The sequence below is a fragment of the Sminthopsis crassicaudata genome, chromosome 4 (assembly GCF_048593235.1).
Source record: "Sminthopsis crassicaudata isolate SCR6 chromosome 4, ASM4859323v1, whole genome shotgun sequence".
Lineage (NCBI taxonomy): Eukaryota > Metazoa > Chordata > Mammalia > Dasyuromorphia > Dasyuridae > Sminthopsis > Sminthopsis crassicaudata.
In genome coordinates this window covers 174,810,413-175,073,182 of record NC_133620.1, presented here as the reverse complement: position 1 = coordinate 175,073,182, position 262,770 = coordinate 174,810,413, and the positions used below count along the sequence as shown (strand labels likewise).

General features: G+C 34.2%; 2 protein-coding genes across 28 annotated transcripts; one reads left to right on the top strand and one right to left on the bottom strand.

Annotated features, from left to right (window-relative positions):
- Positions 1-38,554: 38,554 nt before the first annotated feature.
- On the top strand, positions 38,555-178,429 carry TPD52L1 (TPD52 like 1). 27 transcript variants are annotated; one of them, XM_074309929.1, is made up of 8 exons: positions 38,671-39,049; positions 59,133-59,189; positions 118,278-118,393; positions 125,816-125,964; positions 159,735-159,836; positions 168,177-168,215; positions 170,758-170,818; positions 175,714-178,429. In XM_074309929.1, exons 3-8 carry the CDS (start codon positions 118,346-118,348, stop codon positions 175,840-175,842), a joined length of 528 nt encoding a protein of 175 aa, XP_074166030.1. In that variant the 5' UTR covers positions 38,671-39,049; positions 59,133-59,189; positions 118,278-118,345; the 3' UTR covers positions 175,843-178,429. The 27 variants fall into 27 exon arrangements, 21 of the variants coding, with proteins under 21 accessions (XP_074166027.1, XP_074166038.1, XP_074166039.1 ...); XM_074309926.1 differs by lacking the exon at positions 59,133-59,189 and having other exon boundaries at positions 38,555-39,049; XR_012489207.1 differs by lacking the exon at positions 168,177-168,215 and having other exon boundaries at positions 170,724-170,818.
- A 3,880-nt stretch (positions 178,430-182,309) lies between these two features.
- HDDC2 (HD domain containing 2) lies at positions 182,310-194,358 on the bottom strand. Its single transcript, XM_074309948.1, has 6 exons — positions 194,218-194,358; positions 190,801-190,922; positions 188,758-188,860; positions 187,083-187,151; positions 184,172-184,310; positions 182,310-182,477 (listed from the first exon to the last, which is right to left on the bottom strand). The coding sequence occupies exons 1-6, from the start codon at positions 194,290-194,292 to the stop codon at positions 182,380-182,382; spliced, it is 606 nt and encodes a 201-aa protein (XP_074166049.1). The 5' UTR covers positions 194,293-194,358; the 3' UTR covers positions 182,310-182,379.
- Between the last annotated feature and the right edge of the window lie 68,412 nt (positions 194,359-262,770).

Below are 262,770 nucleotides of genomic sequence, written 5' to 3'. Positions count from 1 at the left end.
TCTGGAAGTGTTTCAGATCCCCAGTTTCTTCAAGAACAAAGAGATATAGATTAATATTTGCCAACCCTTGTTTTAATCATGAAAGTTCACCAGCAGAGTGAACAAAATGGAGTCCAAGAAGCTTAAGTTCTTCATAACTGCCTCCACAACTTTAAAACCTAGCTTGTATACCATGGATATAACATTTCATTGATCAGTGTCAATTCCCTTTTTGAAACACTTGATATCCATACACATAGTTGCTCTTTATTGGACTCCAAATGTTGGGAGAAAGTGTCATTTTGGGCTGAGTTAATGAATTCTAGTTTGCTTTCAATTTTTCTCATTTAATGTACTGTGTGGGCATAATAGGCCTCCTGGAGTAATCATCCATTTCATAGTGAAGATGTACTATCCCTTAATGGTTTTGGAAAAACATCTTTTGAAAGAGTAAACTTCATATAAGAAAAGTAGTACTATTGTTTCAAATAGTACCAAGTTTGAAAGGGTTTCCAAATAAAACCCATATATTTATATGTCTTAAACTTGTATCTTTGCAATGCATATTTTCCTGACTTGGGCCTTTGTTTTTATAATTTATGTATATAAGCATTTGCCCTCAATCTTGTATGTGTGCATATATGAATGTACATATGTATGTTATACATATATATGTTTATGTAAAATCTTTTTATGGTTGCATATAATTGTATGCACACATATAGACTAGTTGAATAGTATATAACTGGTCCTAGATAATCTATTTTCTTAGGTCCATTATATCTGTTGTCTATGGCTTACTCAGGGATTTGTATTCCTTCCTTTAAATAACTTATCTTTAGGGGGGTATTTTTATATTATTTAGAAAACTTTCCAACTTCTGGATGGTAAAGTTGGTGTCTGATATGAAATCAGTAAAAACTTTTAGTACTTTGAATTGTTTCTGCATTTGGTTGCACAGGATTTCCATTATTCTGTTTTATTAATTTTTAAAAAATTAATTTATACATTTGTCACAGCAGAAAGTTGATATACCTACCCTTTTCTTTCAAGTAGCTTGAAGTAATAATTTCTGAGTTTTGGTGGTAGTATAATGAAGAGCTTAAAAAAAGAAAATGAAAGTAATTTTTTATTTTTACTTTAGTGCCATCATTGAGGGTAAAACCCTATCTGTAACTTGTGTGTGAATTTTAATTTTTCAAAAAGTCCACTGTTAGAAAAATTTTAGTAGCATGTTTACAAAAATATCTTTTTTAGTGTTTTAGTGTAATCAAGTAGAGGAAAAAAATTTGGTTTCTGCCTTGTATTTAGTTGTGGCATTTTATTTCATATCTAAAGGCATTTGCCAAAAAAAATTAAATGACTATTGTAAATTATGCATAGCATGTGCTTTTCTATCATTCTCCTAAAGAAACTAAAAAGACAATCTAGAAGAATGTTATACTTGCATTTTTGTTTTAAGAACAGGGTGCTTATTTTCCATATACATTTCATCTACTCAGTTATTCAAATTGGATACCTTGCCAAAATAAGGAGCTAGAAGAAAATTTTCATCTTTTCTGTTTTAAAAAAAATACGAGTGGATGCCAATAGTTTGACAAAGCAAAGGTATAATTGTTAGGTTGCCTCATTGTTTTTTAAAGTAATCTATTGAAATAATGAATTTTTAGAAATAAAAATTACTTTAGAACTGAGAATACTTTTCCCAACATATTACCATTTTCACATTTATTGTCTCACTGTGTCATTCATTCTTACTATTATTAAGTCTATTAAAATGTTAGTAGATTAATGTTACTTGATTTTGTTATTGCCATAAAAAGCCAGACTAATTCAAGAAGTATCAAGATGGAGTGTGGAATACTTCATACTTGCAAGGTCTCTGGCTATGTTGATTTTCTTCACAATATATCAAGTGATGATGTAACATTTATTTTAGCCCATTAAGATTCTTTGTGACTGAGGTTAAGAGAAAATCTGTATATTTTTGATGTTCTGGCACAGACATCATTTATTTTCTGTGGCTTAGATTTCCTGATAGAAGGTAATGTATCCTGACACCTGGACAGACAGGATACAATCCAAGATACCAAGGGTTACAAGCTTCTATCTGATTGTATTCTTGCTGCTGAGGTATCAAGATTCAGTGGTGCCCATGAAACTATAGCTACCTGCATCTCCCAGCCCTTCCTTTTTGAATGGGTGGCCTTACTGCTCCCCTAAATCCCTCACTTTGTAATATCCTTTATTTTCTTCACTTCTGCTATTCCTTTTGGTTACTCCCTGCTATTCTTACTCCTTAACTTCCACCCCATAGAAACACACTTCTTACTGAAGAAACAATGAAAAAAAAAATAGATTTCTGACATATTATACAAAGGAAAACAGTATTCTTTTCTTACTTTCTCTGCATGTGTTGAAAGCTAGAGTATTCCTACCAAGCTGATAAAACTACTTGTATATTACATAGAATGTTTTTAATTCTTGATTTTATTGCTGCTTGTTATATTTGTATTTATATTTTTAAAAGGTTAAAAAAATGGATAACACTGTATTTAAAATAAGTTTTCTTTCTTACTGAATCCCATAAGAACTTTCATACTAAAAGCCATAGTAATATTTTAAATTCTTACACAAAATGAATTATATGCCTTAAAATTCAAGTTGTCATATCAAAACCTGTGTTTAGCCCTATTTTGTTTCAGAGAATGAAAGGTGATTGATTCATTTTTGTCACTGAATTCTATACCATTTGTAGTGAATTTATTTTATTTTTCTTAAGAACACAATATAAATATAGCCTTAAAGTTAGCAAATGCACTTTAAAGTCCTTTAAAGTACTCTGTGCCACTTGAATAATTAGATTATTATGAAGATGGGGTTTATAAAGCTATGCAAAATTGGTTTAAAAATATTTTTCCATTGGCTATTCAAAATGCATATTTTGTTTTCTTAAGAGAATGTAGAAGAGGTTACAAATGTTTTACACTTTATTTTTTACTTCCAAACAAAAATTAAAGCTGTAAAACAGATGAAAGGGACACACCATTGAAAGTCTATGTCACCTGAACCAAGAAAACTTTTAGGGTAAAAATGGTTGAAATATTAGACAGATAGAAAACTTAATCCTAACAATTTGTATCAGAAGTTCCATGATAGATACAATGTTTATTAATAACCTAGTTGGAGTATTTATTTGAAAACATTTGATGCCCTTTATAATCTCATTGTAAGAAAATGGTGCAACAAGGCCCTTTATTAAAGAATACAGCAACTAGATTTCCTCTAATAAAAAAAAAATTATAACTACCAACAGCTAATTCAAACATGTTGAATTTCCAATTATGTTTATTGCTTACTGTTTCTTATTATTACTTACAATAAGTTCTTGGTCCTTTCTGAGTACACAAACCTAAAATCCCTATCATGTGTCAAAATAGGAGGAAGCAAAGGAAAGAGGTCTCAGGGAAGCAAAGAAGTTGGGAGACCATGTCTTTCCACAAGTTGAATTTTTAATGGAGATAGAATATGGAAAACATTGATGCATACAATTAATTTGAAGCAAGCAAGTCTGACATTTTTGGCTATTTCATGATCCGAGATGATACTTTTTTAGGCAAACTATGAATTTAAAATTTGACTTTTTAAAATTTAAAAATTAGAAAACAAAAGACCACTCCTTCATTCCCTTAAGACTAGCTTTAGAAGCTAAGACTAACATACATGTTACACTCTAATTGTCCTAGTAGGCATTTCTTTATGTAGTTGTCATGGTTCTGTATATGTAATTAAACTTCTTGTCCATCCAAGTCAACATCATTGTGTCTATAACCAAGTTACAATGGAGTTTTGAGAAGAAGTACACAATGGATAGTTTCAGGATCTGCCTCTGATACATTTGTGACCCTTCACAAGTCACAAGTCTCTTAATGGCCCAGGGAACTCTCAAGACTTTTAACATTCAGTGCAGTTGCTAATCTACTTCAGTAGTAGAAGTTTCTCAACTCTACATACCAATGAAAGTGCAAACCCTAATAAATGTAAGTGGGTTTTAATATAGGTCTAATGTTTCAGCAGGGCAAATATTAATTGCATGTGCTTTTATTGAAGTAAAGTTCAAATAAGAAAGCCATTTGCCTTAGCAATCACTGAAAAAAAAAAAAAAAGGTAGCCAATTATTTGTAAAACCACTGGGCTTCCTTTTGAACTGATGGTAACCATCTTCTAAAAACTATGTTCTTTACCTAAAATGCAATAAACAGTAAAAAGTACAGGGTAATATTATTACATGTGGTCTTTCAAGAAGCATTCTCATGTAAGTTGATTACTTAGTATAAGTTAAAAGGAAAACTTAGGCATATAAGGCAAATATAAATGACAAAGAAAAAGATGTCTTTTTTCCTTTGTATCACTGATTCCATCCCATTAATTTTTGATCATGTGCCGCTTTTTTTCTTTAATTAACATCAAACAACTTTCCTCCCCCAATTGTGTAGGGCAATAAATAGCACATAGCAGTTTTTTTCTCATAAAAATCCTTACTTATTCTAGTCTTTAGTAGTTGCCACCTGTTGCTATCCTATTAAATGTAGGGCAAATTCTTTCTTATCTTTGTAATTGCTGCTAAATCTAGAAAAATTAAATTCAGATAAAAAAATTGCTTTGTGGTTGAATTGTAATTGCTCCAGAAATTAAAATAATTTATAACTAATCCTTATTTAACTTGGAAAGAAAAAAACCAGTATTAAGAATGAATGGAAATATTTTCCTTCCTATTGGTACAAATGGCAACATTGAGAAATGTTCCCCATTTCCTAGGAAAGTATGAACCGAATCGATTTTAAAGCAGTAATCTGAACAAAGACATCAAAGTACAGGCTCTGATCGATCTATATCCTTCTATACATTGAAAATGGCCAGTGGCCACTTAAAATCCTCTTCCTTCTCCTCTGCTTTTCCTTGGGATCTTCCTAACCCCGAAGCAAATAGGGAAGCTCTGAAATTACATTCTGTTCTGTAATGAGCCAGGAAAATAAGAAACCTTGGTCAAGAGCAATAGATAGTATCAGCAGAGAGTAAACCCGGTGGTTCAATCTCCAAGGCATGAAAAAGAAAAAGACTTTGAGGGTAGGGTACTAGCCAGAACTAAGAAATGATTTTGAGGATTAAACTGAATATGTCTTCAGACTTGTAGAAAATCTAAGACCCTTACTCCATAAATAAAGTCTTTATTCCTCTTTTCTATGTTCCAGCTTGATAGATTTTCTGCTCTTAGCTCAGACAGTGGCTTGGTCTGGTGTGGGAATACTGCAAAGAAATGTTCTTTTATCCCAAATTCTGAGGGCATTTCCCCATAAAAATGTTGTTTGCATTTAGTCAGACTTTTTATTACTATGCTAACAGAAAGGATTTTTATTATGTACCTAGCTCCTAAACAATGGTGCCAGTTAAGCAGCAAATTTGAAGATGAGTTGAGATTTGGAAGGGAAAAGTAGTACTTAACTTGGAGGAGAGTTCAAGTTATATGCTTATTAGATACATTATGTTCTCATTTACCTGAATTTAGAATCAGGAAGTGCTAAAACAGTGACATGAAAGCTGACCTGGGTTTCCTTTTCACAATTGAAAAATTAGAGGGGAAAAAAGCATGCCAGTTTACTGAATGTCTCTTTTTACTGCATTAACCTCATGGGCCAAGTAGTATATTGGTGCTAAGAGCCTTCTAACATCCTCCCTTTTTCCCCCGTTGGGATGTGAGAAAGGAGATTAGAGAAGAGTCTAAACTTGGTACAATCTCTTTAGTAGTTTAAAAATAATTACACAGTAGTCACTCAGGAATCTTAGCACTTTTCCTATCACTTCTTTTAGTCAGCTTCTATTTGAACTCCAAGATTTCTACTGGCGGTCATTTCTAAGAGACACTCTTGTCCTGAAACAATTATTATATCTTCATTAATAATTTATTTTTCAGATACAGGGCAAGAAGCTGAGGAATGTGAATGAAGGAAATAAAAAGAGCTCCTTAAATATGTCTTCTTCCATTCAGACAACATAAGAGGAAAAATACCCTTTTTATACATATACATTTCTAATGCTTTAAAAAGAAAGTTACATATTGCTACTCCTCGGTACCTTAATTTTTCTATTTGACCATCTTAGTCCTACTGTGTAGTAACTGAGAGTATAAAATCTTTAAAAGACCTTAATAGATATCATCTATAGGATTGGAGCTGATATTTTCTTAAGCAACATTTATGTTCTCCCTTTCATTTTCCATAAGACTCATCTTCAACATTCTGCCACTAAGTTTTGAGAGACCACATATAAAAAGATGTGGGACACTCGAGAGAAATCAGATAATATTCTTTTACACTACAAATACAAAGAACACTGGCATAATAAGAATTGTTAGTAAGTTATAATACATTATATATTGGGGGGTTATTGTAAAGTACCTGTTCTAAGAAACAAAAACAATAATTAATCATGAAAAAATAAATCCTACCAACCTACTAAAACCTATCCTTCCTACTCCACCCGCCCGGACCTTAGAATTTCAAAATATTTGTCCTATGTTTAAAGTAGATGATAAAGATATGGTCATAAATTAGAAGCATTGTGACATAGTGGACAGAGTGCTAGACTTGAGCACCAGATAATGAAGATTAAAATCCTACTCCTGACACTTAACTTTCTCAGTACTCTATAGTAAGCCACAGGGGAGTTGCCTATACCAATGAAATCATAGGTCTGAATCAGAAAAAAAAAAAAAAAAAAAAAAAAGGCAGGGGGATTGTTTTTCAATCAGACTAATATAACAATTTGTGGTATTTTGGGGTTCGATATCAGAATGTGCCTTGAGAATGATATTCTTCTTTTCCTTGTTTCCTCATACAAAAGACAATTTTGTGATTTCTTTCTCAGTCTTTCATATATTGTATCAGATGGCATCAGATTTTCAGTAATTCACTATTCTATTTAGATGAAACCATGCGCTAGCTATAATTACAATAAAATACAATCTATAAACGTGAGTTGAAAATATTCTCAAGAGAATTGGAGAAGTGGAAGAAAACTTTAGCTTTTGCTTTTATGAAAATATTCAAAAATAAGGAATTTACATTGCTATGGAGCTGGATTTTGTCCAGAGCCACTTTTTACTTCCACATTATTACAATATTTAAAATTTTTAGAACTGCACATTGGTTTCAATGAATAAAATTTTCAGGATATTAAGTAAGGTATGTATCATTATAAAAATGTGTTTGTGTAATATTTAATAAAAGAAAGAAAAAATAATAATTAAATGCTTAGAAATTGGATATAATACTCATTTTCCATTAATGCTAAAGTCTCTTCCCTTCAACCCTTAACTTTTGGTGCTTTGTATAAATAGAATTAACATTTTTAAATCCTTTATTGGTGCCTTATTATTTCATTAAGTTAGATTTATTTCTACTCTGAAAAGTCCCATGGTAATTCACGAACTTTGCCAGAGTTGTGTTTGCTTCCCTCTTAAAGCACAAAGGGAACTACATATTCTTTCATGTGATAAAGAAATGCTTTTTCAGTGAATATAGTCAATTTTAATGTCATAAAGTATTGGATTTTTAAAAAAAATATTGGTACTCATTTTTAGTTGGTTGTGTGAGGGGAAAAAAAAAAAAGGTATGACATTAAATACCAAAAGTTTAAATTGGTACAACTGCAATTTTCTCTTAAATCTACTAAGCTGAGCCCAAAATGCACTGATTATTTTGAGCATAGCAATTCCAAAGAACTCTATCTTCCCATTATCATTTGAACAGTTAAAATAGCTCTCAGCCTTTAACCATCATGCTCTTTATTTATGAGTAGGACAGAATTACTTTATGCCAAAACATTCAAAAAATTATAATCTGTATAACATTTCCAGAACAGATTTTTCTCAAGCTCATCTTTGGCAATATTTTACCTACAATATACCTTTCAAATAAACTCTGTAGAATGATAATGTGAGGTATTCACTTGAAACTTTTGCTTAGCCTTTTGATATATGTTTCATTGATTTGTCCATGTTGGGTAATTCTATCAATATATTTTGTTTTAAGTGACCCACACAAACTGCCTCTTCTCTTGTCTTTTCTGTAATCTGTACCATAGTTGTGTGTCATTTATCATTAAAAGCTACACTAAATCATGTCCTCAAAAAAGATATAAACAGGTTGTATATGTACTTGTACAAATAATTGAAAAGGAAAAAAAATCCTTCTGCCCAAAATCCTGCTGGCCAGGACCTCAAAATTAATAGATTTTTTTTAAACACTAAATTTTGAAAAATCTTTTGCTTATTATTACATTTATGTATTGTGTTGTATAAGAGAGTGTACTACTCCATTTTAGTAAATTCAGCTTCATTTACTGCTGGCAGTTAGAATAATATAGGTGTCAAATCACAGTGACAAATTCCAAATGAAAAAATGATCCTTAAGTCCAAAGTCTTGGGGATATTTTACAAAATAACTTATGGATTCACACCATTAGTCATTGAGTCTTTGTTTTTTGTTTTTTTAAAGAACTGGTAGCTTTATTTTATCCAAGCCTATGAAAGACTACAAAAAATTATACTCTTATGAAAATTATTGTGGAAAATAAAATATTTTGCTTATTGTTATTTGGATTCTGCCATCTGAATTAGAGTGGAAGTTCCTGTTGACATGCACAAGCCAGTGCAGTTCATCATTCAGTGTCATCTAGTAAAGTCTAATAAAGTTTGAGAAAAAAAAAAGATAACTGTTGTCTTTATTTTATTTATATGTTTATATTAATTGTTTTTGCCTTTAAGGAAGCTGAATGATAGTGTCTTGGGAAGATGAAGGGAAAAATAAATTCACTTCTTTTTCTTAGACAGGTAAAAAATCTAAGTTTAAATCCCAAAAAAAGTAACCTTAGTCAAGTTTTTGAACATTAACTTCCACATAAGTTCTGGAAGCTGCATTTATTAAGTATATTGATAATTTGGCTCTGCAAACTAAAACTCTTGTACATTTTCTATGGAGCCAGGCCCTTTTTAGTCATTAACCTAGTGACAAATTGTAAAGGCTTGAAGAACTAAGTGGAAAATATAAGGGATTGACAGAGTGAGAAAACTGGCAACTTTGGCAATAATAAAGCTCAGAGGTGAAAGAGAATAGCATTTTGACGTAATCCAATCTGGAGGAATATCCAGTGCCATGTCTAGTGTTAGGATTTCATATACACCTAATGCATTTACTTCACTGCACCAGCAGCAGCAGCAACAGAAAGAATTTTCAAATTTGAGCATGCTAAGTTTCTTTTTCCTCTATTCTAAATATGTTTAGATACACAAACTAGCCCTTTTGTGTCATAAACATCCTATTTACCTTATTCTGGACACTTTCAAACTTAGCAGTAATCACTTCTTAAAATATAGCTCCCCAAAGTGAACACAATACTATAGATACAGCCAAGTTTGGAAAGTTGTAGCTCTTTTCAATCTTCCATAAGTGATGAAATGATCAGCAAAGAGTAATGAATCTTTTCCCCTGGCTAGGCTCCTCACAGAAGAGCACAGATGCCCAGGCTGATATCACTTCTGTTCTTTGAACATTTCTTTGAATTAAGCTCTAAATTTATGATCCTGTGGCCATGTCAATGTTTTACTGTCTCTTCTGAAGCATTCAATTTAATTCTCATCTGAATTATGGTCAGAAACTCATGTCAGTTCCTTGTTCCTGTCATGACGCCTGACAAAAGCAAATTTCCTTAATACTTTGCTTCCTCAAATTGGAAAAGGGGTAAGTGATGCCGGGAGAAGGATATTTCTTTTATCTTGCCCTATCATGCTCCTCTTTTCTATGCAAATTATTAAGGGCTAGTCTCATTGGAAAAGAGTGAAATTGCTAGAGATATCTTACCTATTTCCTTTAACAACAACTCAAAGACTTTTCTCTCTGATCTTTTTACATCTATTAGATCTTTGATTAATGATGGCTCATGACAGTAGCTTTTAAATCCTCTAAAAGAAGAATTACTTGATTATGTATGAATAGGATAAATAGAAAAATCTGAAAATTAAAATTTTTCCCTTTAACCCATGTGAAATTGGGTGATACATTTTCATAATTAATAAGCTAATAAGCATTTAATAATGTTCTATACAAATAAGATCCATCCCCTGTAAATAAGTGTCCAAAAGATATGGGCAGGAAGTTTTCAAATAGGAAAAAAAATGCTATCAAAAGGCCATATGAAAAATGCTCCAGATCATTGATAAGAGAAATGAAATTAAAACAACACTGAGGTGCTGTTGTCAGAATGACAAAGATGAAAAAAGGGGAAATGGCATAAAACAGAATATGAGGATAAATAACAATGGAAGCAGAGAAACATTTTCTATTGCCATAGTCATTTCCCTATTTCTAATACTTATTATAGCTGTCCTAAAACATATTAATAGGCTGTTAAATAGTCCTCTATTTTCTAATAATCTCTTCCATCTCCTTGGAATTTTTCCTATTAGAGATTACAATCTAATAGGGGAGAGAATATGCAAACAAATATTTAAAAAGCAAGATGTGTGTGTGTGTGTGTGTGTGTGTGTGTGTGTGTGTGTGTGTGTGTGTGTGTGTGTGTATGATATATAGGAAAAGCATTAGAATTAAGAGGGTGGGAAAAACTTCCAGTAAAAGTTGGGATTTTATTTGAGATTTAAAGAAGCTAGAGAGTGGGCAGCATTGAGGAACAAAAGCATTCTACACATCAGAGATAGCGAGAAAAAATGTCCAGAGCTTACTGATGAAGTTTCTTTTTCTCAGAACAGCCAGCAGAGCAGTATCATTGAATAGAAAAGTAAGTAACATGTTTTGGATCATATATTCAGTATGTGTAAGAAGCAGAATTTGGCTTCCCAGTTCCAAGATGAATCAACTCCGTCACATTGCCTTTAAATTCCCTAAAGGTTATTTATACCTAAATTATGGATCAGTGTGTATGCATATATACATACATATTTATTTCTATACATATATGTGATGTATATGTATCAATTTGCTTACTCATCTATCTTTGAACCTCTCCTTGCAGCTAGTTGCATATATTAAGGACTTAAAATATATTTTTTCTAGATGAATTCATGAATAGCCTTGTACATAGGAATAGTTAATTTTCCTTTACTGGAAAGTATATAAATCAATTATTTTCCAGGGCTGTGGGGGTGAGCATTTGGTAAACTATAGCACTTCAAACTTTATAATCAATCTCATTATCATTATTTATTCTATTGATCGCAGAATGTCATGGTGATGGTGGAACACCAGAAATGATTAGTGTGAGTTCTTGAATACACTAAGGGAACATTATTTCTAATGTGTCTATTGTTTGGCACCACCAGGTGTTCAAAATGGGTATTGTGATTCAAAATCAGCCGCAATGTCAAAGACACCTGAGGTCATCGTCTGACTCACTGCCTGTGTTTTAATTCTATAAGCAGTTTAGTGTACTTCAATTATTGTTAATAAAGTTAATAAAGCATTATTGATTTATAGTGAGAAAATGACTCACTTCATAATTGACTTAATGGTCTTTATAGATAAAGTAGATTCCCTACATTTTGACATGACCAAATTATTCTGAATAAATCAATGTTTTTCTTTTTTTTGAGAGAGAATCTTTGTTAGCAGAGAAGAAAAAATAAGTATACAAATAGCTACATTTCACAAGAAGAAACTGATAGTCTATATAAGTCAGAAATTAGAGCAATGTCTGGCAGAACTAAATGCAAGCAAATAGAAAATCATGATGATAGAATCAAAAGTGTTGCATGTAACAACCCATAGGCAATTATTTTTCTGGTAGCTGAGGCAGCAGTCATGTCATCTAGATGGCATACTATGGGTCAGAAATTCCTAAAAGAAGTCAATGGTGAATCTTTTTTTTTTTCTTTGAAACTATTTTTAAATAGTATTTTATTTTTCCAAATACATATTAAAATAGTTTTCAACATTCATCTTTATAAGACTTCGTCTTCCAAAATTTTCTCTCTCCTTGCCTTATCTCCCTTTTCCCCAAGACAGTAAGCAATCTGATAATAGGCAAAATATGTGTGATTTTTAAAAATAAATTTCCATATTTGTCACGTTGTACAAGAAAAATCAGACCTAAAGGGGAAAAAAATCATGAAAAAGAAAAAAACCAAAAAGTGATCATACTATGCTTCAATTCATATCCAGTCTCCATAATTCTCACTCTGGATGAGGATGGCATTTTCCATCACAAGTCTATTGCATTGCCTTGAATCACTGCACTGTTGAGAAGAGCCAAGTGCATCACATAATGTTGTTGCTATGTACAATGATCTCATGGTTCTGCTCACTTCATTAGCATCAGTTCATGCAAATCTCTCCAGGCTTTCCTGAAATCATCCTCCTGATCATTTCTTATAGAATAATAATAATTCTATAACATTCATATACCATAATTTATTCAGCCATTCTCCAGTTGATAGGCAGCTACTTAGTTTCCAATTCCTTTCCACTACAAAAAGGGCAGCCACAAACATTTTTGCACATGTAGGTCCCTATCCTTCCTGTAAGATCTCTTTGGGATATAAGCCCAGTAGAAACATTTTTGGATCAAAAGGTATGCACAGTTTTATAGCCCTTTGGGCATAGTTCCAACTTGCTCTCCACAATGCATTAGTATCCCAATTTTCCCATATCCCCTCCAACATTTGTCTTTATCTTTTCCTGTGATTTTAGCCAGTCTCAGGAGTGTGTAGTGGTACCTCAGAGTTGTCTTAATTTGCATTTCTCTAATCAATAATGATTTAGAGTAGCCAATGATGAATCTTAACAAAGTAAATCTTCAAAACCAAAGGGAATTGGGATGGGTTAGAGGATGGAAGTGAGAGAAAAAAGGGAGCAGAAAAAATAGATGGAAAGGGCTAGAAGCAAAGCTGGAGTTCACCAGGAATTTAAAAAACTGGGGGAAAATGATTTGTCATTAGATAATGAATTATATGAGAAATTTTAATGGATTCTATTTTTCTCTCAAATTGATATTATTCATGAACTCTTAGTAGACCTAATTTAGCCATTTGACAATTCTGCTGTAGTAATTATGCATTTTCCTTGCTGAACTTGTTTGAAATGTCAGATTTCAGCTTGTCAGAATTTGTTAATTTAGTTTCATTTTTCTAGAGAATACAAACCCAGCTTATCATCATGGTAGTCTTATCCTGTCCTATTTCATGTGCTTCCTACTATAAAAGACACAGGTGATTGGATAAAAGACATCATTATATATAGGAAAACATAATCATATATCCAAGCATAAAATGCCATCTAGTATTTTAAAGTGGGATCTACTTCATTATTTTTCTTTTCTATATTCTTCCTTTACTAACATGCATCGCAGCCTCATTCAGTTTCTGAACTTTACTTAGTAGTTACAGTGGTTTTAGTTTTCTTGATTTTATTTTACCCACATAAACTATGAGATACAACATTGTCATAGAGTTCTGGCTTTGGAGTCAGGAAGTTAAAAGTACTGTTTTTGTTACATACCAAATCTGTGACCATGAGAAAATCACTTAATTTCTCAGGGTCCCAGGCAAGCTTCTGAGACTAAATTCTGAGACTAAACAGCTATTAATCTGTTTTTGAGGAAGGAAGTTTAACACTGGATGATCACAATGACATCAACAATTCAGACTCAAAAGAATAAAAGTACTATGACTATGCATGTAGTAAGTACCTCTTCTAGTCTAGTTCTTCAACTTGATACCCTTAGGTGTATGTTGCGTTTCCAAAGGTATTACTTTGGAAATAAGTAATTTCCAGATTACTTATCTGGAAATAAGTAATTTCCAGATTACTTATCTGGAAATAAAGTTCCAGGTTCCAGGGGTACTCTAGTTCTGTATTGGTATAATTATAATTTATTAGCCCTCCCCACTGGTGTGTTTACTCTTAAAAGTCAACAAATAAACATAATTTCAAACAAAATAATTTACTAAAATGGCATAGTAAGAACAATAGCAAAACTAAATTCCTCTCGTAGACCTGGGAACCACTTATTCACAAATTCATGCAACATAAGTTTAAAGAATAGTCACAATGAAGAGAGCCATCTACACCTGTAAAGGGCTAAAACTGAGCAAATGCACTTGGATAATGGAGCACATGAGACTAATTGGCAATTGGACAATTATCTGATAACATGTTTAAAGGATGACCCTCCCCAACTATTCTGTGCTGGCTCTATTGGTAGGACAAAGAAGGGGAAGTGACTTGTGTGGGTGGAGTAGGAGGAGGAAATTGAGGCATTCTCCTGGCAGTGGAGAGAGAGGAAGGTGGTGTGAAGATTGCTAGATTTAATGCCCTGATGGCGACCCCAAAAAAACCAAGAATTAAGATTTTTGGTGATCCTGACTCCGGCTGATTTCTGGGAAGACAGAGTTCCAGCATACACCCAGAGAAAGGATTGTGGGATCTGAGTGTAGATCACAACATAACATTTTCACTCTTTTGTTTGTTTGCATTTTGTTTTCCTTCTCATTTTTTTTCCTTTTTGATCTGATTTTTTTTGTGCAGCAAGATAATTGTATAAATATGTATGCATATATTGGATTTAACATATATTTTTAACATGTTTAACATATATTGGATCACTTGCTATCTACGGGAGGGAGTGAAGGGAAGGGAAGGAAAAAATTTGGAATACAAAGTTTTGCAAGGGTCAGTGTTGAAAAATTATTCAGGCATATGTTTTGAAAATAAAAAAGCTTTAATAAAAAAAAGAATGGTCATAAACTGGTCATAAGGGCACAGATGTTGGAAATACAACTGTGATAAATGCAGTTCTTGTCTCTGATTCTTCAGGACCTCTTTCCTTTTTTTTTTTTTTTTTTTTTTTTTTATGGTATCAAGAAATATGGACTTAAGATTTCTTCTAAGCAGGTCATTTAACTCTCTTTGTCTCTGTCTCTCCTTTTTCTCCCATTTACCTTACCTTTTATTTTTGTTTCTTCCCCTCCAATTCTAGAATTGGATGCAGAATCTCTATTATCTCAAAGTAATTCAACTGAATTCATAGCTTCATAACTGATGGCAGGAACGGAAAGCATAGTATTTTCACTTTGTTGTTATTGTTGTTGTTTGTTTTTTCTTTCTTGGGTTCCTTCCCTTTTGATCTATTTTTTTTTTTCTCAGCAGAATGAATGGGGAAATATGTTTAGAAGAATCGAATGTTTAAGCTATGTCAGAAGGCAGAAAAATTTGGAACTCAAGGTTTTGTGAAGATAAATATTGAAAACTATCTTTGCACATGCTTGGGGGGAAATACCATTTTAAAAAATATTATGAACTTGGAATGAAAGATTGCTATCATTTTAGTGCTGAAGAAGCTAATAGGAAAAAACTTAACGAAAATACTTTTAGTTCTTTGAAAGAAAGTCGTTAGGTAGATACAATAATACTTGAAAACAATTATTTTTACTTCCTTCAGGACTTATTATAAGGTGCAATTTTTGTTGACTGAATGAATATGGTTCCCCTCTATTGAAAAAGTATGAATTCTATAGTAGAACAAAAGGTAACAGAATAGCAATCAAAACCTGGTTATTTGTCATCAGAGAAAATGGAAAAGAAAAGGAAATCAGTATTCACTCATAAACCTTGATTCCTATTCCTTTTTTTCATCTTACCTCTGCAGGAAGAATTTTTTTTTTTTTACATTGAACAATTCAACTTCAATACAATTCGGTGAATATTAAACACTTATTATGTGCCAGGTACTATATTAAAATTATTTGCATTTGGGATATTTAGCCCAATGTTTAACTAGTTGGTACTTAATAAGTATTATTAATTGATTAATCGGCAACTCTCTAATTGTTCTTCGGTAACTCTCTAAGACCAAAAATTATAGACATGCTTTGGCAGAGGGAGCTTTCTTACCTGAAAATTTCTTTATATCAGTGAAAATAAGTCTAGTTCTTTTACCTATTCCTATGAAGGAATTTATAATCTTTTATGAGATAATGAGAAGTTACATGGGAATATGGTCGGATAACTAAAGAGAGGATCTTGAGAGTGTTGGAGAATCTAATCCTAAATTAGGAAAATTGTCTATAACAATAGGCTTTGATCTCTGTCAGCTAGAGTCAAAAAGGAAAAGACATAATCTAAGTTTAGGGATATGCTTCCTAGCTTTTGTCAGCTGGATGCAGTGGTTATGATAAAAAGAGATGGCAGCTTGTCCTTTACAGAGCGGCTTCTAAGCAATTACTCTAACATATTAAAGTTGAGAAGCGTTAGCTGGTTCTCCCATGAGACCAGAATACAATAGCTCAAAAGAAAAATTAAAAAATGCCTGTCAGAAACTATTCTCCCCAACAGTTACCAGAGCAACACTCGGCAGAGGCCAGTAAATTCACTAACAGAAACTATAAACACAGGGCTCACTAGGAAATAAACAGAGCTATCCGTGTTGCAGACAGAGCCAAAGAAGCAATAAGATATAAGGCTTCTACACAACTGGAGGTCTCAAGACCACCCCTCTCTTTTTTACTATTAGGAGACACATTGCTTTCCAGAACTAAGACTCAGCCAGCAAGCTGTGCCTTGAGCTTAACATAAAGACAATTCTTTGCATTCACTCTCTCGATGATCAATCTCAGTAAAATCCCAGAATTCTTTTTGCAGTCTCTGAGTTTGGACAAGCACCTGTGTTGTGCTATGGATCCAACTTGTCTTACTGTACTTCTCAGTATCAGGGCTTACTGTAGCCACTAGTATAAGTATAGAGATTTGTCTACACTAAATTGGGTCTCCTCCTGGGGTGGGAAGGGGCAATAGCAAGCACAAATGGGTGCAGTTTCCCTCCTCCAATAGTTATATGACCTCTACTAGAAGTATGAGTTACCTATACACACATATATTCTCTATACTTGCTTTTTTTTTTTTTTTTTCTGAGATAATTAGGGTTAGGTGACTTGCCTAGGGTCACACAGCTAGGAAGTGTTAAGTGTCAGATTATATTTGAATTTAGGTCCCCCTGACTTCAAGGGCTGGTGCTCTATCCACTGTACCACCTAGCTGCCCCAACCCTTGCTTTTTTATGTGGATAGAAATACTCTCTTTTTGTGTTTAAATATGTGGGCCTCTCATTCATAATTCCCTATACACGCTCACTTTCCCTAATGATGATATATTTATGGGTTTATTGGGGGTTTGGGTGGGGATAAGGAAGGAAATGTTCTTATTATGTTATTTATTGATTGGCTTAATCTTTCAGTGTTTTTTGGCAACTATCTAAGATTAAAAATTACAAATACGGTTGAAAGGAACAAGTGAAGATTTCTCAGAGAGTATAGGGTAAAGTAGGTCAGATCCTAGGCCTAAATTTCAAGTTGCCAAAAAAGGAGACATTGTTGTACACTGGCCAACAGACCCCTTCCGTATTCCTGAAACATTCAGTCCAACCAATAAATTTAAAAATCAACAGGATAAGAGGAGGACTTGAATTTTTTGGCTATATAATCCAGCTTCTGCTTCTGTACTGGGCCACACCCTACCAGACTACCTTGTGAATGTGCTGGCCTATTTCTTGCAAGAATGGAATAAAAGGCTTTCTGTTTGTATCTAAAGATGCCTCCAAGCAGTCAATTTGGGTAAAGGGGGGGGGGGGTCTAGTACCCTATCTCACACATGGTGATGATATCATTGGTAGAGGGAGTTTTCATATCTGGGAGTTTCTTATATCAAAGAAAACATTTTAAACATCTTACTATGTTATTTCATTAAAGCCTTTATTTTGTTTTGAATTACTTAAATCTTCCAGGAGTCTAGAGTAAAAAGTAAATGCATTTATAGCGGTTTGTGAATTTTTTTTTTTTTTTGAGTTAGCCAGGATTAAGTGATATCTTAGTGTTTTAGGCCAAATTTGAACTCGTCTCGACTCCAGAGCCCATGCTCTATAAACTTGTACCATTTAGCTGTCCTGTGAATGTTTTTTCTTTTGAAATTTTGAACTTAAAACGCCAAAAAAACCACACCTCATTTCCACATACAAACTAGAAACAGAGACTCATGTGAAACCACAACATTTTATTAAGATAGCTTGCTCTTTTCAAAAATACATAATAGATTTTGTTATCATAAAAGGTGTCCTACTTGTCTTGTTTTTCCTTCTAACTTCATTTTTTTTTCTCTTCCATGAATTTTAAAAATGCTTTGATGACATTTTTTTCTTTATTTCCTTCTTTTTCTCGCAGTACTATTTATTACTAGTTCATCTCTCCTCACCAACTGCCACCCACTAGGAGAAAAAGTAATAAAAAAAGACACAATCCTTGTAACAAATAAGCATAATGTAAGCAAAACAAATTCCTACTTTGCCATATCCAAAGTTGTATGTCTTATTCTGTATCTGTAATCTATCATCTCTCAGTCTGAAGGTGGGAAACATGCTTCATTATCAGTCCTTTGGAGTCCTGGTTGGTCATTTCTTTAATTAGAATCAAAGCTGCTTTTCTTCACAGTGATACTGTTGTTCAATCATTTTAGTAATTTTTGACTCTTTGTAACCTAATTTGGGGTTTTCTTGGCAAAAATACAGGAGTGGTTTTCCATTTCCTTCTCCAGTTCATTTTAGAGATGAGGAATCTGAGGAAAATGAGGTTAAATTACTTTTTCAGGGTCACTGAGTTAATAAATGTCTGAGATATAATTTAACAAAAGTCTTCCTAACTCCAGATATGACATTCTATATGCCCAATCTAGTTGTCCCTCTTCTGATTCTGCTCATTTACTTTGCATCAGATAATACAAATCTTCCCAGGTTTCTATAAATCAATTCTTTTTCATTTCTTACAAGACAATATATTTGTTTTTCCACTACCCAATTGGTGGACACCATCTTTGTTTCCAATTCTTTGAAATTAGGATCTTGAATCAATAATAATCCAGAGTATCTTAAATCTGAAGTACCTATTCTTGGAGCCCAATGTAAAATGGGGTTGATTCTACAGCTCTGTTTTCATCCTGCTATACAGGAACTGGGGAAGTCAACTCAATATTTATATTTCCAAGTGACTTAGTCAAGAAGTAATAAATGAATGTGTGGTTCCTCTGGATATTTGGGGTTCAAATACATCCTCTTCTTTATCAGACGATGCTGGAGATATAAGCTAGGAAAGAAACAAATGAAACACTTGTAACTTATTCTATCTTTCCTACCAAAGCCAAGGGAGTAATTGTGGGCAAGCCATAAAGTAAGTAAAATATCAAAGATGACAAAATGTTGAGAATGGTCAATATTGAAAATATGAAAAGACAGACACACTAGTACAATATTGGCCCCATCATTCAGGAAAGTAATTGGATATTATGCTGCCAAAGTAACTAAAATAGGTATCTCTTGATTTAGAAATACCATTGCTAAGAATATTTTTTAAAAAGTCAATAATTAAAAAAAAAGAAAGGTCCAACACACACTGTGAATCAAAATAATTATTAGTAAGGATCTTTTTGGAGTAGCAAAAACTGGGAGCAAAGTGAGTACCCATCAGTTGCAGAATGACTAATCAAGTTGTCGTATGATAAAGTAATGGGATATTACATTACTGTAAGAAATAATGGATATTATAAATGCAGAGAAACATGACAACACTTTAACAAATTGATGCAGTATTTGTAAGAATCAGGACAACAATATACAGTTACTATGATAATGTGGAAAAAACAAAATCTAAACAATTGAAATGGAATGTTAGACAACTTAAAATGAAAACTTTGTCTCGCAGAAGAAATATGTGAATGTGCTCCTCTCCCTGCTTTGCTGAGTGTCAAGATCCTCATGGCAAGACCACCCTTCTGTTTTTACTCTGCTTTTTACAATTAGGAGACAAATTCTGTTTTCTAGAGCTAAGGCCCAACAACCAAGCTGTGCCTTGGGCTTGACATAACAACAATCCTTTGCACTCATTTCTGTATGAATTCTGCTACAGCAAAATCACAGATTTTGGTCCCTGAGCCTGGACAAACATTTGTAGTACTGGTCATGAAGCTCAGGTATGAATCCTTTCTGTGCTTAAACTCTTATGTCTCACTTTCTTTGTCTACAAAATTCATAATACCACATTGTTGCTAGTTCTCATTGTTATTATGTTATTATATTTTATTATATCATATAATATTATATTGTCATATATAATAGTATATATTTAGTATTATATATTATATTAGCACATTATATATTATATTATATATAATGGTGATTTTATGTAGTATTTTCTCCATGCAAGTCTCACTGTTGCTGTTCTGCCTCATTGTCAGGACTGTAGCTCACTGTGTAGCCACTGCTATATGTATCTAGGTTTGGTCTCAATAAAGTACATCTCTTCCCAAAGAAGGTCCTAGAATATGTATAATTTCTCTCCTCCAAAGAAATAAAGCTTCCTGTTTATGACCACTAGTAGTTCTTTGATTTTATTTATTTATTTTTAAATTTTAATTCTTAAAATTAACTGTAGTTATAATAACCTGGGTGAGCTCTTTGGTATATTCAAAATTAACAGCAATTATATAACTACTCTGACTCTTTGGCCATTTGTTTTCACATTTAACAAATTATGGATGTGAAACATTACATGTAATGTTAGTTAATTAGGAAATGTAAGCAATGTGAAAAAAAGATTTATGGCAATTATAACTAGAAAAAGGTGATTTGCTTTTGGTACATGGAAATTTAGAAGGCTCTTTAATAATACTTGTACTCCTTAAAAAGTCACAACCAAACTTTATACCTTGTTGGTTTAACACTGTTTCCATACTTGAGGTAAGTTCCTTGTCATCTTAGCTCTGCCCTGCTCCCTCTCACTTGTAATGCCTTCACCTGCAGTAGCTTTGAGACATCCCAGGGTCTCTGTGCATAGCTCTTTATATCCCAGAGGGCTGAAGTCTCTTTCCAAATTCCATCCTTATCTCAATTGAATTTGCCTTAAAATTTGATTTGAGAGTATTCTATTCACTTTCCCTGGGGTACCTGGCCTGAGCCCCAGAATTTGCTTCTTATAGACCTCCTTTATGGTTTGAAGTCTGAGATGACTTTAATTTACAACTGCATATGTGAAATTTCAAAGGAAAAAACATTTTATATAAGTGCTACCTTTCAGCCCCTTTATGAATAGTGTATTTAGTCCCTTAATTGTCCCCTTCAGTCAAATTGACAAAACTTGCATGAAGAAAATATTATGTAAAATCACCATTATTAATAACAATGAGAACTAGCAAGAATGAAGAATTATGAATTTTATAGGCAAAGAAGTGAGACATAAGAGTTTAAGCACAGGTTAGCTGAAGCAGGATAAGAGATTTTTATTTCATTTTCACAACAGGAAGTTATCCTTAAACTGATGCATAATTGCTAGGGTAGAAAGGACATGAACTGCTTGTTGATTTTGAGGAAATCCCACATACTTAAGGTTCAATACATCCTCTTTATCAGGTAGTGCTGTAGATAGATCTTTAGGGGCCTAGGAATCCATGGTTTTATCAGCACCCTGTGCTTAACTTTTCATATCAATCAATAAATATTTATTAAGCACCTACTATGTGCCAGGCTTAATGCTGGGCATGCAAAATTCTCTGTCCTTAAGGAGCACACAGTTTAAGGGAAGAGACAATGTGCAAATATATACAAAGAAGTTATCAAGACAAACAACATTAACAAAAGGAAGGCACTAAAGGGATACTGGAAAGGACTTGCTGTGAAAAGAGGGATTTTAGTTGGGAATTAAAAGGCAATTCACCATGACCTTTTTCCTCTCCCCTCTTCTTTGGCTCCTATTACTCTGATGTCTTTTTGCGGCTTTCCCTCCTTCACAACTGTCTCACAGGATAACTCTTTAACAACCCTCTACCAACACAAGTGATGTTATTCCATCCCATCAGCTCCAACAGATCAATATTTCTTTCATCCCCACTGTATTACTTATTTTCAATCTCTCCCTCTCCATTAACTCATCCATTACTCCCCACAAACATACCCATATCTCTCCCATCCTGAAAAAATCCTCACTTGATCTTTTCATCCAGCCTATCATCCTATATCTTTTCTACCCTTTGAAGGTTACCTCAAGTCACTTGCAAAAGCTGCTTCAACTTTCTCTCCTCCAAAATAACTTTCTCATTCTTTTTGTGGTTCATTTTCATTTTTCTTATCATTTTCTTTCCTTTTTGATCTGATTTTTTTTGGTACAGCAAGAGAATTGTATAAATATGTTTATACATATTAGATTTAACATATATAACATATATTAGATTGCTTGCCATCTTGGAGAGGGGATGGGAGAAGAAGGAGAAAATCTGAAACACAAGGCTATGCAAGAGTCAATGTTGAAAAATTACCTGTGCATATGTTTTGAAAATAAAGTTTTAAAAATTAAAAAAAAACTCTCTTCTCACTCTCTTCTTACCTCTTCTCAGTCCAACTTCTGACTCAGATAAAGAGATTTTAGGAGTTTCGAACATTATTATGGATGATGGCAAGATTAAAGTTACAAGGAAAGCCTATAGACAACAGCTACCAGGATTTTGATTGGATAGTAGAGATGAACAGCATGAATCTCAAAGGAGGATAGGTGACTGAGAAATAGAGAAAAGGAGGAAACCTGGAAGTAGCAATGGAGAGCAAGGAATATTCCTATCCCCCAACTTTGACCAGGGAGCCACGGAGAATGATATAGTATAATATATAATAGCTAGTACTGGAAAGGATGAGTAAGGATGTTATGTGATCTGAGGGGAGCCAGATTTCTGTAAGAGATAATAGATGAAAAGAGTGGGAGAAGAAAAGATTTAGGGGGACAGGTGGTTTGTGGCCCATAGGACAGACACTCCTTGGGGCACAGCGGAAGGACTGGATGGTATTTGTGTGAAACTTTGGGGTAGAAGGGTTGAAGAGCTTGAGATAGGGAACTGGGTGATGGGGTGGGGAATGACTTTGTATGATTATCTCTAAGCATTCAGAACTAGTAGGATGTGAAGGGTATAACTAGCTGTGGGAATATTCATTGCTGTCCCAAAGGAGATTGGAGCTAGATCTGGAGGTAAGGGAAGTATGAGATGGGAGGCACACGGTCAGATAGGAGGCCCTGCTTCCAGGCGTGGAGATTAGTTAGGAGGAAAGAGCACAACCAGAGAGGGAAGTCAATTCTGCAAGAGAAAGAAGTCCCATTCCCTACCAACTTTCCTCTTCTTCTCTCAAAGGACAGGGTAACAGGAGACTGAAAGGCTAAGGCCAAAGGGACTTTTTTTTCTTAGCACTGGAAGTTCTCCACATGCCAGTTGGGAGGTAATGTTGGCAGCAGGAGGTGGAAGCTGCCTTGTGCTGACAGAGATCGATATCTGTGCTTTGAAGCAGATGGAAGACACCCTGCACAGCCCCTTGCCATTTTGCCTCGAGGCATACACTCTGCCCAGCAGGAGATGAAAGGCACAAGGTGTGTGGTCAGAAGAACATCCATGGTTACAATCTTCCTTATCTGAAAGCATTCCTAAAGGGCAGTGACAGGCACTATCCAGAACAGTTTCAACAGTTGCACTTTTGCAAGCTTGTAATATAAAGAGAGGAAGAGTGGGTATACCGTGGTAGCCATCATTAGAGTCAGAAAAATCTGGATTTTTTCAAACCTCACAAGTGACCTATATTTTCTGTGTGATCATGAGCCTACCTCTTAGCCTCTTAGAGTCCTAGGAAACTCTCCAAGTTTATAAATCATCAAATAACTCCAAATTTGTACTAATAAAGGAATGAAATCACAGATCCAAACAAGACTTCTCTCCTCCACCATACCCACCTATACCCCCCCACTCCCACACGATTTTTAAAAGTATAATAATGCTGACTTAGATATGGATATTCCCTCATCTCCTCCTCCAAAATGACTCACTTTCAAGAAAAAAAAAATTCTTGTTCTTTCCTGGCACTAAACAATATCTTAGTGTTCCTAAATTCCCAATGCAAGGAGACACTTGACTACTGGATGAAATAGGGTTCTCCTGATCACAATCAGTAATGATTTATTGCTTACTTGCTATGTATCCAGCACTGTGGAAAATAAACAAGAGTAAGACAAGTATGAATAATAAGTATTTTGGCTTATAATCTGGTTTTAGAGAGAAAACTAGTTCCAGTGAAACAATACCAGATAGAAAAAATTAAGTGCTGAATTGTATGGAACAGATAACAAGTACTATAGAAATTCAGGGGACAGAAAGATCAATGGGAACAACTAAGGAAGGCTGCTAAAAGAGAAGTAAGAACTCAGCCTTGAAGGATGAATAGGTAACTGATGAGAACATATATTGATGAATAGAGCTAGAAAATTAATGTGTTGTGTGTTCAGCTTCATAAAGACCAATTAGAGCAGAACTGAGAAATTCCATTTAAAATAAATACAAAATTATAAAATATTTAAAAATCTACATACCATCTTACACACAGAAATTGTATGAATACAACTACACAATGCCATTTATACAAGTACAGACCTAAAAAAGTACAGAAATATTAATTGTTGATGACTGGGCCATGCCAATATGATTAAAAATGATAATAATAACTAAAGTGATTTGCTTAATCAATTTTAGACTAATCAAACCACCAAAGGATTATTTAACAAGTAAAAAAAATTCATCTGAAGGGAAATAAAAGGTCAAGAATTTCATGGAAAATTATGGGGAAAAAAGTGGGAAGAAAAGTGATTGGATAGTAGCAGATCTCAGATTATACTATCAAGCAGTGATTATCCAAAGTATTTAGTATTGATGAAAAAATATAGAATAGTGGAACAGGTTGAATATGTGACAGTAAAACAAACAAAAATAATAGTATGGTGTTTGGCAAACCCACCTCCTGATAAAGTGCTGTTGGGAAAACTGAAAAGAAATCTGGCAGAAATATGCTTAGACAAACATCTCACATCCTTTATCATAATAAGCTCCAAATTTATACACAATCTAAATAAATAAATTAGAGGAGCAGAAAAAGAGAAATCTTCCACAATTATGGATAGAGAAGAACAATTTCCCAAACAAGGGAGAGAGAAGGTCACAGGAGTTCATTTTGATTACTTAAACTGAAAAAAAAAATGAGCTTTATATAAAATCAATGAAAAAATTATAAAAGAAATAGCTAACTTAAGGGAAAAGAAAATTTTCCAGCAAATTTCTCTGACAAGATCTAATATCTTTAACATACATGGAAATTATTTAAATATATAAGAACAAGAGCCATTCCCCAGTAAATAAATGGCCAAAAGATATGAGAACATGACCAACATCTGTATTTATTTCATTTAACTACATGAGTTATAAGAAAAGATTTTTTTTTAATTGATAGTGGTTTAGGAAAGAACACAGGGACAGTGATAGTAATGCCCGAATATGAGAAGAAAAAATAAAAAGAAAGGAAAATAAAAAGAAATACTTATTGAAGCATTTTTTTTAAATTCACTGTACAAAGTAGAAGGAAGTTCAGAAAGAGATACAGCTAAGCAGGACAGTTTCAGAACTCTGATATTGGATTTATTATATAATGTTTTAAAATCACATAATAGAAATAGAGCTAATAATTGAACTGACAGAATATGATGAGCTCACCAAGAAAGAGTATTGAGGATCTAAAGCAGAGTCCTGAGGTAGGCTCATGCATTTTTAGACAGCAAGAAAAGGCACTAGTACACAAAGAGATTAAAGTTAAAACAAAGAGTGGAAATGACCATGGAGTCAATCAGTTGGAGAAGTCAGAAAGGGATTAGAATAAGAGTATATCTAAAGGGCTTCTTGTTGGCAAGAAGCAGAACTACCTGCTCATCTAAGACTGGAGTGAAGGAGGACTCAGTAGGGGGAAATGGCTAAATGATGTAATATTAGGAAGACTGAATGCCTTGGGAGAGGAGGAGGTTTGATGTAGGCACTGTGGACAGTGAAATAGTAAATCCTTTAGGGAGAAGTTGAATGATTCATTAAAGCGAGAATATACTTTAGATAACAAGCATTCAAATTCTATTGCTTGAGTTCATCTCTGATGGACTGGCCATATTATTAGAATGCCAAGCTTTCATTTATCTAAAAGACTATTTTACAGAGAACAGGCAAGCACTCACACAGATTGTCAGTAGTGACACAAGAATACTCTCAAAGTCTCTCTCTAAAGAACTTTAGTATTGGTGATGGGAGAAGCTAGCACAGGATTGCACAGCATGGCAAGCCCACTTCAAAGAAGGCTCTGTCCTATGAGCAAAACAGAATCATAGTAGCTCAAAAGAAAGATGAAATACACAAATCTAGAGACATTTCCATCCTAAATGTTCAGACGGACTTCCTGTGCCCAATAGTGAATCAATATAACAGCTTTCTGAGCTCATACTGTACCTTGACCCAACATGATGATGCAATTTTTGTCCTCTTCAAGTGAAAAAGACAAAAAACAGAATATGTATATTTATCATTCTTATAATACTTAGATATTTTTCTAGTATATTTTTTCTTTATTACAATTAATCATTAATTTTTTTGATCAAGGCTTTCAGGTAGTCCAATAATTCTTAATTACCTCTCCTCAATAATTTTCTATGTCAGTTGTTTTTCCAGTGAGATATTATATAGTTTTCGATTTTGTGTTATTGTTTCTTGATGTCTCATGGAACCATTAGCTTCCTATTTGTCCAATTCTGATTTTGAAGGAATTATTTTCTTTGTTATGATTTTAAATATCCTTTTCCATTTGGTCAATTCTGTTTTTTAATGAATTCTTTCTTCCATGGATTTTTGTGCTTCCTTTACCATTTGGTCTGTTCTGTTTTTTAAGGTGTTACATTCTTTTATATTCTGTGTGTGTGTGTGTGTGTGCTGTGTGTGTATATCCTTTACCAAGTTGTTACTGCTCTTTTCATGATTTTCTTGCATCATTGTTATTTCTCTCCCCCATATTTTCTCTACTTCTACTTGACTTTAAAATCTTTTTTGAGCTCTTCTAGAAATCTTTTTTTTTGTATCTGAGACAAATTCATATTTTTCTTTGAAGTTTTGGATAGAATTGTTTTGACTTTGTTTTTTTCTAAATTTGTGTTTTGATCTTCCTTCTCATCTTAGTAACTTGATATAGTCAAGTTCTTTTTGTTTTTGTTTTTTGCTCATTTATTCCAATCTTGACTTTTAACTTTTTTTTAACATTTTAACTTTTATTTTTAAAATTAAAATTTAATTTTTTAATATTTTTTGACTTAAAGTTAACTTATGTTAAACCATTAATATTTAAAGGATATGGAGGCATTATCCCAAGCTTCAGATTTTTTATGCTGTTATTTTCAGAGCTAGTTCTGATAGCATATAAGTTTTCAGTTCTTCCAAGATTATGTGATCAAAAGAGATATGCTTACTACTCTCCTGACCTTTATTCTGGTCTATGATTTGCTTTAGGATGCTAGGGCTCCTCCTCATCCCAAGACTGTGACTCAGACTTTTGTATGGGCAATGCTAACAGTCTAGCATCCAGTGATAGCAAAAGATCCCTTGTATTTTCCTTCTGACCAGCTGTCCAATCCTCTTCCTATTTATAGGCTGAGAACTCTGGAAGCTGCCACTGCTGATTCAGTTGTCGCCCAAACCTATTGTGTTGGATTGTGCTCCACTCTTACCCCAATGTGACAAACATTTCCTGCTGACCTTCTAAGTTGTCTTAGTAAAATTGTTTCACCCCATCCTTTTGTTGGCTGTGCTGATCTAGAATTCATTTTGAGCTATTATTTTAAAATTGCTTGGAGGGGAATTAGGGAGAAATCAAGTGATTCCTTGCTTTTATTCTATTATCCTACTATAATTTCAAAGAATTATAAACTATTAACAATCTCTTTTTTTCCCTGAGGCAATTGGGGTTAAGTGACTTGCCCAGAGTCACCCAGCTATAAGTGTTAAGTGTCTGAGACTGGATTTAAACTCAGATCCTCCTGACAAGCTTTATCCACTGTGCCATGTAGCTGCCCCAACTATTAACAATCTTATGAAAGCATGCTTCAAATTACTAATAAAAATAGAAATGAAGACCAAAGTAACCTTGAAGTTTGATCTCACACTCTTCAAATTGGTAAAGGTGGGAATAATCAATGTTGGAGGGGTTATAGAAAAAGAAATACATTAGTTCACTGTTGGCAAAGCCGTGAATCAGTATAACCATTTAAAAAAGCAAGTTGGAACTATTTAAATAAAGCGACTAAAAAGTCAATATATTTTAGCCTAAAAATTCTGTTACTAGATCTAAACTCCCAAATATATTCATTGATAAGTTTTCATATGCATAAAATATTTATAACAGAACTTTTTTGTGAAAGAATTGGAAATATTTTAACAATCTTCTCTAACAAGATGACTCCTGTGAAAATGCCAAAATGTCATAAAGTTCCTTAAAAGATGTAATAATAGAGATAATTTCAATGACTACCTTATCATTAAAATCAAGTGAGGCATTAAAGGGGGAGAGATATTCCAAAGAAGTTTGCCATGGCCAAAGAGATCATTCTATAAATGGGGAAGTAATATTTACGCTTCTACTTTCAGATTACATTTCTATAATTATATCAAGCTCTTGTAGACTGCAGAGGCTCCTCAACAACTTCTATAATCATTAAAACAATTTAACTTGTGAGCATGGGAAAAACAAAATGCATAACGAATGCCTCTTATCTAGACTAACATATACAATTAAATGAATAACCCAAGAAGCTGGTCCATCAGTACATATCTTGGACAAATCTTTTGGAAGGACAATGAACTGGATCCAGAATTATATAGAAAAATAGATTTTAGAGAATATTCTTTGCAGTGCTTTCAATGACCCCAAAGTTCTCTTTGAAAACAAAAAAAGGCTCATTTTCTAACTTCAAATATTCTTTCCAGTGATGCTACAGAGTTATAACTCATGATCTCTATAGTTTACAAAGATTTAAAATTGTGATTCAATCAAACAGCAATATAAAGGTGAATTGGTGGGGGAGGTTGAGTTGTCTGAAAATATTACTAAAGACATGTACGAAAAAAATAAGTTGAAAGACATCCTTAGAGAAATGGATGGCCAGAAATGGGAGATGGACTGGTCATGATGGAAAATAAGTAATAATTAATAGACAGCCCTTATGCTCTACTGATAGCTACTATAAGGATTGGAGTCAGAAGTTAAAAAAACCACTAAAAGATCATATTTTACACTGTGGGAAGAGGTACTAACATCAGTAAGATTACAGATCCATCCAAGTTTTAAAGTGTCTATTTGGAGAGTGTCCAATATTGGGAGTATATTTAAAAGTATGCCCTAACAATACCAAACAAGCATGGGATGAAAAGATTGGAGAAGCAAAAATAAAGGATACTATCATATTAATCACCTCCCAAATGATTATTTATAAGGCTTGCTCGCTCTCTTTTGTGAAAGAGTGATTAAAAGGGAAAAGGAGAAGTGAAATGATGCAAATTATCTGCCATAAAAAAAAAAAGATGCAAGAAAAAGCTTGAGTGAAAGGGGAGAAAATAAATGGGGAAAAATACAATTAGCAATAGTAAATGTAAAAAAAAAATTGAAACAAGTTTCGCTGATGGAATATTATTGTTCTCTGGGAAATGATGAGCAGGATGCTTGCTCTTAGGGAAAAAAAAAACCTGGAAAGTCCTACATGAAAAAAGTGAAATATGTTGTATACAAAGTAATAGCAATGTTCTGGGATGACCACTAGTACTCTGAAGGACTTATGATGAAAAATTCTATCCATAACCAGAGAAGGAAGATTGTATCTATATACAGATCAAAGCTTTCTCTATTTCTCTATCTATTTTTAACTTAATTTTTTTTTTCATTAGGGTGGGAAATCTAGTTTTTCTTTAACAACTTGACTTTAATGGAAATGTTTTTTTCAACTTCACATGTGGTGTCTTAATTGTGGCTTGAGGGAAAGAACCTAAAACTAAAAAATATTAAAAGCAAATGTAAAAAAAGAAAGAAAGAAAGAAAGAGTGATTAAGCTTGTTTCACTCTGTCTCAGGGCAAAACTAGGAGCATTTGGGATAAACATATATTAGAGCAAAATAAAAGGGATAAACCTTCTAGGAATTATAACTATTCAAAAGTGGAATTGGCTCCTTCAGGAAGTTGTGAGTTCTCATTTCTAAGGCCTTAATGACTACTTCTCAGGGATGATTTAGAGAAAATACTAACATGTATAATGGGAATATTTATCTTTATCTACATATATAAGTATGTAAGTGTACATACACACATATATATGTATATATACACAGACAGACTGAGATATGTAGATATCTCTATATAGCTAAAACTTGATTCATGCAATTGATCATAAGAACAAATAAACAATTCAATGTAGTTTGTTTAAAAATTATCAGATGCTTTTAGTGTATTGCAAGCTCAATGGGAATCAACAATAAAGTCTAGTGATTAAAAGAAACCAACAACTAAATGCAATCTTGAATAAATACAATGTTGAGTTATATTAAGAGATCTGTAGCTGGAAAGATAAACACTGGCACATTATTGATTTAGCTGTAAATTAGTCCAACTATTCTGGAAAGCAATTTGAAATTATGCCACAAAAGTGATTAAAATATCCATGTTTTATCTAAAGATCTTACTGTTAGGCATATACTTCAAAGAAGGCAAAGATAAAGACATATGACATATACACCAAAGTATTTGTCTGGATTTTTTGTAGTAGCAAATAACTGAAAACAAATAATACCAGTTAATTGGGATAGCCTAAAGAAATGATAGGGCATGAATTAATAAAATAATACTATGCAGTAAGAAATGATAAATATGAAAAATACATTGAAGTATAGGAAGACATACAAATTGTTACAAAGCAAGCAGAATCAGAAAAAAGTGTGTGTTGTGTGTCACGTGTGCATGTGTATGTGTATACGGCTAGAACAAAATTAAACACTGTCATTAAAACAACCAAGTTTAGGCCTAAAGAAGAAATGAAAAAATGTACCTCCTTCCCCTCTTTTTGCAGAAGTGGGGACCTGTAGAACAGAGGTGTCAAATGCCTGAGATGCCTCCAGAAAAACAACACTCCTAAATGCTACATGACCCAGATTAAAATATAATTGGGAAATATTAACAAAATAAATAAAAATACAACAGAATATAGATATGCTAACATGTGTTTTCTAAATCACATTTTGAGCCTTGGGATCCTTATATATAGTTTAGTGGCCCTTCTTTCTATCTATGTATAATGTCACTGGATTAAATGACCTAGGGCCCTTTCAAGTTGGACATTTTGTAAAGATTTTGAGGGTCACTTTGGAGTTTTCAAACATTTGTACAGTTATCACGTGGAAAAGAAAATAGACTTGTTTTGTTTAGACTCAGAAAGCAGAACTAGGAGTAATGTTTGGAAGTTAGAGAGGCAGATTTAGATTCATTGTATAGAAAAAAATTCCTAATCATGAAATTTGTCCCAAAATGGAATGAACTACCTTTAGAAATACTAACTCCTTGAGGACAGAAATTGCTAGGCTCTTTTTGTATCCCTATAGTTTAACACAGTGCCTGACACATGGTAGATGCTTAATAAATGTTTGATTGATTAAATGAAAATAAATTGCTAACTTATTAGCTGTATCGTAGCGAGGATTCCTATTTGGATACAGATTGGACTAGATGACTTCTAATATCACTTCTAGTTTCTACTATCTAGAATTGCATGAAATAAGAGTAGTCCAATAATAGAACATTCTTCCTCAAGCTTCACAACATTGGAACTCTTGAAGCCAAAAAAAGTGAAATTTGATGTTGGGCTGCATTAGCAGGTGTGGGATAGGATTGGACCTGTAATTTCATTAACATAATGATCGGTGGAATATTTCCTCTACCACTTAGTACCCTCTCTGCAACACAGATTCTCAGAAAATTGCCCAGGCTACTGAGAGATTATTTGCCTAAATCACATATGCTACTAATCTCCAGACAAGGAAGGTGGTAGACTCAGAGTGCAGTCTGAGACATGTCTTAATTGGACGATTAGGGAATTTGTTTTGCTTGACATGTTACAAGAGTTTTGTTTTTGTTTTTCTTAAGAAGGGGGAGAGGAGGAGAGAAGATAAGACTTTCATATATTAAAAAAAATTTAACAAAAAGAAAATGAGGGTGATTAAATAATTAAAAAAAAAACCCAAGAGAATGGCCTTCCAAACTTGCAGTAACTTACCAAGAAATCACTATTTTGTCTTATTTAACACTATTACTTTTGACTACGCTTATGTACCAATAAAATTATATTATGCTCAGTTTTTCATGGTAATAAGTTCTTCTGCTTTCTCAATACCTATTTCTCCACATATGGATGACACTTCTCCTTCCTCTCTTGAAATGGGAAGTACCACCTGATATTCATCAATGGAAACCCCATCATCAGGGACTGCAAGACCAAATAGCTGTATCATCATGAGCAAGTTCCATCATCTCTCTGAACCTCCATTCCCCTCATTTGTGAAATGGGGATAACATTGTTAACAGATTTTACTGTATTTTTCTCTAAAATGAATAGCTGGAGTGATCAAAGCAGCCCTAGAGACAGGTTTTTAGAGAGCAAGTAATAGTTTAATCAATCACTTTCAGAGTGAGGAATATAGTTTGTAAACTGGAAATTCTCTTGGGCAGAACTTCACCTATTGCAGTTAAGGCAGAAATTTTATATACAAATCATAAGTAGAAAGGGAGGGAGAACATGAACACAATCATTTTCAGGGTCTGAGTGGTTTCCCACGACAAACTGATGAGTGCAGGACAATATGGGTTCTTTTGGAGTCTTGTGCAAATAGTTCTTAAGTGATTGTTTCAAATCTCAGGGGTTGTTACTTGAGGGGGACAGAACCAGTGTTCGGGTACACGACCAGTGTTCTGTGACAGGAACAGATTCTGCAGTCTGTGATTCACTTCACTTAACATACATAGAAGAGTATTGTTAAGCTGATTGATTGATCTATCATTTCAAGCTGCATTGTAAGACTGAAACTGAGGTCAGTCTACTGATAAAATGGTAGCTCTGAAAAACTCCAATATTAGTATATTCATTACATATATAAATAAGAAAATCACATCTTTTAGTGATCCCTTACAGAGTTATTTTGAGGATCACATGAAAGAATAGCTTTTTTTTCCTTCAAGATTTAGTCAGGGGGCAGCTAGGTGGCGCAGTGGACAGAATACCAGCCCTGAATTCAGGAGGAGCAGAGTTCAAATCTGGTTCAGACACTTAACACTTCCTAACTGTGCGACCCTTTGCAAGTCACGTAACCCCAGCCTCAGGGAAAAAAAAAAAAAGATTTAGTCAGATGCTACTTCCTCCATGAGCCCTCCTTTTTTCTATTGAAATTAGTGCTTCCTTCTTTTCCAATCTCTTCTTAACTTCTGTTCCAAAATCTTAATACCATTCTAGTATTATATGTTATTATATAATACATTTTGGCATTGTATGCTATACTAATCCCATTTAATACCAACTTGATTTATATCTATTTGTGTACTTATTTGCTTACAGAATTTTTAACTGAATTTTATTTGGGATAAGTGAGGAACTGGTATCCATTTCTCTTTCTTGATCTTTTCTCTTTTTCTGGGAATGATGTTGTTAAACATTTTTTTTAAATTAACTTTATAATTATAACTTTCTTTTTGATAGTACATATGCATGGGTAATTTTTTACAACATTATCCCTTGCACTAAGTGCTGTTATGAATTTTCCCTTTCTTCCTTCCACCTCCTCCCCTAGATGATAGGCAGTCCCATACATGTTAAAAATGTTATATATCCTAGATACAATATATGTATGTAGAAACGAATTTCTTGTTGCACCGGAAGAATTGGATTCAAAAGATAAAAATAACTTGGGAAGAAAAACAAAAATGCTAACAGTTTACACTCATTCCCCAGTGTTCTGTCTCTGGGTGTAGCTGATTATGTTCATCACTGATCAATTGGAACTGAATTAGATGTTCTCTTTGTTGAAGATATCCACTTCCATCAGAATACATCCTCATACAGTATCATTGTTGAAGTGTATAATGATCTCCTGGTTCTGCTCATTTCACTCAGCATTTCATGTAAGTCTCTCCAAGCCTTTCTGATTCATCCTGCTGGTCATTTCTTACAGAACAAAAATATTCCATAACATTCATATACCATAATTTACCCAACCATTCTCCAATTGATGGGCATCCATTCATTTTCCAGTTTCTAGCCACTACAAAAAGGGCTGCCACAAACATTTTGGCACATAGAGGTCCCTTTCCCTTCTTTAGTATTTCTTTGAGACATAAGCCCAGTAATAGCATTGCTGGATCAAAGGGTATGCACAGTTTGATAACTTTTTGGGCATAATTCCAGATTGCTCTCCAGAATGGTTGGATTCTTTCACAACTACACCAACAATGTATCAGTGTCCCAGTTTTCCCACAGCCCCTCCAACATTCATCATTATTTTTTCCTGTTATCTTAGCCAATCTGACAGGTGTGTAGTGGTATCTCAGAGTTGTCTTAATTTGCATTTCTCTGATCAATAGTGATTTAGAACATTCTTTCATATGAGTGGAAATAGTTTCAATTTCATCATCTGAAAATTGTTCATATCCTTTGACCATTTATTAATTGGAGAATGGCTTGATTTCTTATAGAGTCAGTTCTCTATATATTTTGGAATAGTTCTCTATCAGAACCTTTTAACTGTAAAAATATTTTCCCAGTTTGTTACTTCCTTTCTAATCTTGTTTTCATTAGTTTTGTTTGTACAAAAGCTTTTTAATTTGATGTAATCAAAATTTTCTATTTTGTGATCAATAATGATCTCTAGTTCTCCTTTGGACACAAATTCCTTCCTCCTCCACAAGTCTGAGAGGTAAACTATCCTATGTTCCTCTAATTTATTTATGATCTCATTCTTTATGCCTAAATCATGGACCCATTTTGATCTTATCTTGGTATATAGTGTTAAGTGTGGGTCCATGCCTAATTTCTGCCATACTAATTTCCAGTTTTCCCAGCAGGTTTTGTCTTATCCCAAAAGTTGGGATCTTTGGGTTTGTCAAACACTAGATTGCTATAGTTGTTCACTATTTTGTCCTGTGAACCTAACCTATTCCACTGATCATCTAGTCTATTTCTTAGCAATACCAAATGGTTTTGGTGACTGATGCTTTATAATATAGTTTTAGATCAGGTACAGCTAGGACACCTTCATTTGATTTTTGTTCTTTCATATAAATTTTGTTATTTTTGCCAGGTCATTAAAATAGTTTCTTGGGAGTCTGATTGGTATAGCACTAAATAAATAGATTAGTTTAGGGAGTATTGTCATCTTTATTATATTCGCTTGGCCTATCCAAGAGCACTGAATGTCTTTCCAATTATTTAAATCTGACTTTATTTTTGTGGCAAGTGTTCTGTACTTTTGCTTATATAATTCCTGACTTTTATTTGGTAGATATATTCCCAAATATTTTATATTATCGACAGTTATTTTGAATGGAGTTTCTCTTTGTATTTCTTGCTGTTGGATTTTGCTGGTGATGTATACAAATGCTGAGGATTTATGTGGATTTATTTTGTATCCTACAACTTTGCTAAAGTTGTGAATTACTTCTAATAGCTTTTTTGTAGAATCTCTGGGGTTCTCTAAGTATACCATCATATCATCTGCAAAGAATGATAGTTTGGCTTCTTCATTACCTATTCTAATTCCTTTAATCTCTTTCTAGACTCTTATTGCCAAGGCTAGCATTTCTAATACAATATTGAATAGTAATGGTGATAGTGGGCAACTTTGTTTCACTCCTGATCTTATTGGGAAAGGTTCCAGTTTATCCCCATTACATATGCTGCTTACTGAAGATTTTAAATAGATGCTATTGATTATTTTAAGGAAAAGTCCATTTATTCCTATACTCTCAAATGTTTTTAGTAGGAATGGACTTTGGATTTTATCAAATGCTTTTTCTGAATCTATTGAGACGATCATATGGTTTTTGTTAATTTGATTATTAATATTGTCAATTATACTAATAGTTTTCCTAATATTAAATCAGCCCTGCATTTCTGGTATAAATCCTACTTGATCATAATGTAATATCCTGGAGATGATTTTCTGTAGTCTTTTTGCTAATATCTTATTTAAGATTTTAGCATCAATATTCATTAGGGAGATTGGTTTATAGTTTTTTTTTTTTTTCCTCAGTTTTCAACCTACCTGTTTTAAGTATCAGTACCATGTCTGTGTCATAAAAGGAATTTGGTAGGACTCCTTCATTCCCTATTTTTTCAAATAGTTTATATAACATTGGGGCTAGTTGTTCTTTAAATGTTTGGTAGAATTCACATGTAAATCCATCTGGTCCTGGGGATTTTTTTCTTAAGGAATTGATTAATAGCTTGTTCTATTTCTTTTTCTTAAATGGGACTATTTAAGCAATTTACTTCCTCCTCTGTTAATCTGGGAAGCCTATATTTTTGGAGGTAATCATCCATTTCACTTAGATCATCAAATTTTTGGCATAAAGTTGGGCAAAGTAACTCATTATTGCTGTAATTTCCTCTTCATTGGTGGAAAGTTTCCCCTTTTTATTTTTAAGACTAACAATTTGATTTTCCTCTTTCCTTTTTCTGATCAGATTTACCAAAGGTTTATCTATTTTATTGGTATTTTCATAGAATCAACTCTTAGTTTTATTTATTAGTTCAATAGTGTTTTTGTTTACTTTCAATATTATTATTTTCTGCTTTTAATTTTAGAATTTCAAGTGTAGTATTTGATTGGGAGTTTTTAATTTGGTCTTTTTCTAGCTTTTTAAGTTGCAAGCCCAATTCATTGATCTTCTCTTTCTCTATTTAATTCAAATAAGCCTCTAAAGATATAAAATTTCCCCTTATTACAGCCTTGGCTGCATTCCACAGATTTTGGTATGATGTCTCATCGTTGTCATTATCTTGAAATTGCTTCTATAATTTGCTGTTTCACCCAATCATTCTTTAAGATGAGATTATTTAGTTTCCAATTACTTTTTAGTCTATTTACCCTTAACTTTTTGTTGAATGTAGTTTTTATTGCATCATGATCTGAGAAGAAGGCATTTACTATTTCTGCCTTCCTGCATTTAATTTTGAGATCTTTATGTCCTAATATATGGTCAGTTTTTGCATGGGTTCCATGAACTGCTGAGAAGAAAATATATTCCTTTCTGTCACCATTTAATTTTCTTCAAAGATCTATCGTACCTAATTTTTCTAATATTCTATTTACCTCTTTAATTTCTTTCTTATTTGTTTTGTGGTTTGATTTGTCTAATTCTGAGAGTGCAAAGTTGAGATCTCCCACTATTATAGTTTTGCTGTCTATTTCTTCTTGCAGCTCTCTTAACTTCTCCTTTAGGAAGTCAGATGCTATACCACTTGGTGCATGTATATTTAGTATTGATATGGCTTCATTGTCTATGCTACCCTTTAGCAGGATATAGTTTCCTTCCTTATCTCTTTTAATTAGATCAGTTTTTGCTTTTGCTTGATCTGAGATAAGGATGGCAACCCCTGCTTTTTTTACTTCACCTGAAGCATAATAGATTCTGCTCCAACCTTTTACCTTTACTCCGTTAAACATATTTTCTATAGACCATACCTTCTATACAGTCATATTCTATTATCAATAGGTTATAATTAGTGATCGATAACTGACAATTAGTAGATGTTTAATGCTATAGAATATACCCTGAGCTGGAGTGAAAGTTTTTCTGAAATCAGATACATTAACTAATATGCTGTGTTAAGTATGTAATGAAATTAGGGCAGCTAGGTGGCGCAGTGGATAGAGCGCATGCTCTGAAGTCAGGAGGACCTGGGTTCAAATGTGATCTCAGACACACCACTTCCTAGCTGTGTGACCCTGGGCAAGTCTCTTAACTCCAATTGCCTCAGGGGAAAGAAGTATATAATAAAATTATATGCGATAATAGTACTGATAAATAGCAATGCTCTATTTCTAATATTTATTTTTTATATTCTAAAAAAAATTTTTTTTGAGTTCTGAATTCTCGCCCTCCCTCCCCTACTCTCCAGGAAGGAGGCAAGCAATGTGATATCACTTATAGATGTAAAATCATGCAAATCATAATAGCCATCAAACAATATTTAGTAAATAATGGAATCAAAGGCGCCGTGGGGTGCAAAGGAGGGCTCTTTTTAAATGTCAGGCAAGGTATTAGTAGCTTACATTTGGATACTGACGTTTGCAAAATACTTTGCTTGCAATAACTCTATTAAGTTTATAATTCAAATTATTCTCATCATTTTACAGGAGAGGCTGAAAAGCCCACAGATCAAATGACCCGACTACAGCGAGCTAGTAAAAGGTAGTCGTAATTCAGTTCTCTGGACTCCAGAGTAAACTAATTCCAGACTCCAAAACGGACCGCTCTGCGCTTCCCCGGCCGCGAGCGCCCACGTCAGGACCGCGCAGTATTAGAGAAGCCGACGCACTCGTCAATTTCTTAGTCCGGGCAGGCGACTTATCAGCCGCGGTGTTGGGCGGCCGGGCGCCTGGCGCTGTGACAGCCGGGCGAGGGCGGCGCACTTTTGTGCGTGGTGCAGAGGTGGCCGGTAGGTGGCGCCGCCCGCCGAGTTCCCTCCGCGCGCCGGGTCGGCCTACAGTGGACACGAGTGAACGAGGTAACGAAGGAAGGAGCCGCCGGGGGCAGCAACAGCAGCCGTGGCGGCGGTGCCTCCCACCAGTCCCACCATCAGCACAACTGCCATCCCTGGCCACAGCAGCCCGCAGCGTGTCGAGGGAGGGAAGGCAGAGGAAGAAGCCAGGCCAGCCCTTCCTCCCTCGGCCCCAGACCTCCCTCGTCCCCCGCACGTTGCCCGGCACGTTAGGCAGGGCTGCGACGGCTCCTGGCTTCTTCCCGGGCTGAGCGCGCGGCCCCGGCACCATGGAAGGGCAGGCACGTGGTGAGTGCTGGGCGCCAGGCTGGCCTGGGGAGCCCGGGGGCGGAGGGGACAGGCGAGGACTGCAAGTCACTTTCGCCGCCTTTCCTAACTTTGCTGCTCCTGGAGGGGAACGGGGCTTGGCCGTCCCAGGGTCCGCTAGCCGGCGGGATGCCCGTTCTGTCCGTGTGCTCTAGAGCCCAGGCCAGCTGCGCCCTCCTCCTCACCCGTTAGCGTCGGGGGTGAGGGCTTTGCCCTGGGGGAGGCGTTCTGCGGCGTTCCAGCTCTCGGGCCGCGGACCCTCCCCCGCGCCCGCAGCGCCGTTGAGGGGAAACCGGAGAGGGGAGCCGGGACACCTGAGGGCTCCCGAATGGGATAGTAAGCACGTCGGGGCAAACCGCCTTGGGGACCGCTGCAGCCCACGCCTGACGTGCACCTAGGTTAACTTATGGATGTGGCGGGCGACTCTATTTACCAAGATTTTTCTTGGGGAGAGGAAGCGCCTAACCCGTACGCATCCCTTTTCTCCCCTCCTCGGAGACTGCGGACCCGGTAGGGTACCACGTCCCCGCCGTCGGGTCTCTGAGGACGGCCTGCGCACCGCGAACCTTCGGGCCGAGAAACGCAAAAGAGTATGGCCCACTCTCCCCCAGCGTGCCTAGGGAACGGTCTCCCGCGCCACGTGCTGAACGGGAACATCCCCCCCAGTCGCCTCTAATTCTGTGTCCTCCATTCTGCTCTTTTCCCCTTTCTTCCTCCGTCCTCTTCTTTTCCTCTCTTTTCTCCCCGTTCCTTTTCATATTTTCTTCCCCTTCCTTCCCTCCTGTTGTCCCTCTTTTCCTTTCTCTTCTTTACCCCTCCCCTCTCTTTTTCCCTCCCTCCCTCATCTCCACTTCCTCGCTTCCCCTCTCCTCTCTCCTTCCCCCTTCCTTCTTTCTGACACTTCTATTCCCTCCCTTTTCCTGCTCCTGTCTCTTCTTTCCACCTTCCTCTCTCCCACCATTTCCCTTCGTTTTCCCTTGCCCCTTCTTCCTTCCCTCTCCTCCCACTCACCCCTTTCCTTCTCTCCCCCTTTCCTCTTTCATTCCCTCTCCTCTTCTCCCTTACTTCCCCTTCTTTTTTCTCTCCTTTCAACTTAGTAGGTGAAGCCTTGAAGTTTGGGGGAGGGTTTGCTTTGGGCAGAAGCTCTTTGCTTCCAGAAACGGGAACCAGAGTGGGCTGGTGGTTGGCAGCGCTGGAAAAACAACTGACTCTGGGTAGGAGTGAGGGACAGACAGGTGTGAGCGAATGAGTGGCTGAGTCAGCGCCAGGAAATTTAGCCTCTGGTGGGGTATTGAATATGTTGAAGGGTAATAAACAAATAAATAAATGACTAGAAGACTTTATTTTCATCAGTACAATGAATCATCTGTCACAAACAGGTTAAGAATGTGAAAAGTGCCTTTGTAGTCCATCTGACCTCTTCAGTGCACTTTTTAAAATTACAATTTGCATGGCAGTGCACTAGAAATTATGATTTGCATGGAATGTATTTACATATCTTCTGATGAAGGTAGGGATTGTGTTATTTTTCATATTTCATATTTTCATAATTCCCCAGTGCCTTCAGCATATAAAAAACTTTACAAAAGTGTTGGAATGAAATGAATTTGAGGGTGAGATACTGTATGGGGGAGCATTTTGGGGTTGGCCTATGGGATTACAAAAATAGAATTTCCTATGACTTTCTTAAAAAGTGCCTCCAGCATTTATTTTCTCATATTGTAAATAAAGAAGCTGTAATGTAGAATATTACTCTAAACAAATTAAAAGATCAAAAACATGGTTTTCCAGATGATAAACAGAAGTTATTTGAATTTACTCTGGCAGGTAGGAAATCAATTGTTCAACAAACATTAATTAAGCCTTAGTGTTTTCCAAGCAATATATTCAACTCTCCAGATACAAAGAGAGGCAACAACACTTCCTGTCCTCAAGAGGCTTACATTCCGGCAGGGGAGATAAGCAAATAAACTATATAAAAAAGGGATGTAACACTTGATCCTAATTTTTACATCAATGTGATAGCTTCCTGGAGGACCAATTGAAGAGAAGAGAGATTTGATGTAAGGAGACCAGTTAATAGGCTATTGGAATAGCCCGGAAGTTTTAAAGTCCTAAACTAAGCTGGCTGTTCGAATGCAGAAGGGGATTATATGACAGATTTTAAAGGGTAAAAATGACAGATACCGGTCTTAATCTAATTTTAAGTTAATAGACAATTTCAGGAATATCAAGTTAGAGATGACTTTTTTCATACCCTCTGTGAAAAATCACATTCCTTGATCTATTCAGCAGACTGAATTCTTATTACAGGCTCTGTACACTGGATATTATTATAGTAAATCTCAAGAATTATAATGAATACTCCTGTTTAAATAGGCAGAATCTTTCATTTAAAATAAAAACATTTTTTGATCTTCAATTTTAGCCTCCTTTCTGCTCAAATTTATCATTATTCTTTACAGTTTTAGTATGGTTTCCTTTAGCAATAATAATGAACAAACATTTATATAGACTGCAGTGGTCCTCAGACTTTTAAAATAGGGGACCCATTCACTGTCCCTCAGACTGTGGAAGGGCTGGACTAGAGTAAAAATAAAAGCTCACACTCTGTCTCCTCCCCTCATCCCATTTGCCAAAACCCAGCCCCAGCGGGCCACATAAACTTCTTCAGCTGGTGCATCTGGTGGGCTGTAGTTTGAGAACCCCTGATAGAACTTAAATATAAATTTCTTTATTTGCTCGACATAGCAATCATGAGAACTAGAGAGTATTATTATGCTTATTTGGCAGATGAGACGACAGAAACAAAAAGTTTAAGCAATTTGCCTAAAGTGGTCATAATATAGCAGAAATATGCATGTGGCAAAATCTGGATTTAAATTGTAATCTTCTGTTTTCAAGTTCCTTATTAAGTTCACTCCCAAGCATTTTAACTCCCATTATAAGATAGTAATAGCTTCCTTCTTTCAGAAAAATCAGATCTGTAAACCTTAAAGTACCATATGAATGCATCTGCATTATATATGCATATAAATTATTATAATTGTGAAGTGGTATAGCACTTCTCATGTATTTCTTCAAAGGACATTACAATTCCACATACACAAAAATAAGTTTATAGTTACCAAATTATTTCTTGAGAAAGTGATCGCTTCCTTTAAAATGAAATTCCCTATTTATGCTTGGGAGAGGGCAGATGTCTAGTCAAATGAAAAATACTAATCTGACTCAGTTAAGTAAAGAATAGCCGTATAATGTACATGTTTATTTTTGCTATAACAGCAAAAGTTATCTTTGATGTGGGTTAAACTTTCCTAGGAAATTTGCCCTCCCCTCCCACTTGTTGCCTTTTGTCCTTATTATCATTAGTCTTCTCAAAAATGGACACATACTTGTGTTGTAAATGAAAATAATATTGACAGCATTTCATAGTTGAAAATGAGGGTGTGAGTGGGACACAGAACTAATTTATTTTTAAAATTTGGCTTATAAAATATTGATAAATATTTGGTAGGAGGACTCAGGAAATACTTGAACTCAACCTAGTTTGGAGTCCATGCTCAAATGTTACCTTTGACTTTGGGCAAATAATATCTCTGACCTATTTTTTCCTTATCTATAAAATAGGAGTAATATCTGTATTGAGAGGGATCTTGGAAAGAAAGTGCTCCTACACTTTCTTTTAAGGGTTGTTTTTGTATTCCTAGCTCCTACTATACTATCTTGCTTATAGTAGACTCTTAGGAAAAAATACTGGTTTTTGATGTAAATATGAATTGTTCTTATTCTTCTATAAAACACCTCCCTCAGTATCTAATAGTGATTAGTTGCTCCTAGGTTTTGAAAGGCATATAAACTCAGATGAGACTTAACTAAACATTGGAAAAGTTTACGGACCTAAAAATGTTTGGCAAACTCTAGGCTGTTGGATAGATTAATTCTGATACTGAGACTTCCTGAGATTGGGAATAATCTTTATAATTATGATTGAAGATAAAGCCAGGAGAGGGGAGATGTGCCTTAGCTTATTTTTATTCCCTTTCCATAGAAAATGACAAGTTACTTTAAAATTACTTGGGTGAGGGAAGGACCCCAAACACCTGTTGGATAGATAATTTAGTTGAATTTCTCAAAAGAATCTGTGGCCAAAAGCTGTCAGAAGAGCTTACTCCATCTCCTGTCTCAGAGAGTTGATCTATTTCCTAAGCATTATTTGGACAATAAAAACAGCCAGTCATGATTCTGCCACTTTCTGACTGACTTTGGGACTTTGATATTAATCTCCCTAGTCTCAGTTTCCTTACCTTTAAAAAGAGAGTGTTCATTTTGTTGGTTAAAAATCTCAATGGAACAACTGATTCCAGAGGAATGATAATGATCTATATTATCTATCTCCTAACAGAAAAAAGATAGCTTTAAGATGCAGAATGAAACATACATTTTTGGTCATGGAAAATGGTGGGAATTTATTTTGTTTGACTTTATATGTTTGTTACCCTTTTGTTAAGGGGTGTGTGTGTGTGTGTGTGTGTGTGTGTGTGTGTGTGTGGGGGAGGAATATTTCAATAAAGAAAATGAACCATAAAACTCTTTAAAGAGTACAATATGTTTTGGTTTTATCTTTGTATCTCTTGTATTTAATACCTGGCACATAGTAGGCACTTAATAAATGCTGGTTAAATTGAATGAAAGAAAATGGAATTTTATAAAATTTCAGTCCTTGCTCATTAATACTTGCACATATTTCAAAAATTATGACCTACTTTGTTCTGTAGCATTAAAAAAGTGACTTTTTTCCCTTGATATGTAAAAATCATGGTTGATTTTTTTCCCCTCCATTTTTTTCTGCCTAAAATCTTTTAAAAAGAAGCCTTATTACATTTCTACTACTTCATGCCAGCTACAAATAACCATTTTTGACAAGGAAAAATGTTTCAAATTTTCCTGCTATAGCTAGGCCTTTAAACAAATCTGATCATACAGTAAATGAGCCTATTCTGTATTGCTTTCTCCTTATTGATTAGCATCCTTGATGAATTAATCCTCTGTTGAGCAGTCATTCTGTGAGAATTCTTCAAGGAGCTTGCTAAGCAACAAAGCCAATTTCTGTTGCATCTGACAGGAAATGTCACTGAAAGACAATATATAGTATTGTACTGATGCATAGCTATTTCTACCAAGTAGCATTTTACAGTAATTTATAGAACATATTTTTGAATGACTTTGACAGTAGAGTTGGTCACAATTCCTAATGGGATTTGAGTTTGAAATTCCTTCTCATGAAGGACTAGATACAGCCATAAAGAAGGCAAAAACATACATTGGATTCAGTGAGCTCAAGTAATCATTGTTCAAAGGAGCAAGTGTTACATTTTATTTTATATTCTGATCATTCAGAGATTTAAATAACTAATATTTATATTTCACAGTTAAGAGAAATTCTGTGTAGAAAATAGACAGTAACTGTCCTTTATATTCTCCCCCTTTCTCTTCCACTGCCTCTCCAGATTTCTTCTCTACCCCCACACTCCTTGTCCTTCCAGTATTTTGCTGTGATCACCTCTGGTTTCACTGAGTTGAGTGAGAATGAACAATCTGCTTTCAGATCAGATACTAGTTACAGCCACTCAGAGAATTTCAGGTCCTTTCCCTGCCTATTTCTTGACATTCTGGGAATGTAAATGTTTACCCTGTTTATAGATAGATTTTAGAGACCAGGAAATAGGACTGTAGTACCTGGAGAGATAGAACCAGGTATTTGTTGCAAAACAAGGCTCTTTTACTCTATCCAGTGGCTTAGATTTTAGATTAATTCACTCATTGGATCACATGTTTATTAAGCACTTGTGTTGCCAAGTACTATGATATTGGGGAGGGAGGTGGTTTATTTAGATAAAATAGGGCCCTTGTTCTCATTGAGCTTATATCTCTTAGGGAAGAATAAGACAAAACTACAGTTATAATATACATAAGTAATGAGAGAAATGAATATTAAATAATCAGTATTGGGGAGATCCATCCAGGGTTTTTCCCTTTCCTATCTCCTCATTCTCTATTGGTTGAAGTCTGCATCAGAAGGGCCCTACTGATGATGAGATTGGATTAACTTTCTGCTCAATCTAACTCTGGCTTTGTCTCCCTCCCACTTCTCCAATCCTTTATCTAAATTGCCTGAATATGGGAGTCATCTGGGAGGAGAGTGATTATAGTGGTCTACCTCATAATAGTTATTCTTCTCAATAATTTTTAATTAATCAAAGTTGATTGCCACTCTCTAGAATACCCTCTTTTCCAAGGGCATATAAGCATTGAATAGGTTCTATGGCATTTGAGAGTGACACTGATCCCTTTTTAATTAATTAAATGCTAGCATAATTAATAAAAGTGATTAATTACTCAGAAACTGTTTCTTGAACTTTTTATATGTCAGTACATTAAAGAGTTGTATATATTAGTCAACTTGCCTTCTGGGGGAAGGAGGGGAAAAGTTGGAACAAAAGGATTTGCAATTGTCAATGCTGAAAAATTGCCCGTGCATATATCTTGGAAATAAACAGCTATAATAATAAAAAAGAGTTGTAAAAGCAAATACTTTTGTAAAGTTGGGGGTGGAGAGAAGTCATTACCAAGGGGTAGAGATTAGGGAAGGCTTCCTAGAAGTGATGGTATTTAAAAGATGAGAAATAATTCAATAGGTGAAAAGGAGAGAAGACCTAGGTATAGGTAACAGTATGAACTTAGTTTAAAAATGGGAGAACCTAGCTGATGTTTGGGGTCCAGAGAGTTGGGTTAAGGGAATTGGAAAGGATGCATGATTTTATCTTAGTGCATATTCCTTGCATAATGGAGATCCCAGCCTTTCCCATCACTTAGTGACTTGTTTAATGAATTTCTATGCCTAAAACAACAACAACAAAAAATTGTCACTTAGTGGCCAACCTTTTGGTTATCAGTCTTTCTAAATTTAGCTAAGGTGGTCCTCATAGAACAGTCTTTTGTTAGACACAAAAGGGACCCTGCCTAAGCTTGGGGTCTACACTGGGAAATCTTCATGTCATGAGGAAGCCTTTTAATAGAACTTTGGTTAAGGATGTTAATAGAAAAATATAGGTATAATGTATATACATACTTGATACTGGGTCTGTTGTTGATGTTTGATTTGGAAGGGATCAAACAAATGATCTAAAACAAACTCTACCTAAAGTATAAATTTCCTCTAGATCATTCTTGACTAGTTGTATGACTTCTTAAATTCCACCAGGGATAAGAAACTCAGAATGTCTTTATGGCAGCTCACTTCGATTTTAGACAGTTCTAATTGTTAGGCTGCTTGTCTTTTAGAGTTGAAATGAGTCCAATTGTCACTGGTGGCTAAATGATACTTTCTCCTTAGCGACCAAAGAAAAGGAATCTATAATACCTGATTTCAGGATCTTTGTCCTTGTTCCTACATGTCAATGATCAGTAATAAAAGAGTAAAACAGCAAGGCAGCTTGAAGGCTATGCATATTAGTTGAGAATCATTACCTTGTGGGGGGAAAAAAAAACAAAACAACAAACTTTAACTTTACAGTCTTAATCTTTTCCTACATTATTGTAGTTTTGAAATCCTTTTGCAATTTAGTTCCATAATGATTTGAAAGGGACTCTTCTAAATTAGTATGTAGTGAGTCAATTAAGGATCTGTAAAGGTTGACCAGTAACTGCACATTATCAATCTGTTACTATACTTTTGTTGGATATTTAAGAGAGAAACTAATTTATTTAAAAAAAAAAAAAAAGACTGAATTGAAAGTTATTGTTAAAGAGTCAGGAAAGGTAGAATATTATGTTAATGAGTTTATGAATTACCAAAAGGAAGGCTTGAGCCTTTAAGGAGGAATGAATTTTAAATAGTCTTTTAACAGTATGAAGTATTTCTAAGGACTGTGTTTTAGGAAAGGGAATTAGGTCCCCACATTAAATCAGAACTCATTAAGAATACCCTCATTTGTTAATTTCATTGAATTGTTCCTAGATCTGCTTCTTGAAGGTATCTTTATTTTAGTGATAGTGCTAGTCTTTAACATGGTAATAAATATATTTTCTCTCTGTAACATTATTCATTTTGTTATTTTGAACTTGTGATTATTTCAATTAATACACAGTGTGTGTGTGTGTGTGAGACATTCACTTTCGAATTTCTTTGATTATTTCAGTCAGGCAATAAATATTAAGTGCCAGATACTATTCTAAATACTGGGATTAGAAATTTAAAAAAGAAAACAGCCTTGTCCTTAAGGAGCTTACAGTTTAACAGGTGAAAGACAACACACAAAAGGAAGGTGAAAGGTGAAGGGCCACAAAGATATAATGGAGAATTGTAGAGGACAGAGAAATTGGAAATGAGATGTTTAGCCTGGACGTGGAAATTCTGAGAAGAGCTCTCTGCTCTCCAATTGGAGTGGATACTGCTGAGGTGTGATTTCCAGGGCTGATGTGATCTCTTGCAGAACGAAGAGGTTTCTAGGGCATTTTGGAGAAGTTGGAGGAGTGTAGAAATTCCCAGGTGGGAAATCAAGAGATGACTGGTCTGGTTATGTGGTTATGTGTATATTATGTTTTACTTTTTTCTGTTGAGGTATCTTTATATAGATTTTGAGACCCTTTGAGAGCTTGCAAGATGTTAAAACCTTATAATTAGAGACTGTTATTGGCACAGCTTGTCAAAATCCCTTACAAATTAAGCTGCTAATTTCACAAGATAAAAACTTGGAGGAAAAAAGCTCTTTGTACTTGTCTATCAGTTGACCCATTTTGGCTCTCTTTGATTTTCACAGATGCATATGATATTGAACCAGGCACAAAACTTAGGAGTACTGGAAAATACCAATAAATCCTGGCAGTAAATCCCAACATCCTGGCTTCCAAAATAAGGTCATTTCTGAGTTTGACGAAAGAAGTATTTACCTTTGGTGGATGAAAAGAGAACGAAGGGGAAAGGATGAAGCATCTATTAGGAGCCTACTACGTGCCAGGCATTATGCTATGCACTTTGATGTAGATTGAACTAGAAAGAAAGTTACAATCCTGGTAACCTTTAGTAATTTATCTTAATATGGGGTCCTCAACAAGAGACTTTCAGATAAATATCATTTTACATGCCTTGAAAAAACTTGAGAGTTTTTACCACCTTCTGCCTACCCAAATATCTGAACCATCATGTGGTCTGTATCCATCAGAAATCCTAGTTGGGAACCCTATCTATGAGTTTCAGGCACCTCCTTGAACTAATTTCTCTTTAGTGCTAGTGGAGTTGTTTTGGGGATTGGGACCTCAGTGTTTTAGGCAGATTTATGATCAAATAAAGTGAGAGAACTTTTGATCTGCCACGTTTTTCCCCAAGTGTGATTAATTCAAACCAACTAACTTAATCACCAATCCTCATGTTGGCACTTTAGTATTCAGAAATCTTTTCTAATGGAGGAAAGCATAATTTTAAATGGACATGATATTTTTCTTTGCTGTCCATGTTGTATCATTAAATATGCATGTTTTTAATATTTAAAAATATTTGAAACAGAAAAATGGTTCTACAGTATGGAAACCTAATTCAAAATGAAATGGAGTTACTGAACATTTCCACATTGTCTCATGCGGCTTGATCTTTCCTTTCACTTAGGAAATCAATAAAGTTACCACTGAATCTGAGAATTATATTATCTATGACTTTGTTTCTTTGAGTCATGTTTTTCCTAGAGCTGAGGAAGGTAATGAAATAATTTGGTTGAAAGGGTCTTTCCAAAAGAATGAGTGACCAGAGATGGAAATAATGAAAACAGAAGAATGAAGTAGATGAGAATATGAATTGAAAGTTATATATAACTATAGTTAATTTAGCTGTAAGACTCTTAAATCCCAAATTTAAAATTTTCATTCCTACAATTTCTTTCTTATGGGTCATAAAATATTGACTCCTAAGTGATCCCTTCCAGTTAGTGTCTCCCTGTTTTTTTCCTTCCCCCTTCTCCCCTCCCCCAAATATAGTTGTTTCTGTCTGTTAGAACAAATCAGCCTCTGACCTATGGATGGCCAGAGCCAAATGACAGGTTAGAAACAGAAGACTCAGGAATCAAACAAGTTTAATTTCAATGTAAGGGAAATAGCTTGCCCGCAAGGTGGAAATCTAGACATGTGCTTGGTCCCTATGCCTGGGGGAGGAACCTGCTTTAATGTAGGCAAATCTCAATATTTTTTATAAAGGCTATGAAGTGAGCTGTAGCCCAACAATGAGGGGTGGGTAATAGCAATAACACACCAAGTTTGATTCATGTTAGGGCTTCATGACCAGAACTTGTACAAGTTTAGAGAATACCTACTGTTAGTTAAGTGATTTTGCCAGGGGGTGAGGTCAAAGATTCAGAGGGTGAGCACTAAGGATTGTTCTTTGCTTTAGCTTTAGCTCTGAAAAACAGAGTGTCTCTTAATATCTTGCCACTACTTATTTATTCTGTGTTTTTGAAGTGATTAAATTGTTTCCTATTTATTTTTTGATTATAATGGAAAATTTTAATGCTCATAATTTTTATTCTAAGTGCTATCGCTTCTGAATAATCATTGCAGCATTGAGGAATATACATAATTCTAGCTCTTCTACATTTTACCTCTCTGTCTTTAAGCATCTCTCTTTTTTCTTTTTCTTTCTTTTTGTTTTTGCTCTGTTCTATTTGGAACTCTTTTTTTTTTTTTTTTTTTTTTTTTTTTGCTCTGTTCTATTTGGAACTCCCTTTCTTTAAAATAAGGGAGTTGGATTGGGTGAACTTTAAGGTTCTTTTAAAAGCCAACAGCCTCAGACTGTGATCCTTTTTTTTTTTTTTTAAAGTGAAGAAGAGAGAAGCCAAGGAAGGTAGAGAAAAACAGAAAATGTCATGGATGGTGAAACAATGGAGAAAGCATTTGATGACTTTGGCTTTTCCTTTTTCTTAACAAAAACAATTCCTCTGACATTGTTGATGACATCATATGATGTGACCATCCTAAAATACTCAGTAGTAATCACAACAAGCCCTGAATCTCCATTTAAATATAGTCATTTAACTCAAGCTTATTCTATCTTTGGCATAACTCCTACCACAAATTAAATTTAGTTTTCTTAAGTCAAGCAAAGATGAGTAAATGAGATGATGCCGAAAGAAATCAGATTATGAGGTGAGATGGTAGAACACCTATATAAATGGTATAAATAAATGGTAACTTAAAATTTTAAAAAAATAATTGTAAATGGCTGTTCCATTGTTTTACCCTTATTTAGAACTAATCTTCCTTAAAGGAATAGGCTGGGAATAATTTTATTTTTCTCAAAATACACAGTTCAAGAAACATTCATTGAGTATCTACTGTTCATCTGGCAATGTGCTAAATGTTGTTTTTATCCTTTAGGAAGTTATAATCTAATAGGACATGATGAGTACACAAAATAATCTTATTACAAATAAGAATATGACCTGTGTCCAAGAGAGGAATCCAAAAAGTCCTATGAGAGTTCATGCTCCTTGAGAATTGTATTCATTACTGGAGAGAAGGGTAGATAGAGTGCCAAAGAGTGCCAAGGAATTAAGGAATTGAAGGAATTAAGAGGTGTTTGGCTTGGAGAGGAGCAAACTGGTGGTAGGAAATGGGATGAGAAAGTCATGATAGTTATTCTCAAATAGCTAATGGGATGTTTTGTGCAAAGAGAGATTGGCTTTTGGTTCTAGAGGTCAGAACTAGGAGCAACAGGTAGAAGCTGAGTCCTTAACAGGAGTGCCTCAGGAGGGTTGATTGACCTTTATCGAAGTACTTTAGACAGAATGTATGACCACTTGTCAGGGATGTTACAAGGATTTTGTCATTGGTTATTGGTTCAAGGAGATGACCATTCTGCCTCTGATAATGTTTAATTTGGTGATTGCTTTTGACTTAAGGAGATAAAGGAAGATTTTACTTAAGGAAGTGGCCTCTGAGTTGACCTTGAATATTAGAGAGGATATCAGTAGGCAGATTGTTGGAGGGGGAAGAGAATGGGAAGAGGAAGAAAGGAACTGGGATAAGAAAGGGAAAAAAATACACACCCACATGTACCACATTTATTAAAAAAAATATGTTAATCGGTATACTGTCAGATTCTAGTATGCTTTTGAGATGAAATTGGCAAATTTTTGTATTATGATTCTAATTCTTTACAAATAGTTTAATAATTAAGGACTAGGTAAGTTATTTTATTGTTAATTTTCCAGATGAAGAAATTTTCTTCTACCAATGCAGATAGAGCACCTCAAATGTATAATCTGATAACTACCTAGAAAGTGACCTGCCCCAGAGTCACATAATCATTATATGTTAGAACCAGGCCTTGAATATGTTCTTATCCATTATACCCTGCTGTTTTCAATTTATAGATGAGGGAAAAAAGATGAGGCCCAGGACAATTCAAAGACTTTTCCTGTTTGTGTCATACTTCTTTCTCCATTGAATAAAACACTTAGGAAAAAAAAAAATCTGTACCTTTTGACTTTTCATTAGCTAATTTTATTTTTCTGGCCTTTAGCTCTTTGGAAGTTGATTGCTACAGTACAGCTTTAGTGAAGGAATGATAAAGTACATTAGAGATAGAATATCTTCTAGGTGACAGAACTTCAGAAATCTAGTGTGTCTGTTGTTTAGCAGCATGCTGGAGACCTCTGAGGATTCCAAGACACTTTTGATAGCCTAGACAGTTCTGTGCTTCTTTAAGACTTGAAAAGGCATTTTAAATATTTTTTGGGGAGGGACCAGAGACTCAAATATGAATATTTTTTTTTTTTATTTTTTTATTTTATTTTATAATTATAACATTTTTTGACAGTACATATGCATGGGTAATTTTTTACAACATTATCCCTTGCACTTACTTCTATTCAGATTTTTTCCCTTCCTCCCCCAACCCCCTCCCCCAGATGGCAAGCAGTCTTATATATGTTAAATATATTACAGTATAATTTAGATACAATATATGTGTGTAGAACCGAATTTTTTGTTGCACAGGAAGAATTGGATTCAGAAGGTAAAAATAACAGTTTACATTCATTTCCCAGTGTTCCTTTTCTGGATGTAGCTGGTTCTGTCCATCATTAATCAATTGGAATTGGATTAGCTCTTCTCTATGTTGAAGAAATCCACTTCCATCAGCATACATCCTCGTACAGTATCATTGTTGAAGTGTATAATGATCTTCTGGTTCTGCTCGTTTCACTCAGCATCAGTTGATGTAAGTCTCTCCAAGCCTCTCTGTATTTCTCCTGTTGGTCATTTCTTATAGAACAATAATATTCCATAACATTCATATACCATAGTTTACCCAACCATTCTCCAATTGATGGACATCCATTCATCTTCCAGCTTCTAGCCACTATGAAAAGGGCTGCCACAAACATTTTGGCACATACAGGACCCTTTCCCTTCTCTAGTAGTTCCTTGGGGTATAAGCCCAGTAGTAGTATGGCTGGGTCAAAGGGTATGCACATTTTGATAACTTTTTGGGCATAATTCCAGATTGCTCTCCAGAATGGTTGGATTCTTTCACAACTCCACCAACAATGCATCAGTGTCCCAGTTTTCCCACAGCCCCTCCAACATTCATCGTTATTTGTTCCTGTCATCTTAGCCAATCTGACAGGTGTGTAATGATACCTCAGAGTTGTCTTAATTTGCATTTCTCTGATCAATAGTGATTTGGAACACTCTTTCATATGAGTGGAAATAGTTTTAATTTCATCATCTGAAAATTGTCTGTTCATATCCTTTGACCATTTATCAATTGGAGAATGGCTTGATTTCTTATAAATTAAAGTCAATTCTCTGTATATTTTGGAGATGAGGCCTTTATCAGAACCTTTAACTGTAAAAATTTTTTCCCAATTTGTTACTTCCCTTCTAATCTTGTTTGCATTAGTTTTGTTTGTGCAGAAACTTTTTAATTTGGTGTAATCAAAATGTTCTATTTTGTGATCAATAATGGTCTCTAGTTCTCCCTTGGACACAAACTCCTTCCTCCTCCACAAGTCTGAGAGGTAAACCATCCCATGTTCCTCCAATTTATTTATGATTTCGTTCTTTATGCCTAAATCTTGGACCCATTTTGATCTAATCTTAGTATGTGGTGTTAAATGTGGGTCCATGCCTAGTTTCTGCCATACTAATTTCCAGTTTTCCCAGCAGTTTTTGTCAAATAATGAATTCTTATCCCAAAATTTGGGATCTTTGGGTTTGTCAAAGATTAGATTGCTATTTTTATTTACTATCTTGCCCTGTAAACCTAACCTATGCCACTGATCAACTAGTCTATTTCTTAGCCAATACCAAATGGTTTTGGTGATTGTTGCTTTATAATATAGCTTTAAATCAGGTACACTTAGACCACCTTCCTCTGACTTTTTTTTCATTAGTTCCCTTGCAATTCTCGACCTTTTATTCTTCCATATGAATTTTGTTGTTATTTTTTCTAGGTCATTAAAATAGTTTCTTGGGAGTCTGATTGGTATAGCACTAAATAAATAGATTAGTTTGGGGAGTATTGTCATCTTTATTATATTCGCTCGGCCTATCCAAGAACATTGAATGTCTTTCCAATTATTTAAATCTGACTTTATCTCAAATATGAATATTTATGAGTACTGGATGTTCACAGCACTATATTTCTTAATTTTTGTTTTCAAAACAAAACCACTAAATTTAAACTCTTTGATATAATGAGACATATATATATGTATATGTATATATATATATATACATACATATGTATATATATATACATACATATATATATATATATATGATAATCTCAACAAAAAGTCTTATAAGGAAGGCAATGATAGGGTGACTTTAGGAATTTTCCGTGCTTTTCCTTAATAAGTTAAAAGGCTAATGGAAATTTACTCCACTGATAACAGGATTGTAGTTCTTGGGCTGTCTGACAGAGCTCCAATATGAAATTCAGGAAATCTTTTTTCTCTTTTTTTCTTTCTCTCACATCCAATTTATAGAGGTAATTATATCTGCTTATAAGAATCAGGAAAAAAAGATTGTCATCCATGTTATATCATTTAGGACATCATAAATGTTAACTAGTATGTGAACTGTCTATTATGTCTGTTTATTTCCTTCCCCTTCCTTTGCTTTTATGAATTGTGGCAAGGAACATTTAGCTGCATAATGGAATATGTTTATTTTCAATAGCTAGGTAGGATCATATGTGTGTGTGTGTATGTGAGTGTATGCTTGTATATATATATTCACATATTTTTTCCTATCTTATATATCCACAACATATACCATCACTGCATTCAAGACAATGTTGATTATAAGTCAGAAAAAATATTTACATATTTTAGTCAACTATTAAATTAACAACAACAACAAAAAAAAAAAAAAGACCGAAAAATCAGCTTGAATTTACCAGCCTGATAAATTTGTTTTATGACTGGGAACATTGGATTTTTATTGGTTTGGTAGGGTTACTTGCCTTGTAGGGATTTAAGTAGTAACATGATTATTTAAAGAATTTCTGAGCCTTAATCTCACTGTACTGGGTATCCCAAAAGTCTTTGTGTAGCATTAAGCTATTAAAACTTAATCTTGCACTCCCTGCACCCTGTAGTGGTGCATTCTATGTTAGAAACTCTTAAATTACAGCATACAGATCCCTTTTTTATTATTTTCTGTGATCACATTTAATAAAATGTAGATCTAGAAAGAATAAAGAAATAAGGAAGTATAGTTTACCTATATTATCCTAGTCTTTCATATTAAGCAATAATTTAAACATATGCTTACCTAGTACTAATATTTAACTGATAGATGCTGGTGTTAGGTCTTTAGATGACACTTAATTCTGTGATAGGTTAAGAAAAGTAGAGGAAAATATATGAGAGTTGGGTTTGGGGATAGAGTGGGGGATTAGAGTATCTCCTACTCTTAAAAAAAATCTGAATCTTCTTCTTACAGTCATATTTGAACTTTTTTCTTGGCAATGTCATTAAACATTCTCAGAAAAGAAGACATGGTAGAATTGGGTGAATTTGTCAACATCTAGTCAAATACATCTTGCCCATCCCATGTTGATAGGTCTAGAATCATGAAATGTGTTAGACGTTAACCTTTAGAAATTACTTAGAACAAATCTTACAATTTATAGTTGTGGAACCCAAAACATAGAGGGTTAAATGGCTTCCTGAAGGTCACACAGGTTGTTAGGGGAAGAGGAAGAAGTAGAACCCAGGTCTGCAGATTCCTAATCAGTGTTCTTTCCATCAGAACAAGCTGCCTCTTTGACTGAAGGCTGCTGGCAGAGTGTGGGAGACTTTTTGTTGCTTTAAGCTTCTTTAGCTCCATGTGCAGTATAATGGTTAGTGAATTTAATAACATTGGGACATTAGAAAAAAAAAGCATCAAGTTATCAAGTCTGTAAATGATGTCTTTATTATGAAAAAGTATTATGGAATATGAACATGACTCCTTTCCTTATTGTTACTTTTGCAATAATATTAGCTCACATAAACACAGTACTTTAGCATTTACAAAAGGTTTTACTTGCCTTATTTGAGTTTCACAGTGGATTTGTGCTGGCTGTTGCTATTTTATTATTCCCATTTCAGAGATGAGGAAACTAAAGCTGAGGTAGTATTTGATAGAATCCATTCTATTTCACCAGTGAACGTTCTAGGGGGTCCTAGAGAAGCTGATTGCCTTCACTAGTGAATCAATTCAATTAAGCTATAGAAATACTTTGTAGTGACTATTCCAAAATGTCATTCCTGGGACTTTCTTTTGGCATTTTCAGCCACTGTGGAGAAGGAAGGAATTTGTGGCCAAAGAAGAGCTAGAATATCTTGTAGAATGCAAAATGAATAATTTTGATTATAATATGTTTAAAAGGCTTTGTACAAACAAAAATCAATGCAGACAAAACTAGAAGGGAAGCAATAAATGGAAAAAATTTTTACATCCAAGGGTTCTGATAAAGTCCTCGTTTCTAAAATATGAAGGAATTGACTCAGATTTATAAAAACACAATCCATTATCCAATTGATAAATGGTCAAAAGATATGAACAATTTTCAGATGAAGAAATTTAAAACCATTTATAATCATATGAAAAATGCTCTAAATCATTATTGATCAGAGAAATGCAAATTAAGACTAATCTGAGGTACCACTACACACCTCTTAGCTGGGATAAGTTGATAAGGAAAAGATAATGATGAATGTTGGATGGGATGTGGCAAAACTGGGACATTAATACATTGTTGGTGGAGTTGTGAACTGATCCCACCATAATGTAGAGCAATTTGGAATTGTTCCCAAAGAGCTATCAAATTGTGCATATCTTTTTATTCAGCAGTGTTTCTCCTGGGCTTATATCCCAAAGAGATCATAAAAAGGGAAAAAGGACCCACATTTACAAAAATGTTTATGGCAGCCCTTTGAATATAGTGGCAAGGAATTGGAAATTAAATGGCTGCCCATTAGTTGAAGAATGGTTGAAAAAGTTATGGTATATGAATATTATGGAATATTTATTGTTCTATAAACAATAAGAAACGATTAGCAGGATGAATATATGGGGGCCTGGAGAGACTTACATGAACTGATGCTAAGTTAAGTGAGCAGAACCAGGAGATCATTGTACATGGCAACAAGAAGATTATATGATGATCAATTCTGATGAATGTGACTGTTTTCAACAATGAGATGATTCAGGCCAATTACACTGGTTGTATGATGGAAAGAGCCATCTGCACCTAGAGAGAGCACTGTGGGGACTGAATGTGAATTATAACATAATTTTTTCACTTTTTTTGTTGTTAGCTTGCATTTTATTATTTTTTTCTTTTTTCCTTTTTGATCTGATTTTTCTTTTGCACCATGACAATTGTGGAAATATATATATAGAAGAATTGCATATTTAACATATATTGAATTACTTGTCATCTAGGGGAGGGGATGGAGGGAAGGGAAGGGAAAAACTATTGAAATATAAGGTTTTGCAAAGGTGAATGTTGAAAATTATCTATGCATATGTTTTGAAAATAAGCAGCTTTAATTAAAAAAAAAAAGTACTAGGAGAGAGTGGTATCCCAAAAACCTATTGAGAAGAAAGTATAGAGGAGTATTAAAGTCTGCAAATAAACCAAGAAAAAGGATTGAGCAAAGGGCTTGAATTTGGTAATTAGGAAATCACTGGTAATTTAGGAGAATGCAATTTTGGTGGAGTGAAGGTCTGAAATGGAACTCTTGGGGGAATGGAATGAGAAAAAAAGAAAAGGGAAGAAAGTAGAGGCATCTTTGAACAGTTTTTCAAGTAGTTTGGCCACAGAGGGCAGAAAAGAGATGCAATAGTAGTGGAGATGGAAGGATCAAGTCAGCCTTTTTTTTTTTTTTTTTTTTTTTTTTGAGGACATGGGAGGCACGTTTGTAGGTAGTAAGGAATGAGCCTGTAGATATTGAAGACAATAGGAATGACTGAGAAGGCAGTCTGTTTGAAGAGATGGGATGGAACAGGGTTTTTTGTTTTTGCCTTTGCAAGGAATAAGGCCATCTCATCATGTAACAGGGGTGAAGAAGGAGAAAATAGCAAGAGAGTGAACTCATGGTGAATAGCTTCAATTTTTTTCTCTAAAATATGTGGTAAGGTTTTCAGCAAAGAGGATTGAAGGAGAATTGAAAAAGTTGAGAATAATTACCAGGGAAAAAAGGAGAATGAGTTGAAAAGGGTAGTTTAGAAGGCTAGCAATCCCTGTTTTGATCAGCTCAGTTGAGGTTGTCTAATATAAATTTGTAGTGGACCCAATCAGAATGGTTCCATGATTTTCTCTATCTTTGTTGAGCAGCATGTGTGAAGGAGTAAAGATAGCAGATAATTGGATCAAGTAGCTGCTGGGGTCTCTTCCAGTTTTCAGATTCCATTATTCTGTGGACTGCAGAACTGGAATTCAAGGTCTTCTAGAAGAATTTTATTTCTTTCCTTGAAAAGGGGTCTTTAGGCTTTATTAGGCTGCCACAGGGATTTGTGACATACAAAAAGCTTAACTTTGATCTAGTAATCAATTTTGAAGCATCAGTCATATGAAAAAGAGTTACTCATTTGTATTCTTTTTTTAATCATTACTTGTTCAATACCCACTTCTTTACAAAACCATCATTTCTACTCTGAATATCTTCATGGCATTAGTTTTAGTGCTGGATTGAATTAGATTTTTTTTCTTTTAAAATTTTATTAGTATTTTATTTTTCTAAATACACATAAAGATATTTTTCAACAAACATTTTTTAAAACTTTGTGTTCCAAATGTTTCTCCCTCTCTTCCTTACCTTCCCCCTCCCCAAGATAGCAAGCAATGTGATATAGATTAAATATGTGCAATCCTTTTAAATATATTTTCATAATCTTGTTGTACAAGAAAAATCAGACCACAAGAAAGAAAACAAAAGAACAAAAAGAAGAAAATACTATGTTTTGAACCACATTCAGTTTCTATAGCTCACTTTCTGGATGTGATTGGCATTTTCCATACCAAGTTTATTGGAATTGCCTTGAAGCATCCCCTTGTTGAGAAGAGCCAAGTCCCTAAGTTGATCATCACATAATCTTGCTGTTGTGTACAATGTTCTCTAGTTTTATGCACTTCATCTAGCATCCATTCATGTGAGTCTTTCCAGGCTTTTCTGAAATCAGCCTACTTTGTTATTTCTTATATTACAATAATGTTGAATTAGGTCTTTGAAGAAGTCAAAGAAAAATCGCTATCAATCAGTCATCAGAGAGAGACTTGTATCAATGTGATCTAATGCATGACAATATTTCTTATGCACCAACAGATATTTTATTGACTTTCCCAGATAACTTTTTAATCAGTTTTTTTCCCTTTTGGTTCAAACCCACGATTTCCTAACATGTAATACTTCTGGTATGAAAATTATTTTAGGATTTATAAAATGATAGAGAACAGATTTAGATCTGGAAGTGACCTTAGAAGGGCATTGAATCCTACTACTTCCTTGTTTTTCAGATGAGAAAATTGAGGCTGAGTTTGGTTCAGTGATTTTTCCAGGATCACACAGTTGAAGTAGGATGTGAACTCAGATTTTCTTGATTCCACTCCCAGCACTTTATCTACTGTGCCATATATCTAAGTCTTAGAGAGTTGCCTGGGTCACCAAGAAGTTAAAGGTATTTGATCTGATGCTAAGATATGATTTTGAACCATATTTATAATCATGCCTCAGCAGACTGGTCTGAAAAGAAGATAGAATAGATAACCACTTATATTGCATGATTTCAGGAACCTTAGGAAGAATTCTGCCCAGCTTTAGTCTCCCTCAAGTTCACACAGGACTGAAGTTCTGCATTTAGTGATTAGGCTTAAGGCTCTGACCCTTTTTGGATGTAGATACCTCAACTAGAAGTTAAGGTCTTAAGTTTTAGTCATCTATTTACACTTCAAAATGAAATAATGTATGAGATTCTTTCTTGTGGCCAGATTTTTCCTCTTGAAAATGTGAGACCAGTTTGAGGGTCTAAAGAGGACACCAGCTTCTTAAATGGGTAAGAGAGAGGGAAAATGAATGGAATGGATATATAATGACTTTTCCTACCTTAACTATGATGAGCTTGTCCTAAACAATTCAAATAATTTTTAAATGCCAGCTGGATTTGGAATTGGAGATCCTAGGTTCAATTCCAGGTCTATTGTTTATAAACTGTGTAACTTTTGGCAAGTGACTTAAGTCTGTCTGGATCTCCTTTTGCTAATCTGCAAAATGAGGAAGAAAATTGAATATTCTCCATAGTCTCTTAATGCCCCATCTTACCCAAAATCGATGAACCTGAAAAACTGATCTGATTTCCTAGCTTATTTAAAGTATAATTTTAGTCTCATGTAATTTAAAATTATTCTGTGAGCGTAATTTAAAAAATCCTTATGGTATTAAAAGAAAGGAAAATGTTTATTTAGAATCATGGAATCTTGGTTTTGGGAGCAATCTTATTATCCCACGCAGATCAGTCTCCCTCTAAAATGTGAGAGGAATTCAGCTTGGGATGTTGTAATACAAGTTATGCTGATTTTCTGTGGGCCCCATGTACCTGTGGGGTTTCTGCTGAAAAGGGGATCATCATTGCATTTTATAATCTTTTTGGCTCTTTTAATTGCTTATTGGTAAAGATATTTTAAACTGTATTCTATATCTTTGAAGAATATCTTGACTACATTTTAACCCTCAAGCTAGACTCTTTGAACTGACCTGTACATCTTTTTGGGGGTTGGGGCATTAGACCCCAAAAGTAGATAGTAGGATTACAGGCAGGTGTCAGAAGTTATCTCTAAAGAATCTGTAGGCTTAGAATTTCTTCAAATTAAAGGGTAAAGATTTTATTATGCTGCTAAAAGTGGGCTAAATCTATGAGGGTTTTAGCAAAGAAAAGGAATTTTAGCATTTAACAAGGGGAAGACATCTGTAAGAGGGAAGATGGGGTTAAGGAGTGGCAAGTTGGGGGTTGGGGGTTACATCATTGACTGGCAGGCTAATCCTAAAAGGGATGTAGCACCCTAAAAAGGGTGAGCTAGTGAGGTACAGTTAGGTTCTTTTACAGGGGAAATATAATTTTAGAAGATTGATATAACTTGGGTTTCTGTAGTGGGGTTATGATGATTTTGTTCAATGCAAGCTAAGAATTTTTCCAGAGACCAATGCCTGAAGTGGGGCTATGATAAAGGTCCATTTGAACAAAAGGCTTAATCAAAATAAAGTCCACTTACAATCCTATCTGAGCTCTTCCTGCTTGCCTATGGGAGTAACTAGGCTTCCAGTAGTTCAGGTTCTTTGCCCATCTAGCTACTAAGGACATCAGTCTGACTGGTGATTGGTCTAATCTGGACCCAATACATATATTTTTGCAGCTTAAAATTGAATTATATTCTACACACACACACACACACACACACACACACACACACACACACACACACACACACACTTTTGACTCACTGAGCTTGCTGTTATTATAACCCTCACCAGATGATTTCTTCTAACTTCTAGCCAAATTTATTACATTCTTTTTCCACACATTTGATTTAAAAAATACCTCTTGGTAGGAATTTATTTCCCTCTGCTTTTCCTTTGGATCTTAATTCTGTCTCACTGTATTTGCTATCCCTTTCATTTTTAAATCAATTAAAATTTTCTAAGCATCTACTTTATTCCCTGTATCACTTTGGGGCCTAGGTATTAATGCTCAAGTCACTTACCTGTTTCTTCATCTGTAAAATAAGAATAATAATAGCACCTACTTCACAGAATTATATAGATCATATTTAGCAACTAACACTTGTAAAGCATTATACAAACTTTAAAGTACTGGCTCTCAAATGCATTATTAGAACCAAGTTCTTCCTTGACAAGAGTTCCTTGTAGTCATGGGTCATGGGTCTTAACTTCTTCCTATTCCAAAATCAATTTTTCAGCTCTGAAAATATTTTCCTCAAATTAATAAGCATCTAAAAGAAACAAGGGCCAACTAGGTGGGGCAATAGATAGAATGCCAGGCCCAGAGTCAGGAAGACCTAAGTTTAATCAAGAAGAGATACTAACTGTATGGCCCTGGGCAAGTCATTAACCCAGTTTGCCTCAATCTCCTCATGTATAAATTCTAGAGAAGAAAATGGCAAACCACTGCACCATATTTACCAAGGAAACTCCAAATGGAGTCAAGAAGTTATCAAATGCAACTGAAATGGCTGAACCATTACAACAAAAGAAACAAATTCAGTTTTTCTCAGTCTAAAGGAAAGAACAATGGTTAAGGAGTGTAAGTTGAAGAGAGGATGATTCCTGCTGGATTGTACAAGAATTTTCCTAACAATTACAGGTATATGAAAATGATTGCTGCTTCTATATGTAGCGTTCCATTTCCCTGTACCTTACCCCATGCTTGGAATGCCTTCCCTCTGCTATTTTGAGCCTTGTTTTCTCTGAAATTCAACTTACTATGACATGAATACATGAAATCTTTCCTTTTGTGTCCCCTCTTCATTTAGCTGCTCTTCCTTCCCGAATTAGGTTGTATTTATTTTATAGATTATAAAAATGTTTATAATTGTATATGCCTACTCTCTTTCATGAAAATGTAACCTTGAGGGCAAGAGACTATCATTTTGGTCTTGGTATCTAAATGCTTAATTACATAGTAAGGGGTTTTAATGATTGACCAATAACTGTTTCCCCTCACCAGAGGTCTAAATACCAGAGCAAGGGCAAGGGTTTTATGACCACTTTGGGGGAATATTGTACTATGAGAACTTGATCAGACACTGTTCATCTATACTGTTTAAGTGACCTCTGAGTTCCTTCTGAACTCTGAAATTCTGTGATTCTATGATTCCTTAACCTACAAAACTAATGAATAAGGGAGGGTATTAAATAGACAATATTTTTGTCTCTGGTACTACTTTATGCTTGTTTTAAACATTCTTAGAACAGTTCAGGATTACCTTAAACAGAATTGGGTGTCACTAGTGTCAAAAGTCCAAATTAAATTTTTAAAAAATTTTATTGGTGAGGCAATTGTGGTTAAGTGACTTGCCCAAGGTCACACAGCTAGGAAATGTTAAGTGTCTGAGACCATATTTGAACTCAGGTCCTCCTGACTCCAGGGCTGGTGCTCTATTTACTGTACTATTAGCTGCCTTTCAAATTAAAATTTTAAAGCAAGATCTGTTTGAAAGGAGTGTGCTACCAAGAACACCTGTCACCTGTAGTGATTATTTGTTCATGGAGCATAGATTGGGTGTTAATTACATGTATTCACAGAGTGCACCTAATAGAAGGGAGGAAGTTAATATTTCTGGGAAAACTTTGTTTTTCCTGAATATTTAATCATGCATCAGGTCACAGTGCTACTTTGCATCCAGTGTCTTATTTTAAAATAAATAAATAAATAAAATAATAAAACAGTACTGTCTGCATTCTCTTTGAGCCCCACAAAAACCAAACTTAGGTATTTGGAATTGCCTAATACTTTATCATAGCCTAGCCCTTCAGTACATACATATTATTATTCTGATTCTTCACAATATCTTTAAAAATGGCATGGCCAAATTGGTGTGCTTGCTGGTTATGCAGGTTCTAGGAATCTGAAGTCCCCAAGGAGTAAAATTATTATCTGTTGTTAGTAATCAAAGAGACAAGAATTCAGCCTTGGCTTAATAATGGTTTTTCCTGTTTGGGCTCTGAAAGCAGGAAGGGAAGAGCTGGGGCGAACTCATTAAGGTTATGATAAAGTAATGAAAATCATATTTAAGCAAGGGAACAGTGAACACATTATCTTCAGGGCTGACAAAAGGAAAACCATCAATATATAAAGTTAAAATGTTCAAGAGATCAAGTAGCACGTGTCAAGAGTTGCTCATTAGAGAAATGGATGCACAATTTTAGCAACAAATGAGACTCAAGGGATTTTGTCTATTCAGGAGGAATCAAATATTTCAGGGCCATGGCACTGAGACCAACTAACTTACTGTAGCTCAGAAAATGTAAACTCTTTTTTTGAGAAATTGAAACCTATGGGATAGGTAAAAGGAAGAGTTACCTAGGGCTTAGACTTATCAAAGACTATCCCCAGAATACCTCCTGGTCTTTACTTCTGGGCAGTCTGATTTTGCCTAAACTGTATAGGAAAGATAGGATTTAGCCAGTGTTACAGATTATCTCAGGTTACAGATTATAGGAGTGAATAATAATGAGTTCAGGTTTTTCACCACCACTGAAGAGAGACTTGGATTAAATAGTTTAGGACTGTAGAAGGAATCTTACTTAAGGAGGAAAAATGGGAAAGTTTTTTTCAAGAGATAGTAATATATTTAAAAGGATATCTGTTAGGGAATTAGAGGATTTGGTTTCAGCTCTACCCTGGATACTTACTAAGTATTTGACTTTCAGCAAGCCTCAGTTTCCTTTTCTATAAATGAGGATATTGGAATAAAGTGTGAAGAATAAAATGGATTACTAAGGAAGTTGTAGAACAAAGGCCAGAATGCACATCACTGAGGCACATATCCATGAAACATCATGCCATATTGATTTATTCTTTAGTATAGAAACTAGGTTTTTGGAGACCTTCTCCCAAAAGTCTCTAAAAGTCAGATATATATTCTAGGATCACTTCAGTCAACATGTTTTTATTAAGCACCCATTATAGGTACTGGATATAAAAGCATGAAAGCAAAACAATTAGAAACTGCATGTTTCTAGGAGGAAGTGCTTGTAGAGAGAGGAAGATGGCCAGCTAACTTAAACAATTAGACAAACCCACAATTCCTTTGCTGCTTTTGTGTTTTTTGTGAGCCCAAGGGGACAGTGTATTTTGGGGAGTAGAGAAAAGAAAAGGAGTTGTGTTTTGTTATGCTTTTTTTCCCCCCGAGTTTGATTAGGATGAAGGGCAAAGGAAATAATTGCTTCTTAAGAAGTTAGTCAGAAGAGGTGTGGTTGAAGGTGTAGCATTTGGGAATTGCTTGAATGAAAGAAGATTGAAAAACCATGATGCTCCAGTGGGGTAATTTTGTGTTCTACACTTTGCAATACAGCCTGCTTCTGACAAGCTGTGTGATCCTGAGTCTCCAGGCTTCAGATTCTGATTTAGAATAGTGCATTGCTAAATTCTCATTCATCTGACAAATCTTATGCTCTTTCTGAGCTTCAGATTAGTGTCTTTACAACATGAATACCTATATCACCAGATTATTATAAGGAGCCTTAAAATAATAGATTGTGAATTATTGTTATAATGTTTCATATTATGTAATTTTATGTTATATTACATGATAATAACATGCATCCACATCATGTCATATTATCTTTTATTATAACATATCATATGTTATGATTCTGATATTAATTTCTTTGGAGATGTTTAGGTAATAAACTAGGAAGTCACAGACAGAATTAAGCCATCCATGTCATTTCTCTCACTTTACTGCTGAGGAAACTGAGACTTAAGGAGGTAATGCACAACTTTTAATAAGGTTGCACAGTTAATTGCAGAGCTGGAGATAATGGTAGTAATAATAGCTGATTTATGCAGAGTTTTAGGATTTGCAAAGCACTTAAATTATCTCATTTGCTCCTCACCAGAAACCTTTCAGGTTACTACCATTGCCTCAGGAATTTGATGCTGAGGAAAGTTCAGTGATTTGCCCAGGATTTGAAGAGTGAGCTAGTAAGAAAGGGTTTGAAGCCAATTTCAAATACAATCCTATCCTGCCTCCACTGTAGCAAGTTGCCTCCATAGAGCACAAGTCCCAGAACCATCAAATTGAGGATATTTGTAGTCATAGAATTATTTGGTCAGAGCCATATGAGGAATTAATTAAACCAACATCAGGGGCCATTATAAATGAGTCTTAAGTTGCTGGATAGAGAATTGTGGAGCTTGTTAACAGCTGCCATCAGTAACTTTATCTTACTTTACATAGACCATAGAAACATAAATAGAAACTTAGAAGTCTTCTTGTTCAGCCATTTCAATTTATGAGAGTCTGGGAAAGTGAAGCAACTTGCTTAACTTAATGGTCATACAACAGTTAAGAAGTATCAGAGAGGAGATTTGGACCTCTCTAATTATACATCTTTTTATTCCAATATCAGTACATTATCAGTATCATTACCACTACCATTTCTCCCCTTTCACCAGCTGAATTTTTTTGAGAGTAGTGCTCAATCTATAAAATAAGTAAGTATAAGAACCTAAAGTTTTATTCGGATCAGATAACCCCACCTTCAATCATGTCAGCATCAACTGTTTTATATACTCTGGCATGGTTAGAAAAAACTTCCCCTCATTTCCATCCATTTAAACCCTTCTTTTTCTTCTGGACAGTTTCAGATGCTGTTTTTTCCCAAGAAGCCTTCCCACACACTCCTTCCTTCTCTCTTCCCTACTCCCCAGTAATATCTCCCACCTCTTATTTCTCATAGAAATATTGCCTTATATTCTTCTACCTCGTTTCACACTAATTTGCCATTGCCATCTTCTCCTTGTTAGTTTGTTAGCCCCACTCTGCTCCTTACATAGTGTTTCATTGCTGTGTCCTCTCACTGATTGCCCCCATGCATATAATTTACTCCTTCACCTCCTATCTGAAAGACCCTTTCTCTGACTGCTAGAGTTCTTCCCTAATCACCTTTTATTTTATTTTGTATTCTCAATGTACTTATTTTCCCTTCCATTAAGCTCCTGCTGTTATCTCTTGAATTTTCACAATAATAGGCTCCTGGTTTGTCTTCTCCTGTCTCAGTTTTCTCAGTCTCCTTTGCTGAATGTTCCCTAAGACTGACCTAACCCCTCTACTCTGCTCTCTCTGTACTCTCCTTCAGTAATCTCATTAGCTCTGACTTGTTTAATTCTTCTGCATGCAGGTAATTCTCTGATCTCTATTAGTCTTTCCCTGTTTGAAATTTGCAGTTACTAGCTATTAAAAGAAAATGGTTCCTAAACTCTTTCAACACCATCTCCCTCAACTCTCTCATCCTTCAAGTCTAGTTCCAGTTCTAATTATCCTTTATAATTCCTGTTTTATAGTAAACAAATTTCTCTTTATCGTAGACCTCTTTTTCCCCCCCTACCTCTTCAGTCTGTTATCTCTAACACCTGGCTCTCTCTTTAACAATACTGCATCTCCAAATAGCCTCTTCAGCCCTGAATAGTAACTTCTGTCACATCCTTAATGACACTAGTGATGGTCAGCGTGAGAGGTAGGTTGAGAAAGATGAGGGTTAATAAACAACTATCACATTTAGCAACATAATTATATCTTTGAAAAAATGCATTTTCAATTAAAAGTGACAAGATTGCAAAGGATTGAAGACTGAATACAGGGACAGGAAATGGATGCAGGGAGTGTGAAGGTTTTGTTCTGTTTTCTCCCATTTGATGGGAAGAGATGATTCTAGAGAGAAGAGTGTGATTGAGGATGTAGTCTCTTGGAGAAAATAGAGTTTAGGATCAAGTGCACAAGTAGGGCTTGGCCTTGGCAAAAAGGGCTACCTTATTTTTTTAAGTTTAATCTACATTATTAAGAATTTCTTCTTTGTCAAATTTAGAGAATCTATAAAAAATAAATCAAGCTCTGATTTCCAATGTTTGCTGATTTCCAAGGTATAAATGCTCACACTGAAATTTATTTATTAAAATTTTTGATTATTAATTATTATTAATTATCATTATTATTATTAATTGATTACAATTCACTTTTTTGGATGGAAATAATTAATTTTTTAAACTAATAAAAATCACTTTTTTGCTCTGTCTACATCCTCCCCGATTGAAAAAGAAAGAAAAACAAACCCTTTGTAACAAATTATGAATAGTCAAGCAAAACAATTTCCCTCATTGGCCATGTCAAAAAAAAAAAAAAAAATCACATTCAGCATTGTTATTCCTTGACTTCTTTGACCGAAACATTCTTTATCACTGGTTTCTTGGAAATCATAATTGATCATTCAATTGATTCGAATTCTTAAGTCTTAAAAACTAGTTTGTTTTTCTAGTGTTGTTACTGTATAAATTTTGCTTCTCCTTACTTTCTCTGTATAGATTCATACACATGTTCCCAAGTTTTTCTGAAACTATTCTTTGCATTTCTTATGATACAATAGTGTTTCAGTACATTCATATACCACATTGCTTCATATACCATATTGCTTCTTTTGAGCTTGTTCACTCTGCTTTGCTAATAGAGCACAGCACCTTTGATGAAGGCACACCATGCTGGGTGGTGCTGTGCCAGTGCTTCCAATCAATTTCAGAGTTCTTAAGAGAGACTTTGAGTGTCTTTGTATCACTTGTATCACCATGTGAGTGCTTTTGCCCTGTGTGTATTCTACATAAAATAATCTTTTTGGTATGTATACATTTGGCATTTGAATAATGTGGCCAGCCTAACAGAGGTGAACTCTCTGCAGTAGAGTTTGAATGTTCTTTAAATAAAGCAGGACTGAAGTGGCTGAAAAAGAAACTCCAGATGTGCAAAATTGGAGAATCCATTCCAAATGTTCACATGAACTATATTTATACCCAATCCGAGCTCATGTTGGTCTGATCAGATCAGCCACAGTCTGACATACTCTATATAATGATGTCATTTTGGGCCTCTTCGAGAATGAAGAACAATAACCAATACTATAATGTATTCTATCCATTTCCCTGTTTATGGAACACTTGAAAAACCACCTCTTTTATTAGAGAATGAAGGAAAAGAAAAGTAGGAAGAGAACAGGAGAAGGAATTTTATGACAAATGGTCTCAATTCTCTCAGCAAAGTAAGGGGATGAAAGATATGGAATATAAGATCCAAAATATCTTCCATGGAAAGAGAGATTAAAGAATCATTTAGAGAGAAATAAAAGGACTACCTTGCTGCAGTGAAGACCCAGATGAAGTTGTATAACGTGAATTTGTAATGTATCTGGTCGTATAGTGTTGAGAATTTTTCTATCTGTCCAGTGTCTTGCAAATAAGAACAAATAAGATGGTGGAAGTAATTTAGGACTGAGATTTTGTCATCAGAAAAGTGCAGCAATAGTACAAAGGGAACATGTGACTCAGTGTAGAGTTGAAGTGACATTATTGGATTTATATTGAAGAAGAAGCAAAGTGAAATGATTTATGAAAGTACTGGGATGGTGGTGGAAGGATTGGAAGTTTTGATGAGGACAAAGAAGAGGTTTTAGAGAATTAAGGCAAAGGGGTAAGAGGAATCATAGGAGATTATAGTCAGATAAGGGAATGTCGATTTCCATTACTTTGTCCATTCCTTTTCCTATTCGTGCAGAAAACTCCCATTTTCATCCATTGAAATCTCTTTAAGCTCCAATTTAACTGCTTCTTCATGAAGCTTTTTCTGACAACTTTTCTTACTCCACCACTAGACAAGCATTCCCTTTTCTTTCTTAAATTTCTTATAGCTCTTTGCCTAGGTCTCCTTTACATTTTCTCCATTATTTTATATAATGTCTGCTTTCTAATTAGATTGTGTTCTTCATTACCAGCATCAAATACAGAGTAGACACTTTATCAATTTTAAAAATGAATTAAAAAGGAAAGGCAAATTTTGGGAAAAGGTTGTGAAGAATAATAGTAAAATTGTTCAGGGATTGACTGTAATGGTGTATGGATTAAAGGACAATGAAAAGTCAGAAATTGCCCATAGCATTTGTCACTTTAGAGAATGGAAAGTGTGAAGGGAAATAACTGATTTTATCTATTGTATTTAAGAGTTAGTAGTTAGAAGTTCAGCATAAGTATTATAGCCCATCTACTATCTGATTCTGTCTTGTAGACATAGTCCCTTGTAGGACTAGTCTGAAAAGGAAAAGGCAAAGTCAGGGAAGATAATGTATTTGGCTTTCCTATGTTGTTGCTTGTCCTTCCCAAAGAGGACCGTGACATCAGGAAGGTGATGCCATGACTTGCAAGTGAATGGGATTTAAGTGAGAGAGGGCAGAGCAAAGGACACGCCCTCAGTGATGGCTGCCTGGTGCTCTCCTGGACGTACCTCCCCTCCAATTTGGCACCGAAGTCATCAAATTTAGCGTGCTTCCTGAAGAGCTCAAGTAACTGGAGGAAGTCAGTGGTCCAATAGAAGAGCCACTAGCAACTTTCCATCCAAGTTTTACTACAAAATGCAATTTTTTAATATGGAGAAAACTCCCCCTCCCCCTTCCCCTATAGAGCAGCATGTACTCTGCAATGTATAATCATAGAAAATTAACTGAGAACACCAAGAAAATAAATTATTTATCTAGGGTCACATAAGTAGTATATAGCAGAGTTAGAATTTACTGACGCTAAGGCACATTTCTTTAACCATTATGCCTTATTATTTTATCATCAGAATGAATTCTTGTCTCTTTGATCACATAAGCTTGAAATGCTGCTTCAATAACTCTTCTGCCACTTAACACAAGTTGATATCCTTTCTTCCCACATCTGCATTATGAATGGGATTAAAAATAGCACCACTCTTTTTGTTTTACCTCCTCTTTTCCAGACCATGTTTCTGATAGTGTTTGAATAAGTGAATGTTTTGTCAAATTCTCCACCTGCAAAAGGTATCTCCTTTGGTCTTCTACCAAAATATGTTTTAAATCACAATCTGAAGTTTTTTATTATTGAGGTCATTTCCGTGAGTAAAGCAAACACTAAAGCAAAAAAAAAATAGTATTTGCCTAGCCATGTTTGAACAAAACATGAACAAAACAAAACACCCCACTATACCAAGGAAGGCAGCTTATGTTGAGTGCATTCCTGAAAGTAGGTCCCTGAAATAAAGTGATAGATATTGTTTGAGACTTAGTTATGCATTAAAATAATACCGTATATTAATGTGTGTTTAGTAAGAACTAGGATCCTGAATGCTTAGAGAATCAGAGTAATCTGGCAGCCAGAAATTTACTTAAAAACAACCAAAACTCCAAACTCCAAACACAAGTGTGCTCTTGTCTAAATTCCTGGTTTCTATATGTATATCTTTATGTAGAAAGAACCCTCATGCACTTCCTTGCTTCACATGAGGGGTTCATTTAGAACAGTACTGAGGAATTTAAATGGAAAGGGATCCCTGTGAACTGCATATTGACCTAGAAAATAAAAAATTAACAGTATTATGTAGTGTGTTTTTATTGATTTTTGTTAAACATTTCCCAGTTATATTCTAATGTTTCAGATTCAAATTAAAAACACTTTTTGAGCCTTTTTTTGTTTTGACACTTCTGACTTAGAATGCCTGATTTGTAAGAAGCCTTTTGCTTTATAAGACTAACTTATTATCAAAAACATTAGGACGCATAATGAGGTAAATTTGACTATGGCATCTTTTTTTTTTACATTATAATTTTGAGAGGGGTTGAAGAATATGTTTTAGAAGTTTGTTAGCAAAGAAAGATCATTTTGTCTCCCTATGTTACTTTTCTTTTCTGCTTTTTTTTTCTGATTTCATTTTTTTGCCATTTTTGTTGATTCTTTTGATTTTGTAGATTTTATTGAAAAGTAGTCTGCCAGGAAGGAAGGGAGGAGATAAATGTTTCCAATTTTTGCTTCAGTATTTTTCCACACAAACCACTCCTCCCTCCACCCAACTTCCCTGTTTTCTTTTCTCTCAGAACTGACTCCAAATCTGATGGAGAATAATTAAATCATACAATGTTGAATCCAGAAAGAGTGTCAAAGATCATCTAGTATAACTTTCATTTCATTTATAAGGAAACTGAGGTCCATGGAAGGGAAATGGTTTTAGGTAAGGCTAGAACTCAAAATCTCTACTAAGAGCCCAGAAATCCACCACCCCCTCCCCCAACTAAATCTAATTTTTTGTGTGCAGTTGTTTTTCAGTTGTGTCTCACTCCTTCTGATCTCATTTGGGGCTTTCTTGGCAGACATACTGAAGTGGTTTACCATTTCCTTTTCCATATTATTTTATAGATAAGGAAATTGAAGCAAACTCTACAAGGTCACAGAACTAGTAAGTGTGTGAGGCTGGATTTGAATTTAGTTCTTCCTGACTTCAGGCCTGGCTCTATATACTATGCCATCTATAGTTGTCCATAAATCTCTACTTACAATTAAATTCACAAGTTCAAATAAGGGGCCACAGAGAAGTTGTGCCCACCTGACCTATTTGGATAACTTCATAAATTTGCAGAGGTCTGTTATTTGAGTTCTGTTGGTATGAAGCTTTTCTAAGTCTTTGTGCTGAACACAGAATAAACTCTTCCCCACCTGGAGTTGAATCTAAATTTTTAAACTATTTGACCATCCATTCTCCTGGCCAGAGCTCTGATGACAAGGTACTCGTACTCTCAGATTTGGGACTTGTAGATTACTGAGAGAATAGCAAAGTGACTACCTTCATGTTTAGGACCTGGAGTTGACATAGCCAAGCACTGGCTCAGAAATTCAGGGCCCAGCAACTTAGAGCTTTGGGTATCTGGGTAGATAATATGGCTTAGATTGCTGTCCACTGACTCCTCAGCCTTCCTTTCCCCTAGAGTTTTTGAACTCCAAGAACAGTACACAGAAGTGTAAAAAAAAAAAACCACAAAAATTTTTACCAAAACCTTGAAGTTGTTGGGCAGCTGAACTCCTGCTGTTCTGTGTACAGTCTTGTTTCTGTAAAGTCTCTGAGCTAGCTGGCTCCCTAAGAACTGGACATTTTAAATTTCCAAATCACAGCACGACAGGAGTAGTGGAGACTATCAGGCTTTCTCATCAGGAATCTTGATTTAATTTAATTTTTATTTTTTATTTATTTTTTGCTGAGGCAATTGGGGTTAAGTGACTTGCCCAGGATCACACAACTAGGAAGTTGAAGTGTCTTGAGGCCAGATTTGAACTCAAGTCCTCCTGACTTCAGGACTGATGCTCTATCCACTGTGCTACATATCAGCCCTTTGATTTGCTTTTGTGATTTTGAATAGCAAAGTCATCAGAAAATTAGCCCCATTTCCATAGTATCTATTTACTTTTAAAATTCAACACCAAAAACTGACTTTTTTTGGGGCATCCCAATCAGCAGTGTTAAATACTTTGGTAATATTTATTGATATTTTCATTTTTTTTCTCAAATATTAAAAATCAGCAAGATAGACAAAACACAGGTTTCATCTGCAGGTTTAATGGCAAAGCAGGTAATGAGTTTTAAATTTTTAAATTATTTTTATTACAGCTTTTTATTTTCAAAACATATATATGGATAATTTTTCAACATTGATCCTTGCAAAACCTTGTGTTCCAAATTTCTGAAATCATCTTGCTGGTCATTTCTTACAGAACAATAATATTCTATAACATTCATATACCATAACTTATTCAGCCATTCTCCAACTGATGGGCATCCACCCAGTTTCCAATTTCTAGCCACTACAAGAAGGGCTGCCACATACATTTTTTCACATGTGGATCCCTTTCCCTTCTTTAAGATCTTGTTGGGATATAAGTCAAAGCCCAATAGTAACACAGCTGGATCAAAGGGTATACACAATAAATTTTTTTTTCATTTTCTAAAAGCATATCCATTTCTGACATTGAACTGTGATAGTATCAGAGACTTCAGTATTGGGAATCATCTTATTCTGGCCCTCAACTGCTGCTGCAGGTAGTTTGGAGGCATGGGTTGTAGCTCTTAGTGTTGGTGGTAGCAGGGGTTCTGCATGGTGGCTAAGGAGATTGCACTGAAAACAGAATAATGATTTTAATGGACATTGTACTTGGCTTTTGAAACTCCAGATCTTGGCTTGGTTCCTCCTGGACTCAAGAAGAGATGGCAGGAGTGGTGACCCATCAGCTTATGTTGCCTTCTTTTTCTCCCATAGGATTTCTTGTTGCTAAATAATATATGATAAATACATAAAAACCTTTACCCAGATAGCCACAATATACCATAGAACATGATAAATACATTGAAGATCAATCACTTAATAAGTACTTAAACATGCCAAAACAAAAAGCTAAGTTAGGTTTTATGAAAGATTGTTGTGAAATGGTGGGATTAGGGAAGTTTGCCTAGAAGAGTTTGAATTGGGTTTTACAGGATGATTAGTTATTGAACAGAGGCGAGAGAGAGATGTCAGTTCAGTCACAAGAAATTTTTTTTTTTGCCAAACAAGGACACAGAAGTATGAAAACATGGTGGTATTGTTTTAGAGGGACAGAGAGTTGGACAGTTTGGCTGGCAGCATATTGTTAATAAAGGTCATGCAAGGTTCTGGAGAGCTCTGAATGACATAGAAAAAGGTGTTTAACTTTTATAGGATAGACTTATCAAAATAGCCCCTGAAGATTTGTGAGCAAAGGAATGTTGTAACCATCTATGTGCTTGGGATTAATTATTCTTGTAGCACTAAGAAATAAAAATTGGAAGGAGGAGAGAGAATCAGTGTAATTCAGAATTCAGGCCCTAAACTGAGGATGTCAATGAGAGAATAAGACAATACCAAGATCCAACAGTCTACTAAGTGCTAACAACTTCTCTTTCTCCTGTTAGGAATTTAGCTGGCACTACATTGAAGTTTGCCAAAAAGTATGTTTTTTTAATGCTCAAATCAAGACCAACATTTCCATTTGTGACTTAAATGGGAGTGGAGGGATGTGGAGAGCCACATCAACTACTGTTTCATTCTAAATCTGAGATTTTTAATCTTAGTGTAGTTATTATTAGCTCATTATGATGAGGAAAGAAGAGATTGTAAACAACATGTATTATTAACTAAATGGCCTACTCTCTGAAACAACTCTAGCAGCCCTAACTTCATGGATGGAAATCCTTTTTCTACCCTTAGCATTGTCATAGATAGTATAAGATAAAACTGTGCCTTTTATATCTGAAGCGAGATTACTGAAGGTGAAAATACATTCCTTTTCTCCCTCTTTCATGGGACATCAGTATATCATAAGGACCTATGAAAATAGCATTGGTTAAGTGACATTTGGAAGCCACTACAGCAAGACAACTTTGTTAACAGATAGTGGTCAAATACATATTTGGATGTTTGGGTTGTCAATCAACTGCATATTTTGATTCTAGAGGTTTTTGGATTGCTACTTGATATGTCATTCTGTTTGGTGTTTACCAAAGAAATTAATCTCAATTGTTTTTTTTAACCATTTTTTTTCAAACCATTATCATTTTGTTCTGATTATTATTCTCTGAAGTACAGTTTATATCATGTAATAAAAATAAACTATTTGTAAGCTTCAACATTATTAAGAGTAAATTGTTTTCTAAGCTATTATGAACCATTTGTCTCTGAAGTTGAATCAAGCTTCTGCCGATGTATTTTTTTTTCCTTTTTTATCTGCTTTTCCCTTATTTCCTTTGTTTATTTTCAGGAATCACATTTTTAAAGTTCTCTATCTCAAGAATAATTTAACAGAAAACAAATTGTCCTCTGTCACCTGAAAATTGTTCCTTGTCCACTTATTCACTTCTTGAATTTCAGAATGGAAGCCATTGGGGCCTAACAAAAATTAGGCTTATTTTTCTTTAGCTTTTAAAGAGGAGTGGTAAAAAACATGATTTGTATAAAATAGAATGAATAACATTATTTGGTTACAACTGAAGCTTTGATGTAGCTAAACATTTTCACTGTCAAATATTTTAGCAATTTTTCACCCATTTCAGACACTCAAAAATTATATTTTCTTGGTATTTTAAAAAATATCTGGCTAGGGGAGTAAAGTAATAATTGAGTTGTGATGACAATTATACATTTTACTCTCTATAATTCTAATTCCTAATGTTTTTTTTAGGATATATGTCTTAATGTCTCCTATCAAGTTGACATGTCTACAAATTTGAGATTGGTGATGAAGGAATAAAAAAAAAGAGATGATAAGAATATCTCATGATCTCCAGTATTTCATAGAATCTCTATTTTTATAAAAACCTGAGTTTGAATTCTGCCTCAACTACATAATGTTTGTGTGATTCTGAGTAAATCATTTAGCTTTTCCCAGCCTGCTCCCTTATCTGTATATTGGGAATAATAATAGCACCTGCCTCTCACAATTGTGGTGAAAATTTAATGAGATACTTTTCTTTATATATATACACACATATATATGTATATGTGTGTGTTTTTATTAATTTTATAATTATAACATTTTTGACAGTATATATGCATAGATAATTTTTTACAACATTATCTCTTGCACTCCCTTCTGTTCTGAATTTCCCCCCCCTTCCCTCCACCCCTAGATGACAGGCATTCCCATACATATTAAATATGTTATAGTATATCCTAGATACAATATATGTGTGCAGAACTGAATTTTGTTGTTGTTGTTGTTGTTGCAAAGGAAGGTTTGGATTCGGAAGGTAAAAATAACCTGGGAAGAAAAATAAAAAATGCTAACAGTTTACACTCATTTCCCAGTGTTCCTTCTCTGGGTGTAGCTGATTCTGTCCATCGTTGATCTATTGGAATTGGATTAGCTCTTCTCTATGTTGAAGATATCCACTTCCATCAGAATACATCCTAATGAGATACTTTTCAAACCTGTCATGTGATATAAAATGGTTTACAGAACCATTTATAATATATTAAATTTTTCTGAAGGGATATTTTTCCCCCATTAGAATGTTAGCTCTATATCATCAGATAGCCCCTTATGGTTGCTCAAATTTACCATTCTAGATTTCTTGACTTATGTTTGTATTTATCTGGATTTGTTTGTTTTGGCATTTTTTTCAATCAGAAAGCTTAAAAATTCTCTTTTCCATTAAAGATTCATTTTCTTGCATAAGGTTCTACTCATATTTACAAATATGAGTAGAATACATATGCAAGGTACTCTTGTTTATGCTTATGTATCTTGTAGTTCCTTGGTACTTGAATTCTTTCTTTATGGATGCTTGTAGGATTTTTTGTTAGTTTTGACATGAAAGCTTCACATTTAGAGTATAACATTCCTGGGAATTTTCCTTGTAGCTTTCATTTGCCTTTAATTCTAATAGATCTGAATAGTTTTAATTTGTAATTTCTTGAAATATAGTGTCTGCTTTTTTTTTTTTTTTAAATATATCATGGTTTATCAGAGAGTCCAACAATTCTTAAATTAACTCTCCTTGGACTTGTTTTCAGGTTAGAGTTAGGAGGGTTTTTTTTTTAATATTAAGTAGCTTATATTTTCTCTTGTATTTGTTTCTCTTATTGTATATAGTCATTAATTTGTTTGATCTATCTAGTTTTCAGAGAATCCGTTTCTTCATTATGATTCACTATATCTTCTAAACTATTTTCCTAATTTTTTCTTTCTTTTTTTTTTTAAATTAAAGCTTTTTATTTTTCAAAACATAGGTGTGGACAATTCTTTAATATTAGCCCTTGCAAAACTTTGTATTCCAATTTCCCTCCCTTCCCCCATTCCCTCCCCTAGATGACAAATAGTGCAATATATATTAAACATGGTAGAAATATATGTTAAATCTAATGTATACTTATACATTTATACAATTAATGTGCTGGACAAGAAGAATCAAATCAAACCAGTAAAAAAGAAAAAGAAGCAAATAAAATGCAATCAAGCAACAACAAAAAGAGTTAAAATGCTATGTTGTTAACCACACTCAGTTCCACATTCAGATCTTCTCTTTGGGTGTAGGTGGCTCTCTTCAATTGGAATTGGTCTGAATCATCTCATTGTTGAAGAGAGTCATGTCCTTCAGAATTGATCATTATATAATTTTCTTGTTGCTACAGTGATCTTCTGGTTCTGTTCATTTCACTTAGCATCAGTTCTTGTAAGTCTCTCCAGGTCTCTTTGAAATCATCAAGCTGATCGTTTCTTTTAGAACAATAATATTCCATAACATCCATATACCATAACTTATTCAGCCCTTCTCTAGTTGATGGGCATCCACTCAGCTTCCAGTTCCTTGACACTACAAAAAGGGCTGCCACAAACATTTTTGCACATGTGGGTCCCTTTCCCTTCTTTAATATCTCTTTGGGATATAAGCCCAGTAGAAACATTGTTGGATCAAAGGGTATGCCCAGTTTGATAACTTTTTGAGCATAATTCCAAATTGGTCTCCAGAATGTTTGGATCCAATCACAGTTGCATCAACAGTGTATTCGTGGGGGGCAGCTAGGTGGCACAATGGATAGAGCACTAGCCTTGAATTCAAGAGGACCTGAGTTCAAATCTGGTCTCAGACACTTAACACTTCCTAGCTGTGTGACCCTGGGCAAATCACTTAACCTCAGCCTCAGGGGGAAAAAAAAAAAAAAGAAATAATGTATTCGTGTCCCAGTTTTCCCACATACTCTTTAGTATTCATCATTATCTTTTCCTGTCATCTTAGCCAGTCTAAGAGGTGTATAATGGCATCTCAGAGTTGTCTTAATTTGCATTTCTCTTATCAATAGTGATTTAGAGCACCTTTTCATATTGCTAGAAATGGTTTCAATTTCTTCATCTGAATATTGTCTATTCATTTCCTTGACCATTTATCAAATGGAGAACTAATTTTTCCTCCAGAACTTAAACTCTTGATTCATCTCTTTTGTATATGCTTGTAGTCCTTGTGAAAAATCCTTTTTCCTTTGACTCTGCTTAGAATTGATATGGAGTTACTTACTGCTTCTTTTGGGGGATGTCTAATTTTGCTATAATTTTTCTTTTCTTTTTTTAAAAAAATAGCGATTTTTTTTTTGATTTATTCATTCCCTCCAAGTTTAATTGGTATGCCAGGGCCAGACTCTACATCCTGTTGTTCTTTTGTGTAGATTGTTCAGATCTGCCTGGTCTAGCCCAGAATCCTGTGGATTCTTAGATTGACTTCTACTTTACTGAGGATTAGCTACCTTCCCTGCCATTTCCATCCTCACCCCACCCCGATTGATGAGTTTCAGAGTTTTGGTCCTCAGAGCCCTTTTTAGTGTCTTATGACAGAAAGTTAGGAATTTCAGAGTGCCAGGGTCTGGGTTGTCCCATTGGGCACCATGTTGGTCATTCCCTGGTGCCACTCTCTAAAAGTTCCAAGATCATTAGGCTTTCTCACCATAAAGAGGTTTCTCCATAAAGGCCTCTGTTTTTGCTGCCTCCTGACACAGATCTTTGTAGGATACTTGTGTCCCTGGCCATCTCTTGAAACACCAGGCCATCTTGGTCAGACATTTATTAACATTTTTTAGGACATTTCTATTGCTCCTTCTGGCTATTCAGGGCATAATAGTGGTCCAGAAGGGATTTCAGAGTTCTTTAACAACTACTCCTTGTCCACAACACACACACACACACACACACACACACACACACACACATACTCACACTCACACTAATATTCTTTCTCTTTCTCCCTGTCTCTCTGTCTCTCTTTATCTCTGTCTGTCTCTCTCTCACACATACACTTTCCATCTCTTCCCCTTCTCTGCCTCCCATGCCCTCCCCATATACACATATACATCTTTACACATTTTAGCTGCAGGTAAAAGTCTTACCTGCTTATGTTGAATACTTACCAAGATTAGTCCTGTGAAGTTTAACAATAGTGTGTGCTAGCTGTGCTTGATTGGATATGGCTTTTGATAGAATTACCAAATCACTTGCCAAAAATATATGTGGTTCAAAAAGCCACTTTCAGAAATTTTGCATGGCTGTGTGATGCTGGGAAATGATTGCTGGGAGGCTAGCAGTACAGATGAACAATTAAGTGGGGGTAAGTTTGAGCAGTAATATTCCTACTTTTCAGCCCAATTAACAGCTTCAAAAGACCAGCACATAAACATAGAATTTTGTACATTACACAGTGGGAATTTAGTAGTATTTGTTGATTTGAATGGAATGCTACATCATAGTCTTAATATATATTCACTGGAGAAGCTAAGTGACTCATCTGGATCATTTCACAGGTAAGGAAAAGGTCTACTAATGAGTCATCAGTTTATTCTATTTCTCTCACCAACATAGCATTTAGGCAGAGAGCATACTTAGCCTCATCCTAGAGCACAAAAAACATGTCAACATACCTAATTATACGGCTGCCACTTTATTTCAGACTCTGATCACCTCTCACCTGGATTATTGCCTTGGCCTCCTAATTGTATTCTGCCTCAACTCTCTCCACTCCAGCCTATTCTCCACAGGATGCCAAAGTGATTTTCCTTCAGGATCAGATATTAAATATAAGCCCTTCTTAACCTAGTTCCAACCCATCTTTCCTCATTGTACATTAGTCCTCCCCCTTAAGCCCTTTCTCCTCATTCCATTCCATACATTAAGATACAGCCAAATGGATCTTCACTCTGTAACTTACATATTTCATTCTATCAGCATGCCTCTGCAATGGCCATTCCTTATGCCCAGAATATCTCCCCTTCCTTATTTCATAGAGTCCCTTTCTTCCTTCAAGATGAAGTTTAATATATGTTTAACTATGCTCTTGTTGTCTTCTCCTTAGAATATAGGGCCTTATTGAGTAAGGATTATTTTATTCCATTATATTGTAACCCCAGCACCTTACAGAGTGCCTAGTATGTAATAGTTAATAAATTAAAATTTGATCGATTGTATCAGAAATGCAGATCATTATGGTTATAAAACAGTAATTAACATTACTATAGTAATAAATTATTAGTTTGGTAAATTAGCCATAGATAGCTGCATAAGTGTGCTATAGATAAAATATTTAAAGGCCTTTTTTAAAGGTCGTGACTTTTTCCTACCATTCCTTAGAGTCACATCTTTCACATTTAGATGTGGAAAAAGAGAATTTATCTATATTGCATGTATCACTGTGGAGTTAAGTCTTTATTTCCAAATCCTTTTGGTTATTTTGGACACTTCTAGATTTGTCTCCAAGAGATGACTAATGTGCCTCCTAGCTAGTGAGAGAAAAGTAAAGGGAAATGATTATTTGTCCAAAGAAACACAGTCAATAAATGGATGACTTGTGCCTAGAAAAGAGGTCTTTTGTATACAGTATTTCAAAATTCATCGTGCTGTTTTAAGTTTTAATATTGAAAAATTCACTAGGACTTTTGGAATGCTCTGTATATAATTGGAAGGATGTCAAACAGATTGAATATTTGGATGCAGAGAACAGTGATTAATAAATTGATGTTAATTCAAGAAATGCCATTAGTAGAAAAGCACTGCAGTTGTTCTTCTTTGCTTTTGTTCTCTTGGATTTTTTTTTTGTTTGTTTGTTTTGTTTTTTGTTTTATCAGTGATTTGGATAACATTTGTGATATTTGTGGATACTATGAAGCTAGGAAGGATAAATATGTTGGATGACAGAAGTGGAATCCCAAAAATTATTGATAATCTTGAATCAGAGGCTTTTAAGTTTACACCTGGAAAGGAGCTTAGAAGTTGCCTGTCTAATTCAACCCCCTTCATTGATGGATAAAGAAAGAGCCTTCACAGGTTAAATGGCTTGCGCACAAATAAGAAGCACTGTCAAGATTCAATTGCAGGCCCTCTTAACTTCAAATAACAGAATTCTTTCTTTTAGAATATCATGCTGATGGTCAGAATCTGGTAAGATCAAATTGAATTAAGGGTAAACAGAAAATCCTATGTTTGGGTTTAAAATATTTGCAAAAAGTACAGGTTCAGTGAGATGTAGTCTGACAGCAGTTTATTTGGAAAGGACTTGGGAATCTTAATGACTTGCCATGCAGTCTAAATCAATAGTGTGATGTGACAGACTAATATCACTCTGCTGTTTGGCTGAAGAATTCTGTGCTCAGAAAGTAGAGTGTCCAGAGTGTCCAGAACAAAGCAGACAATTATCCTGATGTGCTCTGCCCAGTGAAGTCCATTTTATGTTCTTTTCAAGGTGTCACAACTGACAGGCTCTTACATGAAAATCATAGAATCAAAGGGTCAGGTATTTAGGGCTGGAAGGGACACAGTTTTATAGATGAGAAAACTGAGACTTAGTGATGTAAGATCATGTATTTGAACTTAAGTCCTCTTTGCTTCTCATGTAAGTCACATTGACTATAAAAGGTATGCTCAGAGGAGGAAGACCAAGCTATTGAAAAACCTTGAAATTGAGACATATAGACATCAGTTGAAGGAAGAACTTTAGGGGACACTTGGTAGATCTTGTGAAATATTTGAAGGCCTAGAAATATAAATTAGAGGCTGTTTTGCTTTGCCTCTAAAAGTAGAACTAAACTAAGAACTAAGTGGAAGTTACAGAAACTTACTATAGCAAGCAAAGTTAACGTTACTGGTTAACAAACTGAATTGTCTGATTTTCCTTGGCAGCTTTGCAGTTGAAAGAATACAGAATTGGAGTTAAAGAACTTGGATTCTAATTACATCTCTAGTTAACCCTGTGACTTTGGGAAGGATTAAAGGCATTCAACATTTATTAAATGTGATCAGCATTTATTAAATTCCTGTTTTATGACTCATACTATGCTAAGCAGGCCCCTTTGATTCTCTGGATCTCATTTTTACCATCTGTAAAAGAAGAGATTAGACTACATCATTTCATAGTTTCCCTTTCAACTTTAAATATATGATTCTGATTCTTCAGGGTTATGTTCAATAATAATAATAGTAAATAGATTAAAGCAGGAATAATAACAAGGAACAATGAGGGGGAGGAGAAGGAGAGAGAGAGAGAATACTGACTTGAGAAGGGAACTATTTTGTGGCAATTTATTGAAAGATGAAAAACATTCAACCTTTCACTAACCTCTAAAGATATAACTAAATGATAACACAGTACAATATGCTATCTTCACAATCATATTCTTGTGTTGAGAAGGGTAGCCTGAGTAACACAACAGGAAAGTATGTGCTATATCCTAGAAAGTTTTCCCAAAAAATTGATGTTAAAAAATATGTCTTTTAAAAATAGATTTTAGTCATATGGAAAATTCACTTTGGTGGAACTTAACTTCATTGCCTCATGATGCTGCAGAAATCAATATTATATGTAATTTTTTTAATGTCTAGAGAGTATAGAAAAATTAGGGAAATTTAAATATTTTCTATAGTTTGTAGAAGTAATTATTTTTGAAATTTTAGAATCAAAATCTTATAAAGTAAAAGCTAAAAAGTATTTTTACATGAAATTGGAAAAAAGAAAATACTATTAAGTGGGGGAAAAATAAATGGTTTTTTTCCTATTTGCATATTTTTTTGCATTTGAAAAATTTCCTTCTTTTATTCTTAATCTTTGTGCCTAAGACATAAAGGTAATGTGAAGATCACACACAGTATTTCATTAGCCACAGACGCATCTGAGCTAACTCTAATGTACTAATTACTGTTTCCCTGATGTACAAACTTAATTATAGTCTTTAACATATAAACATGTTTTGATGTGTTGTCTTACAGATAAAGGAAATAGGTATTTGTTGGGCTTCTGTCTGTATCCATGGAAAACCAACAATCTCAAAAGTATTTTTGTACATAAACTATTTTGTTAATGTAATTGTATTTTCTGTACTTTTGTATAAATAACAGCCAATTTTTAAATAGCTCTTTAAAGTGTGCAAAACATTTTGCAAATATATTATCTCATTTGGTCTTCATAACAAACTTATGAGGTAGGTGTTATCAGCCCCATTTTACAGGTGAGGAAGCTGAAGCTTAGAGAATTTAATGTACTTTCAAGTCCTTTATCATAATACCTTTAGCATCATATTAAATACCATATATTTTGCATTAATAAGAGCCCACTATCAGGTCTTCCAAGCTTAAAATACAGTACTACATCTATAGTCCCACTTATCAGATTTTGAGTTGGATAACTCTGTAATGCTCCATTTTATCTTTAATATATACAAAAGCTAGGTGAACTCATCCTCTTCCTAAGATGCATAACCTACCTTTCCAGCCTTATTTCACAATATTTCCATTCACACATGCCTCATTGCAGCTAAGCTATTTCCAGTCTTCTGAACACTCCCACCTACTTGTGTTCCCAGTTTTACCTATTGATACTTTTCTTTCGAAGCCCATTTCTGGTGCCGCCTCCTCACTGAACCTCCATGATCTCTCTCTCTACTTAAAGGTTTTATTTATTTATTTTTTAAAATAACACTTTGAATTGTTTCTTCTCCTTTATCATACTGAAATAAAAGCAAAGCATTAATTAAGTGCTGTGTGTTCAAAACATTGTGCCTGACTGAGAATTACAAATAGAAAAGTAGACATAGTCCTTGATCTAAAGAAGCACATTTTCTAATGAGGACAATGTATAGAAGAGATCTCAGTTGCCAATAATATGGAAAAATCTCATTGTCCTTAGGGTTCACTAGCAAAGAATCTAATAATGAGCACATGCCTTTTATAGTGTTGTTTCTATTGCTAAAACCATGCTAAAAATATTGGATTCAGATTTTGAATTATTTGACGTTGCCAAAGACTTTGATGATGAGAAACTTATGTGGGTCTGCCTGAAAAGTTCATTCAGCTTCTTAAATGTGATGTTTGAATTGAAAGCCAGTCCTGTTCCCTTAGCCCTTGGATCAATCACCTGTTATCAGTCTCATTGGTGTGTGTGTTGTATCTGTCTTATGAGATTTTAAGCTTTTGAGAGCAGGGACTATATCATTTTTTGTTTTTATCTATTATCTAACTGTCTTGCTCATAAGTATTTAAGAGTGCTTATTGAATTGGATATATCAAATTCAACAGTTTATTGAAGCATACATAGGTCAGTGTCCAAATAAATTACCATCAAAACAGTCCTGTGCTTTTCTTTTTACATTTAGATAGCTAGCTAGCTATACAGTATTTTTATGTGCTATCCACTTGGGTATCTGGGGAGATTTACAAGGATTACATCCTATTATCCTAATGTTATATGATGAACAAGGGTCCCACCACCCAGGCAATGAGCATAAAACTAGGATTCAAACTTAACACTTCACGGGTGTGAGGTTTCAAATAGTTGCAGAGTCCTTAAATTTTTAGACATGAAGGGCTCTGACTTTAATCAGGTCAATTTTGTGCTTAAATCTCCTACTAGAGAGCTATACAAAAGATAAACAAATTATATATGCTCTCTGATTCTGTGAAATTTCATTTACGTTAAGCCTAACCTGTTATGTTTGCTAAAATTTCACTTTGTTTTTCTTTTGTCCTATATTCAGATAACATCTCTTTAAACTTCTTTACATAGCAATCCTTGCTGTACAATTAATCAGATATTATTAGGTGGCTTGGAATTGAGGTGAACTTATTTCTGGCTAAGAGAGGCCTTATCTATCAGGCTAGTTCAACTAGACACTAGGAAAAGGAAGATGGAAGCTTAGCTCCTGGAAAGAATTACATAGAGCTCAATATGATTCTAAGGACAAGAGTTCAATGGTCTAGTGATTTTATGATTGGAGTGTAAGATAGAAGTGAGATAGAAGCCTGTACATACATAAATCCACCATGCCATACTTTAATGATTTTTCCATAATGTTTTATACATGGAATAAAAAGAGCATCAGATCAAGAGGAAAAAAAAACTGGGGTTCTAATCCTGATTCTGTCAATTGCCTTAGGTATTTAACTTCCCCATTACTCAGATTTTTCTTTTATAAAATTAAAGAATTCAAGTAAATTGTTAGGATTTTTTCCCCTAGCTCTAATAGTCTATAATTTCATGAAATGGCAGACTGGATACTCTCACCATTGACCACTTAAAGAATATGAATTTTTACCTAGATGAACCCAAATTCCATTAGACTTATTCTTCTTGACTTTAGAGCAATAAATGGAATAAATAAATAAAAACAATAAATGGAAGTTATAGATAGAAAGATGTATGGGTTTGAGGTAAGGAAAAACTTCTTAATTTTCTAAGCTATTCAAAAGTAGAATGAATTGTCCTAGAGTATGATGTCTATAATCTGAGGGTGGATGAAGGGTCATCTGTTGCCTGTGATATAGTCAGGATTCTTATTTATAAGATTCAATCAGATAGAAGATTCAATCAGATGATCTTTGCGGTTTCTAATAACTGAAATTCTTAAAGTCTGGGACTTCTTGTCATTATGATGAAGGTTGGGGTCCCTTTAAGATTCCTTTCTAATTGCCCAACCCATGACTGATCTTGATTCACAAATGCTGGTCAAAGGCACCCTTTGAATATCTGGGCCCAGCCCCCACCCTCAGCTCAGCTTCCCCCAGCCCTCACCTGATCTGAGCTAACTGAAAAGCTTGCCGAGAACTTAGGGGTACCACCCATCATCTTTTGGGTATAAAAGAGGTGAGCCAGAACGCCCTCATTGCAGGAGCCCTCCCAGCCAACACATGGTATTCTTCCAGTCATGTAAGGGTCCCTTGCCCGCCAGTGGCCACTTTTGGCCCTGGCATCTTTCTAACTGAGCTTTACTTCCAAATTCCTACAATAAACCTTTTATTTATCAATCTAGGTTTTCAGGCCTGTAAATTCATTTTACAGGGGACACTGCACCTCATGGGATTATCTATGTGCCGAGAAATGGGGTTCCCCCTTTCCTTTCCCTCATTAATTATGTTCTTACAATTCCAAGGGACAAAGAAAAAGAAAAATAATTGGTAATTCTGTTTATGTAAATTTCATGTGCACTTGGACAGGATATCTATTTATATGTAGGACTATCTCCAGAACTGGAAAGATAAAAGAAAGAACATTCTATGTCCAATTTCCTTTGCCTTTATTCTTAAGAGTTACAAAACAATTTTGAACAATATATTCATATTTTATAACATAATTTTAGTATATTGTAGCCAGAAGCTTAGAGAATCTAGCCTGTTATTCAAAGTGACATTGTGATTTTTAATTTTTAAAAAACCTAATGTTATCTTTTATGCCTAGAACATAACATCTTGCTTTAATTTTCATTCAGTTTAAATATTCCATTAAATACATCCATGAAAACCCATTATATATTGCTTCTTTCCTGTATCCTTCCCACATTTCCATGGTGAGAAGTGATCCCTCTTGCATACATTGTGACCTAGTGAGTTCCCAGGATTAGAGGTGCTATGGATGATCCTTTTTCAGGGATGTTTAGAAAGAGATTCTTTTATTGTGTAGGATGTTGAATTATATAAATGATTTGTAAGATCTCTTCCAGTTATTTAAATTGATCAACAAAAAAGAACTGTGCTAAAGAATTGGGAATTTTTCTCAGGACACCGTTCTTACCTCTAGGGCATTTCCCCCTTTACCCCTACGGCAAAAGCCATTGTCCTAATTTTAAGCTTTTCACTGCTTGAATCAAGGACTAACCTGGAGGCAGAGCCCCACAAGTTCTGGTAAATGTTGATCTTAAGAGGGCCAAAGATCAGATCCTGGGAGTTGAAGACAAAAGGGGAGTTGAGGTGGTTAGGTAAGATAGTGATTTCCTGGGAAGACAGGGATGTTATACATTTAGTCCTTCCCTATCCATTGTTGCCCTTTTGTCTCCACAGATACCTCATGCCTGAGCCCCTAGTCAGAAACATGAAGTTGAGATATAAACTTCCTGAGTAAATGCTGGCCTTATATCTACTTATAAAAAGTTGCTGGGGGACTGAGTGGGAGTGGTGGAAATTACCAGTCTTTCTTTATTCCCCTCTTCCATCTCATTCCCTTCCCTGTTTCAGAGCATTTTTAGTGAGCACAAAAAAGGATCAAGATCAAGTAAGAGGCATGTTCCAAGCCTGAGGCCCTTGGCATTCTCTGCCCTGGAGGACTCAGCTATGGAAAGAAAAAGGGAAGAGGAAAGAAAATGAGCTTTTATATATAGTGCTTTTTATGTGCTAGACATTGTGTGCTAAGTAATTTACAAATATTATTTCATTTAATCCCTTTTCTTTCCCTGTTCCCCAAAACAATTCTATTGCCCTGGAGGATCAGTAGAATAAAGATGCTGGGCTGCTTTTCTGGTAGCAGTGAGACAGATATTGTGGGAGCTCAGCCAGTTTATGGTTGCCAGGGCAACCTCCCTTTTGCTAAACAGATCCCTAGCTAGGAGGGCAGTTCTGGGGCCAGATGGGGGCAGTTGGTTTTTCCAGGTCCGCCTAGCTTGCTAACCTCCTCTTACATGTGAAGAGCTAAGGAGACTTCAGTTGTCACCTTTTCTTTGGAATGGACTAGAGACGGAAAGGAGTGTATACAGTGTTCATTCCTACCTTGGTGACTAAAATGAGAGACCACTCCTTAACCCCATTTCTTATTCTGTGAAAAATAGAACAGTGCAGTTTAAGAACTTGAAAGCAGGGTGTGTTTTGGTCAGATAGTGAATTCCTCAATTTAACCAAGCTGCTTGGATCACAGATTAAAGGATGTTTCACCTGTAGCAAGGTTTTATTATAGGGGTTAGGGACTTTATTAAAATAGCCAAAACTACTCCCACCCCACTCAAAAACAAAAACAACCATCCAGACCCATCCAGACCCTATGAGGCACAAGTTTTCTTATTCTTTGGTCACTCAGAATCAGGGGAAATTCTAATTCTTTGAACTTGCTGACATTTAAAACATAGCAATGTTAGAAAGATAGTATAGATTCTGTTTTTAAAGAAAGTGTGATTTTTTTTTTCCAAATTAAACGTAGATCCCAGGAAAGAACCTCTCTATTACCTTGAGTGAAATAAATTATTTCTTTACCCTGCAGTACAGAACTGTGTTACCTTTATTGGATGTGGTAAGTGAAAATGGTTTGAAAATCATAGTGTGCCAGAGCTTAAAAAACCCCAGAGATACTAGCCCCTTCATTTTATATAGGAAGAAACTGAAACCCAGGAAAGTGAAATGACTTGTCTAGGGTCACACATTTAGTTCATGGCCAGATTGAGATGAGCTCCTAAAGCTACTGGCTCCTTTTTAGTCCTGTGTTCTTTGCATCACACCTAGAGGGTGCTGATAAATTTTTAACACTTGACTCAACCTTATAGTAATTTATATATATATTTTTTAAAGTCCAAAAACAAGTGCAGTATCTAATACTTATACACTTTCTAAGTCCAAGAGAAAAAGTGGGTTTGGAGGTGTCTTCTCATATTTTTTTATTCAGATCTTTTTTGAACTTTTTAATTTTGTTCTATTCACTTTAATTTTTGTTATTGTTGTGTGGTTCTTTCCATGTGCAATGTTATAGTTACCATATGTATGATTTTCTTAGTTCTATTTATTTCACTGCATTAATTCATATGGATCTTTCCATGCTTCTCTATATGACTTATATAATTTCTTATAATACAGATAATCCATTCCCTTCATGTATCAATAATTATTTGTTTATTTGCTATGCAGAGTGGCACCTATCTTGTTCCAATTCTTTGCTAATAGAAAAAGTTCTTAATGTTTTGGTGTGTACAGGAGTTTTCTTCTTAATAGTATCTTCCTTGCTTGCAGTATAAGCCTAGGAATGAAGGCCCTAGTTCAAAGGGTATGGATATTTATTTATTTGCTTAATTTAGAATTTGCTTTCCAAAATGACTGTACTATCTAATACCGCTGTCAGTAATATGTGTACCTATCATTTCACAATTCCTTTTTCTGTTATTTTTGCTAAATTTCTGGGCATGAGATAAAATGTCAGTGTTGTTTTGATTTGCATTTCTCTTATTATTAATGATTTAGGCAGAGATGTCAAACAATCTGTCTGAGCTGCATGAGGCCCACAGCATTCCAGAGTGCAGCCTGAACCAGATTAAAATGTTTTTGGAAAATATTTAACAAAATAAGATCCCAAGATCCATTGCTAATTGAAACATTATTCCATTCCTACTTGTGTTTTCTGGTAGGTATAGAACAGTTTTATTTTATTTGAATTTCCTTTTATTTGAAAATATTTCTCTTATATGTTCTTTCAACACTTGTTTCTGATGTAAATTAAGACAACTCTGAGGTATACCTCTCAGATTGGCTAAGATAGGAAAATATAATAATAAATATTGGAGGAGATGTGGGGAAAACTGGGACACTAACACATTGTTGATGGAGTTGTGAATTGATCCATCCATTCTGGAGAAAAAGCTGGAGCTATGCCCAAAGGACAAACTGTGCATACCTTTGATCCAACAGTGTCTCTACTGAACCTGTATCTCAAAATGTTCATAAAAAATGGAAAAGTGTGCAAAAATATTTGTGGCACCCCTTTTTGTGGTGGCAAGGAACAGGAAGCTGAGTTCATCAGTTGGGGAATGGGTGAATAAGTTATGTTATATGAATGTTATGGAATATTATTCTTCTATAAGAAACTATCAGCAGAAGGATTTCAGAGAGGCTTGGAGAGATTTACGTGAACTGATGCTGAGTGAAGTGAATAGAACCAGGAGCTCATTGTACATGGCAATGAGAGCATGTGATAATCAACTGTGATAGATGTGGTTCTTTTCACCGATGAGGTGATTTAGACAAATTCCAATAGACTTATGATGGAGAGAGCCATCTGCATCCAGAGAAAGAAGTATAGGTACTGAATATGGATCACAACATAGTTGTTGATGTTTGCTTGCTCTTTGTCATTTTTTTCCTCCTTTTTGATTTGATTTTTCTTGTGTAGCATGATAAATGTGGAAATAGGTGTAGAAAAATTGCACATGTTTGATCTATATTGGATTACTTGGTGTCTAAGGGAGGGACAGATAAAAATATGGAATACAAGCTTTTGCAAGGGTGAATATTGAAAATGACCTTTCCATGTATTTTGAAAAATAAAAAAGCTATTATAAAATCATAACTGTAGTCAATAAAAAATAACTTGTTTCTGAATTGAAATGTTAAATTTAAACATTTGTGTCTTGGAATTTTCAGGGTTTTTTTGAGGCAATTTATGAATTTTTAAATTTTAAATTTTGTTAAATTTCATTTTCTATTTTCAGGAGTTCTAGGCACTTTTGTATTATTTCTTTTTGGTGTTTAGTTTTTTTTTTCTTTTTCTTTTTTCTTTTTGAACTTTCATGTTCTTAAGATTTATCTCTGTGCATCCTGTCTGAGAGAGGTATATTTACTTGGATAGAAAACAAATTTTCTTTTATTGTTATTATTCTTGTTTTGCTCCTGGATTGTTTTTCACTTCTGTGTATGTTCTCAATCATTTTCTCTTTATTTCTTTGGTTAAGACTTGACATTGCATTACAATTTTTTTTAAAATCTGCCAATTATTTTTGCTGTGCAGGTCATAAATTTTGTTCTCATATTTCTCATTCATCTTTTTAAACTACTTAGGGACAATGTGTTGTGTTTCATGTTCTCAAATTTCACAATGTAGTCCTCTTTCTCATCAACTGTTAGATTATTTTCCTTTATATTGCAGCATTTATTCTTAAATGCCTAAACTTATTTACTAGACCTAGAGGCCACATTTCCTTCTACTCTTAATATTCTATTATCTGCATATGTTTAAGGATTTTACTTTTCTTCCTCCCTGCGATCTTTGATAATTTCTTATCGATTTTTCACTTTCCCCGTTGCTTACTTTCTCTTTCCCTTCTGATGCTGGTTTTCCTAGAGTTCTCAATCTGAATCTCTAAAGTGAATATTTTTTAGTTTAGAACTACCCCTAGTTGGATGTTGAGTTCTTTAGGCTTAGTGCTGTCACCCTAGAATTCCACACCATCCTCTATTTCCCACCCTTAACCCCACCATTTTCCTGGACTGCCTCATTCTCCAATTCTCTATCCCTCCAATTTCCTGAAGAAATATTTTCAATAGAGAATGTTTGCCATTATGATTCTGGTCACTGAACCACCAATGAACTTTTGCAATAGCTACCCAGATCTCCACAGAACTTGAAGCAGGGATGGATAGGGAATGAAATTTTGTACTAAACTCTTGTACTGAATCCTTGGATTATTAGTAAACCAACCCCACAGCCAATATCATGCTTGACAATAATGGGAGAAGGGGTGCTGTGGAGAACTAAATGCAGGGATCAGTTCACTGTTGTTTTTGAGAAGCCTTTTGTATCCTAGATCATGAAGAGTTGAAGTTTCATTCTATTTTTTTTGACACAGTTTATGTTTTGGAGAGATTTGAGAGGTAGAGATAATGTCTACTCCTCCATCATGTGACTTGGAAGACAGTAAATCTGCATTATTTACATTTTCTTCATCACTTTCTTAAGCCTAGACAATCAACAGTATAATAAATTAAGCCCTGATTTGTGGTGTTTATCAATTTCTGAGGTAGAAATGCTTACATAGAAAATTTAATAGCTCCCATCGGAGCTGGATCCAGAGCAATCTCTCACTTGGTATTTTTTATTTTTTTTTTATTTATGCTAGAGTCATATGTCTCCATTGTTTTTTTTAATGTAGTAGCTGAAACCTTTTAAGTTTGATAATGACTTGAATTCTCCAAAGTACATAGTGTAACAGTCAGCAGTGTGTAAAACCTCTTTGGAAATACATTTCTAAAGAAGTTGCTACTTTGGGAAAATGGATGATTATGAAACTTTTCAGTTACCTAATGCTGTCATAGATTTTATACAGTTTTATTTGTCAGATTTAGTGTTTAAGCTCTAACCTATTATTATGATTATTTCATAAAAGGTTTTCTTTTTGGTTGTCCTCTTAAAATAATTTTAAATGATTTTCTGAAAAAACTTATCTTCACCTCAAATTTTCTATATGCCCAGTGTTTCCAAAACTCTGCATCTTTATTAGGGATTAGCTTCTATTGTAATGTATTATATTAGAATCATAAGCCGGAACAGGGTTAAGAGAGGCAGCTTTTTAGTCACGAAGAACTAACTCAGTTTGTCTTTCCTGTGGCACACTGCCTGTGTGACCCAGAGCCATTATTTGGTAACTAATTTCAAATTGATAAGAATTGTAGAACTGTACTGGTAGAGTAAGTGTCTTGATTGTGAATTGCCTAAACTATTGAAATCAGGTTCAGACACTTTGGAGTCATAGCATATTAAAGTCAGAAAAGACCTTAAAGATCTCTTCTTTGTTTTATATATGGGTGATGAAACTTAAGGTTTTGAAAAAGGATTATGATGCTATTTGGTTACAGGAAAAATCCTGCTTTACTAGATGACAGTTGAATAATACCAAGAGTCTAATTCTGATCTGAGAAATTGAGGGAAAGTGTATATTAAATGGTTTTAGGAGAAAAATACATATTATCAGTCATCTATGGGGCATGAACCACCAGGAGATTTAAAAACTTATTTTAATCCTTGAAATTTTCTTCTACTAAACATTGTTTTATTGTAGAAAATAAAGAAAAAAATTTGAAAATTTAACATGTTCTAAATCTTAAAATATGCTACTATTTGGCCTTAGAAATGTTTTCTTAAGAGAATACTATATCTATATCTATATCTATATCTATATCTATATATATATGTATATATATATATATATATATATATATATATATATATATATATATCCAAGAGGATTATTACGGATAGGCGCCCTATCCGTATTTAAAAAATCTCTGTGCCTTTTCCATACATGACACCAAATATATGTTTTGGAGAACTGACACCATACCAGAGCTATGTCATCCTCTGGAGACAGTGACTACCTACCTAAAGCTTATGTGTGAATTATTATAAGACATGGAAACAGACAAATAAATATAAAATAATTTAAAAAGATAAGAGGAGAAAAGAGATAGGACCCAAGCTGGCCCATGAAAGAATGAAGATAAGAACAGTACTGACTTAAGATTTAGTGTGTTATCCCTGACATGTCTCAGAATTCCTAAGGTATGCCCATTGTTTAAAGACTTCTTTGGCTTTGCCCTGTAACTAAGCCTTATTTACATCATCAAACAACTATATAATTCAAAAGATCATAAATTTAGAACTTTGAAGGTGGCTTATAGGTCATCTAGTTCAATTCATTTGTTCTACAAATGAGAAGACCCAAGGTTAACATGACTGGCCCAACATCATACTGGTAGTAAATGAGAGAGTTGGGATTTTAACCTAGTGCCTCAGCCTCCAAATCCATTGCTTTTTCCATTTTATTAAGCTGTTAGATTCTTAAAGGAAGGAGGGGAATTGGAAAAACCTGAAAGGTGACCTTTATACTTAGACTTTTAGGGCATGGCCTTAAATATAATCTATTCATTTGTTCATTCAACAAATATTACACTTCTCCTACATAGAGAACCCTATTCTAGACACTGTAGGAGATACAGAATTGAAATAAAATGCAGTTCCTGACCCCTTGGAGTTTACTGTTTCCATGTTATGTAAGATAAAAATACAGAAAACTATAACACTCAATGTTGTAGTTGCATGATAGGGAGCAAAATTATATATAATGTCTTAAGAGGAAAGATCCTTGAAATCAGAAAAGGCTTCTTTAAAAAAATAGATTTTGAGTAAAGCTTTTAAAGGCTAAGCAGATATTCATCAAGCCAAGGGATAAAGAATAATCAATTGGAAGATTATAGGATATGTTTCAAGAAACAGAGTAATCAATGCACTTTAACTAGAGTATGGAATACAGGGAAGGTAGAATTAATACTTAAGTTTATAAAGGTAAGGTGGGGGCTGTAAATACCAAGGGAGAGGAATTTGAATGTTATTTGGTGGGCACTAGAGAACCACTGAAGATTTTTGTGCAAAGACAGGATTAGTGAAGGGGTATAAATAGATTTGCAGTTTTGGGTGCAATGATTTCTTTTTATTCTATGTAATGGAAATTCTTGTTTTATTTTAAAAATATGAGGCAGTAGGAGGTTATTGCAGTAGTACAAGTGGAAGGTAATGAGATCCTATATTAGAATGGAAATAAAAAGAAGATGTAAACACTAGATAATAAGATAATAAAATTAAAACAGCTTGGGAGCTAATAGGCTATGAGAGGTTAAGGAGAGAGAAGATAGGAACACAACCCTAAAATTTCTTTTTTTAAAAAATTTTTTATTACAGCTCTTTAATTTTTCAACATTGACTCAAATTTTTCCTTCCCTTCCCTCATCTCTTCCCTTAGATGGCAAATAATCAATTATATATATTAAACATGTTAAAATATGTTAAATACAATATATGTATACATATTTATATAGTTGTCATATTGCACAAGAAAAATTAGATCAAAAGGGGGGAAATGAGAAAGAAAACAAAATGCAAGCAAACAACAAAAAAATCAAAATCCTATGTAGTGATCCACCCTCAGGTCCCATAGTTCTCTCTCTGGGTGTGAATGGTTCTTTTTAATTACAAGACCATTGGAACTGACCTGAATCATCTCATTGTTGAAAAGAGTCACATCCTTCAGAATTGATCATCATATAATCTTGTTGTTACCATATATAATGATCTCCTAGTTCTGCTCATTTCACTCGGCATCAGTTCATGTAAGTCTCTCCAGGCTTCTCTGAAACCATCCTGCTGATCGTTTCTTATAGAACAATAATATTCCATAACATTAATTTAGCATAACTTGTTCAAACATTCTCCAACTGATGGACATCCACTCAGTTTCCAGTTTCTTGCCACTACAAAAAGGGCTACCACAAACATTTTTGCACATGTGTGTCCCTTTCTCTCTTTTAAGATCTCTTTGGGATATAAGCCCAGTAGAGACACTGCTGGATCAAAGGGTATGCACAGTTTGATAGCCCTTTGAGCATAGTTCCAAATTGCTTTCCAGAATGGTTGGATCTGTTCACAATTCCACCAACAATGTATGAATGTCCCAGTTTTCCCATATCCCCTCCAACATTCGTCATTATATTTTCCTGTTATCTTAGCAATTTGAGACACAGTCCTAAAATTTCAAGCATAGAAACTGATTGAATGGATATCATTAGAAGTGGTAAAGTTTAGCATAAATTCAGGTATAGGGAAAAGTGTAAAAGGCTCAGTTCGAGACTTATCAAATATTCCAGCAAGCAATAGCTTGTAGGCACATGGAGATATACATGTCTACTACTGTGAAGACAAGTGATAGTAATAGCTCTGTGAATTAATGAGATTGCCAACAGAAATAGAGAAATGAGCACAGGCTCTTGGGAAAATACCAACATCAAGAACCTGAAGAGATGGAAAAGAGCCACTGGAGGAGACAGAAGAAGCTGTGAGGGAAGTGAGTGTTGACTAAGGAGAATGGAGTCCCTGAAGCTAACAGAGGAGGAGCATCCAGGCCTGTTTTTTGGGGACAGTATTCACTTTTTTCTGCCTCTCCAGAATCTTGCGGAAAGAGTGGGAGCAGGTGACTCCTTTATCCATATGTCAAGATGGGATTGGAGAGACAAGGATTACAGCTATGGACTGAATGAGAGTGACTACAGAAAAGAATGTGTTCTCTTTAATAATTTTATCTGCTTCTGCTTGCTTTAGCTGAATCTACAGCAATTGCTTCTTGTATGTGTGTTATGTCTCTGGGCTAACTACATGTTAGTCCCCATTAAAAGCTACTATTTGTTCTAATACTACCTCCTTACAACAGTCCTTTCTTGATTCTTTGATTAGTACATCTCCTTCCTGCTTCCAAATTATTTTGTGTGGGTATTTTCTTATCAGTATACAGATTGTAGAATATTAACTCTGAGAGCAAAAGCTGCTTCATTTTTACCTATGTAAATCCAGTGTGAATCCTTGAATTGAATCTCCTCATTCATTCATTCTTTGTACTTGTCAGTTATGTAGCAGCAGGTAAAGTTGACAGCCCACTTGCCTTCTAGGCCCTTATAATCAATACTGATAATCATGGCAGTCAGTTCTGTGTAAAGGCAGTATGTGATGCTATTGAAGTTGTACAGGAGTTGGATATCATTTCAGGAATAGTCCTTGAAATGTGGCTGTGCTGAAGAGGGTTGCATTTTGTCACTATTCGATATTTCCCAAGCTTGATAAGCATTTAGGTCCTTTGTTGTCCCTTTGAAAACTTAATATCTATGAATCTTTTTAGAAGTATTTGATTAAAACTTTTCAAATTTGTGATTACTTTATATAGTAACTGAATTTGTTCTGTGTTGTACAGTGAATTGAGCATTAGTTTTAATAAAATTATGTCTTCAGTGATCTGACTTCAGAGATGTTTTTTTTGATTTGTGGGGGTGAAAAAAAAAACATCATTGTGGTGAGGCCCTTTTAAATTAGCCAGGTTGGTTCCCTGGCAAGGTAACAACTTGGAAGGATCTATGATATTTGAAGTGAATTTTTAATTCATGTCAAAATTATTATGTTCTTTATTTTGTTATTGTATTTGTAATCATAAAACCAGCAATTCTGAATTGGCATAATTGAATGCTGCTTTTGCAAGGATTTATTAAAGAAAAACCAATTTAGCTTAATAATTAATAATTTAGTTATCTTTGGAAGGTAAATATGATAACAATGACACTTATTTGATATTTTTTTTCTGGGCAGACAAATTTGTCTACCTGAGCTCACACCTAATTCAGATATCCAGAACCTGTGTAAGATCTGGTGGTATTATCTAGTTGAATATCTCTACATGAGATCTAGTTGAATTTCTCATGTAGAGATTACATTGCATAAAAAAGCGAAAGCTAGACTGAAAACACTCTGTTCAGATTGTATTCAGATTCTACCTCCAGTGGTTCTCATTTGCCTTTCTGCTGTCTAACTCTTTGGTTAAGGTAATTATGTTACACACCTACCTGCCTGATGATCCCAGTATTCAGGAGGTGAGATACCTGTTAATTATGGCATTTTTTATTGAGCAGTAGCTTCACCCATATCTGTGTCAGGATTGCTTGGGCAAACTAGAAAGTGCCTGGTAAGAACAAAGACTTTCTTTACCCTTTTTGTATATGCTAGCTGTGTGACTTATCATTCAAGTGATTTAAACTCTGAATTTTAGCTTCCTTACTGTCAAATTGAGTTAATATTGGTTATACCTTTGTTAGAGGCTGTAGAGGGTCACAGTCAGTGGGGAAACTCTGGGTAAGGTATAAGACCTTTCAGCCCAGAGGGAACCTGCTAACAATGTCTAATTCGGCTCCCCATCTCCCCTAAGGGCTCTCAGACTTCCTGAGAAGTTAGGAAGGTGACAACCTGTGTTGAGATTGAAGCAAAGTGATACCAGGTGGCAAACTACATACAATAGCAAGTTGTTTATGTGGTCCCCCTTGAGCATGTTGTTTTTGTTGCATTATAAGAAGGGGAAAGCCCTTGAAATAAATTCCACCATACTGGGAGTCCTTCCTTATCACTTTTCCAGTAGGAAGGTATATTTTAATCACCCTGGCGTGGGGGCTCTAGAAAGCAATGATATGTTTTGTCACCCCAACTTGGGGCTCTAGAAAGCAGGACTCAATATTTTAATCACCTCCATTTGGGGGTTCTAGAAAGTAGGATATTTTAATCATCCCGGTGTGGGGGCTCTATAAAGCAATGGTACCTTTTGTCACCCCAACTTGGGGCTCTAGAAAGCAGGATTCAATATTTTAATCACCTCAATGTGGGGGTTCTAGAAAACAGGACACAAGAGGCCTGCTGTGAGACTTGGTTGATCTATGTGAAAACATTTTACAAACCTTAAACCACTATACAATATCAATTATTATTATCTTAGTCATGAGTTTCTTGCCTTTTAAATCTTAAAACACAAGTGGTTTCAAGAATGTAAGAGTAGGGACTCTGTGTCTTTGAAATCATAGTTTCTGAGCAGACAGGTTTCTTTTTCTTCATCTTCCCTTTTTGGGCCAAAGAATTCTAGTTCAAGGGTTAACCAAGCATGGACCTGAGCTATAGGAATGATATTATATATTCTAGTTATTGCAGGATCTGAACAGTCCTGGATTACCAAACAGGGAAGAGCTATATGCCATTTTACCCAAAAATGGAGGAAAGTATTACAAGATTGTTTTTAGCCAGATGGTCTATTTTCCCTGGAAAAAAACAATAAGGGCAGGACTTGAAAGTTTATTAGAATTTGGTATCTTTGTTAAGAAGAACATCTCAACTGATGGGGAACATCAAAAAAGCCATAATATCTCATTTCTAGAATATTTTTAAAAATAAGTAGACCATTACATATATGGTTTGCTCTGGGTTTAATCCTACCCACAAGGAAAGAAATGGGGTAAATGACTTTCAGTTATTCTCTAGCTATAAAAATTTAGGTTTCTACATTTTCAGTAAATATTTTATGAGAGTCAGTAATAGCTTTTTGTTTACTTCTTTCTTTTTGTTGTTCAATCATGTCTATCTTTTGACATAATTTGAGGGGGTTTTTTTTTTGTTTGTTTTTTTGTTTTTTGTTTTGTTTTGTTTTGTTTTGTTTTGGCAAAGATACCGGAGTGGTTTGTCATTTCCTTCTCCAGCTCATTTTGTAAAATAACAAATGAAGAAATGGGGCAAAAATGGCTAAGTGACTTAACCAAAGTCAGTCAGCTAATACGTGTCTGGGGCCAATCTGAACTTAAAAAAAATGAATCTTTCTGATTCCAGGCCCAGTGCTGTATCTACTGTGCCAGTTGGTTGTCCCCCAGTCAATATTATCTACTCTGTAACATACTTGATAAGCCTTTTCCATGAAAATATATAGTGTAGGGCAGGGTACTACTTTTCATAGAAGCCTCTTCCTTTTCAGATAGCTTTAATTTTTAGGAAGTTTTATGCTGATAAAAAAAACCCTCATTTCTTCAATTTTACAGGGAAAAGATAATTTTTCTCGGTAATTTTCAATAGCAATCATTTTGAGCCTCTGAATATTTAAGAAGATCATTGGAGCAGTTGTGAGACATTTTTAAATAGAAAATGTTTGCTGAAAGCAAATGGCATAATGCTTTTAACTGTTGTTCATAGCTCTTCAACTACTTTTCAAACCTTCAAAAATTTCCTTTAAGAGAAAAGCTATTTTTGTGATCATGATAATAAGTATTGCTTTACTTTTTAACCTTGTTTTCATGGAATATTTTATCATGCTGTTTTCTACAAATATATTTTGGAAACATTTCATTTTCTTTATCATAAGGTCCATGATGTGGTTAGTGATACTTTTAGTTTTGGTCCATGAAACATGCTCCACAAGGCTTCCCAACATGTCATAATAACTAGTGAACACCTAAGGAAAGAAACAGGTAAATAATTCAGCATTGTGTTGTGTTCAGTCTGGTCATGGAATGCAGAAAGGTAACAATCTGCATAGCTTTATCCTTAGTCATTCTTCCAAGATATTTATAGGAACTGAGAACCTGGCCCAGTGTCATCATTTGTAGTTTGATCAGCCCAGGACACAAGAGGTTAGTACAGGGAAAATTCTGTTTTCAAGTTATTGGGGGATAGGAGATAATTTTCTTTCAAATATTGAATCTGCCCTTTTATGTTAATGCTGGCTTCTAATTGTTTTATTCCTGTGTAATCATCTTGTTCACTAAATCAGCCATTTCTTCTTTGCCCAAGACAAAAATTTTGGGAGGAGCATGAAAAGATACAGATTTAGCTTTTAGGGGAAAAAAGAGCCTTTGTATCTATTTGTTGTTATTGTTGTTGTAAATGTATTGATTTGATTTTTCTTCCTGTTTTATTAGTGAGTGAAGCAGTTAATTTAATTGGTTGTGCAGCCTGCCCAAGGGGGATTTAGAGGTTGGTGCTGTGTCCACTCTGAGGTATACTTTTTCCACCTCTGGATATTATGCACAGATTCTTTCCTAAGGAAATTCCTTATGGAAAGATGGCAATATTTTGTTGTTGTTATCTGGGTTTTTTTTTTTGTTTGTTTTGTTTTTTAATGGTTGTTTATTATTGTTTTCAAACACCCATTTCTCTTGGTTTCTTTGTTTTTGTGGGTTTGTTTTATTCTGTTTTGGGTTTGTTTTTTATGTAGTAGATGGCATTTATTTGTTGCATATGCATATCAATATATCTATTTGAGAGGCTTTTTATTAGATATCTGAGCCAAAATAAACTGGAAATATAAGAGGAGACTTGAAATAAGGATTTCTAGTTCTTTGTGGACCAAAAACTAAGATACTATCTTTTTGTTCCATGGTTCCATGTAAGAAAAGAGTCCTTTGGTGAGTCAGGGGTAGTCATGTGACATCAGTTTAAGGGATAAAAACTGACCTCTCAGGAAGCTTTGGGAGTCCTACTAATTAGTATTGCAAGACTGAGGTCCGAATCTTAAGCTGGAAGAAATGCACTGAAGTACCCAGGTGAGAGAAAAATAGGGCAGCCAAAATATGGTCCCATTTGGGGTGCTTTTCCAACTTCAGCACTTTCTTCATTGCCATATGTAAGGATTTGATTTAAAAAAAAAATTAATCGTTGATTTTCTTTTTCACAAACTTTTATCTACCTCAAAAGTTAATATTTCCTGTAGCCTATTTTCCAGCTTTCTTTTCAGTAGCATTGTCTTATAAAGCTTTTAAGTTAATTTCAAAAAAATATTCAATTATTGAGTATATCAAGTGAATACTGGACAATCTATTTATATCCACATATAGCAAAAAGATTGTAAGATGCTTCATATTGCAAATGTTCTCAGAAATGTATTTATTGTATTTTCATGTATCATTTAGAGGATCTAAAATATTTTATCATACTCCAAATTTTGTTTAAGTAGTTCTTTTTGCCTATTTTTTCACCTTTTAAGGAAGAAATATACTTTAGAATTTGTCTCTGTGTATGTAAAAGTAGAAAGTCACCTGGAAATATCTTGAAGTAGCCTATTCCCCATAACATAGTGTTAAATGATTTTCTCATAGTATCTACTTTGATGGTATCTCATTGATATTTCAGGTATTAAGATGTCCTTTTGTCTCCATCATATACCCATCTTATATTGATTTGTTGTCCCATTGCTATTATGCCTATAGTCTATACAGAGAGTTATCAGCCTTAATATGTTATTTTAACTTTGAAGATGAGTAAGAAAAATTATTTCTCTGAAATTTAAGTTTATAAGATTCACCACACAATATATGGGATTTGTCTATATATTTTTTTCTAAAATAAACTCACCCTAAGAAATATTTCATTAAAATATTGATATTAGACCCATTAATCTAAATAAAAATTCATATTAAATAAACTGAAATTTTGAAAATTGCTACATTAATGGCAAATGAAAATAAGGGAAGGGTTTTATCCATGAAGTTCACAAAAATCAGAATTAGAAAATAAAAATGTATTTTTGTCTTCAGAATAGTTTTGGCTAAAGAAAATAATTTTTTTTTACTATATTTCAGAAGACTATATTCTAATCTTCTTGGCAGATAATGTCCCTTTGTAAGAGGAAGTTGTATCAAGCTATCACCTTTAGTAACACTTATTGGTAAAATTATCCTTACTTAAATTCTATATTATTCAGTCTTTTGATCTTAAAATTGTGTTGCCATGTACAGTATGCTTAGTACTGAGGAGCATAATAGATTAGAATACTTGACTTGATATCAAGATTCCAAATTCAGATACTTCCTCAGACACTTACTAGCTATATAATTCTGGTCAAGCCAATTAAACTCTCAGCCTTTATTTGTAAAATCAGAAGATTGGACTCATTGGATTCTAAATCCATTCCAACTCTGTCTATGATCCTAAATCTGATTTCTAGCCTGCCTAGAAATTATATATTTTTTCTGTATAAATTAATAAATTGGCATATTGGTTAAGCAGATGCTTAAAAGTTTTATAAATGAGAATCATTTCCCTAGAGCTTGATCACCCATTAGTGAACTTTTGATAAAAGACCTGGTCTTAAAATCAGGAAAATTTGGGTTCAGGTACCACTTCTGACATAAGCTGACTTCTGAACAAGAAATGGATATTAGTGGTATTCTCAGGTAAACTCTATTTCTTCATGGATGTGGGAGTGGAGAGAAGTTTTGTCAGTCTTGTAGGATTTGTATAGATAAACAGAAGAATTCTGTATCATAGACAAGCAAATGTTTAGGGTACAATTGATGCTAAAGAATTTGTGTTTAAGACTATTAATAATAATGAATCAGTTCACATTTATGTAGCTCTTTTAAGGTAGTACTGTTTTCACAGAAAATCTGGGAAACTAAGGTTAGAGAGTCTGTGGCTAAAATCACAAAACTGGTAATTGTTAGAGACAACACACAAAGCCAGGTATTTTGGCTCAAAGACCAATATGCTTTCTACTAGAAGTTAGAAATGTAGATTGTAATGCCTGGAGTCTGACTGGACCCTTGTTGGCAATGGAGAGGCATTGACTGTTTTTAATTTAGAGAAGATCACAATGACATGAAATGGAGATCTGACATTTGAAGGGATAGAACTATATCAAGAGACCATTTGAGGATCTCTGAGAATTAATTTTCCCATAAGGTGGTAAGGACTTATAGTCCTTAGTATAGTGTTAATAGTATCTTACTAAAAGAATCACCAGGACTTAATTAAGAGTTCAAACCTATGCTATCTACCTAGCTGGACAAAAAGGATATTGTCATGTGACTCAAACACTTCCTTGATAGATTTCCCCATCATTGTCAGTAAACCAAATAAATCCAAATCATTGTTTATTTTCAAAGTTTTAAGACAGTTTGATCATTGATCTTTGGTTGCATCTCTAACTTAATTTTGATGGTTGAAACTAGCAACATAATTTTTCAAAACCATTTGTTAATGCAACAGTTTTATTGACAGACCCTCAATATTTCTCCTCTTTTGTATACTGTCATAGGAGTAACAATTATGTTTCAGTTCTGGAGGCATAATGGAGCTTCTTTATAAGATGAAACAAGATGCAAATTTATTTGTTTTTTAAAGTACTCTCATTCAATTAAAGAAAAATTGCATGAAAAACAGCTTTCCAGACCAACTTTAGGACAGACTGGATCATAATGAGAATTTGTAGCAAATTTAGTCGTGAATAGACAACAAAAAGCCAATAAGATAACTTGTTTTATATCTTTAATTTTCACTCTCCTGGAGTTAAAATGTTTCAGCTTTTTGCTACTCTTAAGTAAAATCATAAATCCCAGCAGTAATGAGATGGAGTCACCATTTATTTTTCCTCTTGGGGAATAAGTGTGGGGATTTTGAAAAGTTTCATGTTTTAAAAAATGTTCCTGAAGATTTTTAATCGAAACACCATAAAACAATATAATTAAGTAATAAATATTGCAATTTCACTTTATTATTTAAGTATTGGTAAACACTCATTTAAATTTGTTTATAACATCCTTCTATATACTAAAAGTTATAATATAGCTTTTTTAATTTTACTTCTGAATATAATCCTAACATTTGATAAACTATATAGAATATTCCATATGGCAGTACTACTTTGTATTCTTTTTTGTTTCAAATTTATTTTTTAACATTCATTTTTTTTAAGTTGAGTTGATAATTTTTCTCTTACATCCCTCCCCCACTTATGGTGATGGTTACATCCTTCCTCCACCATGTGAAATAATACACAACATATTTCTGCATCCATGTTGCAAAAAATAATATGCTTCAATTTGCATTCAGACACCAGCAGTTCTTTCTCTGGAAATTAATAGGATTTTCCATCCTAAAACCTTTGGAATTGTCTTTGATCATTGTGTTGATCAGAATAACTAAATCATTCACCGTTTATTTTAAAACAATACTACTGTTAATGTGTACAATGTTGTTTTCTTGATTCTGTTTACTTTTTGAGATTTTGGTCTATAATTAGTTTATTCCAACCCGTTTTCTAATTTTCCCTGCAATTAAAAAAAAAAAAAAGATTATGCTTCAAAATGGATGTTTGGATTGGAAAAGAAACTCTTTAAAATTGTATATGGTCCAATCACCCAAAACATAATTTCTTTTAAAGGAAATCTTACTTTGGCAATTAGACTCTTGTCATACACTTTTCCTTAGCTTGGGTACAAAGGAGGATCATAAACTGCTGCTGGTTGTGATTTAGCTGGCTGCATTTGATAGCTTTAAGGGCACCTTGGTACTTCCGTGAATAGATTGCTGAGCCTGAAATCAGGAAAACCTCTTCTTCCTGAGTTCAAATTTGGCTTTAGATACTACTGAGTGACTTTACACAAGTGCCTTCACCCTGTTTGCCTCAGTTTCCTCATGTGCAAAATGATCTGGAGAAGGTAATGGCAAACCACTCCTGTATCATTGTCAAGAAAATTCCAAATGATGTCACAAAGAGTTGGACACAACTGAAATGATGGAACAATAACTTGGTAGTTTGATGTCAAGTTGATGAGAAGATTTGTACAGTTTATTTTTAGGTTGCCAATATTTCCTAAAATGTGAATATCTGGATTAGAACCCAGTATTACTTCTCTTAGGGCTACTGTTTGCCTCATTTGGAAAAAGGCCAGATCTCTTTATGTTGAATCCTTGTTAGTTTAGATTCAAACTTTAGGGCTTGACCTAATAAACCAGATTAACATCTGGGTTTAAAATGGCAGTTTCATGTGGCATTAAGAACTAGGGCAGCATTAAGCATTCGCTAGTCCTTCCTGCAAGGATGATTTAAATGTTATCAGAGTCTATCCTACTCATTACAAGAGCTAGATAGCTGCCTAATTATTTGATGATCTTTCTGAAGATCATTTACTCCAAAATAAAGTATCTTTTTCACCATTCTGACAGAGTTGAAATTCCAACTACTGTATCATTTATCTTCATTATTTGGGTCCAGGAAAGTATTGTCTTAGTTAAAAGACTAATAGACTTAGGAGAACATGATAGCCATCTTTTTAAAAAAGTATGTGAAGGACTGTCTTGTTGTATTGTTTTCCTTGATTCTAAAATTTGTTCAGAACCAAGAATAATATATTGAAAGTTAAGAACAGTGACAACTAGAAGGAAGAATAAGCAGTGAATTTGCTATAATTCTCCTATGTTCAAGTCTGGGAAACCATAAAAAGCACCCTAACACAGGCATTGGAACAACAAAGAGATGGAGTGAAACAATCTTTAAAGCTTGTGAAATTTAGAAGATCAGCAGGCAGGATCCATCTCACTTGAGGAAAAGGGGGACATAGTCCAGGACAGGAAGCTTCCCAGTGAGCCAGGAGCAAGGGACACTTAGCAAACCAGTAGAAGATCCTGGGCCCCAGTGTGGTGGGGTAGTCTCCTCATGCTTCATTCAGCATAGCCAAGGGAGCTAGTAGACTCCAGCTCTTGGGCAGCCTGTGAAGGCCAGACCTCCACATATCTCAGAACATGTCAGATATTAGTACTAGAACCCCAACTCACTACCAGGTATGCTGTCACACACCCCTATAGCCTCTAGCAGCACATGTCACCCTCCCCTCACCTCTTCTGTGCAACACCAGACACAAGGGCCTCAGGGAAAATCAGTACAGCAGCAGGTAAACAGCTGGAGCCTGCAGCCACTTGTTCAAGAAGCCTGAGACATAATTCCTTCCATCCTGGGTTCAGGGGAGAAGAGCTCAAATTAAAAAAAAAAAAAAAAAAAAAAAGGAAAAAACACATCCCTCTTAGTACACCCCCTAAATGAGCAAATAATAAGAAAAAAAAGAATGTACCATAGAAAGTTGTTATGGTGACAGGGAGGACCAAGACACAAACTTACAAGAAGACAAAGCACCAAAGAAAAATAGGAAGCAATTTCAGATCCAAAAAGAACTCTTGGAAGAGTTCAAAAAAGAACTTAGAAATCACATAAAAGAGATGGAAGAAAAATTGGGAAAAGAAATGAGAGTGATTCAAAAGAATTATGAAAAAAGTCAGCATTTTGGAAAACTTCTTTAAAAAATAGAATTGGTCAAATGGAAAAGGAGATACAAAAATCCATTGAAGAAGACAGTTCCCTAAAGAGTCCAATTGGCCAAATGGAAAAGAAAGTCCAAAAGCTAATTGAGGAAAATAACACTTCAAAAGTTAGAATTGGACAAATAGAAGCTAATGACTCTGTCAAACATCAAGAATCAATCAAAGAAATTAAAAGAATGAAAAAAAAATGGAAGAAAATATAAATAAATAGTTTGGAAAAACAATTGACCTGGAAAATAGGTACCCAAGAGACAATATCACAATCATAATCAGACTGTCTGAAATCCATAATAAAAAGGAGGACCTAACCAGCATTTTTCAAGAAATTATTAAGGAAAACTGCCAGATGTTCTCGATCTCCAAACAAGAACTCCAAGGAATATTATAGCCAAATTTCAGAATTGTCACATTAAGGAAAAAGAACAATTGGCCAGAAAGTAACAATTCAAATATTGGGAAGTCACAATCAGGATTACAGAGTACTAGGCAGGTGCAACATTAAAGAATCAGGGGGTCAAGGAACATGGTATTCCAGAAGGCAAAGGACCTAGGACTACAGCTGAGAATCACTCAACTGGCAAAAATAATATATCAAGAGAAAAAATGATCAGTAAAATAGTATTTCAAGCTTTCATAAGAAGAAAACCAGAACTAAACCAAAATTTTGATCTTGAATATCTAGATCCAAGAGAAGCATAAGAAGGTTAAGAAATGAAAAACAAAAATAAAGAATTCAAAAGAACTAAACTGTTTATATCCCTGCACAGGAAAATGATACTTGTAATTCCTGATAGTATACTAGAAAGATAGAGAATATGGATATAGTGAGTTGAGGAAATGACATAAAAAAAATTTAACAAATGAGAAAGAGCAGCACACTGAGTGCAAAAGGAAAGGAGCAATAGAATGGTGTAACTTATTTCACATATTTCACAAAAGACCTATTGGAAGAGTGGACAATGAGTACTGCTTTGAACCTAAATCTCAAAATTGTTGGAGGAAATAATATACACAATCAGTTGAATGTAGAAATCAATCTTATCCTACAGGGAAGTAGGTGGGGACTGACAGAAGGGAGGGCAGATCAGAGGAAGTGTTACACAGAAGCAAAACACTGAGGAGAATGGAAAGGGTAAAAGGGGATAGAGGACAAAAGAGGAAGAATAAGATCTAAGGAAATACACTGGTAGTATAATTGTAACTGTGAATGTGAATGGGATGAATTCTCCCATAAAATGGAAGCAGATAGCAGAAGGGATCCAAAATCAAAATCCTATAGTATTTTGTTTTTAAGAAACACACTTAAAAAGAGAGAGATACAGTAATAATAAAGGATTGGAGCAGAATCTATTATACTTCAGTAAAGTTAAAAAAAAAAAAAAAAAAGCAGGAGTAGCAATGCTGATCTCAGAGTAAAAGCAAAAATAGACCTAATTAAAAGAGATAAGGAAGGAAATGGCATCTTGCTAAAAGGTATCAGAAACAATGACTTTAAAGATAACATAAGCAGATTAGAAGAACAAGGAATAGTCTACTTGTCAGATATATGGGGAGGGGGAAGAATTATAACCAAACAACATAGAGAAAACACTATGAAATGTAAAATAGCTAATTTTGATTTTTAAAATTAAAAAGCTTTTATATAAAACCAGTGTGACCAAGATTAGAAGGAAAGTGGAAAGCTAGGAAATAATCTTTACAGAAAGTGTTTCTGATAAAGGCCTCATTTCTCAGATATATAGAGAACTAAACCAAATTTGTAAGAATACAAGCCATTCCCCAGAAGATAAATGAACAATGACAATGGACAGGTAGTTTTCAGATAAAATCATAGCTATTCTTTCTATCTATTCAAATTTTTCCAGAGGTCTATTACATCTAAGATTCTATTAATTTCCCTAACTTCTTTCTTGTTTATTTTGTGGTTATATTTAATTCTGAGAGGTGGAAGTTGAGGCCTCCCCCACTTATATGATTTTGCTATTTCTTCCTGTTAACTAACTTAATTTATCTAAGAATTTGAATCCTATACCACTTGATATATATATATATTTAGTACTGATATTATTTCATTGTCTATGGTATCTTATAACAAGATATAGTTTCCTTCTTTCTCTCTTAATTAAACCTATTCTTGCTTTTGCTTTGTCTGGCATCAGAATTGCTACCCCTGCATTTTTATTATTATTATTTGGTTTCGCTGAAGCATAATATATTCTGCTCCAGCTTTTATCTTTATTCTGTGTCTATCTCTCTTGTTTCAAATGTGTTTCTTGTAAACAGCATATTGAAAGATTCTGGGTTTTAATCCAATCTACTATCTGATTCTATTTTATGGGAGAGTTCATCGTATTCATATTCACAGTTAGGATTAACAGCTATGTGTTTCTCTTCATCCTATGTTCTCTTCTGTGTATACTTTTTTCCTCTTTTCACCTTGTCCCTCCTTGCCAGTGTTTTGTTTTTGACCATTGCGTCCTTCAACCTGCCCTCCCTTCCATTATCTCTCCTCCCATTTCTAATCCCTTTCACTTACTGTTTCTGCCCTTCTTTCTATCTATCTCCTGCTTCTTCCCTTTCTCCTACTTCCCCATAGGGTAAGTAAGATAATATTTCTATTCCAACTGAGTGTGTGTTATTCCCTCTCTGAGCTGAGTTTAAGCTTCAGACAATTTTTATCCTTCTCCTTTTTTTCCCTACTTATTTAATAGATCTTTTGTGCCTCTTCATGTGATCTAATTTAGCCCATTTTACCTCTTCTTTCCTCTTCCAGTATAATCTATTTTCCATCCCATAATATCTTTTTTAAAGGCCATCACATCAATCAAATTATACCCACACCATCTCTTTATAGCTCTTCAAAGTGCCCTAATAAAAGATACAGTTCTCAAGAGTTACAAGTATCTTTTGCAAGAGTGAGTGTTGAAAATTATTCATGTATATACTTTGAAAATAAAAGGCTTGAATAAAAATTTTTAAAAATTTACAGCAAAAACCAAAAAATTGGTAAGAAACAGACTGCAGGAAATCAGTAAAATCAGTAGAAAACAGACAAGATAGGCAGCTTTGAAAAAAAAGCTGAATTTATTTATATTTTAAAAGAAAAGTAAGCTATATGTTACATCTGTTACATCAATGTGAAGCTTCATGTACAATCCTTAAAAAAAAAAATTCTGATAGGAGAGCATTGAAGGAAAGGGAGATGATCACAAGAACAGGAGATGGAATATTATGTATGAAGAACAATCAATAAATAAACATTTATTAAATATTTAAAAAGTTAAAAGTATCAAAACTTTCTTGTTTACCTTTTATGCTTTTATCAAGTCTTGTATTTGTAGATCACATTTTCTGTTTAGTTCTAGTATTTTTGGTAGAAATTATTGAATGCCCCTCTACTTCATTGAAGGTTCATCTCCTGCCCTGAAAGATGATGCTCATGTTTATTGAATAGTTGATTTTTGATTATAACCCCAGGCCCTTTGCCTTTTGGACTATGTTATTTTAGGCTCTCTGATCCTTTATTGTAGAAGCTGCCAAATGCTGGGTGATCCTGAGTGAGGCTCTTCAATATTTAAATTTTTTTTTTTTCTGGCAGCTTGTATTTTTTCCTTGATTTTATACTTTTGGAGTTTTGCAACATATTTTTGGGGGTTTTCCTTGTAGAATCTCTTTCAGGAGATGATTGGTATATTTTTTCAATGATTATTTCTATCCTCCAGTTCTAGTTTCCTTGATGATTTTTGAAATCCAAGTTATCTATAGGCATATGAAGAAATGCTCTAATCACTTTGGTTAGAAAAATACAAATTAAAACAATTCTGAGAAGTCACCTCACAACTATCTGACTTTGATATAATGAAAAACAAAAGTGATAAATGTTGGAGAATATGTGGGAAAATTGGGACACTAATGTACTGTTGGTGGAGTTGTGAACTGATACAGCAATTCTAGAAAGTAATTGGGACTATGGCCCAAGAGCAATTAAACTGTGCATACCCTCTGATCCTGAGTACCATTAATAGGTCTATATCCTAGAAAGATCATAAAAAAAGAGGAAAGAAAGGACAATTCTAGGAAGAAGGCAGCATAGGTTAGTAAATTTCAAGCACTCCTGATTTCCCCCACAAATAGAACAAATTTTCACTTCAGGGCAAAGATAAACTGGGGAAAAAATCAAGAAGATTTGGGGAAGAACAGGGTCCATCAGGTACAACAGGAGAAAATCTGAAGAAAGATCCCAGGCTGAGGATTTATCCAAAAGAAGTCTGAACCCCTCCTGGCTAGTGAAACACCAAGTGGTGCTCCTTGGAACTAGCTGGGTGTGGTTGAAGTCTCAGTAGGAACCACAAAAACTTCTGGACTATTTGTAGAGTTGGGGTCTGAGTCTGGAAAGATTGAGGGAACCTCGGCTGAGCAGGAACACCAGGTCCAGCTGTATTGCAGAGTCATGGCCCTGGGGGAGAAGGAACCAGCACCCGCTGAGTACAGAAGCAGTAGGGCAAGATTGCTGCTGGTTGTGGACACTTGCAGAAGTGAGGAATTATTGGTTTGGGGTTCCTGATCAGAGAGGAGAGCAGAGGTGATTAGAGAGATACTTAATATCTCTTGTTAAAAAATGAACCCCACTATAGAAACTTACTATGGGCACAGGGAAGACTGTTCTTCAGATGAGTACCATGAAACAAAAAGAATTGCTTCTAGACCAGAGTAAAATGAAATGGCTTTGCTCAGAGAGAATTTATAGAAGAACCCCCCCCAAAAATTTAAAAATCAAATGAGAGACTTTGAGGAGAAACTTAAAAAAAAAAAGAAAAGAAAAGAAAGATGATTATGCAAAAAAGTTAACTAGAAAAGGAGATAGGTCTCAAAGTTGAAAATAAGTCTTTGAAAATTAGAATTGGGCAAGAGGAATCCAGTGAAGCTATGAGAGCCAAGAAATAATAAAACATTATAAAGAATGAAAAAATAAAACAGAATGTGAAACATCTTATAAAAAAATGACAGATCTGGAGAACAGATAAAAAAGAAAAATTAATAATAATTGGACTGCCTAAAAGTTGACTAAATAAAGGACTTTGGCACAATAATGCAAGAAATAATCCAAGAAAATGATAAAACATGAGGAGAAAATAGAAATAGAAAAAATCCACTGATCACCACCTTAATGAGATCCTTTGTGGAAAGCACATAGAAACATTATTGCCAAATTTTGAAACCCTCAGGTCAAAGAGAAAAATTTTTCAAGAAATAAGAAAAAAAAATTTAAATGCTGGAGCTACAATTAGAATTGTATAGGATTCATCAGCAGCCACAATAAAAAACTGTAGGTCTTAGAATCCTATTTACTGACAATCAAAAGAACTAGATCTGTGGCCAGAAATATCATATCCAGCAAAATTATAATTTTGAATGTAAAAAAGGGACATTCAATGAACTTGTAGATTTTCAGGGCTTTCTATCAACTAAATCTGAATTTAATAGAAAATTTAACTAGCCAATATCACAATTTCAAGGAACTCAAGATGGACAAATTGTGTGTGTGTGTGTGTGTGTGTGTGTGTGTGTGTGTGTGTGTGTGTGTGTGTGTATTAACATGGGGAAAGTATAGCATATGTTTAAAGATTGACATCAACAACAATAAGGCATCTCAAAAGAAAGATTGGGGAATACTTAAGGAGAAAATAGTAAATTATTATATGAAATTCAGAGAAAGAATAGACACAGGCATTAGAAAGGGGAGGAGGGCTCCTAGTTCTAAAAACCTACTTCACAAATGGTAGTAGCACTGCATATATATACTATGAAGGATATAGAACAATCCTATAAAGAAGTAAGAGGGGAGAGATGGTCAGACAGGAAAGTAAAGGGTAAGGGAAGTAGATAAGAGAGGGATCCATAGGTTGGGAAAGGGATCCATAGGTTAGGAAAGGTTAATAATAGCAAGGCAACTTAGGAGCAGAATTAGAGCAAAGGGTCAGCAGGGACAGGAAAAAGGTGTGTGTGTGTGTGCGTGTGTGTGTGTGTGTGTGTGTATGTGTGTATGTGTGTCTACATAAGTATTTAGAAATATATGCTTTTTAAAAACTATAGCCTGCTTAGGAATGAGTGAGGATGAAAAGCTGGGGGAAGAATAAAGTAAAAAAGGTGAGCAGCAGAGAACCAAGATCAATTTACAAGGAATTAAATGGACACTCATGAACCTTTCTCTCTCTCTAGTGTATATATATATCTATATACACACACACATACTTTCTTGAACTGGTATGTTGTTATATATTTTGACTCCTCCCTGATATTTTGCTGGACACATGACAGTGTTCTCTCTTGTTTTGTATTCCTTTTCTTTTTTCTTATATTTATTTAAAATAAATTTGTGGGGGGAAAAAGAGGGAAAAGCACCTATATTTGCTATATGTGCAAAAAGCAGTTTTTTCACGATGGCAACATATTGGGAATTGAGGGAAATGCCCAACAATTGGGGAATGGCTGAACTAGCTGTGGAATATTAAGGTAGCGATACTCTTGTACAATAAGAAATGATGAACAGGCAGATTTCAGGAGAAGCTGGAAAAACTGATGCAAGGTAAAACGAGCAGGATCAGGAAAGCAGTGAAGAGTTGGTGATAACACAGGTTATTTAGCTCTGGTTACTTTACTCCACAATTTCCCAAGTTTATAACCTGTATTATCACCAACCCTTCATTCTGTATCACCACACTCATTCTCTTCTAAAACTTAGCATTTCTATATTCACATCTCACACATCCAAGCCTTTCTCTACACAGTGCAATGACCTTAGCTTAGGCCTTCATGAAGGGGGAAAGGATGACAATCACTACAAAACAATCAGAAGTAAATGTTGCAAAATTACAAAGGAAAAGCATGGTTCCTAGGAAGAGATATGAGAACATCCTCTTATCTATCTCCATTTTACTCCTTTGTAAAGTTGGTAGGTTCATGGATGTACAACATTGAATATATTTTTAGGCTTTTAATTTTTATTAATTTTTTATTCATTTTGTCTCCCTCCCACACTATTCTTTTCTTTCTTTATTTTTTCTTTTCTTTTCTTTGTTTTTGCTGAGGCAATTCGGGTTAAGTGACTTACCCAGGATCACACAGCCAGGAAGTGTTAAGCTTCTGAGACCATATTTGAACTCAGGTCCTCCGGACTTTTAGGGCTGGTGCTCTATCAACTACACCAAGTAGCTGCCCTTACTTTTTTCTTAAAAAAAAAAAATCTTTGTTATACAGGTTAGCTCTTTGAGACAGAACAGGAGGAAATATAATGGGAGGAATTTCTGTGTTATAAAAACAAGAATTTATTATTATTATTTTTTTTTATTTTAAGGATGAGGACTGGGGCAGCTAGGTAGCATAGTGGATGGTGTACCAGCCCTGAAGTTAGGAGGACCTGAGTTCAAATGTGGCCTCAGAAACTTACAGCTGTGTGACCCTGGGCAAGTCACTTAACCCCAATTACTTCTGCAGCATAATAATAATAATAAATAAAATAAATTTTTTTTAAAAGGATGAGTATTGAGAAAACCATTAGATTTGGCAAATGAATGATTATTGGTAACTTTGGAGAGAAAATTCCCACTTTCCCATTTCTATGAAATTTTTATGAGAATGTATACATTCTGTTTAGGGCTTCTTGCTGAAAGAATGAGAATAGGTGAATTTTTACAAGTAGTATTTTATAGCAAGCCACATTTTTATAGTCACACAGTTGGCTGAAGGGAACAAAGAATACCAGTTCACCTTGTGCCTTTTATTTTAATTAAAAAAATGTGAGAAGGAACTCATGCATGTGTCAAAAATCTTATGGGATTCCTTAAAAGATATAATAGAAATAACTGTTTGATGATCTCTAATTATTAACATCAATGGAAACATAAAACAGGAAGGCTTGTTAAAAGTATTTGTCACCAATATGGAGAGTGTCCAGCACAAAGTTCAGATCAAAAAAGTATTTTCTATGTATAATGATACCTTCATATAGGTATATCTGGAAGGAACCTCAGAGCCTATTCTGCTTCATTTCATAGACGAGGAAACTGAAATAGGGTAACACAGGTACAGTAAGCCGCAGAGGCAGGATTTGAATCCAAGTTTCTTGAGTCTAGAGTCATTGGGCTTTCTTTTGTACCACATATTGTCTAGGCATTGTGGATATATAGAAAAAAAAATAGTCTGTATCCTCAAAAAGCTTAGTATATCTTATGAGCTGTATGCATAATCATAATTATCCAGTTCCACAAACTAAGCACCCACTATGTGCTTTGCACCCTTGATGGTTGCTGGGTACCCATGCACCCTTGATGGTTACTGGGTACCCAAAGATAAAATGGACTATCTCCTAGGCTTCCAAGGTAGTTTTTTCTATGGAATGAACATATAGTCCCATCATTTACTTAATGCTATCCTAGCCTCCTGCTCAGATGTTAACTGTTTGTGTATTTCATTATGTGAATTGCAACAAAGTTGGCACATTGCAGAACCTCCTAAATGAGATCCATACTCATTTTGAAAAATTCAATTTATCTATACAGTTGGTCAACAAGCATTTATTAAGTACCACCTATCTGCCAGGTACTGTGCTAAATGTTGGGGATACAAAGAAAGTCCCCACCCCATTTTTCAAATTAAAGGAAAGACCTTGCTCTCCAGTAGCTTACAATCTAAGGGAGACTATGCAAGACAAACAAATCTGTGTATAAATAAGATATATACAAGATAAATTGAAGATAACATTAAGGAGGATCAGGAAAGGTTTATTGCATAAAGTACTGTTTTAACTGGAACTTAAAGGAAGTTAGTGAGACCAAGAGATGCAAATCTGGAGGAAAAAGACACCAGACATGGGAAACAGCCAGTAAAAATACAAAAAGAATGTCTTGTGTGTGAGGAACAGCAAGGAGGCCATTGTCACTGAATCATAAAATATGGAAGGATGAGAGTAGCTGAAGTTGACTGTAAAAAGATGGATGACTGGAAAGCAGGGAGGGGGGGACTAGAATATAGGCTTTGAATACCAGACAGAAGACTAGGAAAAATCAAATGTTTAAGGAAAGTCTGTTGTCAGATTGTGCTAAACAGACAAACAATCCATAATTCTGGTTCATTGATACATATGACTTGAATAGACACTGAAAATGGACAAATGAGATGATTCTAAAACTGAACAGGGAAAAGAAAAGTGTCCTGGAAATTGCATTGTTCTTTTAATAACTCCAGCTTCAGCCTTAAATAAAACCTCTTATTAATACCAGTATTCTTCCTATGTATAGTCTTGTTATTGAATACAACAGTCTCTTGAAAATTGAAGACAATGTTGTAAAATTCCCAAGCATATATCTCATAAATAAAAACTATCAAAATGTAATAAATAAAGAAGTACTTAAATAAATGTCATTTTCAATTTAAAAAAATTGAAGACAAGGATACCAAGTAAAAAGATGTATCTGAGCAGATTGCATAATTTTCTAAACAGGATTTATGCAGAAGTGAAATAGAGAATGTCATTAGATAAATATGCATTTATATACCACCAGAAACAACTAAGGGTCAACCTGCATGCTCTTTTGATAGCCACCAGTATCAGAGATTTAGAGGAAGACTTCCAGCATATTGTGTAACCAGTCACAGATTTATGGAAATACATTGGAATGAGTAGGAGAGCATCAGAAGGAATTGATAGGTCATGGCTCCTATTGCTGGAGGGAGTACTTTACACATCCACAGAAATGTTAAATAATATAAAACACCATTGGTGGGGTCAACTTGATGTCAGACATAGAGTATTATATTAGCTATAGATACTTTGTGCTTTAAAGATAGATCCCTGACAAGATATAAATGTATCATCTATGATGGGAGTATTAGTACATAAGCTATTAGCATATATTGACAGATTTGTTTTTTGTTAGATTTTTATTCATATTTGCTAGTTATTAACTATTGCTCTGAAGGGAATAGAACAGGTCATTTGGAGGAAATGGAAGAACCAGAACTTTATGCTGCTTAACATTAACATCATGAGACAATAAATATTTAGGATACAGGATGAGGAACTGAAATGAGTGATGCTAATGTTTGACACAACTTTCACCCACTTAGCAAGTTTGCTTAAGAACCATATATAAATAGATGAATTTAATTTAGATAATCTTTCAGTCCAACTGTTATTATATCTGCTATTTGGGGAATAATTAGGCCATTCTAATTACATATGTCAATAATTTCAGACATTTATCAAAAAATATTGAGCTTTTTCAGTGAACAATAAAATGGAATGATGGAAACATTTTGGGCCTATAAAGAAGAAAGTAACTGCTCAAACACTTGACCCATGATGACATATTTGCAGCTATTTGATATTGTACAGTTGATTTGCTTGCTGATGCTTCCTTTCGTTAAACCTATTTTTATTTCCTTTGATATTGGTCTCCATAGTAACTAGGTAACTAGTGATTTACATATTCACTGGATTGACCTATATTCATCCATCTTTTTTGCATTTTTTTTAATCCCCGTTAGTCTGTTTTAATGTTCAGAGTCTCTTTTACTAGTTTATTGATTTTTCTCTGTTTGCTTTCTACCCCCATTGCCTTAACTATACTCTAATATTTTGCTTTGTATTTTGATCTACCTTCCTCCTCTTGTACAAAGTGAACCTATTATTGGGTTGTAGCATAAACAAATGATAGTGTTTTTGTTCTTTGACCATGTTTATGTGATGCCATTATATCTAGCCATCTGACAGATAAATTAAATTTCATTTAGAGGGGAATTCTGAGGAGGTGGTAAGAGGTCAGAAAATTCCAGGCTTTCTAAATTTTCTCTGCAAAATAAACACAGAGCAGCAAAAATAAAGGAATAAAGCAGTTGTTCTCCTATAACAATTTAAGGGGATACTAGAAGACAGGAGCTCCAGTGGTTGAGGTTTGCTGAGTGAAGTGTAAATACCTCCAGTCTGATTCTCCTGAATAATAAACAGCAGTCTGGGGACAGCTCCATCTGGCAGTGGACTAGACCTCAGAAATTCACAATCTCAGGAACTTTCATCTTATCAACTTTCAACTCATACATTATCATCAAGCAGTAGACAGATGAGTGGAGGATGATTTGGGGACATCAAGCCAAGGGTGCTGACCAGATGTGGTCCTTGGCTGTGACTGAGGTGTAAGAGAAGGGAACATACTTTAGTGAATACAGTAACCATTCCTCCATGGAGCAAGAATGTTTTAGGGACATTTAGGATATAATTTCCAAAGATGATTAGGGGAAAAGGAAAACCTTTATGTTGTAAAATTAAATAAAATTTATAACAGCTCTCTTTGTAGTGGCAAAGAACTAGAAATTTGAGGAATGGCTAAATAAGTTGTGACATATAATTGTGATAGAATACTAATGTGCTATAAGAAATAATGAGCTAAATGATCTTAGAAAAACATAGACATGAAATAATGAAGAAAATGTTGTTTATAGTAATAGCAATATTATTTTTATATTTTTATTTTATATTTATATTATTTTATATTTTTATATTTTTGTTTGTTTGTTTTTTGTTTTTTTGCAAGGCAGTTGGGGTTAAGTGACTTGCCCAGGATCACATAACTAGTAAGTGTAAAGTATCTGAGGTCACATTTGAACTTAGATCCTCCTGACTTCAGGGCAGGTGCCACCTAACTGTTCCTAGGCTTGTCCCTACGTTGTTAAGTTTGTAAGTTTTAGAAAAGGTGCCAATTTCTTGTATTGATAGCAGGAATTCTTTGTGAGTGAAATCATAGGAGAAGTTTGTCTTTCATGCCTTATTTACTTTTATTTTTGCTTTTTAATTACCTTGGAAACTGCTTTTATTTTAGTTGAGATTGTATACATTTTTATTAAAGGGAATGGTTGTTTTAACACTCACATGACTGGGACACCTTAGGTTATTGTGGATGTAAGTGGGTAAAAGCCCTCTTTTCTACCTTGCTTTTGTTTTATTTTCTCTTCTTAGGGAAGATGGGAAAACTCTGTTAATATCTTAATTGATCCTCTTTTATCTTCGTTTTTTTTAAGGTTTATTGGAGACTGATTCACTGCATGAACCTGATGAAGAAACCATCTCTCGTATTGACCTCAGTAGTATGATATCTGAAGAAGAAAGAGAAGAGTTAAAGACTGAACTAGTTAAGGTAAGTTCAGTCATCCCCTCAATGTTCATATTTCTACTTCTAGAACTTGAGTTGTTATAAGTACAATGAAGTTCACACACTATAATTATTTTGTCCTTCACTTAATACAATTTTGTAGAGTAGTATGTTGTAAAATGAGCCGTTTTTCTTGATTAATTTGCAATATTTATTGTCTATTGTCAGGCTCACTTCAAAGGTAAAATGAATGGTTGAGATATTTGTACCATTTATTATACTGTGGAATTCATTCAGGATTATGACTACCAGCATTGGTGTTCACTCTCCTTTAAAAAAGACAACAAAAATTCAGAAGGTGCAATTCAGAAGGGAGAACTAAATCTTATGGTTAGTTAATTTAAAAATTCTTAATATAAAATAAAGTTCATGAATATACTTAAAGTTCATGAACACATTTTAAATATTATTAGGTCATCACATCTGCCCACCTAATATCGATTCAGAATAGGTATAGCTCAAAAGGGAGAGAGTTTTTGTATCTGTGACTTTCAAAGTTTTAAACTAAAAAAATATTTATAGCAGCTCTTCTTGTGGTTGCAAAGAATTGGAAATTGGGAGTGATTATCTGCTCATCATTTGGTGAAAGGTGTCACATGTGATTATTGTAGAAATCTATTGTAGTATTAAGAAATGATGAGCAGGATGTTTTTAGAAAAACTTAAAGGATTTACAGAAACTGATGCAAAATGAAGTGAGTAAAACAAGAAGAATATTGCACACATTAATAGCAGTATTGTAATGATTATCAAACATGAAAGATTTAGCTATTTTGATAGTGATATAAGCAGTGATCTAAGATAATTCCAAAGGACTTATCTTTTCTGTCCATCTCCAGAGAAATAACAAATGAAGCCTGAGTGTAATTTGAAGCATAAATTTTTCATTCCTTCTGTTTTTGACTTTTTCTTCCTTTTTTTTTGTGATATGCCTAATATGGGAATGTGTTTTACCTGGCTTTTTCACATATATACTATTTCCAGAGGAGGGAGGAAGAGAATTTGAAACTCAGAATTTTAAAAAATGAATATAAAATATAAATAATGTAAAAGAAAAAATAATGAAAGTGAGATCATTGTTATTGTTTTATCCACTTGTGTCTTCTATGTTAAAGCTTCTTTAAAAAAAAAACTTGTCAATTTGCATAACTGAATTTGGTGATCCTGAAATTATGATTTGTTGTCAGTAAATCATTAATTTGTATACCTAATTTATATCCCTATATAACTGCGATCTTATAAAAATTTCTCGGTGAAAAGGTTCACGAGTGGAAAAAGTTTAAGAAGCTCTATTCTGTGCTACCACCCATCATAATTTTTCCTCCTTGCAGGACCCTTGTTGTCCCACTAATAGAACTGCAAAGTAGGTGGTTTGTTTTTCTTGTCTTCTCTCTTTAATATCTCTGATCCTTCCTCACCCTATAGTGTGTAATATGTTCTATCCTTCAAACACCTAAAACCTTACAAATATCTCTAGTACTCAGCTTACAGTGTCTGGATTTTAGTAAGACTGGTGACTGGTAAGAGAGCTTAAGGTCTCTCTTAACTTTAGAATTGATTTTATGACATGACACAAGACTGTCCGAATGGCATGCCCTCATCAGAGAAGGTGCTATACTCTTTGAGCAAAGCAGATTTGAATTTTCTTAGAAGAAATGTGAGATGGGCAAAGTTAGAGTCCACTCCAAATGTTCATAAGGACTATCTGTGTCTCACCTGTGGCAAAGTATTCCAGGCTCTCATTGATCTGATCAGACACAGTCGGACATACTGTAAATCAGCTTTAACAGAGTTAAAGCTTCTTTTAAGAAGCTTCAAGAAGGAAGGACAACCACCAACCAACCATAGTAAGGCACTTAATAAAGGCTTGCTTATATATGAAGTAGACACTTTCCAGAGACCCTTGCCCACTCTGAGCCTCTCCCTCTCAAGTTATGGTAGATAAATTAGCTTATCTGGTTTTCTAAAAATGTATACTTGGTCTTCTAACACTGAGAAAGTGAGTACTTAATGTTTGTTGAATGAATGGAATAGAATAATTTTAAAGGCCTTGGGAACTTTTCTCATATCTTCTCCCAAACTGACTTTTATATTAATCATTTTAAAAGCTTTTTATTAAAAAGGATCATTATTGTTATTTAGCAAAATTTATGATAATTGTAATTTTACACAAATAAAATCTTAAATCTTAACAAATCTTAATTACTTCTTGGATCTATAAACAAATTTTAACAGGGCTATGCAAAATGCTATAAATGCTTTCAACAGTAGGTCTTAAAATGTCACTGTGACTTCACAAGAGGGTTAAATGCATGACCTTTTAGAGTTAGTTCCTTTTTAGCCTATTTAAAGTTGATAATAACATTGGTTTAGTTGCATAGCCAGACTTCACTGTATTTAGTTATTTGTCTTGTCCTTAGATGCTGCTACTCTGCACATTTTTGAGCAATTTTACTTTGTTAGTTACTAAGTGGCAGAATTGGTATTAGAACCCAGGTCCTCTGACTTCCAAGAGCTTAGTTTTTTCCACTGGTATTTTCTTGGAGGTCCTCAAGCAGAGGCTGGATAACCATTATTAGGTATGTTATAGTGGAACATTGTTTTGTCCTATGCACAGACAAGTGTTCTTGAGTTATACTTTTCTCCAAGATATATATGTGGCATGTTTCATTTTAGCTTAATTTTCTAAGAGGCACTATTGTATTCTTTGGGAAGATAATCCCACTTGATATTTTTATGTCTTTTAAGTTTGTTAAGGATATAAGGACGTGTGTGTATGTATGTATGTATGTATGTATGTGTGTGTGTGTGTGTGTGTGTATGTGTGTGTGTGTGTGTGTATGTGTGTGTGTGTGTGTGTGTGTGTGTGTGTGTGTGTGTGTGTGAGGTTCTTTCCCTTCCTTCACTTGATTGTACAGTGTGAACTATGATAAGACCCAGTTTTTCTTGGGGTAAGATTTTCATCTCTCAATCATCCAGAAGATATTTTGGAATTTTAAAAACTCAACAAAAATATCTTGGAATAAAAACCCCAACAATGTTAGCATTATTACTAGGTGGTAAGTCAGTAGTTAACAATTCACTAGCTCAGAGTTCACACCTTTAAAAGGAGTTTACACCTTTAGACTTCTGGACGGAGTTTACACCTTTAAAGGAGTTAACACCTTTAAAAGAGCTAGCTCATTGATTATGTAAGGAGTTCCCACAAGCCCTTGGAGTACCCACAAGCCCATTCTCTGGAAGCCAACATTGAGTCCAGAAGAAGTTAAGAGTCTAGAGTCAGTCTGGAAGAAGGCAGTCTGGATTGGGTCAAGGAGAAGACTTCCTGCGGATTTGCAAGTCTAGCAGATTCACAAATCTAAAGGAAAAGGCTGCTCATGGATTTCTGGGAGATTCACATCTAGGATAGAATTCTGGGAAACCCGGAAACCCACAATCCCACACTCTTGTTGGCAGTCAAGATTTCATTCCCATGTCTACCTTCATGCTGGCTGGAGGCTTTGGATTCAGAGGGAGCTAGAGACTGAAGCTGGTTGGAGACCTTCTGACAGGAAAAGATTCAAGACTTAGAAGGACACAATATAGGATCCGGACCTTTAACTCCTGGCTGCATTTTGGGGATTACTGGTACTGGAACTAAAACTAAGGCTGATTCCCCAGAAGCTCCACAAGAGATCTCCTCCCAGAGAACGATTGCAACTTAGAGACAACAGAACATTCACATTTCAACAACTCTGAAGAAAGAAGAAAATAACTATGACAAAGCTGTATACTTTACTCCTTAAGAAAAATGGAATTGATTTGAGATCCTCTGACTTATCTATAAACTAAATTTTATCTGTAAACTCAATTTGAATGGGGATATTGATTCTCATTTGGCATAATCTCCAGCAGTTGGTGTATATTTCTTTTTTCCTTTTAATAGCATTTTATTTTTCCAAATATACACAAAGATAGTTTTCAGCATTCATTTTTTGCAAATTCCAAATATTTCTCCCTTTCCTTCCCTCTTCCCCTCCCCCAAGACAGCAAGCAATCTAATACAAGTTAAATATATGCAATTCTTCTAAATATATTTCCATATTTGTCATGCTGAGCAAAAAAAAATCAGATTAAAAGGGAAAAAACACAAGAAAGGAAAAAAAACACAAGCAAACAACAAAAGTGAAAATATTATGCTTTGATCCACTTTCAGTCTCCATAGTTCTCTCTCTGGTTATTAATATGCTTCTATTTACATAAATCTTGCAGTTCATAATGATGAAATCCTAGATTATTTAAGCAAAATCATTTTATTTAACAATAATAATATTAAAGATATGTTTATTAATCAAATTGAGGGATAACACATCATAGTTTACACATCCACCTGGATGACAACGTAACCACCAATGCACTCCATTCATATCTTTGGGAAAGAGTCAAAGGTACCATATGAATAAGAAGAAATTTACATTCTTGGAGTTAACTCACAATGTTATAATTATATGCTTCAGTATCCTCTTTCTGTTTTAAGAATTGTCCATAAAAGTTCCTTGATAAGCATAGCTCTATATGAAACTGATGCTAATTCATGCTATGCTTGAGTAGTATCTCACTGATTATGACATCTCAGTCAAATTAGTCATTCCACTGGATAATTTCTCTTATTCTCTACTTTTGAGTTGTTCTTCTGATCAGCTGGATGTAACTCTTCAATGGTAGTTAGTATCCGTCACTTCTAAATTCAGGTTTAGATAATACTTTCAGATGAATGAATGTTATGCTCTTTTAGGAAAGGACAATAACCTTTATCTCAAAACTGGGGTTCTGCTTCTTTGCAGTATTCTTCATCATCACCACCTCTCAGCAATAATAGATGCCAATACAAAGTCAAAGACCTCTCCTTTCTCTTGGCTCTATCTGTATCCTGCAAGTCATGATAAATAACAGAGTGTATACTTTCTTTTCTTCTTCCTTTCAGCATCAATAGTGGTAGAAAATACTCCCATTTTTCATTAAACAACCTGATCTATCCAGAGACAAATGATAGCATAGAGAATGTTAGGGTCTCTCTTTACCACATTTCTGAAATCTGTCCTTTCGTCTGTCTTTGTCTCTGTTTTTCTCTCTGCATATGTTCTTCATCTTTCTGTCTCTTTCTCTATCCTCTCTACCCCATGTACATTCTGTGAACAGTATTCTTTTAGGTTGTGTTTATAACTTATGTTCTTTCTATGATCAACTAAATTACTTTTGTTTCATAATTATAGATGGTTCTGGTATTTGTTTTTTCCTATTTGTTAACCTAAAAGTTTTGTATTTCTTATTTAGTCATATATAAATCATTAAAGTATACTATGCTCTCTATTTGCTCTCATATTTTACAGCTTATCCAATTCACACGAACAGCTGCTATCTCAGAATTCTAAGTCAAACTGAATTTCCATAACTATTTTTCTTAGAACTTTGAAAAGACCTATTTCCTAAAAGAAATGAACTGTCAAGGCAAAACTAGTTCAGCAATTGCTTTTCTCAGAAGCAAACATGTGCCAGAGAACTGAGCTGATTGTCATAAAATAATAATATTCTTTTGGAGAACCAAAATGATATAATGTTGATAGGATCATAGCTCACAAATCTGGAAAGGGATCTAGAAACTATTTAGTTTAACCCCTTCATTTTACACATGAAAAAGAGTATCATGCAGTTGGTATTTGAAATATGGAAGATCTTTATTACACTTCGTTTCTGATACCAAATGCCAGCTGTCTGACTATGAAAAAGGTACTTAATCTTTTCTTCCAGTGCTCCAGGAAACTCCCTAAGAGTATAAAGTATAGATGAGTTGCTGATTTGCATTGGTGGTAAAATTTTTCCATATCAGGTATCTTCATATTAATGAATTCATAGATCCAGGTGAAAACACAAATCAATCTGTCCCATGTATATGGAATCAAAGCTTTATTCTATTATCAGTACAGCACATGCTTTGGATTGTTTTTCCAGCCTCTGGGCTTTCCCTCTTCACTTTTATTTTTCAATTGATGATTTAATAGCATCATTTTAAGAAAGGGACTTTGGTATATAATATAGAAAGTTGACCATATCCAAATATTTTGAGCTGTATATTATTTGACTGATGCCATTATATCATCAATAGCTATTTTAGTGTTTTGAGCCACTAGAGCCAAGCTGGGCTGAAAACATTATACAGATATCTCTTGGATAAGCCAACTTTTTACAGACAAAACTTTGCAGATATCAAGTTTTTATTGTTTCTTTTCTTAAAGAAATCATACTGTAGCCCCAAGTTTAAATGTCCTGAGAAAGTATAGGAAACTGAAATTTAGGTCCTATATCACACTAACATAATTTTTTAACTTATTTATGTGTTGAATAAGTATCCTAAGTAATCCTAAGTATCCCTAAGTAATGAAAATTAATAATGGTAATATGGGGAATTAAGTTTTCACTTTGGCAAAAAAAGATGAGCTGGAGATAAATAACTAGAAAGATTGAGATTGGACTTAGAACTTTGTTACAATTTGGAGTAGAATAAAGCTAGAATTTATTTCCAGAATGTTTTAGCAAAGGAAAAGCAGTAAGCATCTGCATAGGACCTACTATGTTCTAGACACTGCTGAGTATTTATTTATTTTTAACAAATATTATTTCATTTGAACCTCAAAATCACCTGTGAAGTAGGTACCTTTATATCCCCATTTTACAGTTGAGGAAACTCAGTAAACAGAGGTTAAGTGATTTGTCCAGTGTCACACTTGTCTTTCTGACTCCAAATCCAGCATTCTGTGCATTGTAGTACCAGTTGATCTATCTTTAAATGTATATGTATGTAATTTTATTTGTAATTTAATATTTCATATGTTAATATGATATTTCATAATAACCTTGTAAGGTAGGTGCTGTTATTATTCCCTGTCTTTCAGATCAGGAAAATGAGACTGAGAAAGAGGTTAGGCAATTTACCTAAGATGAAATTAACTGAGTGTCTGAGACAAGATTGAATTCAGATCCCCATATCTGAAGAACATTAAGTACAAGATCTTTAGCTTAATATAAAGATAATTATCTAAATAATTAGAGCTGTTCAAAAATGAAATGGGCAAATCAGGTGTTTGAGCAGAGGTTTGGTGATGACTTGCATGGAATATTTTGTGTTTGGTGTATTTGATTAGGTGACCTCTAAAGTTACTTCCAATTCAGTGATTCTAGTTTCTATTGAGGATACAGTCATTTGTGCAGTACATTTCAGGTGGGGCCAAAGGGCCCAGACTAGCCCCTTGGAACTACATTCATGCCATGTTTGTATGGAACTACATTCATGCCATGTTTGTATTCATTAAGGTGGTTTTCCAAAAGTCTCATCTTTTTTTTTTCTTTTAAAATTTTCCTGTCTTGTATCTAGCTAGAAGACGAAATCACAACTTTACGACAAGTGTTAACAGCCAAAGAGAAGCATCTGGTGGAAATAAAACAAAAGCTCGGCATGAATTTGATGAATGAATTGAAACAGAATTTTAGCAAAGGCTGGCATGAAATGCAGACTACAACTGCGTAAGTACAGAATTCACACCACTTCTAGCTTATTTGTTCTTTCTTTTTTACTGTATTTTCCTCCCTCAGCTTTTGGTTAGTACTTTTCAGCTGCATAGAATAAGGGTCATTTTCTTGGGACAAAATGAAAAGTGTCAATAGGTTGATTCTAAAGTGGCTTAGAGCAATCCTGCAACTTGAGATCAAGGATTTTCTCAGTCAAGGCTGAGGTCTGATCCCAAGGGGTAGTGCAAGATACATCATATCCTTCCTGTGTTGCAGAAGCCTTGTCTTCAACACAGCTATACCCCACTCTCTTCACCCATTATTGCTCAATGCCCTTCATAGTGCCTAGGATCCAACTTAGACTTCTTACAACTGTTCAGGACTTTTATATTCCAACTGCTACAACTAGGCACATGTAGCAACTATGAAGGCAAAAATGTTCTATTTTATTTTTTTTTTATATAAAGCTTTTTATTTTCAACAACACATGCATAGTTTTCAACTTTCACCCTTGCAAAACCGTGTTCCAAAGTTTCTCACATCTCCTCCCCTAGACAATGAGTAATCCAATATATGTTAAACATGTGCAGTTTTTCTATACATATTTCCACAATTATCTTGCTGCAAAAGAAAACTCAAATCAAAAAGGAAAAAAAAAGTGAGAAAGAAAACAAAATGCAAGCAAACCACAACAAGAAAGAGAAAATACTATGTTGTGATATTCAATTCCCACAGTCCTCCCTGTGGATATTGATAGCTCTCTCTATTACAAGACCATTGGAACTGGCCTGAATCATCTCACTATTAAAAAGAGCCATGGCCATTTAGAATTGATTATTGTATTGTTGCTGTGTACAATGATATCTTGGTTCTGCGCACTTCATTTAGCATTAATTCATGTGAGTTTCTCCAGACCTCTTTGAAATCCTTCTGCTAATTGTTTCTTATAGAACAATAATATTCTGTAATATTCATATACCATAACTTAATCAGCCATTCTCCATCTGATGAGCATCCATTCAGTTTTCCGTTCCTTGTCATAAAGACTGCTACAAGCATTTTAAGGCAATATTTTATCTAGAATTTCCCTCCTCATTCTTCAGACCCCTTGCACTCTGCATAGAATTTGGCAAAAATTTTTATTCCCTCCCCAACCTTTTTTATAGAACAGAGTGAAAAACACAGCATATACAGGTGGGATGGGTTGTAATCAGCCATAATCTGTAACATATTCTCAAAAATCCAGGAAGCAAAAAAGTACACTGGAAGTTCATTGAACTTAGAGCTGTGCCATTTAGACACAGTGCCCTCTGAAAATGTGAGCATCTGGAGGACTTTGCACAACTGTGGAAAACACCTGTTTTCTTCCTTACTTAACATTCATGATCAGAGGCTCACTGAACAGTAAGCCTTTAGTTTCATCTATCATAAAAATCTGATATAAACTTAACATAGATATGAGAACTCCATATTAGAGGAGAGCCTTTAAGGTTGGATTTTATTCAGCCAAGGCAAATGCTTTTTATCTGCTATATTTATATAAATATATAGTTTGATTGCATAGAGATCTGCTATAATTTTTTGAAACCTAGTTTTTTGTTTCCATATATATACACACACACACACACACACACACACACATATTCCTATATGTATTTCCTTATATATTTCTTGAGATACCACAATCCATTCTCATCACAAATAGAGATGAAAAAGTATTTATATGTTGTTGTGTTGTTGACATCTTAATCACTCTTTTTATGTTCATACAATGCATATTAAGACCATTAATACAAAATTAATAATTTTATATTAATAACAACAAATACCATTATTTCTTTCCATCCTTTTCCTTATTGAAATATCTTGAACATTGATATTAACTTCAATTCTAGTAATGAAGACTAACCTGAAATGAAGACTGACCTCTATGATTATTAATCAGAATGATATTTATAATAATTGAAATCCATATAATTGGGCTTAGACATATGACTCAAGTCATTTCTATTTCTAGTAGCATTCCTAGAAATATCCTGAAAGAACCAAGATTTCCATATGATGAAATCAGTTTATAGAACTCTTTCTTGGCCATCATCCTTTGATCTAACTAGGAGCAAAGCTTGTATTATGCACAGTGACCTGTTCTTAAGTATGTTATTTTAGGGGTGCTAGAAGGCCTGAAGATAGTTCTGTAATTGGCCTATTATTTAATGCTTTGGATTCTAATTAATGTCTAATGTCAGCCTTTTTCCAAAATGCAATGAGAAAATTAGGGCCTTCTAATGTTCTAGCAATTGTTAATTTATCAGATACACTAGCAAAGATCTAATTGGTGTGTTACACGTTTGAGGATGCTGTGCTTCCTGAAGAGAAGGGGGTCTAAGTGGGAGAATGTGGCAGGGAGTCCTAAACATTGACTTTGCTCCTGGGCATTCTGTGCTCTAGAAAATAGGTGATGAATTCTTGAGGGTTTTTTTTTCTGGAATTTAAAATTTTATTTTATTTTATTAATTTAATTTAATTTAATTTAATTTTTATAAATTTTTTGACAATATATATGCATGAATAATTTTTTTATAACATTATCCCTTGTATTCATTTTTCCACATTATCCCCTCCCTCCCTCTACTCCCTCCCTTTGATGACAAGCAATCCCATACATTTTACATATGTTACAATATAACCTAGATACAATATATGTATGTAAATACCATTTTCTTGTTGCACATTAAGTATTAGATTCCGAAGGTATAAGTAACCTGGGTATATAGACAGTAATGCTAACAATTTGCATTCACTTCCCAGTGTTCCTTCTCTGGGTGTAGTTGTTTCTGTCCATCATTGATCAACTGGAAGTGAGTTGGATCTTCTTTATGTTGAAGATAGCCACTTCCATCAGAATACATCTTCATACAACATTGAAGTGTACAGCGATCTTCTGGTTCTATTCATTTCACTCAGCATCAGTTCATGCAAGTCTCTCCAAGCCCCTCTGTATTCCTCCTGCTGGTCATTTCTTACAGAGCAATAATATTCCATTACCTTCATATACCATAATTTACCCAACCATTCTCCAATTGATGGACATCCATTCATCTTCCAGTTTCTAACCACTACGAAAAGAGCTGCCGCAAACATTTTAGCACATACAGGTCCCTTTCCCCTCCTCAGTATTTCTTGTGCTTAGGTTTTTTTTTTTTTTTTTTTTTTTGAGGCTGGGGTTAAGTGACTTGCCCAGGGTCACACAGCTAGGAAGTGTTAAGTGTCTGAGACCAGATTTGAACTCGGGTCCTCCTGAATTCAAGGCTGGTGCTCTACCCTCCTCAGTATTTCTTTGGGATATAAGCCCAATAGCAGCAATGCTGGATCAAAGGGTATGCACAGTTTGATAACTTTTGGGGCATAGTTCCAAATTGCTCTCCAGAATGGTTGGATTCTTTCACAGCTCCACCAACAATGCATCAGTGTCCCAGTTTACCCACATCCCCTCCAATATTCATCATTATTTGTTCCTATCATCTTAGCCAATCTGACATGTATGTAGTGGTATCTCAGAGTTGTCTTAATTTGCATTTCTCTGATCAGTAGTGATTTGGAACACTTTCATATGAGTGGATATAATTTCAATTTCATCATCTGAGAATTATCTGTTCATATCCTTTGACCATTTATCAATTGGAGAATGGTTTGATTTCTTATAAATTAGGGTCAGTTCTCTATATATTTTGGAAATGAGACCTTTATCAGAACTTTAACTTTAAAAATATTTTCCCAATTTGTTACTTCCCTTCTAATCTTGTTTACATTAGTATTGTTTGTACAGAAACTTTTTAGTTTGATGTAATCAAAATCTTCTATTTTGTGATCAATAATGATCTCTAGTTCTCCTCTGGTCATAAATTCCTTCCTCCTCCACAGGTCTGAGAGGTAGACTATTCTCTGTTCCTCTAATCTATTTATGATCTCATTCTTTATGCCTAAGTCATGGACCCATTTTGATCTTATCTTGGTATATGGTGTTAAATGTGGATCCATATCTAATTTCTGCCATACTAATTTCCAGTTTTCCCAACAGTTTTTTCCGAATAATGAATTTTTGTCCCTAATGTTGGTATCTTTGGGTTTGTCAAAGATTAGATTGCTATAGATGTACTCTTTTTTGTCCTTTGTATCTTATCTGTTCCACTGATCTACAGGTCTATTTCTTAGCCAATACCAAATGGTTTTGGTGACTGCTGCTATATAATAATAGCTTTAGATCAGGTACACCTAGACTTTTTTTTCATTAATTCCCTTGCAATTCTCGACCTTTTATTCTTCCATATGAATTTTGTTATTTTTTCTAGGTCATTAAAAAAGTTTCTTGGGAGTCTGATTGGTATAGCACTAAATAAATAGATTAGTTTGGGGAGTATTGTCATCTTTATTATATTCGCTCTGCCTATCCAAGAGCACTGAATGTCTTTCCAATTATTTAAATCTGACTTTATTTTTGTGGCAAGTGTTTTGTAATTTTTCTCATATAATTCCTGATTATTTTTTGGTAGATGGATTCCCCGATATTTTATACTCTCAACATTTGTTTGGAATGGAATTTCTCTTTGTATCTCTTGCTGTTGCATTTTGTTGGTGATACATAAAAATGCTGAAAATTCTTTAGTTTCTAGAAAGAAACTAAACAGTTTAACTTAAGGCAAGACCCTAGGCCTGATTATAGCTTTTGGAAGGGGACAAAAGTACTTTTCAGGGTAGGTAGCATGGCTAAGCCTTTTATTTCTGGGAAGGAGAATAAATAGGTAAACAGACATTAAAGGTTTTTCTTCTGCTAAGAGTTTGATAGGTGCTTAGGCTCTCCTCATTTTTTAGAGAAAGTCAAGTTCATGTTGTAAGAAGCACATTTTTAGAAGTAGAGGAAGAACCATTCTCACAAGCCTATGTATTATATCCACCATGGTAATAAAATTGTTTCTCAAAATTGCTTACTTTCAACTCTCTTCCATAACTGTTGCCAGTAAAATGCCAGATCCATTTTACATCTTAGTGATAGTGATAGTGATAGTGATGGGAAAAACTTGAGTCTTTCAAGATATTAGAATCCTATTAAGACTTAAAGCTTTCCTTTTATGTTGATTCTGAATAACTCTTGGTATTAATGGGGCAGCATATCAGGTCTAACATTCTTTCTCCTGTGGCTGAGATCTGCAGGAGTGGGCAGATAAAGTGAGTGAATAGAGTGGACCCAGAAAAATACTTTTGTCTGACATGGCAGGAGATATAGTCTTATTTCATTAATTATTTTCCCTTTGCTGTGTTAGAGAGGGACCCTCATTTTGCCTAATGTTTGAGGGCTGTAATTGTTTCTGACACATTACTTGGCACAAAAGGGAGAGTGACTTGAATGTGTATTTAAGCCAGCATCTATCTTCCTGGTGTTTTTAATGAGCACAAGCTGTACAGCAGTCAGGGCAGTTCACACATTAAATATTTCAAAATGCTCTGTGTTTGAACTTTGTGATAAGTATGCAAACCATATCCTTGTTGGTTGAACTTCCCAACCACTTATTATGATCAGTAATGGAGTATATTATTGTTATCATTCTTATTAGTGTTGTGTTATGGCAAGACTGATCTCAGAACTGCCTGTGAAAGTAAAAGGCTTAATTCACAGGCACACATATTTCTTGTATTGTTTTAATTCTTATTATCTCTTAAATAAAATCAGGAAAAGTTTTTATTTGAGAGGCTGAGGAGATTGAGACACAGAACAATGATCATACTTGTCTCGGGAATTCTAAATAAGGAAGCATGAGGACTCAGGAGCCCTTGCATCTTCTATGCAGATCTTCTATCTTAGAGGATTCCTAGCTACAAGACCTTCCTGCCCCCAACTTGCCCTTTACTCTTAAGGTTTTCTTCTAAGCTTTGAATCAATTTAGTAAATTGAGGTTAATATATTAAGTTTGACAGACTGTTTATGAAACATGGTTCATTTTGGTTTTGGATTCCATATTTATGATTTCATTATTATGGGGTTACACTAGTTTTGTAAATTCCTTCTAACAATGCAGACCTGTCCTGTCTGTAAATGAAGTATTTTGAGAGTTGTCTGATACACCGAGAAGCTGTGACCCATCTATGATCATATAGCCTCCATGGCTGTATGGCAATGGGCTAGAGGCAAAACTTCAGTCCAGGTTATACTAACTTTCAATGGGATGCTCAGTCCATTATGCTACTTTTATAGCTCGTACTATGATCCTCAAACTGTCTACTAAGAATTTTGCAAATATTATCTCCTTGGATCCTTATAACTACCCTGCAAGTTAGACACTGTTATTTTTCCTGTTTTACAGTTGAAGAATTAAGACAAACAAAGGTTAAGTGACTTGCCCAGAATTACAAAGCTCTATCTAGTATGTGTGCTGGACTAAAAACCCAGCACTCTATCAACTGGGCCACCTAGTTGCCTCCAAATAATAACATTCACTTCAAAAATGATTTAACATATTTAGTAACACTGAGGATACTGCAATCATAAACAGTATGTGACATTAAAATATAATTGGAAATGTGTTTACCCATACAAACTATTTTAAAAATAGCAGAGGATTGTTTTCTAATCTATTAAATCTACCCTTAAAAAGTTTTAATAAACATTTTCTTCTTCAGAATAATAACATTGAATTTAAATTATTTCAAATCAAGAACATTATTTTAAAAAAATTTAACAAGAAAGCAGATATGGTAAAATGATAATTTATAAAATAGTGACATTAATATGAATTAACAATTTTCTGAAATAATCAATAAAATCATGAAAATGATTTTATTGAGGAAATAGATTGCTGTTCATTGCTGAACATCCCAAAATTATGATAGCAAAAAATCTCAACCATCTAGTGAATTATTTACAAGTAAGTCAATTTTCACTTTAGATGTTTAGCGGAGTTGAAGGGTGAATTTCTGTAAAATGAATAATTTTTCCATTAAAAAAAACAATGAACTTTTAAAACTCTTTATTTCCAATAAACTATATATTAAAATTCTGTAACATAGTGACAAAATTTATGGAATGTTGGAAATTGCCTTATTGAAGAAGAGTTTTATTCTGTATTATTTTGACTCAGGGACTCCTATCCACTATTGTCTCACCTCTTGCACCTCTATCCTGATATTTTCCAGCCTTCTTCCCCGTAGACATTGTGCCAATGTCTGAGCTTCCTTTGCCTGTGCACCTGTAGTTCCTGTAAATGGAGTTGCTTTTCCTTTCCCCTTTCCTGGTGGTTTAATTATATCTAATTGAACATTTCAATATTGTAGCGTGTTTGCTGTATGAATTTGTGATGAGCTAGAATGTCAGTTTCTTGAACTTGAGCATAAAATGCTGGAAGATCTGTTCCATTTTAATTGAACTTGTCATTCCTTCCAGTTTCATTTATTAGTGGTCATGTGCCTCAAAATTGTATTTTTTTCCCTCCCCACTGCTTTTTTATTGTTCTGCAAGATAATGTTCATAATATTTTTTCTATCATATTTCTTATATATGTTTTGCAGATGAGTTTTTCCTCTAAATTGATATGCCTTTGACATCCATGTCACTTTGAAAGAAAAAATAAATGTAAATTGGTCATCAAATTTAGACTGTCTCAGAGAGAATACTGAAACTTTCATAAAAGTGCTTCTCATTCCAAATGAATTTGCAAACCTAGTCTGACACACTACAATTACAGTTCAGAAAACAAAAAAATAATCATGAGTTTTGAAAGTAGTTTACTTATTGCTTTTAGTAAAGATGTTACAGAGAGAAAACTAATTACCACCCATTTTACCAAAGTTTAATTGGTCGGTGATTACAGAGTGTATTTAACATCTGCATTATTAGCATGAGGTAAACCAATAGCAAAAGGCTATATTGTATTGATTTCCTTTTCCTAAACTGAAAGTATCATTTATTGGTAGATCTAAGTAACTCTAAATATGGGGGAAACCTTAAATATTAACCAATCCTAACAAGCACAGGTCTATATATGTCCTACTTACTATCACTACCAAACCAAGGTGGGGAGGAGGAGTGTCAAAGACATCAATAATAGTTACCCTCAAGAACTACCCTCTCCCTACCCAATAAAGAAGTTGCTAGTTTCTTGTCTTAAGTCCTAAGTCATCTTTTCCAGTTATTATCAAAAATGGCATTGTTGTTGAAAAAGTTTGAAAATGAACTTTTATATATGTTTGTATTTTTGCAAAAAATGAGTCTGAAATCCAGATAAATCAATTCATAAATATTGAGATGTTAATGAAAACATCTCTGGGCCCATTTTTACTCTCTCAAATAATCTACAGTGGTCCTCAAACTTTTTAAATAGGGAATCAGTCCACCGTCCCTCAAGACTGTGGGGGAGGGCTGGACTATAGTAAAAACAAAAACTCACACTCTGTGCTGCCCCTCAGCCCATTTAACATTTACACACACACACACACACACACACACACACACACACACACACACACACACACACGGTCAGGGGTGTGACATAGAGATAGGCAGCTAGGACCCTGAGAACATTTTACAGAGCTGGGGAAGAGCCCTGGGGGTAAGGAGAAAAAGACTCCCGTGAATATCTTTGACATCAAAATACTCCCCCTTTGGAGGAAGGAAGTAAACTAAGAGTTTAAGAGAGACTAGGACCATCATTTACTGGTGGGCTGCATAAATGTCCTCAGCAGGCTGCGTCTGGCCCTCAGGCCGTACTTTGAGAACCTTTGATATACTATGATATCATTTGGTATGAATATTTTCTTCCCAAAGATAACTTTTTTGTCCATGATTTTAAAACAATAATCAAAAACTTCTTCCAAAAGCAGAATTACTCATTTGCCATAAAGAAGCATTTATATATATATATATGTATATATAATGATCCAAGACAATTCTGAAGATTTATGAGGAAAAAATGCTATCCATCTTCAGAGGGAAAAAATGGATTTTCAATTTGGATCAAAGCATATGAAGTACATATATGAAGTAGTTTTCAACATTCATTTTTATAAGACCTTGTGTTCTACATTTTTTTCTCCTCCCTTACTTTTCCCCTTCCCAAGACTTCCAGGAAGCAATCTGATTTGGATCATTATGTTGCTGAGAAGAGCTGTCATTCATGGTTGATCATATTACAATATTGCTGTTACTATGTATGTTCAGTGTTCTCCTGATTCTATTCATTTCACTTTGTATCGGTTTATGTAAGATTTTCCTAGAATTTGACTTTCATTAACTGTGAAAAAGAGAAGAAAGCATTATATATGAGGAGGAAAAAATCAAAACAGAACCAAAAGATTGAATCCTGGTTCTAACCTTTTTCAGACATTTGACTTTGGACAAGTCCCTTCACTTTGTAGTTCCTCTTTGGTAAAACAAGGGAGTTAAACTAAATAATTATCTGGTCCTTCCCATTACATTAAGTAGCTTAAACTGCTCTGATCTTGTCTATCACATAAAAATAATCTTTATGCCATAGACTTCACAGGATTGTTCTCCACATCCAGTTAGATTATGCTTATGAAAGTGCCATGTACATGTAAATTAGAAGCTGTTGCTCTTATAAAGGAATGGAGCTGGTTTTCCTAACAATTGTCACATCTCAGATTGTAGAGGGTCACTGACAGTAGGGAAACTTGGGGTGAGGTATAAGACCCTTCAGCCCAGAGGGAACCTGCTGATAGTGTCTGGTTCAGCTCCCCATCTCCCCTAAAGACTCTTGACCTCCCTAAGAAGTCAGGGGGCAGTGACAACCTGTGTTGTGATTGACTCAGAGTGATACCAGGTGGCAAAGAGTCATCTACATATAATAGCAAGTTGTTTATATAGTCCCCACTTGCACAGTGTATTATTAGGCATGCGCAGTATTGCTTTGGTTATATAAGGATATTAAGGTGTAGAAAGGCTGAGAAAATTTGGAATATACGGACTCCAAGTTTTGACCATTCTTGTGGGTCCCTGCTTCATCACTCCTCCACATAGAATAAGGACTTGGGCTGGTCCCGAGATCCTCCAGAGAGCTAGTCGTGATGGTATATTTTGGCACCCCAGCGTGGGGGCTCTAGAAAGCATAGTACATTTTGAAACTCCAACTTGGGAGTTCTAAAAAGCACACAACATCTGACTGGAGTTTAGTTTTATTAAATGTATCTAAATTTTTGTCCACATCTGGAGGAAATTTATCAGTATCCTTGGATTACACTGGTCTGGTATTTAAATTATCAGTTTCTGCTACATTATAGCAGTTAATCATAGTGATTTTAAAAATCTCACAATTTGTATAGTATTTATTGTATTATTGTGTGTGTGTTTTTGTTAAAGAACAAAAGGAGTCCACTGATGCCAAGATTGCATATTGGAAAAATGAACACTGGGGAGAGATGATGGTGATAAGGAAATTTTGACTTTGGGGTTTTATTTGATCTCCGTTTAAAAATAATTATGCACAATGAATTGAACATTGCATACACATACAGTGATTCCTTCAGTGACCCTCTGATCTTACTTCAAGTCATTAGTCTCTCAGGTACTCTTTGGGCATTCTGTGAATCCTATCCTGACTATAACAAATTCAGAAGGAATCCTTGAAAATTCCTGGAGGTACACTGGCATTGAATCTCACTGGTTAGTGCTTCAGTTCTTTATGTCTTTCTTCTGGAAAGCTGTTTAATGCCTAATTACAGAAGTTTAACCAGCTTCCCTAAGCCCAGCTGTCATTCATAATCCTCAAATAATACACCAATTTCATCTTTCACTTCCTCATGATATATCATGTCCATTGAAGTTAGTCATATTTGATTGTGACTTCAGATTTTCTAAATCTAACCTTATATTAGACCTTTTCTTTTGATTTTTTTTTTTAAATAAAAAGTTGATATATGAAAAGATCCAAGTAAGAAATACAGGAAGGAATCTGACTAAGGCAATTTAATTAAAGTAGGTAGCTGCCTACTTGGTATGGATTTTTTTTTTTTTTAATAGTAACAAACATTGCTTTTAAACAAAAATTGCTTTGCTTTTCCCCAAGTAAAAATGAGTCAGAACTGATGAATGTTTTTTGGCCTCTGGAAAACTTTATCTTCTGGTGTGGCCTTCTTGTGAGGAAAAGGGACCCGAAGAAAAAAGAATTAGAAAATGTAAAGGGTGAATAAGATCTCAGAGATCAACTGTTCTTCTCTTTTTTACCTGTAAGGAAACTAAGTCCAAGAGAAGCAAAGTACTTTTATTTTAGACCACATAACCAATTAGTGATAGAGCTGGGTCTCCTCTCTAGGATTCTTTCTGGCACAGCCTATGACTTCATCTAGGAGCACAGAGCTCTGGACCCAGATTTGGGAAGACACAAGTTCCAATTTGGCCTCAGAAATGTGCTAACCTGGACAGGTTACTTAATTTCTCTGCCTCAGACATTCTGTGACTTTGGTTATAACCTATCTCAGCTTAAGTTTTCTTATCTTTGAAATAAGAATAATAGCACTACTGTTGTAACGATGATCAAATAACAAAAAAAGTAAAAATTTTTGTTTTTTATGTATTTTACATATTTCCTCAGTACCTCAGCCTTTTTATCAAGCCTAATTTATAAAGGAACTTCTGGCTTTTAGGATTTAAAAAAGACCTTAGCACAATGCCTGCTTTTTTTTTTTTTTTTTTTTTTCCTTAGGAGGAAATTAGAGTTCCAGAAAACTGGAAGAGGTTAACCACATGGGGTTCAGTTCAGGGAATGGGGAGAAAAGAGAATGAGATTTTATTTTAAAATGCCTATAGTCTAAAAACAAAAGATAACATTTTTTTAAAAATGCCGGAGTAGGGATTAGGACCCATGTCTAATTTAGTATTCTTTCTGCTATACTATACACTGCCTCATTGACAAAGGTTCTAAAGACAGCACCACTAAATTATTTGATTTCTCCTGGTTTTGAGTTCTAAGAGCTCAATGAAATACCCCTTAATATTCAATCCCTTTACTTAAACACCAGCCAGTATTTGATTTAATAGCTTGCATTAATAAAGTTCTTTCAAACATCAGGCATTTCCTTGTTTATTTTCTTCAACTCTGTGGTTGCTTTTATGACTGAGAAAGTGGTATTTATTTTTTGGGCAACCTATTAGAACACAAAGTGCCAGCAATCAAAGACTCATCATTAAACTCCTTGCATGTCACTATTATTGGTGGACACATGGAGTTAAATTAGAAATGCAGTCAGTAGGGCTTCCCAGAATCTAGGGCTTTTAAAGTAGCAGGGGGACATATGCTCTAACACTATTTTTTTTCCTTTAGTACTCAATAATTGCTTTTTTAATGGATATTAGAACTAGGCTAATTCTTACTGATACTTTTAAAATTATATATAAGAATTGCAGTTTCTCTCATTTAAAAATATACATTAACAATTACTTTGAACAATTTTTCCTAATATAGATTGACAATTTTCCTCCAAGAAAAAATTCCCAAGGAATGTGTATGAACATTATTAGCCATATCCAGAGAAGGAAAGACTGTATCTGTAGAAGACCAAAATCACCATTTGTCATTCTAATCAAATTAGGAGGAATTTTTTTAAATTAATGTTTCCATTAACTTTTGAGAAATTTAAAAATGCTATTACCTTATACTTGGAAGATTTCAGTGTTTTATTTCCTTCTCATCCACCAGCCTAGAAGCCATAACTCTAAAATTAGTTGAACTGGTAAATTCACAGAGAATTAGGAGTAAAGGGGGTGGGGGGGAGTTGAGTAACCCATAACCCTTGGGACTTTTCTCAAGCCTCTAGCTTTTGACTTTTGGGGACTTTTATTTTTTTCAGAAGAATTGATATGGATCAGGAACCATGTTTGAACTTGTTACTTAATAAGCATTAAGTACCTATTATGTTTCAGATAACTGTGATGGGGTCTGGGAATACAAATGCAAGTTTGAAACTGTTCCGGCCCTCTTGGAGCTTACTGTGTAATGGAAAATACAACATATTTATGAGAGTAATGTCCAGGTCTAACTTTGGTCTTGTTGCAGAAAGGTGGTGTACTGAATAGAATGCCAATTTTGGAATCAAGAATACCAGAGTTCATCAGATATCATTGTCTTTGTGATCCTGGGCAAGTCACAAAAATTGAAATCTTTTACTAGAAATCACTGAAAATAGTTTTCTGCATTCAATTATTTATAACAAATCATTAATTCTTATGTACTTTTCATAAGAAATTGTTAATTCTTATATATTTTCCTAACACAGTAACCATATAAATGGTCATAAAATGCAGTATATAAAATTGATAACAAGCAAAGCATTTTTTGGTTAGGAATCCCCTAGAATATGGTGACTATGGTGACTTTTTGCTCTAACATCTCAAAAAAAATTTTTGTAGACAGTCATCATTTCCCTAGCACATGAAATCTATGGTACCATAAATAGTATACAGCAAATAAAATTCTTAAAATGAAAATATTTTTAAAATTGAATCTTATCTTCCACTTTGTCAGATAGCAGTGTGAAGAAGTTATGTTGTATGCTATACTGCACAATTCTCTACTTTGTTCACCTGAAAACCAAGGGAAAATTGCTGGGATTTTAGTCTTTGCTGCAGAAGCAGCCAGAAGATTGGCAATTATCACCTCTGACTTGGCCCTTTCTGACTGGTGGATAGTGTTAGAGATTGTGAGGGATGCACCAGTTTGAAATAAACCATCAATGAGATCAGCATCATTTAAGATCCTTAAGGGTCTCAGAGAGTGGAAGTATGGCAGAGGTGAGTTGACATTTAATTTTGAGGCTGCAATCAAAATGGGATCAATAGCTTCAACATCTCTAATCAGCTGGTCAGTTATACCAAGCCACTCTAGTAGGATACCAGCCACTCCACAAATTACATTCTTTGTGCCTCCAAGTTTTGCTTTACAGCAGATAGCTGAGAAGATATGCATGATTGCCAATATAAAAGTAAAAATGAAATTACTAATATAATCATGTAAATGCTCAAAGTTGCAAAAGTTAAACATGTGAAAGTTGACTAGAATTACTTTTTTTATGAAAGCAACGTGACTTATTTGGTACCACCTCAGATATAACTTTATCTTATAGAGTTGATGACATTATTCACTACTCTGGGAATATCATGGGCCAGACCTCAGTAAATCCTATTATCTCATTAAGTATGGGGAGAATTAGGGGTTTTAAGTAAAGCATTCATTACTAACATCAGATCTGATTCTCCGATTTCCCTTTACAATCTTGAAATTATTGGGAGGAACAACAATCTACCATCCTAATTTTTTATTTAATTAACTTTACAAGGAAATTAAGTTCATATGAGCTTCACTGTTAACTTTTAGTAAATCTTATAGTTTGTAATTCTATACCATAGTAAGGTTTATGACAAGCTTTCTTTACAGCTTCTTACTGAAGATAATGCAGGTATTATTTACTCCATTTTATAGTTGAGAAAACCAAGGCTCAGAAAGATTAGGGAAATTGTCTGTGTTTACACAGCTAGGTCAATATGTGGAATAAGGACTTATCCTCCATAGCAGTGCTCTTTCTACAATACTATTCTGCCCTATTATAACAATCTCTGATAATAATTATAAATACACTGTATTTAAAAAGTTGTATGTGTTCGGATTCACTCCTATAAATGACGCTCTCAGACTCAATTGAAAATGAAAGTAAGGTTTTAATCAAATAGGACAAGGTATAGAGAGTTTAGATTTGCATAAAAAATAACAAATAGAAATAAGAACAATTAACAATATGACAATTATAGTAGATAGAGGAAGAGAATACATCACCAATTAAAGGGAACCTCAAAAACTCAAATGGCTGGGAGCCCCGTTTCAGCCTCAATCAACTTGAATTGTGTAAAGATTTTCCCCAGGCGAAGCGTCCTTCCCGGGGGTGAAGCTCAACTATGATATAGAATGCTGGCCTTTTATATGCTTTTAGACAAAGAAGGCTCCCGGCCAAAACTTATCTATATATTCATGTTGATTCATTCCAAACCCTTGAAGCTTGACTTGTTTCCTTATCAATTGTATATGCAGAGGGAGGAAGCCACCCAGCCCTAAGCATAAGCATTTCCAAGAATGGCTAGTTCCTGGTATCTATTGTCAAGGACATACAGAATTTATGGAACGGTCAAGTTCCTATAATTTAGAAGCTCAGGCCTGTTAGATTTGAGTGAGCTTATAATTCTAATATGAAATCTTAATTTCTTATTCACACACTTTCATATTCATAGAATTACAGATCTGGAAAGGAACTTATAAGCTATCTAGTTCAACACTCTCATTTTATTAATGAAGAATTAAGGCCCAGATAAATTAAGCAGCACATAATAACAGGATTTTTTTGTTCTGCATTGTAAAGGTCCGGTCTTCTCTAAGTTATCTTTCAAGACTGCCATCTCAACTCAATCTCCCAGCCTAGACTGACTCCTTGCCCGACTGCCCTCCTCTTTTATCTTAGCAGAGACTGGGCTAGTGAGAACTCCCAGGCGCTTGTGAGAACTCCTACAGCCAATGAATTTGCTTTTTTATAGGTGTAAACTCCTTTTCAGAACTCCTCTTAAAGGTGTAAACTCCTTTAAATGTGTAAACTCCAAAGGTGTAAATTCCTAAAGGTGTGAACTCTGAGCTAGAGAATTGTTTAGACAACCTGAGTTATCACCTTGTAATCCTAACACTGCATATTAAACCCAGTTTACCATATGCATTCAATAATCTTTTAAATGCATCTTTTTCATAAACATTACCTCTTGATTCAGAAAATTTTTATAATTTTGTGTATACTATGTGCATGTATATGGCTTTTTTTTCCCCTTCTGTGACTTACTGGTATTTTACCCAGTCTCCTATAGCATATACCTGAAGTTAGAATAGATATATGTTCTCTTTTCCTATTTGGAGGTGTAATACAAACTCCTTTTTCTAAGAAGTACCACACTTAAAGTCCTCATCCATGCAGGGAATGGAATAAGTAACCTTTTAAGTTTCTTCTATTTCTAAATATATATAATCCTTTTATAGATTTATGCATATTTATTTTACTTTAAAGAACATTTATGCTCTATAGTCTAGTGTACAAGAGTACAGGGTGGTGTTTTTGTAAAATATGTGTCCATCAATTTGTTTTAAGCCTATGCTACTTCAAGGTAATAGATATTTTAAAATTGTGTCATTCTGATTATCATCTTTTATTTTGGGCTTTTAACTTGATTAGCCATGTGAAATCTTATAGTCATTGAAACAGGAAAAGTAAGTTGAAGATTGGAAGGATCTTGTGACCTAAGTAGAGCAGTGAGTAGATTGCATTTAATTAAATACATTCAACATTAAAAACACTGTGGGAATTACAAATAGAACAGAAAATGTGATCTTTGTCTTTAAGAAGATAAAGCATGAACAGTTTTACATGGAAATAAATAACTATGGTTATTACCAAATACTGAATTATAGAGGAAATAACAGTATTGGAGGCCAGGTGGGGTTAGTCTGGACAATTTTCATAGATGACTTGAATTTTACCAAAGTGTCTTTTAGAAGACTTCTGAAAACTAAAATTTGTAAAGCACTTAGCACAGTACCTGCCACATAGTAGTATTACAAAAATGTTTATTCTATATAATTCACAAAAAGTAAGTAAAGGCGATCTGGTTTGACAAATCTTGAGAAGTTCTTCATGATGACATATTTACCTATCACTTCATAGACTAGAACTAATGTTTCTTGATTTTCAGCTCATTGCTCTATTAGACCATGCTTATGTAATACTATATGAATGTATTGATAACTGTTTACTTATCCATGTCTTTTTATGCTAAAGAACCACTGTTTCTGTAACATAAAACAAAATTATATTAGTTAAAATGGTGACAGCCTCAAACTCCCATTAGCTCATTGTTTAGAATTTCCTCATCTTCTCCCACTTTTGGTAATCTTGGAAACATATCTTGATAACAGTAAACAGTCATCTGAAATAGACAATACAAGAATTATTATTCACATTTCACTGATGAAGAGATAAGGTCCAGCTTACCCTTTTGGCAAGAGGCAGAGTCAAGATTAATTTCTGCATCATCTGTCTCTAAATATTATTTTCTCTTCTCTGTACCTTGCTATCTTTCTTTGTACTAACTCTCCATTTTAAATAGCCAGCGAGGCAGAAGGAAGCAAGCCAGTGAGGTAGTAGGAAACAAGTGATTTCAATAATATGATGTATATATTTATTTCCTTATTATTGAGTCAAAAGATCTCATGAATAATGGGAAAAATAAATTCCATCCATCTAACTATACAATGAAACTTTTTTCTCCTAAACTCTATTCTTTTTTTGCCCCACTATTTATCTTTCTAATCCCATTCCTATAAATCCTTCTATATTCTCTTTGTAATTTATATTCTAATCTATGCCTAATCCTACATGTTGACTTAATTAACTCCATTCATTGTTTTTTCTCTTATTGTTATTTCTGTTATTGAGAAATAGTATGAGATACAGTTATAAGTATAAGTTAAGTATAAGTATTTAAGTATATATAAAGTAAGTATAAGTATAAATTAAAAATACCAAGGAGTCAGGATTTGTAAATTTCAGTCTGTTTTCTGGTTCAGAAAAGACATGAGTTGATGTGTCACATTCAGATGTCTACTTGATAAATCAGGATGGTTGCCTAAGCAAACAGCTGGGATTTGACCATAAATGTCCTTTATGTTCTCTTGAGAAGAATAAAAGTGTTTTTAGGAGGAATGGACCCTATCTCTTTAATAGCACCAGATGTACATATTTTGGCTAGGGATTTCAGAATGTGGATTTCATAAATGATAGGTTTACAACACTCTTGCAATGTGTTGCTTTGGCATTCTCCTTTACTACTTAATCTGTCAAATCTAAACTGTAGAAACTGAATTGTACTTTCCAGAACTTTTCTGTAAAAAATATTTCTTTGATGCTTTTTAAAAACATTGTGACTTTTTGAGGAATCCCACACATTAGCCTTTGACAGTGGCTTCTCCATTACATCTTTGTACATTGCCAACACTGTGTCCAGAGCTGTGTTTCACTTTCAGGTATCTGGTATGGAAAGCTTTACTACTAAAGCTGAATAATAGAGACTTTTCAGAGTTGTACATTCCCTTCAGCAGAATGCCTACATATTAGTTATAGGATGGGTATGTATGCAGTTGTGAATAGGTTTGAGTAAAACAACAATTTAATTTAGTGTAAGACTTTTGTATTAAAAACAACCACCACAAATCACTGAATAGAAGTCAACAATTTTTACATGCACACATGTACTCTCACACTTAAAATTCTCTGAGGCAGCATAGTAAAAAGGGAAAACATTGACTTTAGATTCAGAGTACTTAGATTCAAATCATGACAGATGTTTAATGCTTCTGTGACTTTGTGCATGTCCACAAAACAAACAAACAAACAAAAAACCTTTCTGGGCCTCAGTTTCCTTATTTGTAAAATGAAGATGTTGACCAAGATGATCCCTTGAAGTCCCTTTCTGGTGTAGATTATTAAGTGATCCTATGAAGTGATTCCAAAGAGTTTTTCCTTTTTCAAACAAATGTAGTGATATAATTATATCCATTGTTTAAAGCAAAATGAACATATAATCGGTTGCAGACTTAAGCACATGTTTTGGCTTTTATTTGTGTCGTGTGCTAGCTTTAGTCAGGAAGGGAAGATTCTTTTCAGCATTTGTTCATAGGAACAAATGAGATGTATTCCTTTGGTATCTTTGATGGGTTCTATGGCTTTTGAAAGACCACACATAACTGAAAGGGGTTTGCCTGACCCCTGCTGGTCATGATCACTTTTGTTCACCACAAATTAGATTTATTATTAGGTAGCTGGAAGAATTATTATTTTTTTTTTAATTTTTTTTATTATATATATATATATATATTTTATAATATTATCCCTTGCATTCATCTTTCCAAATTACCCCCCCTCCCTTATTCCCTCCCCCCGACGACAGGCAATACCATACATTTTACATGTGTTACAATATAGTCTAAGTACAATACATGTGTGTGAATATCATTTTCTTGTTGCACAATAAACATTAGAATCCGAAGGTACATGCAACCTGGGCAGACAGATATTAGTGCTAACAATTTACATTCCCCTCCCAGTGTTTCTTCTCTGGGTGTATCTACCTCTGTCCATCATTGATCAACTGGAAGTGAGTTGGATCTTCTTTATGTTGAAGATTTCCACTTCCATCAGAATACATCCTCATACAGTATCGTTGTTGAAGTATACAGTGATCTTCTGGTTCTGCTCATTTCACTCAGCATCAGTTGATTTAAGTCTCTCCAACCCTCTCTGTATTCCTCCTGCTGGTCATTTCTTACTGAGCAATAATATTCCATAACTTTCATATACCACAATTTACCCAACCATTCTCCAACTGATGGACATCCATTCATCTTCCAGTTTCTAGCTACAACAAAAAGAGCTGCCACAAACATTTTGGCACATATATGTCTCTTTCCGCTCTTTAGTATTTCTTTGGGATATAATCCCAGTAGTAGCGCTGCTGGGTCAAAGGGTATGCACAGTTTGATAACTTTTTGGGCATAATTCCAGATTGCTCTCCAGAATGGCTGGATTCTTTCACAACTCCACCAGCAATGTATTAGTGTCCCAATTTCCCCACATCCCCTCCAACATTTGTCATTATTTGTTCCTGTCATCTTAGCCAATCTGACAGGTGTGTAGTGGTATCTCAGAGTGGTCTTAATTTGCATTTCTCTGATCAGTAGTGATTTGGAACACTCTTTCATGTGAGTGGATATAGTTTCAATTTCTTCCTCTGAGAATTGTCTGTTCATATCCTTTGACCATTTATCAATTGGAGAATGGTTTGGTTTCTTATAAATTATGGTCAGTTCTCTATATATTTTGGAAATGAGACCTTTGTCAGAACCTTTGTTTTTAAAAATATTTTCCCAATTTGTTACTTCCCTTCTAATCTTGTTTGCATTAGTATTATTTGTACAGAAACTTTTTAGTTTGATGTAATCAAAATCTTCTATTTTGTGATCAGTAATGATCTCTAGTTCTCCTCTGGTCATAAATTCCTGGAAGAATTATTATTAAAGGTAAGGTAAATCAGTTTCTTGAAATATGGTTCTCATTCAAAACAACTTCCTCTGTGAATTTATGACAAATATGTAAATCCAGTAATTTATTGATCATCTTCATACATGTATTAGGGAAGAAGTATATGACAGCATATAAATATACATCTATTAATTAGCACATGCATATATATATGTCTATGCTTCCTTTGTAGTTAGAGGTCTTAAGTTTGAATCCTGGTTTGGTCCTTTAATATCTGTGTGATCCTAGTTGTTATTTCAAGGCTCTATATCTCTTATCTCCTCCTCTATAAAATGATAAAGAATTAGAATAAGTAACTTCCAAGATGTCTTCCAATTCTAAATCAGTGATACTATGTTCTTGTTATCTTACCAATATTAGTATTTCTTCCATTGGTGTAATCTTTTCACATCGTGTTATCCTTTGTAATTTTTTCTTTATCTTTCCATAAATCCTCCATAAAAAGCCTTGTTGGTATGTTCCCAGGCATTTTCTAAGTTATTTTAATATTTCTTGTTTGTGATCCTTTTATTGGGGACAACACAGCATGAAAGATTGCTGATGAGTACTTGCCTCAATTGCCATTACATCTGGGATTGGTTCCAGTCAAGTTTCACTTCATACTCCAGCATTTTCACCAGCTGCCATGATACTAAATGTATATTCCCTCTTAGCACTTTCCATCCCTTCTTTAGAGTCTGAAATTATTTTTTTTTAAATAGAGTCATCTACAAATAGAAATATTTTTAAAAGGATTGCACATATTTAACCTATATCTTATTACTTGCTGTCTTGGGGAAGGGAAAAGATAAAAGAGGGAAGGAGAAAAATTTTGGAAAAGTCTTATAAAAATGAATATTGAAAACTATTTTTACATGTATTTGGGAAAATAAAAATTAAAAAAATACTATTTAAAAAAGAGGAGAGTCATTTATTTTGTCCAGAAAGCTGAATGTCTGAAGAGGTATCCCAACTCTTTGCAATCGATTGTCATTCCAGGGCCTACTGGCCGAAGCATTCAGCAAAATGAAAGTCTTTCCCCCATGTTCCCTTTATTTGCCACACAACACTTTGTCCAGAGATCAGGGGTTCTTTCATTCTTATCTAACCCTGTCACCAGTTCTATGTTTGAACATAGAACTGAACAATTTCATGCTTTTTCTCTCTCACACACTGGGGAAAGGTATTCCCTATGGAACAGAGTATTAATCAACTAATCAACTAATAATTCTTGTTTAAGAAATGACAAAGCACCCAGTTTTAGAGGGTATTTGGTTATCTCTCAAAAATTGTGAAATTTTTCTTAATCAATTGAGCTGGAATGTTGAAATTCAGGAAAATTATTAACAATATCTGTTAATTACCCTTAGGCATGAATATCATCCATGTAGAAAAGAGTTTATTCTATCCAATTGCAGTTGCTCACTGGGAAAAAGAGGAAAAATAAAAAGTTTTAGCAGATGCTATAAGGGCAGCACTTAAGCAGTTCACCTGTTCTTTGACCTCTCACATGTGCATTAATTTTGAGCTTGAAGAAAACTTAAGAATCATCCTCTTACTCATTTTACAGATGAAGTAATTTTTCCAAGTCATAAAGGTATGGTAATAGTGCTAGAATTTTAACCTAAATCCTGTAAATCCAGAGAGTGTTTGCTTTTTTTTTTTTTTTAATAGTGCTACACTACCTCCTTCTCATAAGATTAACTTACCTTATTTTTTGATCCTCATATTTCTTATATATGATGTAGTGTTGGTAAAAGGTAATATCCTATAGCTTGTCTTTAGGTTTAATAGATTTAATTATTTTTTCATCATGATATTCAATAATATATAACCACAAAACACGAATGGAAGAATTTTGGGATTAAATAAATTCAACCGGTTGTACAAATATTTCCTAATTGTTTACTGTATATGATATTTTTTGTCATAATTATTTGCTATAGCTTTTCCAGTTGGATGCTGCTTGTAAATTTCTAGCTAAGTTGAGCTATGGGAGGAAAAAAGATTCTTGTAACAGATAATTAAATATCCTAAGTCTCTTAAAGTTTTTACTCAGAAAATCTACAATAAAAGCAAACAAAACATCAAGATGTGGTGAGAGGAGAGGACAATAGAAATAATTGAATGAAAAAAATGAATTAATGTATGTAAGCACTTTGTTAACCTTAATACTGTACTACATATGATTAGTAATATTACAGGTAGAAATGATAATAATAATGATGATGATGTAGGACACACACACACATATAATAACCACACCTCCCATTTTCTTGCATGTCTTCTAATGTATCATCCTATAGCCTCTGACACATCTACATTTGGTCATTACCAAAATGAAATGTCAAGTGCACTACCTCAGTAGTGAAAAAATACCACTTTTATAAGTATTAAATGTGACATTTCAAATCCTTAGAGATTAATTATTAAAAAGTTTCATAGACACTTGAATTCTACTCTCTTTATCAGTATGGTAGGTCTGAGTTGTCATTCAATCATGTGCTAAACTGATTATATGACATACTCTGGGCAAAAACTGAAAATTCATGATTATTGTTCTTTTTACACTATGATTTTTCATGTAGACAGTTACAGTCTAAATGTAGCAGGTGCACAAGATATTCTGTGACTGATCTTAAATCTTATGTTTGCATATTTAATATACATTACATGTGGCAAAAGATGAGAAACAAGATTATGCAAAATGTTACTTATGTTTATTTCCTCTTCCTTACACTTTCTTTTCACAGCATACATCAGCACACATGTGGGGTGTACAGTAGTTAATAATATTTTCTGTTTGCTTGGTCACTATTCACTACTTGGATTTATTAAGAGTTTTATGTCATAATCTAGAGAATGAAGGGCTTTGATGTAATTGGAATATATATCCTCCACCTGCGTATACTTTGTATGGAGATGAGGACAGATATAATCTGTAATTTATGAAGCGTACTCTTAGGGGAATGTAAGCAAACAGGGCAACTTAAAACATACTCCATAAATCAGTTTTGTGTAAGCTTGGTAGGTCATGGCTGAGGACACATGCCTTAAGATACATGGTTGTGGAAGCAAGCTTACTAAATAAACAAGAACTTGCCAAACGCATGAGAATGTGCACCACCTGTGAGTTAAGCGTCATCAGTGACGCAAAGGCTTTTTATGGCTGTCATGATAATGAGCATGCTCTCTAGTTCATGGACAGCCAAGTGTTATTACTAGCAAAGATAGAGTGATATTGTGGAAGGAGCTGTTATAGAGTTTTTACAGCATTATTTCTGGCTCTGATACTAGCAAGCTAGAGTTCCTAGGCAATCCCCTCCTTGGGTGGCCCCCAATTTTGTCCTTTTTAAAATGAGGGGATTAGATTAGCAGTTCTCAGACTTGGTTTCTGGATCCTTTATACTATTAAACTTATTGGGGAGCTCTGAAAATTTTGTTTTTGTGATTTATGTCTATTATTTTCTACTATATCAGGTAGGTGGGGATGGTACAATGGATAAAAGTATTGTCAGACACAAGCTATATAACGTAGGATTTGAGGTTTGCCTCAGTTTCCTCATCTTTCCTCATCTATAAAATAAATAATAAAAACATCTACCTCCAGTCTTCTTGTAAGAGGATGGAATGAGATATTTTCTTTGTGCTTTGCGAACCTTAAAGCATTATATAAATGCTAACTATTAGTAGTACGCTACATTATCAATTAAAACAAATTTAATGATAATAAATCTGAAGTGATGATAGGAATTGGAAATATGAAATAGACTTGGGAGAGCGTAATGGTTAGCAACATGAAACAATCAAGTCAAGACATTTACATATGTTTGTCATTTATTATGTGAAATAGCTCATGGACTTAACCAAATACAGCTTACTAAGGCAGAGTCATATTCATTAGCCATACTCATTAACTTTTTGGGGGAAATGATTTAGGGAGTAAGAGAAATAAGGAAAAAGTTTGGTTATCTAATGTTAGACTAATCAAGACAGTCTCAGAGGCTGGAGATAGGATGGATGGATTAATACTGGACTTCCACTTCATTCTATACTAACAAGACAATCTGGGAAAAGTGACATGATTATGATTGATAATAGCCAGATAGGCTTGTTTTAGCAGTTCCTGAGAATAAGCTGATTTGAGGATCCTATCTATCAAACTATCCAATTTTATCTCTTTCCTCTGACACTTTTATGTCAGTGCTATGTGACGTCTTAAACATTTTTTGAGCTTCATTTTTTTTTTTTAATTTGTAAAATGGAAATAATGGTATTTGCACTATCAGGTTGTTAGGAAGAAAGAGTTTTAAAAAAACTTCTGTAAATGTGAACTATTACTATTATTGTTAATTAACTTTGGGAAAAATCATTGTTTTCCTTTGTATGTTTCCTCCTTTATTTATTGGAGGTGACTGAATGTTTGTTTACCTGACACTTTCTTCTTGTCTCAATCAGAAAATTTTATTAAAACCCCTATCATGTGGCAAGCATTATAAAGATACAAAGACTATAAGGAAACTGTAGCTGCCTTTCAGGAGTTTACACTCTAGGAAATGTGCCAATTTACCAACAAGCATTACCAAAACCTAAAGTCTTTCAGCTCTAGGATCTTGAAAGATTCATTTCAGTATAAGAGGCTTTTGAAATGCTAATCAGTATATGCTTTGTGGAGGCCATTCTCTTTAAGTGATACAAAGAGGCATAAGAAATAAAGAAGGAAAAGGGACCTGTATGTGCAAAAATGTTTGTGGCAGCCCTTTTTATAATGGCTAGAAACTGGAAATTGAATGGATGCCCATCAATTGAAGAATGGCTGGGTAAATTGTGGTATATAAATGTTATGGAATATTATTATTCTGTAAGAAATGACCAGCAGGATGAATATAGAGAGTCTTGGAGAGACTTACATGAACTGATATTAAGTGAAATGAGCATAACCAGGAGATCATTATATACTTCAACAACAATACTATGTGAGGATAAATTCTGATGGAAGTGGCTATCTTCTTCAGTGACAGGATCCAATTTAGTTCCAATTGATCTATGATGGACAGAATCAGCTACACCCAAAGAAAGAACACTGGAAAATGAATGTGGAAAAGTTGGAACAGAAGTGATTGCAAAGGACAATGTTGAAAAGTTACCCATGCACATGTTCTGTCAATAAAAAGCTATTAAACAAACAACAACAACAACAACAACAACAACAACAAACTTCATAGACAGCATTGGTGTGCTATGGTCTGCAGGGTATTGAAGAGCCAAACTGGATTTAACAAATAAACAAAAACAAAATTGTTATTTTTATTTACATATCATCTCTCCCATTATTAGGATGAAAGCTAAGGAATGTTCTTTGGGGCAGCTAAGTGGCACAGTGGGTAAGAGTGCCAGGCCTGGAGCTCTTGAGCTCCTGAGCTCAAATCTGGTCTCATACAATTACAGTGTGACACTGGGCAAATCACTTAACCCCATTTGCCTTAGGTAAATCTGTAAAATCTGTAAAATAGGGAGTTGGCTAATAGCTTGTTTTATTTCTTTTTCTAAGATGGCACTGTTTAACCAATTTACTTCTTCCTCTGTTAATCCAGGCAACCTATATTTTTGAAGGTATTCTTTTTCATTTAAATTATTGAATTTATTGGCATAAAGTTGGGCAAAGTAACTCCTAATTATTGCTCTAATTTCTAATTTCTTCATTAGTAGCGAGTTCTGCCTTTTCATTTTTAAGACTACCAATTTAATTCCTCTTTTCTTTTTCTAATCAAATTTACTATTTTGTTGGTTTTTTCATAGAACCAACTCAGTTTTATTTATTCAATAGTTTTTTTTTTACTTTCAATTTTATTAATCTCTCCTTTTATTTTTAGAATTTCAAGTTTAGTGTTTGACTGGGATTTTAATTTGCTCCTTTTCTAGCTTTTTTTAGTTGCAAGCCCAATTCATTGATCTTCTCTTTTTCTATTTTATGCAAGTAGGCCTCCAGAGATATATAAAATTTCCCGTTATTACCACTTTGGCTGCATCCCACACATTTTGGTATGACATCTCATTATTGTCATTTTTTTGGGTGAAATTATTAATTGTGTCTATGATTTGCTGTTTTATCCAAGCATTCTTTAGGATGCGATTATTTAGTTTCCAATTTTTTTTTGGTCTATTTTCCCCTGGCTTTATATTGAATGTAATTTTCATCGCCTCATGGTCTGAAAAGGATGCATTTACTATTTCTGCCTTTCTGCATTTGAATTTGAGGTTTTTATGTCCTAATATATGGTCAGTTTTTGTATAGGTTCCATGAACTGCTGAAATAAAGTGTACTCCTTTCTGTCTCCATTCAGTTTTCTCCAAAGATCTATCATACCTAACTTTTCTAGTATTCTATTTACCTCTTTAACTTCTTTCTCATTTGTTTTGTAGTTTGATTTATCTAATTCTGAGAGTGCAAGGTTGAAATCTCCTAGTGTAAAGGGCTGAAACTCTTAAAAGTTTGAATCAGACAACTGAGCACTTAAGGCTAATTACCTATTGGATAATGATTCTATTAGCATATGTTTGGAGAAATGGCCCTTCTCACTGTTCTATGCTGGCTTGATGTTTGGTGTTTACAGATAATCTTAGGAGGGATTAGATGGTGGGGGAGACAAGCCAGACTCACTTTTTGACAGGAGGAAGAGGAGAAAGGTTGGTGGTGAGCCTGTGGCAGTTTGTCTCCTTCACTTCTCCCTCTAAAGACCAAGGACTTTTACTTATCCTGACTCCAGCTGTTCTTGAGGCTTCCAGGGAGCTAGTCCGGACTTTATATCCCACTATTATATCTTGCATCTCTCTTAACTTCTCCTTTAAGAATTTAGATGCTACACCACTTGGTGCATATATGTTTAATATTGATATTGCTTCATCATCTAATGCTACCTTTTAGCAAGATATAGTGCCCTTCCTTATCTCTTTTAATTAGATCAGTTTTTGCTTTTGTTTAATCTGAGATCAGGATGACTACCCTTGCTTTTTTGACTTCACCTGAAGCATAGTAGATTCTGCTCCAGGCTTTTATCTTTACTCTGTATGTATGTATCGTCCTGCTTCAAGTATATTTCCTGTAAACAACATATTGTAGGATTCTACCTTTTAATATAGTCTGCTATCCACTTCCTCTTTATGGGAGAGTTTATCCCATTCACATTTTTTTGTTAAAATGACTAATTCTGTATTTATTGCCATCTTTTTAACCCCAGTTTATGCTTTTCTCCTTTCCTTCCCTCTTACCCCCCTCTCCAGTATCAAACTTGTGAGCACCACTTGCCTCATGCAGCCCTCCCTCTTTAGGATCTCTCCCCCTACCTTGAGTCCCTCCCCTTTCTTACCCCTTTTCCTCACAATTTCTATATTCCCTTCTATTTAGCTTACTCCTTCCCTTTTCACTTTTTCCCTCCCACTTTTCAATGAGGTGGGAGAAGTTTCTCTATAAATCAACTATGTCTAATATTTTTCTCTTCAAGCCAGTTCTGATGAGAGTAAGATACACACTATGCTCATCCCCCTCCCTTTTTTTTTTCTCAGATATAATAGGTTTTGTTTGCCTCTTCATGAAATATAGTACCATTATACATGTATTCTTTATGTATACTCATAATAGAAATATAGTTCCCAAGATTTCTTTTTACCTTTTAATGTTTCTCTTGAGTCCTATATGTGGAGATCAAACTTTTTGTTTAGTTCCAGTTTTTTTAATCAGAAAAAGGTGGAGTTCACCTATTTTATTGAATATCATCTTCTTCTCTGGAAAAAAAAATGCTCATTTTGGATGGGTAAGTTATTCTTGGCTGCATACCAAGTTCCTTAGCCTTTCGGAATATCAGATTCTAGGCTCTTCAATCCTTTAATGTGGATGCTGCTAGACCCTGAATAATCCTTATTGTGGCTCCTTTGTGTTTGAATTTTTTTCCTAGATGCTTTGTAGTATTTTTTTTCCTTTTTCTGATAGTTCTGGAATTTAGCCACAATATTTCTTGTTTGATTTTGGGATCTCTTTCAGTAGTTGATTGATGAATTCTTTCAATGTCTATTTTACCCTCTGTTTCTATAACATCTGGGCAGTTCTTTTTGGTGATTTCCTGAAAAATTGTGTCTTGGCTAATTTTTTTATCAACATAATTTTCAGAAAGTTCAATAATACTCAGATTATCTCTCCTAGATTTATTTTCCAGGTCTGTTGTTTTCCCAAGTAAGTATTTAACATTTTTTTCAATTTTTTGGTTTTGCTTGACTGATTCTTGGTGTCTCCTCAAGTCATTCATTTCCATTTGTTCAATTCTGATTTTTAATGTATTATTTTCTTCATTTTTAAAAATTCTTTTTGTAATTGTCCAATTGAGTTTTAAATGAGTTGCTTTGTTCTATGGATTTTTTTCCATTTTGTCAGTTTTATTTTTTAGAAAAGTATTTTCTTTTTCCAGTTTACTAACTCTCTTTTTCAGGGAGTTGATTTCTTTATCCACTGTATCTTTTAATGAGTAGGATGACTTATCCACACCATCTTGCCAAGCTTCCCTTTCCTTTCCCCATTTTTCTTCTAGCTCTCTTGTAAGAACTTTTTAAATTTCTTCTATGAGAGTCTTGTGTGATGCAGATCATACGCCCTTTGGGGTTTCATCTAGAGACAGTCTGTTTTTAGCCTCCTCAAGGCTTGAAGTCTGCTCTCTATCAGTATAGAAGCTATGTATAGTTAGAGCCTGCTTTAACTTTTTACTCATTTTAACAAAAAAGAAACAAAGAAAACAAGAAAAAAACAACTGTGGTCTGCTTTTGGGGCAGTATGGTATTACCAAACATCCTCTACAGACAATAGGAAGTAGCAGTGAAGCAGCATTGGGACAGCAGTGGAACAGCAATGGTGCACTGCCTCTGCACAGTGGTTGCACTCTGAGAGCTTGCTGAGTTACTTGGGGTTTGGGAGTGTGTGGCCAGGTCCCCTGGAGTTTTAGGTTATAGTTTTTACCCCCTATGTTTATAGCTTCTCTGCTGATCTACTGGCTTACTGCCAGAGCAATGTAGCTCATACTGTGGTAAAGTTCTCCCCACAAATTTTCCGCTGGTTGAGACCACACACTGCTCCCCTCCATGAGGTTTTCTTGGCAAAGATAATACAATGTTTGGCCATTTCTTTCTCCAGTAGATTGAGGCAAACAAGGGTCACACAGCTAATAAATGTCTGAGGCCAGATTTGAACTCGGGTCTTCTGACTCCAGACCTAGCATTCTATCCACTATGTCAGCTAGTTGCATAGAGGCTTTATGCCTCTGTCAGTCCCTCTGTTTCCCTTGTCTTCAATTTTTCCTTATCTAATGGCTCCTTCTGCACCACCTAAAAATATTCCCAGGCCAATGAAGATCTTTAAATAATTGTCATTTAATCATCAAGCCATCATCTTGTACCTCTTCTTCTCTTTCACAGTACCTCTTTTCTTTTTCATAGCCAAACCAGAAAGGATTATGATCACATTTTCAAATTGTTTGTTTTCTATGCTGTCTTGTAATTTTTCAATCCAATCACTCAACAAAATGATTTCTTTCTCAATTGTTAAATCCAGCTATTTTTTTCTCAGTCCTCATCCTCCTTGATTTCTCTGAAGCTTTTGACTTGCTTGACCATTGACTTCTCTTTTGGCCTCCATGATGCTTTTCTCTCCTATTTCTTCTACTTGTTCTTCATTATCTTCACATCAAGGCGCCCAGGTGTATCTGGTTAATAACTACCTAGTGGTGTCTCACATCCTTCTCTCCTTTAACTCTACTTGTTATCATTTATATGTTGAAGGTAAATGTGGACTCAGTTATCCTTTGTTCCCAGCCCTGTTTATCAAACAGCATTGGGGGAGGCTCAAGGAAAGAAGGAAACACCCAATTAACAGTTTTTGTATCACCAGCTCTTTAGTATGTACCCCTTCCTGTAGATTGTCATATTCTTCAAATTTGGGGAGGAACTGAGATTCAAGGAACATCACTTCTTTTGCTGAGGCAAACCTATCTGAATTATCTTAAAGTTATCTTTAAAAGCTGTCTTCACCTTGAAGTCATTTGCTGATCTTCAATGATCATCCAGTCTTTGTTATTGTGGCATACTTATAATAAAACCCTCTTAATTCTTTGCCCTGAATTTTGCATCATTAATCAGAGTGAAAGTCTAAATAAAGAATTTTCATGAATGTTATAAAATATTATTGTTCTGTAAGAAATGACCAACAGGAAGGAATACAGAGAGGCTTGGAGAGACATCAACTGATGCTGAGTGAAAGGAGTAGAACTAGGGGATCATTATCAACAATGATACTGTATGAGGATGTATTCTGATGGAAGTGGATATCTTCAATCTAGGGAAGAGCTAATCCAATTCCAATTGATCAATGATGGACAGAATCAGCTACATCCAGAAAAGGAACACTGGGAAATGAGTGTAAACTGTGAGCATTGTTTTTTTGTTTTGTTTTGTTTTGTTTTGTTTCTCTTCTCAGATTATTTTTACCTTCCGAATACAATCCTTCCTTTGCAACAACAACAACAACAAAATAAGGTTCTGCACATATATATTGTACCTAGGAAATACTATAAGATATTTAATATGTATGGGAATGCCTGCCATCTAGGGGAGGGGGTGGAGGGAAGGAGGGGAAAAACTCAGAACAGAAGGGAATACATGTTGTAATAATGTTGTAAAAAAAATTTACCTATGCATATGTACTGTCAAAGAAAATATTATAATTAAAAAAATTAATAACAAATAAATAAATAAATAAATGTTTAAAAAAAAAAGAATTTTCCATTCAACATGTACCTGGAATATTATAATAGCATCTTAATTAATCTCTACTTTAATTGGTCTCTTCTCTAATTCATCCTCTGTATAGTTGCCACATTGATATTCTTAAAATACAGGTCTTCTTTTATTACTGTTCTGCAGAAGATTCTTCAGTGAATCCGTATTGCCTCTAGGATAAAATAAGAAATACTTACAACTTAGCTTCCTCTTGCCTTTTCAGTCTGTTTTCATGTTATTTCCCTTTATGCCCTCTACATTCCAATCAGGTTGGTCAGCTAGATGTTCTCTTCTTTTGTCTTTATGTTTTTGCATAAGTGGTCCCCCATGTCTGGTCCCCTTCTCTTGTTCATCTCATAGATTTGAATACTTTTCCTGATTCACTCCTTCTAATGATTGAGACACTTTAATTTGTGAAAATACTTCATAAATGCTTTCAATTTATTTGGTTCTGTACATGGTATATCTCTCTCCATATTCCTCAATAGAATGCTGCTACTTTGTGTGCTGGAATTTGTTGTATCTGGACCTACATATATGTTTGGCACTTAATTGGCATTTAATAATTGCTGAATTGATTTAAATTGTGAAGGAGAGATAGATAAGTGGAGAGCAAGTGATAGAGAAGAACGGAGAGAGGGAAGGCATGAAGTGAGAAATCATAGTCATATTTTGGGAACACATCCTAGAATATATAGTTTCCTTCAAAAGTCTTTTCATACAAAGTTCTCAAATGAGTGACATGATTTATATTAGAGAGTAGAGACTAGAAGCTAGATTATGTAAATATTTGGAAATTATGCTTTTATCTTTTTTGTATATAATGGTATATAATACTAAAGGTATTTGAACAGAAGCATGTGGAGTGAAATTGATTCATGATAACAATGTTAAAAGGAGAAGAATTGGAGACTTTGGAATCTTGATCTAATTCTGATTTGATGAGAGGCTAGTTTTTGAGTTTGCAGAATAGAAAGGAGTGAATTCTAAAAAATATTTTGAAAGAAGCAGCTTAACCTAGCGACTGAATAGAGGGAGAAAGATGCCCCAGGAGGAGAAAAATGATACTGTTGACAGAAATAAGAAAATCCAGAATTAGACATTGTTTTGGAGAAAAGATGATACATGGTTTTAGATGTGTTAGGTTTGAGTTCCTTATAGAACATTAGGAAATGTCCAGTAGATATTCTGAACTGAAAATCAAGAGAAAGACTCTGGGATTGGAGATTGGGATTTATCTGCATAAGTGATTGTTGAAACCTTAAAAATAGATGGATTTATATGTAAATGTGCTCTAAATTACTATTAATCAGAGAAATGTGCAAATTAAAACAACCCTGAGGTATCACTATATATCTCTCAGATTGGCTAAAATGATAGGAAAAGATAATGACGAATGTTGGAGGGGATGTGGGAAAACTGGACAATAATACATTGTTGGTAGAGTTGTTTTTTACATAGAAATGTATGTCACATGTTTAATATTGACATCAGCAATTGGATAGCTCAAAAGAAAGAATGGGGCAGAATTAAAGTAAAAATAGTAATTATGTTAAACAAATGAGGTGCAGAAGAATAGATCCAGAGGCATTAGAAGAGGGAGGAAGGCTGATAGTACTGAAAACCTACTCACATTGGGATGGAATTAAACACTACAAATATACCATGAAGGATATAGTGCCCTTCAAAAATCTATAAAGAATAAAGGGGAGGGATGGAAGGAGGAGGAAGCAAAAAGTAGAGGAAGACAACAAAGGAGGGATCCTTGGGGGTGGGGGAGGTTAAGTAATAATTACAAGGCAAATTAAGGAGCAGAATTAAAGCAAAGAGTCAACAGGGATAGGAAAGAGGTATGTGTGTATATATGTATGGGTATCTGGGGTTGGAGATTCACCTTTGGCCCTGGCGTCTTTCTAACTGAGCTTTACTTCCAAATTCCTACAATAAACCTTTTATTTATCAATCTAGGTTTTCAGGCCTGTAAATTCATTTTGCAGGGGACACTGCGCCTCATGGGATTATCTATGTGCCGAGAAATGGGGTTCCCCCTTTCCTTTCCCTCATTATAACCATTTAGGGATGGTATTTTTATTTATTTTGTTAAAACTTTCCCAGTTACATTTTAATCTCATGTATACAGCTCAGGAGGAATGTTTAGAAGCTGCATAATTGACAAGTGATTCTTCAGATTCCTGCTTAAATTTAAACCTACTTGCTGGTTAGATATGGATGTTCTAGCAACTTTTTAAAAGAAAGCAGTAGTTAACATCTTGATTATCCTTTTCAGAGGTGGAGACTTCAAGGAATTATTTAGCTAGTAGCTATCTTTGATTTTTAATCAGACATCTAAGCATTGATAGGTTAAATAATCAAATTGATTTCATCTTTCCAAGTTATTTTTACACAGATTAAAAGCCTTACAAAAATTTAAATTTCCCACTAGGCACCTACCTTTTCTGGTTCCTACAGATAGCTTACTTAGATTAGTGCTTATTTTAGAAACTCCATTAAACCTGAGTTATAATGAATTTTTAAAGAGTGGTTCTTGAACCTTTTTGCATACAAAACAGATTGCTTTTAAAAGACATATGTTCTCATTTTTGTGAGTTCATGTTTTCTACTGCAGTATTGCAAGGCCTTGTTTTCACCTTATATTGTGAACTATTTGAATATTAACTTCTATGGATTATTTACCTCCTAAATCCATAGCACTCTAGAGATTGCTTTACAAATAAGGATCTGGGAGTCAGATAGAGGTTATACTGTCTGTTATCTGAACCGTTACTTAATGTTGTTGTTCTGTTTATTTCTAGTTACAAGAAAACACATGAAACTCTGAGCCATGCAGGGCAGAAGGCAACTGCAGCTTTCAGCAACGTGGGCACAGCCATCAGCAAGAAGTTTGGAGACATGAGGTACTTCTAGATTGAGCTTTGGGTTTGGCTTTGAAAAAGTAGGGAGTTATTCACTTCACTGTCAGCTGGTCTTCCTTCCCTTTCTATGTAATGTCTGATAGTAGCCACAGTGAACGTAAGTGAGTAACTGTCTTGCCTTAGATAAAGTATAATGAGTCTATGGCAGAGGAGTTCCTTCCCATACTGCAAGTCCGTAGTGGAAATCTGAGACATTCTAGCCATTTGTAAACACTACTATTGAGAGGAAAAATAACAAGCCCACTTCAGAGCCCACTTAGGAAAGGCTTAATTACTATAATCCAATATAGAAAACAAAATGTGTGAAATGAAATCTACCTGGAAAGCTGCACTTTAACTTATAAATCCTATCACATCTGGGCAGGGATATTCATTCATGCTGCAGTATGTCTTGATTCTTGGTAGTAGAAAATAGTCCCAGCAAAGCAAGACCCTTTATCCTTTGATTTCTCAGTATAGGTGTTTCTTTTGTTGTATAAATACTATTGAAAAGTTATGTGTATTTGTATATATGCATGTGTATATTTTAAAAAATATATACATACTCAAATGTATATATGGATATTTGTGTATTTGAACATTTACATAATGCCTTATACTGCAATATTAATTTTTTTTTTATCATATTCTGCTGGTCAGTAAAGAGGCAGCATAATATAATGGATGGAGTTTTGGACTTGGAGTCTGGAAAACTTAAGTTCAAATCCTCTCTCAGATATTTCCAGCTGAGAGACTATAGATAAATAACTTGCCTTCTGAGCCTGGAAGGATCTCAGGCCATCTACCTTCCTCCTCTCCAATCATACAAATGATGAAACAATCAGTCAATCAACAACACTTATTAAACATGTCTTTTGTGCCAAACTGCCCTTAGATATTGGGGAGATAAGAGGCAAAAATGAAACAGACCCTGCTCTTAAGAGCTTCCCTTTTACTTGATAAAACTATGAATGTTTACATATCTCTTTGTATGTGTCTCTCTTATATGTTTCTCTCCACACATATTTATGTATATATGTATAAATAGCAAAGTGATAACTAAGTGTCCATAAGACAGACACTATTTGAAGAAATTTAACTCTGTCAAGGCTGTATCTGTTTTTGATGTTTATTCTTGCAAAGTTAGAATATTTTATAGAAAATTAATTATATTTGAGATTTTTGGGGGGTTCCTTTGATGTCTTTTAGTTCAGTAGGATCCTATAAAATCACAATCAAAAGAACTCAGTAGACACACTAATCCAATCTCATTTTACAGAATAGGAACAATAAGTCCAGAGAGGTTGTAACTTGCCAGTTAGGATAGTGATAGTATTAAGACTTGAACCAAATTTTTAATATCCCAATCCAGTGGGTTTTTTCCAGTGATGCTATTAAGTATTATCACATGCCTCAGGAGATTGAATTTTATTTTTTAATCAATTTTTTTTAAAAGTAATTCTTAATAGATTTTTGTACAAATATTTGTACAAATAACTATTCTCATAGTTTTGTCACATGAGGGGGAAATATTTGTCTTAGAATCCAAACTGGTTTTCAACAAAAATAAATCAACTTCTACTTCAATAGTTTCATTATCACCCAACTTAAATATGTCAGTGGACAAACATCTGAGTGCAGAAATTTTATTTTCATTTTTTATTAATAAGATGATACCAATAAAATAGTTCTTCTGTGAAAGAGGGTGATATAAATGAAAATTTAGGATTTTATGCTTTCTCAGATGTTATTATAAAGCTAGAAGTAAAAGCAAGTATGAAAATAGTGAATATTTATTAAGTACCTACTTTGTGCCAGTTATTGTGCTTCGTGCTAGGGGTATGGGGGGGAGGAAGGCAAAAGGCCATTTGTCTTCAAATTGCTCACATTCTAATGAGGAAAACAAACAAACAAATAAATAAATAGGTGAAAACAAATTATATTCAAGATAAAGAAGAAATAATTGTAAGAGAGAAGGCACTAAAATTTAGAGAGTGAAGAGGAACTATATTCTTTCTCTAATCACACATCTTCTATCTTCTGCTACATGTGTCCCTAGAGGGGATAATTCATTATTAGCTAAATTTATTAACAAAGTTTTAATTGGCCTCCCAAATGAGAAAAGTCATTTTCATATCATAACTGAGAGCTGGGATTACTTAAAAATTTTGTCCCAAGAATTTTTTTTTTAATGTTTTAGGAGCTTAGTATAGTACCTACCCACTAGTTTCCTTCTAATTCAGTGATTTCTATATAAGCTAGATCTGTCTTAAAATCCGTTTAAAAATTCTAGTTATTGAAGCATTAAAAAGGATTTTATTAATAGGGAGATATCATTTATACACGGTGTTCTAACTTTAACTTAAATGTTTAAAACTGCTCAGAAACTTTTGAGACACTTTGTACAATTTTAAGACATATAGACTCCAGGGAGACCACTCCAGCAAAGAGCCATTCATTCTATTTCACAGACACCAAAGTCAATTTGTTTGTGGAGGTAAACTAGGAACAATGTGCTTAGAATGTATGTGAAGGCATGTGTATGTTTATCCATATAGAACATATACAGATTGGCTTCTGTGTTTTCACCAATTATAATCCTAGATGATTTGAAGTGTATTTCTTGGGATTTTTCAATATTTCTTTAAATTATTACCTTCTATAAAAAATTCAAGTTCTCTCATTGTAAACAAAGAAGAAAACTAACTCAAGTAAATTAACAAAGCATGCTTTGATACTTTAGGTTCACACTGTAGTGCATAACATCTAGGTGTAATTTTTAAAATTCAGTGAACAATTTTTTTAAAGTAATAGGATCTGACAATCCACTGAAATGAGGATAATTTTCTTTGTAAAAACTTGGTTGTTTTCAGGGGATATTTAGATTCAAGGGAGAAAACTCTATCTAAGTACATAAGATGCTTAGATATAATAAAAATTGTACATGTTTAAACAAAGTCATTTAATTTAATAAACATCCCTAGATGAGAGAAAAAATAAAGGAACTTCTGAACATTTTAGAGTTTTTAAAAGGTGTGTTATGAAATGAAAGTAAATATAATTACTGAATTTTGTTCCAGATAGTTTTATTTTTTAAAAATATCTTTTGAGCAGATTTGATGTATATATGTATGTATCTGTGTATGTATATATATATATATTTATACATACATACATATATATGTACATATATATATATATATATATAATGTGTGTATCCAGAAAAGTTCACAAATTCCTTCACATGCATTCCATATTTTTGAAAACCCAAATTAGATTGTTTTTTAAAAATTCTATTTCCTTTTCTTTGATTTTCCTTATGTGAATCTTTCAGCAGCATGAAGGGTTGATAGCTATGTAGGGCATGATTCTCTCTTCATGGAGTTTTTGGCTTGAGCATAGTAAATCAATCACTTTTTTCATACTGTTTTTCATGGTGCTTTTATGGTTTATAAAGTGTGTTCTTCCCAAATATTCTACAAGGTGTTAAGTATTACAAGTTTTATCATTCCCCTTTTATAGATGAGAAAACAGGCCTAGAGCAACAAACATAATTCTTGAACCTAGCTGATTCAATCCAGTGTTCTTTCTACAATGTTATGTAGAATATTTATCAATATTGATCAACAGTCCCTCCTTTACTATTAATTAGGCCATGAAAATTTTGATATATATAAATAGAAATGGTACTCATAGTTTATTTGAGTTTTTTGGTTGTATTTGATTTTTTCCCCCTATAGTTGTTTAGTAAAATTCTGGCCTGTGGATTATTTCCTCGACTTATTGATCAAGGTGAGTTTCTCTTTTCTCTTTGGGATTTGGAATTCCACAGTGCAGAATTATTATTTTAGTATTAGAATTTATTCTACTTCCTGGTCTTCTAATTATTTGTAAGACCTGAAAAGCCTCTTAATTCCTCAGCTGACTCCTTTCTCCATCTGTAAAATGGGAATGATACCTGTCCTAAGTCCCTGAGATAGTTGTTTTAAAGATAAAATGAGACAAGTGAAATTATTTTTTAATGTGTTGCATAAATGGAAGGAATTACAAATATTTTATTTTTTAACATTAGAAACTAAATTTCCTCTAGAGTTTAGTTCTTACAACATTGATTTAGATTATTTATAATTTAGCTACGATAATATGTTGAATTTTGTCATACTTTTTGCAATAGATTTATGCAGTAGATTCTTTATATCAGTGACAACAAAGAAAAACATTGTTTAACCGAAATCCAAGTTATAGTAAAAGTTAGTTGTAGTAGCTTTGCTTTCCCATGTATCAGCAAAATCATAAAAAGCAAACAAAAATAGTGAAATTAAAAGGTTTGAGTTCACGCTTCTCTTTGATTCTACAATGGTGCATAAGACAAGATAAGCGTGAAGTGGACAAAAATTTGAAGCAAGGAAGAAACAAGAATTCTGTATACTATAACTATACCTCTTCAGTAAGCAAAATTAATTCTTTGCCATGAAACTTAAAACTCCAAGCATCATAAGTGAAGAATATTTAAGAAAAAACGTAACTATTTTACTTTGTTGCTCATAGGATTGTAAGAGTAAACAGAATGATTTCTCTATGTACTGTTTCTAAATATGCTAGCCCTTAACTATTGCTGTTCTCATTTTGCTTCTCCTGCTACAGATCCCATTCTATTGGGTAAGCTTTATTGTTGTTCCTTACTTTTGTTATGCTGGTCTTTGCCTTACTCCTCAGAAGTAAATGATACATTCTCTTTTCCTTTTACACCCCAGGCCAACATAAAAAGTTGTTTGATTTGTTAAAAAAGTGTTTAGGTTTTCATTTCACCACATGAATAGGAAGAAAGCTGAAGGGTGTTATACATACTCAGGTTTATTAAGCAAAACATGGTTTTTTCTGAATAATTCAGATTAACATTCCTTCATTTTTTAGTCTGGTAAGTAATTTTCTTAGGAACCTATCTTTTTTTATTCATAGCGTCTTCCCACATACATAAAGGATCTGGTTTTATGTGCATTTAAGATAGAAAAAATACATCAGTAAAAGTTGCAAAATCAGTTTGATGTATTGTACAGCTTGCTATGGAGCTGCTAATATGAAAATTAAAATTTAAAATATATATTACTTTTCTTCCTTTTCCTAAACTGAAGCATGCCTCTTACCTAGTTCTTAGTGATTTTTTGGTAAACATTTTCCTATCTCAGTTCTTTTTTTCATATTATTTACTTGTAATTTGAAAACTAACCATTTCATGGCTTTTCTTATCCTGTATCTATTTTCTTTTATAAAACAAACTTTCCTGAAGATCTTCTCTAATTGCATCTTCACATAAATTTATGAGAAAATGTTTTTGCTGACACTTTGTAATATAGATAGATAGATAGATAGATAGATAGATAGATAGATAGATAGATAGATAGATTCCCCCTAAGGTAAACAGTAAACAATAATCCCTAGGTTTAATTAAGGCTTTTCTTTATACCTTCCAATAAAGAGCTGCATTACTGATTCCATTGACGGACATTATAAGGAAAAGTTAACAAGGTGCACAAGAATCTTAGGAAAATTGAAAGCAGAGGTAGTGGGAATATGCTAGTATAGGTAACTTTGCTGTTCCCATAGGGAATAAAAGGTAACCTGGTCAAAGAAAAAGCTGCTTTCAAAAAACACATTTTTTGACCAGAGTTTATCTCAACAGAATGGGACAAGATTCCTTAAAATAATAGTAATCAGGAAAGTCTGAACCAAGTATGTGTAAAGAAGGATGAATGGTGCTTGTTCCATATATAATGATGAGGATATACTTTCATGAAATGAGAGATTTAATTTCATCATTAAATCTAAATAGAAGTCCAGAAGTTGCTTTGCCCACATAGCAGATTACTTAAAAGTTTGTTGTAAGGGAAGAAAACTTATAACTATTATCCATCCATCTTATGGTCCAAGTTCCCTGGCAAGCTAGGATTTTATAATACATCATTTGATGGCTTATTCTTGCTCTCTAAGTCTGAGAAAGCTCTAAATTTAGTTCCTTTTTATTTCCCATTAAGAATATTTCTTCATTCCCCCTTTACAGTCATAGTTCAGGTATGTATTTACAAGAAATAGAATAATAATAGGAAATGGTATTGAAACTCACAAATGCCAGTCCACTTCAGGTAAATGAATTTGGTCATATACAAATGGCTGAGTTTACATGTTTCCTGAGGTAGTTCAGGGAATTGAATTCCTCCCAAGAAACCACTGCTTTAGCTTGTTGGCTGAAGAAAAATGTTATTTATCATTTGACCAGTTTCATAGTCATAGATAGGGAAAAAGAAGATGGTCTTACCCTGTGGAGTCTTTAAAGTGACAATCCCTCCCACTCAGACTCTGGAAACTTCAAGGGTTCTGTAAACTTCCAGTTATTTGCCATGTGAGTCAGGCTGTGTTTTTAATGATTCTTCGTGGCTTTCTCTGTACCCACAAGTCTGGTAGCCCCCAGCCGTACAGCCCAGTCTGTCTTTTAAAGCACTGCATTCAACACAGCATTTTATAACTTTCCCCTTACAATTTTAGGTCTACACACTTACTTTTAGCTCTCTGGTTCCAGGGTTGAATAGACAGGCCACAAACACTAGCAAAATTAAGTTTCTAACATCCAGTTTCTAATTTCAAAGAAAAATGATACCTCAACAGAAACAGCCTTCTTCTGGAATAGCTGTGTGTTTGTAGTGATAGTGTTTGTATGTCTCTTTGCATTTTGGAATCTTATCTTATGGTTGTACAAGCCTGTTGTAACCAAAAGGAAGGCTTAGTGACCAACAGGACAATCTTCAATTTCTCTTTATGGGAACATCATAATAATTCTAATTTAATAACAGCATTTATAAAGCTCTTTAGGATTTGCTAAGTACTTTACATTTATTGCCATTAGATTCTCACAACTATTCTTGTGAGATAGATGGCTAGTATTATCTCCATTTTACAGATGAAGAAATGGAAGTTGAGAGATACAGGGTAATAGCTAATAAATGTCTGAAGTTCGATTTGTACTCAGGTCTTCCAGACTACAAATCCTACATTCTGCTTTGCTGCTAAAATAAATGTTTCAGTGTTGGCTTATACTCTGGACTCAGTGGTTTTGTGCTCAAAGCACCCATACAGTTAGTGGAAACTAAAGTAGCTAGTCTGAATTTAAGGTTGGAGAATTTTCCTTTCTATGGGCCTGGTGTCCTGAAATATGGGGAAATTGGGCAGCTTCTTCATCTCCACTCTGGAGCTTAAATCCTTTAACATGAGTTCTCAGGAAGGGATTGGTGGTGGTGAGTCACAGCTCTGTGGAAAATAAAAAAGGAATACAGATGGGAATCTGTATCTTCCCACTTCCTTGTCTTTCACAAAATGCTGCTGGTAATTTTCCCAGAACCAGGTGCTTTGAACTAGTTCATTGGGGAAGGAGGCAGTCAAGGGGCTTCTGAGGATCTTAATTTGCTGCTGCTGTAGCTGTCTTTAGTGTTATCTTTTTAAAAGGCAAATATGAGTACCTCTAGCCCCCTCATGCATATTAGTAATTGTCCTTTGATATTTTGTTAGATGGTCTCAAGATTGTGATAGCACAAGGTTGGACTCTCACAGGGAAAGAGCCAGCCATTTGTCAGTGAACAAGTCTATCAGCAAGCATTTATTAAGTGCTTATTTTGTGCCAGCAACTTTGCAAAGCATTAGAAATCACAGAAAAGGAAATACATGGTCTATGCCTTTAAGGATCTCATCTTCTACTGGGGAAGAAGATAATGTGTAGATAACTAGTGGGAGGTAGCTGGGTTTTTATTTTTATTTTTATTTTTGTTTGTTTGTTTTGTTTTGTTTTTTACCCTGTAATTGTGAAACATGCAAATACTGCTTTTGCCTCTTTTTACTTCTTTTCCCTCTTTTCTTTCTCCCAAGGAGTACATTTTCCTGGTTTTGAAGCCAGTGAGACCAAAGAAGTGAAGGAACTGGTTTATTTTTCTATCCCTCTCTTTCCTAAAATCTCCACCTTCCAGGAAAAACACAAGGTTGGACTGGACAGGTTGGATTTGGCAAGTAGACCTGCCTGGGAGGAGCTGAGATCCACAGCTGTCTACAATAGTCTGGATATCTTAACTAGTCTGTTCAGGAATAAAATAGCATGCAGCTGTCCATTATTCTCTATTCACTTTTGTCATCTTTATAAATGGATTCAGATACCCATAAGGGCTCAATAAAAACAGTGTCCTGATGGTGGGTTGGCATGGTTGGCATTGCATGTATGTGAAAATGAAAACCGAATTGGTAGAAAGGCATTCTGTACTTACTGTGATGTTTTCTTTTTTCTCCTCATCTGCTTTCTCACTGAAGTTACTCTATTCGCCATTCCATAAGTATGCCTGCTATGAGGTAATGTGTTTAAGATATTTTTATATATCACTGTAAATATATAGAGAGTTACTGTTTGGTTGGCATTTATTTTGTTTCTTTTTTGTGTGAAAGCAAAATAATAATAATAACAACAACAACAATAATAATAACCTGTTTTTCTCATCTTATTTCCAATATTCTTAAGCAGCCAATGGAAAGTGGGTTAAAAATATCAATCAACATAAATTTGTTAAGCACGTATGCTGATTATGTTAGGATATTGCTATTGCCTTTAAGGAACTTAGGTTCTACAGACTATAGTGGAGAAATATACAAAGAAAGGGCAAGGAAGAAAATCCAAGATAGTTCAGAAAGATTTGGTAAGCAATAGAAGTTTTTAACTGAGGGAAATGGGGAATTCAATTGGCGAAATCAAATGAATCAGAAGTATCTTATTAAACAATCCCCTTCATGTTCTTCAACTTGTACAGAAAGGTAAGTTAATTAGAAGTTTTTCTCTGTTGTGATTTCTGATGCAGGCTCACACTACTTGAGGCTACACAGCTTAATTCATTATTTGGGGGGATACAATAGGAACATTTGGTTTGTTAATTTGGTGCTAGACTGAATGTAGATTCAAGTTTGCCATCACCTACCCTGTTCCATAATTAGGCTCAAGCCCTTCCCCCCCTCCTTTTTTTTTTTGGTGTTTGGGTAGCCAACAATATAACAGAGATTTCTGCAATAGTAAAATGATTTAGAAAACTATTTTTCCCCCCCTGAGGCTGGGGTTAAGTGACTTGCCCAGGGTCACACAGCTAGGAAGTGCTAAGTGTCTGATATATCACATTTGAAATCGGGTCCTCCTGAATTCAGGGCTGGTACTCTATTCACTGCGCCACCTAGCTGCCCCAGAAAACTATTTTCTTGCTAATTTCCCCTTTAGTTACAAGGAATAAGTCCCCTGCTTTTTTATATTAAATTACTTGGGGAAAATTTTATCAATTTACATACTAAAGTTCTGCCCCAAACCCTCGGTTTTGTAGATTGTTCCTTCCACCTTAACTTTTCCAGCTGTGGGATAGGGAATATAAAATAGCATCCCAAACATTTATAATATTCATTGTGTAATTTTCAAAGTTTATTTTTAGCAATTAAAAAAAAAAGGCAAAAATGTTTAGTTTGGAAATAAAATTTGTTTTTATCTCTTTACCATAGATAGGTTACTAAACCAAATTAATATATATATATATATACATATATATATATATATTTCATAAGTACATTTTACATGACCAAATGGCAAAGCCTCTTCTGAACTATTTTAACTATTAAAGGAATGTGATATGTATATAATAATAGTTAGCATTTATATAACTTTAAGGTTTACAAAACACCTCACCAGTATTATCTCATTTGATCTTCACAACCCTGTGAGATAGGTATTGGTATTAATCACCATTTTATAGAACTAAGTCTGGGAGAGGTTAAGCGATTTGCCCAGTTAGGAATCACAGAGCTAGTAAGGGAGCATTCAAATTCAGATCTTCCTGACTTCAGGTTCAGGTATCCCTTGCTATCTAGCTACCTCAGAGCAATTAATATGAGCTGCCTGCATTCTGTTTAGTGAAAGAAGAGACTGATTTCTTGGGATCTGAACTTAGGGGAGCTGGTAATACCATTAGCATGGTAGACTGAAAGCTACCATAGGTATTTGGAGGACCTGGCCTCAAATCCCATCTCTTAACACACTCTCCTAGAGAAGTTAAAGTTTCTTCTCAATGCCCTGGGCAATTGTTCTCTAAATACTTTTATCCAAGTAAGTAGAGGGAGTTTCTACACTGGAAGTTCCCTATACTAATGAAATCATAAGTCTAGACAAAACAAAATTGAAAAAAAAATTCACAATCTATCATTCTCCAATATATTTCATTTTAAAGAATTAGAGTATGCCTTTCTAGAAACAGTAGAAACTGATTTCACAGGCAAGATTGCCTAAAGTGCTTTAGATATTAGAAAAGGTAACTTTAGTGATCCTTTTTCCCTTCCCCCCAAATAGTCTTCCCTTTTCATTAAAGGAATGAGTATCCTGTTTTTTTAACTGAGAAAATTCAAATGAGGCTATTTTCAATATTTTATTCTTTCTGCAGCCTGGCCAAAAACATGATGTTGTTAAAAATCTATTGTGACAGAATTTTGAATTAGGAAATGCATATTTGAGGCTGTTGGTCCTTTGACTTCTAAGAAGCCATGGTGATGGAATGGTCACTGTCATAATATTGCAAATGACATTTAATTATTCTATAGTTAAATGCCTTACTGGTTTGATTTGGTTTTTTTTTTTTTGTTTTGTTTTGTTTTGTTTTGTTTTAATGCTCATCTAGTCTCTGGATCTCTTTAGTGTGCTTGGGATTTGCAGTGGCACAAGATACCTTTAAAACATAGCTGGTGCTGAATGGGAAATTGGTTTCTCCTCTGTACCTCGGCTTTTGACTAATAAAAGCAGCAAATCACACAGCACGGTTGCTAGGACGACTAGATCTGTAGAGCTTACTTCTCTCTCTCTTTTATTATGTTTTAGGAATTCTCCTACTTTCAAATCATTTGAGGAGAGGGTTGAGACAACTGTCACAAGCCTTAAGGTACAGATTAAGTGCTAAATCATTGAATGAGTCTGTTAGGTGGAGACAGCTCAGTCATTGGTACCATGCGTGCCAAAGCAGGCAGGCACCTCACACTGTCCCAGCCAGGATACTGTGCAGCATATGCAGCATGGCTACCACAACCTCAAACCCTGTTTCTTAAATGTACAGGTAATGGTAATAGAAACCAGCACCAATCAGTCTAGGTGAGATACTTGAGTGCCAAACTATTCTTTTTAGTGGAGTTAATTGTTTTCACTCTTATTTTCACCTCTTAGTCTTAGTTTAGAGTGTCCAGGATGTCTCATATGAATGCTTAAATACAGGAGGATAAAAGATATAGAAACCTAGAGTTTTAGAAAAATAGAGGACACATCTCAAAGCTCTAGAAAAAGTGGAGTGGCAAATGGAAATTGACTAGCTTGTTGCTGCTATTCCATCAGGTGCTCCCAGTTACTTCCTCCCCATATTGATCAAGTTATGGACAAATTGATAAAAGACCATAACTAGTTCAGAATACATTCTTCTGTAATGTTGACTAAATTCAGCCTAGGATTCAAGTGAAATATTTGGAATGTATGAATATAGATGTGTTGCCCCATTTTGCAAAAGGAAAAAAAAAAAACAAACAAGAAAACTCCTTAGAAAAATATGTATGTGAACTCTTTTTTAAGATGAAATAAATTCAGTACATAAATAAATATATGTGTATGTTTTATGTATCTTATTATATTATCTTTTTTGGACTTGGCTTTCAATAAGCCTTTCCATGAAGTATCTTCTCTTAGATACTAAAATAAGTTTGTACACATAAGGAAAAAAAAAGATAAATTTCAATAGGTGATGTAGTTATTTATTAATTATTATCTGTATTCCCCAGGCTGGACACTCCTGCATTATAAAATGCTTTCTTTACAGCATTCCCATAAGTAGTTTTATCCTCATTTTATAAATTCAGTTAACAAGAAGCTAAGTGACTTACCCACAATGAAAAGTCAGGGTTGGCACTCAAATCAAGATCTTTCAACTATAAACCCAGTATTTTTTCCACTCTGCCACCATATGTGGCATATAGTTACTAAAATTTTTCCAAAAAAAGAATCAGGTAATTTTTTAAGGCTGAAAACAATAGAAGAGTTATAAATTTGTAACAAAAGTGATTTCTACACTAGGAATTCCCTGAAGAATTTCAAGTCCAGATATATACACTCCTTTCCCTACCTACCCAAGACTATTTATGTAATTATTTTACTTATTACAGTATATCTTCCTGTAAAGAAAAAAATTTTCTGATTCTGGTCATTCCTCCCCTTTCATTTGAGAGATTGGGTAACATAGGATTATAATTTTCCTGATATTTTCCTTCTGTGGAGTTATCTGAAAGGCCTTTTTCCATTGGTCCATTTTGTATCTTTTTACTCAACAAGTATATAAAGTTCAAAAATGAAATCAACATATTATGTTTTAATCCTTTTCATCAGCAAAATCATTGGTGCTATGCTAAATTTTCCTTCTCTAGTCATCATTCTCATCATCACCACAATGAATCACCTATCCAAATATTTTAGGATATCTAGAACATTGCCTGGGCCTTCTGTGGAGAGACCTTACTTAGATTAAGAGATGTGTTTTCTTTCAATATTGATTTCTTTTCAGAGTCTTCTATTACTATAGTAGTGATTTCAGTTTTCGCTGAGCCATAGGTTGAGGGAACCCAGAAAATCAATTTTATCAAACATTTGATCAATACCTAAGCCCCAAGCAAATGGGTTTCATATTCTGGTAGTGAAGTTCTGATATAAGAGAAGTTATACTTTTTAGGTTTCTGTTAGAAGAAGGGGATATGACAAGAAGCAAAAGAAGAATTAAAAAATGGTCTATTTTCATTTACTATTGGGATGCTAGTAAACCCACATATTCTTTTAAGTTTTTGAGCACCATTTATAGCATTTCTGTTTCTTATACTCTTAGAGATAAATTCTCACTGCCATTTACAGAAGTAATCTTGAAGGTTTATTGCTGATCTTCTGCTTTCAGGTAGACTTATAGCTTAATTCATTCTACTGGGATCTGTCTTAGAATAAAAAAACTTTGTGGAAAGTAATTCTATATCTGCCCTATCTTCTCAATAGCTAATAAGCTTCATATCTAACATTGTCTCCTTGTTCCTTTTTCTTCTGTTGATGTAATCAAAGGAAAATAGCTGATCATTCTCTAATAATTTCATATATTTGATTAAAAAGTCATTCTCGTTCCTTCCTTTCCCTTGAATAATTGTAATTCTTCTAGCCTTTATTCTTTTACCTATTTTACATTGTTAATCATCTTTATTTCTCTAAACCTTCTCCAAGAATGCCACATCCCTCTTACAAAATTGTACAAGATTAAATTGTCAGTTAATCCACTGATGCTATGGAATATTCATTCTTATTCACACATCTTCCACACATCTTCATATGATATTCTTTTTAAAAATACCCACCATACTACAGACATTTGGCTTCTGTTGTGCAATGAGGCCTACTTCTGCATCCTTTTTTAGTCATTTGCCATGTGGCATTTGCATGGTCATCTTTCCTCTCTTCAAGTTGATTGTTTTAATTCATCAAGATCATTTTAAATTCAGTGCCCCTCCCTGCAAATTACCATTTTATCCTACTACAGCTGGATGTCAAATGTAAACTTAATGAGATGGCTTTTTATTTCATCTTTCAGGTCACTAGGAAAATGTTAAGATACAGACCAATTCTTGTGAAACTGTATTCATTATATTGTCCCAGGTTGACAGAGAATCACCTACTGATAACTATAGTTTCTGTAGCAGTTCAACAACCACCTAAAGAGGACCATTTCCCTTATTTTATTGATGAATATGTCATGTAGACAGAAGTAATGAAGTATATCAAATAGGCAGGATTGAAAACCTTATTAAAACAACCCAAAGTAAATCATTATATTCCCATGCTCTTATCAACCCTTTTGGTCTTTCACAAAAGATTAGTTTGTCTTTCTTGGTATACATTTTATGCAAAGGGCATTAGTAAACATCAGGACAAACTACTCTTAATTGCATAAAGTTACATATTCTTATTCTTGTTCTTGTCATTTAGTCTACATCCTTGCATTCACATGGAGCTGTGCCTGAATTACTCAAGTCCATCACAAAACCAATATGAATCATCTTATAAGTAAGGGAAAGGAATGAGCTTTGTAGAATTTCCTTTCCTTATGGCCATTGGGACCCATTGGCCTTATTTTGAACTCTTAATCTTTCTTTGTGCTGTCTTGGCTTTAAGGGGAGAGGTGAAAGGAAAAGATAAGAGTTTAAATGATGACCAAAAAAATCATTTATATGATCATAATATAATTTGTTGGTTCATCCTGTGCAAGAAAATTAAATTGATACAAGAGTGGAAGCTAATAAGAAGAGAAAGCAATCAATTGGGTGGGCAGTAAGGCTACTAGTCTCTTGTACTTTCAAGGGAAAAAGTGAAAACAGTGAAAAACACCCAAGAAAAGATAATGTTATACTTCAGTAAGAAGACTGCATCAGAGAGGAGGAATAGGTCTATGTCACTCTCCTCTGCCTCACATACCCGCCTCATATAACATGGCAGGAAAATTAAATTAATAAATTCAGAGCTAAGAAAGAAGAATGACTTGGGGTAACTTCTGGTGATTACAGTTTGTTTTCGTTTAGCTGTTTTTTATAGGGTTTTTTTTTTTGACAGAATCAGCCAGATCTTGCCTTTTGAATAAATATGGACACATCCAGAGTTATAAAAGGACTGGAAAGATATTTGGTAACAGGCAAATTCAGTAAGCACAGTTTTTTGCCAAGAAGTGTTTTCCCACATTTGCTAATGGTGATAGGAGTACCTCTTTTTAATGCTATTATGATTTGTGAATGTGTCAGCTCCTTTGAGACACACATTAAGTTTCAGGAGGGATTGGAAGTACTCATTACATATTAATTTTGTACTGTTCTAAATGGCAGCCTATTAGCTTGTAAGAAGATGCATTTATACATTTAGTTTTTAACTGGAAAGGGCAGGATCTGGCCCATTTACACATTTAAAAATTGATCATTAAGTCACATAAATCCTTTTTAATCCTCTTAACTAGACATTTTTTAAAAATTCTGTAGTGTACTTAGATACAAGGTGCCAAGGAAACTTGAGATTCATAAAGAACCTTAAGTCAAGAAGTTCTTAATTCAGAACTCTTTTATGGCATTTTAATATTTCTGGATTTCCCAAGCTCAAAGAAATCCACTGATCTAGACTAATAAAATGGGGGTGGGGGGGAGACAAAGGCTTCTTTCTTACTTTCTGCCTGGGGGTTGGGGAAGGATGGTAGATTTATGTAGCCCTTATAGGTAAGCAAACAGACAAAACAAATAAGTTTGAAAAGCCACCCAGAAGGCTATTGTAGGAAAATCCAATATTTTAAATGTTCAATTCCTTTGGCCCACACACATACTTTTTTGAGTAAGGCACAGGTCCACAGCTTGCAGTTGACTTTCTCATGCTAAGAAGCCTGAGCTTGAATGTAAGTACTTGAATATAAGACTTGAACACTAGTCATTTCAGTTTTAAAAATTGCAAAATGATGGGGGACAGAGAAAATATGAAGCTCACTTAAATTTTGGACCTGAAAAGGTTGTGTATCTAGTATTTTTGGAAAAGAATCTGGAAAGCAGAACCCAAGATGGTAGAGGAGAGAAGATCCTTTCTGCTGCCTTGATCCCTTCCCGTTTCCGCGCCACCCCCCCCACCCCCCCAATACAACATAGATTGTTGCTAGATCCCAGGTAAGGAAGCAAGCATGTTGGTAAAACAGAACAATATGTACTGTCTACCTTAGTTTCCTCATCCTCTCCCTTTCTTTTTCAGACGAAAGTAGGAGGCGCCCCCAGCGGAGGGAATTTTGAAGAAGTACTCAGTTCTACAGCACATGCAAGTGCTCAGAGTGCTGCAGCAGCCCCGAGGATGCCTGAGAAAGAAGGGGAGCTTCGGTGCTAAAAGGCCTGGGGAGACCTTTTTCCAGCCTAAGGCTGACCCTCTGCCCATATTCTGTGTTTTATCACTTTCTCCTAGCCAAATGTGAAGGCCGAAAACTTCTCTACAGTGTACTTGTACTTTTGAAAAGAATTCCAACCTTATTTGTATTTAAAAATGAACCGTTGTAGTCATTGTGGATGTAGGAACCGTTCCCTGAATGTGGTACTCAGAATTGTCTACATTTCTCTAATTAGCAGACATGCAACTGGCCATAACACCTCTGTCTGCCATTCCAAGCACTAATCTCTTTGTCCTGTTGGTTTGGCTGTCTCAGCTTGTCTCCTTAAAACCCCATTACACAACTCTTTTTTCTTTTTCAAGCACAGTGCAGTAAATAGGAATTGCTGTTTACATACCCATTTTCAACTATATATGAAATATACCAGATGTCTCTTCAGCCACTTGTGGCTTCCTAGCCCTGGAACATATGGAAATTGTATTGGGTTAAGGGATGAGCAAAATGATTTTAAAAGTATAAGGCTTTTTCGATTTTTAAATTTTGTTTCAAGTATATAATTATCTTGGGAATTTCAAGTGTTTTTATCTCCACTTCCATTCTTGGCCATGGTAAAAGATGTATATTACTATGTGCTATGACTTTAGCCATTCTGAGATGCTTTTATAGAATTTTACAATTCTGAAATCTTCTTACAATTTACTTATTCAGATCAAAGGGCAACTGTTTCACTCCAAAAACTGGCTATTTTCTTTTGAGTAATTAGAGGGAAGTATAGTTTTATGAGCCTTTTAGCCCAACAATATGAAATTAATATAATATACAGTATCAGATTTCTTAGAATAAATGAATGCCTTCTAACTATTGTTACTATATACTTTTATTCCTTTCTAATGGAAGCTTATATGCTTTTCACTAAATTCCTTACCACCTTAATTTAAGACTGCAGAATAATCAAAATTTTTCAGTTTAGAAAAACCAAAAAATATTAAAAGTTTAGTAATTGGTGTTTTCCCCCATTAATTGCTAATTAGATATGAGTAGATAATAATCTACAAAATAAAACCCATGAATATTAACATGTAATAAAAATTGGGCTACTTGGGGTATATACATCTCTGTGATAGTATTTTGCTGTAAGGATTTAACCCTAACCACAGGGTGTTTGGTATATTGAGTACTCAAAGACCTCTTGAACATCCACATTTTCCCTATTTTGGTTTCTTTCAGCCTATTGGTTCCTAACTCCAAGCTTCTTAACTTTTAGTGCTTTCTACGAAAGGAGAGGAAAGTTCATGTTTTTATATAAAATCATTAAAATGGTATTAATTTGGCTCTTTTACTAATTCAACCAGAACAGAGTTAGGGTTCTTCTCTTTATTACTTATCAGCAAGATTTCAGGATAACTTTATTTAGGGGAATGAATTGTTTGTAAGTACTCTAGCACATTAAATATTCCTATTTCTTTCAACATTAATTAAGCACCTTAGCTGTGCAAAGACAATAATTGTTGAGGAATTAATAGTCTGTGGATGTTACTAATTAAACTATTTGTTCATTAAAGGGGATCTCTCCTTAGCTACACAGCAGTTACTTTGAATCCCATTATTTTAGTTAATAAAGGACCATTGATTCTTAAACACTCCTCCCTCACTAATTAGCTATACTAAGCTGCAATGGTTCTTTGGCTAGCCTTTTATCTCCCCAAATTGTATTTACATTTTGATAACAATTTAGCTTAAAAAAAAAAAAAAATCTAACCAGTTGCTTGTCAGGTTTCATGTCCTTTACTACTTGGTCTCTCAAGGCCTGCTTCCTTTTCTGAACCTTATCTGCATGTCTACTAATGGGTTCTTCACTCTATTCATCTGAACATAAGATTTTTCTCAAAACATATATACATAAAATTGCCTTTTTCACATGCTTACTTGTTACAATGTTATACAAAAATTAAGTTGTCCTTTTGATAATATAAAAAGCTAAAAATATATCTGGCCACAAATTTCACTTTTGTTAGAAATCAAAATTAAAACTAAATATTTTGTGTACAAAGTGATATTCTTCTACAGTTTCAGATTAGTAAATACACACTTCAGAAACAGACACCTACCAGACAACACTCTTAGTCATAAAGTTGTATTTCAATTATAGCATATACCCATCAAAATTAGTAGTTTTTCTAGGTTATGCCAGCAAAGCAATTGACATTCAAATTCAATTGTGTATCTCCCTACAAATTTGGACCAGAATCATATGAAGTCTATACATTTTATTAAAGACATTCTGAAATACTGTGCTGTTCACAACAGTTAAAACTGAAGGAGTGTTTGTGGCCTAAGATGCTTTTATATCTTTTTTTTTTTTTTTTTTTTTTGGTTTCAAAATTTTCTGTCAACTGAAAGTTTTCAAGTTTAATTGCACTAAAAGTAAATAAATGTGGCAAACTGTAAATCACAGAAATACCTTCATCCATTTAGGAATTGGAGTCTGAGAATGATAACGGTGAGAAATTGGTGTTGGAGGTCGTGTGATTAGTTTTATGTAAAATCATTTCTGCCAAACTTGTGTTCAAATAAAATTCTAAACTCTAATTAAAATGTCTTTTTAGTAATGGCATTTTCCCCCTATTTAATTACCTAAGATCTTTGCCGTCAGATTTCCTATTGATCTTAAATTCAAATCATGATATTACCCATTCATAATTCACATTCACATAGTATTTTAAGATTTATGAAGCACTTAAAAGCACTCTCCTCACAACAACCCTTATGTACTGCACATGAAAAGCAATGTCAACATTATTTTTGAACATGACCTACAAATGTGGTATAAGGAAACACTGCATTTGAAGTCAAAGGATCTGGGTTCCAATCCTAATTCTGTCTATATAATTTGGGGGGAAGTTCCTTCATCATCTCTCAGCTTACTCATCTATAAAATAAGAGATTAGATATTTTTAGAGGTCAGTCCCAATTTTAAATTTATAAACAGATGTGTCAATATCATGAGTTTACATTTCTATAGCCATTTTACAGTTAACAAATTACTTTTCTCGTTAGTACAACCTTTGCCATAGAATTGACCACAAATTTAAGGCTGGAAAAGGGAGTACCTTAATAATTTAAGGCTATTTTTACCATTTCATTTTACATTTGAGAAAACAGGCCCAGAAAGATCAATTGACTTGTCCAATATGGTCCACAGGGCTGTTAAGTGGCAGAACTGGTTTTGGAAAGCAGTTCCTCTTGGTATAGATATTAAGTTGCCAATTAGAAAATTAAGGCTAGGGGGAGCCAAATCAGCTAGTGTTTATTAATCTTCTATTGTGTGCTGGGAACAGTGCTAACAACATTCAAAAGTCAAAAAACAAAAAACAACCTTTAACCCATATTCTCATGGAGCTTATATTCTGTTGGAGGAGAAAGCATGTAGAAAGGGAAAGGACTAGCAATTGGGGGTGGGCACAGAATCAGAAAAGACTTTGTGTAGAAAGTGATTATTCGAACAATCCAGTGAAAGGGGATTTACAAAACAAAATCAAAGATCCCATTTCCTACCTCTGTAACTCATTTTACCCTGTGTTTTTCATTACCAGGCTGTTAAATGGGCAAGCTATGTAAGCTGTAAATACTAAGCATGAATATTTTCAATAGCACAGGCTTTGAGAATTATGTAACGTTTCCAGTCATAAATTGTAGCCTATGAAATAAAGACAAAAGGAAGATAGAATAATTCTACTTATTTTACATTGGATGTAGCCCAAATGAAACTGTTTGCATCATAAACAACAGATGAGATAATATGTATTAAAATCAAAAAAAGGCCCTTTTCAAGAAACTTAAGTAACATTCTGTATTTGGGGGAGGCAGGCAGAATGCTGGGATTGATAGTATACTATTAAGAGTAATGAGGGATCTCAGTTATAAGGATAAATCAATCATTGACAAAAGTATTTTACTTTTCTGACTTTAGGTTCATTTTCCAAAGAGTTGGAGGTTGATCAGATGATCCTCTAGATCATCTTCTAAATCAATATTTTATAATTCTATATTATAGGGTGGTTTGTTGTGGGGACAAAATAGATATGTTAAATGCTTTTTAAAACTTTTTAAAAACTATACAAATATTAGCCATTATTTCCTTTTAGTCAATAAATTTTAACTAAGTTTCATTGTTGTATCAAATATTTTATATGACATTCCCTAATTTATTTATAGCCACAATCTCAAATGGGTTTAGGGTAAGCTTTAAGGAAACAAATTTAAGTAATCTCTTAACCAAGACTACAGAACAGTTAAGGAGAGATAGAGAAAAACACAAAAGTCTCAGATTTATTTTATAGGACTAGAGCTTTAGAGCCAGAAGGGCTCCTAGAATCTATTGAGCCCAACCCCTTCATTTTATAGATAAGTAAACTGCCAAAGATAGAGGTTAAAAGATTAATCCACAGTCATCATGGTTAGTGTCAGGATTTGAACTGTAATCTTGCTGACTCCCAAGTCCAGTGTTCTATTCTCTGTCACCTTACATTAGAATGTGGTTTGTTAATCCATAACATTCTACAGTTTCACAAGACCTAAGAAGAAAATAAATGTTAATAATTAACTGGTCAGGACCACAAGCTGGGTTCAAAAGCAATAAGACAGACCTGTTAACTGACTTGATCAGAAGATAGTTAATGTGCATGTAGCCAGACAGGAAGGAAAAAAATGACAAGGAACAGATGGAACTTTGTTTTCTCATTAAATAGTATCTCCAATAATAATCAACTTGTTTCTTTCTGACTTGATGCACAGTAACCATACCTATACAATACCTAAAAAAAGATAACTTTCTTTATAGCAGCTTGCATATTTATGGAGACTTATCACTTTTGGCCAATTGGCCAAATGTAAATAGAACAGAACATCTAAATATCACTGTTTCAAGTAATACTGTTGATTTGCTCTGCAGAAGCAAACTGAATCTTCATCACCAGCAAAAGCATTTAAGGGTAAGCAGAAGAATCATCATCTATCCCATTAAGGCCAATATTCTGAGAAAGAGTGAATTTGGATCACTTTTGATAGAAGTTGAAAAGACTGGAGAAAAATGTTTGTGGCAGCCCTTTTTGTAGTGGCTAGAAACTGGAAAATGAATCAATGCCCATCAATTGGAGAATGATTGGGTAAATTGTGGCATATGAATGCTATGGAATACTATTGTTCTGTAAGAAATGACCAGCAGGGTGAATACAGAGAAGCTTGGAGAGACTTACATGAACTGATGCTAAGTGAAATGAGCAGAACCAGGAGATCATTATACACTTCAACAACAATATTATATGAGGACATATTCTGATGGAAGTGGATATCTTCAACAAAGAGAAGATCTAATTCAGTTCCAACTGATCAATGATGGACAGAATCAGCTACACCCAGAAAAAGAACATGGGGAAATGAGTGTAAACTTTTTGCATTTTTGTTTTTCTTCCCAGGTTATTTTTATCAATTCCTCCCTGTGCAACAAGAGAACTGTTCGGGTTCTGCATACATGTATTGTTATCTAGGATATACTATAACATATTTAACATGCATAAAAGACTACTTGCCATCTACGGGAGGAGGTGGAGGGAGGGAAGGGAAAAGTTGGAACAGAAATGAGTGCAAGGGATAATGTTGTAAAAACTTACCCAGACATATATGTTCTGTCAAAAGTTATGATTAAAAAAAAAAGATTGGAGAGCCAGTTTTCTCTATAAGATGCCCAATATAATAATACCCTTCTGCTTATCTTATAAAAGTTGTGAAACCAAAAGTTCTGTTTGAATTGAAAAAAGAAAAGTTGAAAACCATAAAAGCATTTTAATTTTTTTTTTATTTTCACTGCTCTGAATTTAACATAAATGATTGATAGGAAATCAGCGTTTTAAAGGCTCTATAATTCTGTGATTACTGTCACAAATCAGAGCCCAGATCATAATTCAAAATTTGATTTAGGGCAACAGGTGTTTCAATAAAAAGGAAATGGCTTATCTGGAGAGAAAAAAATATCATCAATGTAATTTTCTCCTCCTCTTGGTGTCTCATATTAGCCAATACTTTTTTGAAGGATCTTCGCCTTAAAGACAATAAATAATTAAACTTTCCATCAGCATCAAAACATAGTGACATATCATCCTACCTTTTAATGACTTTGGTCTGCAGGGATGTATGTTCCAAGTCAGAAGAAAACATTCTTTTTGGCTTCTAGCAGACATTATGAATTCTGATTTTTTTTTTTTTTTTTTTGCAGTTTATAACAAAGATAACTCCAATCCCTACCTATAGCCTTTGGTCTCTAGGACCCTATAGTCCTGGTTCCTGGAACAGACTTTATATACAAACACAGCTTTAATTTCTCACTGGAGCCCATGGAAAATGAAAATAAACAGACTGACTCACATCTGGGGAAATCAACAGTGTTATACTGGCAAACACCATACCATCAGACTTAATCATAAAATAAAATATTTATTACATGATTACAGAAGCTTAAAAAAAAAAAAGCAAACCCAAACACTTCAAGGATGAGGCTCACTGGTTCTTGCAGCTATTTTAGCATTTCTTTCTGCTGTAAGTTCAGAAACAATCTGGACTATTTCAGGGTGGCTGAATTTTCCTGTAAAAGAAAAAGATAGGGAAAATTAATCTCTGATCTCCTGAGAAGTTGGAAGTCCATTTTCTTAAGACTGAGTTAAGAGACTGGTGGAGAACATAATATGGAACTTGACCAGAAGCATACTTGGAAACACTATTGCTCAATTTTTTTTCTCTAATTCAGCCAAAGGGCATCAAAGGTACAGTACCTTAGTTCACTAAACTCTAACCAGACTAGATTACATGGAATGCCACTTTACTGATACACTAGCCATCACCTTTGTCTCTAGGACCTGGTAACTTTTGATAAATACCATCATTTGATTCCTGCTTCCCTGAAGGCTGCTAAGCATCCTTAGAGCAAGTCACAAAATCAAGCTTTTTAATTTCAATGGGGCCTTTACCACTGCTCAAAATTCTTTTATTTTAACTCTAGTTGATACACTATCACATTCCCCAAGGGACTCTTCTAAACATTTTCATCCTAAGTGTGACCTCCACCTCACATAATCATATATTAGCCTCTTGCATTACTGAGAGGATTAAAAACTTTGGTTCCCTCAATTTCCTTCCTTTCCCAACATTTTTTCTGTCCTTATTACCCAATCTCTCCGCTTGGCTTTCCATCTTGGATGAAATGGCCCATCTCTTTTGAGCCATCTAGGTGAAGATCCAAGAAAGGAAATACGAATATGGTCATGAACACATATCACATAGAGAGTAGGAAGTTTAGTAAACAATCACAAACCTGGTATAAAAAAACAACATTGTAGAAATGGTGGCAATCAACGATTTGAATATCTGCTGAGCTCTATACTAAAAGTAGAGTTGAATGGGCAGGGATGGGGGGAGGAGAAACTGTTGCTGTTCAACCTTCTATGGCTCCTTTGATTTTAGTAAATGATTCTCATTTACTCTTATCTTTTCTTTCATGTCAGATTCTTCCTATTTAATTATCTCTTGGGACCCTTGATAGTGTTTTTACCTCTTTACCCTTCATCTGATAATCTTCAGTAACTGGGACCCCCTCTCCTCCTACTTCCTTGCTCAAATCCCCAGAACACCTGTTATCTTGGTGATCTTGGACAAGTCACTTAACCCTATTTGCCTCATTTGTGCATATTTCCTCATCTATAAAATGAGCTAGAGAAGGAAATGGCAAACCGCTACAGTATCTTTGCTAAGAAATTCCCAAATAGGTCCACAAAGAATCAGATATAATTGCAAATGAATGAATGACATCTCTTTGTGCTTTATTTTAGAATCATTTGTATCAGTGTATCCCCTTAGTAGACTGTAAGTTTCATGAAGAAAGAGACTGCAACTTATTCAAGCTTTGTATGAGTTTGGCAGCCACTATGTTATTTTGCATGGAATATATTGGGAATAAAGTATTTGTTGAATTGAGATAGATCAATATGGTGGTACATGTATTATCAGTCTTGTTTTGTTTTTAAGGACCAACGATCTCTTTCAAAAGGATCAACTTGGGGCAAGTAGGTAGCACAGTGGATAGAACACCCACCATGAGGGCCTGAGTTCCAATCTGGTCTCAGACACTTAACACTTCATAGTTGTATGACCCTGGGCAAATTGCTTAACCCCAATTGCCTCAGCAAAAAATAAAAATAAATAAATTTTCACTCACCCCACTCCTTGCTCTGGCAGACTACAAAGCCTGAATAGGGCTTTTTCAAAAAAAATCAGGTCACACACCTGTAGTTGAGTCATAGAATTCCTGAAGCCTCCCAGGTTTGTTTTCTACGTCCTCATACTCAAATGCCTGGAGAATCATCTCACATTGGTCCAGCTGTTTCACAAACTTGGCTTCTGCACTGGACTGGTTCTCATACTCCTAAGAGGGACAATCAAAACCACATGTAAATGTGTTCCTATGGATTTTCACGTCCAAATTGAAAGAGGCAGAGCCAAAAGCCCCACAGCCTTGACATTCAGCCACTTTTCTCATTCACACAAAACTGTCAGAAAGGCTTCATGAAGGAATTTCAGGGCTGAGTTTGTAAACTCTTAATAATAAGGATGTGTTCATGGTTCCTTTGATTTAGTAAAAAAACTCTTTTTCTTTCATGTCAGATTTTTCCTATTTAATTACTCTGTCTTCTTTTTATGATCATTGTTCCTTAATCCACCTAAATAGCTTAGGTCTTTATCCTTTTTACTTCAACTTGACATTTCATTTTCATGCTTCTCATCTCTTGATGCTGTTTCTTTTTTTCTTAGGAATTATTTCCCCATTTCTGGGCCTGCCATGTTGGTATCAGTTACAAACAACAAGTCCTTGTTTTTTTCCCCTGTTCCTAATTTAATCTCATAGTAGCCAAGAGAATCAGAATTCATGATTACTTCATACAATTTTTACACATTAAAAACACAAAAAGATAGGGAACTGTTTTGAACGCATCACACACTGATTTATACTACAATTACCTGTTTGTGTCTCTCCCTCTCCCCTAACTAGATTAAAAGATTCTTGAGAACAAGTACATCTAATATGTATATATGTGTGTGTATATATGTATAGATATCTACATATAAATATAGATATACAGATATTTCCCACTATCAGAGGTTTCTAAACAGAACAGGAACTTAGTGATAGTCTTTGTTGCTCCTTTTCCTCCTTTCATTCCCAGCACCTTAGTGATGATATGATGCAGGAGGCAAGGACTACTCAAGAATCCATTTTTTATAACAAATATTTATCATAACATATATTCTCTCTTAATGCCAAAAAAATTGTTGCTTTTAAGGAAAGAATGGTCACTACGTGGCCCCATAGTGCAAAGAGCACTGAACCTGGAGTCAGGAAGATTTGAGTTAGAAGGTGACCTCAGAAAATCATAGGAGGATAGAGGAGTTGACCATGAGCCACTTCTTAAACTCTGCTTCAGTTTCAGTAAAATGGGGCTGATAATATAACACGTGCAATTGCAGGGATGTTATAAGGATCAAATGAGATGATATTTATAAAGTGTTGAATGCAATATTTGGCACACAGTAAGCATGATATAAATGTTACCTATTATTCCTAGTTATGACATAATTCTAATCCGTATTTTTGTCCCTGCTGGGTTCAGGTAATGACTCCATTGTGCTTTCTTGGAAGTGTAATATACTAGGTATTACTGAATAGCTGCTTGATTGCTGTTACCTGCCTTGCTCTTTACAAATGTTGCTATTTGAAACATGACTACAACTGACATACAATTAGCCACAAAAAAGTAAAAAAAAACAAAAAAAAACAAAAAACTTTTTTCTAAAATATGAAATCAATTACATTTCATGTCCCTGGTATTTGTCACTGTTCTTTGAAAATGATCACATTTTACTTTTTAACAAATTTTCTTTTAACCTAGGTGTTTTATTTAATCAATTCAAATTCATTTAAATAATCAGAAATCCCTCTGAATCTATTTCATTTTGCTTTTCAATCTACTTATATGCCATTTCCCCCTTGATTTTATCAGCAATGACTAGCTTTCTTCTTCATTTTACATTTTTAATTTAAAATGGCTCAATCAGGAGTAATTCTGTACATGCATAAATGTCACACATGAGAAAATGGAATGATCAGTTGAAAATCAATTTCTCTCTCCAACACTTCAAGTGTAAAGATCAACCCAGACACTACACATAAATTAAAGTCCAAATTCTTTGCTTCAAAGGCACAGAAAAAAATACAAGTTCAAGGATTCCTATTTCTTTCAGTAATGAGAAACAAGGCAAGACTGTGGCAAAAGTACAGGACTTTATATTGTCTTCCAGATCCTTTCTTCTCCCTTCTCTCCAACCAATCATCAGGAAACAGATTTAAAAGACCCATGTCAAACTAAATGTCAGCTGCTCACTTAATTTTACATAGACCACAGGGCAAATATCAACAGGTAATGTCACTTAAATCTGCAGCTTCAAGAAATACAAGTTGGCTTTAAAGGTCATTAACACAGGGACCATGAAAGATGGCAAGATGTCAATGTTACTTCATAAAAACAGATCCATTGTTGAAAATGAGAGATATCTTTCAGCCCAGATTACAAAATCACAGATTTGGAGCTAGAAAAGTGCTTAGAGGCCAATGAATCCAATCCTTTCATTTTACAGATAAGGAAACTGAAATAATGACTTAGCCCAATGTCACACAGCTAATCTGAGCTATGATTGAACTCAGGTCAACCTAACTAGAAGCCCGGTCCTCTATTACAATATACTATCTACTATGGTAATATTACCATCAACTAGGCACCTTCTAGGAAAAGGTGAGAAGCTAACCCCAGATTGAGATGGTAGGAATCTCACTAATAGAAGAACAGGATATGACATCAAGTACAGTGGGGAAAGAGATGAAATTCCAAATAACTACTTAGTGAGGCAATAAAGGGGAATGTTACCAGTGGAATTGATCCAGCTAAAATAACAGTTTATGTCAGAAATGCATGTGAGGGGGAACATTCCTAAATTGGTGACTGCCTCTAGTCACAAACAAGCAACAGTTAGAATTGAACAAGATGGTGTATCCTAACTCATTATATCACCAATCAAAAAAGCAGTGAAGATATAAACCAATATATTTAATAAAAACAAAATCTAATTCATCATTTATACCTACTTCCCAGAGATCATAGATTTCCTTCTTGACATCTTCTGATAACAGCTGGGTTAATTGCTTCATAGCTTCCTGAAATATTAAACCATAGTTTGAAGACCATGTAATTCTATGTGTATGTATACACACACACATACATACACACATACACATATGCCAAGTAATAGAGATGATCATGTCCCCATAAAATGGTAGAATTAAAAGTGGCTTAGGAGATAATCTAGGTACAAACATCTAGAAAAGTGAACTGGAGTTGTCAGACTTTCCATACAGGGAGGACTCTGGCATTAGACCAATACCCCTATCTCCTGATTTTTGGTTTGCATTATACCAGCTTCCAAGAGTGGAAGGATACTGATGTAAAAAAGTATTTACACCTTGTAATAAATATCTTTTTTACATATTACATAAATAACTATAGCTATACATTAAAAGTTATAACTATTAGCTAATCAGCAAGCATTTACTAAATAGCTACTATATATTAATCACTATACTAGATAAATATATCTAGGGGATTGGGGCAAGTATTAAGTCAATAAGCATTAATTAAGTACCTACTACTATGTGCCAAATACTGTACTAACTACTGAAAATAAAAAGAAAGGTAAAAAAATAGTGTTTCTTCTCAAGTGGCTCACAGTTTAATGTAGCTGTATACAAAGAATTATATTAAGGATAAATTGAAGATAATCATAGAATGAAGGCATTAGCATTAAAGGGGATTAGGAAAGGATTCTCACTTGAGGTGAGATTTTAACTGAGGCTTGACAGGAAGTCAGAGAAGCCAGAAGTTGAGATGAAGGAAAACTTCAAACATGAGGGACAAGCTATGAAAATGTTAGTAAATAAGAGGTATCTTATTTAAGGAAAAATAAGGAGGTCAGTTGGTGGGGAATGTAAAGTGCAAGAAGAACTGAAAGATGGAAGGGGGTCAGATCATGAAGGGCTTCCCACACTGGCAGGTAAAGATAGATGACAAAAATATCAGAAGAGGTCTGTACTCAAGAAATGGAAAAATCTAGTTGGAGAATCAAAACATACCTGCCAAAACACAACTTGAGAATAATTTTGAACATATTAACAAAACTGAACAAATGCAAACTTTGATCTTTAAAGCTATAAAGCTGCTTAATGCTTCTTACACTTTTTGTTTCAACACATATATCTATATAAATATATACATATTATATATTTTTATATATGTATACATCTGACTTCAGGATGTCCTGTCTTTTTAAAACCTCCTTCATTGGGATTAAGAATGGGGAAGTAACACTGAAATTTTAGCTGCCCCACAATCCAAATTAATTTAACATTCACTGTATTAAAACACTTGCAAATTCATACAAATAACTATTTTTATGTGTATATTTCATATGTATTTGTATAAGCTCCTTGGAGGCAAAGACTATTTCATTTTTACCTTTGTATCTCAAGCTCATAGCACAGTTTCTCATACAGAATAAGGCATTTATTAAAGGCTTATTGAATTAAAATTTTATTCTTCTATGAGAATTGAAATAATAAAATTAGATGTGCAAAATAGTCATTGTAATCATAGTTTAATAACACTTGGGATTTTTATTTTCTCTCACAAAATTGTGTTAACTCCTATTGGCTTCTCAATTCATTAAGCTTCCAGTTTTCCCTCCAAATCCTATGACCACATACTGACCTTTTCTCGCTTGTGTTTTTCTTCTTTGGGGATGTTATCTGCAGGAGCTATATCACCAACAATGCATTCTGCCATATCGTGAACCAGGGCGAGTCGGACACATCTGACCAGAAATGCTGAATGATTATACAGAATCATATATACTAGGTACTGATCTCTTGTGTGTTGCTTTGAGGTTATATAGTTTATTTCTCCTCTTATTTTAATACAAAATGAACTAAGGTACTAAATTTGTCTAGTTTAAGCCAGTCCTGAATCAAAATTTCCATCATTCAACACACCATGTGAATCACTGATAACATTAATAAAAGACGTTTAAGATATATATCATTTATCTAATCATATGAACAGAAAAATTAATATTTCACATGTGAACTTATTTATTTTCACATGGACTAGTTAGCTTTTTCTATTCCCATTTTACAATCAGGATTATACTATTATAACAACCTCCTATCTGATTTCCCTGCAACAACCTCTGAATCACAAATTATCAAAGATAGAAGAACCCTCAAATCTAGTCCATATTTATAGAGGAATGCCCCCTATAAAATCCCTGATAAATGAAATCTCCATAGATGGAAAACACTATCTTCTGAAGCAATACATTCCACCTTTAAACAGCTCTACCCAATGGGTCCAATCTGAATAAGTCTTAAGTTTCTTTCTAATAACTGAAGACATCTATCACCTGCTCCTTCAGTCTTCTCTTTTTTAGGCAAGTTACTTTTACTTGCTTCTTACCTATCAAAGTCTTCAATCTCTTTACTATCTTATTCATTCTCCTTTCAGTATCAAAGTCTTCCAACCAACATAGTATGTATCACTAAGCAATCATCTAGATAAGTTGTTCCCAACTTTTTTGAGTGTAATGACCCCTTTTTAAATATGAAAAACCTCATACCTGACAGTACAACTATCTGTTGATAAAAAAAATGCATAATGATAAAAAATATCTACCATAAATTCAATAGCTTTTAAATGAATCTGTATTTTATTAATCTTAAGAACATTTACATACATTTGAAAATAGCAATATACACATACATATGTGCACATACATACAGGCACTCATAAATGTGTATTCATTCTAAAAAGAAACTCATTACATTAAATCAAATTGTATATTTTATTATTTTTTTCCATTTTTTATTAAAGCTTTTTATTTACAAAACATATGCATAAGTAATTTTTCAGCACTCTTGCAAAACTTTGTGTTCCAAATTTTCTCTTCCTTCCCAACACCACCTCCCCTAGGTAGCAAGTAATCCAATGCATATTAAATGTTAAAATCATATTGTCTTTTTTGATGAAGCTGAATAAAAATCAAAATGAGGGAGTCATGCACTTCTTGAAATAACTACAACCTTAATGATCTATGGCTCACAGGCTGCCACTGTATTCTAAGTATGGTTTGACCAGGATACAGTACAAAAAGATAATCACACTCCTCCATTTCGATATTATGCCTCTATTGAAGCAACGATCACAGTAGGTAGATAGTTGTTGCAGTGCAAGGCCAGAAGTCAGGAAGACTCATGTCTTCCAGAATTCAAATCTGGCCTCAAATAGTTATTCTCTATGTGACCCTGAGCACAAGACCCAGAGTCTTAACCCCTATTTGCCTCAGTTCCTCATCTGGAAAATGAGCTGAAGAAGGAAATGGTAAACTATTCTAATGTCTTTGCCAAAGAAAACCCCAAAAGGGGCCTTGAAGAATTAGACATGACTTAAAATGACTTAAATAGCTTTTATGGTTGCCATGCAGAATTGTATACTCTTTTTGAGGTAACTGTTCCTTAAACTCTTCTCTTTTCATCTATTTCCCCCAACACAAACTGCTCCCTAGCCACACCAATCCCAATCCATGTTGTGCTTTAACCTATCTCTACCCTCATTTTATAGATGAATAAAATGAGACCCAGACAAGTTAGGTAGTTTGGCTAAAAGCACCCAATTAGTAAGTGTCTAATGATAGCAAGACTCCAAGTTAAATGCTCTATTTTATTGACCAGTGACTTCAACAAAGCTCGAGTTGCTTACCTGTCTTTATTAAGATGCTTATCTTCAGTTACAAAAGCCATGATAGCCATTCTGTACATATGATCTGATACACTTTCTGGCTTTTCAACATTTCTGTATACCCAGCCTGTACGTGGTACTCTCTAGTCAATAAAATCAAATAAATACAAAAATATATAAATAGATGAAAAATCAATTAGTCATCATTATTTAATGATGTGATAAACAATAGTATGTATTAAAGCATTTGATATAAACATAAGATTATATATTTAGAATTGGGAGGGAACCTTACAGGCACCTAGTGCAACTCTCTTATTTTAGAAATGAATGGAGACCCAAAGAGATTAAATGAGATCAAAAGAGATGCTATTTGTATTATCTTGGCCTGATGCATAATTAGTGATGAGATTCGGGTTTGGCACCAAATGATGAGGTTTGGTAACAATTCACATGTGAAGAATTCACAATGGCTTTTTCCTTGCTAAAAGGTGCTTTTATTTATGAGAAAAGGTTATAGACAATATAAAGAGAAAAAACAGTCACCAGGAGAGATAAATATGAAATATGTTTGGGAAAACATATAGTTAGTAAGGAAAGGGGTTTTAACAATTAACAAGGGAACAGATAAATTCCCCTTTGGAATTCACAATTAACCATGAAAAATGGAATATGTCACAAGGTGGGAACACACCATTGACTATTGACTGGCAGGCTAAATCCATAGAAGAATTTAGCACCCTAAAAGAGTTAGCTAGCTATAACAAGGAGAAAGTTATCTCAAGGCATGAGGGAAGTGGTAAGGAGAAAGATATCAAGAGGCAGAACAGTGGTAGCAAGCTAACCCCCAAAAGGATTTCAGCAAAGATGAAGTAGGTCATGAGCAGATTTATAGGGGATATTTAACTTCAGGTGGTTGACATCAGAACTTGGCTTTCTGATTGGATACAGTAAGGTAGGGTTTCCCAAGCCTCCACAGGCTGAGTTAATCCATATAAATCCTCACTCCTGCTTATTATTATTATAATTTTAATTATTAAAATCTTATCAGGACTTCAGGCATTCTCTGCCAACCCCACCTAGTTATCCAGGACTTCATCATTTGGACTTAATAAATGCCTGCCCCTTTCCCCTTCTTCCTTAGTCACGTAGTCACAAAGGTCACATAAGTAGGAAGCATCAATGCCAGGATTTGGACACTTCTTCTGACCCTAATTCCAATCCTCTATTACACCGTCTCTAATTATACTAAAAGATTTAATTTTTTTTTTACAACACTCTGAAAGCTCTTAACTTGCTCCCTAGCTCTCTAATCTTCAATACTTCTCTGTGTATATTGGCCCTTTCTTTGCTGCCCATAAAATCCTCACAGGTTCTCATTATTTCCTTAAGTAGCTGTCCTTTAGACAACTTTTTTCTTGGAATTTGTTTGAATGTTGAAGTGAGGAAGATCTGGTTTAAGATCCTGCTCCATGCGCTTAAGTCAATTATTTAATTATAGAAAATGATGCTAATTAATATAGGTAATGATAGTGTATGTCCTAAGGATTCACTATGTGCCAAACAGTATCCTAGGTATTGGAGCTGTCAAAGCAAAGAATGAAACCATCCTCGCATTCTAATGGGGGATATAAAACAAATTCCAAGAAAAAAATTGTCTAAAGTAATTTCCTCCACTCTTTCTCCTCTCACTCATTTCTCAAGTCCTTAGAATCTGGTTTCAGACCTCAGTTTAAATTGCTCTTTACAAAGTTACCAGAGATTCCTTAACAATGATTACATAGATTATAATAGGTACATATAAAATACACATAATGCATAGATTATGCATAAAACATAATATATATATATATACATAAGATCTATAATATAGATATAACACATCTAGAAATAACTATAGTATAATCTATAAAATAACATCTAGATAAAATTTAGTTATCTAAATATAACTATCACACACATATATGTAGACCTATAGATATATTTTCAGAATCATCTGCATAAATGTACATATAAATCTGTCTATATAGTTCCATGTGTATATGCATATATGTACATATAAATCAATTTCTGTATATTTCCATATATATGTATGCTGTGTGTACCCAGATGATTCACATATACCAAGATATATTTCTTTCTACAGAGAGAGACAGTGAGAGACAGAGAGAGAGACACACGGGGAAAGAGAGGAGAAAGGAGAGAGAGCACAGGGGAGGGGCTGAGAGAGTGAGGGAGAAAGAGGAGAGGTAAAGAAAAGCTGCTCAGCAAAAGGCAGGTGGGAACATGAGCAGCAGCCATAGCTTCAGGAGTCCTTGAAGCCCCAACTGGTCTTGGCAAGTTACACAAGGCCCTCAAAGATCAAGTGACTTAGTGAGAGGTCAGCAGAGGCAGGAATTCAAAACAAGTCCTCCTGATTCACAAGGTCAGCTCTCTAACCACTATCCCTTAGCTCTGCATAGCTCATCTATTAACATGCATTCAGGGATCTTAGATGCAATTGTATCCAACCCCCTCATTTCACAGAGAAGAAAACTGAGGCACAGAGCAATTAAGTGATTTGTATAGCACAGGGTCACACAACTAGATCTATCCTGATCCCCCAACTACTAGTACTTTCTCTCCCAAATTATTGAGCAGGTAACTACTTTATAAATGTTAAAATATTATAATATATATAACAATATATCTATATATATTATTTGCTATACACTTACACCTAATATATATATATATATATAAAACATGTTCACATGTAAATAGGGTTATAAATAAATATATGCTACATAAGTATCTAAATATGAAAAATGTTTAGTTTTGATATAACGTCTATGTTGTACATTTTTTATATGTACCTATCTCCCCCATTAGAATGCGGGGATGGTATTCTTTGTTTTGGCAGCTCCAATACCTAGTGAATCCTTAAGACATACCTTATCATCACCTATATTAATTAGCATCATTTTCTATAATTAAATAATTGACTTAAGCGCATGGAGCAGGATCTTAAACCAGATCTTCCAATTTTCATGATCCCAAGTCCACTAACCTATCCATAAGGCGATGCTGCTTTCCAGTTTATTAGTCTGGATTTCTAAACTACTGCTACCATAGCAACCAGGAAAGATTACTTCCTGTGACTCTCTTCCTTTACGGTCCAGGGTTCAGCCCAGCAGCTCTACCCGGGCTACATGAAGCGCGGAGGAAAGAACCAGTATTTACCCGGCACTGGGCTGCTAGGTGCCACACCTCCTCCTCTCCCGCCCCACCCGGGGCAGCTCCCAGCTCTCGCCGGCTCCGCTGCAAGCGTCACAGCAGGGGGGTTAAGCCCTGGGCCGGCGTCCGTGAGAACTGGCTCGGTGCTTCCAGCCCTGCAGCGGGGCCTGGCCTCACAGGCTGGCAGCAGCTGCAGGAGACGAGACTTCTTCGCACGCTCACCTTGAGCTGACCCACCAGCCGCAAGAACTGGAGCAGGTTCCGGGTCCCGCCGCTGGCGCTGGGAGCAGAAGCCATGGGGCCCACTAGCAGGCCGGCCTGGTCGCTGAATTTCTACGTGGCGGCTGCAAGCTCCTCCTCCCAAGCTACCGGGGGGCGCCCGTCCGCCTTCCTGCGGAGCCTTAGGGCCACGTTGCTCTTCCGCAGGTCTTTCCAAACCGCTTCATTATAAGCCAGAGCAATTTCTGCCTTTCCCATATTATATAAAGTTAATATGGCCCGTGAATGACGACTGTTCCTGTCTTTGCCTTTCGCTCTGCATGGGAGATGGCTGATAGTCCCGTCTACGACATTGTTTTTAATAGATGTAAAATATTTTAGCTGTAAATGCGGACCACAAATTACAAAAACCCATGACACCATGTTAAAACAAACAAACAAAAAAACCACCTTTTTTAGACCAATACTGATAAAATGTTGGAATACTGTTCAAAAGAAAAATATTCAAGAAATAATTTCATATATAGATTTATCAAGAGAAAAATATATACCATCATTTATTCTGTATGACCCACACACATCATCCATAAACTTTACTAGTTTAGAATTGTTTCATTAGTATGCTGAGAGCTTTAGGATCCACAGACACAAAAAACTTCATTTTAGTCTTAGTCTGTATTAACTTGGTTCAAAATGCTGATTTAGTTTCTAAGAGCAAACAAAAACTTTTTTTTTTTTTTTTTTTTTTTTTTTTTTGCCATCACAACTTCTGAAAGATCCTGTTGTATCATTTTTGAATTGGTCAGCAAGAAAGGGATGAGTCCTCACATTTTACCGATGAGGAAACTAAGGTTAATCTGCTAATTTCTACATCAATGAAATGTATCCTGTATGTCTATTTTCATATGATATTGTAAGTCTAGAACTAGTTTTATGAAGCATTTTTCTAGAAGACAGTTTTGTTTTGTAGTTGTTCCAACATTTAGTTTTAACAAGAGATACAGGCTTTATGTTTTTTAGCTGAAGGTTGTTAACCAGAAATAGTGCATTGAAGCCAATATTGCTAAGGGGAAAAATAGCAAAGATAAAATCAGTAACAGATAGATTTAAATCAAAGCTGGCAGGCAGATTTAAGTGTAAGAGAACATATTTAAATTTGTCCTTTTTAATAGGTTTTACAGAGCGTACACTATTTTCTGCCTGGTTTCAATCCAGCACAAGGAACTTTGAGAGCTGGTTTCCCACCAAACCAGGGAATGGTACAATTGCCTAACTCATGCATAGCCTACCCAGAGCAGGCAAAAGTGTCTTACTTCCATTGTAGATATTTTTAGGCTATAACTTTGTAAGTAAGTTTGGGAAATCTAGAAATTCAAGCTTTCATCTAGGTTCAGAGCTGAATTTCAGCAATAGCAGCAGCGTCCAGGACAGTAGTGGTCCATGTTGGAAGCAACTACAGATTGATGCAGAAAATTATTATCTGAGGTTGGTAATAGTTCCAAGAAATGAGATCCTTATATAGCTCAAAAGAGGCATGAACTTTGGGGACTCGAGCCTCTGGCCCTTGATAGTGATTAGTGAGGCAGCCGGTGGTACAGTGGCTAGCTCTGGGCCTGAAGTCAGGAAGACAAATTCATATGTTCATGTTGGCCTTAGATCCTGGGCAAATTATCTCACTTGTTGGCCTCCATTTCCTCAATTCTGAAATGGGAATAATATAGCACTTTCCTTACAGGGTTGTGAATAAGATCTATATTTTAAAAAACACTTAGCGCATAATAGGCATTATATAAATTCTTATTTCTCTTCCCTCACCCATTTAAGTTTTCTTCCCTCTCATCATCGAGATTCCATCATGTTTAGAGATTCAGGGTAGGAGTGTCAAAACTATTAAGCCAATGATTAGACTTCTGGATAATGCACCAGGTAATACAGGAAAGGTGATAATTATTAAAACCAATTTTTTAATGACAAATATATATATATGTTTATATTTAATCACATTTTGTCTTTGTGTTATATGCCATCTACTGTTGTTGACATGTTTTTCATTTATAAAATGTTGATATTATATAATGCATTTCTTATATTGCTTGTATATTTCAGTATATATTACCACATTTGCATTTATATTATTACTATATATGTTTTTGCTTATGTGGAATATATTGAGGTATTAGTTTTCATATATAATAATGTTTACTTTTGCTGATATAGATGTATATATAAGTCATCACTTGGTATTTGCAGAGTTGGGGACCCAAGAATATGGAAAATGTGAAAAAATATGAATAAAACATATCAAAAAAACCAAGTAAAACCACATATAGTACCCATTAAAAAAGTTGTACTTTGTACTGGAGAGAGATTAATATCTCTCACACTATGCAGTGTCTTTGTAATAATGCCTTTATAACTTCAGCAATTGCTTCACAGATTTCCTTTAAGAAACGCTGCAATGGTCTTTGTGGGAGAAAATCTTGTAACTGTGCCTGGATGGTAAAGAGACAAAGAGGTGGTGTGTCCAATAAAGTGCGGTTGCCTAGAGTTCCTTAGTGTACTGAAATTTTAAACAAATTTTATTTCATACTATATTATGTATAATAAATTTAAATTTATAATGTTCTATACACACACACACACACACACACACACACACACACACACACACACTTATGATAAGGCAGCTAAGTGGTGCAGTAGATGAAGTGCCAGGCCAAGAGTCAGGAAGACTCATTTTTAGGAATTCAAGTCTAGCCTCAGACACTTACTGTGTGAACTCCAGCAAGCCAAAGTTCTATTTGCCTAATTCCCTGTAAAATAAGATGGAAAAAAGAAATGACTAACCACTCCAGCATTTTTGCCAAGAAAACTTCAAATGGAATCATGAAGAATTGGACACAACTGAGCAATAACAGCATACTTATTGTAATAAATGGTAAAATAGGTGAATAATATATAGAATTTATACATTTATGGCTTACTAAATTTTTGTAAGTTTTCTCTTGATATGCTATCATTTGTGACTTTATACCATACATCATGAATCTCCAGATACTCCCATTTCATTATCAATGACCAACCCATAAATAATGACAACAAATGTGAAAAATGGATGACAATATATGGTGATTATCAGGAATGAAAATGTTTGCTTTTGTTTCCATGTAAAGAAAAACTTTTATTTTGTATTGACAATGTAAAAGTAATGAGTATGTTCTGGGTCACTACCTCAGAGTAAGTCCTGTTTCTTCTCCCTACCCCAAAACACAGACTTTTAGGAATACCCTGAAAGGTTTGAAAGTATCATTATTCTACTGACATTAGCTTGAACTCCTGCCAGACATTTTCCTCTGTTAGATGCTAAATAATTTGCATTGCAGTTCCATTTACCTACTTAGCACCAATTAGCTTTTACAAAAAGATATTTTTTTTGAAAATATAGCAATAGGAAAAGCACAATGATTTCCTCTCAATTTCTTGAAGGAATATTCTTCTTTGTCCCACCTTTGCCTCTGGGACATTGATCTCTCTCTTAGCTTAGTTCTTACATTGCATTGGTACCATCAAAGTTCACATCAAGATGTAGTTTATTGTTTCTCTGCTAAATGATTTGTTGTTTTAGCAGTTCCTGAATTGGATTGGGAAAGTTACTGCTTATCCACAGAACAATGGTACTACTTGAGCTGGCTACAAAACCTGGATGCAAAACTCTTCCTTCACCAATACAAAAGAATGAGTAATAAGGCAGGCAAGGAAACCAAGGCTATACTCACAACTTCACCTGGCTCATGTGGAGAGATCTCCTCTTAGGAGAATTTTCTCTCTTTGGACACTTATCAGTGAGTTAAAAGATCACAATAGCCAAAGAAGAAACTAGTCTGAAGCTTTTCTTTTTTCCTCCCTTAGTGCTATCACCAAAGATCATCCTAACTCACCAGAACAAGTTACAGAATATATATAATCCAATATTTCTCCAAGGCAGTTCCCTTGCATGTCATCATGAACCTTCCTGAAGCAGTCTCTAAGCTTCACTATGGGAGGAAACGTTATCAGTTCTCTGTATAAGTGCCAGAACATCATTATTTTATGTAAAACATTAATTTTTCCTCTATATACTATTTGCATACTCACTTCTATTCTGAATTTTTAATTTATATAAGACTGTAAATTTTTCCTAAGGGTAAGTGAGATTAGAGTACTGCCTTTTTCGTAAAATGTGGACATTTGCTTGCTGGAAGGGGTAGGAAAAAATCATTTGTAAGAGGAAAATTGATTTTAAAAATCAGTTTGAGAAGCACAAGCTCTTCTGATAAAATGTTGAGACTAAGACTTTTCTCAGGACCTAAAAGAGAACTCCTCAAATAAATGTATTCAAGGGATCTTTATTAAAACAATTATTAGGAATAGCTGTAAGACTTGTAATTCATTAACTCTTTTGCTTATAATTGTTTTCATAATTTTAAAGGATGTAGCTGACAAATTATAAAGCAAATAATTGGGGACTTGGGAAGATTATATAAGGAATGTTGAGGTCATGTCTGAAGAAAAAGGTAATTTAAAAAAATTTGCCTTCTAAATTAGAGATGATTAATTTCTTACAAAAAAGGCATTGGTTTCAGGTATTAGAAGCTAGATGAGACAAGGGAAACAGCAGGGGGAGGAAGGAGAAGAAAAAAGCTGATTGTAGAAGGAGTCAAGGAGAGGAGGCAAAGGAGGTGAGAGAAGAGATCCTTATGAGCAGATTAAAGCTGACAAACAGGATCTGCAGCTGTTTTTTTGGAGTTATATTAATTAGAAAAGTGTTGCTTTGCTGAGAGCTGATTGGAAAGATTGCCCTCAAGTAACAAATAGAGTCTGAGATAAGGGAAATCTCTCAGAGGTTTGCCTATTTTACCTTTTACCACCCATTCAGGTTTCTATGAGAGAGTGAAATTACTTTTCATCTTCCTGAAAATGCGTGTGATTTTTCTGAGACTTATCTGGATAAAAAAATCCCTACTATTTGAAGAAATGATTAGAGGAAAACTGCATAGCCTTATCAATAGCTACAGAAGTAGCAAGGTGGCACAGTGGATAAAGTGCTGAGTCAGGAGGATCTGTGTTAAAATGTGACCATCAACACTTACGAGTTGTGTGATTCCAGGCAAGCCACTTACTCCTGTTTTCCTCAGTTTCTCATCTGTAAAATGAAGTAGAGAAGGAAATGGCAATTCTCTGTAATATGGTTGCCAAGAAAATCCCAAAGAGGGTCATGAAGAATCAGACATGACTTAAACAACAGAACAACAAAAATTATAATCTATAGTTTACAAATGAAGAGTCTGAAAGCATACATGAGAAATTTTAGAAGTTTTCTGGCTTAATGAAACTACTTGCAAATTTTAATAACTATGTCAATTTGATTTTTTTTGTAATCCTATGTACATTATTTTATATAATTAAGAAAGTGACTTTGAGAAGGGGTCCATACAAAAAGACCCATGGTTCATAAAGGGGCAAAAATTTTGTAAAGGCTTAAAAGGAATGGTTGTAGCAGGTATAGTAGATAGAGCAGCAGATTAGGAGTTTTGTAGACCTTGATTTAAATCCCATATCCAACACTAACTAGCTGTGTAATCCTGGGCACATTAATTAAACTCATTTAGCTTTGAAAATTTAATAGTCTCTAAAGATTATTTTTGATGAGTCCAAAACTTGTCACATCCTAGATAGCAAGCCAAGTATCCTGACTCTAAAGCCAGCTTTTTCCAAAGACTATACCTGATGAAATGATTTTCTTAATAAAATATTCAATGAGCTCTAAGAGCAAAATATTGCTTCTTTCTGCCAACTCTTTGTAGGTAATATCTATAGTGTACTCACAGTTGATCTAAGTTTTGATCAGGGAAATAATTTAAAAGAAATTCCTTTTCTTGTCTACAAAATACACAAGTTTTTATTTGTACTAAATAAATTAAAATGATTTGTATTTGAGAGAGAATAAAAAAGCAAGTTGTATATAATCATCTCTTTCTCCCCACTTTTCCTCATAAATTTGCTTCTGAAGCAATCCAAATTTTGGATTTGATGGAGACTTTGGAAATGATGAGGCTTTGATCATTTATGTAATTAGGTTAGGAAGAGCAATTCAGCCTAAAGGAGATAAATGTAGGATATTAACTCTGAAAGTTAAGCAAGTTTTTTTTAATTTAAAAAAAAGTTTGTTCAATGGTAAGAGAGTATAGCTTATGCCTTTTCCCCACTTCTTGCCAGTGGCTTATCACTCCTGCCATGTTGAAGTCTATACATACAGAGCTTTTGTTAGTGATAATTCCACAGACTAAATATGGATTGTCTGTTTAAATAAAATAAAGTCAGTTTGGTCCTTGGTCTTCTTGCAAATTACTAGTCATATTTGTGGTAGATTCAAGTTGGGGCACAGCTAGGTTAACTGCTGGGGAGATTAAGAAAGACCATAATACTGAGCCATGATACTCTATGTATTTAAGGAAAACATTTCTGCTTTGTGTCTGAGAAAAAGGTAATCCCTTAAAATCATTTGTCTCTTAAAGCTTCCAGCAAGTCAGTCCAAATCCTTTCCCACAGGTACATGTTGTAAGATAGTCAAAGATTCTCATAATTGCATGAGATTCGTTGTTGTCCCCACTCATCACTATCAAATAAGATAACCAAGATTCCATTATATTAATAGGAAGCTCTCCCCTCTGCTCTCCTGCCCAAGTTTTTACTTCAACCAAAACTCTGAAGAGTCATGTTCAGAAAAATAAACTGGTTTCTAAAGATATCCTAATTTGGATGCCTTTTGTGTGAGAGGGTACATAGGTCTAAGCATCTGGGGCAAGTTCATACAAGTAGGATCAGGTATGCCCTGCCAGAATTGACAGGTGCACCCAGGTGAAATACATTAAGCATGTTCTTCCTTAAAGACCTAAGTTCTGTGTATTTAGGGAAGTGACCTGACTCTTAGAGGCAGCATGGTACCCTAACACATAGTACTTTGAAAGAGGGCTGGATTTGGAGTAAAAGAGCATCATAATTATTCTGCCTCTGACGTTTATTGTGAGACCCTGAGCAATCATTTACAATCTCTAGACCTTGATATTTTTATGTGTAAAATGTTGGGGAGTAGGTGGCATCTGAGATTCCTTTTAGTTTATTGATGCAGAAATTCTTTAAAGATAGAAGACTGGGCATTGCCTCATATCCCTCCTTAAACTTATCACCCCACAACATCTTCCTCCCTGATGCTATAAAAAGTCCCCATAAGTTCACTCTGATAATCACTAGTGAACATGTGTCTGCCCATCCTACCTTACACTGCCAGGAAACAAGGACAAGAATGAATGGAAAAGTTAAGGTTTCTAGACCATTCTTAAAGGGACAGTTTTATTTCTTCTTGGCATTCTGCCTTTCCCTTTGGTGTTTGCCACTTGGGGGTATAGTCAGACTTCCTTATAACAGGGCAGCATGAAAAAAAAATAAGAAAAACAAGACACACTCCATACACTTATCAGTTGTTTTTTTTTTTTGTGTGTGTGTGCTTATTTTACATAAATAGAATTATTTGTTCAGTATAACAAAGCAAATCCACTTTGTAAACATAAATATAATTTCTGATAGCCACTTTTCTGTACTTCTCCTGTATACCATCATCACAAAATCTTATATTCACTCACAGCTTCAAGTGCCACATTCAGGTTAATCATTATTAAATCTAGATCGCTAGTACTATACTCTTTTCTGAGCTCCAGATCCAAATGTCCATCAGCCTACAAGGGATTGCCAACTAGATGTTTCAATGATACTTCAGATTCAACCTGTCTAAAATTAAAAATATCTTTTCCCCTTAACTTTCCCTTCCCCCATATGTGTGTATGTATATATCCTACGAAATTTCCATTCACTTAGTTTCCCAAATTAAGGATTTAAACTGATCTTGCTAATTTTCTACCTTTCTATATCACTAAAGTTTTTTTTTTTTTTTTTAAACAACAAGTAAACATTTCCAGTTCTTTTTCCACTGCACCACAATAAAGATATTTGAAATCCTGACTTGGAGTCACTAAGAAAAGGTTACATTTCATATAGTATATTTTAGAAAACAGAGAAATAGGCAATGGTTTTCAAAAGGTTTCCTTCAGAAGTTAAAACAGCAAATGTTTCTTTTCTCATTCTTTAAATATAGTTGTAGTATCAGGAACAGACCACCATGTGGCACTGTATCATTAATGTTCCCCCTTTACATGAGGGAAGAAAGGCCAAGCTGTCATTTTCATGACTGAAGCTCCCAGCTGTGTTCTCTGCCTTGTGGCTCTGAGGAGAGGTTTTTTTTTTTTTTTTCCTAAATAGGCTCTTACCTTGTCCCCTCATTGTATGGCAAGTATTGCAGTTCTTGCTTATGGTGTCTATCTGCTCCTCCCAGTTCATTTAATTGGGAGGAGGGAGAGGGAACAATGCTGAGGATTTCCATCAGAAAATGTTATAAGAACAAAATAATCATCTGTGATCTTTGATTTAAAAATTAACAATTTTCCCATCAGTAGTATTACTTATTGAGTTTTGTGCTCAGGATTATCTTAAGAAATTACAGAAGTAATTACAGAAGTTAGATCTTGTAAACTCTACAATTTGTGTAGTTTTGTGTAGGAATGAAAGGACATATTTTAATAAAGAAGAAGAAAGAAAGCACCTCTTACAGGGGCAATGTGAAAGGTAGTTATTATTTGAGATTAGTGTCCAATCTGATGAAACCTCATTTTTATTAATTTTGTTTTTATTGTATTTTAATTGACTTTTTGAAGCTTTGCACAAGTGCTGGTCTAACAATTCTTGGTAAGTAGAGAAGGCAGCTAAGATTTGTGGAGCTAAAAGAATTACTGCCCCTATATTATTCTCCCCATCAGCTTCCACTAATGATTGAGTCCTAGGGAGGAGTACCATGTTTTATATCTTTCTGTTGCTCCTAATGCTTATTTACTCTGAATCAATCAGGACCCAAACAATGACCAATTGGAGCTTGGCTTGGGACCTTTGTTGACCAATCAATGAGAGTCAGAACAGTTTGGGTTTAAGGCTTGGACTTTAAAAAAGAAATATAGGCAGTAAACCCCAAGATATTTGGGGATAGTTCAGCAATCCAAAACCAAAAGTTTTTAACAACATCTGCAGTTAATAGTACTTTGTAATCTTTAAAATTATACAGTCTTCAGGCCTGATGATCTTCACCCTTTGTTTTAAAGGTTTATGTGACATAAGAAAGCATGGAGTAAAAGGATAAAATGTTTAACTTGAAGGTAAGGAAGGGGATCTGTGTCCCAGATACTTACTGAACAAGAAACTTGTCTCTTCTCTCAACCTCAGTTTCCTTATCTGTAAAATGGGGATAATCACAGAAGCTACTTCAGAGGGTTGTTTTGAAGATCAAAAACATTTTGCAAATCTTAAAACATAATATAACTACTATCTTTATCATCATCAGTATTATAGCTCTTGAATCCATGAAATTTTCATCATTAATATTCTTAAGATATTATCTTCAGGGGGAAAAAGCACTGTTAAAAGGCAAATGTGTTATCTGCAAGCATATGGAATGGATATCAAATGTTATTTTCAAATAAACCTTAAAAAACTTACCGAAAAATATTTTCCAAAATTTGATTCCAAAATGAATGAAAATATTTTCCAAAATTTTATTCCAGAAAGTATGAAAATATTTTCCAAAATTTTAGATGGAAAATGTGAGATATTTGTTATTAGAAATTCATTTTAGAAGGAAAATGCAGTAAATTTAGAACCGTAAGATTCTTTGTTCTGTTTCTTATTAATGATATGAGCCTAGGCAAGTCTCTTGACCTCAATTTCTTTATCTGTAAAATATGACCTCTGAGACCCCAAATCTGTAAAATGAAGATAATAATATTTGTACTATATACTTTATCAGATTGTGTAAATGAGATTATGTAAGTAAAGCACATTTTTTATTTTTAAAAGTCTATGTATTGGGGCAATTAGATGGCACAGTGGATAGAGTACCAGCCTTGAATTCAGGAGGACCCGAGTTCAAATCTGGTCTCAGACACTTAACACTTCCTAGCTGTGTGACCCTGGGCAAGTCACTTAACCCTAGCCTCAGGGGGGAAAAAGTCTATGTATTGTATTATAATAAAGTATTACAGAAAAACTCTAATCTGTTTCTCTTGAGCATCTGCTTTCATAAGTACAAAATAAGCAAAATAAGGCTTTTTTTTTTTTTTTTTTTTTTTTTTTTTTTTTTTTTTTTTTGCTGAGGCAATTGGGGTTAAATAATTTGCCCAAGGGCCTAGGAAGTATTAAAAGTCTGAGACCAGATTTGTACTCAGGACCTCCTGACTTCAGGACTGATGCTCTATTCACTGTCCCATCTAGCTGCCTCTAAATAAGGCCTTCTTAAAGTTTTATTGGTAAGAATCTTTTTTTTTTTGGTGGTGGTTAAGTCAATTCGGTCATGTCACACTTTTCATGATCCCATTTGGGGTTTTCTTGGCAAAATATTACAGTGGTTTTCCATTTCCTTCTCCAGATCATTTTATAGATAAATAATAAACAGGATTAAGTGACTTATCCAGGATCACAGAGCTAAGTGTCAGAAGGCCAATTTGAACTTAAGAGGATGAGTCTTCCTGATTCCATACCCAATGTTGTTGTATCCATTGTATTATTTAGCTGCCCTAGGAATCTTGTCTAAGTATATGTGAAGGCATAGCATTCTCTAATTATTCTCTAATAATATTTACTATTGTCTAATTATTATTCTCTAATAATATTTCTTCTAATATTATTGTTTATTATCTAATAATATTTAAATTGCCTTCCAGTTAAATTTCATCATTCTAAAGTAATAGTGTGGTATACTATTTGGAGCAGTCAACTGAGAGTCAAAAGATATGGACTAGTTGGCCCAATTCTACTACTAAACAATTACAATCATGGTTTTATTTATCTTTGGAGTCGGGGTCAGGTAGGATGGTATTTGTTGGACTGGCTCTGTGATTTTACTAGGGTTATTATAGCTGAGTTTCAGTTCTGCAATTTGTCTGTCTTAGTTTCTGAGGACCATCTTGGTCACATCATTTATATATATCTTTAGGCTTCTTTTTTCTTACCTGTAAAATGAAAGAACTGGACTAGATAATCTTGAAGGCCTTTTCCAGCTCCAGTCCTATGAAAATGATTTTCAGTTTACATTAAAGGTTAGTTACTACATTGATAAAGGTAATCAAAATTTCAAGAAATTTACCAAAAAACAGTTTCTATAACTAATTTATATTGCTTTCTGGTTATTTCCTTGCAAGTCACTGTTTTGCTACAGGTATTCTCTTGTGACCTCCTATTCACCTTTTGAATTTTGGAATCATAATCAATATTACCTTTGCTACTAGGGAATGTGCATCAGTTTACTCCCTTATGATTCTGCTCACCATTCCTCTAACATGCCAAACAAAAATGCTCATATTTGACCATCATTTCCTCCTTGAATATAAGCTCCTTGAAGGTAGGGACTAGAATGGATTTTGTATTTATTTCCTGAGTGCTTACCACAGTGCTTAGCACATATTAAGTGTTTAATAAATAAAATAAAAATAAAAAACAATGTCTTTCATTTGCTCAAACTCAATATTGCTCTGCTCACTTTTAGAACATTAAAAATCTTCCCAAAGAGTAAAAAAAATTGTGAAAAATTAGTATTTTTTCTTTACAATTCATGGTTCAGCTGATTCTCTTTGTCTCTTTATCTAGGGACTAGATAAATAATTTCATTATATAAGAAACTTCCTCCACTAATGCAGTTCAGTACCTTTCTCTGCAACATAAGTCTTGAAGAATTGGCCATAGTACTTAGAAGTTATATAACTCTTGCCTAGAATTATACAGCCAATATATCAGAAATGGGACTTGAATTCATGTCTTGGCTCCAAGGATAGTTTCTGTCCTATCATTGCTGCCTCTCATGTCTCTCAAATTTTATATGAATGACACTCTAGGCTTCAAATTGGGAACTAATGCAATGACTGAGAGTGAAAATATTTCATAAATATTTAACACCATAGTTCCATTTATTGATGTCAATTACTCCTGCTTCATAGGGATGTCATTTTGATTCACTGATGAGAGGTGGCGCTCTCATACAGCATTTCCCTTCAGCAAACATTGCAAGTGTCCAAGCTCAGAGACTTCAGTTTACGATTTCTTTTTCATAGGTTAATGTAGTCTTCTAGGAAATGCAGGAACATTAAGAAGAGCTTATTGGTGTTGCTACGAATCCTTCATTTTGACAGGCTAAACTCAAATGTTATGCAAATACTTTCACAAAACATTTTTTTAATGCTTTAAAGAAAAGTAACAGTGTAATTGGGGATAGGATGGAAAGTGGAGGTTTGGAGAAGGATTCATTCTTCATAGAAAATAAAGATTCATCATTATAGGATAGCACAGATATAGAGAGTCCAAATCCTCTGTATTTCTATGATGGAATGAGGGTCACTATTCTTTCTATTTCTTTCACTATATCTTCATTGTATCACATTATTTAAAGAAATGAAGTCAGAGACCGACTCCAATTTGAATAGTATATATTACAAGAAGACTTGCATTACAGAATTGAGACTATTAATTTCAGAATAGTTTTGTGGCCTGAAGAGTAATAGTTCCAGTACTGGGCTACACAAAAATTGTTATTTTGTGTCAAGGGCTGGGGTGGGGGGAGATAGTGAGGAGGCAGAGGGAGATTAAAAAAGGGAAAAAAAAGGAGCAGGTTTTAAAGGTCCAAAGAGGACACTCAGGGATTTCATTTCATGATTTCTAAAGGAAAATAATGATGTAACTAGTATTCCACACTCCTGGAAATTAACCTCTGTGTGTTTATGGGATACAAAGTGAAAAAGAAACTGTAAGTTGAAGTCTTTCTACTCAAGTTGCATCAGAGCATTCTGTCATGGTTATTATAATTGGTTATTGGTATTATGTTATTATGGTTATTATGTGTTGCATCCTTAAATCAAGCATAAACTACTGGTAACAACAGCAGATACAGCCAGACCTATGACCTATGGAACTAAATGTATAAAGTACAACCAGCAACAGAAGAGTGATTATGAAACAAACCTCAAATTTGGAATGGAGCCAGTCAATAGTCATCGAGCTTTTATTAAGTGCTACTGTGTTCCAGGCATTATGTGAAGTCCTAGAGATTGAAAAAAAAAGGCAAATACCAGTACCTACCCTCAGAGAGCTCACCTAATGGGGAAGACAAAAATGAAAATAACTATAATTAGTATTTCAATATATAGACAGAATAACAAAAGGTAACACAATCTATAAGGAAAATCTCTGCTTAGCAATGACAGCCTAGGTATCTGAGGCCATCCCAATGACATATCCTTGAGGAAAAATTTTTGAAAATCTGAGGGGTTTCTCATCATTGTTCCAAAAATAGATATATACATACACACATACATACAGAGAGAGAGAGAGACAGAGTAAGAGAGAGTCAGAGAGAGACAGAAGTAGAGGGGGAAGAGAAAGGGGTGGGGAGGTGGTGGTGAGAGGGAGAGACAGAGAAAGACAGAGACAGACAGAAATGAGAATGAGAGACATGAGAATGAGAGAGAGAGAGAGAGAGAGAGAGAGAGAGAGAGAGAGAGAGAGAGAGAGAGAGAGAGAGAGAGGGAGAGAGAGGGGGAGAGAGAGAGAGAGAGGGAGAGAGAGGGGGAGAGAGAGAGAGAGAGAGAGAGAGAGAGAGAGAGAGAGAGAGAGAGAGAGAGAGAGAGAGAGAGAGAGAATACACTATCTCAGATTGTTGTTGTTATTGTTTTTTAATGATGGCAAAATAATAATGGAAAAAACTTTTCTGGAGGAAGAAGATAGTAATCAGGAGGTAAAGGATTTGAGTAATAGCCAAAAAAACTTGAGAGAAAGTAGATTTAACAACCAAGGAAAAAAGTCAACTCCAGATAAAATCATTCCTATAGAAGAGGGAATGTTTATAATGTAAAGAGACAGCTGCATTAAAGGATTAGGTCGCACTGCCTGATTAACAGCATTTGATCTTTTGCTATTGAAAAGGCCCTGTGTTTTTCAAAGCCAATGGGCTTCTTAAATAAAAACAGGAGTCTGGACTAACAGAAAGCTGTTAAGGAGAGAAAACAGCTCATTTTTGCTTAGCAAACCCTTTGTCCTACCTGCTTCAATAATCTTCAGTTTCCTTCCCTCTGTCATTAGAGGATGTACCCAAATCTGAAAATTGGTGCTCTGGGTAGTTTGATATGACAAAAACAAACAAATAATAAGAATAAAGAAACACAACGCAAATTGAATTGGTAGCCTACAACTTAAGGCCTAGGAACTAGTACTGCCTGAGATGTGTTGTGATTTCCTTTCATTCCTTGGCTTAAGATGCTTCTTAAAATAAGGAGTGGATACCAGAGCTTAATGAGTTGAGGAATTGAGGAATAATCTCCATCTTTACGTTATATTCCCTCCTTTCTGTTTTGAGAGAAGCAGCTAAGTAGCACATTGGATAGACCACTGGAGTTGGAAAGATCTCAGGTGCCCCTCACAGACTACATGACTTTGGGCTAGTCAAAATGTCTTTGTTTTCTCCTCTATAAAACGAGGATATAGTCCTCTCACAGGGATTGTTGTGAGGAGCAAATGAAATATTATATGTAAACTAGCTTGTAAAACTCAAAACATTATGCAAATGTTAATTATTATTATTTTAGGTGGATTTTTTCATTCTTTCTTGTTTTTAATCTTTTACTCTGTTTCTCCCTACTCAGATTTAGCCTATAGATAAAATGAAGCTATTAGAGCAATAGACTCAATGTGATAGAAGGGAATAGATGATCATCCTGTATCATTTTTGTAACTTCAGTTCTACTGGTGCTCTTTCCCATTTTTGCATGTTTCAAATGAGTCTCTGCCCAGGTTCAAATGAAGGATTGACTTGTCAGGAAGCCAAAATCAGTTCTGAACCAATTTGGTACGTACACTGTATTTGGTGGAAAGCATGCAGACTTCTTTCCATTTACATTGTCTTGTCAGTGTGCCTGAAGCTACAACATGGGGAGTTCTCCCAGCAGTTCAAGAGTCCTGAGCAGCAGTCGGAGCTAGTCCAATCCCTGTGGCCTATTGAGCCCTTGGCATTGCTGCCAAGACTGCCAACAAAAGAGCATTGTGATGTTGACAGCTTCCCAGCAATGCTTGGACTTGGACCACCAGCCTTCACTATGCACTGATATTTTTCAAGTGAAGAAAGACACACACACACACACACACACACACACACACACACAGACACAGAGAGACAGAGACAGAGATAGGGAGATAGAGAGAAACAGGGAAACACATAGAGAGAGACAGAGACAGATAAAGAGAGACAGAGACAGGAAGACAGAGAGAGACAGAGATAGAGAGACAAAAACAGAGAGATAGAGAAAGAGACAGATAGAGAGAGATAGGGAGACACAGAGAGAGACATAGAGAGACAGAGACAGAGAGAACGAGAATATTCAATATCCTGCTAGAAATGGTATTCAAACTTTTTCAGGTAAAAGACACTAAGCCAGGGACTGCCAAAAGTGGTTTGGCAGCACTCTCAGTTTGTCTCCAGTTGTGTTGAAGTATATGTAGTATCCAGTTTTCAACAAAGTTAATTTTAATTTTTAAAAAGATGGATATAGATCATATGAATTTTCTTTGGGCAGGAAGAGTTACAAAAATTAAGTAAAGAATAGTGATATTACCAAAAAATTGAGACTGACTGCCATAGGAAATAATTATCAACATTCCCTATTAGAGGTCTCTGGAGTACTTAACTGGCATAGGTTATAAAATAGACTATATATCAAAATTCTGATAGATAATCAGAGAGCATTTATTCTCCCTGTACCAGATGTAGAACAAACTAGGGATTCAATCTATTTCTGATTTGTAGTAATTATCAAAAATATTGATATGTAAATATAAAAATATAATTAAGAACAAAATTCCATTTGAGTCAATTCCTACCTTTTTGTAGGTCAGTGTAGCTAAAAAGGCAGCCTCGTGTAGTGGATGGAACTAGCCTTTGAGTGTGCAAGATCTCAATTTAAATTTTATCTCATATAATCCAAGGCCTAATAATAACCTTTCTATATTGCCCGTGATTCTCTAAGACAAAAAATTGCAGATAAGAAGTTGACTTGGACTGATAGAGGGAATTCTCTCACCAAGAGTTCCAAATACCAATAAAATCACTGGTCTCATCCCTAAGCTTCTACATCAGCTATTTTGTGAGGTACTGGGAATAAATTCCCTGACTCTCCCCTTCAAAAAGTGTGCTTTCAAGGAGCTTATCCTGTGGAGGTAGAACATGGTCTATCCTTTTTTATGTAAAGATGAATATTCTTGACACTCATATAAATGTTCTTTCAGGACAAAAACATAAATGTTTCAATAGAAATTACAGCATGCTTATCTTTGTTTATAGTGTTTTCTTTTGTTTTAAAGAAGGAAAAAAATAGATGAAATGGTTCTCTTTCTCCCCTCCGAACCCATCCATCCCCCCATTTCATTTCTTCCTTTTTACTCAAGTTATTTCAGTTAAAAAATATCAGCCAGAATCAACAGCCTCACCAGTTAACAAGAGAGCCCACAGATAATCTTCTAGAGGCAACCTTTACCCCACTAACACTGAAATTTCTCACTTAGGTTAAATTTTGGTTTTTCTTTTCTTCTTGTTTAGTTGCTATAGGAATATAAATGATTGTAAAAATGTATTATTACTTCAGCTTGTTTTATAGTTCTGTATCTCTTCTGGATCTGTATCTCTTCTAAATGTAGTTTGTGGGCTTGTTTCAGATGAATTTAGAACTGAAAGAATTGCCCTCTTGAATTGTCAAGGAGCATTGAGCATGCCAGGACCTGTCTGTCTTTGGAGTAAGTACCTTTGTTGACAACTAAGCTTTGAGGAATTTTTTACAATAGGTCAAACCAAATATCACATTATGATAATTTTGTAAGCGTATAATATGTTTCTTATCCTGTGGATTTTAGGAAAGGGGATTTGTATCTCTATCTGCCTTCAGAGACTTCTTAAGTCCCTCTTTTTACAGGAGGGCTTTTCTAAAGCCTGCCCATCCATCCCCAGTGCTAATTTCTTCCCTCAAATTATTTTGCATTTACTTTATGTGTAGTCCACATCTAATTATATGGATATATGTTGTTTTTTCTGATAGAATGTAAGTTCCATGAGGGCAAGGATTTCTTAAATGTCTGTTCTTATATCTTATTCTCAGTGGCTAGAACATAATAAGTGTTTGATAAAAATTATTATAATTCCTCATTTGCTTTTCCATCTTTCTCCTGCATTCTACAATCTAATGCTAGCCCAGCATTTTATAGAAGAAATTGATTGGGGATCAAGTACTCATCTCATAGGGGAATATTTGATTCGTGTATATACTTTTAGCCACTATAACATTTAGGAATGAAAGGAAAAGGTGCAAAACACTAAGAAGAAAGTGTCTTTTTCTTTTCTATTATCTTTACAAATGAGACACATTTAAGAATTCAAATTCTAAGTGAATATGTTTCTAAGCTATTGGATTTCGAGTCAGGAAAACATGGGATCATATTCTGTCTCAGATATGTATTAGCTGTGTGACCTTTTCTAAGCGTCAGTTTCTTTATTTGTAAAGTTGGGATAATAATATAATCTACCTCATAGAGTTGTAAGGATCAAATATACTAATGAATATAAAGCATTTTACATAAAGCATATGTCTTATTTATGTAAACCTTAAAGCACTGTATAAATGTCAGCTATTATTATTTTTTATTATTGCTTAATAATACCACTTATTATAAATATCAAGATGCTCACAAAATCCAGATACCCAAATCTTGTTAGTTTATTTATGTTTCAATATTTTAAGAGATCCATACTCTTTTCATCAGAATAAATGCACCCTCTCCTAGTACAGAATCCATATCATTTATGTTTTCACATACTATAATATTCTTATTGTTATCACCCATAAGTCCTTTCATAGAGTAACTACTTGACATACTCAGGCCTTCTGCTTTTATTTTTAAAAAATGCTTTGTGGATACCTGGCCAACTATTTGTTAACTCTTTGTAGATATTGTTATTCAGTTGTGTGTGATCCCTTTTGACCCCATTTGGGGTTTTCTTGGCAAAGATACTTTTTTCTAGCTCATTTTAAAAATGAGGAAACTGAGGGAAACTGGATTAAGGACCTTGCCCAGAGTCACACAGTGACTGAGGCAGTTAGTGTCTCAGGCAGAAAGATGAGGCAGGATGTCTCCAAGCCTGATACTCTATCCATTGTGCTACTTAGTTGCCCCTTCATTACTAGTATTATTGTCCCCGTTTCACAGATATGAAGACAGAATCAGAGCCCATGGTCACATAGAAAAATAAATTTCAGAGATAAGATTTGGATTCAGGTCTTTCTGACTTGAGGACTACTATTCTAATACTCATTTTGAATTGGTATTATTCACTTGTGTTTATATTGAAAGGAGTGTTAGATGATTATTGTTAACTAAGGAGAAAACAAAATCAAATAGTTGGCAAATATCTCCTAAAAGCCCATAAACATATGTAATAAGTGACCTATATATGTATATATGTAAACATCTGATGAATCCAGGAAGCCTCTGGCACTGTGTCCTCTCCCTCCCTCATTACTAAGGGCCCCTTGAGCTCTGGACCAATATATACAGCTCAAGTTTGATCATGGAGGATCCTGACCTCCAAGAATAAGGTTAAAGTCCTTCTCACATTCTTTTGCTACCTCCACCCCAGTGCCCCAGGGAAAAGTGTTTAAAGTTTAGATTCTGACTCATGTTAGGACCTCCCCAAAGCATGGAGTAGGATGGTATTCAATGTACAAGGTAGATTTGGTATAGTACAGTTATTTATTTCCTTTATATGGCACAAATGTTTAACACACACAAGATCTACTAGCATTCAGTGACAGAAAAACTTAAACATGAATCAAGAACATATAGGTCCAGTCATGTTCTCATAGGGGGTTGGTACTTAAATCATCAGGACTTAAAGCAATTTGTAGTACTGATGACTAGAAAGTTCACATTTCTACTTCATTCTACATGCATTTTACATATCCAAACATACACATAGATATATAGGATATGCATAGTATTTTACATATTCTATCTCATTTGAACTTCATCACAGTTCAGTAAGGAAATCTACTGTTATCTCCATTTTATAGATGAGGAAATTGAGAGTGAGAGGTTAAATTACTTAGTTAGGGTCCCTCAGTGTCTGAGGCAGGATTTGAACTGAACTGATATAGGAATAGTAAGGAGATATATATATATATATATATATATATATATACACTTCAAAGTTTGCAAAGAACTTTATAAATATTGCTTCATTTGGTTCCCACAAAAAACCCAGATATTTAGGTTATATTATTATCTCCTTTTACAAATAAGAAAACTGACTAAGAGGTTAGCTGACTTGACAAGGTCACACAACTAATAAGTATCAGAGGCCAGATTTGAACATAGGTTTTCCAAATGAAATTCTAGCACTCAATCTACTATTACATCTATATCATGTAAATATTATGCATTCCTAATGTTAAAGAAATTTGAAGCTTTCTCCCCTTTAGGGAATGTGTATGGTGCATAGGTGAATATTGTTGAAAATTGAGTGGGTACATAGTATGGTTTTAAAAAGTTCTTTTAAAGGATGATCCTGTGATTTATTGATTTACACTGCCTTGGGTTAAAGTAATCTGGTTTATAGATGTTTTTAATTTCTTGGATCAAGGAACTACTTGAACCTAAAGTGCTATTTGGAACTGGAGACTAGAAAGACTAAATTGAAGGCTGACAGAATTGTGCTGATAAATGTTTAACAACCAGCTTTCCAGAGAAAATGTACAACTTTATAATTTAAACTGCATTATGAACATTTTCTCCATTAATTTCAAAAGTCTAGACAATCAACAAAACAATATATCAAGCACTGATTTCTAGAGTTTGTCAATTTCTAAGTAAATGCTCACACTGACAATTTAACAATTGGCTCTCAAAAGACAGATTGAACTGGTTCCAGCATACCCTTAATTCTATGCAGTGAAAGAACCCTGGATTGGGAGCCAAGAGACCTGGGTTCTAGTCTTAGCTTTATCACTTCCTTAACGGTTTTTCTTTGTTTGGTTTTAACTTCACCAGACCTTTGTTTCTTCATCTGTGAAATGACTGGGTTGGATTAAATGAGCTCTGTGGTATCAGTTAGCTCTCAAATTTCATCATTCTTTGATTTTATTGGACAATATTTTCTCCTTTGAGAAAGAAAAAAGAAAAAAAAACACACTTCCCTATTGTTAAGAATAGTGTATCCTGCTATAAGGTACCATATTTTATACGAGATGTGAAATCAGGATTTTTTCAATGGCTGGGTTGTTGTCCTGGCCAAATCCCACTACACTTTGTGTAAGCTAATCACATTCCTCCCCCACTGCCTAAGTTATTCTTCACTTCCCCCATAAAAACCATCATGTTGTACTTGTGGAATAGAATGGCTTCTGTGTTCTACCACAAAAATGGTTGTTGCATTTCCAAGAAGGCTGGATGTTTCTCTATGGGAATAATGTGAGGACTGCATTGAGATCTATATCCGTGAAAAGCAAAATGTGAGTTTAAACTAACTGAAGCAATGGAGAAATAGGATACTCTATTAAATGGAGTAGTATAATCATATGTGCTTTTAGCCATCTTCCTTATGCCACTTATTCTACGGGATTTGCTATTAGGAAGCACTGTATTCTAATAACAGGATTAGGTTGGAGAATAAGGAAATCTAAGTTATTGCCTTTACTGTGCAACTAATTCACTGTTCAGGTCAAAGTAGTTTGCTACTTTCCATATGAATACAAGGCCTGAGAAGTCATGAGATTTACTTTAAAAGAATTTGTTCATCTTAAAAAACAATAGCTCACTAACAGTAGGCTCATAATTATAAAGCAAAACCGAATATCAAGCTGGAGAAAAAAAATCGAAAGTCTATGGAACAATTTTTCATTCATTTGTTTATAGATTCATTCAATGCATATTTATTGAAAGACAATCAGATTCAAGGCACTATATTAGGCATCTCAGAGAAGGAAAGCTACAAAAATGAATAAAATAGGATGCCAGCCTTCAACTTGAGGATAAGTATCAAGTTATCTTGCATCTGTGATCAGTTCTCAATCAGCATTTTGTTACTTAACATTTTTATCAGTGACTTGGATCAAGACAGAAGTTGTGTACTTTGATCAAGTTGCAGTTGATGGAAGCTGGAAAGAATTGCTAATGTACTGAATGACAGAATCTAGAGGTTAAAAAATCATTTAATCAAATCAAATCAAAGTTTAATAGAGTCCAATCCTTGAGTCTAAAAATTTTTTAAAAGCACAAGTTAGGTGACACATGACTAGGTAAGTTTATGTAAAAAAAAAATAAATAAAGATTTTAGTAAAGTTAAAGTTGAAAATGAACCAACTGTGTGACATGACAACCAAAAACCATGTCATTCAGTCAATAACTATTTATTAGGCTACTATATTCCCAGAACTATGCTAATTATTAAGATACAAAAAAAGGTGCAAAAAACCCCCAAACAAAAAAAAAAAAAAAAAAAAAAAAAAACCCAGACAAATAAAACAGCTTCTGCCCACAAAAGAGCTCACATTCTATTGTGAATTTGTATGTCGAGATTAATAGAGTGTAGAATGAGGGAAATTATAAATCCACAACTAACTTCTCTGATCAGATCACATCTGGATTACTGATTTCCTTTTGAGCAGGACATTGAGAAGCTATGGCATATTTCCAGAAAATAGGGAAATGAAGGAGACCAGGAAGGAAGACTTCTTGGAGAAGGTTGCATTAGAAGTGAACCTTAAGAGATGCATAAAATGGCAGAAGGGTTCGTTCCTTCCCTCTTTCTTTAATCTCCAATTTATCCTATATACAACTTGTTTGTACAAAGTTGTTTGCATGCTCTCTCCCCCATTATATTATAAGCTTCAACACAATCCCTGAAATACAGAAAATACCTAATAAATACTCATTGACTTACTTATTGGGACTCTAATTTGAGCTCCATTTAAAATGGCAGAATTGACAGGAAGTAGGAAGTGACTATAAGCAACAGTTTGTGCTCACAAGAGGACAGCAGCTTGGGCACTAGGGAGCAGATGAAAGCATTTAGGTGGTGGAGTCCAAACCCCTACCACTCAGAGCACACTAAGAAATTTTGCTGCTGCTGAGAACTCCATTGGGGGAGAAAAACACTCATCCTTGCCGAGTTCAAGCAGCATTCCAATCTTCCTTCATGGATTAGGAAAGGATCTTGAAAAGTCATCAGGTCCTTTCCCCTACCTCCAAGTAAGACGTCTTTAAGCCTGAACTATCCTAAACAGATGGCTTTTAAACACCTCCAGGGAAAGCAGTTCTCAGCCCACTCAGTTCCCCTTTTCAACCTTAAAAATCCTTTACCAAGTTTTTTTCTTCTCTCTCACCTAAATCCCTCTTGCTGTCATACAAGCACATGTTCTTGTGTTATAACATTAGTATACATGGGGAGACCTTCTTCTCAATTTCCTCATCTGTAAAATGAGAAGGTTGGATTAGGTATTCTCTTATTTCTTGTTTCTCGAAATATATGACCCTCCTCACATATGTGAATTCTTAATACTTCTCTATTTCAGGCTAAAAGAATCTAAGTCTTTTCATTTTTCATCATAGTTTTGTCATACTTTTCAAGCTTTTAACAAGATGAGTTGCTCTTTGACTCCTTTTAAGGAAGGTCTCCACTGTCAAAGCAAAGCAGAGAATTGAGGCAATTATCTGGGTCATTCACGCCCAAACAATTGCTGGGACCTAACAGAGACAGGATCATTCATGTGAAAGTAGGTGTTTTGCCTGAATGATTCAGATAATCACTTCAATTCTTTATGTCATTTCGGTGGTATCTACACACAAAAAGTGTAGAATTGATGCAATTATCTGGATAATTGAAGGGGAAAAATGTTTGCTTGAAGTAGCAGATATTTGAGGGGAAAGAGTTTTTTGAGAGAGAGTGTTAGTGGGAGGAGAGTCCTGAATAACCTTAGTCATTGTCTCATTTAGTAAGGAGGTACTTATTGAATTGACTTATGCAGAGGCAGTCTTAGCTGGTGATTTAGATTTAAGTTAGGGACTTTAGAAGCAAATGTTTTATTTTATTCCTAGGAGTCTGATGATATGATTATCTCATGGATCCACTTGCTAGAGCATGCTTTATCACAGATTTATTATTGTTATCTGTGTTACCTTGTACTGTTACATTAATCCTTCTCTCTAGGGTTACACGGATTAGGGTCAATTTTGGGGGCAGTCTCTCAAAACTATTTTATATGATCTATTTTTCCCACCTTTAGGTCCTTCAGAGAGGTGTCAGAATATGGCTAAATCTGTGCCTAAACTTGTGAAGTTGTGGATTAAAGGATTCTCAATTCCTGGATTCAATATAACATTACATATCTGGTACAGGACAACCTTCATTTAACCTCCCAGAAAATACAAAAAATAGGGGTAAGGTCAAGATGGTGGAGAGACAGTGTTTTTGCCCAGCTACACAACAACCTAGGAAAAACACTTTATCGAATTGTGATCAGGAATGGAAAGAAAAAGTTACAGTGATTCATTTTCTAACCCAGGACACAAGAGAGAGAGAAAGGTCTGTGGACATAGATTGAAGGTGGGGAAGGCTAAGCAAGAATGTAGCACTATGGCAGTGGAGAACATTTTAGCACCAAAGGACATTGAAGAAGGTGAGAATGAACACCACAACAGTAAGCACCAGGACAGGAGGAAATCCCAAAGGATCCTCTAACCAGTTCAGAGGACATGCTCCCATCCCCTCCAAAGGTGAACAGTAACATAAAATCCAAAATCAAGAAGTAGACTGGAAGAATGAGTAAACAAACACACAAAAAGAATTTGACTATAAAAACCTACTATGGTATCAGGGAAGTTCGAAACACAAACACAGAAGATAATGACTTGAAAATGTCTAAAAGCACAACTTTAAAGAAAAGTGAAGATTACAATGAGTCCAACAAGAATTCTTTAAAAAGTTAAAGAGATTTTAAAAAAAAGTTTATAAACCAAAGAAGAGCAATAGAGGAAAAATGGAAAAAGAAATGATAGTTTTATATATATTTTTAAAAAGGTATGAAGATTAATGGCTTTGTTAAATTTTTTTTTTCTTTTTAAAGGCACAAACTATTACTAAGGAAATTAACTCCTTAAAAATTAGAATTAGTCTGGTGAAAGTTAATGATTCCATGAGATATCAAGAAGTAATAAGGTAAAAAGACTGGAAAAAAATAATTTTTCAAGAAATTTTAATGGAAAATTGCCCAAAGGGCAAAGTAGAAAATTAAAAAACCCATTGGTTTCTCCTTAAAAGAAATACCAAAAGTTAAAAACTCACAGGAATATTGAAGACAAAATCTAGAATTTTGAGATCAAGTAGAAAATAAAATACATAGCCAGGAAGAAAGAATTCAATTAACATGGAACTACATTCAAGATCACACAAGATTTAGCAACCTACAAGAAGTTGTTCCCTGGAACTGGGTAATGACCAACAGTGCTGTATGGCACCCATTCCTGTCCAATGGAGTGGTTAGGTAATTCTTTAGAATCTTTTTCTGCCCTGGTTCTACTTGGTGGGGTTTATTCTCAGCTCTTTAATATCCCTTGGCACTAGAATGCTTCTCCACTGTTATAGTGCTACTTTATTGGTCAGCCTTCCCTACCCTTATTCTAATGTCCATAGGCCTTTCTGTTTCTCTTCCTAAGTTGCCTTGGGCTGGAAAAGTAATCGCTGTAGCTTTTTCTTGTAACAAACTATAAAGAAACAGCAGGGTGGTTTAGTTTAATATTTCTGAAGGCAAAGGATATAGAATTAAAGCCAAAAATAACCTATCAGCAAAATTAAGTATAATCTTATGAAAGTATATATTATAAAAGAGAAAAAAAAATCTAATGAAATAGAGAGTTTTCAAGTGTTTCTGATGAAAAGACTAGAACCAAATAGATAATTTGACATTCAAATATAAGACTTAAGAAAGTCATAAAAAGGTAAACATGAGGGATTAATCATAAGAGACTAAGCAAGGTTATACTGTTTACATGTAATTCCTCAGAACTTTGTCATCAGCCTGTGTTTTGGTTTGGGTTTGATTCTATTATTTTGGCTTGATCTCAAAAGAAGAATTGGAAGGGTGAAAGAGGAATGCATTGGGAAAGGAAAGGAAGAAAAGGGGAATTTATCTCATACAAATGGGACAGTCAAGAAGAAGAGGGCAATTGGAAAAAGTGGCCAACACTTGGACTTCATTCTCACTTGAACAGATTCAAGGAACAAAGAATAAACACAGTTGGGTATAGAAATTCATTTTACTGTGTGGGAAAAGGTGGAGAACTTACAGCACATATTGATCAGAGACTGTTAATTAAAGTAGATCAAGCCTATCCAGAGTCATGTGATTTTGGATAAGGCCTGGACTACATCCCATTGTCCAACGTGGCTGAAGAAGCTGTATTTCACCTTGTCTACTACATTCTACTGACCAACTAGAGGAACAGTAGACTTATGTGACCAATCACAATATATAGAGGGAGGGATTTTGGAGGTTCTTTTTCTGAAATGTATAAAAGCTGTAAGCATTTTCAAGGCTCTGGGACTATCCTGCTGTGAAATTTTTCTTGCAGACCAGGATGGGGTCTACTTCTCGAGATTCTAATAAATAATTCTGCTTTCTATGAGTGATCTCTATGTAGTTAATTTGGGTAGGTCTTTTTGTCCCAAACATTACCCAACCAGGAACTAGTGAGGATATGGTTTAGTAGAAAGAAGTGTGAGGAGAGGAAAAGGCAAAAAAGAGAAGGATAAGTATTAGAGAAAAAGACAGAGAGAAATACAGTTAGTAATCATAACTGTGTATGTGAATAGAATGAACTTATTCATACAACAGAAGATGGTAACAGAATGGATGGGCAACCAGAGTCCAACCATATGTTGTTTATAAGAAATACACTTGAAATAGATACACAAAGAGTGTGTAATAATATAAGGCTGGAACAGAAGCTATTTTGCTTTCAGGTGAAATAAACAAAGGCATAGATGATAATCATCATCTCAGACAAAAGAAAAGCAAAAATAGATCTAATTAAAAAAATAAACAAAGAAATTACATTTTGCCAAAAGATACCATTGACAATGAATTAATATTAATACTGAAAATATATGCACCACATGGATAACATCTAAGTTCTTAAAGAAAAAGTTAAATGAGTTATAGAAATAGACAGTAAAACTATATTTTAAGACTCCAACTTACCCCTCTAGACCTAGAAAAACTAACCATAAAATTAAAAAGAAAAGTTGAGAAGCTAAATGATATTTTTTTAAAAGTTAGATATGATAGACCCATGGAGGACACTATTTCTCAACTATACATGGTGACTTCACAAAAATTGATCATATTTAAGGTGATAAGAATCTCACAAATGAATTTATATGTGTGTGCATGTGTGTATGTGCGTGTGTTTTTCCCTGACAAAATCTAAAAAAAAAAAAAACCTTCTATATTTAATAAAAGGTCTTTGAAGCTCAAATTTTAAATTAATTGGAAACTAAACAATCTGAGCCTAACAAATGGATGGACCAAAGAACAAGTTATAGAAATAATAATTTGATTAAAGATAATGACAACAATAAAACAACACACCAAAATTTGTGAGATGAAGCCAAAGAAGTACTTAGGAAAAATTTTATATCTCTGAATGTTTACATTCAACTAACATTCAACTTTGAATGTTTATATGCAACTAAAAAACAAAATTAGAAAAATAACTAATTTAAAAAAATACTAATTTAAAACCCTCAGTTAAACATAAAAACAAATTCTGCCAAAGGAGAGATTAACAAAACTGAAATTTAAAAATAAACTAATAAATAAAATAAGATTATTTTTGGAGGGAGAAACAAAATAAATAAACCAACCATTGGCTAATTAGATTTTTTTTAAAAAAGAAAACCAATCCACCAGTATTAAAAATGAAAAAAATGAATTTACAATAATGAAAAAGAAATAAAAGGCATTATTAGGAGCTGTTTTGTTCAACTGTAGGCCAATAAAACTGTCAATCTAAAGAAATAGATTAGTATTTATAAAAATATGAATTATCAATGTAAACAGAAAAGGAAATAGAATACTAAAGTGATCCTGTCTTAGAAAAAGAAATTGAACAAACCATAAATGAGCTCCCTAAGAAAAAAACCATGACCAGATGGATTTAAAATTTAATTCTAAGTGTTAAAAGAACAATTAATTTTAATACTACATGATCTGTTTTTTAAAACAGATAAAGGAGCCCTGTCAAATTCCTTTGATGACACCAATATAATCTTGATGCCTATGACAGAGAGAATCAAAACATATACATCAATTTCCTCAATATTGATATAAAAATTTTAAAAGAAAATATTAGCAAGAATATTATAAAGTCCATATACTATGACTAGGCTTGATTTCTACAAAGAATTCAAGGCTGGTTCAACATTAGAAAATCATAAGCATAATTGACTATATTAATAGCAAACCCAAAAATCATTAATTATTTCCATGGCTGCAAAAAAGGCTTTTGACAAAATACAACACCCATTCTTATTAAAAACACTAGGAAGTAGGACAGTTAGTTGGTGTAGTGGATAGAGAACCAGCCCTGAAGTCAGAAGGACCCAAGTTCAAATCTGGCTTCAGACACTGAATACTTCCTGGCTATGTGACCCTGGGCAAGTCACTTAACTCCAATTGCCTCAACAAAACAACAACAACAACAACAAACAAACAAAAAACACTAGAAAGCACAGGAATAAATGAATCTTTTCTTAAAATGATAAAAACAGTAGTAAGTACTATCTATACTCCAGATAAGCTGGAAGACTTTCCAAGGAGAGGTGAAGGAAAGATGTCTATTATCACCATTACCATTCAGCATTGTACTATCAATTGCTATAGCAATAAGACAATAAAAATTAATTAAATGAATAAGCAGAGATAGTAAGGAAACAAAATTATCACTTTCTGCAGATAGGATGCTTTACTTAAGGAATGTGAGAGTCAACTAAAAAACTAATCAAAACAATTAACAACTTCAGCAAGATTACAGATTATAAAAAAAAAATCCATATAAATCATTTGTATTTCTGTATGTTATCCATAAAATTAATTCGGCAGATAAAGATAGAGAAATTCCATTAAAATAACTATAGATAGTTATTATAGACAAAAGCCTAAGAAGCTCTGTATTAAGATACATACTGGAGCCAATTACAAAACATTATTCACAAAAATAAAGATAGATCTTAATAATTTGAGAAATGTTAATTGAACATTTGTAGGGTAAGACAATAAAAATAACAGTATGACCTATAATAATTTATATTTATTCAGTGCCATGCTAAATTACCAAAGAATTATTTTATACTGTTAGAAAAAAAAGTTCATTTTTGGAACCAAAGGTCTAGAATGTCAAGAGAATCAATGAGAAAAAAAAAAAAAAAGGAAAGTGTAATGTTCTTCTCTAAAAATATAATGTTCTCTGGGAGCAGGTTTCTTGGGGGCTTCTGGAGGCAGCCTTAGTTTCAGTTCAGTGTAATAATCACCTCAAGTGCAGCCAGGGATTAAAGTCCAAATCCTTTATTGTTTCCCTCAAAAATCTATCTCCTTCACTTGAGCCTTCAGCCAGCACAAAGGTGGAAAATGGAATGAATCTGTCTCTGCCTCCAAGAGTGGGCTTGTGTGTCTGGCCCTGAGGGCTTCTTGCTTATATGCTGTACATTGAGTACACACCAATAGTAGCACTAGGAAACTATTATTTGTTGTAGGATTAAATTAATGCTAAATTAAATCTAATCACTATCTCCTCAATTCCACTCAGTACCTTGTTTTAAGTTCTGGCCCATAACTAAATGATCCCCATCAATACTATGAGCCTTAGGTTTTATTTTCCTCTTTACAATCGGAGGTCTCATAGGAATCGTTCTTGCTAACTCATCCCTAGACATCGTCCTTCACGACATATACTACATAGTAGCTCATTTCCACTATGTCTTATCCAAAGGTGCTGTATTAGCAATTATAGGAGGCTTCGTCCATTGATTCCTACTTTTCACAGTCTATATACTCAATGACCTATGAGCAAAAATCCATTTCTCTATCATATTTGTAGGAGTGATCCTTGTAGGATCAGATCAATCATACTAAACCATGCTAAATTAGATAATTATTGTCTATCAATTCTACTGTCTTAGTACCTTGTAAGAATCCTAACAGGAAAGGGAGACCTACCAGTATCGGATCTCAAACTATATTACAAAGTTGTAATCATCAAAACAATTTGATACTGGTTAAGAAATATAAAATACAGAAAACTCACAAAGAACTCATGGGAATCTTTAAACAAGCAAAATAAGTTCCATCCTCTCCCTTCTTCCCTCTCTTCGCACCTCTATATAGTTCTAAAGATTCATACTTTAATTTTGTGCCTACCCTTGACAGAGAAATGAACCTGAACTTCCTTGAGCAACAATTCCTCTAGATATTCAGAAGATTCCCACATTCACCCAGGGAAGCATGTAGGTAATAATACTCTAAGGACTTGGACTTCCTCCAGAAAGAAAACAAATTTAGGATTATCAAAGAAGCAACTCCAACATAAATGCTGCTACTTAAGAATATCTCCTCAGATATCTATGAAAATGGGTCCCCAAACTCTTCAGAGAATTGGTTTACTTCAGTTGATTATTTCTTATTGATTCTGTATACAGTTTATACATTTATTAATTACATTAATATATGTAATATATTAATAATGTAATACATACATTTATAATGTCATACATGCATTAATCCTGTGTACAGTTTATACAGTTTTTGCATGTTGTCTTCCCTGATAGACTATGAGTGTCTTGAGATAACAGGGACTGTTTTTTATCTTTCTTTGTACCCCTAACACATATAATAGTGCTTGGCACATAGTAGGTGGTTAAGAAATGTATATCAGTTGTCTATCTGACTGTAACTCTCTTGTTCCTAAGTTTCTATTCATTTCTGCCCACCTCTTTCACAAACTCTTGAACAATTTCTCCAAGGCCTCACCCTTTCTTGCACACTCATTGTCAATGAATTCCCTTTCTTCATGTTTTTTCTTCATTTGCCCTCTTGGCATTAATTGGAACTAGGTTTTGCACTTTGGATACCATATCTCTTGGTCACTTCAACTGAACTGAATTAAAGAGCTGAATTATACTCTCCCTGTCTCTGGATCCCTTGTTACCCTTTGCTTTGCTGGCTTTCCCCTAACTCTTGGTTTGTAAGATCAGGAGAAGGAATTTTTATACTGTTCTCCACAGCCATCTCTAGGACTTTGCCCTGCTGCTACTTTTCAACAACTTCTTCTCTGAAATTTATGGCTTGTAGTTATACTAAACTTCCCTGATCTTTGTTGATAGCATATATTGGTATCTTCCGTTATTATCAATGGCTTTAACATCAGGGTTATCATATTTCTTTCCATATTTTCCCCTGTGATCATCTTCTGACTTTTGGATATCCCTACTGATAAACAAACATCTCAATCCCTCATTTCTTTAGCTTTCTCAATTCCAAATTACTTTAAGCTGCCTTGGGGCTGATGATGTTCCTTAGATGTTCCTGTAATTCAAAAAAAATGGTCTACATAAAAGATCTTGAAGTTTGAAATAAATGCCATCTTCTCACCACAATTGCATATCTTTTTACCTTCCATAGATTCATTCTTCCAGAACCCAACCTTTGCCCTTATTATGGCCTTCAGCCCATATTTTTTCAGTACCTTATTCTGTTGGTTTCACTTTTTCAAGTCAGGTAGATCTAATTTGATAATTGGGTTGCTAGTTATGAATCATATTCTGATTGCTTCTGTCTTCTTTCTGTCTGCATCTTTTCTTTGCTGATATCTGCTAAGTAAATTAACTCTCACAGCCCCCAAAATGATAAGCATTCAGGGTAATATAAGAAGCTATTTAGAGATCTGTAGCAAGGAGAAACAACATGAGTAGATGTAATTACATAATTGGATTTCTATTTGTGGGGCAGCTGTTTTTGTTTGTCTATATTATAGTATGGTAAGAAAGTGCTAACTGCCAATTAAAGGTATCTGAACAAACTGTGCTGTACTGTATCTAGAAAGGACATGAATTTCACTCTAAAAGAATTAAGCATCACTTTGGAGTATCTAATGAATGTCCACGAATGCAGGCAACTAGTGTAGGAAATAAACTGTTTGCCATAGTGATTAGCAGCAAGGTTTAGCCAAGATGAGGATAAAAAGAAAAACAAAGGATTAAGGATCTTCCTTAAATAAAGTAAATCAAGAGGAATTGTAAAAATGACATATAAGAGTGTTTCTGTTTTTCAGTATCAGATAATAATTGTGTTGGCTTCCATTCTTCAAGCATGGGAAAAAGGAACATGAAAAACATATCCTTATTTGTTACTTTTAGTTATCAAGCACTTATTCCTTGAAAGAATGGAAGAAAAAGAGAAAGAAATATACACTAGGGTAGGATGGAGGGAAGGAAGAAAAAAGGAAAACATTATATAATTGAGGTGCACAAGTAGAATGCTATATAAGCAAGTTTCACCTGAATTGATTAAAGGAGAAAAGAATACATACATAGGTGAGTACAAAATGTATTTCACTGAACAGAGAAAGGAGATAAGGTAAAATTGACTTAAGGTTAGATAAAGGGAGGGATTAGTCCTAAATAAAATAAACTCTAAGGATATAAAAAAATGCTGATTTTTTTTTGAGGCGACAAAAAATAGGAATCTGAGGGGGTGCCCATCAACTAAACAAGTTATACTATATAAATGATGGATAGTATTGTGTTATAAGAAATGATGAATGGGATGGTTTCAGAGAAACTTGGGAAGACATATGAACTGATGGAGTAAAGTGAACTAGGAGAATAATTTAAAGTGCTAACAATATTGCAAACCCAAACAACTTTGAAAGTTGTTGGACCTCTGATAATGGATGACCAACTATGATTCCAGAGGAGTAATGATGAAATATTCCCATCTCTTAGTTGAGAGATGAAAGTTTCAGATAAGATATATGTATAGGTATATGTATTTTTTCTTTTTCTGGACATGGCCAATGTGAACATTGGTTTCACTGAGTATATATATTTGAAACCAGTGTTTTATTTTTCTTCCACATTCAAACAGGAAGAGTAAAACTATCTTAAAATAAAGATAGAGAAATAAAGGTTTAAGCAAGAAATCACTTTCATGTTGCAAAGAATAATCATATATTGTGTCTGTCAGAATTCTCCAGAATAATATTCTTAATAAGTAAATTTCTGTCCTATTAGAATTGTATAATAAAACAATAACAAACCCTTGAACTATGGGAAACTGGATCTAGATATATTACCTTCTTGTAGATCAAAATCATAACATATTTGGTTGTGAATTAGCATTTCATGTACAAAACAGTTATTAATTCATTTATTCATTCAATAAACATTTATTAAGCATCTACTATTTAAAACATTGTTCTGGGTACAGGGGATAGAGACAAAAACTAAGAGTTCCTGCTCTCAGGAAGTTTACATTCTATAACAAAAAATAATATAGGTTGGAGCAGGAGTAAGCAGAATAAAAATGAAAAAATCATTCTTAGCTCATGGGACATACAAAAACAAAGATTTGACCTGAGGGTCATAATTTGCTGACTCTTGGGTTAGGATGTCACCTTGCTATCTACATAGGGGCCAGCAGAGTAAAACATGTTATTATTGTTGATCTTTATTTCTGCTTATAGCTTATTTTAGTAAAAGCATTATAATTTTGGTGGGACTACATTTTTCAGCATGTTAAATCCTGGATTAGAAGAGTCAATATAAGCATTGTAATTACTGAACACCTGTCCTATTTAGTATCTTAGAAGAAGTCTTTTTAAAAAATACAAGTTTCCTGATAGCCTGAAGGTATAGTAGAACACTATTATCAGAGAATATTTTATTTTCCTTAATTCATCTTAAATTTTGCCCCTGTTGAATGTTGACCTTGCATTATATTTACAAAGAGTAATCACCAAATCAAATGGTTGGTTAAAAAGATGATATCTAAAAGAGAACTTGAATTTCTGGACCATGGCTTCAAATATGAGTGACAAGTCTCAAAAAAGAATGAAATACACCTAATAAGTTCATCTAGTATGGGGTGGTGGTAGTTCCCTCTCAAAAATAATATCTGTGGCTTGTTTTGATATAGGATTTCCTCTAAAACATCAGCATTTGGCTTGTGGCTCTCCCACAAAGTGCTCTGAGTTTTTCTGGAAGCATTATTGCTATTAATATATTGAATAAAGGAGGTTTTACTTTATGTGACATGTGTAATGTGGTACGGGCTCATAGCCAAGGTCCTTGCCAGTTAAAAAAAATCCTTTTTTTCCCAAAGAAAACTAAGGCACCATGCCACCCTCTTCTTGTGGATCTCAGTTTTTCTTTGTATACAATTCTATAAGTGGATGTCAGATTTTAAAATTGTGGCCCTTAAAGATTATCAAGTCCAATACCCTCGTTTACTATGAAGAAATTGAGTCCCAGAGAAGTTAAGTTACTTGACTGAGATCACATAGATAGTATAAAAAGTGGAGCTTAATCTTAGGTCTTCTTATATGCCTTAAAATACCTGTGAAAGGAAAAGTCTGTACTATTTCTCCTGGTTATACCAAAGACTCCCCAATTCAATATAATCAAATAAATATTAATTAAGTATATACTATATTAATATTAATATTATTATTAATATTAATTAATATTAATATTTAATATTATATATATATTAAGCCAGGAGCTGTGCTTAATACTATTTTGTGAATGTCTTGTTTGCCATTAAGGCTATGGATAATGGAGCCAGAGCAGAGGAAAAGTATGAGGATACAATTTATAAAATGGCAACCCCTGCCATCAAGAAGATTATAATTTAAAGGGGGAGAAAACACAAAAAAGGAAAGAGGGGGTGGGAGATGCAATACCTACAGGGTATTTTGTTTTGTTGAGCTGAAACCAGAAAGGATAGCAGATGCAAAGTGGAACAAATGCAAACAAATGACCATGTAGATAGTGTGGCTTCTGGTTAGGTCCAAATCTCTAAATCTTGTTTCTTTCTCCCAAATTTAAACTGTATTCCTCTTTGACTCTGACACCTGCTTTTATAGAGATCTCATGGATTCAAAGGCTGCTTTCTAGGCCCCTATTCAGTACGTGTTCTGAGAAAGTATTTTCCCTCCAAAATAACATCTTTATTTCTTCTTTTGAAAGCAACTTATTTATTGGAGGAAGACCTTAATCTTATATATAATATCAATTCCATATAGATTTTATATGTCGTTGTTTTATCAAGAGATATTTGATGTATTTTTCTAATGTTTATTTTTCTATTTCTAGCTGTTTATTTGATAAAACCAAAATTTTAATTTTGTATAGTAGAAATTTTCTATTTTGACTATTAAATAATAATAACAAAATAATCTCTTTAATGTTTTCTGCATGTAATTTCCCCCTAATTCATAATTATGAGACATATAATACCTTTGTTTTGTTTTGTTTTTGGTGAAGCAGTTGGGATTAAGTGACTTGTCAAGGATCACACAGCTAGTAAATGTTAAATGTCTGAGGCAAGATTTCAACTCAGGTTCTCCTGAGTGCACTCCACAGTGCATCTAGCTGTTCCAACACATATAATGTCAAGTAATCTCAATATTTTTTGATATAACTTTTTACATTTAGACAATATATAATCCATTTAGAATTTATATGGTATATTATATAAAACATTTGTCTAATGGTGAGCTCTTTATCTGGGGTCTGTGACCTTATGTTTAAAAAGATATTTAGATAATTATCTTTTAATATAATTAACTTCGTTTGTAATCTTCTACATTTTATTTTATTTTTTGCAGCTAAAGACATTCTGAGAATGTGCTTCCACAGGAGTTCATCATATAAAAAATGAACAAAAATCTCTGGTTTGAATAAGTTTTTTTTTTTTCTTTCTTCTTTTTCTGAAGCTGGGGTTAAGTGACTTGCCCAGGGTCACATAGCTAGGAAGTGTTAAGTGTCTGAGACCAGATATGAACTCCAGTCCTCCTGAATTCAGGGCTAGTGCTCTATCCACTGCGCTACCTAGCTGCCCCTGAATCAGTTTTTTAAAAACCACAATGTTGTCCAATTTTTCCAGTTCTTGTCAGATAAAAAATTTTTTTTCTTCAGGAATATGTGTGACATTAGAATTCTGTATTTATTTCTAGCTCTTATTTCTCTATTTTATTCCATTGATCAACATATATATGTATGTATCTATGAGTGTATATATACACACACAGACAAACATATATATTTCCCATTATAGGATAAATTTGAAAATATAATTGATTATTATTTTATTTAATTTACAGATATGCTTTTGGTTGTTATAGAGCTCAATCTATAGAATAATTTGTATTAGTGTCATTAGTGTCATTTTAACTATATTATAATAGTCCAATCTGCTCATAGTATATCTAATAAACTATTAAGGTCTCTTAAATTTCACTAAGAATTGTTTCATGGTTGTATTTATTTAAATCCTATGTGTATATGTCTTAGATGCTATGACAGTCTATTCAGATGTATTTGGTAATAATATTGTTTCATTTTATGGTACCCTTAAGTATAACATAGTTTTTCTGTTTGTCTCTCTTGAGTATATCAATTTTTACTGTTGCCATGTCTGAATTCATGATTGCTACTATTACTTTTTAAAATTCCACTGATGCATAGTAAATTTTACTTTCCTCATTTAACGTTGCATGAATCTTTATGTTTTAAGTAAGGTTTCTTTCTTTCTTTTTTTTTGTACAGAAAATTATTGGGTTGTATTTTCTAATCTATTCTAAGAATCTTCTACATTTATGGATAATTTCAGCTCATTAACCTTCAAGGCTATAATTGTTATAATTTCTCCCCATTATTAAATACTTTTATATCTTCTTTATATACTTAAAAAACCAGCACTAGGTAGCTACCATCTGTTTTTTTTAAGTAATCTGATTATTAATTTTATCCCTTTCCTTTAGATCCTTCTCCTACCCTTATACCTAGCCAGGATTTAAATAAATGGATCTTGCAAGCCTTTTAAATTTCAATTAGCTCTAAGAAGTAGTATCTCATTTACCTGAAGCAATCACCTTATTAACTTTTCTTGAGATTTAACCATACCTCCTCTGCAATCCAGCCCCTGCTCACTTTAATTTACTTTTCCATGTGTACCTATCTCTATAGATACATAGGTAGAGAGAGAGAGAGAGAGAGAGAGAGAGTGAGATAAATGGATAGGTGGATGTATGTTCTCCCAATACTTTCCTTCCACATGCAAGGTAAGAAACCCTATCCCTTTTGCTCCCATCTTTTGTGGAACCTTGATGATTATGACATATAATAGAGCCTTTCCTCTTCTCCCTATTTCTTTTATAGTTCTTTTGTATCAAAATCTAATTTAATAACTTGTATTTCTTTATGTTCTCAGAGTCCTAAGCAATATATTATTTATTAGACAAAGTCTTTGCTGCTAGTCAACATCTAGGACTTTGAAACAAATTGGACATTTTTTATTTTTAAGGGATTTTTTGTTTATTGACTTTGCATTTATTTTAACATTTTTTTGAGGAAACATTTTTGCTTTTTTTTTTCATTTTAAAGTGTTTTGTAAATGGTTACATGCATACACACATGCATACTTTCACGCACACAGATATATCACATCAGAATATTCCACTCCAAATAGAAACCCTTTCTTGAATACACACACACACACACACACACACACACACATGTATATGTATATATATATATATATACACACATACATATTCATGTGAGTATGTAGGCATATAAACATTTATAATGCATGCATGTATGAATGTATACATAAGCAAAACAAATAAAAATTTTACTGTATATGATAATAAATGAAAACAACTTTGAAAGATTTTAAAACTTTGATTAAAGAATAGAAATTGTTATTTGCTGATGACAAAATATGCATCCTACATCCTATAAAGAGGTGATGGACTAGAGATGTAGATTTGAGGCATGTCTTTGCATTTAAAAATTTTTCCTAAAATCTAGTTTTTTCAGAATGAATCTTTAGAATTATTTAATTTTGTTACATACACAGAATTAATATATATGTACACATGCATCCATATATATATCCATATATGATATTATTTATATATATATATATATTTAAATATATATATATATATAATTCCCTTATAGGATTATATTCAGCTTTGTAGAACAAATTACTTTGGAAAATGTCATTTTCTTTTGTTTTATGTGTGAAATATTACAGTTTTTTCTCTTTCATTTTTTTATAAAAGAAATAATTCACACTGAAGTCCTTTAGTGAGTTATCTCCCTCTAGACACTCACAAGTTTTGTTCTTTTAATTTCAAATTTTGAAGTTTTACAACTCCATTTCTACTAGTACCCTATGGATTTTATCAAATTGTACTTTGTCATATAGTTTTGATATTTTCATATAATTTAAAAATATAATTTCTTGAAATATGATATTAAAGATTTTTATTTCATTATAGTTTTTTTTTCTTGTGGAGATATTGGTTTCTGAGCTCTGTCTTTAAGGTCAATTGTTCTCGTTTATAGAGATAACATATGATTTTCTCATTTTGTTGTCTTTTGACTATGCTTAAATATTTCTTATTCAATTTATGCATTTTAAAGTTCACTCTTTTCCATTCTCTTTTTGGTTAGCCATTATTTTATTAAGATTTTATAGCATGTATTCAAACAATCAATTTATTTTTTTTTAGTTTTTCTTTAAAAATCTTTTTTTTTTTTGCTCTTTATTTTTTCTTTTCACTTTAAAAATTTTTAAACGTGTAGGTAGTCAATTTATTGTTCCATTTTCTTTTCTTGATTCCTAGTTATTGTTTTTACAACATTATTTATTTCTTTATTTAGTAATTTCCCCTCATATTCTTCTACCTCCTTATAGCTTTTCCCCATTATTCTACTTTCTGTACTGCCTCTCTTTCTCTGTTTCTCTTTCCTTACTCATTTCTTCCCTTCTTGATTTTCTATATGGTTTATCTTGTTAAATCTTTTTTTCCTAGACCACTCCTCTCCCTTTAATTTTTTATTGACATATTTATTTATGTTTTGAGGTGATGAAGGAGAACATTATTGAGACAAAATCTCTCATTAAATCAACTTTCTAGAATTTTGACACTCTACTTGCTTTTCAAAAGGATGGTTCTAAAATTAATACATCTAGAATAAGAAGGAAAGAGGCTAATTGGAAAAAATCTTTGCATCATATATCTCTGATAAGGGTCTGATATCTAAGATACCTAGACACCCAACAAAAGAGGCTAATTGGAAAAAATCTTTGCATCATATATCTCTGATAAGGGTCTGATATCTAAGATACCTAGACATCCAATAAAAATATGTAAGTCCAAAACTATTTTCTAATGGATAAGTGGTCCAAGATTATTAAAAATTGTTTTCAAAAATTATAATTTATTAGCATGTATTTGAAAGAATATTCCAAAAAACTATTATGAGAGAAGTGCAAATAAAACTATGGTGAAAGTTTCACCCCAAATTCAATAAATTGGATAAAAAGATAAAAAGCTTTGAAGAATCAATGTTGAAGATGTCAATAAATGCATTATTTGTAGAACTCTGAATTGGTCCAAATATACTAGCAAGCAATGTGGAATTATGAAAAGAAAGCCACTGAAATGTTCAGAAATTTTGACTCAAAAATTTTACTATTAAGCATTTACCACAAAGAGATCAGTGACAAAAAGGTTAGCCACATAAAACACCAAAAACTTTAATATGAAATTATTTGTTTATTAAGATATTTAATTACAATTTTTTTGTAATTACTTTTTTTTTATAGTAGCAAAGAACTGATCAGACAGTAGATGTAATTCTCCATTGTTTGGGGAATGGGTGATTATTGTAGTATAAGAAATGAAAATTATGAAAACAGAGAAATATAGAAAAACTATAAGAAAGTATCCAAAGTGAATTGTACAAAATTAAAAAATGCTATATACAATGAGTATGTGAATATAAATGAAAAGAACCATCACAACAAAACAATAAAAATTGAATGTTGCAAAATTATAATGACTAAGATTAGCATCCAAGAAGAGAAAAAAGAAAACACTTTGTTTCTTTGCAAAGGGCTGAAAGTGTGAGTATGTAATAGTATATATAATATAAGCCCTTTTGGATTTGTTCATTAGTTTTGCTGAATCATTCTTCCTCCTTTTTCTTGTTTATTATAAGGCCACTACTTAACATAGTAGAGGATACACAATAAGTACTTAATAAATGATAGCAGATTAAATAAAAGAAATCTCTCTGGGAGGGGGTAATAGGAGAGATAAAGTGGGAAGACTAGGAGTTATAACAATGTTAACAAATTTTATTTTTAAGCTATTGTGTCAAATTGCTGATCAAAAATTATTTGTGGTATTTCCTTATCCTTAAAAAATATACCTGTTCTTTTTCACATAATTCATCATTCTTTATCTTTTATTGGTGTATTCCTTTTCCTTCTCCATATTATGAAAATAGAATTTTGTATACTTTGAAGTCCTATTTAACTATTGTTATTTTCATGTAGTTGTTCTTTCTGAATTTTATTAAACTTATTTTAAACACTTCTCCAACTTCTTATGGTCACTAAGAAATTTGACCTTACCCTCTAATTTACTGGCTATCTGCCAGCAGCATATGTTGGTTTGATTATTAAACCTAATATAACTACATTGACTTAGTCTATCATTATTTAAGTGATGATAGTATTTTAAAAATGCTGGATCCCTAAAACTCATCTGTTTTGCTATAGCTAAAAATGTTTGCTATAAAGTACAAGACAGATTTCTAAAAGTCTTATGGGGATGAATTTTGTGTGGTTGTTAATACATGCTTCTGGGAACTGAATGCATTGTTTAATTCCACCAAACTATCTTGTTTCCCATTGAGCAGACATATGCTAAGTGCTTGTGTACTCAGTGGGACAAGTGAAGTTCATGCAAAATGCCCTTGAACAATATCTATTAAGCTCTAAGCCCTTGTTTCTATTGCAAGTGAAACTATTAGTGAAGGTATACAATATTGAACTTGATCAAAATATTTTTTAACTCTGTAAGCCATGCCTATAAAAATGGAAAGAATAGGATATTTCTACTATAAGTAAATACTAAAAGAAGATTAAAAAAGTTTTAGGGTTAAGTTTCTTGCCTTTAAAAGCTACTATGTTCTAGGATTAAATGTAAATCTTGTTGCAAATGGTTTATGAAGTGTTTATTTATACCCATATTGTTTATTGTTTTCTTTTAAGTAGCCTATGCAGATGTTCTCAAAGCTAATATGTCTTCTATTTTTTAAATATCCCTAGGATTCTTTTAATTGATAGATCATCTTTGATTTCAAAAACTATAATTGATATATTATATGAAAATCTACTCACATTAACAAAGAGCTTTTAATCAAAAAGTTTAGATGATTTTTTTTTATCAATCTCTCTTTATTAAGATTGTAGAGCTATGCTTGAACTTTTCTGTGGTATAGCTTGTTACTTTGTGGATCTGGATATGCCACAGGTCAAATCATCTTCTCTGAAATATAATTATAGTCTGTCACATTGAACATACATCTAAAACATCATTGAACATTGTTAGCCAACAAATTGGGGCTTATCTTTGCTCTCTAACTTTTGTTATTTCAAAGTTCTGTTATATGTACTAAATGTGAATGAGAGAACGTGGCTGATTTTTCATATATGTGGCTGAGCATTGTATTCCAGCTTTAAGTTTCTCAGGACAAATGACTAACCTTGATGTTCAATTTAGTTTTATCAGTCTGCGTTCAAAAGAAATCTTGAATTTTTATTTTTATTGAATTAAAGAATAGTTAATTCCATCTAGCAGAGTATGTGAAAGGTGCAGATTCAAATATATTTACTGTATACATCCATCAAATAGTTAATCAGAGCTAACTATAATTGTGTTAGGAACTTGGCAAGATGTAAAGACAAATAAGACATAGAATTTATCCATATGTGCTTGCTTAGATATATACCACATTATTACATATTACTGTCCTTGCTTGTAGGAATGTGCCAGTATATAATCCATAGTGCTAGTTAAGTACTATCTAGATTCTTAGATTTTTAGAGTACAATGGGATCTTTGAAAATTATGTGATTCAAGGAGTTGAGACCTGGATTGCTTATTAAATTTACTAATGTCCTATAGCAAGTATGTTAAAGAATCAGAATTTGAAACCAGATTTCCTCACTTTGTTCTGATCTTTGTAACATACTAACATGATCATTTGAAGAAATACTAGAGAGGTTCTCTGTCTCTGTCTCTCTTTAAAATACCTGAAGCCTTTAGAATGCTAAAATGCACTTTAATTATATAGAATACATGTATACATATGCATGTGCATATGTTTGATGCTAAATGTTATTCTATATAAGATTCTTTTTTCAGTATGACTAATAAACTAATATGTAAATTTTAATTTCATTCAAATACACTTCATGTGCTGACAAGTCACTGTGGTAATACTAGGAAAATGTTAGCTCTGGAAGAATTATTCAAAACTTGTTTCTAAGTTTGTCTGCAACATGGCTATAAATGTCAGACAAGAGTCAAATGTGAAATGGTTTAAAGACAGTAATCATGACTACTTAATAAGATAATAGAATTGGCAGTCTTATTTAATTGTCAACTGAGCGATTAGAAAGTGAGATAAAATCTGAATCAAAATTCTTGTATGACATTGTATTGATACAATTGTTTGTTTTCCATAGGAGAGGTATTTTTATAGGCTGTGCCTTTGCTATTTCTCATCATGTAACTTATCAAAAAAAAAAGTTTGTCAACTCATGTGAAATATAAACAGTGAAATATGACAAATTTCTGAAGCCTAGACAGCAAGTGCTTAAGAGCTTGTTATGTAACAAGAGGCCTTCTTCTAGAGTGATGCCTTTGTACATTTTCTCAGTTTACACTGTGGAGGTACAGAGAATCCACAAAGTAAACTTTTAGTTCATTTTTTTTGATTGAATTCCAATAAATTATTTTCTGCAGAGAATACATATTTGCTTTTTTGATCAATAGGAAGGATATGTGTGATTTTAATGTTCAGCCAAGGACTGGTCAGAAAACTATGTTATCTACTTTTGATTTAATCTATATCCTTGGATAAATCACTTAAATATCTCAGTGTGCCTGATTTTATTTCATGGAAATAATCATATGTAAAATGAGTTCTTAAAATAAAAGTTTTTATATGGTTTTATTGTGAATTTGCAATAAAATTCTACATAATTCTCAGTACTCATTTTCTTAATCTATCTGCTGCATTTAACATTGTTGTCCACCCTCCTTTTTTGCACTTTCTCCTCTTTGGGTTTTTGTGACACATTTGTTCCTTGGCTTGCTTCTTACAAATACTTACTACACAGTTGGCTATCTCAGTACTCATACCATGTTCCTAACTATAGGTATTTTCAAGTTCTTTCTCTGGTTTTTTTTTTTTTTTTTTTTCATTTTTACAGTCTTTCTTGGTAACCTCATCAACTCCCATGTCTTTAATGTAAGTCCTGCTTCATCAGTTGTTTATTGGCCATTTCAAATAGGAAGTTGTTAATGATATATTAAATTCAATATGTCGAGAATAGAGTTTATCTTTCCCCAGAAATGATCTCTTCCAATTTTCCTTATTTCTTTTGAAATCAGCAGTATGTTTCTGGTCTCCTAATTTCATAACCTTGGAATAATCCTCAAATCTACTTTTCTTTGCTTCACAATCAGTCAATTGCCATTTCTATCTCTATATCTCTCACATCTGATCCCTTCTCTTCATTCACATAACTTTAATTCAGGTCCTCACCATTGATTCTTTAAAATATTGAAACAATCTCCTTATTGTTTCCCCTTTCTCAGCTCCTTCACAATTTCTGTTTACATACCATTGTTAAAAGTAATTTTATTGGTGGCAGCTAGATGGTACAGTGGATAGAGTGCTGGCCCTGAAGTCCAGAGAACCTGAGTTCAAATCCACCCTCAGACATAATACTTCCTATCTGTGTGATCCTGGGCAAGTCACTTAACCCCAATTGCCTCAGGAAAAAAAATGATAATTTTATTTAATTCAATTAATTATTCAATTAACTCTGGTTGCTACTTATTGCCTTTAGATGAAAGATAAAAATTTTTCTGTTTAAACTTTTTAAAATTTATTTTATTTTTAATTTATGAAATAAAATAAATATTTCCATAACATAGAATAAAAAAGATAATTGTGCAAAACTGCAAATCTACTGTTTACTACTTGATATTCTTTTAAAATATATAGTAATTGATATATAAATTTCTTTTTTTTTCTCCCTTGCCCCAAGATGGGTAACATTAGACACAAATATATGTGTGTGTGTGTGTGTGTGTGTGTGTGTGTGTATCCATCATTCTATATGATGAAATCATTCTATATATACTTCTATTCCTTAATTCTTTTTCTGAATTCAAATAATATCTTTCTTCATAAGTTCTTTGTAATAATTTGAGTATTTATAATAATCAAAATTACTTGGTTGCTCAAATATGTTCTTAAAACAATATTGCTGTTACTATATATAACATTCTTTTGGTTTTGCTTATTTTGCTTTTCAATATTTTTTGCAAATCTATCCAGGTTTTTTAAAATTAAGGTCATCATTTCTTAAATCACAGTAGTATACCACAATCACATATCACAACTTGTTCAGCCACTACCCAGTTGAGGGAGAGTCCCTTCAAGTTTCAGTTTTTTGCTTTAGATAATTGCTATAAAGTTTTTAGAACATATAGATTCTTTTCTTTGTCCCCTTCTCATCTTGGAGTCAGCTATGATATTGTTGAGTCAAAGGACATAGGCAGCTTAAAATGCCTTCATGACATGATCCAATCTTTTTCTAGCCTTGCTCATTGGATATTACTCTTCTTCTCACATTCTGCTAGCCAAACTAACTTACTCTGATTGTCACACTTTATAATCAATTCCCTGATTTCATGCCTTTGTACTGACCATCCCACATGCCTGAAATGCACATTCTCCTTGCCTGTGTCTTTGGGGAAAAGACCTCTTTTCTTCTATAATGCAGCACAAAAACTGTCTTAACTTGCTTTTAACTGCATCTTAAAGGTGAAGAAGGACTGAGATACCCAGGTAAGATGGGATATCTAGTACAAAGATGGAAGATAGGAAATAGCTGGTTTCATTAATTTGACAAAATTTGTTTGTACAGTTTCTGGGGCATTATAATTATCATGTAAGAAACAATGACTTGTGAGGAATCACTCAATCAACCAGCAAAGATTAAATACTTACTAGATGCTAGGCACCGAGTTGCTAAGGGTTGGAGCTACAAAGAACAGGCAAAAAATTTTCCTACAATTAAAAGATAATGGTGAGGAAAAGCAATAAATATCATGTGGGGATTTTCTGATTCAATTTAATTTGGCATATAGATATGAGAGACTTTCAATGCTGGTTCATTGATGCTATTGAATTTAATTAAAATATTCATTAAACATTTTTAAATTATGAAGTATTTATGAAATTTCTGTTATATAAAGGAACATTGGTTGAGAATACAAATATGAGCAAAGTACAACCCTTTTCCTCTAGGAGCTTACAATATAGTAGAAGAAAGGAGACATATATAAATAGCTATCATAGGAAATTATATATAAGAGGAGCATAGGAGAGGTACCAGTCCTGTGGTGAGAGATCTAAGGAGGGAGAGATTACATCTAGATATGGGAAATAAGGAAATGTCATGGAAGGCATAATATTTGATCAGTTTTTAAAGAATTTAAACAGGCAGAGATGGAGACTATAGGAACAAAAGAGACTTGATGTGTTCCAAATAAATGAACAGAGGCAGATAAAGACAAAACAAGTTCAGTCAATAGCATAAGCAAAAAATATGTTGTAGTCTGGCATGGGGTAAAAAGGTGTAAAGAGCATACTATGAGTTTGAGAGTAGACCAGTTTGGCAGGATCATAATTCAAGTATTTTGGAAAAGGGAGATAAGATTGATAAGATCCAAGTTATAGAAAACATTGAATGTTATTCTATGGCGTTTGTTGCTAATGGGATGCCACTGATAATTGTTGAACAGAGAAGTAACATCCTTAGGACTAAGGTAAGAGTATCAATTAACATTCTCTGGAATGTTATTATTATTGCTATCTTATATGAGTGGGCTATTCTATGGATCAAAATGAAGGAAGAAGCAATAATTCTTGCATTTATATGGCAAAATGTTGTATAGTGGGGTATAGAAGTAGAGAAAACAAATAGCATATTTGATAGTAGACCAGTTTGAGATGCTCATAACTCAGTGTTCTTGGTAGTATGAGACAAGGATGGTCTCAAAATCTTAATATATGCAAAAATTTATAATATACTCTACAAAACTAGCTCATTTTATTCTTATAAGAACTCTGGGAAAGAAGTACTATCATCACCCCCATTTTTTAGATGAAGAAATTAAGTGACTTTTCCAGATTCACATAGCTACTAAGTGTCAGGGACATAATTTTAACTTGTGTCTTTTTGACTCCTGACAACTTTACATCTACTGTGTAATCTAGTTTGTTTACCCATTTTCAACAGATGTGATCATTACAAATAGTTTTCCATTTTGATCCTTTGAGAATTTCTGTTACATTGTTATTGCATGATTCCTTTTTTAATTTTTCCTTTTTTTTAACTGAAAGAAATTATCATCTCTTTTCTTTTTTTTCTTTTTCTTTTTTTTTTATTTAGAATTTTTTTTCACAGTATATATGCATGAGTAATTTTTTTATAATATTATCCCTTGTATTCATTTTTCCAAATTATCCCCCCCCCTCCACTCCCTCCCCCTGATGACAGGCAATCCCATACATTTTACATGTGTTACAATATAACCTAGATACAATATATGTGTGTAAATACCATTTTCTTGTTGCACATTAAGTATTAGATTCCGAAGGTATAAATAACCTGAGTAGATAGACAGTAGTGCTAACAATTTACATTCACTTCCCAGTGTTCCTTCTCTGGGTATAGTTATTTCTGTCCATCATTGATGAACTGGAAGTGAGTTGGATCTTCTTTATGTTGAAGATATCCACTTCCATCAGAATACCTCTTCATACAGCATTGAAGTGTACAGCGATCTTCTGGTTCTATTCATTTCACTCAGCATCAGTTGATGTAAGTCTCTCCAAGCCTCTCTGTATTCCTCCTGCTGGTCATTTCTTACAGAGCAATAATATTCCATAACCTTCATATACCATAATTTACCCAACCATTCTCCAACTGATGGACATCCATTCATCTTCCAGTTTCTAGCTACAACAAAAAGAGCTGCCACAAACATTTTGGCACATACAGGTCCCTTTCCGCTCTTTAGTATTTCTTTGGAATATAAGCCCAATAGCAGCAATGCTGGGTCAAAGGGTATGCACAGTTTGATAATTTTGGGGGCATAGTTCCAAATTGCTCTCCAGAATGGCTAGATTCTTTCACAAGTCCACCAGCAATGTATTAGTGTCCCAGTTTTCCCACATCCCCTCCAACATTCATCATTATTTGTTCCTGTCATCTTAGCCAATCTGACAGGTGTGTAGTGGTATCTCAGAGTTGTCTTAATTTGCATTTCTCTAATCAGTAGTGATTTGGAACACTTTCATATGAGTGGATATAGTTTCAATTTCATCATCTGAGAATTGTCTGTTCATATCCTTTGACCATTTATCAATTGGAGAATGGTTTGATTTCTTATAAATTAGGGTCAGTTCTCTATATATTTTGGAAATGAGACCTTTGTCAGAACCTTTAACTTTAAAAATATTTTCCCAATTTGTTACTTCCCTTCTAATCTTGTTTGCATTAGTATTGTTTGTACAGAAACTTTTTAGTTTGATGTAATCAAAATCTTCTATTTTGTGATCAATAATGATCTCTAGTTCTCCTCTGGTCATAAATTCCTTCCTCCTCCACAGGTCTGAGAGGTAGACTATTCTCTATTCCTCTAATCTATTTATTATCTCATTCTTTATGCCTAAGTCATGGACCCATTTTGATCTTATCTTGGTATATGGTGTTGTGTGGATCCATATCTAATTTCTGCCATACTAATTTCCAGTTTTCCCAACAGTTTTTTCCAAATAATGAATTTTTATCCCTAATGTTGGTATCTTTGGGTTTGTCAAAGATTAGATTGCTATAGATGTACTCTTTTTTGTCCTTTGTATTTAATCTGTTCCACTGATCTACAGGTCTATTTCTTAACCAATACCAAATGGTTTTGGTGATTGCTGCTATATAATATAGCTTTAGATCAGGTACACCTAGACCACCTTCCTCTGACTTTTTTTTTTTCATTAGTTCCCTTGCAATTCTCGACCTTTTATTCTTCCATATGACTTTTGTTGTTATTTTTTCTAGGTCATTAAAATAGTTTCTTGGGAGTCTGATTGGTATAGCACTAAATAAATAAATTAGTTTGGGGAGTATTGTCATCTTTATTATATTCGCTCGGCCTATCCAAGAGCACTGAATGTCTTTCCAATTATTTAAATCTGACTTTATTTTTGTGGCAAGTGTTTTGTAATTTTTCTCATATAATTCCTGACTATTCTTTGGTAGATGGATTCCCAAATACTTTATACTCTCAACATTTGTTTGGAATGGAATTTCTCTTTGTATCTCTTGCTGTTGCATTTTGTTGGTGATATATAAAAATGCTGAGGATTTATGTGGATTTATTTTGTATCCTGCCACTTTGCTAAAATTCTGAATTATTTCTAATAGCTTTTTAGCAGAGTCTTTGGGGTTCTCTAAGTATACCATCATGTCATCTGCAAAGAGTGATAGTTTGATTTCCTCATTTCCTACTCTAATTCCTTGAATCTCTTTCTTGGCTCTTATTGCCGAGGCTAGTGTTTCTAGTACTATATTGAATAGTAATGGTGATAGTGGGCAACCTTGTTTCACTCCTGATCTTACAGGGAAAGGTTCCAGTTTATTTCTATTGCATATTATGCTGACTGACGGTCGTAAATATATGCTCCTGATTATTCTAAGGAATAGTCCATTTATTCCTATACTCTCAAGAGTTTTTAGTAGGAATGGATATTGGATTTTGTCAAATGCTTTTTCTGCATCTATTGAGATTATCATCTCTTTTCTAAGGTCACACATGGCTTTGTGGCAGATTAATCAGTTTTCCTGACACCAGTTAAAAATTAATTACTACATTCAATGCAGACAGTAGGTGGATATTTAATAAATATGCAAGACCCATACAAATTCTGTAAAGTAAATAAATGTGCATTGCAGATTAGGAATCATAAGATAATAGATTTAGATCTGAAAGAAACCTTCAAAACTATCTTGCTACAGCTGAAGAAGGTGAGGGTAAGTGACCTGAAGAGGATAACATATGTCTTGAGTGCAGAACCAAGAATAAAAGTCAGCTCTGATGACTCCAATTTTAACCTTCCAGTGTTTGCATGCACAATTATTCAAATAGATTAGATTAGATTAGATAAGGTAAAGCATTTATTACAAGTTTACTATATGCTGGTCATTGTGGTAATTTTTAGAAATACAAATATGATAAAAAAGACAGTCTTAAGAAATTTACATTTTAACAGGGGAAGACAAAATATAACAGAGCTGCACAAGGGGAACAAGTAGACACACTGGCTTGGTAGCCACATAGAAAAGTGATCCAGAATGCTGGTGCCATTGTTCAAAACATTTTTAGATGTTCCCTTTGAAATTCCCTTCAGCACTTGCATGAGGTAGACTATAATGGAATTTCCATAAACTGACTAGGAAAATTAATCTATTAGGGAATTCCAAAGATGTTTTGAAAAATGTAATCATAGTAATGAACCCTCATGGAAATCCTTTGAATGGTAGCATATTTTGAATGTTTAAATTCTATTATATTTGTTTAAAAACAAAAAAATCAGTTTTGCCACTTTTAAATCATATTCAGGGTATGTTCAAATATGTGAGTGGATTGTATGGTATGATATATTTGTAATGAAGAGCAATTAAATTTAAAGTATTATGGAAAACATGCTCTATTGTAACACATTAACTCCCGACTATCTTTTAAACAACTGATTCATTTATCATAAACATTATTCTCGTCCATGCTATATATATTCTTTTGTCATTTTATTCTCATTTCTTTTTCCCAAGCCAGATAGCCTCATGTTATTTCACCATTCAGATGTCATTTGATTAAAGTCATATTGATATATTGTACCCCTTTGTCATACTGTCCTTGTGAGACAAGTATTTTAAGTGTTACAAGGAGGCACTGTTATTATGACAAAGGTTATTATAAAAGGTTAGAAGAGCTTGTTGGGGAATAGAAACCTCACACATGAGAAAAAAATGTTCCACAGTTCAAGAAGGCCCTGTAAAAAGGGTGGAGTGTTCAGAAATGATCTCAGGTCACTAGATTAGTTCAGATGACTGAAAAGGAAAAATGTGAGCACAAGTTCCCTGTTTGGATATACTGGGAAATAGTCAAATCTGCTGCTCTGGGTATTACCAGCACTACATGGGTGCAAACGTATCCTGTGACCTGGTTATCTATAGAAAGCCGGGACTGGATCCAAACACTTTGATCCTCTAGAGAAAAGAGAATGTAGCATCATGTAGAGCTAATTTAGTAGAGAGTTCACTGAGAGTACAGCACCAAGTCTGAACCAGGCTGACTGGATGACCCTGCTGCTATGTGCTGAGGGTCTCTGCCACGTGCCTGCATGCCAGCCTACTTGTCTAAGTAGGAGCTCTTGATATGGCTCTCATGGAGTCATGGGCTTTTTGTTTGTTTGTTTTTCTCCTTTTAGACATAACTATGTTCCTAATAGGTTTCCCTTAAAAGTCAAAAGCTTTGAGGAACTGGGATGAGATAGGAAAGGAGAAGATAGAGAGTATGATTATGGTTGAACATTGCTTTAGGAATAAAAGTCCATCTTTGAAACAGAAGCTGTCTGTCTCAGCCCACGGAGAGCATTTGGAAACCTTTACGACATTCCAACAGAACCCACATGACTTTGATGCCTTATTAATTGGAGGCCCAGCAGCAATGGAACATATTACCTTACTGAAGAAAACCTGACTTGTGTTGCCTTGGTGCTGGCAGAAATGGTCTTCACACAGTATGTCCCAAAGTGCCTTACAGAGTAATAAATTACATTACCAACAGCCATTATGACCTCAGCGAGAGATGCAAACGGCCAAGAACAGCTACATGTTACTGTCAGTTAATTAGCATTGGTATTCATTAAAAGGGGGAGTGTGAGCCAGGAAGTTATCCGTTACTCCTTGTGAATGGTGTCATGGGATGGCATAAAAGCCATCTGAGCAGCCACTGGAAGCAGACAGCCAAGAAGTGGAATATAGATCAAGGCCTATTCACCCATTTATCTTCTTTGAATTTGTACATTCATAAACAAATGCATGCATATATGCACATTTGCCCTCAAACCGAGTCTATACACCCACACTTAGTTCAGGCTTTCCCATTTATATTGTTTATTTTCATATATGTGACTAATCTCTCATGTAGTCTTCTATACTTGTTCATATATTCTTAAGTGGTGATTTTTATTTTTATTTTCATTAACTCTGTGATTTCAAGAACATAGGGAGCCATCCAACAAGGAGCTTTTCTCCAGTGCATATCAGTACCTGCTTTGCCTTTAATGAGTTGTCCAATCAGAGAAACATTAAATGACTTAATAGGATCTCCCTGATATATGATTCAGAGTCAAGATTTAAACCCAAGTCTTTTTGACTGAATATCAATCATATGCAAACATATACCTGTTCATATAAATTTAATGCTATTTATCAAGCAATTTTAAGAATGTATGAAAGCCAGACAGACAAGAAGGAATGAAGGGAAGAGAAAAAAAATGTTAAGTGCTTATTTATGTACCAGTCACTGTGCTAAGCAAAGATTATCTCATTTGATCCTCACAACAATCCTGGGTAGTATCCCTATTTTATGGAAAGTGAGGTAGATAGAGGCCAATGTTTGAGGCTTAATTTGGATTCAGGTCTTCTTGATTCCAGAGTCAGTGCTGTACCCACTGTACTTCCTCATTGCCTCTAGCAGTACTACTTCCTGTTAGGTACTGGGGATTCAAAGAGAGAAATTAAATTAGTCTCTTTCCTAGTGGATCTTGCATTGCTCTACCGATAATGTACAGATAAGTAAATTTAAAAAGTAGATAATTGTAAACCAAATATCCGCAGTCATATTGCTAACATTACTGAGAACATGAAAAAAATAAAGAAATATCTTAAAAATGTAAACTACTTGAAGTATCAGAAGAACAGAGAAAAAACAACCTTATCTCAGAAAAGAAATGATCTAGATATAAAAGAACTACGGGAGTGGGGTTGGGGGGAAGAGAGGGAAGGAGAGGTGGGTAGAAGGTACTTTATTCTAATGAAATCACTAGAAAATTCTATCAAATTTCTATAGTAGAGTTAGTACCCATACTTAAAAAATTATTTTCAAAAACTGAGAAAGAAAAGTGAACCCAAAGCAATCTCACTTTGAATAGGGAAACTTGTACTTCCACTCTGACAAACGCCCCCAACAGGCTATTGATTTTGTTTTTGGTTGAAAAAGGCCTCAACATTTGAGACAAAACAATTACTTCTCTTTTTCTTAAGATATATCTTAAGCTCCTCTGTAAAATTAATTGAAAAGGAAGCCAATTCTCTAATTTTTTCTGATTTACAAACCTAACACACATTTGTAATTGAGATGTAGTAAAGTTTTAGGAATGGGTTAAATCCTCATCCCCACAATTCTTGGCTTAAATCCTTTAAGTATGAAAGTTTGTTAACTGCAAGAGTGATAATTATTTACTTTCTTTATACAACCAAATGCTTTTGGACACCTTAGGAACACTTCTCTCAATTAGTTAAAGTAGTCTTTTGTTTTGTTTTCATTTGGCAATTTTTAACTAATTTTAAATCTTGGCAGGAAAAAAGGCTCATGAAAATATATTAAATATGTACTTTAATAAAGTATTTCAAAAATTCAATTTCCTTTTGTTCATTGATTAATAATGTTTAAAGATGAAAGCTCTCTAGTTTGTCCAAAGTGGTTTTGTTTCTTAAAAATACAAATAATTTGCCAGTTATTATTTGTTCAGATGCTATTCTAATTGTTGCCAGAATAACAAAATATCAGTTTAACATTTCACTATTCATTTGCCATATAGAAATTGAATCATAAGATCCCAGAGTTGGAAGGAACCTCAAGAGCCACCTAGTCCAACCCCAACATGAATGAAGGAAAATTTACTTTTATTCCTCCAACTAGTGGCTTTCCATGCTTTTATTGAAGACTTCTAGTTATGGGGAATTCACTACTTCTAGAGGCATCAAATTTTACTTCTGAACAGTACTCATTGTTAGCGATTTTTTTCTTCCTTTGAATTCAAATCTGCTTCCTTGTGGTTTTCATCCATTGCTCATAGTTCTATACTCTAAGGCCAAGCAAAACAAGTCTAATCTTTGTTCTACATTACAGACTTTAAGTGCTTAAAGATTTCAACTTCAAGTACTCACATCCCCTCTAAGTCTTCTGTTCTTCTGACTAAACATTTCTAGTTTCTTCAATGGAGTCTAATAGGATACAGTCACCAGTTAGCATTCTGGTCCCTTACCTCTGGATGAGCTTCATATGATCAATGTTTTTCCTAGATGTGTTTCCCAGAATTAGACACAATAATTTAGATGTGGTCTCTAGACTGACTGGTGGCATATTATAGGAAAATTACCTCCCTTGGTCTTGCAAAATAATTTTTATTAATGCAATCTAAGAATATATTATCTTGATAGCAGCTATGTGACATACCATCTTATGTTGCATTTTTAGTGCACTAAAATTCCGAGGTCTTTCTTCAATTAACTGCTATTTTGCCATGTTTGCCCTAGTCTCTTATTTATGAAACTGCTTTTTAAAATTGCTCATATCTTTCTGTAAGATACATGTTCATTCTTTCAGCAAACATTTAATATTGCAGAGTGGCAGGTACAAGTCACTCAATGTTAAGAAGACTACATATGTCTGTTTGAGAAATAAGTCAACAAGCAGGATCAATTTTGTTCTAGAAAGGAGGCTATTAATGGCATGAGTCAAGAGATCTAAGCCCAAATGGACACATTGACAAAACAAGTTAAGAGACAGTTTTTGAAACAATGAAATTGAATGTGATCATTTCTTCACTCACCTGGCTGGTGATTGAAAAGTTTATTGCCAAACTTTTTTCTGATGCTAAACTTGTCTAAGAGAAAGAGCCCAAGTATTATCTCTATGGAGCCATTCTAGAAGTAGAGTCTTTCCTGGACAATGTGCCTATAACTGACTTTGTACTTGAAAAGAATATATATATATATACATATATATATATACATATATATATGTATATATATATACATATATATATGTATATATATATACATATATATGTATATATATATATATATATGTATATATATATATATATATATATATATATATATATATATATATATATAACAAAAGCATTGATAGCACTGAAAAAGAAGCCAAGACAGGATCATCACTGCAGTGATGAGGAGTAGAAAGAAGAGTGACTGAGGATGGTAAGTGAAGTTGATAGTGTAGTTGTTCAGGATGCCAAAGGGAGTTCAAATAAGAAGTTTAAAGAGATTGTCAAAAGCAGCAGGAAACAGAAAGCCCTATCTAGGTATCTCATTCAGAAAAAAACAGGTTGATCAAGAGTAAAGAGTGTTTCTCTGATCCTGACCATAAAGATTTCTGGGGAATAGGAAATGATGAGAATGAGGATGAGAATGATGATGACAAAGATTTAGATGAAATTCAATAAATTTTTGAAAAGTTGACCCATAAGAATATCTGATCCCTTCTAAGCAGGGTTTTTACCAAGAGATCAATCAGCAGCTAATTTTAACCTACCTCATCTTTCTAGCTAATAGGCTTATGGGGGAAAAAGACAAGACAAAAATTGATAACTACAAAAGTACTACTCTATTTTGTCAACATAAGCACTGAAATCACTCTGAAATTGCTTTTGGCAAATTAATTAAAAGACAAACAATAGCCAAGAGAAGGAGGTAAGCCTTCTTCTAAAATGGATAAGCAAAAAGAAAGATCTTTTATAAACACTAGGTCATGAATTCTGAAGGAGAAACTGCAGAAATGTAGGCAATATGGAAATTCAGTATACACAAAGGATACAGATTAAGGAGATCCAGCCACAGAAAATAATATATGTCTATTAGGCACAACTGATGACAAGTACATGAATCCTGATTATTTTAACTTTGATTCAAATTAGAGCCAGTAGAGTTCATGTGCATTCATAATAAGGGAAAAGACAAGTTTACTATTCTGGAAAAAATCTAGTCTTTTGGATTACTTTGGAGTGTGAGAGTTATTTGAGGTTATAGGAGGAGTTTGCTAACACAAGAAATTTCTAAAGCCTTGGTGGAGAAAGACTATATTTGGGAAATAAGACGAATAAAAGGAATCAGTAAAAGAAAAGCAAGGTCAGAAAAAGCAGGAAAATAAGGAGAATGCAAGAACAAGAAAGTAGAGACAATCAATGGAAAAGATTTGCAAGAACCTCTGGGCAAAGGAGCAAGTCACATAACATTTTTGAAGAGTTTAGATAACTTTTAATAAGTTCCTTGCTAGGGCTAAATATATGATCTTATAATTAAGACATAGTAGTACCTTTGAGAAATTTACCATATAGAGTCAATATGACAAAACTATATAAAAAGAGTCTAAGAAGAAGTAGAACATGAGTTGTATGCCATAAGAGTTATCAATAAAGTGCTATGAGAATTCAGAGGAAGAAGAAATCATAATTGCTTGGGAGAGATCTGGAAAGGCCTCATTTCAACAAACATTTTTTTTCTTTTGCTTTTATTTGGTTCCAGAACCAAATATTCTTTTTTTTTTAATTAAAGATTTTTATTTACAAAGCATATGCATAGGTAATTTTTCCAATATTGACCCTTGCATAACCTTTTGTTTCAAATTTTCCCCTCCTTCCTCCTACTCCCTCCCCTAGATGGCAGGTGGTCCAATACATGTTAAATATGTTGAAATAAATGTTAGATCCAATATATGTATACATATCTATATAGTTCTCTTGTTGCACAAAAAAATCAGACCAAAAAGGAAGAAAAATAAAAATTGAGAAAGAAAAGACAATGCAAGCAAATAACAGAGAGAGAGAGAATGCTATTTTGTGTTCCACACTCTGTTCCCATAGTTCTCTCTGGGTGTACATGGCTCTCTTCATCCCTGCACAAGTGAAACTGGTTTGAATCATCTCAATGTTGAAGAGAGCCACATCCATCAGAATTGAACATCATATAGTCTTGTTGTTGTCGTGTGTAATGATCTCCTGGTTCTGCTCATTTCACTTAGCATCAGTTCATTGTAGATCTCTCTAAGCCTCTCTGCAATCATCCTTCTGGTCATTTCTTACAGAACGATAGTACTCCATAACATTCATATACCATAATTTATTCAACCATTCTCCAATTGATGGGTATCCATTTAGTTTCCAGTTTCTTGCCACTATAAAGAGGGTTGCCACAAACACTTTTGCATATGTGGGTACCTTTCCCTCCTTTAGGATCTCTTTGGCATATAATCCCAGTAGAAACACTGCTGGATCAAAGGGTATGCACAATTTGTAACTTTTTGAGCATAGTTCCAAATTGTTCTCCAGAATAGTTGGCTCTATTCATAGTTCCACCAGCAATGCATCAGTATCCCAGTTTTCCCACATCCCCTCCAACATTCATCAGCTTTTTCTGTCATCTTAGCCAATCTGAGAGGTGTGTAGTGGTATCTCAGAGTTGTCTTAATTTGCATTTCTCTGATCACTAGTGATTTGGAGCACCTTTTAATGTGGCTAGAAATTGTTTCAATTTCTTCATCTGAAAATTGTCTGTTTGGATTCCTGTGTGACTCTGGGCAAGTCACTTAACCCCAGCCTCAGGGAAAAAAAAATTGTCTGTTTATATCCTCTAACTATTTACCAATTGGACAATGGCTTGCACCATTATAAATTTGAATCGATTCTCTATATATTTTAGAAATGAGGCAATTATCAGATCCTTTGGATATAAAAATGTTTTCCCAGTTTATTACTTCCCTTCTAATCTTGTCTGCATTAGTTTTGCTTGTACAAAAACTTTTTAACTTAATATAATAAAAATGATCTATTTTATGATCAATAATGATTCCTAGTTCTTCTTTGGTCACAAATTCCTTCCTCCTCCACAAATCTGAGAGGTAAACTATCCTATGTTCTTCTAGTTTGTTTATAATAGCATTCTTTATGTCTAAATCATGAACCTATTTCAATGTTATCTTGGAATACAGTGTTAGGTGTGGGTCTATGTCTACTTTCTGCCATACTAGTTTCCAATTTCCCCAGAAGATTTTGTCAAATAATGAATTCTTATCCCAAAAGCTGGGGTCTTAGATGACCGCTGCTTTATAATATAACTTTAAATCTGGTACAGCTAGGCCACCTTCAATTGCTTTTCTCTTCATTAATTCCTTTGAAATTTTTGACCTTCTTTTCTTCCAGATGAATTTTGTTGTAATTTTTTCTGGGTCAGTAAAATTGTTTCTTGGTAATTTAATTGGCATAGCACTAAATAAATAGATTACTTTAGGGAGTAGTATCATCTATATTATATTTACTCAACCTATCCATGAGCACTTGATCTTTTTTCAATTGCTTAGATCTGACTTTATTTGTGTGGAAAGTGTTTTGTGGTTTTGCTCATATAGTTCCTGACTTTCCTCTGTCATATACATTCCCAAATATTTTATATTATCAACAGTTATAAAAGGTTTAGTATAAAAGGTTTTACAGTTTAAAACTCTATGTAAAAACTAGTTATCATCATCATCATTATTATACAAGAAAAAATCAATAGCATGGAAAGTCAAGATTAGATGACCTGACTATGTAGTGGATCTGGTCCATGATTTTATGACTTTTCCTGGCAGTTCTCATATCTAGATTTAAAATTCATTGTCTTTGAATACACAGCTATTTGGAAAATTTTCAAAATAAATAATTTTTAGGATGAAAGTTTTAACATTTACATTTTGAAGATTCAACTATATCCTCCTTTGTTTATTTCATAATCATTTTTCTCTCATGTCTCTTTTTCCTAGGGTATTTTAAAACAAAAATGTTTGCTCATAATCTGTCTCCTCATTATTTAGATTATTTTTGCTCTGAAAGTTATAAGCAGCCTCAATTTTTTCTTGTATAATAATGATGATGATAACTAGTTTTTACATAGAGTTTTAAATTGTAAAACCTTTTACAAATGTCATCTCTTTTTATCCTTACATCTGAGAGGCAAATATTATTATAATCCTCATTCTAAAGATGAAGAAATGAAGACAGATATTTAAGTGACTTGATCAAGGTGATAGCTAGTTAACTATCTGAAGATGAATTTGAACTCATAGCTTTATGATTCCAAGACCAGCACTTTATTTGATGTATCACTTGGGTACTATTTTATTTTTAATATATAATTTTAAAATAATTTATGGGTTTAGTAAAGGTTTTTTGTTAATTGGGATAATAGGGGAAAATTTGGGGCTGTAATGTGCTCCTTTTGTACAATCCCCTTATTTTCAGATGAAGATAGAGGAAGAGAGGTAATAAGTGATAGGGTCACAGAATTATGAAAAGTAAAACCAAGGATTCTAATCTAGGTTCTCTAATTCCAGATTTAGTATTTTTCCAGCATTAAGCAGACATAGAGAAAGGGAAGGGCATACATTAATGTCTTCATGCCATTTTAGCTTTACTAAACAATGCCAAACTTTGTACAGAATAGTGATCTGAGAACTGAGAAGCTTACAGACTGTCTAATAAAAAAGATCTTTCAACAGACAGCTATGGAGCTATAGTGAACCTATCTTTCCATTATGCTTTCTTCTTTTTGAAAGGAATTACTACTGGCTGTATTCTTATGAAGGTATTTCACAGTAAGATGTATTGCTCTCTATTTTACTGTTGTGCCCTAAGAATCATGCACCCTTTCCAAGGGACTTGGAGCTCCTATATGTATATTCCCTTACTTGAGAGTTCTTGAGAACAAGACTTGTTTTTATATTGCTAACATTTAACACAATACCTACATCTTTTTAATAAAACAATATCCATTTTTTATGTTGAACAATTTGGCAGTGCCAAGGATTTGGCGGAAAGAAGTTTTTCCTAGGTCTTCAGTAGTTGTAACTGTTGAAGTGTCAGGATCTATAGCTACTGCTTCTTTAGTTGCTCTCTTTAGCTATATCTCTTCCCTGAATGATGGATGTAGCGATGATGGGGAAGTGGAAGTGGCTGGAATGATGGCCAGTAATCTGGGGTCCATTGCTATTTCTAGGACTCTCAGCCTTACATGGCTGAGGTTGGTAAGTTGTCAGCAGGTATATTGGTGGTGGCAAGGATGAAAGGCTCCTTCTTCATGGGGATTGTTCTACTTGAATAGTTGCAGGGGCTGGGCAGGAAAGAAAGTTGATGAGGTGGAGGACAATGATACACTTTGGACTTTTGGATTCAAAATTCTGGCTGTCTATTTCAGGGTTTGTGGAAGTGAAGATGGTAATCTGCCCCTTTTGGCTTATGCAATCTCCTGTTTCTCCCTTAGGGTGTCTTATTGCTATGATGAAAGCACTTTGTAAACTTCAAAATTCTATATAAATAATGACCATAATAATAAAAACTTATGCACATTTTGATATATAAACATTTAAGTATGCATATACCTACAATTTTGAAGACATTCTGGTAAAATGGAAAGAACCCTGGATTTGGAGTCAGAGGCCCAGGATAACTCTGCAATTTATTATCTATAAGATCATAGGCAAGTCACTTAATTTTTCCTGAAATCAGTCTTCCCTAGCAATAGTCCTTCCAGCTCTAAATCTATGATCCACTGGTTATGTGACAAATTTCTCTTTAGTGTGAGGGTTTCTTCAATTACTAGAGGTCACAGCATTTACAATTCTTACTCATGTCTTTCTGATAAAGCTTATTTATTTATTTTATTTTTTGCTCTGGCAATTGGGATTAAGTGACTTGCCCAGGATCATACAGCTAGAAAGTATTTTGAATTCAAGTCTTCCTGACTTTAGGGCTGGCACTATCACTGAGCCATCTAGCTCCCATAAAGCCTTTTTTAGGGGATACAACCAATGCACTGGGGGTGTTGGGTTCCTTTTGTGGATGTGTAAATTGTCTGGTCATTTTTAACTGGTAAGTGATGAAATGGAACATTGCACATGGAATGGAAAAGATCTTAGTTCAAATCCATCCTCAGGCACTTAATAGCTGTGTGACCCTCATCAAGTTAATTAATCTCTGTCTATTTCACTTTGCTCATCTGTAAAATGAGGGTAGCAACTAAGTGATACAGTGGACAGAATCCCATGCTTGCAGTCAGGAAAACATCTTCATGGATTTTAAATTTGGTCTCAGACTAGCAAGTGTGACCTTAATCTTGTCACTTAATCCCTATATGTAAAGTGAGAGGCTTGGTCTAGATGATCTTTAAGGATTTATTCTAGCCCTAAAATTTAAGAATGAATGATTAATAAACTAGCAAGTAATCTTTTAACATTTACACTAGTCAAAATTTTTCCTGAATTGTATTTATTTTGCCTTTCACTTCCAAATCTCATCAAGTTAAGAATTTCTTTCCCTGTGGTTGGTTACAACATTGCATTCTAATTAGAAGGTACCTCAGAAGTTGGCCTTCCATTGGACATCCATTTAAATGTTTCTGAAGTCAAGAACCCTATTTTATTCCTTTCACAGAAAGCAATGACCCTTTCCTTATTTCTGATGGCCACTCATCTAAAAAACTTTTTAAAAAAATCTCCTCTCCAAGGACTTAATCCAGTAATGCCAACTGTTCTAATTGTAGCCAAGTGAAGACTTTCACTTTCCCTAGGTCAAATAGCTTTAAGTAGTATCCTGCCTATACCCATGTATAAATAGCTTATCCCTGTTAGCACACCATTCTGAATGTTTGTATACTGAAATATCCAAGGGGTCTTATTTTAAAATGAGCTAGTATATATTTGGAAAGGAATGTAGTACAAAAATAAAAACACTAATAAAATAATTGAGGTAGCATGGAGAGCAGAGGAAAGGAAAAGAAAGCAAGAGCAATTTTTATAAAATTTAATTTTGGTACCTACATGCGTGTGTGTGTGTGTGTGTGTGTGTGTGTGTGTGTGTGTGTCAGGATCCAACATGTTCATTTCAGACCAACAAGGTTTGTATCAAAGCATTCATCAAAACGCAGGCTGCATTCCATTCTGCAGTGGAGCATCAGATTGCCCAGAATTACATCTTTATGCTGTTAGGCATCTAATGCCAAGCCATCAAGGCTTTCAGCTTTCCCTTGGGGACCCCTCGGAAGGGATTTCTGCCGAGAGCCAGCAACTCAGACCTGATGTCTGTCAGGAATGAATCGCACTGCAAACTTCAGGGAGTGCTTCCGTTGTCAAAACAATAATAGCTGTAATTTTCTCTCCTTCTATTTACAGGAAACAAACTCTTCCTTCCTGTCCTCTGCCTGTGGCAGAAAATAGACGATCCTAGCAGATGCCCAGGAACAGTGGAGGAGTATCTTGGGCTTCAACTTCCTTGGAGGGGCAGAAAAGGAGAGAGAGATAGAGACAGACAGACAGACAGAGATAAAAACAGAGAGTCAGAAACAATGAGAGAGACACAACAACATACAAAGAGATAGAGATACAGATAAAACAGAGCCAGACAAGCACATAGAGACAGACAGATACCAAGTGACAAAGAGACACACAGTCGGACAAAACTGGGAAGAATTATTTTTAACCTGTACTGACAGTCACATCCCTTGCTGTCTTTCTTCCCCTTTCTGTCTTTCTTTGTGTCTTTCCAGCTCTTTCCTGCTATGGTAAGATGTGTGAACTAAATATGGCATGGGAAATCTGTAGCAATCATGGTATTTTTAAACTCTCCCGGCCTTGGGTTTGCACACTCAAGTGACGTAGACAAACTAAGTCCAGAGTTTCTCATGGGAATGCAGGGTGCTTCACCATTGCTGGCTCCAGCTTTGGCTCTGTGTATTTTTTCTGGCAACTGTTAATATAGCCCTTGGGGTTTTATTTCACATCTCAGAGACTTGGGAAGCAGTAGATCTTGTGTGTGCAAGGGGGAACATCTAAGGAAAGCTGTCATCATGGTGCCCCTCTAGGATGTCCACTGTGGGTCTGTGAAAACTTTGAGCATGTCCATCCATCCTGGCCCATTTTTGGCTGGAGAATAAGCTTTTTAATACAATCATGGGGGCTTAGTAGAGATGGAATTAATTAATGTTTGTAAAGTACTCTCCATGAAAGATCCTGTAGAAGTGTTAATTACTATTGTTGCCAGCATTGCTGCCCTTGTTAATGCTTCAGCTGGAGAAAAGACATTTTATAAATATTTGCCCCTGTCATCCTCCTGCAAAATCAGGGTCTCTGCTGACTCTGCATTCCTCTTCCTGCTCATGCTGGGCTCTTCCTTTCCCACTGAAGAGAGACTTCTAAATATCTTCAGTTAGAATGAGGAAAACCATTCCTTTTATCTAGAAATTAGTGGTTTTAGCATAACTTCTTTAGAAAAGCAATTAAAGTTCATTTGAGAATGAATTAAAGACCAAACCCATCATACCTAGAGACTGTACAATTTCAATGCTTTAGAAGATCTGTGATTTCACCTGTGTGTTTATTATCTGCACTGATGCAAAATAATTCATTGGAAAGACTGCTAGATTCAGAGCCATGAGACGCGGATCATTTTCAATATCATTTCCATGCAACAACAAGGAGTTATCAGAGTAAACTCTTTGGAAATACAACACCCAAAGAATTACACTTACACTTAAGTGCAAATTTAGCGCTGCAATTCCTATAGATTACAAATATAGAGTTGATTGTCAAGGATATTCTACTATTTTATGTCTTAATTTTGATGATAATAAAAATCAAATCTTTCTAATGTTGGCAGACTTGAACTCATCTTCAATCTGAAAAAAGGAGGCAATTGAACTCTAGTTCAATTGCAGTGAGATATTCAGGAATAAGATATTTATAAATTTGATAAAATAAGAAGCATGATTAGAAAGAAAAGAAAATGACTACAGAGAATGGCTCAGTGGATAGGGAGCTGGATATGGAGTCAGGAAGACTTGAGTTACAGTATGCTCTCAGCTCAAACATTTACTAACTATATAACTTTGGGTAAGTTCCTTAATCTTTCTTTGCCTCAATTTCCTTATCCATAGAATTATAATATTAATAGCATCTCTAATTACTGTGAAGATAAGATGAGATATTTGTAAAGCACTTTGCAAACCATAAAGAGCTAGTTATTATCATTTATTTTAAACAATTTGCCAAATAAATGCTTTCTTCTTTGATGTATCTACTTTGAGAGATTTTTCATTTATGCCAGTGATATTGTCATTGATCAAGAAAAATTGGGAAGTGCCCTGCTCTAAGTATTAAAGAAAACTGTATTGGTCACTGTTCCTTTATAGAAGAGAAAAATTACATTGTGATTTCATTGATATAGGAATTTCTCAGTAAAGCAGCACCTGCACTGTAACTTATAATCTTATAACTATATCAGACTTAGAACTACAACTTATATTCTTAGTCACCTGAGTAAATAGAAAATGTTAGAATCACAGTTGGTAGATCATAGTTTATTCTCTTCATAGGATCATAGACCTAGAGCACAAAGGCTCTCCAAAATCCTCTCATCCAACCTCTTTTATAGATGAGGAAACTTATTTCATAAAAAGATAAATGATTCACACAGGTTATAAGTATCAGAGATGGGATTTCACTAACAAATTCTTGAATGAATGATTAAGTGAATAAATAAATTAGTTTCATAATCTGGAGTACATTATTTTGGATATCTTCTTTGATGGCGAATTTTTGTCCTTTGACTAAGGTTGAATTTTTAGCAATGATCAAAATTTATTTAGAGCCAAATTTAATGAGCATAGTGAGTGAAAAAATAAGGCATTACCATTTTGACTATTGTTTCCTAAGAATTATTCTTCTTCATTTGTTCAGCCATATCTGATTCTCTGAAACCCCAAGAATCATACTATGATAATACTATCCATGGGGTTTTCTTGGCAAAGATAATAGAGTGGTTTGCTATTTCCTTTTCTAGTAAATTAAGGCAAATACAGGTTAAGTGATATTCCTAGAGCAAAAAAAAAAAAAGCCAGTAAGTATCTGAGATTATTTTTGAACTCAGAGCTTTCCGACTATAGGCCCAGTGTATTTTCCACTGATCCACCTAGTTATCTCCTGCTTAAAATAACAAATATTAAAGAATTTAACTTTTTTTCTTTGGCAGGGCCTGCAAAGTTACTCTAAAAGCATTTTTACTAACATAATTCAAGAAATATTTTGAGCAACAGCAGCATTTCTAGAATGTATAAAGACTCCCTAGATTTAGATTTAGAAACACAATGCTAATTTAGACAAATATTTATTTTAAAATATGTTTCATTACCTTAAAGTCATTTCTCACTTCTTACTTGCAACAGACTTGATGAATTGTGAAACATTATATGAAAGTGAGGGCATTCATAGCCATCTCTTTTGAAAAAATGAATTAAACTGATTCCAAGAGTTAAGCTACCTTTAAAAACCACCAATACTTCTTTAAGAGTTTTCTTTAAGATATATAATATATTTCTATCTCATATTTCTAAGATCCCTATTTTTAGGTTTTCAATGGATAGAAAAGAGTTGCCTTACACAAATTAATGTAATACTGATTTTAAAATAACATTTTTGGTCTTTCCACAACTTTGTCTAATATATTTTTTCAATTACTATTTTTCCAGCAAAAAGAAAATCTGTAAGAATGGAAGAGAAGTCACCTGGTGAATAGTGAGGAAATCATCTTTACCTCTTGGAATCCTTAGCTCCAGGACCTGAATCTTGAAGCCACCTTTGTCTCAAAGCATTTCCTAGTCCCCTTGAGTTGTTAATAGTAATAACAGCTAGTATTTATATAGTACTTAAGCTTTGTTAAGTAAATGCTATCAAGATATCTTATTTTATCTTCACAGTGTCTATAGTATTGTTATTGTTACAATTTTATGGATGAGAAAACTGAAATAGAGAGATTACCCAGCATCACCCAACATCACCCAGCATCACCTAGCAGCTAGTAAAGGTATATAGTAGAATTTGAACTTGGAAATTCTGACATCAAGACCATGATTCTATCTACTGAGTATCTAACTCTCTTTTAGTGTTCTCTTCCTCCTCAAATTATCTTATATTTACTTATTTGTTTATGTCTTAAAATAAAATAGAATATTAGACCCTGGAGGACTATCATATATAGGACTACCTATACTAGGTGTGATAGGGCAGCAAAAACAAAAATGGAATAATTGTGCTGTCAAGAAATTTTTATTCCACTGGGGGCAAAATAACATGAATGTAGCTGTCTAAATGCAAACCATGGACAAAATAATTTTCCGAGGGGAAGGCACTAGCAATCAAACAATCAGAATTTATGATTATAGTAGCATGTATCATTTGAACAGATGGTTAAAGAAAGCTAGAGATTCCAAAAGGCAATGGTGAGGATGATAGATTGCAAAAAGGCACAGATCAAGGCAGAATATCATATACAGTAAATAGTGAATAAGCTAATTTAGATAGAATGCAGAGTGTTTGAAGGGGAGTAATACCCAACAATCTTAAAAAAAAATTGTGGAAAAGCTTTGTGCAGATTGTGTAAAGGTTTATTTTCCTGGAAGTAATAAGGAACCACTGGGGACTTCTTAAGCAAGAGAGTGACATGATCAAAAAGGTGGTTTAGAAATATCAGTCTGACAGGATGAAAAATGTTTAGTGTTTTGTTGCTCAGACATTTCAGTCATATCTGATTTTTTGTGTCCCCATTTGGAGCTTTCTTGGTAGAGATATTGTAGTAGTTTGCCATTTCCTTTTCCAGTTCATTTTACAGATGTAGAAACTGAGGTAGTTAGGGTTGTGACTTGCCCAGAATCTACTTACAAGATGAATCTTCCTGGCTCAGCACTTTATCCACTGTTTCAATGAGCTGCATTTGGATAGAAATTGAATTGTAATGAATTAAAAAATGAAAGAATTTATGTCAGCCAATCTAGAATGGTGATAATTAGAAAGTAGTTATCTATGTTATATGAACTATGATTTGCTTTGTATACTAGATACCTTTGTAGGCATTTCTCCTTGTATTAATTAATTGGACAAAGGGTGAAAATAATGCTCAACTTTAATCCACATTCTCATCTAAAATACATAGCTCTCACTAAATTATTTTTTGAATTGAATTATTTCAGTATACTGAGTTCAGGACAGGTTTATATTTGTGGGTTTTCATGTGTGCTTTAATAGAACTGAGAAAGTGTTTCTTACACTTATGGGGTCATAGTATCTGTTGATGAAGATCGTTCAATATGCTTATTTCTTTTTGGTGAGAGATTCCTTGTAATCACTCAACATCAACTATGAACATTTCAGTGGCAAGAAACATCAGGTATGGACATATAACCCATATTGCTGGCATTAGGAATGTGATCCAAGACTTATTTAGAAATCACTATAATCTGTTCATTTGTTTGAAAGTCAGATTAGCAAACAGTTCATTGAAGAAACCACAGTCATTTGTCTTATTTTAAACAGCCAGCTTCCCCCCACCAAATGTTAATTCCTTAATCTCTTGGACTATACCATTGAAGGAAGTATCAAAGGATAGGGATAGCCCTGTATATACTTGGACATATTTCAGAATGAATAATCATCACTTCCCTTCCTTGAATACACCATGAGAAAACCCAGCCCCAAAAGCTGTTCCTGGATACACACTGACTGACAAAGAGCGTTCTTGTTGCATCTCAGCCAAAAGTGCTGTGAGAAAGGGCAAAGAGCCTTGATGCACTATTTTCAGGAGGTCCACGAAGAGAAGGAGCTTTCTCATGGCTGAGCCTTTCAAAGGTCAAGTCTATAGCTAAATCAATTTATATGCCTATATGGGAAAAATGTTGGCTTATCAAAATTTCCAAAGTGCACATAAATGGGCAGTCTACATTCCACGCAATTTTCTCTTATTTTCATTTGTTAAAATCATTTAAAATGTATCTTAAGAGTCACAGCAGCTGAAAAATTTTTGTCATTCAGTCAACAAACATTAAGTGCTCATTATGTTTGAGGCTCTGTGTTATAAAGAAAGATAAAAAATAATATATAAGTGGCCCCAGTGGCCTCCCAGTGTTAGGATATTTTTACTAAAATAGACAAATAGATTATAACAAAAGAGAGAAAGATTTTGTGACAATACCCAACTATTTAAGATCAAGAAAAAACGACTTCATTTATATGTACTTTTTGATAAATAAAATTGTCAGTACATCTTTCTTTGTTGTCATTTAGGTCCTTTGAACTTTAGCAGCTGCATGCAAGCATTATTTCAAGTACAATAAGTAATACTGCGGGTCTTTCATTGTAATACACACTATTGACATACTTATTTTTAACTAAGCCTGTAATTTCATTGGTATGGGGAATTCCCAGTGAGGAAATGTCATGTATTCAGGCAAATTGGCACTTGTTTTGCAACTTATGATCTTAAAGATTTGATAAGAGAATGGAGAAATTAAGTGATTTTCTTAAGATCACATAGTCAGTATGGATCAAAAGCTTGACTTGAACTTGGTTCTTGTCTTTGAGGATTCCTTTCTATTCTGTAAACACTGATTTTCCTGGCACACTCATATAGTTAAAATTTTTTTTTGGCAATTGTAGTTTTCATTAGGACATGAACTTTTTAGAACTACCCACAAATCTTTCCTTGAAATATTTGAAGGCTAATATGTCCACTCATCCTACATCTTTTCTATAAATTCAAAACAAATCCCAGTTCCTTTGACCAGTCAGATGGAATATGTTGGAATGATTTCAAGTTTCTCATACCTTTTTGGACATTCCTTCCTAGAAGTCCACTTGATTTGTCAATATTCCTCTAAAATGTGGTACCCCCAATAACACACATTCCAGAAAGTATGATTGTGACTATCTCTTACCATGGAATGGAGGCAACACTGGGTTACCCTGATCAACCTTATCAAAGCAGCCTTGCCAATAAGAGCATAAACTACACTCTGGAGGTTTTAACTCTTCAATCTCTAGAACTAATGCCTTAGGACTTTTGCTCTTCTGATTGGTAATAATATCAACTAATTTATTATTTCAAGCAGACACCAGCCAATTTTCACTCTATTTCTCATCTATTTTCTCAACAACTCACCAGCAAACTTGGTGCTGGGCTTATATCTTCCCTATTTATAGTAAGCTAAACTTGATTCGGTTCAGTCTGATAATCCAGGCAATTGACTGGACTGAGGGGAAGCAATAGTAGAACATCTGACAGTTAATAAAAGAAGGTTCATTTAGCCAAAGCAATAAAAAAGATATTCAGAGAAGTGAAAGAACATTTACAGATCTAACATTAATTAAATTAAAGACAGTTTCCCTGTGATAGAGTTAGTCATACTGATCTGTCTATTAAAAATTAGAGGGAGAAGCATGTTCTAGCTTCTTGGAACTGGTCCTCTTTAGGAATGAAGGACAAACAGCAAAAATAACCTGGATCAAAGCCTTTAATTCTTTGGATCAATTAGGTCTCAAAGATAGTTTCTCTACCTCTATGAGACTGAATTGAACCTTAAGATATTTCTCTTACCATTCCCCTGTTCTCCAATTTTGATACTATGAACAAATAAATTCTGTCATTCTTTTTTAGAAGAGATTGTTAATTTATTTTCCTATGGCCACATTCAACATGCCCTTTCACATTCTGGATAAACGTGCCCTTCCCTGGCTACTATTCCTCTATGTATAATGAAAACCAAATAGATTTAAAGGATGTTCTGAGTTTGAAAAGAAATTGAGTGCATAAGCCAGAGTGGATAAGTATAGAATGTGCATCATGATGCACATGTATCTCAAGTACACATCTTTGAATATTTTAATGAACTGGAGATT

What these genes read in the sequence shown, in the direction of transcription:
- TPD52L1 (XM_074309924.1), top strand. Translation starts at nt 39,478, where the DNA reads ATGTGGCGGGCGACTCTATTTACCAAGATTTTTCTTGGGGAGAGGAAG. An exon ending in CCTCGGAGACTGCGGACCCG is followed by an intron (nt 39,578 to 118,277) that starts GTAGGGTACCAC and finishes GTTTTTTTTAAG; the next exon opens with GTTTATTGGAGACTGATTCA. An exon ending in GAAATGCAGACTACAACTGC is followed by an intron (nt 125,965 to 159,734) that starts GTAAGTACAGAA and finishes GTTTATTTCTAG; the next exon opens with TTACAAGAAAACACATGAAA.
- HDDC2 (XM_074309948.1), bottom strand. Translation starts at nt 194,292, where the DNA reads ATGGCTTCTGCTCCCAGCGCCAGCGGCGGGACCCGGAACCTGCTCCAG. An exon ending in GGCTGGTGGGTCAGCTCAAG is followed by an intron (nt 190,923 to 194,217) that starts GTGAGCGTGCGA and finishes TTTATTGACTAG; the next exon opens with AGAGTACCACGTACAGGCTG. An exon ending in ATTCTATGACTCAACTACAG is followed by an intron (nt 182,478 to 184,171) that starts GTGTGTGACCTG and finishes TTTCTTTTACAG; the next exon opens with GAAAATTCAGCCACCCTGAA.